Below are 218,887 nucleotides of genomic sequence, written 5' to 3'. Positions count from 1 at the left end.
CAGCAACTGCAAACACCAAGTAGGCTCAGGCCGTTTAACTCTGAACCAAGATGATGCTGGCCTGGCTCTGCCACCAACCTTGTCGGCTCCAAGATGGCTCCCCTGTCCCAGGGGTGACAAGACAAAACACCCACTGGCTGACCAGTTCCATTCAGCAAGAAGAGAAAATATCCAGCACAGAAGAGAGACGTCATTGCCGAGGGGAAGCCCCAAGCCGACGTGGTGCAATGCAAGGTGTTTCCCCGGCCCTGCCTGGAGAGATGCAGAGAACGGATCCTGCTGCTTGCGCAACTAGGGGTTAAAGGGGCCCAACTAGATAGAGGCCAAGGGAGGAAGGGGAGTGGGGGAGTGGGGGAGGGGGGGGCCGTGCCCGCCACAGGAAATGCATCCCCCCCCAAAAAAAAGGCCCTTCCTGTCCCGCCTTCTTCCTCCAGAGGAAAGAGGCCTTTCAGCTTCCTCCAGGTGTTGCATCGATGCCCCCTGGGTGGGATCAGGTGAGGACCGCCCCGCCCGCCTGGTGCTTTGGGGCGAAGGGTTCCCTGGGCTGGAGGGCAGGAGAGGGAGGGGGGATGCCCAAATTCAGCCTCATCGTGTTGGAGGGGGATCTGATTTCGTGCTATGGAGGGGAGCTGGACTCTCCCCCCCGTCACCCCACAGGGAGGCGATCTCTGCGGCTGATCCACTTGGGGCTCCCGCCACAGTCTCAGGGAGCACCCCTCTTTCCTCCGCTCAGCAGAGCAGGAGCCCCCTTTGACTTGGCAAATGGGAGGGGGAGATTTAGAGGAGGACTGCGACACTGAGTCAGCTTATCAAACTGCTTAAACTCCTCTGCGTTGATTAAAATCCTTCCCCCGTTAATCGAGCACTGCTCCCCCCTCCGCAAATGTGGGTCCCCCGATGCAATTCTGCCTGTGGCTGAGACGCTGCCCTCGTTCTCTGCTGGGTTGGCCGGACTGACAAAAGCAACCAAAGGTGGGCGGAGGGGGACGAGGTGCCACACAAGGCCAGCCTTGCCATCCGGCAGCTGGTTTGGGGACGCCTGAAAGGGCAGAACTTTTTTAAATTACTACTGACATTTTACTACTGGAGGGCAACAGCGGGACACTTGTGGAATTTTTTGCCAAAGGTGGCAAAAGATCTTGGACCTGCCTTGTGATGCCAGTCTTAAGACAAGGAGGAGGCTGATACTGAATGAATGAATGAATAAATAATACGGGATGGGGGGAATAAAAAGGAATGAAAAAGAGGTGCTAAACATTCTGAGCAGGAAAAAAGTAAACCTCAACAGAGCACAACTGGTGAATCCCGGGTTCTGTGGGGCACAAAACTGCTGGTCTCCTCAAAAACAGGATGTCCTATGAGAATGTTTGTTCTGTTCCAGTAAAGCAGGTCCTAGCTATGATCATAAGAAATGGAGCCTCCATCTGCTGAGGCAGTATACCTCACAAAACCAAGGAGAAATATTATGGGTCTTTAAATTATTTAATGTAAAACGAAGTCTGTCTAAACAAAAGAAAAATGTATGTATTCCTCAGAATTTCTAGCTTCTATGCATATGTGAATTCTTTTGGTTAACACATTGACCCTTAAAAATCAGATAACTAATCAACAAAGATTTCTTTTAAGGACATTTAGTGTAACAGAGGCTTAAGGAGAAGATGGCAGCAGCAGAAGGTGCCACGGAGAGCATGTGTGGCTGGGGGCGTGAATGAATAACAGATGAGGCCTCAAAAGAAGGCAAAGAGATGGAATGTTCTTTTAGGGGGATGAATGATTAGAGAAAGATCTGTGTGGGAGGAGCAGAAGAGACATCTTCTGACTCTCAAGCAAATAAAGAACTTTGGTCAGTAGCTCTCTGGTGAAGGATCCTCCCCAAGTCTCTAGTTTCTCTTTGAGTCTTGGCATTCTCCTGATTTTCCTTCTGTTGCAAGAACTGCTCGCTAGGTGGAATCCTGCACATTTCATCTCGTCTTGACAGTATAACAATTCTTTAGCAGAACCGTGTCCTGCCTTTACAGAGCCTTAATAGGACCACTTGGCCCAGATACAGAAGAGGAAAGAGTTTCCTTGGCCCCCTTGAAGGTTTTTTGGAACGCGGATCAAAGATGGAGAATCAAAACTCAAGTGGCCCTAAAGGAAGAAGAGACCTTGATGCCATTCAGACCATGTGCAGTGGGGATTTCTGGGAAAGAACGGTGCAGAAGGACCTGGGTGAGGATATGGTGCAGCTCCAGCGTTTCAGGCAGTTCTGCTACCAGAAGGCTGAGGTCCCCCGAGAGGTTTGCAACCAACTCCACACTCTTTCCCATGACTGGCTGAAGCCAGAGAGACACACGAAACAGCAAATCCTGGACCTGGTGATCCTGGAGCAGTTCCTAACCATCTTGCCTGTGGAGATGGCGAGCTGGGTGAGAGAGTGTGGAGCGGAGACCAGCTCCCAGGCGGTGGCCCTGGCAGAAGGCTTCCTCCTGAGCCAGGCAGAGGACAGGAAGCCAGAAGAGCAGCAGGTGAGAGCGTTTCATCCCGGGGGTCAGGATGAACGTCCCATACTTCGCCCCCAACATTTTTGCTTCTCTCATTTCTTTTCTAATTATTCCCATGCCTTGGATCCTGATTGCTGTTTCAGGTACAGAGTCTGTTTACAGAATTGGGGCCTGATTTCCCTGCAGCTAACAAGGCTCCATCAGACACCAGACAGAGCCCCCCACAAATGGGAATTAGGCAGGAGGGTGATGGATGTGCTGCCTTACAAGGTAAGCATTAATTTGGGATGGGTGTATTTCAACCTGGTCTCACTCTCTGGAGTATGGAAGTGGTCCTTGGTCTGCTTCCCACACCCTCCACTTAATTTTCTGGGGGAAGATACGGTTCAATTCAAAACATTGACTGAGATCTCATGACGTCACAACCCTTCATGGGTAAGAAACCATGGTGGATTATCTGGGGGAAGATGCAATTCAATTCAAAACATTGACTGGAGTCACATGACATGACATGACAACCCATCATGGATAAGAAACCACGGTGGATTATCATGTTGTCCAAACCTGGACTGTTTCCCACAGGGTGGTTTGTTTGGGGGCAACAGACCACCCTGAGAACCCATGGCTTGTTTGTAGGGGTTGTTTTGTCCATGATGATTTGGCGTGTCATCCACACCCAGCAGAGCCATGCTATTGTGGGTTGACACGATTCGGTACAGAACTACTCGGCAAGAGCAGCAGAAATGCCTACCACTTTTCCCAGTGGTGCCCACCCATGCTGCCTCAAGCCCCCCTCGCCAGTGACAGCCCCTCCAACAATGCCCAAATGGCACTTTGGAGGGGTTGTCACTAGCTCAACAACCCCCACATTTTTTTAAAAATACAGCCCCTGACATTTTCACAAATATAGCCATAATATTGGGGGGGGGGGTTTGCTGGAATTTGCACAGGTGTGTTTGTAATTTAATTTTTGTTTAAATTGGATGTTCACAGTTGCTCACATTTGCAACTGTCAAATATACGTAGCCTTGTCTTGTCAATGCCCTTGTATGTTTCAGCTGTCAAAGGGAAAGAATTGTGGGATAAAGCGTACAAGGTAATTGTCAAGAAGAGACTGCATATAGGGTAGTTTGACAGCTGTTGACTGTGACAGGTCGGGGGAAAAGGGAAAAGATTGTCCACTTAGCAGGGTGATCCCCAGGGTTTTACATCTTGAGCTGAGACTTGTGGGTGCCCTGTTTCCATTCTGCACTTCCCGAGTCTCCAGCGAGTCCTTTTAAGAGAGATCTAGGGTCGACCCCATTTTCTCAGCTCTCATTTGCAGTAACCCCAGTGGAGGGGAGAGCTGTGAAAATGGGGTGGACCCTAAATTGCTCTTAGAAGGATTTGCTGGAGACTCAGGGAAGCATGGAATGGAAGCAGGGCACCCCCAAATGTCAGCTCAATGCTTAAAACCCTGGGGATCTCTTAGCTAAGTGGCCCATCATCTCCCCTTTTCCTGACCTGATAACAGAGGTCGAACTACCCTATATGCAGTCTCCTCTTGTCAATTCCCTTGTATGTTTCATAAGAACATAAGAAGAGCCCTGCTAGACCAAACCAAGGGTCCATCTAGTCCAGCATTCTGTTCACACACTGGCCAACCAGCTGTCGACCAGCAACCCACAAGCAGGACACACGTGCCACAGCACCCTCCTGCCCATGTTCCCCAGCAACTGGTGTACATAGGCTCACTGCCTCTGATACTGGAGGTAGCACAGAGACTAATAGCCTTTGATAGCCTTCTCCTCCAGGCATGTATCTCACCCCCTCTTAAAGCCGTCCAGATTGGTGGCCATTGCTATATCTTGTGGTGTAGCGATGGCCTTCATTGTCATACTGCACTTTGTTCCCTTTGACAGCTGAAACATACAAGGGCATCGACAAGACAAGGCTATATATATTTCATAGCCACAAGTGCACACTTGTGCAACTGTGAAATGCTGACATAACAAATAATTTTTTAAATGTGCAAACACATTCACGCAAATTCCTGCAGCCAAAAAAATATATATTATGGCCTTTTGCGCAAAAATTGGGGGCTGAAAAAAGAATTTTTTAAAAGCTTGGGAACAAAAATGGGGTTGCGATCTGAGAAAGGTGGGGGACAAGACAGGCAGACAAGATAGGTTTGCTGTGCAACCTGGGATACTGGGTGGAGGACTGAGGGGGAAGGAAGGACAGAACAACCCAATGTATGCCTGATCATCTGCTGTGGCATGTGAACTCAGCCTATGTTTAATTTTCAACACTTGGAGACTTCATACGTTAAAACCAACAGTTTGATTTGCGTCCAAAAACCCAAGTGGAGAAATATGCATTTTTTGCCAACTGAACTATCAAAATGCAAATTAAAGATAAGACATCTTGTAATGCCCAGAGGTACTTAGACTTGCCTCACTTGCAGTGCAATTCTATGCATTTGACTGGGAAGTAGGTCCTTTAATAAATTTAATAATAAATAAATAAAATAAATCGCCCATCTGGCTGGTCAACCAGCCACTCTGGGCGATGTACAGCATAGAATAAAACTATTTAAAACAATAAAATTCTACAATAAAAACATTTTCTAAAATACCCTAACCCACCCCAAATGCCTGCCTGAACAACCACATTTTTAATGCACGACGGAAGCTCATTAAAGAGGGGGCATGGCAGAGTTCCCTAGGGAGGGAGTTCCACAGAGTGGGGGCCACCACAGAAAAGGCCCTCTCCCTCGTCCCCACCAGTCTAGCTGTCCTGGCTGATGGGACAGGGAGAAGGCCATCCGAGGCTGATCTTGTTAAGCGGCCTGTCTGGTGCTGCTGGAGGCGCTCCTTAAGATAGGCTGGGCCGGAACCATATAGGGTTTTAAAGGTCAAAACCAACACCTTGAATTTGGCCCAGAAAACAACTGGTAACCAGTGCAACTCCTTCAGCACTGGAGTGATGTGATCTCGTCGGTGGCTGCCTTTAATCAGGCGAGCCGCCGCGTTCTGTACCAGCTGCAGCTTCCGAACCGTCTTCAAGGGTAACCCCACGTAGAGCGCATTACAGTAGTCTAAACGAGAGGAGACCAGGGCATGTACGGCCGATGGGAGCAGATGGTCGGGAAGGAAGGGGCGCAGCCGCCGTATCAGATGGAGTTGATACAGCGCTGTCCGGCTCACAGCTGACACCTGAGCCTCCATGGACAGCTAGGAGTCCAAAATGACCCCCAGGCTGCAGACCTGGTCTTTCAAGGGTAGTCGTACCCCATTCAACACCAGGTCAACATCCCCCAGCCTCCTCTTGTCTCCCACCAAAAGTACCTCAGTCTTGTCAGGGTTCAGCTTCAGCTTATTCCTCCCCATCCAGCCACTCACCGTCTCCAGACATTTGGACAGGGATTCTACGGCCAACCTTGGTGAAGATTTGAATGAGAGGTAGAGCTGCGTGTCATCCGCATATTGATGACACTGCACCCCAAACCTCCTGATGATAGCCCCCAGCGGCTTCACATAGATGTTAAATAGCATCAGGGAGAGGATGGAACCCTGTGGCACCCCACAAGTGAGTGGCCACCAGTCTGAAACCTCCTCTCCCAGTGCTACCCTCTGGTACCTGCCAGAGACGAAGGACTGGAACCACCGCAGTACAGTGTCTCCAATGCCCAACCCCTCCAGGCATTCCAGGAGGATACCGTGGTCAACTGTATCGAAAGCCGCTGAGAGGTCGAGGAGAACAAGGAAGGAGCATTCACCCCTATCCAGAGCCCTCCTCATATCATCTACCAAGGCGACCAAGGCCGTTTCTGTCCCATGCCCAAGCCTGAAGCCCGACTGAAATGGGTCTAGATAATCAGTTTCTTCCAAGTGTGCCTTCAACTGCATAGCCACCACCCGCTCAATCACCTTGCCCCAAAATGGCAGATTCGAGACTGGGCGAAAGTTGTTCAGAACTTGAGGATCCAAGGAGGGCTTCTTTAAGAGCGGTCTTATCACTGCCTCCTTGAGGGCTGATGGCATCACTCCCTCCTCAAGGGAGGCGTTCATCACCGCCCTGATCCCCTCACCCAGTCTCTCTCTGCAGCCCATAATGAGCCAAGATGGGCAAGGATCAAGTAAGCAGGTGGTCGGCCTTACAGATGAAAGCACCTTGTCCACTTCATCAGGAGGAAGAAGCTGGAACCGATCCCACAAAACCCGTTTGCCACAGGACGCCTCTTGCTCTGGGTAACAGACCTGGCATTGCAGAACAGCAAACAAAGGCCAGAAGATGGGGTCACGCCTCCCCCAGCCATCCTTTGGCTCTGGACAGGCCCGGAGCAGGGGACAGATACTACACATCTCTCCCTTGTTCCCCTTACCTGGCATGGCCTGCCCCTAGCGCTCTGCCAGTGCCTGCCACCCAGCCTCGGTATGTTCTGGCCCCCAACGCTCCCCCCACTGCCTCCATCAGGTGGACACATGCCCCCTCGCTCCCGCCTATCAGGCAGGCTACCCACCCCTAAAACCACAACAAAATCCCCCAGGAAAAAAACAAAAAACAATTAAAAATCCCCTTAAAAATAATGCCAGGCAGGAGTCCACAGGGAAGGCCTGGTGGTGGTGGTGGTGGTGGCGGCAGCAGCAGGCCCGGCAGCAGCAGGCACGCCTTTTTCCAGGCGGTGGTGGCTTCTCCTGCAGGCCCTGGCTCTCCCAGGCCACCTCAGCCAGCCAGCTTATGTAGCCCCTCCAGGGAGGGGCAGGTGGAAGCAGCACAGCTGGCTCGGTACCTGGGGGCCTGGTCCTGCAGGGACTGGCATTCTGCCAGGCAGAAGTCTGCAGGGAAGGCCTGGTGGCGGCGGTGACAGCAGCAGGCCCAGCAGCAGGCCTCTTCCCCGGTGGTGGCGGCTTCTCCTGCAGGTCCTATTGTTTTCAAGGGATTTAATTCCCAGGAGTTTAAGAGGGTGATCTCAACCTCTGACACAAACATGTGTTACTCACTTCCCATCACCTTTGTTTTCTGCAGGGGCTGGAATGACACCGGCAATAAGTTCTCAGCCATCTCTTTTTCTTTGTGACGGAGTGGAACTGAATCAGGTAGGCAGAAAGATCCCTGAGAACACAGGCAGGGAGCAGCCTGGGTGCCTCCGTCCCCTGCTCACCTCCCAGGGCCAGAATCTCTATCTCTCCTTCTGTTTGCTTCTAGCAAAGCTAGGATCCTACAGAGAGCCCTGCTGGATGGGACCAAAGGCCCCTCTAGTCCAGCATCCTGTTTCTCACAGTGGCTGACCAGATGCCTCTTGGGAAGCCCGCCAGCAGGACAGGAGGGCCACAGCCATTTCCTGCTGTTATTCCCCCAGCAACTGGTTTTCACAGCAAGCAAGTTTCAATCCTGCAGGATAATACCCAGGCACCTCACTTCATGTTATCCTTGAGAATGAAGCATTTTCTTTTTTCATGCAGGCTCTGGTGACTTTTGAGGAGGTTGCTGTGTGTTTCACGGAGGAGGAGTGGGCACTGCTGGATCCTGACCAGAGAGCCCTGCACAGGCAAATCACGGAGGAGACCTGTGGGATTGTGGCCTCTCTCGGTAAGGCTCCCTGTTTGCCTGATTAATGAAAATGTTGGCCTCCAAATGCAGTATAGCATTGAGGAAGATAATATTACAATTTTGGGACACATTTCCTATATTTAAATAAGATACATTATGTTACCTTAAAATCATCAAATTATAAAACATTTTAAGACGACAGCTTAAAGACACTGGCCTCAAATATGATAGCAGAGGGTGGTTGGTGAACACGAGACTGGGTCTGGAGAAGAAATACTTTTAAAACTGGAAGCTTACTTAAAGAACATAACTTAAAACAATCATGGCTCCTACTATTTACCAAGAGTGAAAAACTGGGGGAGCTTCTCTTAGCTCCGTCATGCAGGGAAGGTAGGAAGGGAAAGACTTCCTTCTAGGCAAAGAAAGGAGATATGGTAGGAGGAGTGTTATTTAACATCTACTGTATATGAAGCTGCTGGGAGCTTTATTATTTTTCATTAGGGGATTTGGAGCCAAGTGCCATCAGTATGCTGATGACACACAACTCAGTTTTGCTGTGACATCTGAATCAGAAGAGGCTGTGCCAGTCCTGAATCAGTGCCTACACTCAGTAAGGGGCTGGAGGAGGGCCAATAAACTGAAACTGAATCCTGGCAAGCCCTGTGGGTGAGTGGTTCCCAAGTCCAGGAGATAGGCTCATTGCCTGTTCTGGATGGGGTTGCACTCCCTCTGAAAGATCAGGTCTGTAGTTTGGCGGTACTCCTAGATCCATCACTGTTGCTGGACGCCCAAGTGGCCATGGTAGCTCGGAGTGCCTTTTACCAGCTTCACCTGGTTCACCAGTTGCAACCTCTCCTGGACAGGGATAGCTTGACCACGGTGGTACAGACATTAGTCATCTCAAGACTAGATTACTGCAATGCGCTCGATGTGGGGCTTCCCTTACGGCTGCTCCGGAAGCTGGATTTAGTGCAGAATGCAGCAGCTTGGCTGTTGTTGGGAGCTGCCCCTTTTCAGCATGCAAGTCCTTTGCTGAGGGAACTGCACTGGCTGCCTATTCGCTACCGGGCCAGATTTAATTAGGGGTGCCGGCACTGCCTGGCAGACTCCAAAGCCTTTCTGGTCCAGGGAAAGGCTCTGGAGAAGCAGGAATGCTCTGAGCATGTGCGAACTCTCACACATGCACAGCTGGGAAATTGAAGGGGCTAAGCTGCCAGGAGCTCCAGCCTAGTAGGGCCACAACAGTGCTAGCAGCACCCAGCCGCTGCGGAGAAGTTTGGCAAGAAGTTTATTTTTAAAGGTAAAGGCCAGGGGGAGGGGGAGCGTGAGAGAAGGGCGGTAAACGGAGAGCCCCTGGGTAAGATCACTGCTGTTACTTTGCCCATCTTGGATTCATTAAAGTGACCATGGCTGCCAAGTGTTATTTGATTTCTGCAGTACCTGTCCTACAACAAGCAGCTTAACAACAACCCTGCGAGGTCAACTAGGCTGAGAGTGGGAAACTAGCCCAGAAACACACAGTACATTTCATTTCTCATCTGAAAGCAGAACCCAGGTTTTCATAGTCAAAATCAAATTGATTGTACCACACCAGCAGTCAGTTATTGCCAGTCAACAGAGGCAGTTACGCACGTGCTAAGAACTACATCTCATCTGTTTTCAGTTCTTCCTTGTATCAAAATCAGTAATTGAAATGCTCCATTATTTGGGGTTTCATTGCTAACCCAGCCTTTTGCTGATTTCTTTTATTCATTCCAGAAGTTGACAGGTGTAAAATGGAGAATAAGAGAGCACTGTGTAGGATGTCACCGATAAAAGGCAGAGGTAAAGATTACAAAGAGCAGAGAAGGAAAACTGAAGTAAATTGGAATAGGAGGGAGAATTCCTTTGCTTCTCAGGGCAGTGGCCACCATGATATCACAATCCAAGAAGAAATACATAAAAGACAGGAAAAGAATAGGTGCCATATGCATGGGAAAACGTTCAATTCTGAAGCAAACAATACAGCTTATTGCGAAATTCACACACTGAAGAAACCACGTCAATGTCTGGAGTCTGGAAAACGCTTTAGTAAGAAGATGCATCTCATTTGTCGTCAAAAAACAGGGGAGAACCCGTATAATTGTTTGGAGTATGGAAAGAGCTTCTATCAACAGTTAAATCAAACTTCTCATCTAAGAATTCACACAGGGGAGAAACCATATAATTGTTTGGAGTGTGGAAAGGCCTTCAGTCAGAAGATAACTCTCACTCAGCAACAAACAAGTCACAGAATAAAAAAACCATATCACTGCTTAAAGTGTGTAAGGATCTTCAGTAATAAGCATACTCTCAATCGGCACCAAAGAATCCACAAAGGGGAGAAATCATATCATTGTTTTGAGTGTGGAAAGCGCTTCTGTCAGAAGAGTAATCACACTTCTCATCAGAGAAGCCACACAGGGGAGAAACCACATCATTGTTTGGAGTGTGGAAAGTGCTTCAAGCACAGGGCAACTTTGACTTCTCATCAGAGAACCCACACAGGGGAGAAACCATATAATTGTTTGGAGTGTGGAAAGAGCTTCACTGAGAGGAAAACTCTTACTTGTCATCAAAGTACTCACACAGGGGAGAAGCCATATCATTGTTTGGGGTGTGGAAAGAGCTTCAGTCAAAAGAAGTATGTAATTAATCATCAAAGAACTCACACAGGGGAGAAACCATATAATTGTCTGGAGTGTGGAAAGTGCTTCAGGCATAGGGGAACTTTCACTTCTCATCAAAGAACTCATACAGGAGAGAAGCCATATCATTGTTTGGAGTGTGGAAAGAGCTTCACTGAGAGGAAAACTCTTAGTTGTCATCAAAGTACTCACACAGGGGAGAAACCATATCATTGTCTGGAGTGTGGAAAGAGCTTCAGCCAGAACAGATATCTCAGTTCTCATCAAAGAACTCACACAGGGGAGAAACCATATAATTGTCTGGAGTGTGGAAAGAGCTTCACTGAGAAGAAAACTCTTACATCTCATGAAAGAACTCACACAAGAGAGAAACCATATCATTGTTTGGAGTGTGGAAAGACCTTCAGTCATAAGAAAACTCTCACTCAACATAAAAGAACTCACACAGGAGAGAAACCATATCATTGTTTGGAGTGTGGAAAGAGCTTCAGTCAGAAGATACATCTCACTAATCATCAAAGAATTCACACAGGGGAAAAACCGTATCATTGTTCAGAGTGTGGAAAGAACTTCAGTCAGAAGACACAACTTATTTCTCATCAAAGAACCCACACAGGGGAGAAACCATATAAATGCTTTGAATGTGAAAAGAGTTTCAGTAAGAGGATAACTCTCACTCAGCATCAAAGAATTCACACAGGGGAGCAGCAATATCATTGTTTGGAGTGTGGAAAGAGCTTCAGTAACAATCAGAATCTCACTTCTCATCAAAGAACTCACAGAGGGGAGAAACCATAGAAATACTTTTGAGTATGGAATAAGATTAATTTGCAGCCAACCCATATTTCACATTGGAGGACCCATGTAGGAGATATACTGTGTAAAGGGATGACAACCAAGGTGTCTCTTGGTGCACTACAGCTAAGACAAGAAAGAGACTTCAATAAAGCATATTTCCCCTTGTATCAGTACATAGTGAAATACAACAGTGTGCAAACCATTAACATTCTCCGAATATGGGGGGGGGGGGAATGTATTTTCTCAGTTACATGCATAATTTCTTTAGCATTAAGAACAAAAAATTACATACTCCCATACCGAATAAATATGTGCTATTAGCAAAACCAAGACAATGCTTCATTAAAGGGGGAAGGTATTGTTCCCTTGGGTAAGGCAAATAGAAAAAAATATTCCTGCATGATAAACCTCAAAATGTTATTGCTTATAAAAATGACACCTTGAGCTAATTATTTGAGCCTTGGCTTTTAAGATCATAAGAACAAAGAAGAGCCATGCTGGATCAGACCAAGGGTCCATCTAGTCCAGCCTTCTGTTTGTCCACAGGAAACCCACGAGCAGGACATGAGTGCAAAAGCCCTCCCCCCCATGTTCCCCAGCAGCTACAGTACATAGGGCTACTGTCTCTGATACTGGAATCTACTTGATTACGTCTACAATTATGCCAAATCTCAAACCAGTATGATAAGAATTGCTACAGATACAGCAATTCGAATGTGCTTACAATTGACACAGTGACTAGGTTTGCACGATACAACAACCCAATGCGGGTGAGCAGCCAGCGTGGGTTGTCATGTCATCCAAACCCAGACCGCTTCCCTCAGGGTTGCTTATTATTGAGCAATAAGCTACCCCAACAACCTATAGCTTGTTCTTGGTGTTGTTTTACCCATGATGGGTGGTCATGTCATCCGAACCCCGATGACAATTTGATTGTGGGTTGTTGCAGACCAACTCGGCAAGAGCAGCAAAAAATGATGCTGCTTCTCTCCTTGTGTGAGCAATCTTGGCTCCTGAAGTCTACCTAGCATCCGATTTCGCCCACCATCTGTGCTGACTTTCCCGGGCGTAAGCACTATTGAAGACAATTTTACGTCTGAGCAGACATGTATAGCAAAAGCCAATATATTCCCCTCTCCCATGCTGACTCCCAGGAGTATATACGTACATCTCCTCAGAAGTAAATCACATTGTCTCCAATGGTGCTTATTCCCGGGAAAGTCAGCACGGGAGAGGAGCATATATTGGCTTTCAGGAATTGGGAATTGCTTTTGGGGGGAGAGGGGCCATATCAATTTGTGGCCAGCGCTAATACAAAGCTCAGAAGGGCATTCGAGGGTTGACGGCTTTCCTTGGAGAACCCAAGGAGAGGCAGGTACCTCCCTCGCCTCCCGCTCTTTTGTGGCTGCACTTGCTGGCACCTTCGTTGCTCCTGTGAGCCAGCCGGGGGTGATCTGCCCAGCGACCCTGAAGAAACTGGTTCTCCTGCCAAAGTCAGCTGGGTCCTCAAGTCGCCCTCCCTTGCCCCTGGACTGCACAGTTTTCCAAGCAACAGTTCCCGAGGATAATCAATCCTCTAACGAAAAAGAGGGGGCAAGGTTGCCCCCTTGGAGGCTGATGCCTCCCATGTCAGTGGGGTGGTGGATCCGCTCCAGGGTTCAGTCAGAACGCCAAAGGAGCTGCCCAGGGCGCAGGACAGGAGCTGCCCCCACCTCCAAGGGAGCTGCCCGGGGCGCGGGACAGCGGCTGCCCCCACCTCCAAGGGAGCTGCCCGGGGCGCGGGACAGCGGCTGCCCCCACCTCCAAGGGAGCTGCCCGGGGCGCGGGACAGCGGCTGCCCCCACCTCCAAGGGAGCTGCCCGGGGCGCGGGACAGCGGCTGCCCCCACCTCCAAGGGAGCTGCCCGGGGCGCGGGACAGCGGCTGCCCCCACCTCCAAGGGAGCTGCCCGGGGCGCGGGACAGCGGCTGCCCCCACCTCCAAGGGAGCTGCCCGGGGCGCGGGACAGCGGCTGCCCCCATCTCCAAGGGAGCTGCCCGGGGCGCGGGACAGCGGCTGCCCCCACCTCCAAGGGAGCTGCCCGGGGCGCGGGACAGCGGCTGCCCCCACCTCCAAGGGAGCTGCCCGGGGCGCGGGACAGCGGCTGCCCCCACCTCCAAGGGAGCTGCCCGGGGCGCGGGACAGCGGCTGCCCCCACCTCCAAGGGAGCTGCCCGGGGCGCGGGACAGCGGCTGCCCCCACCTCCAAGGGAGCTGCCCGGGGTCCTGGGGATTCACCCAGGTTACTGGACAGGTTACTGTACAGCAGAGACACAAACCGGTACCCAGAGAGCCGGGAGGGGGGCGGGAAGGAGCGAGAGCCCTTCGGAGAGGGGCGGGATGAGGGAAGCAAGCAGCCGGGGCAGGCGAAGAAGGAAGCGGCGCGCGAATTCAAGGCCCAGGAGGACACGGAAGGGTTTCCCGTGTTTACCAGAAAACACAAGCACGGGCCGGGCCGGGCCGGGGGAGAGGCGGCGGCAAAGCGAAAGCTGATCCTGAACTAAAACTCCCGACCGGTGAAACGCGCGGAGCCCCTCGGGCGCAAGCCCCGCGACGTTTCAGTCCCCCGGGCGGGGCGGACTTGCGGAAGCCGCCGAGACCTTCGGAGCCTCCCGGCAAGAGCAGCCGCTCCAGGGCGGGCGGCGCTGCGCAACCAGCCGCGGCTGGCGGGCTGCGCAGGTCCATTCCGCAAGAAGAGAAAATGCCCCGGACAGGAAATGCGTGCAAGTCGCTGCCGGCGGGGGAAAAGCCGAGGCGGTGCAACGCGAGACCTTTCCCCGGCCGAGCGCGGCCCCCGCGGCCGGGCCTCCTGCGGGGGGAAGAGACGAGCCGGGCTCCTAGAGGGGACGGGGATCCGGGGAGGAAGGGCGGGGCCGCGCGCTCCGCAGGAAATGCGCCCCCCAAAGGCTCTTCCTGTCCCGCCTTCTTCCTCCAGAGGAAGAGGCCCTGGTGCTGCACCGGTGCCTCTTGGGTGGGATCAGGTGAGCCCCCCCGCCTTGTGCTTTGGGGCGAAGGGGGTCCCTGGGCAGCTGGGGAGGGACGTGGGGGGCGGAGAGGGAGTGGGAGGACCCCAGTGGGCCGAGGGGAGGATGCCCAAATTCAACCCCAGCGTGTCAGAGGGGGATCTGATTTCGCACCATGGGGGGGAGCTGGACCCCCCCCACACATTTCACCCCGTTGAGAGGTGACCTGTGTGGCTGGCCCACTACAGATTAGCCCGCACAGTATCAGGACGCTTCTGTCGTTCTTGTAATAAAGCCACAAGGCCCCTTTACTTTAGGAGAGGTGGGTGGAGGGTGAGTTAGGGGGGAACTGCAATGCCGAATCAATTTCTCAAACTGATTCCTTGATTAAACTGCCCTGCATTGATTAGAATCCTTCCCCCGTTGATCGGGCACTGCTTCCCCCCCTCCGCAAATGTGGGTCCCCTGATACAATAGTGCATGCAGCTGAGATGCCCCCTTGTTCTCTTCTCATTTGGCTGAAATGACAAAACGAAACAAAGGTGAGCGGAGGGATACAGGGTGTCCCACCAAGGCCAGCGTTCCCATGAGGCAGCTGATCTGGGAGCCCTGAAACGGCATCAATTTTGTAGTTACTTAATAGACTCCTGCTGACGCTTTACTGCTGGTGGGGGCAGAGAGGAGAGGTGCTTGTGGTTACTTTTGCTAAAGGCAGCAAAAGATCTTGGGCCAACCCTGTGATGCAGGTCTGCAGTGAAGGACAGCTGGACAGCAGAAGGCTGATAGTGAATAAATACATGGGGGGGGGGGAAGAGAATGAAAAAGGGGAGTTACAAATCCTGAAAGTAAAAAAAGCCAATGTCAACAGAGCAAAAGCGGTGAATTCCTGTTTCTGTGGGGCACAAAACTTGTGGTCCCCTGGGCAGCATGATGCTCTCCTGTGAGAACTGCTCTGTTCCAGTGAGACAGCATCTGGAATGGAGCCTCCATCTGCTAAGGCAGTATTTCCAGTCAGGGAAAAATGTCATGGGTCTTTATAACTATTTAATGTAAAACACAGTCTTTCTGAAGGAAAGGGAAATGTTTGTGTTTATCAGAATTTCTAGCTTCTATGCATTAGTGGATTCGGTTGATTAATAAATTGACCTTTAAAAATCAGCTGACTAATCAAGAAAGATTTCTTGAAATCACTAACAGCCTTAATTTAAACCACTTTTAATGATGTTTAGAGTAAGAGAGGCTAAAGGAGAACATGGCAGCAGCAGAAGGCATCACAAAGAGGGGGTGTGGCAGGGGCTTGGATGAAGAATGGATCAGTTCTCAAGGGAAGGTCAAGAAAGTGAATGTACTTCTAGAGGGATGAATGGGCAGAGATGGACTGTGTGGTGGGAGGAGAGGGGAGGAGACATCTTCTGACTCTCAAGCAAGGGAAGGACTTTGGTCTGTGGCTCTCAGGTGAAGGATCCGCCCCAGCTCCCTAGTTTCTCTTCCAGGCTTGGAATTCACCTGCCTTTCCTTCCAGGACAAGACCTGCCTACTAGCTGGAGTCCTGCATATTTCATCTTGTCCTGACGACGGAACACTTCCGTACGCTGCCTTACAGTGTAAAAATTCCTTACGCCTCATAAGGAAATATTTGCCCAGAAACAAAAGGGGAAAGATTTTCTTTGGCCCCTGTGGAGGCTTCCTTGAAACACGGATCAAAGATGGCCAAGCAAAACTCAGCCAGCCCTAAAGGAGAACGAGACCCTAGTGCTGTTAAGGAAGGGGGCAATGGGGATTTCTGGGAAAGAATGATGCACAATGACCTGGGTGAGGATATGGTCAGATCAGACGTGCAGCGCCAGCGTTTCAGGCAGTTCCGCTACCAGGAGGCTGAGGGGCTCCGAGAGGTTTGCAGGCAACTTCACAATCTTTCCTGTCAGTGGCTGAAGCCAGAGCGACACACGAAACAGCAGATCCTGGACCTGGTGATCCTGGAGCAGTTCTTGACCATCTTGCCAGGGGAGATGGCGAGCTGGGTGAGAGAATGCAGAGCGGAGACCAGTTCCCAGGCGGTGGCCTTGGCAGAAGGCTTCCTCCTGAGCCAGGCAGAGGACAGGAAGCCAGAAGAGCAGCAGGTGAGAGCATTTCATCCAAGTGGTCAGGAATGTGAGGGAGGGTGTGAAGGAACCTTCCGGAACGACCATAGGAAAGATCCTACCGAGACCAGCCCCAACCTCCTTGTGAGGTGGGACTGCTCAGGACCCGATCCCAGCTCTCCTTCCAAAAATAGGACTAGCCAAATCTGGCCTTTCAGTCCCCCAAAATACCTAGTAGTCATCCCCCTAAGCCAAGACACACTGAAATTAGCACTGAGGTTATGCAGAAAGATCACACCAACTAAAGGTTGGATGAAGGTTTAATAAAATCAGAATAAAGGGGTAGAGGGAAAGGGAAAAATGGAAGTGGTAAATTACACAAAAAACCAAATTACTTAACTATATACAGAGAGCTTCATGAACACACACCCAAGGAAAATAATAAATCTACCTGGCCTATCCTTACATACCTAAGTATGGATCTCCCTGGATAGCAACCAGCCGTCTGCAGGTCCAGAATTTCCAGGATGAAGGGAGACCCTGCCTCTGCCCTCTTTTAAAGCCCAGCCCTGGCTACCCAGGGCAGATTTTCCTTCAACCAATCACTGGCTCAGTCCATGGGTGGACTGCCCTGGCCTCCCCGAGGCTGGAACTCCCCACCAACTCCAGCTCTTAGCACTTCCCAGTTAGCAGGGGCTGCGCCCAGCCTTGAGCAAAGGGGCCGAGGAGCTTCTAGATAACACACAATCCCAGGTGGTTACATCAGACTCGACCGCCTGGCCTAATCTCACGGTGGAAAACAGGCCGTCATGCTTGACAGAGGGTATATTAGAACTCTCTCCTAATTGCCCAACCCGTTCTGGTAATCAACCAAGGAGAGGCGTCCTATACCTCACCCCCAATATTGTTGCCTGTCTCATTCCTTTTCTGTTTCCTCGTTCCATGTCTTGGATCTCCAATGCTGTTTCAGGTACAGAGTTTGCTTGCAGAAATGGGGCCTGATTTCCCTGAAGGTGACAAGGCTCCATCAGACGCCAGACAGAGCCCCGCACAAAGGAGGATCCGGCAGGAGGGTGACAGATGTCCTGCCTTGCAGGGTAAGGATTGATTTGTATTTCAATCTGGTTTTGCTCTCTGGAGTATCTGTGCTGCTTTATTTCACCCCACCCCCCACCCCCAAGTCTTTTCGGGGGAAGATGCTTGCCTCCAGCTTTTTCCACAATCAAAACTATTTTTTAAGTTCCAGCTCTTGGAGACGTCATCCATTGAAACCCACAGTCTGATTTGTGAGCAAGAGGCCAAATCTGGAAAAATGCACTTGTACTCAACTAAACTCTCAAAATGCAAATTAAAAATAAGACATCTTGTAGCGCCAAGGTGTACTTAGACTTCTACTGCTTCCAGTGCAATTCTATACATTTAACTGGGAAGCAAGTCCTTTTGTGTTACAAGTGGCTCCCTTCCCAGGAGTTTGGGACAAACATGTGCTACTGGCTTCCCATGATCTCTGTCTCTTGCAGGGGCTGGAATGACACCAGCAAGGAGTACTCAGCCACCTCTTTGTCCTTGGGATGGAGTGGAATCAGATCAGGTAGGAGGAAGGATCACTGGGGACACAGACAGGGAGCAGCCTGGGTGCCTCCATCTCCTGCTCACCTCCCAGGGCCAGCATACATCTCTCTCCTGCTGTTTCCTTCTGGCAGAGCTAAGATCCTACCAAGAGCCTTGTTGGGTGGGACCAAAGGCCCCTGTAGTCTAGCATCCTGTTTCTCACAATGGCCAACCAGATGCCTCTTGGGAAGCAGGACTGGTGGGCCACAGCCCTTTCTTGCTGTTGTTCCCTCAGCAATTGGTTTTCCCACCACGCAGGTTTCAATCCATTCAAAACTTATTTATTTATTAAATTTATTAATTGCCCATCTGGCTGGTTGCCCAGCCACTCTGTACAGAATATATAATAAAACAGTTTAAAACAATAAAGTTCTACAGTAAAACCATCATATTTCTAAAAATACCCTAACCCACCCCAAATGCCTGCCTGAACAACCATGTTTTTAATGCGCAGCGGAAGCTCATTAAAGAGGGGGCATGGCAGAGTTCCCTAGGGAGGGAGTTCCACAGAGTGAGGGCCACCACGGAGAAGGCCCCCTCCCTCATCCCCACCAGTCTAGCTGTCCCGGCTGATGGGACAGAGAGAAGGCCATCTGAGGCTGATCTTGTTAAGCGGCCTGTCTGGTATTGCTGGAGGCACTCCTTAAGATAGGCTGGGCCGGAACCATATAGGGTTTTAAAAGTCAAAACCAACACCTTGAATTTGACCCGGGAAACAACTTTTTCTTTTTTCCTCCAGGGTCTGGTGATGTTTGAGAAGGTTGCTGTGTGCTTCACGGAGGAGGAGTGGGCACTGTTGGATCCTGACCAGAGAGCCCTGCACAAGCAAATCATGGAGGAGAACCGTGGGATCGTGGCTTCTTTCAGTAAGGCTCCCTGTTTTCCTGCTTTAACTCTAATATCAGTTTCCAATTGCAATAATAATGGGGAAGATAACATTAGCATTCTTTTGCATTTTAGTATTTGGAGTCTGCCTTTTAGGGCATAGCGCTCAGAAAGTGATGTGCAAAAGAAAATGGGATACATTAAATTACATTGAAATCATTATATGATTAAATACTATTTTAAGGCAGCAGCTTAAAGACTCAGGCCTCAAACATTTTCACAAGACACATTAGGATAGGGGCCCTGTGGAGTTCAGTTGTGTATTTCAGCACCTCCAGGTACCTTCTTCCAGTCTACCAGGATTTCTTTATTTATAACTAGCACATGGACGTGGCTTCGCAAAGCCTGGAATAGCCTTTAGTTTGATACAGCGAAGCCTTCAAGGAAACTGACGCAGCTGCGAGAGTTGGACACGTTGTGCCTGCCCTGGCCCCTAGGCACAGCCCCTGCCATGGTGACCCCCATAACCCCTTGAGGGAGGGGTTTGTCCACTTCATGCCCCTGAGGGGAAGGGGGCTGCCCAGCAGAAGAGGGGAGGGGGCAGCGTATGATTCTTTCCCTCAGACGACTTCCTCCTGGCTTCAAACTGTATGAACTGCAAAACCATCTCCTTCGGGACATCTGCCATGTAGTGACTGAATATGGTACTGCAGGCTTCAACCTCACAGACACATTTAAAGTAATTGTAACGAATGCCTTTAAAAAGAAACAAATGACCCATAAGGTCCCCTTAGTCTGCATGCCAGGTTTCAGGTGTCTAGGTTTCACGGTCTTGGAAGTTCTGTGGAAGTCCCGCACGTGCCAGACCACCCGTAGAAGGCCTGCCCAAGCAAACTAAGGCAGGAACAAAGAGCAAGAAAAGAGAATGGTGCGAAACATGTCTCCATAACGATAACCAACCCCGCTACACCGGAGCGGGGTCCCACCTCTGTGGGATCATCGCAGTCCTCGTTTTCCTGTTAATGTGATGTAAGGCTTTTTAAAAAATTACACAGAACTAATTTATTTGTTATTTTTTTCATTCTTGAACAGGCTTCTCAAAAAAAATGTCTAAAAATTGTTGTAAACTGCCCAGAGAGTTTTTGCTATGGGGCGGTATAGAAATGAAATAATATAATAAAAGAATAATAATAATCATGAAAAACATGGATAGACAAATATTTGATGCTAAATTTTGTTGATCAAATGGTATAGAGGCAGTGAGTTTCCCACAGTTTTGATTGGCCGCCATTTTGTTTCAAGATAGTGGGTGAAATTTTCACTATGCCTAAAACTATCCCAGATAGAGGCACAACAAATTCTAAATGTTTCATAACAATGAGATGTGTGGTTTTTGAGTCCATCAAGGACATATTCTTGTAATTTATTTAGATTACTTTAGATTATTTAGTTATTTTTATTTATTACCTTTATATCCTGCCTTTCTTCCATTGTGGAACTCAAGGTGGGTACATCTGGTTCCCAGGTGGTCTCCCCTCCAAGCACTGACCAGGCCCAGACCTGCTTTGCTTCAGCAAAGTGGCTGCCTCACGTCCCTTCAGACCAGGCCCACCAGCTTCTAGCATGGATGTTTGATTAAACTGCAAAATGATTCCTCCTCAGCACGCTCCTGCACTCTTCTTGCATAGCAAAGCTAAACTAAATCGTGGTAAAGTTTCTGACTTCCCCTTGACTTCCTCCTGCTCACTTCTTGAATGTAAAAAGCTAAGCTAAAGCATTACTAAGTTCCTCTAGGCGTTGAAGAATGACACTTGACACCTATGTAGTTAAATGTAGGCGCTAGGGTGAAAAAAAACGCAGCGTCTAAACTTGAAAATTGAGTGGTCTAAATAAAAATGTTTCTGGGACTTAAGGGGCTGATTCTGGTTGCATCAGTTATAAAAACTTGCATCAAGTCAAAAACCTTAAATCCGAATTTTGCTCCCAGTTCTAGAACCTTAAATGTAATGGCAGTTCAGGGGTTTGCCAAATTTGGGATTAAAAGGGTTCGGCAAGTTTGATTGTAAGATGTCATCATTTCCAGTCTTGAAGCTAAGTCCCATTTTCAGAAAATAAGGCTAAGTCCCAAGTTCAGAAAATATTCTAAGGCCTAACTTCAGAAAGAAAAGTGTTGCAATTATTTGCAAGTTCTAACGTCCTAAGAGTCTGACGAGGTCCCTCGTTCCCCAAATCCTTGGGTCCAGTGGCCTGGCGAAGATCCAAGGCGAAGCACCAGGAGAGCGCAATGGAGAAGCAGCAGCAGATGGGCCGAAGAGCTCTCACTGCCTGTGATTTTATTCACTTGCCTTGGCCGGAGCAGGGCCCCAAGGGGTGATGAGACACGTCCTCTAATCGAACATGGGCTGCGGGGGTGATTAGGCCACCCGCTCACCAACCAGAAGTGAGGCGTCTGCCCATCCCCCCAGATTGCACATTTTACGCCCACGTGCTTTGGGAGTATCTGTGGCATTATCACTAACGGGTTAATCCGAGACTTCCGAAAATGGTTCTCAAGGTCCCCCATCTGGGCACGTTGTCTGGATTGACCCATTTCTCCCAGGTACGTCTTCCCTGAACTTTCAGCCTTCTTCGGTCAGGTTTGCCATGACACCTCCTCTCCTCCGCTGCTCGAGCTCCTTGTTATGCTCCCCGGCCCAGTGAGCCTCGAGGAAGGACGTGCCCTTCTCTGTGCAGGCGCACAGCACGAGATGCTCGGCGGTGATTCCTTCCTCCTCGTTGGGCTCTGAGCAGGCATCCGTCCTTCTGCTCTTCCGCTTCATCTCAGCATCCCTGCCAGCACAGTTGGCCGTGACCTAGCGATGGCTCTGCAGAAGCTGTTTGTAAAAAGCCACTGTAGTTTTCCCCCGCCCCCTTGTCTTTCAAAGCCAGTCCTGCACAGTTTTCGTCAGAGGTATTATGTCGCCACGGCATTAGTTAGCATGGAATCACGATGTCAAGGTCTTCTTGCCCGTGGGTCTGGAATGTAACTATGGGGCCTTCCTAAATATGAGTCGGGGGCCTTCTGGTAAGTCTGCCCAAAACCCTCATTCAAACCATTCAGTCATTCCAGATCAAAGTCACTACTTGCAGTTGGGAGCAGCCTCTTCGGTCTTTTGTTAGCAAAATTATTTAACCCTTTCAGGGCCAGATTATTCTGCAGCTATTCAAGATTGCATCTTTCCTGAAAGGCTAAGAAACTCCCAGTCTGGCACCTGATCTGGTTGTTTACTTATCTCGGGGAGGTCACTGACTGGCATATACTTGTATGGTTAGATTTACATTTGCCCGTCTCAAGCCTTTCTGCATATGTTCACTTTTCACTAGCTTGGTAATGCCAGATCTGATCTTGCGTAAATGACCTATAGGGCTATGGGGTAAGATGCCTTTGCCGTTACTGGTCCTGCCTTGGTGCAAGCAAGGATTTGTGACCAGAACCATGTCCGTGGTTGCCAGACTTCAGTGGAGTCTGCGGTAACTGCCCTGCTGATGCGCAGCCCGATAACACATCTGGGATGTAGCTTAGGCCAAGCGGGAGCAACTGGCCCAGAAACACATGGTACAATTAATTTCTCAGCTGAATGCTGGACCCATGGGCCCAATTAAATGCGTTGTACCACAGCAGCGGTCAGTGAATGACAAAGGCAGTTAAACACCTGGTAAGAAATGCATCCCATTCAACACTTTTCTGTTCTTCCCTTTATTGAAATCATGACTTGAGGGTGCCCAATTATTTCAAGTTCTGTTGCTAACTCAGGCGTTTACCGATTTCTTGTCTTCATTCCAAAAGGTGACAGATGGGAAGTGGAGAATAAGAGAGAACCATGTGGGAAGTCACCGAAAAGAGACAAATGTAAAAATAGTAAACGGGAGAGAAGGAAGAAAACTGAAGCAAATCTGAATAGGAGGAATAATTCCTTTGCTTTTCAGGGCCATGGCTGCCATGGTATCACAGTCCAAGAAAAAATACATGAAAGGCAGGAAAATAATAGGTGCCATGGGCGTATGGAAACTTTCAATGCTGAATCAAACGTTAAAACTGATTTCGAAATCCACACATCAAAGAATCCATATAAATGCCTGCAGTGTGGAAAGAGCTTCTTTCAGAAGACAATTCTCACTTCTCACCAAAGAAATCACACAGGGGAGAAACCACATCATTGCTTGGAGTGTAGAAAGAGCTTCAGTCATACAATAGTTCTCACTTGTCATCAAAGATTCCATACAGGGGAGAAACCATATCATTGTCTGGAGTGTGGAAACAGCTTCACTGAGAAAACACATCTCGCTTGTCATCAAAGAACTCACACCAGGGAAAAACCATATCATTGTGTGGAATGTGGAAAGAGCTTCAGTCTGAAGACAGAACTCCATTCTCACCAAAGAACCCACACAGGGGAGAGACCATATCATTGTATGGAGTGTGGAAAGACCTTCAGCAAGAGCAGATATCTCCGTTCTCATCAAAGAACTCACACGGGGGAGAAACCATTTCATTGTCTGGAATGTGGAAAGAGCTTCAGTCAGAAGATAACTCTTACTTTTCATCAAAGAACCCACTCAGGGGAGAAACCATTTCATTGTCTGGAGTGTGGCAAGAGCTTCAGTCAGAAGAAATATCTAACTAATCATCAAAGAATTCACACAGGGGAGAAACCATTTCATTGTCTGGAATGTGGAAAGAGCTTCAGTGAGAAGGCACATCTCACTTGTCATCAAAGAACCCACACTGGGGAGAAACCATATCATTGTTTGGATTGTGGAAAGAGCTTCAGTCGTAAAATAAGACTCACTCATCATCAAAGATTTCACACAGGGGAAAAACCATATCACTGTTTGGAGTGTGGAAAGACCTTCAGTCAGAAAAGACATCTCACTTCTCATCAAAGAACCCATACAGGGCAGAAGCCTTATCATGATTTGGAGTGTGAAGAGAGCTTCAGTCTGAAGGCAGAGCTCCATTCTCATCAAATAACTCACACAGGGGAGAAACCATATAATTGTTTGGACTGTGGAAAGACCTTCAGTCGTAAAGTACTTCTCACTTCTCATCAAAGAATGCACACAGGGGAGAAACCGTATAATTGTTTGGAGTGTGGAAAGAGCTTCAGTCATAAAATAACTCTCACTCGTCATCAAAGAACTCACACAGGGGAGAAACCATATCATTGTCTGGAGTGTGGAAAGACCTTCAGTCGTAAAATACTTCTCACTTTTCATCAAAGAACGCACACAGGGGAGAAACCATATCTTTGTTTGGAGTGTGGAAAGAACTTCAGTCAGAAGGTAAATCTCACTCGTCATCAAAGATTACACACAGGGGAGAAACCATATCATTGTCTGGAATGTGGAAAGAGCTTTAGTGAGAAGACATATCTCATCTCTCATCAAAGAACTCACACAGGGGAAAAACCATATCATTGTTTGGAGTGCGGAAAGAGTTTCAGTCAGAAGATAACTCTCAATCGTCATCAAAGGACTCACACAGGAGAAACCACATCATTGTTTGGAGTGTGGAAAGAGTTTCAGTCATAAGCCAACTTCTCATAAGTCAACTTCTATCACTTCTCATCAAATCACTGGCACAGCAGAAAAATCATATAAATGCTTGGATTGTAAAAAGACTTCACACAGGGGAGAAACCATATAAATATTTTGAATGTGGCAGAAGCTTTAGTCATCAGGCAACTCTCATTTTTCAGCAAATAATTCTGTCAGCTGAGAAACCGTATAAATGTCTGGAGTATAGGAAGAGCTTTGGTTAAAAGTGAACTTTCCGTTCTCATCAACGAAACTACATGGGGGAATCTGTGAAACTGCTTGAAATGTGGGCAGAAACTAAATCTGATTGTACTTCTCATCAAAGAAATCACATAGAGAAGAAACCATAGAAATGCTTGTAGTATGGAATGAGATTCATTTACAATGAAGCCATATTTCACATTAGAGAATCCACATAGGAGATACACTGTATAAATGCCAACCAAGGAGTCTATTCATGTGCTGAAGCTGAGACAACACAAAAACTTCAGTAAACAATCTTTTGTCTTACATCAGGACATATTGAAAAATAATGACATGCAGACCATAAATATTCCCCCAATACGGGGCACGATAGGTTTTCTTGGTTACATGGATTTCATATTTCTTTAATTTATTCTTGTACAAGCAGGAAGAAGAAAGAAATACTGTATCAACATGTGCAATTAGCAAAGCCAAGACAATGCTTCATTAAAGGGGGGTAGGGATTGCTCCTTTAGTACAGGCAAGTATAGCTTCCAAATCACGGGAAGTACTAGTTCCCCTCTACTCAGCACTGGTTTGGCCTCATCTGGAGTACTGTGTCCAGTTCTGGGCGCCACACTTTAAGAAGGATGCAGACAAACTGGAGAGGGTTCAGAGGAGGGCAACGAAGATGATCAGAGGACTGGAAACAAAGCCCTATGAGGAGAGACGGAAAGAACTGGGCATGTTTAGCCTTGAGAAGAGAAGACTGAGGGGAGATATGATAACGCTCTTCAAGAACTTGAAAGGCTGTCACAGAGAGGAAGGCCAGGATCTCTTCTCCATCATCCCAGAGTGCAGGACACAGAATCATGGGCTCAAGTGACAGGAAGCCAGATTCCGGCTGAACATCAGGAAAAACTTCCTGCCTGTTAGAGCAATACGACAATGGAGCCAATGACCTAGGGAGGTGGTGGGCTCTCCCACACTGGAGGCATTCAAGACGAGGCTGGACAGCCATCTGTCAGGGATGCTCTGACTTTGATTCCTGCACTGAGCAGGGGGTTGGACTCGATGGTCTTATAGGCCCCTTCCAACCCTACTGTTCTATGATTATAAGTTGAAAAAAAATGTTACGCCAGTATAAGCCTCAACACTGTATTGCTTTTAAAATGGACACCTCTTGAGCTAATAACCTGAACCTTGTCATCAGTTATGTACTTCATGAAGTGGGTAATGGTGCCAAACTGGTGTGACAAAAATTGGAACAGGTACAGCAAGTAAAAAAGGGCTTATAGTTGACACATTTACCCTTTTTACTCCAATTTTCAGAAAGGTGTGGTACCAAACCAAAAAATATGGTTTTGTCAAACTGGTGAAAACTGCTGATGCATTGTATTCTGGCCTCTTGAAGAAGGGTGACTTTCATGGGTTTAGTGAGGTTCTAAGCAGTGCATCAAAAGTTACTGGGGAACTCCTGCCCCATGAAGGCCTAGGTAGCAACTGCTGTCAAAGTTATGTCATGTATGCTTGGTATCATTCGAAATCTAGAACGCTGTCAGCACTCCACTGTTTTCAGACAGAGTCTATGTTGCAGAGGGAATCTAGTGGGTTCTGCGTGCAAAGCCTATTCCGTTAATTATGAAATGTGACTTCACAAGGTCAGGCAAGACTAATGTTACTACATGGCAGCTCCTGATGTACGCAACAAGCAGGATTCTTCGTAAGGCAATACAGGACGCTATTTTTATCAGTTGCCTAGGCTGATATGCTGAAAAATAAATCTGCATGTTTGGCATTCCTAAGCCTCCTTGTTTTGGTTTATTGAAATGGGACATTGTCAGCAAGTCCGGACTTTTTGTTGTCATGCACAAATTGTGGAAATAGTCTCTGCTGTTTATTTAAATAATGTTCTGACAGATGTATTGGGAGATCTGGAATAGGTAATTATGCTTTGCCAACGCTGACATCGTCACGGATGCAATTCTGCCTAAGTTAGTTTTTTTCTTTCTGTGTCATATTAAGACTGAGAATGCTTGAACCGCATAGGCTTCTATAATTTGCAAAACTGTAGTCGGCTCAGTTTGGAGTTTAGCAGTGCCAAGGATATGACTTCAGTGTATAAATTGATGATAGGTTATCCCCTCTCTATCTGAATTCCTTTCATTAACGGATCCTGTCAGGCAGAGTAATCCTTTGGCCCTTAGACAGTGTCTGGGGGGCTATGGCATTCTTCAGATTCTCATATCCAAGGCCAGAACAGTGCTCCCACCACGGAGGAAGGAATCCGCACTCTGCCCTATCCCTTTTCCCTTACAGCTGGCACCAGCTGGCTCTCCGAGGTAAGGAACTTGGCTTCAGAGAGAGGGTAAAAGTGGCGTTCCAGTGGGCAGGGAGGTGAGGAGACAGGAGAGGCTGGGATATGAGCCATCCCAAGGTCTCCACAGCCTCCTTCCTTTCCCCTCCGAAGTGGGGGCAAAAAAGCCTGCCTAGTGAAAATGCAGAGTGGAAGGATGGGGAGGTGACAATAGATTCCAGTGCTTCTCCCACTCTGCACTGGATGGTCGTACATTTCCAAACTTGAAGGCTTACGAGCATCGAGGGCATAAACAATAGGACCGCACCCTATGGAATGCTAGCCATTCCATAGCAATACCGAATAATAGAAAGGAGAGAGGACATCCCTGCATTATTCAGCGCTGAATGTTTAAAAGCGGTGACTCATAATTGTTCATCCTGATAATCACCCAGTTAGAGGCATACAATCTTATACAAGGAAATGTATAACATTTGTACCTGTTTCCAGCCATCACAAACCTCAAGTAGGAAGGGCCATTCCAATTTGTCAAATGCTTTTTGGAGCATCAAATGAGGCCATTGTGCATGGAGATGTTTTGTGTTTGGTGTTGTAAGAAATAACACTGAGCAGCCGTCTTATACTTTCAGCAGTTTGCTTGTTTTTAATAAAGCCAAGTTGGCCTCTATGAATGTAGTTTGGGGCCAGATTATTTAACCTTTTTGTCAAAATGCTTGTGAAAAGTTTATAATCTTGATTAAGCATTGTTATTGGGTAGTAAGAATCTGGATCATCTAAGTCTTTCCCAGGTTTCAGAATTAAAACTATTTTTGATTTTCCCAGGAGACAGAGATAGGATTATTCCCTAAACTCTGATTAAATAGAGGTAACATGTGGGATTAACTGCTCTTCAAATACCTTGTAGAATTTGCTATTATGTCCATCAGTCCCCTGTGGCTTTGTTGTTTTTTTATATATTTTTATCGTTTCATGTAGTTCTTCAGATTTTATTTTCTAATTTAATATCCACTGGTGCTCTGCACTGAATTTCTTAAATTCTCGCGTTTGTAAATATAGTTAAATTTGGCCTATATCTGGTAAGGAAGTAAAATAAATTTCTTTTAGAAAGGTTTCAAGAATTTCACATGTTTTAGATATATTATATCTGTTCTCACTTTTCTTATTTTGTATCATTATTCTTGTATTCTTTGTTTGCGTCTTCCATATTAAATTGGCCATATTTTTTAAATTTTATTTTTTTATTTGTTATTTTTTGCTTAATTTTTTTGATTCAAATTCCATAAGAGGTGGAGTCCAAATGCAGTTACTTCAAATAGGATCTACACAAAATATTTGAAAGACAATACTTATGTAAAAAGGTTTCTTAAAACCCCAATATACAGTTCCTGCCCCCTCCCTCCTCCCATCTTTCTTTCTCCCCCTGTTGTGGGTTACTTGGAGGTAGGCACTGAAGAACCTACCACAACACAGCTTCGCTTATTCTTCTCTTTTCCTCTCAACAGTGTCATAAAAATTCAGGTATAACCACTGTTAAATGTTAAAATGTCTCCCTGTCTCAAAGGCTGCAAAAGGAAAGAAAGTAAAACAAAGATCCATGAAATCAAAAAGGGATCCTCATGATTTTGTGTGATTTTTAAAGTGGACACCCACAAAATTACCATCCAATCACAGAAAAATCACAGAACCTCCACTCATGGATGTGGCCACAGTGCAAAAACGGATCCTCAAGGGTCCTCTGAAACCATAAGCTAATCTCAGAACACATCTGCCTCTAGGGACTGAACCATGAAAATCATGGGTCTGCCACTCATAGGTGCCTCCACAGCACAAAAACGTGGATTCGAGGCAGGGATCCTCATGATTTTACAGGGAAAGGCCCCAAAACAGCATCATATCACAACACATCCATGCCCAGGGAATGAACTACAAAAAACATAGATTTGGAGCTTTGTGGCATCGTCATGGTATAAAAACATGGATCCATGGCACAATTCAGTATGTATCTTCTGAATCCTTATATTGTCCCCCCTAAACCACCAAAGCACAGAACTCATCTTTGTCCAAGTATGCACACTAAGAATCCCAGATCTGCTGCTTCACCTCAAATGGTGTGAACCATTTATGTGAGGCATGGATCATGATAGATCATCTGGATTTTACATGTAGTGCATCCAGAATCATAGTTGAATCACAAAGCACGTCCACAGCAACAGCATGGATCCTATACTTCTCAGAGCCAGGATTTTGGGGGGGGGGGATGGATTCAAGATGCAGTTCCTTATGAGTCCTCTGGATTTTAATATAGTGTCTCCACGAATGCACCATTACATCACAGATCACATCCATGGCCAAAGCATTAAAATTATTGATGCTGTGCTTCATGGAGCAAACATGTTATAAAAACACGAATCCATAACAATCATGCTCCCATGCTTCACGGAACCACCATGGTATAAAAATATGGATTTGGGGCATGGATCCTATGGATTTTCTTTACAGAAGATGCCACCAAAATAACCAGCAAACCACAGATCGTTTCTGTGTCCATGGATTGCACTATGAAAATCATGGATCCACAGATCGTTTCTGTGTCCATGGATTGCACTATGTGCTGCCATGCCACAAAACATGGACCAGAGGCATGGATACTCATGATTCCCCTGGATTTTTGTGGTGATGCTTCTGAAATCGCCATCAAATCACAGATCATGTCTGTGTCCAGGGCCTGAACCATAGAGATCACTGATCCAGAACTTCGTGGTGCAACTGTGGTGAACAGTTTGGGTCCAAGTTCTGGATCCTCATGGATGTTCTGGATTTTTACATGGGATCCCCCACCATCAAATCACAGATCACATCCAGGTCTGTGAAGCTCACCATGAAAATCATGGATCTTTTGTTTCATGGCTCCTCCATAGCACAAAAGCAGGGACCCACGTGATCCTCGCAGGGTCACAAATCCACCACATGAAAATTGGTTACATCACGGTCGAAAGAACGTACTGCAAAAAATTATGGATACACTGGAGTTCGATGTAGAGACTCATGATTTTTATATGCAGACTACAAAAATCTTTTCCAAGCCATCTTATCGAACTAAACCACAACATTTCCAACTCCCACCATTCTCTCCCTTCACTGTCTTCTAATTCCGAAAACCCCTACTCAATTACTATTGTCTTTTTTCTACTGCCTAAAGCCCCTCACACTTCACAACCATTTCTCTTGCCTGGAACATGGTGTGTGTTCTACTACACTATATGTCATGTGATATACACATCAGTGTCTGCCAATGGTGGTGGCTAGGAAACAGAGTGTGATGACTTGACTTCAGGACATGGACAGGAATAGATGGGAAGAGGTGGTCCTTTATAGATTAGGGCCCCCAGCCATGAAATGCTTTATAGGTTAACACCAGCATCTTGAATTGGGTGTGGCAATGAACTGGGAGACAGTGAATATGGTACAATACTGGCATAATATGGTCGTAATGCCCAGTTCCAGTCAGTACTCTTGCTGTCATATACTGTACTAACTGAAGTTTCCGGACTGTATTCATACCGATTACACTGCACTCAGTGCTTTCAATGTGGATGTTAAGTAGCATGTGGGACAAGATGGAACCTTGTTGGGCCCCAAAGCATGCCATGGAGTTTAGTAGACACCCCCCGGCACCACCTTCTGTAAATGGCCATCCAAGTATGAACAGAACCATTGCAAAGCTGGACCACCCACATGCAACTAAGACAGCCTACCCTGAAGGATGCCAGGGTGCCATGGTTGATGGTATTGCAAGCCACTGTGAGGTCCAGGAGAATCAACTGGGTCACACACACACCCGCCCATCTCTCTCCCACTAGAGCTCATCCCACAAGGTGACCACTGCATTTTCTGTGCCAAAGCTCTGACTGAAGGTGGATCTAGAAAATCAATTTCATCCACAAGTGATGGGATTTGATCTACCACCTCCCTCTCAAGCACCTTGCCCAGGAAGGAGAAGTTAGCTACTGGCCTATAATTATTCATATCTTCTGGAACCAAGGATGTTTATTTCAGAAGTGGTCTCACCACTCCAACCTGTAGGGAAGAATTGATAACTTTTTGAAATGAGCCAATCATCCCCTCCCTTCTGGATGTCATAAGCCACAAAGGACAAGGATTGAGCAAACAGGTGCTTGGGCTAGCTTAAACAAACACCTTGTCCACATTCTTGGGTCATAAAAGCTGAAAGTCCTCCAACAATAGATGGATATCTTCAGGAATTGAACTTCCTGAACGGTGGTGTCTAAGGGCAGAATCCTATGCTGCCCACCTGCGCGTGGAGCTGGCTGCCAATTCTGGTTCGCATGCGGCCAGTCCCAGCACTTCGGTTGCACAAGCGGCCCCTACCACTTGCGGACCAGCGATTTAGCGATTCCAGGGGTAAGTCCCAAAACAAGCGGAAATGCTCATTTCTGGAAGGGGGCTCAGTGACAATCTGGGGTCAGTGGATCTAAACCGCTGATCTCTCCCCTTCCAGAAATGTGAGTTTCTGCTCATTTCGGGTAGACCTCGGAAGCACTAAATCGCTGGTAGTGGCCATTTGAGGAACAGAATTGGTTGCATGCACAAGGGCAACATTGGGTTCTGCCCCTGGTCGTGTAGAAATTAGAAAATGCAGCATACCAGCAGTCAACTGATTTTTTTCTTCTTCCTCTCATATTGTGGTTGAACTGGTAGCCATCCAGTTGTATTGGTGGACACATCCTGTCAGCAGCCAGTTTTCTGGAGCAAAGTGCTCCTATACTTTTTAAGCTGCATTGGCTCCTGGTATGTTTCCATGCCAAATTCAGAATGCTGGTCTCGATCTTTGAAGCAGTTACCAGCCTCAACCAACATCACGTGAAGGACCACATGACTCCCTGTGATTACGCCCTGCTTAAGATTTGTAGGGAGGGTTCTGCTTCACATTCTGCCACAGTCTGAGGTTAGCTTCATTGGTACAGAGGACAGGACCATCTCTGTGTTGGCAACAAAGCTTTGAAACTGTCTCCTGGGGAGGTGTGCCTGGCCTCCTCTCGTTCCACCTTCTGAGAAATGGTGAAGAAAATCCTTCTTCACTAGGCTTTTAATGAGAATTGAAATTGCTGTTTTATCCCCCTGAATCTGTACATTTCCTCTCTTTACACACATTCGTGCTGTTTTGTACATTATTATTTTATTTTGTAATTTTTAATGTGGTATGGCTAATTTATGTTGTACTGCCAACTAACTTGCCACTTAGCAGGAAAAGAGCAGGGAAATAAAATAACATACCTTTAGGTAGGGACGTTGGCAAAATCACAATATAATCTGTGAGCCAGCTCCTTCTGGGTCATGCGGATTCTGCAGACTTCCTGACCATTCTTTTACTTTGGGGGGAGATTTGCATCAATGCTCTTTAGCACTAGTGCATTAATGCACATTAGTGCTAATGCGCATTAGTAGTAATGTGCATTTGCACAAATGGAAGATAACTCTCCTCGAAAGCAATCCAGTTCCATCAGTGATTTAATTCCAATGGAATTAAAAACACCTGACAAACACAGATGGAAAGGATCTAACAAAATCTGTCCATCCCTACTTGTACTGGATTACCTGCAGGTGGATGTGAGCTGTAATTAGCTGGTGGGCATGCCTCCAAAAACCATGAAGATCCATTAGATCTCAGGGGTAGGTTTTTATATTGTTATGATTACATGGTGGGGCTTGAGTGCAGAAATCATGAGGACCCTGCTTCTGATCAAAGCTTGCCCAGCATGGTGTGGCACACCATGCTGGATCTATGCTGATTTTTATGGTGCGCTCCGCAGATGTGTGACTTAACATTTGATTTTTGGTGTTCCATGTAAAAACTATTAAGATGACTCATGAGGAGCCATTCCTCATAGACCTTTGTTGTTCCATGGGAACACTTTGCTCCAATGGATACATGCTTTTTAGAGGCCAGTGAGTGTAGAAGGATGAGATCTGATTTGATTATGGATCTGGAGAAAGAGGCCTGGTAAACATATCACAACAAGAATGGGTTGTGAGTGTGGCAGCCTGCTGGTGAACACTGCCTGATCGCAATGTGAGGCTGTGAGTGGGAGCACTGAAACAACCCAGGGATGTTCTGGCCCCTTGCTAGTTTGTTGTGACATGAAACCAAGAACTCTTGTTTGTCTATTCACGATCAACCCAGAGAAATAAGCCATGGTTTGGATTGTGGGTTTTTCTCTGGCTTGTTCAGGAAGAGACAAGCCAGACTTGCTTGTTTGCACATCACAGCAAACAACCCAAGGACGAAACATTCCTGGATGATTTAGCTGCTCTCACTGACAGCAGGGCCCCATCTACATGGTACTGCTTTCACCCCCTGCCCAGTTGCAACTGTGCATTGCAGCTCCGAATTAGCTTCTGTTGCGCTACACTTGCGATTTACTGCACACTTCCCTAACACGCTCTGCCGTGCTCTTCTTTTGCCATTATACTTTAATGCACAGCTGTGCAGTCCAGTGAGCATGGGAGTGCGACACTGTAGTGCCTGTTTTGTATTTTATGGGTTCTGTTGTGTCTGTCCGTCCCGCATAAGGTAAAAAGTGGGTGTTCTGTGCTCCTTCATTTCCATGCCATTTGTTTGCCAGTTCCCCAGCCTGAGACTCTCACAATGGTTTGCACTCACAAGCATGAGCGGTATGTGCCTACCTGTTGTTCTGAAATGGAGGTCAGAGTGAAGTTGGTCCTCCCCCAATCCCCCCCCCCCGGCCCTTGGGCACCGAGTCTGAAAGTAACCATTGCGAAGATACGAAGCTGCAAAAATGTGCGGAAGTGTGATTAAATACATGAAAGCGCCTCTCTGTGCCTCTGTAACTGCGCAGCTGCAAAGGGACGGGGGGAATAAAGGGGCATCACAGAGCAACGCAAGCACTACGCACGCCTGCAACATGCCCACCGCAAAATGCGCAGTCAGTTTGGGGAAGGGACAGACGGCTCGCAACCACGGGGAAACCCGCAACAAACCAAAAACATCACAGCAAAACACCTCTTTGGAAATCCACATTTTCCAGGAGAACCACAGATGGCTGCGAAGAGGCGACTGCATCGTATGTTAATAAGAAATAAATAAAGGGGGAGGGGAAAATAAACTGGATCAGGTAGGCACTGGATCACAAGAGAGACAGGCAGGGAGCAGCCTGGGTGACTCCATCCCCTGCTCACCTCCCAGGGCCTAAATGAACCTCTCTCCTTCTGTTTCCTTCTGGCAGAGCTAAGGACATACGGAGAGCTCTGTTGGATAGGAGCAACTTCCTATTCCTCACAGTGGGCAACCAGATGCCTCTTGGGAAACCCATGAGCAGGACAGGAGGGCCATAGCTGTTTCTTGCTCTTGTTTCCCCAGCAACTGGTTTTCACAGCAAGCAGGTTTCAATCCTGCAATATAATGCCCAGCCAGCTCACTTTACGTTATCATCGAGAAGGAACATTTTCTTTTTTCATGCAGGGTCTGGTGACATTTGAGGAGTCATTTGTGTGTGCTTCACTGAGGAAGAGTGGGCAGTCCTGGATCCTGACCAGAGAGCCCTGCACTGGCAAACCATGGAGGAGAACTGTGGCCTCTCTCGGTAAGACTCCCTGTTTCCTGCCTAATGAGACTGTTGAGTTCTAAATGCAATAAAGCTGAGGAAGATATTATCATTTTTTGGTCTTTTGAGGCTGCCTTTCAGGACATGGCTCTCAGAGGCTGATGTAAAAAAAAGAAAAGAAACATGAATATATTTTAAAATCATCAAATGAGTAAACACTATTTTAGGGCAGCAGTTTAAAGACACAGGCCTCAAAGATACTCCAGATACTTTCACAAGACACATTAAGGCAGCTCAGAGACTCAAAATCCAGCAGCAGCAAAACACTGATTAGGGAAAGGCAGCCCAGACCAGGTATGTTTTCCAGACATAGTTGAAGGCACGATCCATGGGGATTGCGTATTTGAGCACCTTTGGATCACTTCTTCCAATCTACCAGGATATGTCTATTTTTATTTACTAAAAGATTTCTATTATGCCTTAGCATAAACAGCAATCCACACAGGAGCTAATACTGGTGAGACATCAATACACAATGTAAGAAAACCACAACAGAATCAAAACGCAAATTAGCATTCAGTCATCAGAGCATTAGGAAAGGTTAGGAACAAATTCAAAAACAGAACTGACCCATCATGGGATCCCAGAAGCCTGACACATCTGCTGTCCCGAAGTCATAGAGGGAGGTTTTTAGGGAGGCAGCAGCACTCAATCAACTGCATTGTACCATGCCCACACTCAGTTAATGGCAATCAGAAGACTCAGTTAAACACATGGGAAGAACTGCATCTCATTTCAGTCTTTTCACTTCTTCCTTTTATCAAAATCAGTAATTGAAATGCTCCATTATTTGAGGTTTTACTGCTAACTCAGCCTTTTACCGATTTCATGTCTTAATTCCAGAAGTTGACAGATGAAAATGGAGAATAAGAGAGCACTGTGTGGGATGTTACCGAAAAAAGACAGCTGCCAAATATCAAACAGGGGAGAAGGAAAACTGAGGCTAATCAGAATAGGAGGAATTATTCCTTTGTTGTGCAGGGCAATGGATACCATGATATCACAATCACAGAAGGAATGCATAAAAGACAGGAAAAGAATAGGTGCCGTATGTGCAGGAAAGATTTCAATTCTGAATCATACAATACAGCTCCTTCCAAAATGAATACGTTGAAGAAACCACATACATGTCTGGAGTGTGGAAAAGGCTTTAGAAAGAAGAGACAGCTCACTTCTCATCAAAGAACTCACACAGGGGAGAAACCATATCAGTGTTTGGAGTGTGGAAAGAGCTTCAGTCAGAAGAACCATCTAATGTCACATCAAAGAATTCACACAGGAGGGGAAACCATATTTGTCTGGAGTGCAAAAAGAGCTTCAGACATAAAACAACTCTCACTTCTCATAAAAAAACTCACACAGGGGAGAAACCATATCATTGTTCAGAGCGTGGAAAGACCTTCAGCCAGAAGAGATATCTCACTTCTCATCAAAGATCTCATACAGGGAGAAAACTATATCCTTGTTTGAGTGTGGAAGGAACATCAGTCATAAGCAAACTCTGACTTTTCATCAAAGAGCTGAAACAGGAGAGAAACAGTATAAATGCTTGGAGTGTGGAAAGAGCTTCAGTCATAAGACAACACTTCTTATCAAAGCACAGCAAGGAAATTATATAAATGTTTGGATTATAAAAAGACTTCACAAAAGGGAAAAATTGTATAAATGGAATCTAGTCAATTCTAGGTGCAAAGCCTATTCCTTTAGTTATGAAATGTGATTTCACAAGGTGAGACAATACTACATGTTAGTACATGACAGCTACTGATGTGGGGGTCAAGCAGGCAGGGGCCAACTCTCAGGAAGATTCCTCTAGCAACACAGAAAGGCTGAGATGCTTCATAAGGCATTCCCAAGCTTCCTTTTTCGCTTTGTTGAAATAGGACATTGTTGGCACTTTTTGTTGTCGTGAATAAATTGTATCAATAGTCTCTGCCATTTATTTAAATAATGTTCTGACATGTTTTGGGAGAGTCTGAAATAGGGAATTAAGCTTTGGCAAGACTGACATCTTCACGGATGCAATTCCACCCAGCCAGGACAGGTGAAGCTTTGTCCATTTTCAGAATAGATCCCCTGTTTGCCTGAAAAGGGGTTTGTAATTCAGCTTAATGCAGAGCTTGGACTGGTGTGCCCTGGGCTTCTGAGGAGGACTTCTTCAGTGGGGGCATGACATCGGGGGCGGGGGGGAGATGACAACAGCCTTATAGTTTCAGCAATGTGCTTGATTTTAATGAAGCCACATTGGTCTCTATGAATGTGGTTTGGGGCCAAATAATTTAACTTTTTTGTCAGAATGCTTGTGAAAATTTTATAATCTTGATTAAGCATTGTAACTGAGAAGGAAGAGTCTGGGTCATTTAGGTCTTTCCCAGGTTTTGGAATGAAACCTATTTTTGATGTTTGCCAGAAGCCAGAGATGGGATTATTCTCTAAAACTTGGTAAACAGAGACAACATATGTGGAATTAATTGCTCTTCAAATACCTTATAGAACTTCCCAGTAAATCCATCAGTTCCTGTCGTTTTGTTGTTTTTTATATTTCTTAATGGTTTTGTGTATTTCTTCAGATGTTATTTTCTAATTTAATGTCTGCTGGTACCCTGCACTGAATTTCTTAATTTCTCTTGTTTATAAATATAGTTAAATTTGGCCTATATCTGGTGAGTAGGTGGAATAAATTTCTTTTAGAAAGGCTTGGACAATTTCTTGTATTTTAGATATCTTATATCCTTTTTCACCTTTCTTGTCTTTTCAGTCATTATTTTTCTCTTCTGTGTTTGTTTCTTACATATGGAATTGGTAATAGTTTTGAATTTTGAATTTTTTTTTTGCTTTTCTTTATTGATATATATATTTGCTAACGTTTTTGCTTCAAATTCCATCCTCACTAAAGTTTGAATTCTGTTGTCTAACTTCATATTCTGTGAACGTTCCTGTGAGCACCTTTTACTGGGAAAAAGGCACTGGCCTACAATTGCGGTGTAATATCCCTAATTAGGCAACCCATTCTTTCTCAAAATCAAGATGATCCCCACCCCCATACTGCCAAAGTAAACCTATTCTTAGTGCCTCTTACAATTCTATGAAATGGGTTTATTATTTTCAACAAGTATTTTAATATTTCTCATTACTGGCAACATCACAAATCACATTGATGCTAAAAATTAAAGCTACAAGCACCACACCCCAAGTCAATAGCAGCAGTACCACTCTCAGCCCTCCTGCATCAGAGGAGACCCCCCTTTCCCATCCTCCACTGTTTAACTCATCCCACCAGTGACAGATGTAACCAAGAAACAGGCCTGGGTCAACACATACAAGAGGATTCCTCTAGGAATGCAAAAGGCTCAGATGCTTCAAAAGGCAATACAGGACCAGGACAATGTGAGGCATCTTTGCTGGTCCCAGGCACTCCATCTTCCCCATCTAGATTTGGGCCTGAGCATCCGAGGAAAAGGATGGGTGCATGGAAGGTACATTGTTGTTGTTGTTGTTGTTCAGTCGTTCAGTCGTGTCCGACTCTTCGTGACCCCATGGACCATAGCACGCCAGGCCTTCCTGTCCTGCGCTCTCTCCCGGAGCGTGCTCAAGTTCATATTCATTGCATCCATGATGCTATCTAGCCATCTCATCCTCTGCCGTCCCCTTCTCCTTTTGCCTTCAGTCTTTCCCAGCATCAGGGTCTTTTCCAGGGAGTTTTCTCTTCGCATTAGGTGGCCAAAATATTGGAGCTTCAGCTTCATTATCTGTCCTTCCAATGAGCACTCAGGGTTGATTTCCTTTAGGATGGACTGATTTGACCTCCTTGCAGTCCAGGGAACTCGTAAGAGTCTTCTCCAGCACCACAGTTCGAAAGCAAGGTACATTGTAAGCAAGCACAATTTGTGACATTGCACAAAATCATCACTGCTCACAGGGCATATCAGTTAAGGCATCAGCCGCAGCTTCCGATTTACTGGTTCCATGCCTTAAAAAACAAGGTTTCTCCACATTCCTGCTTTATCAGAGGTACACTGTTTAACATCAAATGAAAGGGCTTTCTCAGCCGTGTCACCCCAGTTATGGAATGCCCTTCCTGAAACAAGTTCACCTGGTGCCTACATTGTAATCTTTTCGGTATTGGGTCAGAATGCTCTTCATTCAGATGTTTTAACTTGTTATTTTTTCAGTTGATATGGGGTGCAATCCTATGTATGTTTCAACAGAAGTAAGTCCTACACCTCCCAGCACCCTCCATCTAGCCATGCTAGGAGTTGTAGGACTTGTTTGTCCAAACGTGCATAGGACAGCAACATTTGGGATTTGTATTTGTTTTATTATTGATGTACTTGTAATCTTATACAACTGATATTACGCTGCTCAGAAATCCTAAAAAGTGTACATACATGTTTTAAAGTAAGCACATTTGTTATTCTTGCCTGCAGCCTGATACCAAGAAATAATGTGTGAGTGGATGTTTCGTGAGAAAAGCTGGTTGCTGGTGGTGAGAACTTTTAAAGGTAAGGGCCAGGTGTGTGATGATCTCTTTTCAAATAACATAGAAGAAAATTCTGTGACCTCTAAATAATCAGCATTTCTCCCAGTGCGGTGTATTTTGCAGAATTTATTCTGGCTTTGGAAGTCACGTGCAGGAAGCAAGAGCTCTATAACCCCCAAAGAGCTCTTTGCCTTCAGACTACTCAAACGGGCAGTTTCTCAGACTCCTGGGCTGACCTGTTGAAGCTGCTGAGACCTTTCAAACCTTATGGCGAGAACAGTGTTTTACAGCCAGAAACGAAACACCCGCTGGCTGAACAGATTCATCCAGCAAGGAGAGGAGATGTGCAGAACAGCAAAGCGAAATCGCTGCCAGCAGCACCCTGGGGAAGCCAGAAGCCAATGTGGCGCAACGCGAGATGTTTCCCTGGCCCTGCCTGGAGAGATGCAGGAAAGGATCTCACTGCTTGGTCTTCTAAGGGTTAAAGGGGCTGAACGGGTTTCCTAGAGAGTCGGGATTTGGGGAGGAATGGAGGGGTCGCGCTGTCCACAGGAAATGCACTTGCCCCCCAAAGGCCCTTCCTGTCTCGCCTTCCTCCAGAGGACTTTGAGCCTCCCATGTCCCTCCCCTACAGCCCCTCGGAGCCCCCTGGGTGGGATCAGGTGAGAGACCTTGTGCATTGGGGTGAAGGGGGTCCCTAGGCTGCAGGGGAGGGGTGTGACATGGGGGGCAGGGAGGAAGGAGGGGGCAGGGGAGATGCCCAACTTCAACCCCCAGAGTGTCAGAGGGGGATCTGGTTTCGCAATATGCAGGGGAGCTGGACATTGCACACATTGGGAGGTGACCTGTACCGCCGATCCACTGCGGATCTGCCCCCCACAGTTTCAAGGAACGTCTTTCGTTCTCGTATTAAAGCCATGAGACCCATTTGATGTAGGAAACAGAGGGCGGCGGCGGGTGAGTTAGAGGTGAACTGCAGCGCCGTGTCAATTTCTCAAACCGATTCACTGATTAAACTGCGCTGCATTCATTGAAACTTCCCCCGTTGAACTGGCCCTGCTCCCGCTCCTCCACGAATGTGGGTCCCCTGAAGCAATTCTGCATGTGGCCGAGACGCTCCCCTCGATCTCTGCTGGACTGGCCAGACGGACAAAAGCAAACAAAACGGGGCGGAGGGGGACGAGGCGCCCCCCCCCCCCCCATGAGGCAGCTGATCTGGGGAGCCCTGAAAAGGCAGTAGTTGTTTTATTTATTTCATTGAGGAATAAAGTAAAAGCCGGATGCATGAAATCAAGAATGGATTCTCATGATTTCATATGATTTTTTAAAGGGGAAACCCCCGAAACCACCATCTAATCATAGAGCACATCTGCCTCCACAGACTGAACCATAACAATCACGGATCCAGCACTCAAGTTGCTACCACAGTGCAAAAACGTCGATCGGAGGCGTGGATCCCCATGATGGTTACACAGGAAATCCTCCAAACCATCAAATCATAGGGCACATCTGCCTCTATGGAATGAATCATAAAAATCACAGATCTGGCATCCATAGGTGCCACCATGGCCCCAAACCACGGCTCCTCTGCATTTTGCCAGGGAAAAATCCCCCCCCCCAATCACCATGCAATCATAGAGCACATCTGCGTCCACAGACTGAACCATGAAAATCATGGATGCAGTGTTTTTTGATGCTGACACGGGGCAAACATGGATCCAATGGACGGATCTTCATGGATGCTCATTATTTTTGCAGGACACCCCCCCCTCCCCTGCAACCACAGTCATATCACACAGGACATCTGCCTCCATGGACTAAGCACAAAAATCACAGATCCAGCTCTTTTTCGCACTGCCATGGCACAAAAATATGGGTCCAAGGCATGGATCCTCATGAATTTTAGATGGGATCCATGTGAAGCCATGGTCAAATCATAGATCACATGGATGTCCATGCACTGAGCCAAATTACAGATCCTGTACTTCACCATTCCACCACAGCACAAAAGCATGGATTCAAGGTATGTATCCTCAGAAATGGACCTTAAAAATCATGGATCCTATAGTCACTTTTTTTAAACCCTGGATTTTTAGAAATGAGTGAGCATGGCACACTGCCTGATCTCTCCTGCTGTGAGTGAGAGCAACTAAATCATCCAGGAATGTTTCATCCTTGGGTTCCTGAACAAGCCAGAGAAATAACCTCAAACTAAACCATGGCTTATTTCTTTGGCTTGTTGGGGAAGAGACAAACCAGAGTTCCTGGTTTGCATGTCATGACAAACTAGCAAAGGGATTTGTGACCCTGTGATAATCATGTGAGGCCATGCTTTTGTGCTATGGAGGAGCCATGAAACAAAACATCCAAGATTTTTATGGTGAGGTTCACAGACGTAGATGTGATCTGTGATTTGATGGTGGTTTAGGGGGATCCCATGTAAAAATCGGGAACATCCATGAGGGTTTGTAACTCAGACCCACACTTTTCACCATAGTTACGCCATGAAGTTCTGGATCAGTTATTTTTATGGTTCAGTCCCTGGATATAGACATGATCTGTGATTTGATGGTGATTTCAGAGGTATCCCCATAAAAATTCAGGGGAATCATGAGTATCCATGCCTCAGATCCATGTTTTGTGCCATGGCAGCACCACAGATCAGTAGATCCATGATTTTTATAATGCAATCCATGGACACAGACATGAGCTGTGATTTGCTGGTTATTTTGGTCTTCTCTTACCCATAGGACAAAAAAATCCATAGGATCCATGCCCCAAATCTATGTTTTTTTGGGTTTTTTTTATTACATTTCTATACCACCCAATAGCCAAAGGTCTCTGGGCAGTTCACAACAATTATAACCACGGCATGCATCATTCATTTATTTATTTATTATTAAATTTATTAATCGCCCATCTGGCTGGTCACTCAGCCACTCTGGGCGATGTACAACATACAATAAAAACAGTTTAAAACAATAAAATTCTACAATAAAAACATTTTCTAAAATACCCTAACCCACCCCAAATGCCTGCCTGAACAACGTTTTTAATGCATGTTTAATCATAAAATACAATATACAATGTTTTTATGTCATGGTGGTTCCATGAAGCTACCATCACATAATTGCCACCGTGGGAGTGTGATTGTCATGGATTCATGTTCTTGCACCGCGCTTGCTCCATGAAGTACAGGATCCATAACTTTAATAGTCTGTGGCCATGGATGTAATCTGTGATTTAATAGTGCATTTGTGGGACACTCTGTTAAAATCCAAAGGACACATAAGGATCTGTGTCTTGAATCCATGGGGCTTTTTTTCCATCCTAGCTCGCATAAATGGTTCACACAATCATGTGAAGCAGCAGATCTGGGATGCTTAGTGTGCATACTTGGACAAAGAAGAGTTCTGTGCTTTGATGAGGGGCTTTGGGGTGGGGTGGGGAGAGAGAATCCAATGTAAAAATTCAGTGGATCCATGTTGAATTGTGCCTCGTATCCGTGAAGCCACAAATCTATGATTTTTATGGTCCATTCCCTAGGCATGGATGTGTTCTGTGATTTGACTAGTTTTTGGGATGTCCCTTGTAAAAATACTGATGATCCATGAGGATCCATGTTCCAGATGCATGCTTTTGTACCATGCTGGCTCCATGCAGTACTGGGTCTGTATTTTTTCTGTTTCAGTCTGTTGACACAGATGTTGTCTGTGATTTAATGGTGGTTATCATGGGATCCCTTGCAAAACTCCAGAGGATCTAAGATGATCTATGCCTCAAATCCATAATAATGTTTCATAATTGCGAGGATCCATTCCTTGGATCCATGTTTTGTGCTGTGGTGGCGCAGTGAATTAATAGATACATGGTTTTACTACTGCAGTCCCTGGCCACAGATGTGATTTGTGATTTGATCATGAGAATCCATGCCTTGGATCCATGTTTTTGCACCATGGCCGTGCCAAAGAGTGCCGGATCCATGTTTTTTTATTTTATGGAAGCAGATGTGCTGTATGATTTGATTGTGGTTTGGGGAATGCTCCCTGTAAAAGTCACGAGGATCCATGCCTCGGATCCATATTTTTGTGCTGTGGCAGGGCACACAAGTGCTGGACACATGTTTCTTATGGTTCAGTTCATGGCGGTAGATGTGCTCTGTGATTTGATTGTGGTCTGGGAGATTTGCTTTGTAAAAATCATATGAAATCAAGAGGTTCCGGGCTTTTTCATGCATCTGGCTTTTAAAAGGTGACCCCAACCAGTCGTGTCCGACTCTAGGGTGCGGTGCTCATCCCTGTTTCTAAGCCGAAGAGCCAGCGCTGTCCGAAGATGCTTCCATGGTCATGTGGCCGGTATGACTGAACACCGAGGTGCACGGAACGCTGTTACCTTTCCCGCCGAGGCGGTACCTATTTATCTACTTGCAATTTCTTGCTTTCGAACTGCTAGGTTGGCAGGAGCTGGGACTGAAGCTTACTCCATCATGCAGCACTCGGGTCTCGAACTGCTGACCTGCTGACCTTCCAGTCTGCAGTTCAGCGTCTTAAGCACTAAGCCACCGCGGCCCATCTGGCTTTTACCTTCTTCCTATTTTTATTCCATGGCGGCACCAATGAGTGCCGGACCTGAGATTTTTCTGGTTCAGTCCAAGTTGATTGTGGTTTGGGGGATTTCCCTGTAAAAATCATGAGGACCCGTGCAGATCCGTGCCTTGGATTCACTTTTGTCTGCTGTGACGGAGTCAACAAGTAGCAGTTCCATCATTTTCATGGTTCAGTCTGTGGAGGGAGATGTGCCGTGTGATGTGTTTGGTGGTTTGACAATTCTCAGTAGACTGATTAGCCTGTAATTAGTGGGGTCTGATCTTTCCCCTTTTTATATATTGGAATGATGGTTGCGAGGCCCCAATCCTCTGGTATACACGCTGACTGATCGATACAGCTAAATAAGACTGCTAGGACCGGGGCCCACCACTCCATGTTGGCCTTAAGCAACTTGGGTGGAATGGTGTCACTCCCGGGTGCTTTGCCCAATTAAAGCTTAGAAATAAGTCTGCTAATTTCAGAGGTGGAGACAGGAGGCCAGTCAGGTAGACTATCCATTTCAGTTTGTAATAGGGGGGCTCCGGATTGTCTTTTTGCATACAGATCGCTAAAATATAGTTCCCGGGTCTTGATTGGAATGTGGAAATCCATCCCACCTGGTTTACTATGCCAACCTCTGGAGACAATTCTCCAGAAGATGGCTGAGTCATGAGCCCTCGAAGCAGCAAAGAGTCTTCCAACTCCATGCCTGGTTCTTTTTCTCCCTAGTTAAGTTTTTATATCTCTTCTTTAGATTCAACCATCCAGGGGGTATAATTGGCAAATCCAATTTCCTGTATAGTCTATATTTATCTGCTAAGGATTTCTTCATGTCCACACCTTCGTGGTCAAACCAAGATTTGGACATGCAAAGAGGAACATGCTGCTTCACAGGGGTTTTATGGATCGAGTAATTTTGCAAGGATAAGGCCAATACTTGATACAAATCCAAAACATTTTGCAGGGATCTCGCAGTCAGCAAAGTATCCTGCAATCTGAGACAGCTTTCAGAGAGTAATAATGAAGATCATTTTTCCTCTGACTTGGTTGACCATCTTATACGTGAGGCTCTAATTTCAGCTTTTGAATAGAACAGGGCTTCAAGATCCGCATGGACATCCTGGTTCTCAGGGTTTAAGCGTACAATTAGAGGGAGGTGGTCACCCTCAGTGCGTGTACCCACCCTGCAACTGATCAGCAAATTTAGCAAATTGTAGGAAATGATAAAACAGTCAATTGTCGATGCTACAGAACCTGATAAAAATGTGAATTCACCTTTTCTATCCCCTTCGATGCCGCCATTCAGCAGTACTAAATCGAAGTCATTTATCATATGTAGGAGTCATTTATACAATTTTAATATTATTGATGATTTAATTATATTTTTAACTTTTGTGTATTTCTATTTATATGTTTTAACTGTACAAGTTTTTAATGTTGTAAAGCTGCCTTGAGTCCCAGTATTGGGGAAAAGGTGGGTTATAAATATAATAATAATAATAAATCAGTGGTGGATCTGTGGTTTTCATGGTTCTATCTGTGAAGAAAGATGTGCCCTGTGATTTGATGGTGATTTGGGGAATTTTCTATGTAAAAATCGTGAGGATCCACAAGGATCTGTGCTTCGGGTCCACGTTTTTATATTGTGGAGGCACTCATGAGTGGTGGATCCATGATTTTTTGGTTCAGTCCATGGAGGCAGATGTGCTCTGTGACTTGATTGTCATGGGGGGGGGGTGTTCCCTTTAAATATCATATGAAATCATGAGAATCCGAGCCTCGAATCCATGTTTTTTTGCCGTGGCGGCACCCACGAGTACTGGATCCATGATTTCTATGGCTCAAGTCTGTGGAGACAGATGCGTTCTATGATTGGAAGGTGGGTTTGGTGGTGTCCCCCTTAAAAATCATATCATATCATCAGGATCCGTTTTTTATTTCATGGATCTGACTTTTACCCTTTAACGGCTGAAGGAGAGAGGAGCTTTTGGAATTTTTCCTGAAGGCAGGAAAAGATCTTGGGCCAACTCTGTGACACATGGTGGCACAGAGAGGTATCTGGAGAGCAGTCCTTCCAAGAAGGAGGAAAAGGCTAATAATAAATAAATGGGGAAGGGAAAAAGGTAAAGAAAATGAAAAGGAGGAGTTAAAAATCCTGAACACATACAAAAAGCAAATCTCAACAGAGCACAAGCAGTGTGTCCCAGTTTCTGTGGGGCACAAAACTTTTGGTATCCTCAAAAGCAGGATGCTGCCCTCTGAGAAAATTTGTTCTGTTCCAGTAAGGCACTATGATAGTTAGGAATGGAGCCTCCATCCACTGAGGCAGTATACCTCACAAAATCGGGGAGAAATGTTATACGTCCTTATAACTATTTAATGTAAAATACAGTCTTTCTAAAGGAAAGGGAAATGTTTGTGTTCATCAGAATTTCTAGCCTCTATGCATAAATGAATTCTCTTGATTAATACAATGACCTTTAAAAATCAGCTGACTAATCAACAAAGATTTCTTTCCACAATTGACAACCTTAATTTAAAGTACTTTTAAGGACCTTTAAATGTAAGAGACTGTAAATGTAGTCTAAGAGAGGTTTAAGGCAAAGAGGGCAGCAGCAGAAGGTGTCATCAAGAGGGTGCGTGGCTGGGGGCTTGGATAAGGCCTCAAGGGAAGCTCAAGGGAGGGGATGTACTTTTAGAAGAAAGAATGCTCTGGAGATGGACAGTGTGGCAGGAGGGGAGAGGAACAGAGGTATAGCCTTGCCTTGTTAATGCCCTTGTATGTTTCAGCTGTCAAAGGGAAGGAAGTGGAGTAGGAAACATACAAGGAAATTGACAAGAGGAGACTTGTGTCAGGGTGGAAACTGAGCCGATAGAACCCCAGAGCAGTTCATTCTGAGGAGGATCAGCAATCCATGGGAGAGGAGCTAGCTCATCCCTCACAGGCACAACAGCTGGCAGAGATTCCTCCTGCCGGCATTCCTGAGATAGATAGTGATCCTAGCAGTGAGAAAGTGCGGGAGGGGGGCTTGCTAGATGCTTGACGCAGATGCAGGGAGCGACGAGCGATGGAGGGCGTAGAAAGGAGGCGTAGCGCCCATTTGGCGCACAAGCAATGGCCACGTCCCATGGACCCAAGGGAAAGAGGGAGGATCTCTCCCTAGCCCATAAATTCAGGGTCTTCAAGTGATTCTCCTTCAAATGGGGATCACCTGCCTACTCAGAGCATAGGCTACTCGCTGTTCATTGCTTAGTCGCTGGTGATTAGCATCTGAAAGAGTCATTAAGTTGTAAAAGGATTAAAGCCTTGAAAAGAATCCTTTTGTCTGTGTCTTGAGTTGACTGTTGGAGTGTACTGAAAGAGGCCTCTAGGGCGCTCCTGACAACTTGCATACAGGCTAATTTGTGCACCATTAACAGTGACAGGTCAGAAAAGTTCACCAAAAAGCAGGCTGGGACAAGATTGGCCACGTAGCAAGGTGATCCTCAGGGTTTTAGGTATTTAACTAACACTTGTCAGTGTCCTGCTTCCATCCAGCACTTCCCCGAGTTCCCAGCTGCTCCAGAAAAGGGTGATCTAGGTGACCTCCTCCCCTTTCGCGACTCCCATTCAGAGCAGTTACTCCAAATGCTGCGGTTACTGTGAAAGCGTTGCACAAATTATGCTTAAGTTCATTCCCTCTAGGAGGGGTATGCCAATATCCCCTTAGAGACACACAGAACTCTGAGATTCAGTCTAACGCAGTTTTATTTGGTAGGAGACAAACAGCGCTGTTCGGGTGGATTCTCACGGCTAACGCCACAAAGGAGAACCACACCCTAGATGTTTTTGCTACAGCTTATATACATTCAGTATAATGACCTCATTAGCTATGCGGGGTGGGCCACATAATATTCATGAACTTCATTAAGCATGCGTAGTTGACATGTCTCTACGGCTGACCTGTCCTTGCAAGCTGGGCAGGAAGCGATCTAGCTGGAACTGATTCTAACCAGCTGCAGGAGTGGCGGCTACTTGAGGGGAGGGGGGCTCCTCTGGCTGTACCTAATATGAAACAGACCGTTACTGTTGGTGTCAACAAGGCAGTTGATAAGACTGTCTTCCTCTGGGACTTTTCCACTGTAGGAGGCTGCCTCGGATGGCTGCCAGTACTTTAAGACGGTGCCTCTTTGGTTCTATCAAAAGGGAGCCAAGAAAAGGGGAGGGCTTAGATCACAGGTCCATTTGTGCAAATTCCTGGGGCTGTTTTTTTTGTTTTTTTTTTTAAGCAAAGGGAGAAAAAACGGTCATGATAGGAGTGGGGAGGGGGAGGGGATGGACAGACAAGATGGCTTCTGCTGTGAAGGACATTGGCATACCGGCTGGAAGTCCGAGGAGGAAAACAACCCATGGTGAGCCCAATCATCTGTTAGGTGCACCATGGGTTGTTCCAAAAATAACCCACACTGTGTACCTTATTCACAGTGACATGCAAACCCACCCAATGTGAGTGACTTGCCAAACCCAAGACACACACATGCACTTTCAAGTGAGCAGGTTAATAAAGTTACTTGAGGGGCATGTAGATTCTTCTTAACATTTATCTACATCACTGGAATAACCAAAAATTTGAGATGAAGGCACAACATTTGGCAACTAATATGTAGTGTAGACATATGTAAATTTCAGGAGTAAGTTAATACTAGCTCATGGGATGGCTGCTTTTAATTACAGTTTGAGTGCGAGTGCATACCACACCTAACATTGCCTCCCATTTCCAATGGTGTCTCTACAATCATAGCAGCTAGAAAATACTTTGCACATCAAATTAAAGCTGGGATTCTACACGTGCATTCTACATGAGCTTCTCAATAACACTTTTGCAGTAAACCCAGCAGATACTAGGGCCTGCCATTTTCCAAGAAGCATCACTACATAGTGATCAGGGAGGCAAACATTACAGAAGGAAGTTGCAGATGGAAGAGTAGAGGTGGAGAGAGAAGAGATGGATGCCCAATAGTCATGTATCAATCGAGAAATGTGACTCATCAGGGTGGGGGGAAACTGAAAAGTTTGGAAAACATTTTCCTGAGCCCAAAGTGGAGGATTTAGGCCCTCTCTGAAGAAACCAGGACCCATGGAATGTTGACTGTCACCTGGAAAAGAAAAAATGGAAAACTGGGAGGGCAGGGGGGAGGGGGAATTGGCCTGCTTGAACCACTTACAGTTTAGGTATCTTGGAGGATACTCTAAGGCAGGGATGGGGAACCTCTGCTGCCCCCAGATGTTATTGGATTACAACTCCCACCACCTCTAACCACTTGCCATGTTGGCCAGGACTGATGGGAACTGGAGCCCAACAGCTGGAGGCAATAGATTACCCAACTGAGCTAAAAGGTGAGGATAAACTGCAACAGTGCTGCAGGTCCCTCTAATAGCAAACTTGGTTGGTTTAGACTGAAAAGCCACTTCCCTGTTAAGCAAACTAAATAGCTGTAGTGGGAGCTTCCAACAAACACCTGGCTCTTTAGGATCATTCCTCTAACTGTGAAGTCAGATGGTTGAGTGCCAATCAGGAAGCAAAATGGGGCACTCAAAAATACGATGGCAGTTTCTACATACTCAGGGGAGTCCCTTGGTATGTTTTTAAATGTTCAAGGCACAGAGATAATAAAACTGTAAAGTTTAAAACTGTAAACTTGACTGAAGGCAAGTTGCAGATTCACTGATAATGCCTTCTTATCTGTGCTTACTTCTGTAAACAAGCCCAGAGAGCTTTGGCTATGGGGCGGTATAGAAATGTAACCAATAAATAATAAATAAATACATTCTGACTCTCAACGTAGAGAAGGACTTTGACCTGTGGCTCTCAGGTTAGGGTTAGGGATCCTCCCCATGTCTCCAGTTTCTCTTTCAGTCTTGGCAGTCCTTTCAGTCCTTCTAGGACAAGATGTGCTTACTAGCTCTACTCCTGAACATTTCATCTTGTCCTAACAGTATAATAATTCTTAACAGAACAATGTTCTACCGTTACAGAGCCTTAGTAACACTGCTTTATAGGGCAATCTTGGCCCAGATACACAAGAAGGAAGAGAGTCTTTGGTCCCGTTGGAGGCTTCCTTGGAACACGGATCAAAGATGGTAGAGCAAGACTCAGCCGGCCCCGAACCAAAAGGAGACCTTGATGCTGTTAAGACTGGGAGAAGTGGAAAATTCTGGGAAACAACAGTGCAGGAGGACCTGGGTGAGGACATAGTCAGCTCAGATGTGCAGCTTCAGCATTTCAGGCAGTTCTGCTACCAGGAGGCTGAGGGACCCCGAGAGGTTTACAACCAACTCCACAATCTTTCCTGTCAGTGGCTGAAGCCAGAGCGACACACCAAAAACCAAATGCTGGACCTGGTGATTCTGGAGCAGTTCCTGACTGTTCTGCCAGCAGAGATGGCGAGCTGGGTGAGAGAATGCGGAGCGGAGACCAGTTCCCAGGCGGTGGCCCTGGCAGAAGGTTTCCTCCTAAGCCAAGCAGAGGACAAGGAGCAGGAAGAGCAGCAGGTGAGAGCATTTCACCTAAGGGGACAGAACGTGAGGGGAGATATCTGAAAACTCTCAACTAATTGCCCAGCCCCTTCTGGAAATCACCCAAGGAGACATGTCCCATAACTCACTCCCAACATTTTTGCCTCTCTCATTCCTGTTCTAATCCTTCTCCTCATTCCATGTCTTGGATCCCTATTGCTGTTTCAGGTACAGAGTCTGTTTGCAGAACTGGTCCCTGGTTTCCCAGCAACAGAGAAGGCTCCATCAGATGCCAGTCAGAGCCCCCCACAACGGGGGATCAGGCAGGAGTGTGAGGGACATCCTGCCTTGCAGGGTAAGGATTCCTTTGGAGGTGACTGCATTTCAACCTGGTCTCGCTCTCTGGAGTATGAAAGTGATGCTTGGATTGCTTTTATTCCACCCCACCCCCAAGCCTTTTGGGGGAAGACATTTTTCTCCAGCTTTTTCCCCAATTCAAAACTATGTTTAAGCTTCAACACTTGGAGATTTATACATGGAAACCCACAGTTTGATTTGTGACCCAGAGCCCAACACACACTTTTACCCAACTGAACTCTCATAATGAAGTTAAAGATAAGATACCTTGTAATGCCCAGGTGGACTTAGACTTGCATCACTTCCAAGGCAATTCTATGCATTTGTCTGGGAAGTCAGGCCTATTCTGTTCCAAGTGGTCCAGTTCCCAGGCGTTTGGGACGAACATGTGGTACTGACTTCCCATGATCTTTGTCTCTCACAGGGGCTGGAATGACAACAGCAAGAAGCACTCCACCATCTCTCTTTCTTTGTGACGAAGTGGAACTGGATCAGGTAAGCAAAAATATAACTGGGAGAAAAGCAGGGAGCAGAACGGATACTTCTGTCCGCTGCTCACTTCCCAGGGTGTGAATGAATATGTTCCCTTCTGTTTCCTTCTGGCCAAGCTAAGATCCTAAGGAGAGCCCTGTTGGATGGCTGCAAAGGCCCATTTAGCCCATTATCCTTTTTCTCACAGTATCTAACCAGAGCCCACAAGCAGGACAGGAGGGCCATAGCTGTTTCTTGCTCTTTTTCCCCCAGCAACCAGTTTTCACAGCAAGCAAGTTTCAATCCTGCACTATAATGCCCAACCACCTCATTTTACGTTGTCCTTGGGAAGGAAACATTTTCTTCTTCCCCTACAGGGTTTGGTGACTTTTGAGGAAGTTTCTGTGTGCTTCACGGGGGAGGAGTGGGCACTGCTGGATCCTGACCAGAGAGCCCTGCACAGGCAAATCATGGAGGAGAACCGTGGGATCGTGGCCTCTCTGGGTAAGGCTCCCTGTTTTCCTGTCTAATGGGATGGTTGGGTTCCAAATGAAATAATTATGAGGATGACAATATTACCATTTTTGGTACTTTGAGGCTGCCTTTCAGGACATGGCCCTCAGAGGCTGATGGTAAAAACAAAACAAAACATTAATTTATATTAAAATCAGCTTAAAGGCAGCTGCTTAAAGATACAGGCCTCAAACAGACCACAAACATTTTCACAACACACATTAAGATAGCTCAAAATCCAGCAGCAGCAAAACACTGGTTAGGGAAAGGCTGCCCAGAGCAGGCAAGTTTTCCAGCGTAGTTGAATAGATGAAGGTCTCCCTGGCATGGGCCATGCAGAGTTTGAGTGTGCAGAGAGATTCGGCTATTGCGCGGTATAGAAATTAAATAAATAAATAATAAAAATAATAATTTCAGCACCTCCAGATCCCTTCTTCCAGTCTACCAGGATTTGTCTATTTTTATTTACTAAAACATTTCTAGTCCTGCCTTAGCATAAAGAGCCATCCACACAGAAGCTAATACTGGTGAGACATCAATACAAACTGTTAGAAAACCACAACAGAATCAAAACAATGATCAGCGTCCAGTCATCAGAAACATTTAGAGCTGCCACAAATACAAACACAGAGGTGACACATCATAGAATCCCAGAAGCCTGACAGAGCAGCTGTCCTGAAGCCACAGAGGGAGGTTTTTAGGGAGGCAGCCAGCACCCAATCAACTGAGTTGTACCACACCAACATTCAGTTAATGGCAGTCAACAGAGGCAGTTGAACACATGGGAAGAACTGCATTGCACTTAAGTCTTCTCAGTCCTTCCTTTTATCAAAATCCTTAATTGAGGGTGCTCAGTTATTTATTCTATTGCTACCTCAGGCTTTTATCATTTTCTTGTCTTCATTCCAGAAGGCTACGGGTGTAAAGCAGAGAATAAGACAGAAAGATGTGGGATGCCACCGAAAAAAGACAGATGTAAAAACAAGAAACAGGGGAGAAGGAAAACTGAAGTAAATCAGAATTGGAGGAATAATTCCTTTGCTTCTCAGGGTAATGGCTACCATGATAACACAATCCACGAAGAAATGCATGGAAGACAAGAAAAAAATATGTGCCATATGCATGGAAAAGCTTTCAATTCTGAATCATACAATAAAGCTTCGTGCAAAATTCACACACTGAAGACACCACATAAATGCCTGGAGTGTGGAAAAGGCTTTAAAAAGAAGAGACAGCTCACTTCTCATCAAAGAACTCACACAGGGGAGAAACCGTATAAATGCTTGGAGTGTGGAAAGAGCTTCAGAGAGAAGACAACTCACACTCAACATCAAAGAACTCACACAGGGGAAAAACCATATCAGTGTTTGGAGTGCAAAAAGAGCTTCAGTCATAAGGTAACTCTCACTCGTCATCAAAGAAATCACACAGGGGAGAAACCATATCAGTGTTTGGAGTGTGGAAAGAGCTTCAGCCAGAAGAGTAATCTCACTTCTCATCAAAGTACTCACACAGGGGAGAAACCATATCATTGTTTGGAGTGCGGGAAAAGCTTCAGCCAGAAGAGAAATCTCAGCTCCCATCAAAGAACTCACACTGGGGAAAAACCATATCATTGTTTGGACTGTGGAAAGAGTTTCAGTCAGAAGATAACCCTCACTCGACATCAAACAACTCACACAGGGCAGAAACCATATAAATGCTTAGAGTGTGGAAAGACGTTCAGTCAGAAGGTAACTCTCACTTCTCATGAAAGAAATCACAGAGGGGAGAAATTGTAAAACTGCCTGGAATGTGGAAAAAATTAAATTTGATCTTACTTCTCATCTAATAACTCACACAGGAGACAATCATAGAGATTGTTCGAGTATGGAATGAGATTAATTCACAATCCATATTTGCCATTAGAAGATCCACTTTGGGGATGCACTGTATAGAGGGAGACCATCCAAGGAGTTTATTGATTTGCTGAAGCCAAGACAACAAATAACTGCCTTGACTGCCAGTTTTGGTAGAAAGGCAGGGTACAAAACAAAGAAACAAACAAACATAAATAAACAATCTTTTCTCCTATATCAGTACATAGTGAAAAATATTGACAAGCAGACCATAAATATTCCCAGAATACAGTGCACGGTAGATTTTGGCGGTTACGTGCCTTTCAAATTTCTTTAATAAATATTTTATTAATTTAGTAAAAGCGTTAAGGAAAAAAATACGTATTCCAATACTGAATAAAGATGTGCCATTAACAAGACTAAGAGAATTGTTCGTTAAAAGGGGAAGCTCCTTTGGTAAAAGCAAGAGAGAGAGAAAATGTTCCAAGATTATAAATCTCAAAATTTTATTGCTTATGAAAATGACACTTCTTGACCTAATAATGTGACCCTTGGTTTCAGAGATCTACTTGATGAATTCTACACTTGTGCTAAGTTTCAAACCAGTGTGATAAAAAACTGGAACAAGTGGAACAGGAGATGCCAGAATATCTGTATCCGCAGCCTGGCTGATAATGAGGACGGGGGTGGGGGTGGGGGTATGATAAATCTGTTGGTGGCTTTATCCTGGATTTTAGGGAATAGCTGATTTAGCTTTATTGGACGTGCTGGGAAGACTATTGAAAAAAAATGCTAACCCACCTTTCTTAAAACAATATAAGATCTTTTAATATGTAAATGCTAAATATTAATAATGAATAATTAAGAATTTTAAAATGTAAATAAGTAAGAAGTATTGTATTAATCTGTATTAAAGAGAAGACAACACAGAGACACAAGCAGGTTCACAATGAATTCTGGGTAACTGGCATAAAAATAATGGTGAAGATGACCTGGATGGTATCCAAAGAGAAAATACTGATTTAAAGCCCTGTCACAGATGTGAGACTATATTATTCCAGGTCAAAAATGCACTGAGAGTTTTTGCTTATCAATTAATGAAGAAAAGATAAAAGAAAAGGTTTGCAAGATATACATATCAAAAAGCTTGATATACGGATGGGGTCACGAAGAGTCGGACACGACTGAATGACCGAACAAGAGAAATTTATGTACTCAAGTTTAATTGGCAAATTTTGGGTAAGGAGTTATCTTCTGAAAAGTATAATTCAAAATTGATCTTATCTATCTTGAAAGGTGTATGTGTAAGCCTCTTATGAATGTTCTCATTTTTTAAAAAAATGTTTAATAACGAAGAATTAATTAAGACTCTGAGCCGTAATTTATGGGACAGTTGATAATATTAGTTATGAGGTAATTTCTATACAAAAAGGATATAAAAATGTGCTAATTTTACAGTACAGGAGCTTCTCCTTAGAAACTCACTGGGCTTTTGCACCTGTTAGCTGAATAGCCTATTCAGTACTGAATAGGGAACTTGGTACTTAAAATGAGATATTTTCTTTTTAAGGTGTTAAGACTAGAAGTCTAAGAAAAAGAAATGATAAAGAAATTCTATTTCGTTTTAAACTATCAAGATCTAAGAATCTTTAGCAAAGCTCTGTTTAACAATATTTTTAATGTTTTTATATGTAAGTTATATTTTAATATGCTTTTATAAGTATATTTGTAATAAAAAATAAAAGTTGGATCATAAAAGGTTTCCCTGTACCAATTTTTGTTAGTAGAAAGCCTAGATTGTAGTCCACAAAACAATCTTAGGTGTACACTAATGCTCTCAGAGTAGCTCAAACAAAGTCACTAAACCATAGCAGCTTGCCAGGGTAAGGTAGGCCCTGATCTGCAAATCAAGGACACAGACGTTGACCTGGTTTGCACGACACGACAACCCATGGTGGTTTGTCAACCTTATTTGTCTCAGAGTGGCTTCTTGTGACATCAGAACCTGGTATGACAGCTTCCGCATGTTCCCAGTTGTTACAGAGACACCTGGCAAGAGTGGCCAAAAACCCGGCCACTCCTCGTGATCTCACTGTTGCCAAAGTCAGCCTGGCAACAGCATTACAGACTACAGCCACCTCCCTCATCATGCCTTCCATCCCTCCTCCTCCAGCGTGGCCTTTCCCTTGAAAGTAGCCAGTTTTCCCCCCTTGTGAGCTGAGTGTCTCTGATCTGAACACAGCAACGTTGAAGGAGGTGGCTATTCTGCCCAGTTTCGTTGTGTCTGTGATGCGCCCTGTGTCAAACTCAACCCAAATTCTCAGATTTGGAAAGGGTGCTATACTGTAATGTTCTCTTCTCGAACAGAAGTAACTTTAGAAGTACATATACCCTTAATCCCATACACACCCTGCAACCAATACATACGTACATATATATAAACTTTATTGTATATAGCCACAGGCCTTTATAGTGCTTAAAAATGTTAAAAAGAAAGAAAACTTTCCCAATACAAAACTTTGATGTAAATAAAAATTATTTAAAAACTCAACAAAGCTATTAAGAACTAACCATCTTTACCATCCGCTAAGAAGGTTGACTACTCTCATCTAAAACGGTAAGATATATAGTACATCATAATTCCTGATGTGGCGAGACCGCAGCTTCTTGGCTGCCAAAGCAAACTGGGCTACCGAGTATGTGATGCATAAATGGTTATCAGCTAGGAGATCCATTTCTACTTCCTGAGGTGTTGGATCCAAATACAGCTGGATAACAGATGACAAAAATTTATCTCTAGGATCCGCATACAATGGAGAGAACAGCAAGTAACGAATTATATCTTCAATCTGATTGCAACCAAATGTACATTTCCATTCTATGACTGGGATTCCCAGATAACTCCCATCGATATATCCAGAAGGTATCAACTGGAACCTAAGTTCTGTAAAGGCCCTTCAAAGCTGTGCAAAAGTCAACACCTCAAAATAATGAGATCTTGCATGATAAGCTGTAAATTGGGGGTACCAAGTAGAAAATCATGCATCAACAATAGCTGCCCTATCCTGACTGGCATCGTAGTAAAAAATCCAGTTCCTAAGTGCGCGTGGGCTGAGGCTTAAATATTTTTGCATAGAAAGTTTACAAATCTCCAGCTTGTTTCGGCACTGCTGGGCCCAGCAAATTGTTGTCCCTGAACATACCCTTGTTGTGTACATTTTAAGTTCTCTTGCAGCCACAAAATAATCACTTTTCAATTATTAGCCTTACTAGTTATTACACCCTTCCAAAAATTGTAATGTGACTGATCTGCAGACCCTGCATTAATGTATGTGATGAAGGGGAACCACATTTAAAGAACAAGTCCTACTTGATTATCCCCCTGGTCAAGCAAGGAGGAGGATGTTGAGTGCAGCCACCACTATTCTCAACAGCTCCAGATCCCCTCAAGCAAGCCCCACAAGACACGGGTCTCCCAGCATCAGTGGCACTATCTGAAGCATGGGCTGCCCAACAATGCCAGAGTAAGGCCCAGATTCAGATCCAGAGAATTTGTGCTTGGTTCTGCACCGACAATTAACTTTATCAACCTCTGGATCAGTCCAGAGGCACAGGAATATCTACAGAGCACCAGACATGAGGATCTGCTCCCCTGGTTCTCCAAACAGATGACACTAAAGAGGTACCAGGGCACCCCTGCGCGGTGCAAGGAAAAGCTGCATAACTAGAAGACTAAGTTTAAAGAAATTACCTCACACAGCAAGTAGTCTGGCGTCAAGCCGTGCACCATGCAATTCTATGACAGACTGGCGATTATCCTGCTTGGCAGGATGGATGTGATGCCAGGTCATACCGCTGACAGTGGGATTACCTTGCCACACCCTTATTGGTACTGTCCAATGAAGTCGTCCAACCTGTCATTCCTCCTCGCCGCCTCTAGGTCTCCTAGTAACTGCAAGGCTACTGAGTTCAGAGGGAAGAAGCAGTCTTGTATTAAGGCAGATGGTAGCAACTGAGGCAGCTCTAAAGATCCGGGGCACTGCTCAGAAGATCCAGGGCCCAAGCCCAGGCAGGCCATGCCCTAACACCACCACGGTGAAGACCCAGGATTCACCTCCATAGGAGTTAGGCTTAACTCTCCTTTGGCCTGTTTATGCTTGTCTGGTCTCTCTAAATCCAGCCCGGACTGTGAATGGAAACCAAATCCAAGGGAACGGGAGGCTGGGATCCATCTGGGAGGCTGCCCTGGTAGTTCTAACAGTCTTATTCCCAGTCAATAGAGCTGCTTCTGTGCTCATTCACTGGGACTATGTGACCTACTGCTGTGGCCTCCTTACCTGCCTCCTGTCCTCCTTCCTCTTGGCTTTCCTCCATTTCAAATGAAGTTTGTCTTTGCTCCCCTGATGGCCCTCTTGCCTCACTAGCTGCACACAGCTCTCCAAGGAAAGAATTCAGATGTAATTCACTGTCAAGTTCCTTCTCAGAAGTGTGTCTTTGTCTTTTCGTTATCAATGTATTATCCAATATTGAAGTTTAGTTGTCAGAATATCAATATTTTGCTTGGGCAGTGTGACACCACTGGGTGCTGCCACAGAGCTACAGTCAGGGCCAGAAACATTGGAACAAGGATAACTGTTTTGGCAGTTGGCCTCTGTACACCACCACATTGAAGTCGAAAGGAAACACACCCAGATGGGAGCGAAGTCAGGACTTCCAGCTGTAATTCAAGGGGTTTGACAAAAGTGGGGCACGAACCATTCAGGAAGGACAGCCAGTGGCATGCGCACACACCCATCGTTGGTGGCTCATAAGTAATGGAACAAACCAACATCATTTCAAACTTAAGGATCGCCTTCAATACCTGGATGAAAATCCTTTGCAGTCAATGACTGCCTGAAGTCTGGAACCTATGGACATGACCAAATGTTGAGTTTCTTCCCTTGAGATGCTTTGCCAGGCCTTTACTGCAGCTGCCTTCAGCTGCTGCTTGTTTGTGGGTCTTTCTGCCTTCAGTCTTGTCTTCAGTAAGTGAAAAGCATGCGCTATTGGGTTGAGATCAGGTGACTGACTTGGCCATTGAAGAACATCCCACTTCTTTTCCTGGAGAAACTCTTGGGTAGCTTTTGCTGTATGTTTAGGGTCATTATCCATCTGCAATATGAAGCGGCATCCTATCAGTTTGGCAGCATTTGGCTGAATCTGAGCAGAAAGTATAGCCCTATACACTTCAGAATTCATCCTGCTGATTTTCTCAGCAGTTAGGTCATCAATAAACACCAGTGACCCGGTTCCATTGGCAGCCATACATGCCCATGCCATAACACTGCCTCCACCATGGTTGACAGATGATGTGGTATGCTTTGGATCATGAGCTGTTCCTTTCCTTCTCCATACTTTTATCTTCCCATCATTCTGGTACAAGTTAATCTTGGTTTCATCAGTCCAAAGAATGTTGTGCCAGAACTGGGCAGGCTTTTTTAGGTATTTGCTGGCAAAGGCTAATCTGGCCTGTCTGTTCTTGAGTGTTACCCGTGGTTTGCACCTTGTTGTGAAGCCTCTGTATTTACATTCATAAAGCCATCTCTTGACTGTAGATGTTGACAATGACATGCCTACCTCCGCAAGAGCATTCTTGACCTGGCTAGATGTTATGAAAGGGTTCCTCTTCACCATGAGCAGAATTCTGCGATCATCCACTTTAGTTGTCTCCCATGGTCTTCCAGGCCTTTTGCTGTTGCTGAGCTTGCCAGTTAATTCCTTCTTTTTCAGGATGTTCCAAATTGTTGTATTGGCCACTCCCACTGTTTTTGCTATCTCTCTGATGGGTTTATGTTGTTTCCTCAGCCTAATGATGGCCTTCTTCACTCGCATGGACACCTCTTTGACCTCATGTTGGGAGTTCCAGTGAACAGCTACCAAATGCAAATATAACACTCAGAACCACCTCCAGGCCTTTTATCTGCTTGATTGGTCATGGGGTACCCAGGAAACAGGCCACACCTGGCCATGCAGCTGCTTGTCAGCCATTCATTCCATTAATTATGAGCCACCGATGGGGGCGTGTGTATGCCACTGGCTGTAGTTCCTGAATGGTTCGTGCCCCACTTTTGTCAAACCCCTTGAATTACAGCTGAAAATCCTGACTTCGCTCCCATCTGGGTGTGTTTCCTTTCGACTTCAATGTGGTGGTGTACAGAGGCCAACTGCCAAAACAGTTATCCTTGTACCAATATTTCTGGCCCTGACTGTATAAGTAACACCCATCAACCGTTGAAGATACGCCAATCCATAGTTTCCTAGGCCATGTTTTTGAAGAGGCGGAAGGCTTTTCCTTCTCTCCAGCCCCAGTATTTTTCTCTGAATTCTCAAAGAGGGCTGCTGTTGTTTCTGGGATTACTTCAGCCACTGGCGTTTCTGGCCACAGTCCTGAGCATGCTTGCAAATAAGTCAGTCTCATTAAATTTAATGAGCCCCTTCAATCATATCTCAGCTTCCATGTGACTGGGGATTAACCAGAGAGCCAGTGCAGTGTGGTGGTTAGAGTGCTGGGCTGGAACCCGGAAGATCCAGGTTCTAGTTCCCACTCGGCCATGAAGCTCACAGGGGGACTTTGGCCCACTCACTGACTCTCAGCTTAATTTACCACACAGGGTTGTTGTGAATATAGAAAGGAGGAAGACCTTGTAAATTGGCTTGGGATATAAACAAAAAAATAGACACATAAATAAATAACCACAGATTGCTGTGCCATCAGAAACAGGAAGCCAGGTTTGGAACAAGCTAGAATGTTAAACTCATTTCAAACCATACTTTAATATCCTGGCTTGTTCTGATGGTGGCAACCATATTTTCCTCATGTGTATGGAACCAGAAACTGGTTAATTAATGGGTTTCTGGTTTGTCTGCTCACTCCAGAGGGACGAGTGAAAGGGCAGAAAGCCTGGGCAAATGACTCGTTCATATCTTAGCTTACTAAGCCAAGACTGTCCGAAAGTGGCCAGTTAGGAGTTGGCTGCCTATGTCCTAAGATGGACCCATCATAACTTGTTTATTTGAAGTCATGCAAGCCTTGTATCTGTTTTGCTTCGTGTTCTTCTTTTGTTGTGCTTAGTAGTAGTAGTAGCATTGATATTTTGCTCAACATCTCAAGTATAGGCTTCCGTGTTAGAAAGAAGACAAACTGTATGAAGAAGTGATTTAAAGATTTTTTGTGGGTTGATCCTGATACTGGTATGGTGAAGATCCCCTGAGGTGTATATTTCAAATACACTTTTTTATGAGATTATTTAATGAAATAATGTTAATATATTTTACTTTCTCCTCAATTTTGTATGAAACCAGGTAGGTGAATTTTATGTAACTTCAAGAGCACTGATCTGACCTCCGACCTAGACACATTTAAATTCTCTGTGTCATTCCTATAAACATAGTGATCCAGTTCGCATGTAATGCTGGCAAATCATGGGTTAAATAACCCACAATTTGCTGCAGCATATGCGATGCTGGTCCAGTGTTGCTTTAAAAATGCAACTTCCGATCAGCCCAAACCAGGACACTATGGCTTAGTCATAGATTAAACAACCCAAAGTTAACCTACAATTAGTAGTTAGGTTTATTTTGGGTTGCTTAACCCACGATTAACCAAGTGTCTGGGTTCAGACATCAAGGAGCAAACTCTGTTTGGAGAGTCGCTTTCTGTCCAATTTAACCCACCTTATTGAGAAGAAAATAGGTGGTGTTTTCGCGAGAAGAAAATGGGTAATGTGTGTGAGTCATTTTAATGTTTGGGAGGAGATTCCAGACTATCTGAAGAAGCACTGCCCAGGAATTGACCATATTGTTTTCTACCCTGAAGACAGTCACTTCTAGTTTATCTTATGCCTGAATGAGAGATGGATTCTAAATGCAGGCACTTCAGATGGGATCTGTACAAACCGCATTATAAAGCTCCTGCCCTTCTCCCTCCTCTGGTCTTTCTGTCCTCCTATATCCTGGTGTCCGAGAACATACCGCAAGGCAGCCTCCCTCTTTCTTATTTCCTCTCAGAGACTCATAAACATTCAGGGAGAAGCAAACTTAAATTTTAAAAGTTCTCCCTTTCTCACAAACTGCAAAAGGGAAGCCAAGCCAAGGTTAAGCTTCAGGTCCTATATCTCCCTGACCCTGCCACATCGTAAACATTTATCTCTTTTCAAGGCTGCTGGTTACTAAGTCCTTCTGGCCCCGTTTTTCAAAACATTGAGCTCAGAGTGTACGAAAACAACTTGTTGTTGTTCAGTCGTTCAGTCGTGTCCGACTCTTCATGACCCCATGGACCATAGCATGCCAGGCCTTCCTGTCCTCCGCTCTCTCGCGGAGTGTGCTCAAGTTCATATCCATTGCATCGGTGATGCTATCTAGCCATCTCATCCTCTGCCGTCCCCTTCTCCTTTTGCCTTCAGTCTTTCCCAGCATCAGGGTCTTTTCCAGGGAGTTTTCTCTTCACGTTAGGTGGCCAAAATATTTGAGCTTCAGCTTCAGTATCTGTCCTTCCAATGAGCAGTCAGGGTTGATCGCAATTCAAGGAGGGTTTAGTCCAGTAACTGCAAGGACCCATTAGGGAGAGACCTTGTATTCCTAAAATGATAGGGTGTCAATCAGGCTGTGCCCTCAACCATATTGGCTCCGCGGTAGCTCCAGCTGTGAGGGGAAGCCTTGGGGAAGGCAGCTATACTCGCTTACCTGGGAGCAAGCGCCGTGGAACTGAATAGGCCCTATTTCTGGGCAGACACATACCGGACGGCACTGCAGCTTTCCCCCCCAAATCCCTTCAGGTTTCAGCGCCCTGGGCTGACTCGCTGAAGCCCCTGGGCCTTTTTGAGCCTCCTGGCAAGAACAGGGAGAACAACGTTTCACAGCCCATACCAAAACGCACACGGGTTGACCGGTCTCATTCCGCAGGAAGAGCAAATGCGCAGGACGGAGAAGGGAAATCGCTGCCAGCAGCACCCGAGGGGAAGCCAAACGCCACTGTGGGGCAAAGCGAGAGGGTGCCACGGTCCTGCGTGGAGGGATGCGGAGAAAGGATTTGGACGCTTGGCCATGTAAGGGTTAAAGGGACTGAGCTGGATTCCTAGAGCGGAAGATTTGGCAGGACAAGAGGGGCCGTGTCCGCCACAGGAAATGCGCTCCCCCCCAGGCCCTTCCTGTCCCGCCTTCTTTCTGCCGAGGGGAGGGGATTTGGAGCTTCCTGCAGGTGCTATTTCGCTGTGTCCTGGGTGGGATCAGGTGAGACCCCCCCCTCCGTGTGCACTGGGGTGAAGGGGGTCCCTGGGCTGCAGGGGAGGGGTGGGACATGGGGGCAGGAGGGGTGAGGAGGAGGGGTGGGAAGACCCGTGGGAGGGGAGATGCCCAAATTCAACCCCCGAAGTGTCGGAGGCGAATGTGCTTTTGCATCGTGGAGGGAAGCTGGGCCCTCCCGCATTTCATCCCATAGGGAGATGACCTGGGCGGCTGATCCACTTGGGATTCCCCGAAACAGTATCAGGGAGCTTCACTCTTTCCTCCTTTCAGCAGACCCCTTTGATCTGAGGGAGGGTTTTTTTTAAAGGACAACTGCAACGTTGACCCAATTATTCAGACTATGCACGCATTAAACTGCTCTATATTGACTAAAATCCTTCCCCCGTTAATCAGGCACTGCTCCCCGCCACCTGCAAATGTGGGTCTCCTGATGCAATTCTGCATGTGGCTGAGACGCTCCCCTCGATCTCTGCTGCACTGGCCGGACTGACAGAAGCCAGCAAAGGTGGCGGAGGGAGATGAGGTCTCTTCAAAGCTGGTGAGGCAGCTGATTTAGGCAGCCCTCAAAGGGGAGCCATTTTTTTACTTGTTTGACTACTGTTGACATTTTACTCCTTCGGGGGCTGAGGGGAGAGGCAGTTTTTGCTAAAGCACTTGGCAAAGCATCACAATCTGTGCATCAAATCTGTGATGCAGGCCTGCAGAGAGAGGCACTGGAGAGGACTCCTTACAAGAAGGAGGAGAAGGCTGATAATAAAGAAATATGTAAATAAGGAGGGGGGAAATAAAAGAGAATGAAAAACAGATGCTAAAAATCCAGAGCAGGAAGAAAGCAAACCTCAACAGAGCACAAGTGAGGAATCCCTGTTTCTGTTGGAAACAACATTTCTGGGCTCCTCAGAAGCAGGACGCTGTGCTGTGAGAACTTTTGCTCTGTTCCAGTGAGGCAGCTCCTAGTTAGGAATGGAGCTTCCATTTTCTGAGGCAGTATACCTCAGGGAGAAATTTTATGGGAATGTAACTTTAGGGGGCTGAATGGTTGGAGAGGAGCTTGTGTTGGGGGAGAGGACTGGAAGAAACATCTTCTGATCCTCAAGCAAGTGAAGGAATTTGATCTATGGCTCTCAGGTGAAGGATCCTCCCCAAGTCTCTCTTGGAGTCTTGGCACTTGCCTGCCTTTCCTTACAGGACAATTCCTGCTTACTAGCTGGAGTCCTGCACATTTCATCTTGCCTTTACAATATATTAATTATTTAATAGAACCATGTCCTGCCTTTACAGAGCCTTAGTAGCACTGCCTCACATAGCAATCTTTGCCCAGATACAGAAGAGCAAAACGTTTCTTTGGCTCCCTTGGAGGTTTTTTGGAACACGGATAAAAAATGGCCAGGCAGAACTTGGCTGGACCTGAAGCATGAAGCAAACCTGATGCCATTAAGATAAGGAGTAGTGTGGAATTCTGGGAAATAACGATTGAGATGATGCAGTGTGAGAACATGGTCAGCTCAGGCATACAGCACCAGCGTTTCAGACAGTTCCGCTATCAGGAGGCTGAGGGGCCCCGAGAGGTTTGCCACCAACTCCACAATCTTTCCCGTCGGTGGCTGAAGCCAAAGCAACACACGAAAAACCAAATCCTGGACCTGGTGATCCTGGAGCAGTTCCTGGCCATCCTGCCAGCGGAGATGGCGAGCTGGGTGAGAGAATGTGGAGCAGAGACCAGTTCCCAGGCGGTGGCCCTGGCAGAAGGCTTCCTCCTGAGCCAGGCAGAAGAGGAGAAGGAGCAGGAAGAGCAGCAGGTGAGAGCATTTCACCCAAGTGGTCAAGACTGTGAGGGAAGGTATCCTCAACCTCTCTACTAATTGCCTAACCTGTTCTGGAATCATCCAAGGAGAGATGTCCCATACCTCACTCCCAACATTTTTGCCTCTGTCTTTCCTTTTCTAATACTTCCTCGCCTTCCATGTCTTGGATCCTCAATGCCATTTCAGGTACAGAGTCTGTTTACAGAAGTGGGACTGGATTTCCCTGCTGCAGAGAAGGCTCCATCAAACAGTAGAGAGAGCCTGCTTCAAACAGAGATCAAGCAGGAGATTGACAGATGTGCCACCTTTCAGGGTGAGGATTAATTTGGTGGTTGCTGTATTTCAACCTGGCCTTGCTCTCTGGAGTATGGAAGAGATCCTTGGGCTGCTTTTCTTTAGGCACAAACCCCCAAGTGTCCTGTGGGGGAAGATGCTTGTCTCCAGCCACTTATACAACTCAAAGCTATGTTTAATTTTCAACACTTTGAAATTTTCTGTGTGGAAAATAACGGCTTGATTTGTGGCCAAGAGCCCAACTGCGGAAATGTATTTTTACCCAGCTGAACTCTCAAAATGCAAATTAAAGATAAGACATTTTGTACAATTCTATGCATTTGACTAGGGAGTAAGTCATATTGTGGTTCCAAGGAGCTTACTTCCCAGGAATTTAGGATTGTAGTCTCAGTCTCTGAGACAAATATATAATACTGGCTTCCCATCATCTTTCTCTCGCAGGGGCTGGAATGATGCTGGCAATAAGTCCTCTGCCATCTCTTCTTCTTTGTGATGCAATCGAACTGGATCAGGTAGGGAGAAGGAACACTGGGGAGACAGGCAGGGAGCAGCCTGGTGCCTCCATCCAGTGCTAACCTCCCAGGGCTAGAATACATTGTTGTCTTTCTGTTTCCTTCTGGGAGAGCTAAGATCCTAAGGACAGCCCTGCTGGATGGGACCAAAGGCCTGTCTAATCCAGCATCCTGTTTTCTTTTTTCCTCCAGGCTGTGGTGACTTTTGAGGAGGTTGCTGTGTGCTTCACAGAGGAGGAGTGGGCACTGCTGGGTCCTGACCAGAGAGCCCTGCACAAGCAAATCATGGAGGAGAACCGTGGGATCGTGGCCTCTCTCGGTAAGGCTTCCTGTTTTCCTAATAATGGGGATAATATCGGGTTCCAAATGTAATAATAGTGAGGATGATTTTGGGGGCATTCGGTCCCCTAAAATTACATTACCATGACATTTCTCCTTGATATTGTTATTTTGAGTCTGCCTTTTAGAGCATAGCGCTCAGAAAGGGATGCTCAAAAAGAAGGTAAGTGAGTTAAATTATATTAAAATCATTATATGATTAAACAGTAATTTAAGACAGCAGTGTAAAGGCACAGGCTTCAAACATACCACAGATATTTTCAGAAGACACATTAAAACAGCTCAGAGTCTCCAAAAGCACCAACAGCAAAACACTGATTATGGAAAGGCCGCCCAGAACAGGCACATTTTCAAGGGCTGCCCTGCAAAGGGCCGTGTGGAGTTTGATTGGGTATTTCAGCATCTCCAGATCCTTTCTTCCAGTCTATAGGGATTTGTCTATTTTTATTTACTAAAACATTTATAATCCTGCCTCTCCATTAAATAAAATCCATGCAGGAGCTAATAGTGATAAAACATCAATACAACATATTAGAAAACTACACCCCAATAGAAACAACGTTTAGTATCTATTCATGAAATCATTAGGAAACATTTAGAGCTGGAACAAATACAAATAGAGAACTGACTCATCATAGAATCCTAGAAGCCTGACAGGTCAGCTTTGCTGAAGCCAGAGAAGATCTCTATGGAGGTAGCCAACACCCCAAAACACAGTTAGTTTACAGAATCCTAACCCAGCAGTTTCTCTCTTAGTCTGTCTCTCAAAGTACAATTTCTCTTTTCTCACAGACACCCAAATTACATCCTCCTTAGCTGGGATGGAGGGATGGGAAAGAGACCTGCTTCTTTCTGTCTGAGAGCAACAAAACTCCAGGGTTTGCATTAATTACTAAAACATTTATAACCCTGCCTTTTCATTAAAGAAAAATCCACGGTCTAAAAGTGAAAATTAAGTGGTCTAAGTAAAAACATGTCTTGGACTTAAGGGGTTAATTCTGATTGCATCAGTTATAAAAACTTGGATCAAGTCAAAAATCTTAAATCCAAATTTTGCCCCGAGTTCTAGAACTTAAAATGTAACAGCACTTAAAGGGTTAACCAAATTTAGGATTTAAAGGGTTAACCAAGTTTGATTCTAAGATAGCTTCAAGTTTGGAATGATTACAAGTCTCATTTTCAGAAAATGAGACGTAGGTCCCAAGTTCAGAAAATATTCTAACATCTAACTGGACTCCTTAGTCCTAAGAGTCTAAAGAGGTCCCTAGTACCCCAAATCCTTGGGTCTGGTGGTCCAGCAAAGATCAGAGGCAAAGCAGCAAAAGAGCGAAGTGGAGAAGCAGCAGCAGACGTGACAAAGAGCTCTCACTGACTGTGCTTTTATACACTTGCTCTGGCCAGAGGTGGGGGCCCCAATGCGGTGTGTGGGTGTTTAGACCACCTGCTCACCAATCAGAAGTGAGGTCTCCTCCCCCCCCCCCAAATCTTAGTTTTTATACCCATGTATTTTGAATATCTCTGGCATTACCAATAACGGATTACTCTGAGACTTCTGAAAATGGTGCTAAGGGTCCCTCGCCTGGGCATGTTGTCTTGATTGTACAGTTAGATTTGCATTTGCCTATCTCAAGGCTTTCTGAATATCTGCACTTCTGATTAGCTGGGTAATGCCATATCTGACCTTGTGCAAGTGACCTCCAGGGCTATTAGGTAAGATGACTTTGCCGTTACTGGTCCTGCCTTGGCACAAGCAAAGATTTGTGAAAGGAACCATGTCCGTGGTTGCCAAATTACATTGGCGTCTACAGCAACTGCCCTGCTGACAACCAGCGGACTAACAAGTCTGCGGCATAGCCTAGGCCAAGAGGAAGCAACTGGCCCAGAAACACATGGTATGTTTAATTTCTCAGCTGAAAGCTGAGCCCAGGTCTCCGTAGGCCCAATTAAATGCATTATACCACACTAATAGTCAGTTAATGGCAGTCAACAGAGACAGTTGAACACATGGGTAAGAACTGCATCCCATTGAAGTCCTTTCAGTTCTTCCTTTTATCAAAATCATTAATTGAGGGGGGTCAATTCTACTGCTAACTCAGGCTTTTAGCAATTTCTTGTCTTCATTCCAGAAGCTGACAGGTGGGAAGCAGAGAAGAAGAGAGAACCATATGGGATATCACCGAAAAGTGGCAAGTGTAAAAACAGCAAAGAGGAGACAAGGAAAACTGAGGCAAATCAGAATAGTAGAAATAATTCCTTTGCTCCTCAGGGCACTAGCTGCCATAATATAAGAATCCAAGAAAAAATACATAAAAGACAGGAAAAGAAGAGGTTCCATATGCATAGAAAGACTTTCAGTTCTGAATCAAATGTTAAAACGCATTGCAAAATTCACACATTGAAGAAACCATATAAATGTCCAGAGTGTGGAAACAGCTTCAGTCACAAGATACATCTCACTTCTCATCGAAGAGCCCACACAGGGCAGAAACCATATTGTTTGGAGTGTGGAAAGAGCTTCAGTCGTAAAATAATTCTCGCTTGTCATCAAAGATTACACACGGGGGAAAAACCATATCATTGTTTGGAGTGTGGAAAGAGTTTCAGTCAGAAGAAATATCTAACTTCTCATCAAAGAACTCACACAGGGGAGAAACCATATCATTGTTTGGAGTGTGGAAAGAGCTTCAGTGAGAAGAAAACTCTTACTTGTCATCAAAGAACTCACACAGGGGAGAAACCATATCATTGTTTGGAGTGTGGAAAGAGCTTTACTCAGAAGGTAATTCTTACTTCTCATCAAAGAACACACACCGGGGAGAAACCATATCATTGTGTGGAGTGTGGAAAATGCTTCAATCAGAAGAATCATCTCACTTCTCATCAAAGAACTCACATACAGGAGAAACAATATCATTGTTTAGAGTGTGGAAAGAGCTTTAGGCATAAAGTAAGTCTCACTTGTCATCAAAGATTTCACAGAGGGGAGAAGCCATATGAGTGTTTGGAATGTGGAAAGAGCTTCAGTGAGAAGAAATATCTAACGAATCATCAAAGGACTCATACAGGGGAGAAGCCATATCATTGTTTGGAGTGCGGAAAGAGCTTCAGTCAGAAGACAACTCTCACTTCTCACCAAAGAACTCACACAGGGGAAAAACCATATCATTGTTCAGAGTGTGGAAGGAGCTTCAGTCAGAAGAAATATCTAATGTCTCATCAAAGAACTCACACAGGGGAGAAGCCATATCATTGTCTGGAGTGTGGAAGGAGCTTCAGTCAGAAGACCCATCTCACTTCTCATCAAAGAACCCACACAGTGGAGAAACCATATCATTGTTTGGAGTGTGGAAAGACCTTCAGCCAAAAGAGACACCTCACTTTTCATCAAAGAACTCACACAGGGGAGAAACCATATCATTGTCTGGAGTGTGGAAGGAGCTTCAGTCAGAAGACCCACCTCACTTCTCATCAAAGAACTCACACAGGGGAGAAACCATATCATTGTCTGGAATGTGGAAAGAACTTCAGTCATAAAATAACTCTCACTTGTCATCAAAGGCTTCACACAGGGGAAAAAGGATATCATTGTTTGGAGTGTGGAAGGAGCTTCAGTCAGAAGACCCATCTCACTTCTCATCAAAATACTCACACAGGGGAGAACCATATCATTGTTTGGAGTATATAAAGAGCTTCAGTCATAAACTAACTCTCACTTTTCATCAAGGAACTCACACAGGGGAGAGAAAATATAAATGCTTGGAGTGTGGAAAGAGCTTTAGCCAGAAGACACATTTCACTTCTCATCAAAGCACTCACACAGCGGAGAAATTATATAAATGCTTGGACTGTAAAAAGACTTCACACCAAGGAGAAACCATATAAATAGCATCTAGTGGATTCTGTGTTCAAAGCCTATTCCTTTAGTTATGAAATGTGATTTTATAAGGTCAGACAACACTACATGTTATTTCATGAGAGCTACTGATCTATGCAATAAGCAGGCATGGGCCAGCTCAAAGGAGGATTCTCCTAGCAATGCAGAAAGGCTCCGATGCTTCATAAGGCAATAGAGGGTGTTATTTTTATCAATTGACTAGGTTGATATGCTGCAAAATAGATGTCTGTGTTTGGCATGCCCAGCAAGCCTCCTTTTTTACTTTGTTCAAATAGGACATTGTTGACACTTTTTGTTGTTGTGAACAAAAGGTGTAAACAGTCTTTGCCATTTATTTAAAGAATGTTTTGACATGTATTGAGAGAGTCTGAAATAGGGAATTAAGCTTGGCAAGACTGACATCTTCACAGATGCAGTTCTGCCCAGCCAGGACAGGTGAAGCTTTGTCCATTTTCGGAATAGATCCCCTATTTGCCTGAAAAGGGGTTCGTAATTCCGCTTAATGCAGAGCTTGGTCCGAGGATTTCTTCAGTGGGGGCATGACATCAGGGAGGGGGTGGATGGGCATGACAACAGCCTTATTGTAGTTTCAGCAATTTGCTTATTTTTAAGGAAGCTAAATTGGTCTCTGTGAATGTAGTTTGGGGCCAAATTATGTAATCTTTTTGTCAGAATGATTGTGAAAATTTTATAATCTTGATTAAGTGTTGTTTAATTGTTATTTTAATTGTTTCATGTAGTTCTTCAGATGTTATTTTCTAATTTAATATCCGCTGGTGCCCTGCACTGAATTTCTGAATTTCTCTCATTTGAAAATATAGTTAAATTTGGCCTATATCTGGTGAGGAAGTAGAATAAATTTCTTTTAGAAAGGCTTGGAGAATTTCTATATTTTAGATGCATTATATCCTTTTCCACCTTTCTTATTTTTTCAGTTAGTGTTTCTTCCATACTGAATTGGCCATACTTTTGAATTTTTATTTTTTGCTTTTTATTTATTGTTAATTTTTTTGCTTCAGATTCCATCCTGCCTACAATTTGGGTTCCACTGTGTAAGTCCCTCTGATCACCTTTTAAAAGGGAAAAGGCAGTGGCCTCCAAATGCAGGGAAGGATTAATAATTAGGCAACCCATTTCTGCTCAAAATCAAAATGTTCCCCACCCCGACACTGACAAGAAGTCAGTGCCTCTTGGTGCCTCTTAAAAATATATGCAACAGCTGTATTATTTTCAAAAAGTGCTTTAGTGTTTCTCATTACTGGCAACATCATCAATCACACCGGTGCTAGGAAATAGCTACAAGCACCACACCCCAAGTCAATAGTAGCAGTACCACACTCAGTCCTCCTGCATCAGAGCAGACCCCCCCCCTCCCATCCCCCCCTGTTTATCCCATCCCACTAGTGACAGATGTCAACGACCAACAGGCCTGGGTCAACACATACAGGAGGATCCCTCTAGGAATGCAAAAGGCTCAGATGCTTCAAAAGGCAATACAGGGCCAGGACAGTGAGCTGCATCTTTGCTGGTCCCAGGCATTCCATCCTCCCCATCTGGATTTGGGCCTGAAAGACCAGGGAGAAGTGTGGGTGCATGGAGGGTCGATTGTAAGCAAGCACAATTTGTGACAATGCACAACATCATCACTGCTCACGGGGCGTGTCTGTTAAGGCATTAGCCTTACCGTCGAATTTCCTGGCTCCGTGTCTTACAAAACAGATCGTTATCCATGTTCCTCCTTTATCAGAGCAACACTATTTAACATGAAAGGGCTTTCTCAGCCATGTCAACCTAGTTACGGAATGCCCTTCCTTAAAGAGGCTTACCTGGTGCCTACATTGCAATCTTTTTCGATAGTAGATCAAAATGTTCATATTCAGACATTTTTACTTATTCTTTTAGTTGATGTAGGGTGCAATCTTATGCATGTTTCAACATAAATAAGTCCTACAACTCCCAGCATCCCCCATGTAGCCATGCTGGGAGTTGTAGGACTTATTTCAGTCTAAACATGCATAGGATAGCACCATTAGGGATTTTGATCTGTTTTTTAAATTGTTTTTAATTAATTTTTTGTTGTGAATTTAATCTGTTTGTAATGTGATAAATTGTACACTGCTCAGAAATTCTAAAAAGGACCAAGGGTTAAAACATATCCACGTTTTAAAGAAAGCACATTGGTTAGCCTTGCCTGATCTCCATGACATAATGTGGGAGAGGACATTCCATTAGTAAAGTTGGTAGCTGGCTCATGAGAGCTTCCAAAGGTAACAGCGAGATCTAGAGTGTCCTCTTTTCAAATACAATAAAATTAACTTCTGCACCCTAAAAAAGTGCAGCATTTCCCTAAGTGGAGTGTATTTTGCAGAATTTATTCTGGCTTTTTGAGCCATGGGCAGAAAGCAAGAGCTCTATAAGCTCTAAAGAGCCCTTACTCTCTGCTGAAACTCCTATTCAGCCACCTCCCTCCTGGCCTCTCAGCCTTCAAGGTGTGGACCACCCCCTTCAAATGTCTGCTCTAGCTTATGGACTAGGAACTTGCTGCTTTTGAAAAAGGAAAATGGGATTCCCCAGAGGCACCCCCATGTTGCACTTCTACTGTGCTGCTGTGGTGTTGTAGCCCACACCTGGCCATGATCACCAGCTCCTTCGCACTGTGCCTGTACATAGGAAGAGCTGCACTTACTGAGGCAGATCAGGCAAAGCTACCTGTGATCCATGTATGTAAATGCTTGTTGTTGGTGAATAAGTATGATATCCAGTGTTGTAAGCAGGAATGGAATAGGAAACTGGATTGTCCCGTTCTGCTGCATCCACGGATAAGCCTGTGTCTTATTCAGCAAAAACATTTATTTTGTGTTTATTGGACACCCCAATGTCTCTTTAATAAGGGATTGTCCAGTTTGGCTAATCGATGGAGGTGTAGCACAGATAATGCTTCTTTTAACCATACATTTTGGCAATGCCCAATAGTGGCCTCTTTTTGAGTGGAGGTTATTATAAGGATAAACTTTGTATTGGAACACTCTTGAATATTTATTTATTTTTTATTTATTTCATTTCTATACCGCCCAATAGCCGAAGCTCTCTGATGTACATATCCTCTTAAATTATATATATGCTTCCTGGAAGTTGGTCAGCACAAATGGATTCTCTGCACCCTTTTGATAAGCTGAAAGACTGACATTATAACAATGGAAGGATAAATGCTCACCTCTTTTAATGCAATGGACTGAGGACCTTACAATACTTTCATTTGAAGGGGTGGTACATAGATGCCACTTGCAAATGGATACTTACATGAATATTTGGTCTGCCTTTGTTGAAGTTTATGTATAATTCTTAGAAAGCTGTGTGTGTGTGTGTGTACAAACACACATTTCATGTGCATGTATTGAAATTGATATATTCGATATACTCAAATCTATGAAGCTACCATATTTTCCTCTTTATGGTTAGGCTTAGGAGACTCAGTTTTAAAGTAGTTCCAGTCCTTCCTGGAGGAGCACTCTCAGAAGGTGGTGCTGGGAGACTTCTGCTCCCCCCATTGCCTTTAGCCTAAGGGATGCTGTAAGGTTTCATCTTGTCCCCCATGCTTTTTAACACCTACATGATACCGCTCGGGGAAGTCATCAGGAGATTTGGACTGAAGTTTCACCAGTATGCGGCTGGTACTGGGCTCTACCTCTCGTTTCTGTCTACTCATGCTAAGGAGGATGTGGAACTCTTAAACCAGTATCTGGAGGCTGTTGTGGAATGGATAAGGGTGAACAAGCTAACACTTCATACAGACAAGATAGAGGTACCGTGGGTTGGGAAAACAACAACTCTGGATGGAGGTTTACAGCTTGTCTTAAATGGACTTGCACTCCCCCTAAAAGACCAACTGCATGGTCTGGGAATCCTCCTAATTCGGGAAGCCCAGGTGACTGTAGTATCCAAGAGTGTGTTTTACCAGCTTAGGCTGGTACAGCAGCTGCAGCTCTATCTGGAGGGGATAGACCTAGCCTAGGTTATCCATGGACTAGTGACATCCAGGCTGAACTACTGCAATGTGCTGTACATGTGGCTGAGATTGAAGATGGTCTAGAAACTTCAGCTGGTGCAGAATGCAGCCACCCAAATGCTGGTGGGGGGTGAGGTCATCAGGTCATAGAATGCCTATGCTGCACTAGCTGCTGGTGTGTTTCCACACCAAATTTAAAGTTCTGGTTTTGACTTTTAAAGTTTTACATAGTTTGGGACCAAATTACTTGAAGGGCCACCATCACCCTTATCAGCCTGCCTGCACTGTGAGATCAGCAAGAGAGGCCCGTCTCACTTGCACACCTTTGAGGGCAGTTGGGTGGGTGAGTACACAAGAGAGGGCCTTTTTTGCAGTGACCCCACACCTCTGGAATATATTGCCATCAGGCGTCTACCAGAGCCATCACTGAAGGCTTTTAAGACTACCCTGAAGACTTCTTTACTCTGGCCTTCCCCTGATTATGATTTATCAAAATGGGTGATAGCTGCAATTGTCATGTAGGGTCTGTCTGACACTAATGTTGGCGGTTTTTGGAACTTCTGCTGCTTTTATTATCACACTGTTTTTATATGATTTTTATTATATATGATGTATGCTGCCTTGGGCGGGTTCCTACTCTGAAAGGTGGTCTATAAATTTTCTTTAAAAAGCACATCAAGAAAATACTAAGCTGTAGATCCAGAAATGGGAGATTTAGTGATCATTTGCACAAACACAAAAATAAATTAAAAACCCATGCACAAATTAACACTCCACCCTCTGACCCAATAATGAACCGCTCTGAAGAACTGAAGGGAAAACAGAGAGGGAGACTATGGCAGTTTCTCCTGACCAGGAAGAATATATTACATTTGTAGGCTATAATGCTACATTTGTTATCATCCAAATCTGCAGTTGCACTTTGGGAGAGTCAGGGCAGGGCTTGGAAAAATGTGTGCTGTGTGGAGGGGATTGAGTGGAAGAGGTCCATTGTGTTAAGTTCCCCTGTCTGGCTAGCTTGGCACAGATGAGGTGCAGGGCGGTGTGTGTGTGACATCCTGGGGGATGTGTGCATTTTAATGTTTTGGGGGAGATTCCAGGCTGTCTAAACTTCAGGACCCCTGCCCAGGAATCTAATTTAGGGCACAATCCTATGCAGGTTTAGACAGAAAAAAGTCCTACAACTCCCAGCAAATGCTGGGAGTTGTAGGACATTTTTCTGTCTAAACCTGCATAGGATTGCACCCTTAATGTTTTATACCCCAAAGCGGGTCACTTCTAGTTTACTCTTATGCCTTAAATAAGAGGTGGATTCCAAATGCAGTTACTTCAAATACGATCTACACAAAATACTTGCAAGACAATACTTGTGTAAAAAGGTTTTGGCTTTTTTTAACCCCAATATACAGCTCCTGCCCCCTCCCTCCTCCGGTCTTTCTTTCCTCCCCTATTGTGGGTTACTCAGAAGTAGGTGTCCAAGAATCTGCCACAAGGCAGCTTCCCTTATTCTTTTCCTCTCAAGAGTGTCATAAAATATTAGGTATAAGCAAACTTAAATTTAAAGAGGATCTCCCTGTGTCACAAGCTGCAAAAGATCCTATATCTCCCTGGCCCCACAATGCCTGAAATGTTCATCTCCAAGGCGGAAGGAAAGTCCTGCTCGTTAACAAGTACTTCTGCCCTTGTTTTTCAAAAGCATTTCACTCACAGTGCATCAAAACTGCGAAGACCCAACAATTCAAGGTGGTTTTCAGGGCAGTAACTCCAAGCACCAATTAGGATCAGGCCTTTTAGCCCCAAAGTGAGGAGTTGCCAGTCGGGCTCTGCCGTCCAACATACTGGCTCTAGTTGTGACAGGGGGCCCCTGTGGAAGGCTGTTATACACATTTGCCGGGGAGTAAGCCTCATTGAACGGAATGGGTCTTACTTCTGAGTAAGGCTGGCACCGTAGCTGGCAAGTGTTTCACTGTCCTGGGCTGACTCGTTGAAGCTGCTGAGACCTTTTGACCCTCCTGACCAGAACAGCCGCTAAACGGAGGGCAAAGCTTTGCAGCCAAAAACTAAACACAAACTGGTTGAACAGACCCATTCCGCAAGAAGAGAAAATGTCCAGAACAGGAGAGAGAAATTGCTGCCAGCAGCACCCTGAGGAAGCCAGTGTGGTGCAATGCAAGATGTTTCCCTGGTCCTGCTTGGGGAGATGCAGGAAAGGATCTCGTTGCTTGGCCATCTGAAGGCTGAAGGGAGAGACTGAGATTCTTGGAGAGGATGGGGATTTCGGGAGGTATGGAGCAGCCCTGTCCTCAGGAAAAGCACTTTCCCCGCAAACGCCCTTCCTGTCCCGCCTTCTTCCGCCGGAGGACAGAGGACTTTGAGCTTCCTCCGGGTGCTGCATCGGTGTCTCCTTTGGGGGACCAGGTGAGAGGTCCCCCCCCCCGCCTTGTGCATTGGGGTGAAGGGGGAGGGACGTAGGGGGCAAGAAGACCCGGAGGAGGAGATGCCCAAATTCAGCCCCCAGGATGTCAGAGGGGGATCTGGTTTCGTGTTACGGAGGGGAACTCGACCCTCCCCACATTCTACCCCATAGAGAGGTGACCGGCGCGCTGATCCGCTTGGGGCTCCCCCATAATGTCACGGAAGTTCACCCTTTCCTCCGTTCTGCAGAGCAGGAGGCCGCTTTGATTTGGCAAAGGGGGGGCGAGGAGGAGATTTCAAGGTAAACTGCAACACTGAGTCAGATTATCAAACTGATTAAACTGCGCTACGTTAACTAACGTAAATGGCCCCTTTAATCAGGCACTGCTCCCCCCTTTGCAAATGAGGGTCCCCTGGTGCCGTTCTGCATGGGGCTGAGATGCATCCCTCGTTCTCTGCTGGACTGGCCGGACTGCCAAAAGCAAACGAAGGTGGGCGGAGGGAGACGGGGGGCCCCACCAAGACCGGCCCTCCCACGAGGCAGCTGATGTGGGGAGCCCTGAAAGGGCAGCATTTTTTTTAGTCAGAGGAAGATCTGAATTTGCATCATGGAGGGGAATAGGAGCCTCACCCCATTTCACCCCTCAAAGAAGTGACCTGTGTGGGTGATCCGCTTGGGATTCCCCCCCCCCCCAATTGTCAGGGAGCGTCACTCTTTGCTCCAGCAGCCCCTTTGATTTGGGAGATGGAGGGCTGGTGGGGAGGGTTGAAGTGGCAGAGCCAATTCTTCAAACTGATTCTCTGATTAAGCTGCTCTGCATTGACTAAAAGCCTTCCACCTATAATCAGGCTGTGCTCCCACCCCTCCTCTGCAAATGTGGGTCTCCTGATGCAATTCTGCATGGGGCTGAGACGCTCCCCTTGTACTCTACTGGACTGGCGGGACTGACACAAGCAAACAAAGGTGGGCGGAGGGAGACGAGGGGGCCCACAAGGCCGGCCCTCCCAGGAGGCAGCTGATGTGGGGACCCCTGAAAGGGGAGCAGATTCTTAGTTATTTAAATGACTACTATAAATATCTCCTGCTATGGACGGCTGAGGGGAGAGGTAGTTGTGGCAGTTTTTGCTAAAGGCAGCATCTTGGGCCAGCCCTGTGAGGAAATCCTGCAGAGGAGGAGAAGGCTGCTAATAAATAAATAAATGGGGAGCGGGAAAATAAAAGACAATAAAAGAGAGATGTTAAGAAACCTCAACAGGAAAACAGCAAACTTCAACAGAGCACAAGCGGCAAATCCCAGTTTCTCCAGGGCACAAATCTTATGGGGTCCTTCAAGCTAGGACACCGTCCCGTGAGAACTTTTGCTCTGTTCCAGTAAGGCAGCTCCTAGCTATGATATTTAGGAATGGAGCCTCCGTTTGCTGAGGAAGTGTACTTCAGAAAATCAGGGAGAAATGCTGTGTTTTAACTACAAGTCTGCCTAAAGTAAAGGAAAAAGCTATTTATTCATCCAACTTTCTGTGCTTATGTGAATTTGGCTGATTAATACATTGATATTTTAAAAAAATTTAAATCAACAAAGATTTCTTTAAATGACAAAGCGTTAATTTAATCTAGTTTTATGGTGGGTTAATGAAAGCGAGGCTTAAGGAGAAGAGCAGAAGGTGTCACAGAGAGGATGGGTGGCTGGGGCTTGGATGAAGAAAGGATTAAGGCCTCAAGGGAAGGCCAAGAGATGGGGAAGGGGATAAGACATCTGACTCTTGAGCAAATTCTGATTCTCAGGCAAAGGGAAGACTTTGATCTGTTGCTCTTAGATGAAGGATCCTCCCCAACTCTCTAGTCTCTCTTGGAGCCTTGTCATTCGCCTGCCTTTCCTTCCGGGACAAGACCTGCTTACTAGCTGGAGTCTTGCACATTTCATCTTGTCCTGATGGTATAATAATTCTTTAACAGAACCATGTCCTCTCTTTACAGAGCCCTAGTAGTGCTGCCTCATATGGCAGTCTTTGCCCAGATACAGAAGAGCGAAGACTTTCTTTGGCCCCCTTGGAGGCTTCCTTGGATCAAAGATGGCCGAGCAGCACTCCGGCTACCCCAAACCACAAGGAGACCTTGATGCCATTAAGACCAGGAGAAGTGGAGAATTCTGGGAAATAATGGTGCAGGAGGACCTGGGTGAGAACATGGTTGGCTCAGACGTGCAGTGCCAGCGTTTCAGGCAGTTCCGCTTCCAGGAGGCTGAGGGGCCCCGAGAGGTTTGCCACCAACTCCACGCTCTTTGCCGTCGGTGGCTGAAGCCAGAGCGACACACAAAAAAGCAGATACTGGACCTGGTGATCCTGGAGCAGTTCCTGACCATCCTGCCAGGGGAGATGGTGAGCTGGGTGAGAGAATGTGGAGCGGAGACCAGTTCCCAGGCAGTGGCCCTGGCAGAAGGCTTCCTCCTGAGCCAGGCAGAGGACAGGAAGCCAGAAGAGCAGCAGGTGAGAGCATTTCATCCAAGGGGTCAGGAATGTGAGTTAGGATATCCAAAAACTCTCTAATAATTGCCCAACCCCTTCTGGAAATTATCTGAGGAGAGATGTCCCATACCTCGCTCTCAACATTTTTGCCTCTCTCATTCCTTTTCTAATCCTTCCTCTCCTTCCATGTCTTGGATCTCCATTGCTGTTTCAGGTTCAGAGTCTGCTTGCAGAAGTGGGACCTGATTTCCCCACAGCAGAGAAGGCTCCATCAGACACCAGTCAGAGCCCCCCACGAAAGGGAATCAACAAGGAGGGTGATGAAGGTGCCACCTTGAAGGGTAAGGATTAATTTGGGATGGTCGTATTTCAAGCTGCTCTCACTCTCAGGAGTATGGAAGAGATCTTTGGTCGCTTTTGTGTTCCCCCATGTTTTTTGTGGGTAGATGCTTGTCTCCCGCCTCCTCTATAATTCAGAATTATGTTTAATTTTCAACACTTGGTGAATTTATACATGGAAACTAAAAGTTTGATTTGTGGCCAAGAGTCCAAATCAGGACATACGCATTTTTACCCAACTAAACTCTCAAAATGGAAATTCAAGATGAGACGTCTTGTAATGCCCAGGTGTTCTTAGATTTGCATGACTTCTGGGGCAATTGACTGGGAAGCCAGTCCTCTTGTGCTCCAAGGAGTTTACTTCCCAGGAGGTTAGGACTGTAATCTCACTCTCTGAGGCACCATGTGCTACTGGCCTCCCATCATCTTTGTTTCTTGCAGGGGCTGGAATGACACCGGCAAGGAGTGCTCTGCCATCTCTTTTACTTTGTGGTGGAGAGGAACTGGGTCAGGTAGGTGGAAGGATCACTGGGGAGACAGGCTGGGAGCAAACTGGGTACTTCTGTCTGCTGCTCACCTCCCAGGATGTGAATGAATATCTCTCTATTTCCTTCTGGCCAGGCTAAGATCCTACAGAGAGCCCTGCTGGATGGGACCAAAGGCCCGTCTAGTCCAGCATCCTGTTTCTCACAGTGGCCAACCAGATGCCTCTTGGGAAGCTCACGAGCAGGACAGGAAGGCCGTAGCTGTTTCTTGCTGTTTTCCCCCCAGCAACTGGTTTTCACAGCCAGCAGGTTTCAATCCTGCAGTATAACGCCCAGCCAGGTCACTTTATGCTAACCTTGAGTAGGAAACATTTTCTTTTTTTTCCTCCAGGGTCTGGTGACTTTTGAGGAGGTTGTTGTTTGCGTCACGGAGGAGGAGTGGGCACTGCTGGATCCTGGCCAGAGAGCCCTGCACAGGCAAATCATGGAGGAGACTCGTGGGATCGTGGTCTCTCTCGGTAAGGCTCCCTGTATCCATGATTAATGTTAAAATCAGGTTCCAAAAGCAATAATAATGGGAAAAACAATATTACCATAGTCCGGAGATGATGATGTGCAAAAAGAAAATAAGCTACATTATGTCGGGGGTCTCCAACTGTGAGCACATTTGGAATTGTGGGCACCACCACAAAAAGGCTCCCATGGAGGACGTGGCTAGTCACATAATGGCTACCATGGGGGCCTGGCTAGTCAAAAGAGGTTCTGGGGAGGGGAGAAATAACGAGGCTAGAGGGGAGGAGGGGGAGGTGGAACCATGAGGTGAAGAACAGGGGGAGAGAAAGAGAGACAAGAGGGTGGGAGTGGTGAAAGAGAGAGAAAGGTCTGTGCGGGTGGAAGAAGATTGAGTAGAGCCAGGAAGAAACGCTTTCCTTCTCTTCCTGCCCACTGAACAGCGGAACAGCAGCAGGTTGAGGAACAGGAAGGAGACCCTGGCACACAAATGTTTTCCGGGTTTCTAAGTAAAAACAGAATTTTGAAGGGGGCAAGAGAGTGGGGCACTGTGTTGGGGACCCTTACATGAAGTCATATTAAAACAATCAAATGATTAAACAGTATTTTAAGATGACAGGTTAAAGACACAGACCTCAAACATACCACAGACATTTTCACAAGGTGCGCTAACACAGCTCAGAATCCCCCAAACCAGCAGCAGCAAAACACTGATTTGGGAAAGGCAGCACAGAATGGGCATGTTTTCATGGCATAGTTGAAGGCCTCCCCTGCAGGGCTCACATGGGGTTTGATTGAATATTTCAGCACCTCTAGATCCCTTCTTTCAGTCTACCAATACTTGTTTATTTTTATTTACAAAAACATAACCCTGTGTGACGGTCCCTGACCGCTTGTGACAATACCCACCACTTGTGATGTACTAAAGGCCCTCAGGAACATCTGCCTTCATTTTGGGACAGCAGTGCCCACTGTCCCACAAGCTTTAGCCCCTAAATTCACCAGGGAAAAGAGACACCCAATGTGCCTAATTGGTTCCCTTTACAGCAACCAGGAGAAGGACCCAGGAAATATGGACACTATTGGTAGTGCAGAAAGATGAACAAGACATGGGATTCTATAATTTTAAAACAAACAAATTGAAGTTTATTTAATACAAGAGATGTTCCCGGAAGCTGCAGCTGGTGCAGAACATGGCGGCTCTCCTGATTAAAGGCAGTTGCTTGCGTGATCATATCATTCCGGTGCTGAAGGAGTTGCACTGGTTACCAGTTTTTTTCCGGGCCAAATTCAAGGTGTTGGTTTTGACCTTTAAAACCCTATACAGTTCCAGCCCAGCCTATCTCAAGGAGCACCTCCAGCAACACCAGATAGGCCGCTTAACAGGATCAGCCTCGGATGGCCTTCTCTCTGTCCCATCAGCCAGGACAGCTAGGCTGGTGAGGATGAGGGAGAGGGCCTTCTCTGTGGTGGCCCCCACTCTGTGGAACTCCCTCCCTAGGGAACTCTGCCATGCATCCTATTTAATGAGCTTCTGCCATGCACTGAAAACTTGGTTATTCAGGCAGGCATTTGGGGTGGGTTAGGGTATTTTTAAATAATATTTTAATGTATAGTTTTACTGTTTTAAATCGTACAGTTGTACATCGCCCAGAGTGGCCGGGTGACCAGCCAGTTGGGCGGTTAAGAAATTCAATTAATAAATAATTAAAAAATCTTATAATTCATCACTCAGTTCTCAGTCTTACCTTGCCTACTCTATCCCTTTTGACTCCTATTCCCACAACCCCACTATCTAGATGTAGCTTCATCAACCCTAAGGCCCGATCTCTATCCAACCAACCAACCAACCAACCTTCTGCTCCTGCCTTTTATAAACTCAGTCTCCTCCCATGCGCGCGCGCACACACACACACACAAGCCCCTCCCACCTCTCACTCATTGTCTGCCATACCATTAACCCTAACTTACCTGGATTCTATTTAATACAGCAAACATATACGCACATGAATACAAACACAGTTTTGTATTGATTTTGTCACACCCTGCCTTTCCATTTAACAACAATCCCCAAAGGAGCAAACAGAGGTGAGGCATCCATTCAAAATGTTGGAAAGCTACAACATAGTCAAAACAGTAATGAGCATCCAGTCATCACATCATTGAGGAAACACTGAATCCCAGAAGCCTGACAGATCAGCTGGACTGAAGCCAGAGAGGGAGGTTTCTAGGGAGGCAGCCAGCACCCCAGAATGCAGTTAGTGTTCTGAACCCAAACCCAGCTGTTTCTCTCTTAGTCTGTTTCTCTGAAACTGCAGTCTCTCTTCACACCAAGGCACCCTGATTACATCCTCCTTGGCTGGGGTGGAGGGATGGAAAAGAGACCTGCTCCTCTCTTTCTGGGCACAACAGAGCTTGGGGGTTTCCATGCTTTGAAAAGCAGTGGGTGTCCCAGGAAACCAAGATGGTTTCGGTAGCTGGGACCCAGGATGATACTGGTTCAAATGTGACAAATGAAACCAGTGTACTAAGTCGGCACACAGAGGGCACGAAACTCTGGATAAAAATCCAATCCAATTTCCACAAGATGTTCAAAGGCAGAAAGCTTGCCATATCTGATATTACAAAGCCATAAAGGAGCTGCAGCAAGATTCCCAGGTAGTGACGAGAGCTGTTCTGGGCTGAAAGTAATGGGGCTCGGGCAATTTCTTGCCAGAGCCATCTCAAATATAGCAGTGGGCGATTTGGGATGGGTGCTCAGCCAAGGAGCTATTAAGCCTGCAGCTATAGAAGATTGGTTCTTTCCTGAAAGGTTAAGAAATTCCTGATCTAGCACCTGAGCTGGTAATTGACTTGTCTCAGGGAGGTCACTACAGGGCTGGTATATGCCTGTATGAGTAGCGTTGTGCTTGCTCCTCCCAAGGCTTTCTGAATATGAGCACTTTTGATTAACTTGGTAATGTCAGATCTGACCTTGTGTATGTGACCTTTAGGGCTATTAGGTAAGATGACTTTGCCATTACTTTGCCCACCTTGGCACAGGCAAGGGTTTGTTAAGGTGACCAAGTCCGTGTCTGCCAAATGTTATTGGATTTCTGAAGTACTTGCTCTGCAGTACCTGATAACCAGCCTGTGAGGTTGATTAGGCTGAGAGAGAGTAACTGGCCCAGAAAGACATAATAAATACAATTTCTCAGCTGAAAGCTGAACTCAGGCCTCTATTGGCCCAGTCCAATGCATTGTACTGCACCAACAGTCAGTTAATGCCAGTCAACAGGGCAGTTAAACACAAGGTAATTTATTTTTATTAATTATTAATTATTAAATTTATTAATCGCCCATCTGGCTGGTCACCCAGCCACTCTGGGCGATTCACAGCATACAATAAAACAGTTTAAAACAATAAAATTCTACAATAAAAACATTTTCTAAAATACCCTAACCCACCCCAAATGCCTGCCTGAACAACCACATTTTTAATGCACGACAGAAGCTCATTAAAGAGGGGGCATGGCGGAGTTCCCTAAGGAGGGAGTTCCACAGGGTGGGGGCCACCACAGAAAAGGCCCTCTCCCTCGTCTCCACCAGTCTAGCTGTCCTGGCTGATGGGACAGAGAGAAGGCCATCCGAGGCTGATCTTGTTAAGCGGCCTGTCTGGTGCTGCTGGAGGCGCTCCTTAAGATAGGCTGGGCCAGAACCATATAGGGTTTTAAAGGTCAAAACCAACACCTTGAATTTGGCCCGGAAAACAACTGGTAACCAGTGCCCATCTAAGTCTTATCACTTCTTCCTTTAACTGAGATTCTGTTGCTAACTCTGGTTTCTTGTCTTCATTCCCAAAGGTGACAGGTGGGAAGTGGAGAATAAGGGAGAACCACGCGGGATGTCACCAAAAAAAGACAGATGTAAAAATAGCAAACAGCAGAGAAATAAAATTGAAGCAAATCAGAATTGGAATAATAATTCCTTTGCTTCTGAGGGCAATGGCTACCAAGATATCACAATCCAAGAAGAAATACAGAAAGGACAGGAAAAGAACAGGTGCCATATGCGAAGGAAAGCTTTCAGTTCTGAATTATACAATAAAGCGCATTTCAAAAGTCACTCATTGAAAAAACCACATGAATGCCTGGAGTGTGGAAAAAGTTTTAGAACGAAAGTACATCTCTGTCGTAATCAAAGAACTCACACACAGGAGAAAGCATATGAATGTTTGGAGGATAGAAAGAGCTTCAGTCAGAAAACATCTTTCTCTTCTCATCAAAGATTTCACACAGGGGAGAAACCATATCGTTGTCTGGAGTGTGGGAAGAGCTTCAATCAGAGTACACATCTCACTTGTCATCAAAGAACCCATACAGGGGAGAAACCATATTATTGTTTGGAGTGTGGAAAGAGCTTCAGTCAGAGTACACATCTCACTTGTCATCAAAGAACTCACACAACGGAGAAACCATATAATTGTTTGGAGTGTGGAAAGAGCTTCAATCGGAAAGAAACTCTCACTCAACACAAAAGAACTCACACAGGGGAGAAACCATATCAGTGTTTGGAGTGTGAAAAGAGCTTCAATCAGAAACAAGCTCTCACTCAACACGTGAGAACTCACACAGGGGAGAAACCATATCAGTGTTTGGAATGTGGAAAAAGCTTCAGTGAGAAGAGAACACTTACTCAACATGAAAGAACACACACAGGGGAGAAACCGTATCATTGTTCAGAGTGTGGAAAGAGCTTCAGTCAGAATGCACAACTTATTTGTCATCAAAGAACTCACACGGGGGAGAAACCATATCAGTGTTTGGAGTGTGGAAAGAGTTTCAGTCAGAACACACATCTCAATTCTCATCAAAGAACACACAAAAGGGAGAAACCATATCATTGTTTGGAGTGTGGAAAGAGCTTCAATCATAAGCAAACTCTCACTCGACATCAAAGAACTCACAAAAGGGAGTAACCATATCAGTGTTTGGAGCATGAAAAGAGCTTCAGTGATAAGTTCCTGACCCCCGTATAATGCAGTGTGAGGCTTTATTCCAGTTCAGGAGGAGTTCTTGCCTGTGACACCAATTTTGAGTCCGACCAGGACACTGCAGAGTCAGGCCCAGCCATAGGAAGCCAGGTGCCTGAGAACTCAGTTCTCCCAGGCCTCCCACCGTCTTACGTGCTGGGAGGGGGTGAGACGCAGGACACTGATACAGCCTATCTTCTACAGCTGGGAGTCCTTGACAGAGACCCCTGCTTCTCAACTGGGGACATCTTCTGTAGGAACAGGGCAGTAGGAGGGGGTCTCTGAAGGAAAGGGAGCTTTGGGGGTATCTCCTTTAGTGTGTCGTCAGCTAGGGAGGCCTGTAATACATGCACAAGGGCATTTCAGAGGCGCTGTCAGGAGCGCCCTAGCTGCCTCTTACAGTCCCCTCCAATAGCCAACTCAAGACACAGATGAAAAGGATTCTTTCCAAGGCTTTATTCCTTTTACAACTTAATGACTTTCAGATGCTAATCATCAAAGACTAAGCAAGGAATAGCACTGGGGAAAGATAGCAGAGTAGTCTAAGCTCCAGGTAAGGCAGTTGGTCCCCGTTTGAAGGAGGAGGGCGGGAAGACTCTGAACTTATGGGCTATGGAGAGGTCCTCCCTCTTACCCTTGGGCCCTTGGAACGCGACCGTTGTTTTAGCGCCAAGCGGGCACAGTGCCTCCTCTCCACGCCTTCCATCTGGTGCCGCTCCCTGCGTCTGCGCCGAGCGTCCAGCAAGGCCCCCTCCCCCGCTCTCTCGCTGCCAGGGTCACTATCTCAGGAATGCAGGCAGGAGGAATCTCTCCCTGCCGCTGTGCCTGTGAGAGATGAGCGAGCTCCTCTCCCACGGGTGGTTGCTCTTCCTCAGAATCAGGACTGCTCTGGGGCTCTATGGGCTCAGTTTCCACCCTGACAGGCATCCGATGAGGCACAGCAACCGCCTGAGAGCCAGGTTTCCCTGCCAGAATCGCATGTTCAATACTGATCTTTAGTGGCCCCTTCCATGTATTTAACCCAGAACAACCAGCAGTAGACTTTGCTGGAAGCAACAGTTAGATAATGTGCAAACCTTCCCGGTTTCATTGGAACTCTGAACTTATTTGGATTTATTTTGTGTGCTGAACCCAATGCTGTTTGGGTCTTTTGTTGTGATGCTCATGAACTGATTCTTGTCAAGGAACTACGCTGTAATCCGTTAACTGTGGATCTTTTTCGGGACTGTAAAGTTTTATAGCTAATAACTAGAATTACTGCAGTCAAAGGTTTTACTGTGACTTGTGCCTCAGCTCCAGGAAGTCAGGTTTTGACAGGCAGCTGTCCATACCCCATATCAGCATTTCGCCTCCCCCTTTCATTCACTTGGTAGCATCCCCCATATAAGCAACCCCCCCCGCCCCACCCTTCAGTCAGAAGAAGCATCTGACTTCTCATTTGTTAACTCACACAGGGAAGACAGCATAGAAATTCAGCATGGAACAAGTTTCAAGAGTGTACTGTATTAATGAATGGCAGATGAGCCATGTAACATAAGATGAAGCTAAGTCAACAAAGAAACTTAAAAGTTACGTATTTTTTCCTCATACATTTGTACATAGTGAGTAATAACTTCCAGGTCCTAGATACTCCCAGATAGTGGGGTGGGGTGGATTTCCTCTGTTAAGTTTTCCTGGGTTGTAAATCTCTTTAATAAACATTTAATTTTTAAAGAAGAAGAAAAATATATTTCAATATCGAATGCATATGTGCAAATAACAAAAGCAAAACATTCATAGATAGACACCACATCTTACAAAATAGCAAAGGAGCTGCCCAAGGGGCTGAACGCATTTTGGGTTAGAGTTCAGCACCTTGGATAGCTCTTTTAGAGTTCTGGCTGGTTGGGACTAATGGATTCACTGCTCACTGAAATTGGAGCCACCAGCCTCCACTGGCTGAGATGTTTCGGAGGCCCTGGTGGGCACCCATGCTGTGCTTCAACTGTGCTGTCATTCATTGTGGCACATGACCAGCCTCAACCAGCGCTTTTGGATTGTGCCCGTACCGTTGTGGCCACCCAAGTGTCATCTGCTCTCTGAAGCTAGTTCATTCTGCAGAGAATGGAGCTTTTGAAACATCTTTGAAGGCGGCCAGACTATTTTGATAGTCCACTGCGGGGGTTACTGGGCGATACAGGCCAGGCCTCATTCTTCCAGGAAAGCTTGCATCTGTCATCACATCTGTCATCACAGGCAACTGCTTGGGGTGGAGCGGGGGGAAGCACAATAACGACGCCATCTGCCTCTCCAGGAGCAAGGGTGGGAAAACGCCCTAGCAATCACCTCCCCCGTTCTGTCCCTGCCTGATCTCTGCCATCATCAGAGGCGGCATTCTGAGGGTGCCAAATGATCCTGAGGTTCACCTCAGGAGCACTTGCAGTAAAGCCCTTAGCGTTGCTGCACCCACCGTCTGGAAAGCTTTACCTCCTGTCATTAGACCTGCCCCCAGAGTTCAGACGTTTAGGAGGCAACCCTATCAGGATGCCCATCAGCCTCTGGACTCGGAGGCTGGCAGGCGTCCTTTGCAGAGTGGGAGGAGGATGGAGGCGATCTGCATTTTTGCTAGACGGGATATTTTGCCCGTCTAGCTGGGGCTCTGCGGAACAGGAGGGAAGGAGGCTGGGGAGGCCGGAGGATTCTTCGTAAGCCAGCCTCCCCAGTCCCCCCCCCCAGAACTGCCCCCTTTCTCTCCTCTCCAAGGTTGTCTTTGTGGTTCTTTCTGTGCTGGCTACAAGGGGGAGGGGGAAGAGAGCTCAGACCCCTGAGTCCGACGCCTGAGCAGTGTCTCCAACCTCGGCTCCAGGCATCCGAACTATCCTATGGTCCCCCAGCTGCTATCTGGGAGCCATAAGATTGCTCTTTTCGAAGTCTTAAGACCTGCACACGGGCTTTCCCCAAAGCGTGACCCAGCCAGCAATGCTCTCTAGGGCACAGTAGAATGAGCAGTTTTACTGTTGATTAGCTATTGTGTTTTATTGTGATATTTTATTGCTGCTTTGATGGCATTTCACACTTTATGTTCATTGCTTTGCTACCTCTGTAGAAAGTAGTATATACATCTGAGAAATAAGCAAACAAACAGGAACCCTCCTGGTCTCTAGGACAGGCAGTCCCACTTCTCCTGTGTCACCCACTTTGACAGCCATTAGCCAGTTTATCTACATCTGGATTCAGCTTCAGTGAATAGCAGCAGTAAAATCAAGAGTCAGCACTGTCAGGTACCTGTGGAGGCTCACACCTGAGCAAGGAGCTCCCCCCACAGCCCAAGCCCCGCTTTTGCCCAAAGTCCTCCTAGGGAATGCTGAGAGTTATACATCTTTTTTTCTGTCTAAACCTGCATAGGATTGCACCTTTAGGGAAAAATCCAGCTGAAGCCCAGCACTTTTTAGGATGAGAGCTAAGCGGATAATGCAAGGCAATTTCAGGGAAGTAAATGAGACTTAAAGCTTTTGTCTATGGCTGAAATACATTTTTTGTGGTAGCACTGTGATTTTTCCCCTAAGCAAGTGTGAAGGTAGGCCTGATTAGGCCTTGTAAGTAGTTTGGTTCAGGGAAGGTGCCTGATGGGATTAGGAGAATGTTTATGTGTCTGACCATGAAAAGGTAATTGTAACATGCCCATTATAAGCAGGAAATTCCTATCCACCAAAGTAGCTCATCCCTAAAGGTAAGAATGCAGCTGTGCTGATAAGACTGTTGCTGAATTAAATTAGCTCCTGAATATGTGTAGTGTATTTTCTTTGTTCTCCAACTTTCAGTCTGTATAAAAGCATCCTGTTTCTAGTGAGACACAGTTTTGTCTGCCTCTCCCACTGCCGTGATGTGCTTTAATAAATTTCTGACTGTTCAACCTAACCTGCTTTGGATATTTCCTTAACACAAGTCACATTCATGATCTCAGCAAGTTATTTATTTAAGTATTTCTATTAAGCATTTTTCCCCACAAATGTTGCTCAAGGCCACCAACACCAATATAATACAATACAACAACAATAAACAAAAACATAGAAAGCAATTAGGCAAGGTAACATATCGATAAAACTTATTTTAACAGGAGTAAAACCAATGAGGATGCCACCAACTCTGGCTAACTGAACACTTCAGATCGGGTTCCTAGAGAAGAAGGGTGAAATCAGGGGGAAAGGGAAAAATGTCACTACTGTAGAGAGAAGGGGGGGGGAGAGAGAGAGAGAGAGAAAAAAGAAAGGGACCTTGGAGCATGCCTTACTGCCCCACCCATCTATAAAGTGAAATCTCTCTGAATGTCGTTGGTGCAGAGAGGAGTCGGAGGCTGGCGCAAAGAGGCAGCATCTGTGAGATTAAGGCAGGGTGGGGGAATGATTGGATTCTTGGGGAGGGAAAAGCAAGAGGTTGCAGGGTGGAAGAGGGTGAGACCATGACCACCTGATCAGGGACAGGAGAATGGCCACCTAGCTGGTTCATGCAGAGACCAGCGTCAGGGACATAAGAATCTGCATTATACCAGATCAGAGTATGTGTCTGTCTAGACCAATATTTTCTGTTTTGAATGGCAGTTAGCCCCCCAGAGCCTCAGACAAAGAGAAATCTTTGTCCCGCCACCTGCTATCTTGTTCTTTTTTTAACTGGAGATGCCAGTGATTGAATATGCGACCCAGTGTTTCAGTTAAATAATTTTAGTCTCCTAACTTCTATGCTCTATGCCCCCACGCGCACACACACAACCTGGGCTTAAAGGTCTTACGCCCCTGCCCACTTCAGATTGTTAAGGGGCGTTATTTCACTTACTCCAAGATGCGGCAAGCCAGGCGTGCTGCGTTTGGGGTCCCTCCTGCTCATTCTCCTGGACTTCTACCCGAAGGCCTGTCTGAGAGCGCCACTGGTGAGACCTTCTGCATGCGAAATATGTGCTCTGCCTCTAGGCCGTGCTCCCTCTCTTCAACTGCTTGCGCAACTCTAAAAGCGGGGTCCAGATTCCACAATGCTGTGGATGTGCAGACTCAGCCTGTTTCTCTTCCCTGGCAGATGAAAAGCAGGTGGCCTTGTTGGTTCGTTGGAATTTGGCAGGTGAGGTGCCTCTGCCTGCATGCTGCTGTGTCCAGCTACAATGTGCACATCTACCGCTGAGCTGCGGGACCCTCTTGTCTCCCTGTGGCCAAGAAAGACGAACAGCTTAGCTTGTGTCATTGCTTGCAAGAAAGCAAAGAAAATGTCTTTGCAGAGCTTCACTGTTTTATTGCCTGCCTCAGGGAACACCCCACAAATTGAGATTCAGGCAAGAAAGTACAGTTCTGTAATACTTGCTTTATTGAATATGGTTTATTAGTTCACTGCAAGCTACTTTGCAGCATATAGCTCTCCTAAGAAAAGCTTCTTGAAGGACTAAGGGATAAAGTTAAAGTTAAGGGATAAGCAGAACAACATTCCCTTTTGGCTGGAGGTGGTACTTACTCTAAACGTTACAACTTCCCACCTCTAAAATAACTCATAATACACAAATATTTCAGCATTTGTATAATCTGCTAACCAGATAGGTTTTTGCATTTGTCTCCCAACTCGAGTTCTATATGGACTTCAGGAAATGGTTTCCCTGGTATCAGGGTCTTCAGAATGCAAGGAAACCGTATCAGAGTCAGATATTTCTGTTGTGGTCCTGATGTCATCCAAAAGCAGTAGTTCTGAGTTGCAGGTCCACCTGACAATTCCTCTTCGACCACAGGCCCCTAATGAGATGTTTCCGGTGCTTGTTGGGGTACCTCGTCCTTTTCCTGCTCAGCATTCTCTTTGCACTGTGGCTCACTATCTGCTGTGGACAGTTGCATTTTCCTTTTAGTCAGTTGTTGTAGCAGTTGCATGTGTAGTACAAAGGGGCGAAATGCTCCCTTCTGTATCAGGTAGGATAAATTACTCAGTTTCTTAATTACTGTATAAGGCCCCCTCCAAAAAGATGTAAGTGTGGGGTTTCTTCCTGACTCTTTTTTCCAGTTGTGTAGGTTCCCCTTCTTGAATGGGAAAATGCCATTTTTCTCTAGCATCTTGTGTATAACATGGTCATTTTCTTCTCATCTGTTCTTCAACTTCCTTAAAAGCAGTCCCCAAGTCATTCAGATAAGTTTGTGCTAAATCATTCACATGACTTGGTGGCACAGGCTCTGCCTGTCTTGACTGCTTAAAAAGCAAACCACATGGAAGCATGAGTTTACAAAGTCCAAAAATAATTTAATAAGGAGAATAGTGGATTGGAAAACGTCTGCTGGAATTATATGCAAAAACAACAAATGGAACCTTAAGATCCCAATCTCTCTGGTCTTCACTTACAAAAAGTCTAAGCATAAAATCAATTGTGTGATTCATTCCCTCTATGCTGCCATTACTTGCATGCACAATACTCGTCCTTACTTTGGTTATCTGTAGTTGTCGGTACACTTCGTGCAGCAACCATGACTCAAACTCCTTCCCTTGATCATTACAAATGCAATTTGGTGGGCCAAACTGCAACACCACATATTTCATGATTGCATCCATCACTTTCTCAGTCCTTTTGTTTTTCAGCAGTTGGACCACAACAAATTTTGAAAAGGTGCCATACGCTACCAGCAAATACTGATTTCCGTTTGGTGGTGCTTTCTTTTGTTGACATACCATGCATGACTGAATCCAGTTTTTAACATCTGTTGTGAGGCCCAGACAAAAAAAAAATATTTCTGATACCCAGTCAAATGTCTTTTCATATCCCAAATGTCCTGACGCTTCATAGCCAAACACTCCAGTACAGTTGCTAACTACTTGGTTTCTTTCTTATTCAGTTTCCAACCAACAAACGCCACTGGTCTCCATCTAACTTGGTCATCTATTTGTTCCAGTGCAAATCCAACAGCAACCTTTGAAGCATCACAGGTTACAGTAAATGGATGGAGAGAATCTGGGAATTTAAGGATTGCGTAGTTAAGCAATCTATCTTTTAATGAATCAAATGCTTTTTGATGCTCTGGATCCCACACAAAGTTATTTTTCAAGAGCTGATACACTGGCGCTGTCCTTTGTGCAAAGTTATTTACAAATCTATAGAATCCACAAAGTCCCAGGAATCTCTGCACCTCTTCCAAGTCTTCTGGTACCTTCCAATTTTGTATTACATCCAGTTTTTGTAGATGGGGCTCCAACCCATTCTCACTGACAATGTGTCCTAAAAAAGTTATGCAACTCCTTGCAAACTGGCACTTGTTACCTGCCAATTTAAATCCAGATTCTTTGAAAAGTGTTAGAATTTTTTTCCAAACCCAACAAATGTTCTTCCCATGTTTTATGGAAACACATAAAATCATCGAATGTCTTCTGTTTTTAACACTCCCAATTATAACAAAGGGTCATTTACCCTTTGAAAGGTACTCAGAGCATTCATAAGGCATTCTGCAAAACTGAAAAAGACCATAGGGTGTGACAAAGGCAGTTTTTGCCCTGTCAGCCACTTAAATTTGATGATATCCTGATGCTAAATCAAAGCTCCTGAAAAAGCTTGCCCCTGATATTTTATCCAGCATGTCTGCCATGTTAGGAATTGGTAACTGTCTTGAACAGTTTGTTTATTTAATCTTCTGTAGTCAACACAAATTCTCAAATCTCCATTAGGCTTTTTTACAGTTACTATTGGAGATGCCCAGGGTGATGCTGAATGCTCCATCAGGCCATCTTCCAACATGGGAGCTAGCTTTTCCTTCACGGTAGTCTGATAAACGAAAGGAATCTGCCAAGAAGGTTGTTTCACTGGCACACTCCCTGACTTCAGCATAATCTCATGGTACACTCTATCATATCTCCCAGTTTCTTTATTATTTTGTGAGAACACACTTGCATATTTCAAGAGCAGCTGTTCCAGATGTTTCTTTGTGGTACCTTCTACTGGTGCTTCTGATAGATTCACACCCAGCTCTTTTACAGATCTGGCCACTGCACAGCTTCTAACGTCCACCTCATTCAGAGGTTCTAAGACCCCCATGACATCAAACATTATTCCTACAGATTGATTGTTTGTGAGCTGCACATCGTTTTGACACATCCAGCTTTCATGTAAAAAAAGGAGAAATGTGAAATTAGAACCCCCAGCATAGCACTTCTGGACTATCATATTGATGCTTCTGGCATTCACCCCACTCACAAAAACTACGTGCAATTTACAATGCACCTGCTCAAAAAACAAAGCAGGAACTTCAAGCCTTCTTGGGACTTCTCAATGTCTCTCTCTCTCTCTATTTATTTATATCCCGCCTTTTCCCCAATACTGGGACTCAAGGCGGCTTTACAACATTAAAACTTATACCATTAAAACCTATAAATAGAAATATAAATACAAGTGTACAAAACTTAAAATATAATTAAATCATCAATATTAAAATTGTAAAAATATCAAAACATTAAAAGGCAACAAGAAAAATAGTATCCATCCGTCACATTTTCACAGTACCACTCTTGCCTCCCTGGGAAGGGAGTTCCAGAGCCTTGGGGCAGCCACCGAGAAGGCCATGTCCCGCGTTCCCACCAGGCGTGCCTGTGATGGTGGTGGGACGGTGAGAAGGGCTTCCCCTGAAGATCTCAGGGCACGAATAGTCTCATAGGGGAGAATACGGTCTTTCAGATAACCTGGACCCGACCCATATAGGGCTTTAGAGGACATGACCAGCACCTTGAATTGCGCCCGGAAACAGACTGGGAGCCAGTGAAACTGTTTTAACAGGGGAGTTGTATGCTCCCTGTAACCAGCCCCAGTCAGCAGTCTGGCAGCAGCTCTTTGAACCAGCTGAAGTTTCTGAACACTCTTCTGAGGCAGCCCCACGTAGAATGCGTTACAGTAATCCAAATGGGATGTAACTAAGGCATGTGTTACTGTGGCCAAGTCAGACATCTCAAGGAACAGGCGCAGTTGGCGCACTAGCTTCAACTGTGCAAATGCACTCCTGGCCACCGCTGAAACCTGGGCATCCAGGCTCAGGGCTCAATTCAGAAGTACACCCGAGCTGCGAACCTGTGTCTTCAGGGGGAGCGTAACCCCATCCAGCACAAGCTGTATCCCTATTCCCTGATCTACCTTTCGACTGACCAGGAGCACCTCTGTCTTGTCTGGATTAAGTTTCAATTTGTTTGCCCTCATCCAGTCCATTACTGCCGAAAGACACTGGTTCAGCACCCCGACCGCTTCCTTGGAATTAGATGGGAAGGAAAAGCAGAGTTGGGTGTCATCAGCGTACTGGTGACACCAAACCCCCAAACCCCGGACAACCTCTCCCAGTGGTTTCATGTATATGTTAAATAGCATGGGGGACAAAACAGAACCCCGAGGGACTCCACAAGCCAATGACCAGGGATTCGAACAGAAGTCCCCCAGCACCACCTTCTGGGTCCGCCCCTCCAAGAAGGAATGGAGCCACTGCAAAACAGTGCCTCCAAGTCCCATCCCAGTGAGGCGGCCCAGAAGGATACCATGGTCAATAGTATCGAAAGCCGCTGAGAGGTCCAGCAGAACCAACAGGGACACACTCCCCCTGTGTAGTTCCCAGCGTAGGTCATCCACCAAGGTGACCAAAGCTGTTTCTGTCCTATAACCGGGTCTGAAGCCAGATTGAAATGGATCTAGATAATCTGTCTCATCCAGATTTCTACTATGTGTTTCTTCCACAAAAGCCTACCATTGCTGAGCCACTGCATCACTTGCTGGTAAAAAGAGTTCCATGGAAATGGACCAGCCAGCCTGAGAATGCTTTCCAGAATGTCAAACACTGGTTGAGTTCAAATTCTGTGCTTGTACCTTATGATGAAAAAACAAAACAAAACTAATCCTTACTGCTGATGCTTCTTCTTACGGAGTTGGTGCTGTGCTAAGCCACAAATTTCCAGATGGTACAGAGGCACCAACTGCTTATTATTCAAGGACTACACCATCCACTGAAAGGAACTTTGCACAAATTGACAGAGAAGCCTCAGCTGTTATTTCAGGAGTCAAAAAGTTCCACTATCTCTATGGCTATACTTTTGAAATCCGCACAGACCACAAGCCTCTTCTAGGAATCTTCTCTCCTGGTAAGCCTATTCCCTGCACACTGTCACCCTGCATGCAGGGTTGGAGCATTCTGCTCAATGCTTATGATTATACACTTGTCTGCAAGCCAGGAAAGGTAATAGCTAATGCCGATGGATTGAGTCGGGTACCACTTCAAATTCCAGAATTTGTTGTACCTCCTCCACTAGAGGTCTTGATGCTCGAAGCCCTTCCTGACCCACCTCTTCAGGCTGATCAGATTGCTAGGCTGACTGCTCGAGATCCTGTACTGGCTCGTACTTGTCAAGCCACTAGGCACAATCCACCAAGGGCACCTATCTTTCCATGGGAAGTGACAAAGAAGCCTTGGTCAAGAATGCGTATTGATTTTGCACAACCATTTCAAGGAAAAAACCTCTTATTTGTGGTAGATTCTTACTCGAAATGGCTTGAAGTAGCCTTAGTGCCATCACAAACAGCTGCTGCAACAATCACAGCACTGCACCATTTCTTTTCAACCCATGGGTTGCCTGATACTATAGTCTCAGACAATGGGACTGCTTTTACATCTGCTGAATTTAAAACATTTGCAGACAATAACCTTATTTGGGCTGTCACCATTGCACCTCGTCGTCCCCAGCAAATGGCCAAGCTGAATGGATGGTGCAGACAACAAAAGATGCCCTGAAGCCTATTGTGGGAGGAGACTGGCCAACACGCCTTGCCAGGTTTCTCATTGCTCAGCATGTTACTCCTCGTGTAACAACAGGAGTCAGTCCTGCAGAGTTATTTATGGGGCAGCGTCTAAAAACTTGCCTTGACTGTCTCCACCCAGATTTAGCTGAAGGCTTACAAAGCAAACAGGAACAAGCTCTGGATGCTGCCTTGTTAGCTCCTACTCTCCATTCATTTGCCCCACAAGATCAGGTGTTTGCTAGGAACTATGGTGCTGGACTGAGGTGGGTTCCTTCCTCTATCATTGAGGTCACTGGACCTGTGTCATACAAGGTCCAGTGTGCAGGTGGGTCAATGTGGCATCGCCATGTTGACCAGTTGAGAAGGCGTTCTGGCCAGAGTGGGTTGTCATCAGCAGAGGTAGCTGCTGAAGATCTATCTGGAACTGATGTGTTTCTTTCACCACCAGCTGAAGCACCAGAACCGCTAAGTGATGGGAGCAATACTCCTTCCTTACCTATGGCAGTTACTGAAAGGAAGTCATCTGAGCAAGCTACACCTACTAGTCAAGTGCAGAAACTGTTCTGTGAAAGGGTACCTCCTCATTGGTCGAAGATTATGATAGCTGGGTGGGGGGGGGGGAATATTATGTATACTGGGGTGGGGGGCACTGTGGCTTAGTTATTGTTTTTAACCTTGGCAGCTCCTGTAGAGCTGGGAGTAGCAACAGCTGGTGGAGCTTCTGCTAAATGGCCACTTCTGTGTGTGCTGAATTAAAGATCAGTTGTATTTGAGGCCTGCTGATTCTGCAGCCATTCCTTCTACCTATACAATGTACCCCAAAGAGGGTCACTTCTAGTTTACCCTGAAGCCTTAAGTGAGAGGTGGATTCCAAATGCAGTTACTTGAAATAGAATCTACACAAAATACTTGCAAGACAGAACTTGTGTAAAAAGGTTTCTTAAAACCTTAACATACAGCTCCTCCCCCTCCCTCCTCCGGTCTTTCTTCCCTCCCCATTGTGGGTTATTCAAGGGTGGGCGTCTGAGAACCTACCACAAGACAGCCTCCATCATTCTTCTCTTTTCCTCTCAGGAGTGTCATAAAAATTCAGGTATACCCAATCTTTAAATGTTAAAAGGTCTCCCTGTCACAAAAGCTGCGCAAGGCAAGGCAAAGCTAAAAGTCCTGTATCTCCTTGCGCGTACCATGTTTTAAATGTTTGCCTTTATCTCTTTTCTAGGCAGAAGAAAAGACCAGCTAGTTAACAAGTCCTTCTGTCATTGGTTTTCAAAGTATTTCGCTCACTGTGTATCAAATCAGCTAAAACCCAGCAATTCAAGGTGGTTTTAGTCCAGTAACTGTAATCACCAGTTAGAATCAGGCCTTTTAGCCCCAAAGTGACAAGGTGCCAGTCAGGCTCTGCCATCACCATATTGGCTTCCAGCTGGCTCCAGCTGCGACAGGGGAAGCCTTGGGGAAGGCTGTGATAGACATTTTATCGGGGAGTAAGCCGTTAAGACGCTGAACTGCAGACCGGAAGGTCGGCAGGACAGCAGTTTGAGACCCGAGTGCTGCGTGACGGAGTGAGCTCCCGTCTTCAGTCCCAGCTCCTGCCAACCTAGCAGTTCGAAAGCAAGAAATTGCAAGTAGATAAATAGGCACCGCCCCGGCGAGAAAGGTAACAGCGTTCCGTGCACCTCGGTGTTCAGTCATGCCGGCCACATGGCCACGGAAGCGTCTTCGGACAGCGCTGGCTCTTGGGCTTAGAAACGGGGATGAGCACCGCACCCTAGAGTCGGACACGACTGGTTGGGGACACCTTTGCCTTAAGCGCCATGGGCCTGAATGGGCCATACTTGTGAGCAGACACACCCAGGATGGAACTGTGGCTTTCTCCCCCAGACCCATTAAGGTTCCAGTGTCCTGAGCCGCCTTGTTGACGCTCCTGTGACCTTTGGAGCCTCCTGGCAAGAACAGGAAGGACAGCGTTTTACAACCCAAAACAAAACACCCGCTGGCTGAACAGATTCATTCAGCAAGAAGAGAGAATGACCAGAACAGAGAAGAGAAATCATTGCCAGCAACGCCTGAGGGGAAGCCACAAGCCAAGGTGGCGCAGTGCCAGATGTGTTCAGGGGCCGGCTTGGGGACATGTCACTTTGCCATCGAAGGGTTAAAGGGACTGAACCACATTCCTAGAGAGGAAGGGGATTGGGGGAGGGGCCGTGCTCTCCACAGGAAATGCACTCCCCCCAGGCACTTCCTGTCTCGCCTTCTTCCTCCAGAAGAAAGCGGCTTCGGAGCTTCCTCCGGGTGCTGCACCGGTGCCCCCTATGTGGGAGCAGGTGAGGACCCCCCCTGCCGTGTGCATTGGGAGGCAGGGGGTCCCTGGGCTGCGGGGGAGGGGCGGGGGAGGGGGAGCAATCAGGTGGGGGGAGACGCCCAAATTCAACCCCCAGCGTGCCAGCTGGATCTGATTTTGCATCAGAGAAGGCAGCTGGGCCCTCTCCTATTTCGCCCCTCGCAGGGGGGATCCGTGCCGCTGATGCACTTCGGATCCCCCCCCCCCACAATGTCAGGGAGCATCACTCTTTCCTCCGTTCAGCGCACCAGGAGGCCCCTTTGATTTGGCAAGCGGGGGTGGCGGGGAGGAGGTTTGAAGTGGTCTGCAACGCTGAGCCAATTTATCAAACCGATTCACTGATTTTAAGCCGCTCTGCGTTGAGTAAAACATTTCCACCGTTAATCGGGCACTGCTCCCCCCACGCAAATTTCGGTTGCCTGATGCGGTTCTGCATACGGCTGAGATGCACCCCTCGTTCTCTAGTGGATTTGCCGGACTGACCAAAGCAGACAAAGCTGGGTGGAGGGAGGCGAGGTGCCCCGCCATGCCCTCCCATGAGGCAGTGGATTTGGGGAGCCCTGAAAGGGGAGCATTTTTTGTTTGTTTGTTTGTTTATGTAATTGACTACTATTGACATTTTACTGCTGGTTTTGGGGGGGCAGAGAGGAGAGGGTTTCTGGGATTTTGTACTAAACACAGCAAAAAATCTTGGGCCAACCCTGTGATGCAGGCCAGCAGAGAGAGGCAGCTGGAGAGGAGTTCTTTTGAGAAGGAGGAGAAGGCTGATAATAAATAAATAATAAAGTAAATGAGGGAGGGGGAGAATAAAAGAGAATGAAAAACAGATGCTAAAAATCCTGGACAAAAAAAGCAAATTCAACAGAGCACAAGTGGTGAATCCCAGTTTCTGTTGGACACAACATTTCTGGTCTCTGTGGAAGCAGGATGAGAAATTTTGCTCTGTTCCAGTGAGGCAGCTCCTGCTTAGGAATGGAGCCTCCATCTGCTGAGGCAGCATACCTCACAACATCATAGAAAACGTTTTCCCCCCAATTTTTTTATTGTGACTTTTAACAAAACAAACAGAAAACAAAACCAAAATAAATAAAAATGAAGAACAAAATAAAACAAAATAAAAATACAGTAATATATATTAAAATTATCAGTTTCAAATATTACAATATTTGAAAAAGGAAAAATAGTAGGTTACACACAAACGTCAGTAAAAGCAGACCAAATACCTACATATGTCCATTTGCATGTTACACCTACATACCACTCTTTCAAATGATGTTAGTGTTGCTGAGTCTTCAGTCCATTGCATTATAGATGGTGAGCTTTTATCCTTCCAATGTCGTAGTATCAGTCTTTTAGCAACCAAAAGGGTGTGAAAAATCCATTTACACTGACCATGTGTTACATTCTAAGAAGCAGATAAGTAATTTAAAAGAACAGTTACATCAGTAAATATTAAAACTTTCCAATACAAAATTTATCCATACAATAATTTCCTCCCCAAAGGAGGCAACCATAGGTTATTTCCAAAACATATGAATAAGAGAAGCATTGACCACATTACACCTCCAACAATTAGCTGAATTTGACAAGTCTTTATTAAAAAGATGTTGTGGCGTCCAGTAGACCTGAAATAAAAGTTTTTGCTGAATAAGGCGTAACTGAAGATCTATTGAACTGTCCAGTACAGATGCCAAGATGGCAGTCCATTGATTAAACAAAATAGGACATTCCAATTCCCCACTCCATTCCTTCTGTAAACCACTTGTATCATATTTATTCATTGATAATAAATGTTTGTAAAAATGAATCTATAGGTTGATATATCTGATCAGCTTCAATAAGTATTTCCAATAGCAAGGAAGACTCCAAGGCAGTAAAAGCAGCAGGACTGAATCTAGATATGGACAAATGTTTCGATTGCAAATACTGCCGTTCCGCTGTAGCAGGCAAATCAAATTGATCTCGCAAAGTTGAAAATAACAAAAACTCATCATCCAGGGTAAAAAATCATTTTATTTGTCCAGGTCCTCCATAAAAACATTTTCTTGCCAATTCTTAAATCTGGATTTCCCCATAAAGTCAATTTAGCACGGAAAAATGGATCAAACTATAATTGACATGACCTTATATGCCAAACTTTTCTAACTGCCAAAATTTTGCGGGGAGCTCTGTCTACTTTAATATGCCGAGAACCTAATGCCATCCATTTAAAGAGAGGCTCCAAACAAGAATATTCCCACGCTGACCAAGGTAGAAGATCTAATCTGAGTAAAAAAGGTCAAGATTTAGTAGAGGTCAGCAAATAGGCCTGATGGTATATAGCTAGATCCAGAAAACCGAACCCACCTTCATTAATTGGAAGTTGCATCCTTTTAAAGTCATCCTTTCTGACTTTCAGGCAAGTAAAGGACTTTGGTCTGTTATTCAGATAAAGTATCTCCCCCAAAGTCCTTCCAGGACAAGACCTACTTACTAGCTGGAGTCCTTCATGTCTCGACTTGCACTGAAAATATATTCTTTAATGCAACCATGTTTTGCCTTTATAGAGCCTTAGTGGCACTACTTCATACACCAGTCTTTGTCCAGATACAGAAGACAGAAGAGATTCATTGGCCCTCATGCAAGCTTCCTTGGAACATGAACCAAAGATGGCCACGCAAGGCTCAACTGGCCCTGAAATACGAAGAGGCCCTGATGCTAACAAGACTGGGAGCAGCGGGGAATTCTGGGACAGAATGGTACAGAAGATCCAGGGTGAGGACGTGGTCACCTCAGACGTGCAGCGCCAGCGTTTCAGGCAGTTCCGCTACCAGGAGGCTGAGGGGCCTCGAGAGGTTTGCCACCAACTCCACGATCTTTCCTGTCGGTGGCTGAAGCCAGAGCAGCACACGAAAAAGCAGATCCTGGACCTGGTGATCCTGGAGCAGTTCCTGACCGTCCTGCCCATGGAGATGGCGAGCTGGGTGAGAGAGTGTGGAGCAGAGACCAGTTCCCAGGCAGTGGCCCTGGCAGAAGGCTTCCTCCTGAGCCAGGCAGAGGAGGAGAAGCAGGAAGCGCAACAGGTGAGAGCAATTCACAGAAAGGGACAAGAATGTGGATATCTGAAAATTCTCTACTAATTGCCCAATCCTTTCTGGAAATCATCCGAGGAGAGATGTCCCATACCTTGCTCCCAACATTTTTGCCTCTCATCCCTTTTCCAATCCTTCCTCTCCTTCCATATCTTGGATCTCCATTGCTGTTTCAGGTTCAGAGTCTGCTTGAAGAAGTGGGACCTGATGTCCCTGCTGCAGAGAAGGCTCCATCAGACTGTAGACAGAGCCCCTTAGAAATGGAGATCAGGCAGGAGGGTGACGGATGTCCTGCCTTGCAGGGTAAGGATTAATTTCAGATGGGTGTATTTCAACCTTGGTTTGCTCTCTGGGGTATGGAAGAGATCCTTGGGCTGCATTTATCTCCCCGACCTCCTGGAGTGTTTTGTGGGGGAAGATACCTGTCTCTAGCCATTTTCACAGTTCAAAACTAACTTTCAACACTTTTGTATATGGAAACTTTAGTTTGATTTGTGACCAAGAGCCCAACTGGGGAAACACATTTTTTCCCCAGCTGAACTCTCAAAATGCAAATTAAAGATAAGACATCTTGTAATGCCCAGGTGTATTTAGACTTGCATTACTTCTAGTGCAATTCTATGCATTTTACTCGGAAGAAAGTCCTTTTGTGTTCCAAGGGACTCACTTCCCAGGAGTTTAGGATTCATAGAATCATAGAATAGATTGTAATCTCGACCTCTGAGGCAAGCATGTGCTACTGGCTTCCCATCATCTTTTTCTCCCACAGGGACTGGAATGATGCCGGCAATGAGTTCTCAGCCATCTCCTCTCCTTTGTGACAGAGTGGAACCAGATGAGGTAGGCGGAAGGATCACTGGGGAGACAGGCAGGAAGCAAACCAGGTCCCTCTGTCCCCTGCTGACCTCCCAGGGCCAAAATTCATCTCTCTCCTGCTGCTTCCTTCTGGCAAGCTGAGATCATACAGAGAGCCCTGCTGGATGGGACCAAAGGCCTGTCTAGTCCAGCATTTTTATAGTGGCCAACCAGATGTCTCTTGGGAAGCCCATAAGCAGGACAGGAGGGCCACAGCCATTTTTTGCTCTTGTTCCCCCGGCAACCGGTTTTCACAGCAAGCAAGTTTCAATCCTGTAGGACAATGCCCATCCACCACACTTCATGTTATCCTTGAGAAGGAAATGTTTTCTTTTTTCCTCCAGGGTCTGGTGACGTTTACGGAGGTTGCTGTGTGCTTCACGGAGGAGGAGTGGGCACTGCTGGATCCTGACCAGAGAGCCCTGCACAGGCAAATCACGGAGGAGAACCATGGAATCGTGGCCTCTCTCGGTAAGGCTCCCTGTTTTCCTGATGATGAGGATAATACCGGGTTCCAAATGCAATAATAATGAGGAGGATTCTTGGCCATTCGGTCCCCTAAAATTACATTGCCATGATATTTCTCCTTGATTTTGTTATTTTGAGTCTGCCTTTTAGAGCATAGCAGTCAGAAAGTGATGTTCAGAAAGAAAGTAGGATACATTAAATTTCATTAAAATCAACATACGATTAAACAGTAATTTAAGACAGCAGCTTTAAGACATAGGTGTCAAACATACCACACACATTTTCACAAGACATATTAAGATGACTCAAAAACATGAGCAAAACACTGACTGTGGAAAGGCAGCCCAGAACAGGCATGTTTTCAGAGGCTGCCCTGTAAGGGCCATGTAGAGTTTGATTGGGTATTTCAGCATCTCCAGATCCTTTCTTCCAGTCTACAGGGACTTTTCTATTTTTATTTACTGAAACATCTATAATCGTGCCATTCCATTAAAGAAAATCCGCACTGGAGGTAATACTGGTGAGAAACATCAATAGAAAATCTACGAAAATGACAACCTAAGAAAACTACAACATTTACCATCTGTTCATGAAATCATCAGGAAACGCTTAAGAGCTGCAACAAATACAAATATAGAACTGACCCATCATAGAATCCTAGAAGCCTGACAGATCAGCTTTGCTGAAGCAAGAGAGGGAAGATTCTAGGGAGGGAGGCAGCACCCCCAAATACAGTTAGTATACAGGATCCAAACCCAGCAGTTTCCCTCTTAGTTTGTCTCTCAAACTGAAATTTCTCTTTTCTCACAGACACCCAGATTACATCCTCCTTAGTTGTGGTGGAGGGATGGGAAAGAGATCTGCTTCTCTCTGTCTGAGAGCAACAAAACTCCGGGGTTTGCCACACTCTGAAATGCAGGAGGACTCCTTCCAGGAGACTAAGGTGGTTTCATTAGTGTGGCCCAGGATGGTACTTTTCCAACCACCTACAAATGCATTAATAACTAAAACACTTATAACTCTGCCTCTTCATTGAACAAATGGGTCAGTTCTTCTGTTCTTTCGCTTCATACCAGCATCCCTGCATTTGCTCTGCAGAAGCTGTTTGCAAAAGGCCGCTGTAGTTTTTTCCCTTGTCTTTCAAAGCCAGTCCTGCACAGCTTTAGATAGAGGTATTATGATGCCACAGTGTTAGTTAGCATGGAATCACAATTTCGAGGTCTTCTTGCCCATGGGTCAGGGGTCTGGAATGTACGTATGGGGCCTTCCCAAATATGAGTTAGAGGTCTCCTGGCAGGTCTCCCCAAAACCCTCATTCAGTCCGTTCAACCATTCCAGATCAAAGTAGCTATCTGCAGTTGGAAGCAGCCTCTTCGGTCTTTTGTTAGCAAAATTATTTAACCCTTTCAGGGCCAGATTATTCTGCAGCTATTCAAGATGCATCTTTCCTGAAAGGCTAAGAAACTCCCAGTCTGGCACCCAATCTGGTTATTTACTTATGTCGGGGAGGTCACTGACTGGCATATGCTTGTATGGTTAGATTTACATTTGCCCGTCTCAAGCCTTTCTGCATATGTTCACTTTTCACTAGCTTGGTAATGCCAGATCTGACCTTGTGTTAGTGACCTGTAGGGCTATGGGGTAAGATGCCTTTGCCGTTACTGGTCCTGCCTTGGTGCAAGCAAGGATTTGTGAAAGGAACCACGTCCACAGTTGCCAAATCCCATTGAAGTCTTTTCAGTTCTTCCTTTTATCAAAATCATTAATTGAGGGGGGTCAATTCTATTGCTAACTTAGGCTTTTAGGAATTTCTTGTCATCATTCCAGAAGCTGACAGGTGGGAAGCAGAGAAGAAGAGAGAACCCTATGGGATATCACCGAAAAGTGGCAAGTGTAAAAACAGCAAACAGGAGAGAAGGAAAACTGAAGTAAAGTTGAATAGGAGGAATAATTTCTCCCCTTCTCAGGGCAGTGGCTACCATGAAATCAGAATCCAAGAAAAAATACATAGAAGTATAGAAAAAAAGAGGTTCCATATGCCTAGAAAGACTTTAAATTCTGAATCAACTATTAAAACGCATTGCAAAATTCACCCATTGAAGAACTCATATAACTGTCTGGAGTGTGGAAAGAGCTTCAGTCACAAGATACATCCCTCTTCTCATCGAAGAACCCATACAGGGCAGAAACCATATTGTTTGGAGTGTGGAAAGAGCTTCAGTCATAAAATAATTCTCACTTGTCACGCAGGGAAGACACCGTATCAATGTCTGGAATGTGGAAAGAGCTTCAAACAAAAGATTAATCTCACTTGTCATCAAAGAACCCACACAATGGAGAAACCATATCAGTGTTTGGAGTGTGGAAAGAGCTTCACCCAAAAGGTTAATCTCACTTCTCACCAAAGAACTCACACAATGGAGAAACCATATCAATGTTTGGAATGTGGAAAGAGCTTCAACCAAAAGGTTAATCTCACTTGTCATCAAAGAACTCACACAATGGAGAAACCATATCAGTGTTTGGAGTGTGGAAAGAGCTTCAGCGAGAAGAAATATCTAACGAATCATCAAAGGACTCACACAGGGGAGAAACCATATCATTGTTTGGAGTGTGGGAAGAGCTTTAGTCAGAAGGCAACTCTCACTTCTCACCAAAGAACTCACACAGGGGAAAAACCATATCTTTGTTTGGTGTGTGGAAAGAGCTTCAGTCAGAAGACACCTCTCACTTCTCATCAAAGAACCCACACAGGGGAGAAACCATATCATTGTTTGGAATGTGGAAAGCGCTTCAGTCAGAAGAGACATCTCACTTCTCATCAAAGAAATCACATGGGTGAGAAACCATATCCTTGTTTGGTGTGTGGAAAGAGCTTCAGTCAGAAGGTACATCTCACTGCTCATGAAAGAACTCACACAGGGGAGAAACCTTATCAGTGTTTGGTATGTGAAAAGAGCTTCAACCAGAAGAGACATCTCACTTCTCATCAAAGAATTCACTCAGGGGAGAAGCCATATAAATGCTTGGAGTGTGAAAAAAGCTTCAGCGAGAAGAAAACTCTCACTCAGCATCAAAGAACTCACACAGGGGAGAAACCATATCATTGTTTGGAGTGTGGAAAGAGTTTCAGTCGTAAGATAACACTCACTTGTCATCAGCGATTTCACACAGGGGAAAAACCATATCATTGTTTGGAGTGTGGAAAGAACTTCACTCAGAAGAGACATCTCACTTCTCATCAAAGAAATCACATGGGTGAGAAACCATATCCTTGTTTGGAGTGTGGAAAGAGCTTCAGTCAGAAGACTCATCTCACTTCTCACCAGAGAACGCACACGGGGGAGAAACCTTATCATTGTTTGGTGTGTGAAAAGAACTTCAGTCAGAAGACTCATCTCACTTCTCATCAAAGAACTCACACAGGGGAGAAACCATATCAATGTTTGGAGTGTGGAAAGAGGTTCAGCAAGAAGAAAACTCTCACTTCCCATCAAAGAACTCACACAGTGGATAACATATCATTGTTTGTAGTGTGAAAAGAACTTCAGTATAAGGTTTCCCAGTACTGTAATTGCGCAGTTGCGCAAATTCACAATTACAGTATTGGGAAATAGTTAAACTCTTGTTTGCCAGCAATGGTTCATTCGTTAAACCGCTAAATCTCTATGAAGCTTGGTCCTGATCCTGTAAGCCTCCAAGATTTTATAGCCACCTGGGAATTTTGCTCTTTATTTTTCTGTATAATTGCCCAGAGTTTTGAGGGTATATTGTGCCTCCTGAGTAGAGGAGGCGAAGTAGGAGGTTTGGTCCCAATCCTGCAAGCCCCCAAGTTATTATAGGCATCTCCCTTTTTGGTGCACCTGGGATTTTCACTGTTGTCAGTGTCGGTCAGGGCGCTTGGGTTTGATGATACATGGGGTGCCTCCTGAGTAGAGGAGGATGGTTATGAAGTTTGGTCCTGATCTTGAAAACCCCCATGGTGTTATAGGCATCTCCCTGTTTTTGATGCACCTGGAATTTTTGCTAGTTTTGTCAATGGGCAAGTGGACTGCAGCGGGACAGGGGGTGGGGAGATGACTTAGGTGACGCACAGTCGCTTATTAGCCTGTTCTTGTGGTGGGGGATTGTGGGTTATTTAAAAAATAAGCTACTCTGAGTAGCTTATTAACCCATTGTGGGCTGTCATGATGTCTGAACATGGCCAATGACTGGTGGGTTATTGTGGTGTCTGTTGAGGATTTTTTTAACCCTCGATGGCTTATTTGGCCAAAATACCCCACTCTGATAACGCATAGTCTGCAGTAGGGTTTATTTAACCCATTGTGGGTTATCGTGTCATTTGGCTGTTACTGTGGGTTATTTTGGTCGCCTACAGAGTTGCTTGGCAAGAGTGGTCAAAACTGCTGCTGCTCTGCTCCTTGCCAGCTTTAGCACTTGGAAACAAGTAAAAGCAACCAAGCCCACAATGTCAACGGGGAGAAATGCACAATTTCCCTATTGGGAACAAGTTAAAGCAACCAAGCCAGCAGTGTCAAGGGGTGGGGGTGGGATGCTCAATTTCCCTATTGGGAACAAGTAAAAGCAACTAAGCCAGCTATGTATATTTTGTGCATCTGGGATTTTCACTCCTTTCAGAGTTATTGCTCAGGGTTTTTATGGACATCGGGTGCCTCCTGACTAGGGGAGGCTCGGTATGAGACTTGGTCCCAATCCTTTAAACCTCCAAGGTGTTATAGCCATCACTTCCTTGTTGGGGTGATGCCGAAATATTGTCAATGGCTGAAACAGCATCACTGCTCGGGTGGAAGGACTGCAGTAGGACAGGGAGTGGGGGGATGACTTAGATGATGCACAGTAGCTTAATAGACCACTCCAAGTAGCTTATTAGCCCGCTTGTGTGGCGGGGCATCGTGGATTATTTAAAAAATAAACCACCATGGCTTAAAGCAACCAATAACTTGTTGTATTATTATTATTTATATTTACATTTACATTTCTATACCACCTGATATATGAAGTTCTCTGGGCAGTTTACAAAAGTTAAAAACATTAAACTGAGGATCTTACAGCACTTTCAGAATTTGAATGAGTGGCATACAGACGCCAATTGCAAATGAATACTTATATGGATATTTAATCTGGCTTTGTTGAATGTTATGTATAATTCTTAGAAATGTGTGTGTGTGTGTACACACACACACATACACAAATTTCATATGAATGTATTGAAACTGATATATTTAAATCTACGTAGCTACAATTGCTTCTTTTTCTTTATGGTTGGGCTTAGGAGACTCAATTTTAAAGTAGTTCTGGCCCTTCCTGGAGGAGTGCTCTCAGAAGGTGGTGCTGGGAACTTCTGCTCCACCCAACTGCCATTAGTTTGTGGGGTGCCGCAAGGTTCCATCTTGTCTCCCATGCTTTTTAACATCTACGTGAAACTGCTGGGGGAAGTCATCCAGAGGTTTAGGTTGAAATTCCATTAGTATGTGGCTGATACTGAGTGCTACTGCTCATTTCCATGTACACATCCCAGGAAGCTAAGGAACTCTTGAACCAGTGTCTGGAGGCTGTTATGGAATAGATGAGTATTTAAACTAAAACTTAATACAGACAGGACAAAGGTACCGTGGGCTGGGAAACCCAGCTCGTCTCAATGGAGGTGGAGTTGCCCTCATCCTAAAAGGCAAGCTTCATGATGTGGGAATCCTCCAAATTCTGTGCTAATTGGGGAAGCCCAGGTGACTGCAGTGTCCAGGAGTGTCTTCTGGTAAGCCAGCTGCAGCTCTGTCTGGAGAGGTCAGACCTCGCCTGGGTTATCCATGCACTAGTGACATCCAAGCTGCACTACTGTGATGCGCTGTGCATGGGGCTGAGTTTGAAGACAGTCCAGAAACATCAGCTGGTACAGCAGAAGTGTTGGTGGCAGTGAGATGATCGGATCACGTAATGCCTATGCTTCCCCGCCTGCACTGGTTACCGGTGTGTTCCCAAGCCCAATTTAAAGTTATGGTTTTGATCTTTAAAGCCTTAAACGGTTTGGGACCAAATTACTTGAAGGACAGCCATCACACTTATCAGTCTGCCCACACTTTGAGATCAGCAAGAAAGGCCCTTCTCATTTGCACACCTTTGAGGGCAGTGGAGTGGCTTTTTCTGAGGTGCCCCATACCTCTGGAATAAGTTGCCATCAGGTGTTGCCAGGGCCATCATTGCAGGGTTTTAAGAACACCCTGAAGACAACAAATTTGGCCTTCCTCTGATTATGTTTTATCAAACTGGGTGATAGCTGCAATTGTTTTCTATGTTCTGCCTTAAGCTGAACATTAAGCTTAAGTTTCACTGTTATTATTATCACATCATTTTTTATTAATGAATTTTATTATATGCATTTTAATGATGTATGCCGGCTTGGGAGGGTTCCTACCCTGAAAGGCAGCCAATAAATATTCTAAATACATAAATCAAGGAAATACTAAGGTGTAGATCCAGAAATGGGAGATTTAGTGATCGTTTGGACAAACACAAAAAGAAATTAAAAGACACATGGAGAAATTAACACACTGCCCCCATCCACGCAATAGCGACATCAAGGCTGGACTACTGTAAAGCGCTGCACGTGGGGCTGCATTTGAAGGTGGTGCAGAAACATCAGCTGGTGCAGCATGCAGCCTCTTGAGTTTTAGTCGGGGGTGAGGTGATCAGATCATGTAAAGTGCTCATTTGGGGACTAATTTACTTGAAGGACCACCTTCACCCATGTCAGTGTTCTTGCCCTTAAAGATCAGCAAAAGAGGCCGTCCTCGCTTGCCCATTTTTGAGAGCAATTGGGTGGGTGAGTACACAAGAAAGGGCCTCTTCTGCATTGTCCCCTAACACCTCTGGAATCAGTTGCTATCAGCGGTCTGCCAGGCCTCATCATTGCAGGCTTTTAAGAACGCCCTGAAGACAGACTTCCTTATTCTGGCCTTCCCCTGATTATGTTTGATCAAACTGGGTTATAGCAGCAATTGTGTTCTAGGTTCTGTCTTATGATGATGTTGTGGTTTTGTGGAACTTTCACTGCTTTCATTATCGCATCCAGGGGGGGTTCTAAGGAATGTTGTATGCATTTTAGTGATGTAAGCTACTTTGTGAGGACTCCTCCCCTGAAAGGCGCCTATAAATATTTCAAATAAAATTTGTTGTTGTTCAGTCGTTCAGTTGTTCAGTCGTGTCCGACTCTTCGTGACCCCATGGACCATAGCTCGCCAGGCCTTCCAGTCCTGTGCTCTCTCCCGGAGCGTGCTCAAGTCCATATTCATTGCATCGGTGATGCTATCTAGCCATCTCATCCTCTGCCGTCCCCTTCTTTTGCCTTCGATCTTTCCCAGCATCAGGGTCTTTTCCAGTGGGTTTTCTCTTCGCATTAGGTGGCCAAAATATTTGAGCTTCAGTATCTGTTTTCCAATGAGCAGTCAGGGTTGATTTCCTTTAGGATTGACTGATTTGACCTCCTTGCAGTCCACGGGACTCGTAAGAATCTTCTCCAGCACCATAGTTCGAAAACATAAGATTCTTCGGCGCTCAGCCTTCATTATAGTCCAGCTCTCACAGCCATACGTTGCTACTGGGAAAACCATAGCTTTGATTATTCAAAAAATGGGAGATTTCATGATCGTTTGCACACACACACACACACACACAGAAATTAACCCCCCACACACAAAAATTAAAACACACCCCAACCCAACCATGAACCACTTCGAAGAAATGAAGAGAAAACAGAGGGAGAATATGACCATTTCCCTGACCAGGAAGAATATATTAAATGTCTAGGTCATAATACATTGGTTATCATTGGCCCTTCTGCCCAGTTCTGCAGTTGTACTTTGGAAGAGTCAGGGGAGGGCTTGGAAAGGTGCCTGTTGGGGGGAGGGAAGTGAATGGAAGAGGTTCCTTGTGTTGTTAGGTGGCTCTGCCTGCTTAGCTTGGCACAGATGCAGTGTGGGGTTAGGGTGTTGGAGCTGGGAGCCTACAAATCTCCCTGAGTGACCATAGGTCAGCCACTTTCTCCCAGCCTTACCCTACTTCATGGGCTTGTTTGAGGAGAAAATGGGTGGTGCGTGTGTGAGGCATTTTAACGTTTTGGGGGAGATTCCGGACTGACTGAATGGAAGTTTGATTCTCTGCCCAGGAATCTAACATCGAGTTTTCTACCCAAAAGAAGATCCCTCCTAGTTTACCCTGGAGCCTTAAGAGGTGGATTCCTAGATGCAGATATTTCAAATAGGATCTACAGAAAATACTTGCAAGAGACAATGTGCGAGAAGGTTTTTTTTTTTTTAACCCCAATACACAGCTTCTGCCTCCTCCGTTCACTGGTCTTTCTTTCCTCCCATAGTCTGGGAGATTGGGAAGGTCGGAGAACCTACCACAAGAGAGCCGCCCTCATGCTCTTCCTCTCAGTGCCATAAAAATTAAGGTATAATCCAATTTAAATTAGAAAGGGTCTCCCTGTCTCATAAGCTGCGAAAGGCAAGCCAAGCCGAGGCTAAGCTTCCAGTATCTCTCTGGCCCTGCTATGTCTGAAACATTTATCTTGATCTCTCATCTTGGGAGAAGGAAAGGCCTGCTGGTTAACAAGTCCCTCCATCCTTGTTTTTCAAAACATTTCGCTCAGAGTGTGGAACACAATAAAGAGCCAGCAATTCAAGGTGGTTTTCAGTCCAATGACTGCAAGCACCGAATAGGATCAGGCCTTTTAGCCCCGAAGTGACAAAGTGCTGGTCAGGCTCTGCCACTAACCATATTGGCTCCAAGGGGGCTCCAGCTGGGATGGGGGGAGCCTTGGGGAAGGCTACTATACACATTTACCGGGGAGTAAGTGCCACGGAACAGAATGGGCCTTACTCGTGAGCAGACACATCCAGGATGGCGCTGTAGGTTCCCCACCCCCACCCCGAACCCCTGAAGGTTCCATTGTCCTGGGCTGACTTGCTGATGCTCCTGTGACCTTCTGAGCCTCCTGGCAAGAACAGGGAGAACAATGTTGTACAGCCAAGACCGAAACACACACTGGCTGACCAGTTTCATTCGCAAGAAGAGCAAATGTCCAGAACACAAAGAGATCAATTGCTGCCAACATTGCCAAAGCCAATGTGGTGCAAATGCAAGATGCTTCCCTGGTTCTGCTTGGAGAGGTGCAGAGAAGGGGTCTTGCTGCTTGGCCTCCTGAGGTTAAAGGGACCAAAGTAGACACCTAGAGAGGAAGGGGATTGGGGGAGGAAGGGCGGGGCCATGTCCCCCACAGGAAATGCGCTCCCTCCCCTCCAGAGGCCCTTCCTGTCCCGCCTTCTTCCTCCAGAGGAAAGAGGTCTTGGAGCTTCCCCCAGGTGTTGCATCGGTGCCTCCTGTGTGGGATCAGGTGAGCCCCCCGCCCCGCGCCTGCCTTGTGCATTGGGGGAAGGGGAGTTCCTGGGCTGCAGGGGAGAGGGTGGGAAGACGCTCCCCCCCATTTCTCTCCACAGGGAGGCGACCTGTGCAGCTGATCCACTTGGGACTCTCCCCACAATGTCAGGGAGCTCCCCTCATTCTCCCCTAGATTGGCCAGACTAACAAAAGCAACCAAAGGTGGGCGGAGGAGACGAGGGGCCCCGCAAGGCCGGGGCCTGCCCAGGAGGCAGCTGATTTGGGGAGCCCGGAGAGGGGGGCAGGGTTTTTTTTAGTTATTTGATTGATTGCTCTTGAGATTTTGCTGCTGTGGGGGGTGGAGGGGAGAGGTGCTTCTGGTAGTTTTTGCTAAAGGCAGTAAAAGATCTTGGGCCAACTCCTGTGATGCTGTCTTGGAGACAGGGAGGAGAAGGCAATAGATAGATTAGATAGATAGATAGATAGATAGATGATAGATAGATAGATAGATAGATAGATAGATAGATGATAGATAGATGATAGATAGATAGATAGATGGGAAATAAAAGAGAATGAAAAAGAGATGTTAAAAATCACAAACAGAAAAAAGCAAACCGCAACAGAGCACAAGCGGTGAATCCCAATTCCTGTGCAGCACAAAACTTTTGGTCTCCTTGAAAGCAGGACGCTGTCCTGTGAGAACTTCTGCTCTGTTCTAGTTAGGCAGATCCTAGGTATGATCATAAGGAATGGAGCCTCCATCTACTGAGGCAGTATACCTCACAAAATCTGGTAGAAATGTTATGGGTCTTTCTACTTATTTAATGTAAAAGAAGGTCTGTCTAATGGAAAGAGAAGTGTATGTATGCATGATATGCATATGTGAATTTGGTTGATTAATACATGGACCTTGTAAAATCTGATGACTAATCAACAAAGATTTATTTAAATGAATGTTAGCCTTAACTTAAACCACTTATAAGGAAGTTTAAGGGATAAGGAGAAGATGGCAGCTGCAGAAGGTGTCATGGAATGGTTGTGTGGCTGGGGACAGATGAAGAAAGGGTAAGGCCTCAAGGGAGGGCGAAGAGAGGGAATGTACTTCTATGGGAACAAATTGTGAGAGATGGATCTGTGTGGGGAGAGAGGAAGAGACATTTTCTGATTCTCAAGCAAAGAAGGGCTTTGGTCTGTGGCTCTCAGGAGAAGGATCCTCCTCAGGTCCCTAGTTTCTCTTTGAGTCTTGGCAGTCACTTGCTTTTCCTTCTGAGACAAGACGGTCAGGGCCTGACTTCCCAAAGACAAAGCCCAATTCACAGTAAAATCATGTATTGCCATAATTCCAGTAAATAGGTTTATGCCTTTAGAGCCCCGATACAGATCCACAGATAATGGTTCACAACATGTGAGTTAAAGCAGGCTCAGTTCATGATCACCAAAACAAAATCCCAAGCCTCCCTTGTATCAAGCTGGCAGAACAAATCTCAACAAGTTTAGAGTGTCCAAGACAACATAGCGAAGCGTTTTCAGGTTATCCCAGCGTTGTTTCCAGCAAAGGGTACTGCTAAAGGCTCTGGCTTGAATACAAGGGAGTGGCCACTAAAGATCCTCTTAAGCGACTGCTGCATCTCAGAGGACGCCTCTGCTCCGCCCTCTTTAGCTGGTGATGCAGTAAAGGAGACACCACTACCCCCAAACGCCCTCTCCCGGGGAGATTTCCCCTGCTGCCCTGTTCCCATGGAAGGCTTCCCTGGGCGAGAAGCAGAGGCCTCCATCCAGGTCAGGTCTCCCATCTGTGGAGATAGATCTCCATATCAGCGTCCTTCATCTCCCAGCTGGCAAGCCAGTGGAATGCCTGGCAGAACTGAGTTGAGGGCTCCTGGCTTCCCACAGCTGGGCCTGATTCTGCAGCATCCCATTCTGACTCAAAATCAGAGTTGGAGGCTATAGCTCCCCCAGAAATGGGGTAAAGCCTCACAAAGATTTGCTTCCTAGCTGGAGTCCTGCACATTTCATCTTGTCCTGACAGTATATAATTCTTTAACAGAATTAAATGCCCTGCCTTTACAGAGCCTTTGTAGCACCGCCTCATGCAGCAATCTTTGCTCAGATACAGGAGAAGGAAGAGATTCTTTGTCCCCCTTGGTGGCTCCCTTGGAATCAACGATGGCAAAGCAAGACTCAGCCTGCCCTGAAGCACAAAGACACCTGGATCAAGTTAAGACCAGGAGAAGTGGGGAATTCTGGGACAGAATGATGCAGAAGATCCAGGCTGAGGACATGGACACCTCAGACGTGCAGCTCCAGCGCTTCAGGCAGTTCTGCTACAAGGAGGCTGAGGGACCACGAGAGGTTTGCAGCCAACTCCACGCTCTTTCCCGTCAGTGGTTGAAGCCAGAGCGACACACGAAACAGCAAATCCTGGACATGGTGATCCTGGAGCAGTTCCTGGCCATCCTGCCAGGGGAGGTGGCGAGCTGGGTGAGAGAATGCGGAGTGGAGACCAGTTCCCAAGCGGTGGCCCTGGCAGAAGGCTTCCTCCTGAGCCAGGCAGAGGACAGGAAGCCGGAAGAGCAGCAGGTGAGAGCGTTTCATCGAGGGGGTCAGGAATGTGAGGGAGGGTATCCCCAAACCCTCTACTAATCGGCCAGCCCCTTCTAGAAATCACCCGAGGAGAGATGTCCCACCCCTCTCTCCCGGCATTTTTGGCTCTCCCTTCCCTTTACTAATCCTTCTCATTCCATGTCTTGGATCCCTATTGCTGCTTCAGGTTCAGAGTCTGTTTGCAGAAGTGGGACCTGATTTCCCTGCAGCAGAGAGGGCTCCATCAGACACCAGGGAGAGCCCTGTGCAAAGTGGGAGCAGGCAGGAGGCTGACGGATGTGCCGCCTTGCAGGGTAAGGGTTAATTTGGGGGTGGGTGTATTTCTACCTGGCCTCACTCTCTGGAGTATGGAGGAGATCCTTGGCTGTTTTCATATTCACCCATGTTTTTTATGGGGATGACGCTTGTATCCAGCCTTTTCCAAAAACATGTTTAATGTTCAACCCCTGGGGAATGTATACATGAAAACCAACAGTTTGATTTGTGGCCAAGAGCCCAAATGAGGAAACATGCATTTTTACGCAACTGAATTCTCAAATGCAAATTAGAGATAAAACATCTTGTAATGCCCAGGTATACTTAGACTTGCATAATTTCCAATGCAATTCTATGCATTTGACTGGGAAGTCAGTCCAATTGTGTTCCTATGAGTCCAACTGTTACTTCCTGTGAGTTTAGAAATCACATCTCAGTCTCTGAGACAAGCATGTGCTACTGGCTTCCCATCACCTTTGTCTCTCACAGGGGCTGGAACAACATCAGCAAGAAGTACTCGACCATCTCTTTTTGTTTGTGACGGAGTGGAACCAGATCAGGTAGGGGGAAGGATCACTGGGGAGGCAGGCAGGGAGTAAATGGGGTCCTTCTGTCTCCTGCTGACCTCCCAGGGCCAAAATTAATCTGTCTCCTGCTGCTTCCTTCTGGCAAGCTAAGATCATACAGAGAGCCCTGCTGGATGGGACCAAAGGCCCCTCTAGTCCAGCATTCTTACAGTGGCCAACCAGATGTCTCTTGGGAAGCCCATAAGCAAGACAGGAGGGCCAGAGCTATTTTTTGCTCTTGTTCCCCCAGCAACCGGTTTTCTCAGCAAGCAAGTTTCAATCCTGCAGGACAATGCCCATCCACCTCACTTCATGTTATCCTTGAGAAGGAAATGTTTTCTTTTTTCCTCCAGGGTCTGGTGACGTTTGAGGAGGTTGCTGTGTGCTTCACGGAAGAGGAGTGGGCACTGCTGGATCCTGATCAGAGAGCCCTGCACAGGCAAATCACGGAGGAGATCTGTGAGGTCGTGGCCTCTCTCGGTAAAGGCTTTTCTACACCTGGGTTTTGTAGTTCGATTGTCATTCCTCAGGCACAGTGTTTTTCAGGAGGTGTGTGTGGGGGGGAGCAGACTTTCAAAGTTGCAAAAGTACTGTGGATTCTATACATGCAGCCCCTTTCAGCTTCCCTCTCCTCCTTTCCACGATGTTCAATTGCATTGGGGGGTTGCTGTGCTCTGCCGTTGCCGCACAGAAAAGTTTTAAGCCCTTCCACCCAGTCCGCACGTACACACAAATGAGAAAAGTAATTGCTTGCTTTGGGGGCGATGGGGTGGGGGGGAGCAGACTTCTGAACTTGCAAAAGTTCCGAAGCTGCAAAAGGCTTTTATTTTATTTATTTAGTGTGTTTTTACCCCACTCTTCAGCCGAAAAAGGCTCTCAGAGTGGCTTACAAAGATGAATATTAAGACAGGCCCTGCCCTCAGGCTTACAGTCTAAAAGACACAACACAAAAGGAAAGAGGATTGGGAGGGAGGAGGGGAAGGAAAGCAAATACATCACTGGCTGATGTATAGGACTGGGTTGGTCTCCCCCCGTGATGATGTTCTTCCCCGGATGCAGGAGGTGCAGCCTCCCAGTGGCCCCAGTAAAAGTGGCCGAGGTAGGGATCGGAGGCAGCGAATTGAAAAGAGACGGCAAGACAGTTGAAATGGAAAAGTACATGCCGAGAAGGGGGACGGGCTACCCCAGAGGAGGTGGACTGTGAGTGTATAATGCTGCTGGCATCTGATGACATCCCGCCATGCTCCAGCTACCTGTGTAAACGGCAGGTAGTGTTATGCATTTAAGAAAACCGGGCTGCATAAAGAACCGATCTTTATCCCGCAAAGAATCTGGAAGCAGAAGCCCCGGTAATGTTGCAGGATAAGAAGCCAGGTGTGGAGAAGCCCTGAGGCCCCCTGATTTCCTGCGTAGTTGACCCAAATGCAATAACGGTGAGGAAGATATTATTACCATTGCTTGGTATCTTGAGATGGTCTTTTAGGGCATAACCCTCTGAAGGTGATGTGCAGAGAGAAAATACATTGCATCAAGTCAGGAGTCCCCAACCTTTTTGGTCCTGAGAGCACATTTGGGGATTTTAGAAACTGCTGTGGGCACCACCACAAAATGGCTCCCATGGAGGATGTGGCTAGTCACATAATGGCTGCTGTGGGGGCCTGGCTGGTCGAAAGAGGTGTTGGGAGAAGAGAAATAGCGAGGCTAGAGGCTGGGAGGGAAGGGGAAATAGCAAGGCAAAGGGACAGAGGGGAGAGAAAGAGCAAGGCTAGGGGCTAGGAAGGGAAAGAAGAAGCCCAGGGATGGGGAAGGGGGAGAAATCGCGAGGAAGGGGGTTAGGTGGGGAGAAAGAGCAAGGCTAGAGGCTGGGAGTGGTGAGGGAGAGGGAGAGGAAAGGTCTGTGTGGGAGGAAGAAGACTGGGTGGATCAGCAGCAAGTTCAGGAACAGGAAGAAGAACTTGGTGCCCTATTGTTTTTCAGGTTTTTAATTAAAAACAAACATTTGAAGGGGCCAGGGAGTGAAGAGTTTCGTGGATGCCATGTTGGGAACCGCTGCATTAACTCATATTAAAATAATGAAATGATTAAACAGTATTTTAAGACAGCAGCTTAAACACACAGGCCTCAGACATACCACAGAAATTTTCACAAGCTGCATTAACACAGCTCAGAGTCTCAAAATCCAACAGCAGCAGGACACTTGTTTATGGAAAGGCAGCCCAGAACAGGCACATTTTCCAGGCTTAGTTGAAGGCCTTCCCTGCAGGGCCATGTGGAGTTCAACTGCATATTTCAGCACCTCCAGATCCCTTCTTCCAGTCCACTAGGATTTGTTTATTTATATTTATTAAAGAGAGCAATCCTGTGCCCATCAGACTGTCTGTGGGGGCAAAGGATAGTTCGGTTTCCTGACTCTGAGCTCGGAGGCAGTGATCCAAGCTGGGAGCCAGGAAACTGCACTCCCTGCCCCCGCCCTGTCGTAGCCGGCGGGGAGAGAACCGTGCCAGCTACCTCTCCACACTTGGAAAGCGGAGCACGGGGAAAAGAGGGTGTTCCCAGAGGAGGGGAGAGGAGACCAGGGTGGCATCCATATGACATTCCTGTTGTTGCCCCGGCCTCCTTACCTCCTCCCCCTCAAGGCGCTGCTGCTAGACTTTGCCCACCTAGCAGAAATTCAGGGCACCTGGAGCACAGAGCCACCAGTATCCTCCCACCCTGCATTGGCTACTGTCAAGGGCTCCTCGGAGGCCTCTCTCAGTCTAATCCAGTAGCCAAGTCCAGACACAGACAAAGGGATTCCTTTCAAAGCTTTATTCCTCTTTTACAACTTAACAACTCTACCGTTAGCAACTAGATCTGAGCAGCAGAGTACCTATGCCCTAAGTTGGAACAGTTGGTCCCCGTTTGAAAGGGAATCACTGGCAGACCCCTGAACTTAAGGACTAGGGAGACTCCCTCCCCTTTTCCCTTGGATCCTCTGGGCGCAGCCGTTGTTTGCGCACCAACCGGGCGCTACGCCTCCTTTCTGCGCCCTCCATTTGGCGCCACTCTTTGCGTCGGCATCGCGCGTCCACCAAGTCTGCTTCCGGCGCTCTGTCACTCCCAGGACTGCTATCTAAGCTAGGAATGCCGGTGGGAGGAATCTCCGTCAGCTGTTGGCCCTGGGAAAGAGGAGCGCGCTCCTCTCCCAGGAGCGACTGCTCTTCCTCAGAATCAGAACTACTCTGGGATTCTATGGGCTCAGTGTCCACCCTGACAGCTACTCGGCAACCTCCAGGTTTGGAAGCTGCAGACTATCTACATAGGATTGCTCCCTAAAATATTTATCATCCTGCCATTCCATTTCACAAAACCCCACAAAGGAGCTAATACAGGGGAGGCATCCGTTCAAAGGGTTCGACAACTACAACATAATCAAAATAGTAATGAGCATCTGGTCATGGAATTATCAGGAAACATTTTGAGCTCAATAAACACAGATATAGAACTGTGACCCATCATAGAATCTCAGAACCTGACAGATCAGCTGTACGGAAGCCAGAGAGGGAAGTCTCTAGGGAGGCAGCCAGCACCCCCAAATGGAGCTAGTTTACAGAACCCAAACCCAGCAGTTTCTCTCTTAGCATCTTTCTCCCAAATTGCAATCTCTCTTCCCACATGGGACACCCAGATTACATCCTCCTTAGCTGGGGTAGAGGGATGGGAGAGAGAGCTGATTCTGTCTGTCTGTCTGTCTGAACGCAACAGAACTTGGGGTTTTGCCACGATCTGAAAAGCAGGTGGAATCCAGCTGATGGTGGGCAGACCAGGAGACCAGGGAGGGTTCTGTAGCATAGATCTGGGATGGTACTGATCCAACAGCTACGAATGGAACCACTCCAGTAAGCAGGCACACGGAGTGCACAAAACTTTTGTTTTTTATTCAGTTTCCATATAACCTTCAAAGGCAAAAAGGGCTGCAGGTTTGATATTACAAAGCCACGAAGGAGTTACAGGAAGATTTGCAGGAGGTGAGAATAGCTGTTCCAGGCTGAAAACAATGGGGTTTGGAGACATCCTTGCCAAAGCCATCTCAAATGTCAAAGTGGGCAACTTGGGATGGGTGCTCAGTGGAGCTACTAAGCCTGCAACTATTGAAGACTGCATCTTTCCTGAAAGGCTCAGAAATTCCTGGTCTACCACCTGAGCTGGTAGTTTACTTTTCTCGGGGAGATCACTGCAGGGCTGGCATATGCCTGTATGATTAGATTTCTGATTGCTATTGATCAGCTTGGTAATGCCAGCTGTGACCCTGTGTATGTGAACTTTGGGACTATTAGATAAGATACGTTTGCCATTACTTTGCCCACCTTGGCACAGATAAGGACTTGTTAAAATGACTATGCCCATCATTGCCAAATTTTATTGGATTTCTGCAGTACCTGTCCTACCAATGAGCAGCCTGATAACAAGCCTGTGAGGTTGATTAGGCTGAGAGAGATTAACCGCTGCAGAAACACAGCACATTTCATTTCTCAGCTGAAAGCTGAACCCAGGTCTCCATGGCCCCATTCAGTTGTATTGTACCACACCACCTGTCAGTTAATGGCAGTCAACAGAGGCAATTAAACACATAGGAAGAACTGCATCCAATGTAAGTCTTTTCAGTTCTTCCCTTTATTGAAATCATTAATTGAAGGTGCTCAGTTATTTGAAGTTCCATTGCTAAATCTGGTGTTTACCAATGTCTTCTCTGCATTCCAGAAGGTAACAGACGGGAAGTGGAGAATCAGAGAGAGCCATGTGGGATGTCACCAAAAAAAGAAAGACCCCAAAATACCCAGTGTGGGAAGAGTTTCTGTAGGAAGACAACTCTCACTTCTCATCAAAGAACTCACACAGGGGAGAAACCATATCAGTGTTTGGAGTGCGGAAAGAGCTTCAGTGAGAAGAGATACCTAATTCATCATCAAAGGACTCACACAGGGGAGAAACCATGTCAATGTTTGCAGTGTGGAAAGAGTTTCAGTCGGAAGGAGCATCTAATTTCTCACCAAAGAACTCACACAGGGGAGAAGTCATATCGTTGTTTGGAGTGTGGAAAGAGTTTCAGTGAGAAGTATAGTCTCACTGTACATCAAAGAACTCACACAGGGGAGAAACCATATCATTGTTTGGAGTGTGGAAAGAGTTTCAGTCGTAAAATAACACTCACCTGTCATCAACGATTTCACACAGGGGAAAAGCCATATCATTGTTTGGAGTGTGGAAAGCGCTTCAGCGAAAAGAGACATCTCACTTCTCATCAAAGAAATCACATGGGTGAGAAACCATATCCTTGTTTGGAGTGTGGAAAGAGCTTCAGTCAGAAGATACATCTCACTTCTCACCAAAGAACTCACACAGGGGAGAAACCTTATCATTGTGTGGAGTGTGGAAAGGGCTTCAGCCAGAAGGCACATCTAGTTTCGCATCAAAGAATTCACACACGGGAGAAACCATATCAATGTTTGCAGTGTGGGAAGAGCTTCAGTCGGAAGGAACATCTAATTTCTCATCAAAGAATTCACACGGGGGAGAAGCCATTTCAATGTTTGGAGTGTGGAAAAAGCTTCTGTCAGAAGATAACTCTCACTTCTCATCAAAGAACTCACACAGGGGAGAAACCATATCATTGTTTGGAGTGTGAGATGAGCTTCAGTCAGAAAATAACTCTCACTTCACATCAAAGAACTCACACAGGGGAGAAACCATATAAATGTTTGGAGTGTGGAAAGGGCTTCAGCCAGAAGGCACATTTAGCTTCTCATCAAAGAACTCACACACGGGAGAAACCATATCAATGTTTGCAGTGTGGAAAGACTTTCAGTCGGAAGGAACATTTAATTTCTCATCAAAGAACTCACACACGGGAGAAGCCATATCAGTGTTTGGAGTGTGGAAAGAGCTTCTGTCAGAAGATAACTCTCACTTCACATCAAAGAACTCACACAGGGAAGAAACCATATAAATGTTTGGAGTGTGGAAAGGGCTTCAGCCAGAAGACAACTCTTACTTGTCATCAAAGAACTCACACAAGGAGAAACAATATAAATATTTTGCATGTGGAAAGAGCTTCAGTCAGAAGGGAATTGTCCGGTCTCATCAAAGAAACCACACAGGAGATGCTTTAAAACTGGTTGAAGTGTGGACAAAAATTAAATCTAATAGTACTTTTCACCAAAGAAATCACACAGGAGAAACCATAGGAATGCTTGGAGATAGGAATGAGATTCATTTGCAATCAGGCCATATTTCACATTAGAGGACCCATGTTGGAGATGTACTGCATAAAGGAATGCCAACCCAGGAGTCCATTAATATGCTGAAAATAAGACAACAAAGAAACTTCAATAAGCTATCTTTTCTCTTATATCAGTACACATTGAAAAATAATAATGTGCAGACCATAAATATTCCCCAAATATGGGACAGGATGGATTTTCTTGGCTACGTGCATTTCATATTTCTTCAATAAATATTTTATTTAGTTTTGTAAGAGGGTTAAGAAGAAGGAATATACATATCCCAATACTGAATAAATATGTACAATTAGCAAACCTATGACAGTGCTTCATTAAAGGGTGTAGGTACTGCTCTTTTAGAAAAGGCAAGTAGGAAAAACATTCTGGGTGTGTAAGCCTCCAAATTGTATTGCCTATAAAAATGACACCTCTTGATGTAAAAATGTGAACCTTGTCATCAGCAATGTACTCCATGAAGTGTATAATTGTGCCAAATTTGAAATTGGTGTGATAAAAACTGGAACAGATACAGATAAGTTAAAAAGTGTTTACAATTGACACATTTATCCTTTTTACTCCAGGTTTTCAAAGGCAGATCATACATGTTTGTCAAACTTTGGTGAAAACCATGTATGCATTTTATTCTGGCCGATTGAGGAAGCGTGCCTTTCATGGCTTTCCCCAAATTCTGTTTTGAGACCAGGGGCCTGTCTTCATGAGCAATTTAGTGCGAAGTTAGAGCAGCCCCTGGGCAGGGGTGGGAAACAAGCCTCTGTCATTGGTTGAGTGGCCCCTGCCAATTTGATGACCTTCAGTTCTACTCCCCCCACCCCACCTGGAAGTATGTTCCTTTCAAGCACTGTGTGACCCCTGAAAACCAGATTTTAAAGGTATGGTACACTTGGCTTATCTTGCTTCGTGTGTCCCTGACGGACCAAAGTCAATTCCATGAAAATCTGGGTAATACTCCAACACGCTTCTCATTCCGTTGTTGTGAAGTCCCATCCTGCCCCCCGCCCCGGAGATTTTTAGAGTAGATTTAGTAATGTGTTGCCATTTTTATTGTATTAGGAGGCGTCCAGTGATCATAGATTTCAGTTTTTCCTGGGAGAACTCAATTTTTTTGCTTTATTTGGGAAGTCTGATAAGATGCCTTATTTACGATAATGTTTTGCTCTTCAGAGGCCTTTTTCCTAGAAATGTGTCTTCATATTGCTATGATTTCTGCTTTTACCAGCATCATATACTTAGTGTTTATTCTGTATTAAGTATCTATTTGAAATAAATAAAAGAAAGAAAAGACAAATGTTAGGCTCAGAGAGTTTTCCTGAACTAAAACTTTCTCAGTAAAAACCTGCATCCTTGGTGACACTTTGCCCTGGGGAAAACTGAGTGGGAGTGGTTACCTGGTGGTCTAGGGGCAGCTAGATACTGGAGTTCCACCTGATAGAATCCCTGGGTGAGGACAGATTTGTCACAAGTTACACTAAACCGTGATAGGTGGAAGGATTAAGCACTCTCTCCCAGCACACTAATTATTTGCTTCAAATTCCATCCTCCCAGCATCACGTCACAATAGAAAAGGTGTGTGGGCTAAAGTTTGTGAGTTCCATTGTCTAACTTCATATTCTCTGTAAGTCTCTGTGAGCCCCTTTTAGAGGGGAAAAGGCACTGGCCTTCAAAGGCAGGGAAAGATAAATAATTAGGCAACCCATTCCTGCTCACAATCAAGATGTTCCCCACCCAACTCTGCCAAATACACATTTTCTTGGTGCCTCTTAAAATATATATGAAATGGGAGTATTATTTTCACAAAGTGCTTTAATATTTCTCATTACTGGCACATCATTAATCACACTGATGCTAGGAAATAAGCCTACAAGCCAATAGCAGTAGTACCATTCTCAGCCCTGCTACCTCAGAGGAGACCCCCATCCCCCATTGTTTAACTCATCCCACCAGCAACAGATATAACTAAGAAACAGGCCTGGGTGCAACATACAGGAGGATTCCTCTAGGAATGCAAAACAGGTCAGATGCTTCAAAAGACAAAACAGGACCAGGACACAGACCAGGACAAGTCTCACAAAACAGAAAACAGAAACAGAAAACCGCATCCCCCCATCCAGCCATGCTGGGATTTGTAGCACTTACTTATGTCAAGCCATGCATAGGAGAGCACCCTTTGGGATTTGTTTTATTATTGTTGTATTTGTAATGTAATGCAGTTGATTGTACACCACTCAGAAATCCCAAAAAGTAAGAAGGGTACATTTGTTATTCTTGCCTGAATTCCAAGAAGTAATGTGTGAGTGGATGTTTCATGAGAAAAGCTGGTTGCTGGTGGTGAGAACTTTTAAAGGTCAGGTCCGGGGTGATCTCTTTTCAAAGAAAAGAAAAGGAAATTTTGCACCCTCAAAAAACGTCAGCATTTCTCCCAATGGGGCGCATTTTGCAAAATTTATTCTGGCTTCAGAAGTCATGTGCAGGAAACAAGAGCTCTACAGGTCCTAAGGAGCTTTTTGCCCTCTGACTGATGCAACTGGCAGTTTCTCCCCCAAACCTCTTCAGGTTTCAGACTCCTAGGATGATTTGTTGAAGCTGCTGAGGCCTTTTGAGCCTCCTGGCAAGAACAGTCGCTAAACGGAGGACAAAGTTTTACAACCAAAAACAAAACACAAAGTGCCTGGTCAGATTTATTCAGCAAGAAGAAGAAATGTCTGGAACAGAAAAGAGAAATTGCTGCTAGCAGCAGCCACAAAAGCCAATGTGGCTCAGGGCATGATGTTTTCATGGTCCTGCTTGGAGAGATTTAGAGAAAGGATCTTGCTACTTGGAGACTTCGCGGTTAAAGAAATTAACTAGATTCCTAGAGAGGAAGGGAATTTGGGGAGGAAGGAAGAGGCTGTCCCCTCCCCAGAAAATGCACATACACCCAAGGCATAGGGGCCTCCTGTGTGGGTTCAGGTGACACTGATACTGAGCAAGATAGCTTACTTCCCCTTTCAGCTGGCCAGAGCTCCAGGTGAATGACAATGGAGGGACCCAAGTCAAACAACCCGACTGTCAGGGTGGACACTGAGCCCATAGAATCCCAGAGTAGTTCTGATTCTGAGGAAGAGCAGTCACTCCTGGGAGAGCAGCGCGCTCCTCTTTCCCAGGGCCAACAGCTGACGGAGATTCCTCCCACCAGCATTCCTAGCTTAGATAGCAGTCCTGGGAGTGACAGAGCGCCGGAAGCAGACTTGGTGGACACGCGACACCGACGCAGAGAGTGGTGCCAAATGGAGGGCGCAGAAAGGAGGCGTAGCGCCCGGTTGGTGCGCAAACAACGGCTGCGCCCAGAGGATGCAAGGGAAAAGGGGAGGGACTCTCCCTAGTCCTTAAGTTCAGGGGTCTGCCAGTGATTCCCTTTCAAACGGGGACCAACTGTTCCAACTTAGGGCTTAGGGATTCTGCTGCTCAGATCTAGTTGCTACCTGTAGAGCTGTTAAGTTGTAAAAGAAGAATAAAGCTTTGAAAAGAGTCCCTTTGTCTGTGTCTGGACTTGGCTACTGGATTAGACTGAGAGAGGCCTCCGAGGAGCCCTTGACACCGACACGCAGCACCTCCTGCAGTCCAGGTCTGCGTCGAAGCTCGCTGTGGGCAAGTCTCTGGTGACTTATCCTTGAGTTCTCCATTTGCTACATGCAGGTTTGAGGAGCACCCTAATTAATCACACCTGGGCTGATGGTCAGATTCGGAGGTCTGATGATGTTCATACATTCCTGCATCACCCAAAAGATACGCTAAAGCGAGTGGACAGTGGCCGACGCAGCTGATTCACGGTTGTATGCTTCCCCGGCAGACAACTGACCTCGGAACACAAAGCCTCCGGCCTAGAGCCTTGAGCGCTCTTAAGGGAGCCCGTTTTTAAGGTTCTCCAGGAGATTCAGGCTTGCAAGGAACAATTGTGGCACTCCTCTCTCCTCAAAATACAACGGTGTCGGGTGCAATTCCTCTACAGGTAAATGCTCACGTCCTTTAATGCAATGGACTGAGGACATCACAACGCTTTCAACATTTGAATGGGTAGTGTATATATGCCACTTGCAAATACACACACTTCATATACATGTACTGAAATGGATACATCCCAACCTATGTAGCTAGAATTTTTTCTTCTTTATGGTTGGGCTCAGGAGACTCAGTTTTAGAGTAGCTCCAGCCTTTCCTGGAGGAGCGCTCTCAGGTGGTGCTGGGGGGCTTCTGCTTCCCCCATTGCTGTTAGGCTGTGGGGTGCCGCAAGGTTCCATCTTGTCCCCCATGCTTTTTAACACCTACATGAAACTGCTGGGAGACACCATCCAGAAGTTTGGGCTGAAGTTTTATCAGAGTTGCAGAATTTTACCTGGACGAGACCGCTGGGGACCAGGGTGGACCCAGTCACCTCTACCAGCACACTCACACAACAACGGGCGACAGATTTCAGACAACACAATGGCTCCGAACAAACAGTCCTAGCCTCCCACCAGCCTAAACCTCTGTGAACCTCAAGAGTTCAATCTCAGACCCACACAGAGAATACTCACCGGTCGCAGTCGATGCTCGGGGAGGACTGGCAGGGAACAATGGCCCCACGAGGTGCACACTCACCAGGTCCCCCAGGGACCAGCAGCTCCAGCAGTGTTGAGATCTCGGTGGGACCTCCAAATTCTGTTGCAGAATTTTACCCTTTTGCTGCGCTCGGCCAAAGAACAGACACCGACTTTTGTTTGAGCGGATGTTTCTTACCAGAACACCAAGGTGTGGTGCAGTCAAGAGTTGCCAGCGTGGCCCCTCGGGTCTGGACCCAGAACAATTGGCGACTTTGGTATTTATACAGACAAGTAAACAAGGCGCATGGGAAAGAGCAGAGGACAGGAAGGCCTGGCGTGCCATGGTCCATGCGGTCACGAAGAGTCGGACACGACTGAACGACTGAACAACAAACAAGGCACATGATGTAAGTTTAGTCAGTATTTGGTGCAGCGCTGAGTCAAGGGGCTACACCCTTTCTTCAAAGGACATTTCCCAGTTTCCAGAGACAAGGGCCCTGCTATTGACTCATGCGCAGTATGTTAATCAACCAGCAAGTTAATCAGCCGCCATCCTCTTTCCTACGTGACTCTGGGCACCTCAGCAACACATTCCCATGCTAACAATGCAAGTGATATTTTTCCACTTCATCAGTATGTGGCTGATACTGGGCTCTACCTCTCGTTTCCATCTATTTATCCTAGGGAGGATGTGGAGCTCTTGAACCAGTGTCTGGAGGCTGTTTTGGAATGGATGAGGGTGAATAAGATAAAACTTAATCCAGACAAGACGGAGGTACTGTGAGTTGGGAAACCAGCTACTCTAGACGGAGCTTTACAGCTGGTCTTAGATGGAGTTGCACTCCCCCTAAAAGACCAACTGATGGTCTGGGAATCCTCAAGAACTCTGTGCTAACTGGGGAAGCCCAGGTGACTGCAGTATCCAAGAGTGTGTTTTACCAGATTAGGCTGGTATGCCCGCTGCGGCTCTGTCTGGAGAGGACAGACCTTGCCTAGGTTATCCATGGATTAGTGGCATCCAGGCTGAACTACTGCAATGCACTGTACATGTGGCTGAGATTGAAGGTGGTCTAGAAACTTCAGCTGGTGCAGAATGCAGCCACCCAAATGCTGGTGGGGGTGAGGTCATCAGGTCATAGAATACCTATGCTGCACTACCTGCTGGTGTGTTTCCATGCTGAATTTAAAGTTCTGGTTTTGACTTTTAAAGCTTTACATTGTTTGGGACCAAATTACTTGAAGGGTAATTTACATCACCCTTATCAGCCAGCCTGCACTTTGAGATCAGCAAGAAAGGCCCTTCTCATCTGCACACCTTTGAGGGCAGTGGGTAGGTGCACAAGGGAGGGGTGTGTGTTTTTTGCATTGTCCCCGAACACCTCTGGAATAAGCTGCCATCAGGCGTCTGGCAGGGCCATCATTGCAGGCTTTTATGAACGCCCTGAAGACAGACTTCTTTATTCTGGCCTTCCCCTGATTATGTTTGATCAAACTGGGTTATAGCAGCAATTGTGTTCTAGGTTCTGTCTTATGATGATGTTTGTGGTTTTGTGGAACTTTCACTGCTTTTATTATCACATCTCTTTTTTATTATTAATTTTTATATGTGTTTTAATTATGTACGCCGCCTTGGGATGGTTCCTAGCCTTCAAGGCCTATACATTTCTGGAGGTGACGGACTCGACCTTGGGGGAGCTGGGGGTGGCGACGGCCGACAGGAAGCTCTGGCGTGGGCTGGTCCATGAAGTCACGAAGAGTCGGAAGCAACTGACCAAATAGACAACAACAATGTTTTTAAATAAATAAATCTAGAAACTACTAAGCTGTAGATCCAGAAATGGGAGATTCAAGTAATTGTTTTCACAAACACAAAAAGAAATTAAAAGCCCATGCTTAAGTTAACATTCTGCCCCCTGATCCAGTAATGAACTGCTTTGACAAATTGAAGGGAAAACAGAGAGGGAGAATATGACCGTTTCCCTGATCAGGAAGAATACATTAAATTTGAAGGAGATAATAATAGCTTTGTTCCAGTTCTGCAGTTGTACTTTGGGAGAGTCAGCAGAGGCCTTGGAAAACTGTCTGTTGTGGGGAGGGAAGTGAATGGAAGAGGTTCCCTGTGTGGTTAAGTTGCTCTGCCTGGCTAGCTTGGCAAAGATGCAGCGTGGGTTTGGCACCGGAGCAGCAGCCAGGAGGCTGGAAAGCTCCCAGGATGATTTTAGATCAGTGCTTTTCTCCCAGCCTTAACCTCCCTTGGGGGCTTGTTTTGAGGAGAAAATGGGTGGAGCGTGTGTGAGGCATTTTAATAGTTTGGGGAGATTATACAAACCTATGGTGTGACCACGCTTGGAATACTGTGTACACTTCTGGTCACTGCACCTAAAACAAGATACTGTAGCACTCAAAAAACTGCAGGGCAGGGGAACTAAAAAAATCCAAGGGCTGGAGCAACTCCCCTATGAGGGAAAGTTATAACAGCCCGAAGTGTTTAGCTTAGAAAAAAGGCAAGTAAGGAGAGACATGATAGAAGTGTACAAAATTATGCAGGGTGTGGAGAATGTGGAGAGGGAGACATTTTTCTCCCTCTCGTAATATTAGAATCCATTGGGATCACCCCATGAAGCTGATTGGTGGGAGATTCAGGACAGATAAAAGGAAGGGCTTCTTCACCCAGTGCCTAGTCAAGTGATGCAATTCGCTACCACAAGATGTATGATGGCCACCAATTTGGATGCCTTTAAAAGAAGGTTAGGCAAATTCCTGGAGGAGAAGGTTAGCAATGGTTACTAGTCTTGATGGCTCTATGCTACCTCCAGTATCAGAGGCAGTATGCCTTTGCATGCCAGTTGCTGGGGAAGATGGGTGAGAGCGGGCTGCTGCAGTCAAGTCCTGCTTGCGGGCGTCCCACAGGCAGCTGGTTGGCCATTGTGTGAACAGAATGCTGGACCAGATGGACCCTTGGTCTGATCCAGCAGGGCTCTTCTCAAGTTCTTATGTTCCTAAGTGAAAAGGCACCAGTCAGGCTCTGCCATCAACCACAGTGGCTCCAAGATGGCTCCAGCTGTGAGAGGGGAAGTTTTGGGGAAGGATTCTGTTCACATTTACTGGGGCGTAAGTGCCATGAGATCAAATCGCCAACATTTGCTGCATCATGGAGAAAGCAAGAGAATTCCAGAAAAACGTCTATTTCTGCTTCATTGACTACACTAAAGCCTTTGATTGTGTGGATCACAACAAACTGTGGCAAATTCTTAAAGTGATGGGAGTACCAGACCACCTTACCTGTCTCCTGAGAAACCTGTATGAGGGTCAAGAAGCAACAGTAAGAACCAGACATGGAACAACCGATTGGTTCAAAATTGGGAAAGGAGTACGACAAGGCTGCATATTGTCGCCCTGCTTATTTAACTTATATGCAGAGTACATCAGGAGAAATGCTGGGCTGGATGAATCAGAGGTCGGAAATAAGATTGCTGGGAGAATTATCAACAACCTCAGATATGCAGACGATACCACCCTAATGGCAGAAAGCGAAGAGGATCTCAAGAGCCTCTTGTTGAGGGTGAAAGAGGAGAGTGCAAAAGCTGGTTTGAAACTCAACATTAAAAAAACGAAGATCATGGCATCTGGCCCCATCACTTCCTGGCATATAGAAGGGGAAGAAATGGAAGCAGTGACAGATTTTACTTTCTTGGGCTCCAAGATCACCGCAGATGGTGACTGTAGCCATGAAATTAAAAGACACTTGCTCCTTGGGAGGAAAGCTATGGCAAACCTAGACAGCATAGTAAGAAGCAGAGACATCACCTTGCCGACAAAGGTCCGTCTAATCAAAGCGATGGTTTTCCCAGTAGTAATGTATGGCTGTGAGAGCTGGACTATAAGGAAGGCTGAGCGCCGAAGAATTGATGCTTTCGAACTGTGGTGCTGGAGAAGACTCTTACGAGTCCCCTGGACTGCAGGGAGGTACAATCAGTCCATCCTAAAGGAAATCAACCCTGAGTGCTCATTGGAAGGACAGATAATGAAGCTGAAGCTCCAATATTTTGGCCACCTAATGCGAAGAGAAAACTCCCTGGAAAAGACCCTGATGCTGGGAAAGACTGAAGGCAAAAGGAGAAGGGGACGGCAGAGGATGAGATGGCTAGATAGCATCACCGATGCAATGAATATGAACTCGAGCACGCTCCAGGACAGAGCGCAGGACAGGAAGGCCTGGCATGCTATGGTCCATGGGGTCACGAAGAGTTGGACACGACTGAACGACTGAACAACAACAAAGTGCCATGGAACTGAATGGGCTTTACTTGTGAGCAGACACATCCAGGATGGCGCCGTAGCTTTCTCCCGCAAAGCCCTGCAGGTCCTGGTGTCCTGGGCTGCCTTAGAATCCTAGAACAGTAGGATTGGAAGGGGCCTGTAAGACCATCTGAACCTTCTGTGGCCTCCTGAGCCTCCTGGCAAGAACAGCCTGTAAACAGAGAACAATCTTTTACAAGCAAGCACAAAACTCCCACTGGCTGAACAGATTCATTCAGCAAGGAGAGAAAACGTCCAGAAGGGGAAAGAGAAATCGCTGCCAGCCAGCAGCGTGGGAAGGGAAGCCAAGGAGCCAGTGTGCTGCCGTGCAAGACGTTTCCCTGGCCCTGCTTGGAGAGATGCAGAGACCTTGCGGCTTGGGCCCCTGAGAGTTAAAGGGGCTGAACTAGATTCCTAGAGAGGAAGGGGATTTGCGGGGGAGGGCCCCCACAGGAAATGCATCCCCCAGTAATCGGTGCCTCCTTTGTGGGATCAGGTGAGACACGCGAGCACCCCGCCGCCTTGTGCATCAGGGTGGAGGGGAATCTCTGGGCTGCAGGGGAGGGGAGGGACATGGGGGGCAGGAGAGGGAGGGGGGGAAATGCGGGGGAGCATCCCAAATTCAATTCCCAGTGTGTCAGAGGGGGATCTGATTTCACATTTTGGAGGGGAGCTGGGCCCTCCCCCGTTTCATCCCATAGGGAGGCGACCTGTGCGGCCGATCCTGTTCGGATTCCCCCAGCTATGTCAGGGAGCTTCCCTCTTTCCTCCGTTCAGCAGACCAGGAGGCTCCTTTGATTTGGCAAGCGGGGTGTGGGTGTGTGTGTGTGTGTGGGGGGGGAGATTTAGAGCTGTGTCAATTTATCAGGCTGATTCACTGATTAAACTCCTCGAAGGGTATAAATCCTATGCATGTTTAGACAGACAAAAGCCGGCTGGGGAATGCTGGGAGTTGTGGGACTTTTGTCTGTCTAAACATGCATAGGATTGCTCCCTAAGTTGCTTAAAATCGTTCCCCCATTAATCGGGCACTGCTCCCCACCCCTCCACAAATGTGGGTCCCCTCATGCAATCCTGCATGTGGCTGAAGCGCTCCCCTCATTCTCTAATGCAGTGGTCGCCAAACTTTTTTGATCGTGCACCCCTATCAGTAAAAGATTTTTGAGCACGCACCCCCAATATATGTATATTTATTTATAAATGATATGCATGTACTACTGTACTAATATGTTATGTACACTGTAAAACATAATGCAAAAATAGAAATTAAAAAGGTTGAAATAAAAATGAAATAAACAATATTTTAAAAATAATTTATTTTATTTATTAACGGTATAAAACCACTTTTTGCTCTCACTAAAAAAATATTAATAATACTTTTTAGTGAGAGCAATGTGATTGAATATGCTTCATTATTTATAAAAAATCTTGGTGTAACACTTTGTGATACAGCAGTTTGAAGGTCTGGTTCAGTTTATTTCAGTACTTGGTTCTAATGGCTGCCATTGCTGAAGAAGACACCTCATGAAGATACGTAGATCCAAATGGAAGAAGTTCATCATTGGCTGCACTTACTAAATCATGATACCCATTTTCAATCCCATCCACCAATTACGCAAAGGTTTTTGTTGAAATTCAGCTAGTAAACTTCCTTGATGTCAATCAGTTGTTCTTGCAAACGTATTAGAAGATGTTGCATTTTTATATTTTCAACAAATGGGCTCAAAACCCACTGAAACTCTTCATTTGGAAGATTTTTAAACAGGTTAGAAAATTCCATTTCCAAGTTTTTAAGTGTGTAGATATGAGAGTTTTTATGACCCATTTCCATCATTTTTGGTAACAAAATCACATACCGATGGAAACGTTTCCAAACATCTGTTTTCAAAACGCTCTCTCCATAGCATGAGTTTCTTTTGAAAAGCAGTCACTTTCTCACTCCTTGTTAAAACGTTGCCTTTACCTCAAAGGGACAAATTAAGTGTGTGTATTTTTTCAAAGAGATCTGCTAGGGAGCATACTGCTGACAGCCACTGGTCATCACAGAAAAGGTCAGCAAATGTGGAGCAAATTTGCTCTCTTTTGGCAGGATGGCAACCGCTCCGGTGCCGCAGCTGAGCAGGCAACTGCGCCTTCCTCCGTTGTGCTTGGCAGAGACGGGCACAGTTGCTCTCAGCGGCTGCGGCAGAGGCAGGATGGGACTGGAGCCGAGAGACTGTCAGGGGTGCCTCTGAGCATAGGCAGTGGCAGAGTAGCTCAGATTCCAAAGAGGAACCACAAAACGTGGGGGAGGAACTTTCCCAGACTCGTCCAGACAGGGAGGGACAGACTCTTCAGGTTTCAATAGTCCAGCTGGACGGAGAAGGCCTCTCTTCACACACCCCTGTGAGAGATAGCGAACAGGGAGAGGTGGGGCTTGGAGAGCCTGAATTCTTAGACGCCAGGCGCAGACGCAGGGCCAAGAGAGAGATGGCAGGGGCAGAGCTGAGGCGATCTGCCCGACTGGCCTGGCGGGAACAGCTATGCGTAGAGACCTCACAAGATAGAGGGAGATCCCCCCCCCCTTAAGTTAGGATAGCGTGCCCGCCTTTTCTCAAACGGTGGGCAACTTTCAACCTTCTTAGCTTCCCTTTGAACTCCCTGAAGGCATTTCCTTTGTAGACTGTGAGTTACTGACAATTTGCATCTGTATGACCCATTGAAGTAAAGGACTAAAGAGCCCCAGATAGAAGCCTCTTGTCTGTGTTTTGATTTGGCTTTTGAAGTTCAGCAGGGACAAAAGGGAATCCTGACAGTGACAAATGCCATGGCTCCCATCCCATCCTGCTGCCTCTGCCACCACCATAATTGACAATGTCAGCTCACTGCTCAATTGTCAGGCAGCTTGTGCACCCCAATGGATTGTTTTGCGTACCCCCTGGGTTGCATGCATCCCACTTTGGAGACCACTGCTCTAATGGATTGACTGGACTGACACAAGCAAACAAAGCTGGGCGGAGGGAGACGAGGGGCCCCACCAAGGCCGGCCCTCCCATGAGGCAGCTGATTCAGGGAGCCCTGCAAGGGGAGCAACTTTTTCAGTTATTTAATTGACTCCTATTGACGCTTTACTGCTGGTGGGGGCAGAGAGGAGAGGTGCTTGTGGTAATTTTGCTAAAGGCAGCAAAAGATCTTGGGTCAACCCTGTGATGCAGGTCTGCAGTGAAAGACAGCTGGACAGCAGAAGGCTGATAGTAAATAAATACATGGGGAGGGGGGAAAAGAGAATGAAAAGGGGGAGTTACAAACCCTGAGCATTTAAAAAAAGCAAATCTCAACAGAGGAAAAGCGGTGAATTCCTGTTTTTGTGGGCACAAAACTTGTGGTCTCCTCAGAAGCAGGACACTGTCCTGTGAGAACTGCTCTGTTCCAGTCACAGCTCCTGGAATGGAGCCTCCATCTGCTAAGGCAGTATTTCCAGTCAGGGAAAAATGTTATGGGTCTTTATAACTATTTAATGTAAAACACAAGTCTTTCTAAAGGAAAGGGAAATGTCTGTGTTCATCAGAATTTGTAGCTTCTATGCATTAGTGGATTCGGTTGATTGATACATTGACCTTTAAAAATCAGCTGACTGATCAAGAAAGATTTCTTTAAATGACTGGGAGCATTAATTTAATGCAGTTTCATGGTAGTTTGATTTAAAAGAGGGTTAAGGAGAAGATGGCAGCAGCAGAAGGTGTCACGGAGAGGGTGTGTGGCTGGGAGCTTGGATGAAGAAAGGATTAAGGCCTCAAGGGAAGTCTGTGAGATGGGAGAGAGGATAAGATATCTTGCTCAAGCAAATGAAGGACTTTTGACAGTGGTTTGCAGGTGAAGAATCCTCCCCAAGGCTCCAGTTTCTCTTGGAGACTTGGCCTTTGCCTGCCTTTCCTTCTGGGACGAGACCTGCTTACTAGCTGGAGTCCTGCACACTTCATCTTGTCCCGTGAGTATAATAATTCTTTAACAGAACCATGTCTCGCCTTTACAGAGCCTTTGTAGCACCGCCTCATGCAGCAATCTTTGCCCAGCTACAGGAGAAGGAAGAGAGTCTTTGTCCCCCTTGGCGGCTCCCTTGGGATCAACGATGGCAGAGCAAGACTCAGCCTGCCCTGAAGCACAAAGACACCTGGATCCAGTTAAGATCAGGAGAAGTGGGGAATTCTGGGACAAAATGGTGCAGAAGATCCAGGCTGAGGACACCGTCTGCTCAGACGTGCAGCTCCAGCGCTTCAAGCAGTTCCGCTACCAGGAGGCTGAGGGATCCCGAGAGGATTGCAGCCAACTCCACGGCCTTTCCCGTCAGTGGCTGAAGCCAGAGCGACACACGAAACAGCAAATCCTGGACCTGGTGATCCTGGAGCAGTTCCTGGCCATCCTGCCTGTGGAGATGGCGAGCTGGGTGAGAGAGTGTGGAGCGGAGACCAGTTCCCAGGCGGTGGCCCTGGCAGAAGGCTTCCTCCTGAGCCAGGCAGAGGACAGGAAGCCGGAAGAGCAGCAGGTGAGAGCGTTTCATCGAGGGGGTCAGGAATGTGAGGAAGGGTATCCCCAAACCCTCTACTAATCGGCCAGCCCCTTCTAGAAATCACCCGAGGAGAGATGTCCCACCCCTCTCTCCCGGCATTTTTGGCTCTCCCTTCCCTTTACTAATCCTTCTCATTCCATGTCTTGGATCCCTATTGCTGCTTCAGGTTCAGAGTCTGTTTGCAGAAGTGGGACCTGATTTCCCTGCAGCAGAGAGGGCTCCATCAGACACCAGGCAGAGCCCCCCACGAATGGGGATCATGCAGGAGAGTGATGGATGTGCCCCCTTACAGGGTAAGCATTGAATTGGGGTGGGTGTATCTCAACTTGGTCTTGCTCTCTGAAGTGTGGATGAGACCTGTGGTCTGCTTTTGTGTTTCCCCCATGTTTTTTGTGGGGAAGAAGCTTGCCTCCAGCCTTTTCCATAATTCAGAACTGTGTTTAATTTACTACACTTGCAGAATTTATGCGTGGAAACCAAACGTTTGACTTGTGGCCAGGAGCCCAAATTGCACTTCCTGTGCACTTCTATGCATTTGACTGGGAAGTCAGTCCTTTTGTGCTCCAAGGAGTTTAGGATTGTAATCTCAATCTCTGAGACAAACATGTGCTACTGGCTTCCCATCACCTTTGTCTCTCACAGGGGCTGGAACGACACTGGCAATGAGTACTCCGCCATCTCTTTTTCTTTGCGATGGAGCGGACCCGGATCAGGTAGGGGGAAGGATCACTGGGGAGACAGGCAGGGAGCAGCCCGGGTGCCTCGGTCCCCTGCTCACCTCCCAGGGCCAGAATACATCTCTCTCCTGCTGTTTCCTTCTGGCAAAGCTAAGATCCTTTGGAGAGCCCTGCGGGATGGGACCAAAAGCCCCTCTAGTCCAGCATCCTGTTTCTCACAGTGGCTGACCAGATGCCTCTTGGGAAGCTACAAGTAGGACAGGAGGGCCAGAGCCATTTTTTGCTCTTGTTCCCCCAGCAACCGGTTTTCACAGCAAGCAAATTTCAATCCTGCAGGACAATGCCCATCTACCTCACTTCATGTTATCCTTGAGAAGGAAACATTTTCTTTTTTTCTCCAGGGTCTGGTGACATTTGAGGAGGTTGCTGTGTGCTTCACGGAGGAGGAGTGGGCACTGCTGGATCCTGACCAGAGAGCTTTGCACAGGCAAATCACAGAGGAGAACCATGGGATCGTGGCCTCTCTCAGTAAGGCCCCCGGTTTTCCTGCTTAGTGATAAAACTGGGTTCCAAATGCAATAACGATGAGAAAGACAGTATTACCATTTTTTGGTATTTTGAGGTTCCTTTTAGGGCATAGCCCCCAGAAGATGATGTGCAAAAAGAAAGTAAGACACATTCTGTCAAGGGGTCCCCAAACATTTTGGACCAGTGGGCACATTTGGAAGTTGAAAACCTGCTGTGGGCTCCAGCACAGAATGGCTCCCATGGAGGATGTGGCTAGTTACATAACAGTTGCCCTGGGGGCCTGGCTAGTCAAATGAGGTTGGGGGTAGGGGAGAAATAGCAAGGATAGAGACTAGGAGGGGGAGGAACCATGAGGTAAAGAATGTTGGAGCAGGGGAGAAAAAGCTAGGCAAGAGGTGGGAGTGGAAAGAGCAAGATAAAGGGCTGAGTGGGAGACAACGAGAAAGGTTAGGAAGGGAGAGAAATAGTGAGGATAGAATTTGTGGGAGAGAAAAAGGAAGGCTAGAGGCTGGGAGTGGTGAGATAAGAGAGAAAGGTCTGTGTGGGCAGAAGAAGATTGAGTGGAGCCAGGAACAAACCCTTCTCTTCCCGCCCACTGAACAGCAGAGCAGCAGCAGGTTCAGAAACAGGAAGGAGAACTTGGCGCCCAAATGTTTTTCAAGTTTCTCATTACAAATAAATTTTTGAAGGGGGCAGGGAGTGGGAGCTTCATGAGCACCATGTTGGAGACCCTTACAATGAAGTTATATTAAAATAATCAAATGATTAAACAGTATTTCAAGACAGAAGCTTAAAAACACAGGCCTCAGAGATACCACAGATATTTTCACATGACACATTAACAGAGCTCAGAGTCTCAAAATCCAGCAGTGGCAAAACACTGATTAGGGAAAGGCAGCACAGAAGCACATTTTCAAAGCAAAGTTGAAGGCCTCCCCTACAAGGGCCACGCAGAGTTTGATTGCAGATTTCAGCACCTCCAGATCCCTTCTTCCAGTCTACCAAGATTTCTGTATTTTCATTTACTAAAACATTTATAACCCAGCCTTTCCATTTAACAACAATCCCCAAAGGAGCAAATGCAGATGAGATATCCTTTAAAAACGTTAGAAAACGGCAACATAAGCAAAACGCTAATGAGTGTCTGGTCATCAAATCACTGCGGAAACGTTGAGAGCTGCAAGAAAGACATATATATAACTGACCCATCATAGAACCCCAGAAGCCTGACAGATCAGCTGTGCTGGAGCCAGAGAGGGAGGCCTCGAGGGAGGCAGCCCACACCCCAAAACACAGTTCTGTGAACCCAAACCCAGCTATTTCTCTCTTACTATCTTCCTCCAAAATTGCAGTCTCTCTTCACACACAGATGCTCAGGCACCCAGATTACATCCTTCTTAGCTGGGGTGGAGGGACTGAAAAGAGATCTGCTTCTCTCCATCTGAGCATAACAGAACTCTGGGGTTTGCCATGCCCTGAAAAGCAGTGGGTGACCCAGGAGACCAAGGTGGTTTCAGTTGCGGGGAGTCGGGATGGTACTGGTCCAAAAGCGACGAATTGACCTGCTCTGGTAAGCCAGCACAGACAGTGTACAAAATTCTGGATTTTTATCCAATTTCCAGAAGACCTTTGAAGGCACAAAAAGGTGCCAGGTCTGATATTACAAAGCCACAAAGGAGTTACATGAAGAATCCCAGATGGTGACAAGAGCAGTTCCGGGTGGAAAACTATGGGGTTCTCCTTGCCAGAACCATCTGAAAAGCCAAAGTGGGTGATTTAGGATGGGTGCTGATTAAATGAGGTAATGAGCCTGCAGCTATTAAAGACTGCATCTTTTCTAAAAGGCTAAGAAATTCCTGGACCAGCACCTGAGCTGGTAATATATTTATCTTGGAGAGGTCACTTCAGGACTGGCATATGCCTGTATGAGTAGACTGCATTTGCTCCTCCCAAGGCTTTCTGAGTATGAGCACTTTTGATAGTTGACAAATTTTATTGGATTTCTGCAGTACCTGTCCTACTGATAATCAGCCTGATAACAAGTCTGTGACATCGGCTAGGCCGAGAGGGACTATCTGGCCCAGAAACACACAATACATTTCATTTCCCAGCTGAAAACTGAATCCAGGTCTCCATGGTCTCCCAAAAATGCATTTTACCAAACCAACAGTCAGTTAAGGGTGATCAACAGAGGCACTTAAACACATGATAAGAACTGCACCTCATCTCAGTCTTTTCAGTTCTTCCTTTAATCAAATTTATTAATTGAGGGCGCTCAATTATTTCAAGTTCTATTGCTGACTCAGACTTTCACCAATTTCTTGTCTTAATTCCAGAAAGGAACAGGTGGGAAGTGGAGAATAAGAGAGAATCACGTGGGATGTCACCAAAAACAGACAGATGTGAATATAGCAAACAGAAGAGAAAGAAAACTGAAGTAAATCTGAATAGGGGGAATAATTCCTTTGCTTCTCGGTGCAATGGCTACCAAGATATCACAATCCAAAAAGTACATAAAAAACAGGGAACGGATATGTACCATATGTGCATGGAAACTGTCAATTCTGAATCAAACAATAAAGCTCATTGCAAAATTGATACATTGAAGAAACTACATATATGCCTGGAGTGTGGAAAAAGCTTTAGAAAGAAGGTACAACTGACTTGTCATCAAAGAACTCACACAGGGGAGAAACCATACAAATGCTTTGAGTGCAGAAAGAGCTTCAGTCAGAAAACATATCTGTCTTCTCATCAAAGAATTCATACAGGGGAGAAACCATATCATTGTGTGGAGTGTGGAAACAGCTTCAGACAGAAGCAAAATCTCACTCACCATCTAAGAACTCACACAGGGAAGAAACCATATCGATGTTTGGAATGTGGAAAGAGCTTCAGTCTAAAAACAACTCTCACTTGCCATCAAAGAACTCACACAGGGGAAAAACCATATAAGTGTTTGGAGTGTGGAAAGAGCTTCAATGAGAAGAGAACTCTCATTCATCATCAAAGAACTCACACAGGGGAGAAACCATATCACTGTTTGGAGTGTGGAAAGGGCTTCATTCAGAAGAGAACTCTCATTCATCATCAAAGAACTCACACGGGGGAGAAGCCATATCAGTGTTTGGAGTGTGGAAAGAGCTTCATTCAGAAGATAATTCTTACTTCTCATCAAAGAACTCACACAGGGGAGAAACCATATCAGTGTTTGGAGTGCGGAAAGAGCTTCAGTCATAAACAAACTCTCACTCGACATCAAAAAACTCACAAAAAGGAGTAACCATACCCTTGTTCGGAATGTGGAAAGAGTTTCATTGATAACTGCTGACCCCCGTAGAGGCATGGGGGGCCTTTTCCCAGTTCGGAAGGAGTTCTAGCCTGAGACACTGATTCTGACTCAGACAAGGATGCTGTCAATTCAGGCCCAGCTGTAGGAAGCCAGACACCTGAGAACTGGGACATCTTCTGCTGGAAGAGGGAACAGGGCAGCAGGAGGGGGTCTCTGCAGGAAAGGGAGCTTTGGGGGTATCTCCTTTAGTGTGTTGTCAGCTAGAGGGGCCTGTAATACATGCACAAGGGCATTTCAGGGGCATCCGGTGAGGCACAGCAACGGCCTGAGAGCCAGGTTTCCCTGCCGGGATCAGATGTTTGATACTGATCTTTAGCGGCCACTTCCATGTATTTAACCCAGAGCAACCTGCAGTAGCAGTAGCAGAGCAACCTGCAGTAGCATGACCCTTCATGGATCACTGCCTTGTTGTGGTGAAGGGGCTTGCATAACTCAGTAAAGCCATAAGCTATGCCATGCAGGGCCACCTAAGACGGACAGGTCATGGCGGAGAGTTCTGACAAAATGTGGTCCACTGGAGAAGGAAATGGCAACCCACTCCAGTATTCTTGCCAAGAAAACCCCATGGAACGCATCACAAGGCTAAAAGATATGATGCCGGAAGATGGGCCCCTCAGGTCGGAAGGTGTCCAATATACTACTGGGGAAGAGCAGAGGGTATTTCCAAGTAGCGCCAGAAAGAGTGAAGCAGCTGGGCCAAAGCCGAAAGGACACTCAGCTGTGGATGTGTCTGGTGGTGAAAAGAAAGTCCGATGCTGTAAAGAACAATATTGTTTAGGAACCTGGAATGTAAGATCAATGAATTAAGGTAAGCTGGAGGTGGTCAAACATGAGATGGCAAGATTGAACATCAACATCTTGGGAAACAGTGAACTAAAATGCACAAACATGGGCGAATTTAATTCAGGTGACCATCATATCTACTACTGTGGGCAAGAATCCCTTAGAAGAAACGGAGTAGCACTCATAGTCAACAAAAGGGTGGGAAAAGCAGTACTGGGATACAATCTCAAAAATGATAGAATGATCTCAGTACGAATCCAAGGCAAACCGTTCAACATTTATTTATTTATTTATTTATTTATTGCATTTATACCCCGCCTTTCTCCCTCTCGCAAGGAACTCAAGGCGGCTTACATTATCCTCCTCCTCACCGTTGTATCACCGTACATCACAGTAATTCAAATCTATGCCCCAACCACTGAGGCCGAAGAAGCTGAGGTTGATCGGTTCTATGAAGACCTACAACACCTTCTAGAATTAACACCAAGAAAAGATGTCCTGTTCATCATAGGGGATTGGAATGCTAAAGTAGGAAGAAAAGAAATAACCGGGTTAACAGGCAAGCATGGCCTTGGTGTACAAAATGAAGCAGGACAAAGGCTAACAGAGTTTTGCCAAGAGAACATGCTGATCATAGCAAACACTCTTTTCCAACAGCACAAGAGACGACTCTACACATGGACATCACCAGATGGTCAATATCGAAATCAGATTGGTTTGAAAGCTGGTTTGAAACTCAACATTAAAAAAAACTAAGACCATGGCATCTGGCCCCATCACTTCCTGGCATATAGAAGGGGAAGAAATGGAAGCAGTGACAGATTTTACTTTCTTGGGCTCCAAGATCACCACAGACGGTGACTGTAGCCATGACATTAAAAGACGCTTGCTCCTTAGGAGGAAAGCTATGGCAAACCTAGACAGCGTAGTAAGAAGCAGAGACATCACCTTGCCGACAAAGGTTCATCTAATCAGAGCTATGGTTTTCCCAGTAGTAACTTATGGCTGTGAGAGCTGGACTATAAGGAAGGCTGAACGCCGAAGAATCGATGCTTTCGAACTGCTGGAGAAGACTGTTATGAGTCCCCTGGACTGCAAGGAGGTCAAATCAATCAATCCTAAAGGAAATCAACCCTGAGTGCTCATTGGAAGGACAGATACTGAAGCTGAAGCTCAAATATTTTGGCCAACTGATGCAAAGAGAAAAGTCACTGGAAAAGACCCTGATGTTGGGAAAGACTGAATGCAAAAGGAGAAGGGGCCGGCAGAGGATGAGATGGCTAGATAGCATCACCGATGCAATGAATATGGACTTGAGCACACTCCGGGAGAGAGCGCAGGACAGGAAGGCCTGGCGTGCTATGGTCCATGAGGTCACGAAGAGTTGGACATGACTGAACGACGAACAACAATAACAACCTGCAGTAGACTACTGAAAGCAACGCTTTGATAATGTGCAAAGCTCCCCAGTTTCACTGGAACGCTGAACCTATTTGGATTTATTCTGTGTGCTGAACCCACAGCTGTTTGGGTCTTTTGTTGTGATGCTCATGAACTGATTCCTGTCAAGGAGCTATGTTGTGATCTGTTAATTGTGGATCTTTATGGGGACTTTAAAGGTTTATAGCTAATTTTTGGAATTACTGCAATCACGAGTTTTACTGTGACTTGTGCCTGGATTCTGGGAAGTCAGGTTTTGACAGGCAGCTGTCCATTGCCCATATCAGCTTTGTCCCTCATTCTTTCATTCATGTGGTACAGCATCTCCCATATAAGCACACACATACACCCTTCAGTGAGAAGAGGCATCTCACTTCTCATTCGTTAACTCACACAGGGAAGAAAGCAGAGAAATGCATGTTCATGGAACGAGATTCAAGAGTGTACTGTATTAATGAATGCCAGATGAGCGCTATTAATCTAAACATAAGATGAAACTAAGACAACCTCAAAACTTAAAGGTTGTTTATTTTTTCATCTTACGTTAGTGCAAAATGAGTAATAACAAGTTACAGGTCATAGATGCTCCTAGAATATTTGTTTGTTTGTTTATTTTCTTAATTGCCCATCTGGCCGGTCACCTGGCCACTCTGGGCGATGTACAACAGTACAAACAGTTTAAAACAGTAAAATTACACATTAAAACATCATATTTCTAAAAATACCCTAACCCACCCCAAATGCCTGCCTGAACAACCACATTTTCAATGTGTGGCGGAAGCACATTAAAGAGGGGGCATGGCGGAGATCCCTAAGGAGGGAGTTCAGTAGAGTGGGGGCCACCGCAGAGAAGGCCCTCTCCCTCATCCTCACCAGCCTAGGTATCCTGGCTGATGGGACAAAGAGAAGGCCATCTGAGGCTGATCTTGTTGAGTGGCCTGTCTGGTGTTGCTGGAGGCGCTCCTTGAGATAGGCTGGGCTGGAACCATATAGGGTTTTAAAGGTCAAAAACATCACCTTGAATTTGGCCCGGAAAACAACTGGTAGCCAGTGGAATTCCTTCAGCACTGGAGTGATGTGATCACGCCAGCGACTGCCTTTAATCAGGTGAGCCGTCTCATTCTGCACCAGCTGCAGCTTCCGGACCGTCTTCGAGGGTAATCCCATGCACAGCGCATTACGGTAGTCTAAACGAGAGGAGACCAGGGCATGTACTGCCAATGGGAGCAGATGGTCGGGAAGGTAGGGGCGCAGCTGCCGTATCAGATGGAGTTGGTACAGCTCCATCCGGCTCACAGCTGACACCTGAGCCTCCATGGACAGCTTGGAGTCTAAAATGACCCCCAGGCTACGGACCTGGTCTTTCAAGGGCAGCTGCACCCCATTCAACACCAGGTCAACATCCCCCAACCTCCTGTTGTCTCCCACCAGAAGTACCTCGGTCTTGTCAGGGTTCAGCTCCAGCTTATTCCTCCCCATCCAGCCACTCACTGTCTCCAGACATTTGGACAGGGATTCTACGGCCAACCTTGGTGAAGATTTGAACGAGAGGTAGAGCTGCGCATCATCCACGTATTGATGATGAGGTGCCCAAGCTGAGGTAATCGGCAATAAGCATCATTTACTACAAAATCTCAGCTGTGCTGAACATGATGCCATCCACAGCCTCAGAAACAATACTGACAGCATAATTAAAGAGGCCAACAAAGGTGGGGCTGCCATCATCACGAACAAGTCGGACTACATACAGGAAGTGGAGAGGCAAGACGCTAACACCACATCTTCCAGGCCCCTATCCTCAGTTCCCCCTGAGGAATACCAGAAGGAACTACACAACCTGTAGTTGCATGGTGTGGAGAATGTGGCTAGGGAGACATTTTTCTCCCTCTCTCAAAATACTAGAACCCAATGGGGTCACCCCATGAAGCTGATGGGTGGGAGATTCAGGACAGATAAAAGGAAGGGCTTCTTCACCCAGTGCCTAGTCAAGCGATGCAATTCGCTACCACAAGATGTATGATGGCCACCAATTTGGATGCCTTTAAAAGAAGGTTAGGCAAATTCCTGGAGGAGAAGGCTATCAATGGCTACTAGTCCTGATGGCTATGTGCTATGTCTGGTACCAGAGGCAGTGAGTCTGTGTACACCAATTGCTGGGGAACATGAGCAGGAGGGTGCTGTTGCACTCGTGTCCTGCCTGTGGGTTGACAGCTGGCTGGCCACTGTGTGAACAGAATGCTGGACTGGATGGACCCTTGGTCTGATCCAGCAGGGTGCTTCTTATGTTCTTATGTTGAACAAATTTCCTACGGATGTGCAGGACCAAATCGACAAATTTCCTACGGATGTGCAGGACCAAATCAACATGAACACACCTCAGGAGCCTCAACCAGGCATCTTGTATCTGGTACTGAAAACACACAAACCAGACAACCTTGCACCCCCCCCCCCTTGTTCCAGGTATTGGCACCATCACAGAAATGTTACTGTTACTGCCAAAGTGAGCTTTTCTAGATGAGGCTTTTATTGTGCGGTTGCCATTTCTCACTCATGCTTGGAGTGTGGAAGCGCTTTGGTCCGAAGATCGATCACTCTTCTAATCAAAGATGTCACAGAGAGGAGATGCCATATAAATGCTTGGAATGTGGAAAGAGCTTCCCTTTCAAGCCAAACGTCATGTCCTGTCAAAGAATTCACACGGGAGAGAGGCCATATAAATGCTTGAGGTGTGGAAAGAGCTTCAGGCAGAAAAGAGATATCACTCCTTTTTTTAAAGTTTCAGATACTTTATTGTAAATTTTTGAATGTACAGGAAGTACAGTTCTCATTTTTCTTACAGGTTATAGCAATAAGATTACTATGACAGCAACTAAAACACAGCAGTACAAATAGGGCGCAATCCTATCCGGATAGGTGGCCGCCTCCAAGTTCAGAGGCGACTGCGTATCCAATGCAGGACAGGAGAAGCATGGAAGGGATTGTTCCCTCTGCTCTTCTCCTGCCCTGCATTTTTGGCTAGACGGAAGGGCTGAGCGGGGGAGGAGGCTGCTGTACAACGCATTGGATGCCATAGGATTGCTCCCTTAAATTACTAGTGAGAATCAAACCAATGATTACATTTTCCAGATTTGTGCATAAATGGCAGGTGTTGTATACCTGTTCTCTGATGCATTTGTGAAAGAAATAAATGGGTGCCAAATCATATAAAATGCATCTGGACTAATTTGTTCGTTTAGAAGCCTATGTTGGTGTGTTAGCTTCTCAGCAATGGCTACGTTCCAAACCTTTTGGAACCAAACTTTAACTGAAATTACAATATAGAACTTCTCATCAAAGAAGTCACAAGGGGAGATGCCACATAAATGCTTGGGAGTATAGAAAAACTTCAGTCAGAGTACAAGCCCCACTAAACATTGAAGAATGCACAAAGAGAAGAAGCCATATAAATGCTTGGAATGTGGAAAGAGCTTCAGTCAGAAGAGAAGTCTCATTTCTCATCTATTAACTCACACAGGGGAGAAAACATAGAAATGGATGTTGTATGGTTCAGTCACAATTTAGTTAATATTTTATGTTGGAGAGTAGAGGATGCACTGTATAAATGAATACCAGCCAAGGAGCTGTATTAATATGTTAAAGCTAAGCCAACAAAGAAATTTAAAAGGTGGTTTATTTTTTCCTCTTATATTAGTATGTAATCAGTAATAACTTCCATTCCATAGACACCCCAAATGTGGGGCAGGGTACATTTTCTCAGTTAAGTGTTCCTAGTAGCAAATCCCTAATAAATATTTTAGTTGTTTTTTAAGAGTTAAGAAGAGAAAAAAATACATATTGAATACATGTTTGCAATTAACCAAAGCATTCTTCATATATATATATATATATATATAGTCTTACAACATGGAGAAGTTAAATAATTCACATTGTAATTGGGTTTTTCTTCATCTCCAGTCTTGTATTCAGACAAAGCTCTTGTATTCAGCGTTCATTATCTTCAAAACTGTCTTCTGCATTTATGTGCTTTATAAATGATTTAAAAATTCCTGAAGGAGCACATTTTTCCACTGCTTTGAGATTTTTGTCTGAAGTCCTTCTTCAGGTGCCTCCTTTATTAGAGGTACGCTAATTAACAAAAAAGAAAAACCAAACCGAATTAAAAGAAAGCTTATGCCAGAATAATGTTGTTAGGGCGCAATCCTATTGCCGCTAGACAGTGTCTAGGTAGGGTTTTTTGGTTTATCTGACTCCCCGCCCCCACCCCTGCTGCCTTGTAGGAGGCACAGCTCTTCTCCGGCTCCGCGCTTGGAAGAGCAGCATGGAGTGACCAGAAAAGGAGCGTTCCTGGGGGTGGGGAGGGCAAGGGACCATGGAAACACTGGTATGACGCTTCCTATGTGCTGTCCGGCCTTCCCTGCTCTGAGGCACCCCAGTTAGACAGCCAAAATCGTCTGTCTAGCTGCAAATGCAGGACGGCCAGAGCACGGAGGAGAAGATCCCCTCCGCGCTCTGCCTGCCCTGCATTGGATAGTCGGCTGCCTCCAAGATAGTCGGCTGCAACAGACCAACTCAGGTACCCCCCTGGAAAAAGAACGAACGAACAAAAGAAAGAGGGCTTTCTCAGCCATGGCACCCCTGTTCCAGAATGCCCTCCCTGAAAAGGAGACTGCAATATTTTTGGCACTAGGCTAAAATGTTCTTATTTACCCAGGTATTTTCACCTGTAATTTTTTTATGTTCTTTTAATAATTTTATCTGTTTTATTGTTGTATTTTTACTGTGATACATTTGTCTTGTTGTTGTTCAGTCGTACAGTCGTGTCCGACTCTTCGTGACCCCATGGACCATAGCACGCCAGGCCTTCCTGTCCTGCGCTCTCTCCCGGAGATGGAACGTATCACATTTGTCTACTGCCCTGAAATCCTATAATTCAATCATAAAAAAAAAACCCTGCCGGTTTAAAAGACCAAAAGCTAAGGCTATCTCACGTTGGTCCAAACTCCACAAAGCCAAGAAATGGGAAGCTAAGGCTAATGCCTTATCTGACGTGCCCCGTGATCAGTCATAATGTTGTGCAATGTCACAAATGGTGCTTGCTTACCACTTATCCTCTATGCGCTCACACTGTGGGTGCATCCAGATGGGGAGGATGGAGTGCCTGGGACCAGCAAAGATGCTCCATGTTGTCCTTTATGGCTTTAAAAGGCTTTAAAAGGGGTGGCTTTAAAAGGGGGTTAGACAAATTCTAATTGTCAATGGCTACTAACCCTGAGTGCTCCTTGGAAGGACAGATACTGAAGCTGAAGCTCCAATATTTTGGCCACCTAATGCGAAGAGAAAACTCTCTGGAAAAGACCCTGATGCTGGGAAAGACTGAAGGCAAAAGGAGAAGGGGACGGCAGAGGATGAGATGGCTAGATAGCATCACCGATGCAATGAATATGGACTTGAGCACGCTCCGGGAGAGGGCGCAGGACAGGAAGGCCTGGCGTGCTCTGGTCCATGGGGTCATGAAGAGTAGGACACGACTGAACGACTGAACAACAACTAGTCCTGATGGCTGTAAGCTACCTCCAGCATCAGAGGCCATAGGCTTATGTACCTTGCGACAGCCATCTTGCTGAAGCTAAGCAGGTCTGGGCCTGGTCAGTGCTTGGAGGGGACACCACCTGGGAACCACATGTAGCCACCTTGAGTTCCACAATAGAAGAAAGGTGGGGTATAAATGTAATGAATGAATGAATGTACCTCAGTCGCTGAGGAACATGGGTGGGAGGGTGTTATTGCCCTCATGTCCTGCTTGTGGGTTTCCTGTGGGCAGCTGGTTGGCCACTGTGGGAACAGAATGCTGGATGAGATGGACCTTTGGTCTGATCTAGCAGGGCTCTTCTCATGCTGTTATGAAGGTTTCCTGAAGACTTGGGGAAAGGGGTCTGATGAATTCCCGATGGGAACTCATTCTGGAAGTTCAGAACCGCTTCTGAAGAGGCCCTCTGCCTTGTCCTCACCAACCTAATCACCTTGGGCGGCAGACAAGCGAGAAGGGCCTCTGACTACTCTGTGCACCCAGTTTCCTCATGCTGTGTTTCTACAGTGCTGCAGTGGCACTGCAGTATAACACTGGCAAACAAGAAACAACACCCTTGCAAATGAAATGAAGAAAATGTCATTTTTGGTCTATCTCTGTGAGCGTTTAAATGTAATAGCCAGTTCTGGGTGTTCTCTTTGCAAATAAAATAAAATGGTGCACCTTTCAAAAATTGCATTTCTCAAAAGTGGAACACATTTTGTCGAATTTCTTCTGATTTTGCGAGTCGTGGCATGGGACTAAAAAGTCTGAGGGACCCTGGATTCAGGAACTTGCTGCTTCTGACAAAGATGGCTGAGATCAGTAGAGGTGGGTGGCTCCGATTTCGGTGGGGCTGTGAATCCATTCTGGGTTTCAGCCAGAACTCAAAAGGGGCTATCCAAGGTGCTGAACCTATTTTGTGGGTAGGGTTCAGCACTTTGGATGGCTCCTTTAGAGCTTTAGGTGGTTGTGACTGAAACCCAGAATGGACGCTGGGCCCCACCGAAATCAGAGTCACCATCGTCCACTGGCCGATTCTCCGCCATCCCTCTTGTATTACTGCTTTGATGGCATTACATTTTATGTTCGTTGCTTTGATACCTCTTGTTGTTGTTTATTTGCTCAGTCGATTCCGACTCTCGTGACTCCGTGGACCAGCCCACGCCAGAGCTTCCTGTCGGCCGTCGCCACCCCCAGCTCCCCCAAGGTCGAGACCGTCACCTCCAGAATATCATCCATCCATCCTGTCCTTGGTTGGCCCCTCTTCCTTTTGCCTTCCACTTTCCCTAGCATCAGCATCTTCTCCGGGGTATATTGATACCTCTAGAAAGTGGTATATAAATTTAAGTAATAAACAAATAAACAAACAAACAATCAGAAACCCTCCCTGTATGTAGGACACGCAGTCCTCCTACCTCCTCTGTGTCACCAGCTTTGACAGACATTAACCATCAAGGCTATCAATGCTACTAAGTTCTGATGGCTATATGCTCCTTCCAGTATCAGAGGCAGTATGCGTAAGTGTGCCAGTTGCTGGGGAACATGGGTGGGAGGGTGCTGTTGCACTCATGTCCTGCTTGTGGCTTTCTCGTGGGCAGCTGGTTGGCCACTGGGTGAACAGACTGCTGGACTAGATGGACCCTTGGTCTGATGCAGCAGGGCTCTTCTCATGTTCTTATTCTATCTATGTCTGGATCCATCTTCAGGGGACAGCAACAGTAAAATCAAGAGTTAGCATTGTCAGGTACCTGTGGAGGCTCACACCTGAGCAGGGAGATCTGCCCACCCACCGGCCCCCAAGGGCCTCCCAAAGTTTTAGAGCAGACAGTGAGTGTAGGAATCATATTTAGGGGAAAAAATCCATCTGGAGTCCGGCACTTTTTGATGACAGCTAAGCAGATAAATCCCCTTCATGGATCACTGCCTTGTTGTGGCGAAGGGGCTTGCGTAACTTAGTGAAGCCATAAGCTATGCCGTGCAGGGCCACCCAAGACGGACAGGTCATGGCAGAGAGTTCTGACAAAATGTGGTCCACTGGAGAAGGAAATGGCAACCCACTCCAGTATTCTTGCCAAGAAAACCCCATGGAACGTATCACAAGGCTAAAAGAGATGACGCCGGAAGATGAGCCCCTCAGGTTGGAAGGTGTCCAATATGCTACTGGGGAAGAGCAGAGGGTATTTCCAAGTAGCGCCAGAAAGAGTGAAGCGGCTGGGCCAAACCCGAAAGGACACTCAGCTGTGGATGTGTCTGGTGGTGAAAAGAAAATCCGATGCTGTAAAGAACAATATTGTTTAGGAACCTGGAATGTCAGATCAATGAATCAAGGTAAGCTGGAGGTGGTCAAACATGAGATGGCAAGATTGAACATCGACATCTTGGGAATCAGCGAACTAAAATGGACAGGCATGGGCGAATTTAATTCAGGTGACCATCATATCTACTATTGTGGGCAAGAATCCCTTAGAAGAAATGGAGTAGCACTCATAGTCAACAAAAGGGTGGGAAAAGCAGTACTGGGGTACAATCTTAAAAATGATAGAATGATCTCAGTACGAATCCAAGGCAAACCATTCAATATCACAGTAATTCAAGTCTATGCCCCAACCACTGATGCCGAAGAAGCTGAGGTTGATCGGTTCTATGAAGACCTACAACACCTTCTAGAACTAACACCCAAAAAAGATGTCCTCTTCATCATAGGGGATTGGAATGCTAAAGTAGGAAGTCAAGAAATCACCGGGATAACAGGCAGGCATGGCCTTGGTGTACAAAATGAAGCAGGACAAAAGCTAATAGAGTTTTGCCAAGAGAACATGCTGATCATAGCAAACACTCTTTTCCAACAGCACAAGAGGCGACTCTACACATGGACGTCACCAGATGGTCAATATTGAAATCAGATTGATTATGTCCTTTGCAGCCAAAGATGGAGAAGCTCCATACAGTCAGTAAAAACAAGACCTGGAGCTGACTGTGGCTCAGATCATGAGCTGCTTCTTGCAAAATTTCGGCTTAAATTGAAGAACGTCGGGAAAACCACTAAACCGTTCAGGTATGACCTAAATCATATCCCTGATGAATATACAGTGGAGGTGAGGAATAGATTTCAGGGATTAGACCTGATAGACAGAGTGCCTGAGGAACTATGGATGGAGGTCCGTAACATTGTTCAGGAGGCAGCAACGAAATCCATCCCAAAGAAAAAGAAATGCAAGAAAGCAAAGTGGCTGTCTGATGAGGCTTTACAAGTAGCTCACGAAAGAAGGGAAGCGAAAAGCAAGGGAGAAAGGGGAAGATATACCCAACTGAATGCAGAGTTCCAGAGAATAGCAAGGAGAGACAAGAAGGCCTTCTTAAATGAACAATGCAAAGAAATCGAGGAAAACAACAGAATGGGAAAGACTAGAGATCTCTTCAAGAAAATCGGAGATCTCAAGGGAACGTTTTGTGCAAAGACGGGCATGATAAAGGACAAAGAAGGCAGGGACCTAACAGAAGCAGATGAGATTAAGAAGAGGTGGCAAGAATACACAGAAGAACTATACAGGAAAGATCTGAATGTCCCTGATAGCCATGATAGTGCGGTCACTGAACTTGAGCCCGACATCCTCGAGAGTGAAGTCAAGTGGGCCTTAGGAAGCATTAGTAACAACAAAGCTAGCGGAGATGACAGTATTCCAGCCGAGCTATTTAAAATCCTAAAAGATGATGCTGTTAAAGTGCTGCATTCAATATGCCAACAAATCTGGAACACTCAACAGTGGCCACAAGACTGGAAAAGGTCAGTTTACATTCCAATTCCAAAGAAGGGCAACGCCAAAGAGTGTTCAAACTACCGCACCATTGCGCTCATTTCACATGCCAGCAAGGTGATGCTCAAAATCCTACAAGCTAGGCTTCAGCAGTATGCGAACCGAGAACTACCGGAAGTACAAGCTGGGTTTAGAAGAGGCAGAGGAACTAGAGATCAAATCGCCAACATTCGCTGCATCATGGAGAAAGCAAGAGAATTCCAGAAAAACGTCTATTTCTGCTTCATTGACTACGCTAAAGCCTTTGATTGTGTGGATCACAACAAACTGTGGCAAATTCTTAAAGTGATGGGAGTACCAGACCACCTTACCTGTCTCCTGAGAAACCTGTATGAGGGTCAAGAAGCAACAGTAAGAACCAGACATGGAACAACCGATTGGTTCAAAATTGGGAAAGGAGTACGACAAGGCTGCATATTGTCGCCCTGCTTATTTAACTTATATGCAGAGTACATCATGAGAAATGCCGGGTTGGATGAATCAGAGGTCGGAATTAAGATTGCTGGGAGAATTATCAACAACCTCCGATATGCAGACGATACCACCCTAATGGCAGAAAGCGAAGAGGATCTCAAGAGCCTCTTGTTGAGGGTGAAAGAGGAGAGTGCAAAAGCTGGTATGAAACTCAACATTAAAAAAACGAAGATCATGTCATCTGGCCCCATCACTTCCTGGCATATAGAAGGGGAAGAAATGGAAGCAGTGACAGATTTTACTTTCTTGGGCTCCAAGATCACCACAGACGGTGACTGTAGCCATGACATTAAAAGACGCTTGCTCCTTGGGAGGAAAGCTATGGCCAACCTAGACAGCATAGTAAGAAGCAGAGACATCACCTTGCCGACAAAGGTCCGTCTAATCAAAGCTATGGTTTTCCCAGTAGTAATGTATGGCTGTGAGAGCTGGACTATAAGGAAGGCTGAGCGCCGAAGAATTGATGCTTTCGAACTGTGGTGCTGGAGAAGACTCTTACGAGTCCCCTGGACTGCAAGGAGGTCAAATCAGTCCATCCTAAAGGAAATCAACCCTGAGTGCTCATTGGAAGGACAGATAATGAAGCTGAAGCTCCAATATTTTGGCCACCTAATGCGAAGAGAAAACTCCCTGGAAAAGACCCTGATGCTGGGAAAGACTGAAGGCCAAAGGAGAAGGGGACGGCAGAGGATGAGATGGCTAGATAGCATCACGGATGCAATGAATATGAACTTGAGCACGCTCCAGGAGAGAGCGCAGGACAGGAAGGCCTGGCGTGCTATGGTCCATGGGGTCACGAAGAGTCGGACACGACTGAACGACTGAACAACAAAGCAGATAAATGCAAGTCAATTTCAGTGAAGTAAAGGAGACTTAGGGCACAATCCTATGCATCCTTTAGGGCACAATCCTGTGCGTCTTTAGACAGAAAAAAGTCCTACAACTCCCAGCATTCCTCCAGCCAGCCATGCTGACGGTGGCATGCTGGGAGGTGTAGGACTTTTTCTTTTCCAAACATGCATAGGATTGCACCCTAAAGCGTTTATCTTTGGCTGAAATGTGTCTTTTGTGGTCATATGGTGATTTTTCCCTTAAGCAAGCCACATTCATGATCTCTGCGAGTTATTTATTTATTTCTATTAAGCGTTTCTTTCCCGCTAATGTTGCTCAAGGCCACCAACACCAATATGCTACAATAAAACAACAACAAAGTTAAAACACACACACAATTAGACAAGATAAAATACGTCAATAAAACCTATTTTAACGGGAGTGAAACCAATGCAGATGCCACAAATCTGAGATTTGGTCCACGAATGGTTAACTGAACAGTCGAGATCGGGTTCCTAGAGAGGAAGGGGAAAGGAAAAATGTCACTACCATAGAGAGATAGGAAGAGAAAGGAGAGAGAAGAAAAGAACCTTACAGCGTGCCTTATTGTCCCACCCATCCGGAAAGCGAAATCTCTCTGTGAATTTCCTTGGTGCAAAGCGGCGTTGGAGGCTGGTGCAAGGGGAGGCAACGGTGAATGGAGGAATCATTGGATGCTTGGGGAGGGAAAAGCAAGAGGTTGTAGGGTGGAAGGACAGAGGGTGAGACCGTGACCCCCTCATCAGGGGCAGGAGACTGGGGAGAATGGCTGCTTAGCTGGTTCATGCAGAGCCTGGCGTCAGGGGCGTAGGAATCTGCATTATACCAGGTCACAGTACGTGTCTATTGGCCCAGTATTGTCTGTTTTGACTAGCAGTTGGCCCTCCAGGGTCTCAAACAGAGGGAAATCTTTTCCCCCACCAACTGCTACCTGGTTCTTTTTTAAACTGGAGATGCCAGTGATTGGATATGGGACCCAGTGGTTCAGTTCAAATAATTTTAGCCTCTGGACCTTTGTGTTCTGTGCCTCCCTACCTGGCCTTAATGGTCTTACGCCCCCTCCCACTTCAGATCGTAAGGGTTGTTATTTCACTTACTCCAAGATGCGGCAAGCCAGGTGTGCTGCGTTTGGGGTCCCTCCTGCTGATTCTCCTGGACTTCCGCCCGAAGGCCTGTCCTTACGGCACCACTGGTGGGTCCTTCTGCATGCGAAATAGGTGCTCTGCCTCTGGGCCGAGCTCCCTCTCTTCAACTGTTTGTTCAGCTCTAAAATTGCGATCCAGATTCCACGGTGCTGTGGATTCGCAGTCTCAGACTGATTCTCTTTCCCTGCAGATGAAAGGCAGGTGGCCTTGTTGGTTCGTTGGAACTTGGCAGGTGAGGTGCCTCTGCCTGCATGCTGCTGTGTCCTGCTACAATGTGCACATCTACCGCTGAGCTGTGGGACTCTCTTGTCTCCCTGTGGCCAAGAAAGACGAACAGGTTAGCTTGTTTCATTGCTTGCAGGAAAGCAAAGAAAATGTTTTTGCAGAGCTTAACGTTTTATTGCGTGCCTCAGGGCATACCCCACAAATTGAGATTCAGGTAAGAAGATACAGTTCTTTCTGAAGAAAAGGTGTCGCTAATTAAAAATAAGTGGGGGGAATAGCATCCTTCCTAAGCAAGGGTTTTATGTCGTTCAGAAAGCTGGTGTATTGGGTTTTTTTTTGTTTTTTTTAACCCATCTCTCTTTTAAAGAACTCATGGCAGCATCTTTATAACAGCCCTGTGTGGTAGGCTAAGATGAGAGACAGTGACTGGCTCAATGTTCATGGATGAGTGGGGATTTGGTCCTGGGTCTCCCCCGTCCAAGGCTCATACTCTTATCCACAACACTACAGAGGTGGGCCACATGTGGGGCCCCCAAATTGTATGTGTGTGTTTAATTTGGAAAAGAAAAGTGTCTGGAGCTGCTCCAGATGCCATTTTAAAATAATAATAATATTTTAACTTTTTTTTCAGGGCCACAGGGGAGGGAGGTGCGGCTCACCAGGAGTGGGGGTGGTCCAGGTTTGAAAAAGGCCCCTGGCCTCCTGAAGCTGCCCATCCCTGGTACAGACATACACCTCATTTCACCTCAAGCTTAATTATTCCTTTTACTGTAACTGCCTCACTCCCTTTATGTTTTGTTTGTTTTCTCTGTCGGATTATATAGCTGTTAATTGAGTTCTGCAAAAAGGGGAAAGTTCAATAAACATATATGGATTAATTTTAAAGATGCAATCAGGATTTTTTTTTTTAACAAAAACAACATCCTTTATTAAAACTAACCCAGATTCACAACCTGTAGTGTGAGCATTTGAGTTTCGCAGACCTCTTCGTCATGCAGGATGTTAAACAAATGCTAAGCCATTTTTTTAAAGAGTGAAAAAGATGTATAAAGAGAATGATGTGTCACATCTTTTTCACCCTCTTTCATTTTTTGAAAATGCTTTATTTAATATAAGAACATAAGAAGAGCCATGGTAGATCAAACCAAATGTCCATCTAGTCCAGCATTCTGTTCACACATTGCTCAACCAGCTGCCCACAAGAAACTCGCAAGTAGGACGTGAGTGGAGCAGCACCCTCCCGCCCATGTTCCCCAACAACTGGTGCACATAGGCATACTGCCTTTGATACAGGAGGTAGCACAGAGCCATCAGGACTAGTAGCCATTAATAGCCTTCTCCAGGAATGTGTCTAACCCCCTTTTAAAGCCATCTAAATCAATGACCATCACTACAACTTGTGGTAGCAAATTCAATAGTTTATGCTCTGTGTGAAGAAGTACTTTATTTTCTCTTTCCAGAATTTCCAACCAATCAGCTTCATGGGATGACCCCGGGTTCTAGTATTAATGAGAGGGAGAAAAATGTCTTCCTAGCCACTTTCTCCATGTTGTTGTTCAGTCGTTAAGTCGTGTCCGACTCTTCGTGACCCCATGGACCATAGCACGCCAGGCCTTCCTGTCCTCCGCTCTCTCCCGGAGTGTGCTCAAGTTCATATTCATTGCATCGGTGATGCTGTCTAGCTGTCAGGGTGGAAACTGAGCCCATAGAGCCCCAGCGCAGTTCTGATTCTGAGGAGAAACAGCAATCCGTGGGAGAGGAGCTCACTCATCTCTCACAAGCACAGCAGCTGGCAGAGATTCCTCCTGCCAGCATTCCTGGGATAGATAGTGATCCTGGCAGTGAGAGAGCGCTGGAGGGGGGCTTGCTGGATGCTCGGTGCAGATGCAGGGAGCGATGACAGGTGGAGGGCGCCGAAAGGCGTACTGCTTGTTTGGCGCTCAAACAACAGTCGCGTCCCGAGGACCCAAGGGAAAGAGGGAGGATCTCTCCATAGCCCATAAGTTCAGAGTCTTCCCGTGGTTCCCCTTCAAACGGGGACCAACTGCCTTACCTGGAGCTTAAGCTACTCTGCTATCTTTCCCCAGTGCTGTTCCTAGCTTAGTCGCTAGTGATTAGTATCTGATAGAGTCATAAAGGAATAAAGCCTTGGAAAGAATCCTCATCGTCTGTGTCCTGAGTTGGCTATTGGAGGGGACTGCAAGAGGCAGCTAGGGTGCTCCTGACACTAGCCATCTCATCCTCTGCCGTCCCCTTCTCCTTTTGCCTTCAATCTTTCCCAGCATCAGGGTATTTTCCAGTGACTTTTCTCTTCGCATTAGGTGGCCAAAATATTTGAGCTTCATCTTCAGTATCTGTCCTTCCAAGGAGCACTCAGGGTTGATTTCCTTTAGGATTGACTGATTTGACTTCCTTGCAGTCCAAGGGACTTGTAAGAGTTGTAAACAGCCTATCTTAAGGAGCGCCTCCAGCAGCACCAGATAGGCCGCTTAACAAGATCAGCCTCGGATGGCCTTCTCTCTGTCCCATCCGCCAGGACAGCTAGACTGGTGGGGACGAGGGAGAGGGCCTTTTCTGTGGTGGCCCCCACTCTGTGGAACTCCCTCCCTAGGGAACTCCGTCATGCCCCCTCTTTAATGAGCTTCCGTCGTGCATTAAAAACGTTGTTGTTCAGGCAGGCATTTGGGGTGGGTTAGGGTATTTTAGAAAATGTTTTTCTTGTAGAATTTTATTGTTTTAAACTGTTTTTATTGTATGTTGTACATCGCCCAGAGTGGCTGGGTGACCAGCCAGATGGGCGATTAATAAATTTAATAATAAATAAATAAAATAAAGAGTCTTCTCCAGCACCACAGTTTGAAAGCATCGATTCTTTGGCGCTCAGCCTTCCTTATAGTCCAGCTCTCACAGCCATACGTTGCTACTGGGAAAACCATAGCTTTGATTAGACGGACCTTTGTCGGCAAGGTGATGTCTCTGCTTCTTACTATGCTGTCTAGGTTTGCCATAGCTTTCCTCCCAAGGAGCAAGCGTCTTTTAATTTCATGGCTACAGTCACTGTCTGCGGTGATCTTGGAGCCCAAGAAAATAAAATCTGTCATTGCTTCCATTTCTTCCCCTTCTGTATGCCAGGAAGTGATGGGGCCAGATGCCATGATCTTCGTTTTTTTAATGTTGAGTTTCAAACCAGCTTTTGCACTCTCCTCTTTCACCCTCAACAAGAGGCTCTTGAGATCCTCTTCGCTTTCTGCCATTAGGGTGGTATCATCTGCGTATCTGAGGTTGTTGATAATTCTCCCGGCAATCTTAATTCCGACCTGTCATTCATCCAACCCGGTGTTTCTCATGATGTACTCTGCATATAAGTTAAATAAGCAGGGCGACAATATGCAGCCTTGTCGTACTCCTTTCCCAATTTTGAACCTCTCGGTTGTTCCATGTCTGGTTCTTACTGTTGCTTCTTGACCCTCATACAGGTTTCTCAGGAGACAGGTAAGGTGGTTTGGTACTCCCATCTCTTGAAGAATTTGCCGCAGTTTGTTGTGATCCACACAATCAAAGGCTTTAGCGTAGTCAATGAAGCAGAAATAGACGTTTTTCTGGAATTCTCTTGCTTTCTCCATGATCCAGCGAATGTTGGCGCTTTGATCTCTAGTTCCTCTGCCTCTTCGAAACCCAGCTTGTACTTCCGGTAGTTCTCAGTTCACATACTGCTGAAGCCTAGCTTGTAGGATTTTGAGCATAACCTTGCTGGCATTTTGTACACCACTATCATGTCTCTCCTTACTCTCCTTTTCTCCAAGCTAAACACTCCTAAATGTTGTAATCTTTCATCATTGGGTAGTTGCTCCAGCCACTTGATGGTCTTAGTTGCCCTTTTCTACACTTTCCCAACTCTAAAAATCCCTTTTTAGGTGCAGAGACTGGCAGTATTCCAAGTGTGGTCATACCATAGATTCCTCAGACATTTTGCCTGAGGAAGCATTCTGTGATATCGGAAACCTTGCACAGCATATTGTGAATCTTGATTGGTAACAGAATTTCAGTTGGTCTCAGACTCACTAAACATTTTATTTATTTATTTATTGCATTTATATCCCACCTTTTTCCTCTTGCAAGGAACTCAAAACCCATATTGAGTTTTTGTTTTTGTTCTAATTCCTGCTTGGATTCCCCACACCCCCCAAAGAAACCAACAAGGCTACCTTTGATCTGCAAGGGAGAGAAATAGTTTCGAACTGCAAATCCAGGGCCAGATGGTATCTGAACGGAAATTTATTTATTTATTTATTTATTTCCTTTCTTACCATTGCTGCTGCTGCTGTTGTTGTTATTACTACTTACATTTTTATGCTGCCCCATAATGGAAGCTCTCTGGGCGGTTTACAAAGCTTGTTATAAAGACTGAATATCACACTTGCCTTAGTGGATCAGATCAAAGGTCTTTCTTGTCTAGGATTCTTTATAAAGGAGAAACTAGCCAGAGACCTAGTCTTGCAAAGCCTTTCCCCAGCGGAGGTGCTGTGCATTCAACAATACAAGTGGAACTTTCAGCAAAATGTTGCAGTGTGTTGCAGTGCTCCTGTTCAGGGTTCCAGCCTCCCCCTCCCCACCCCACACCCCAGCAAGCCTGTTGATATCTCCATCTCTCATGTGGTTGGTGCCATTCTGGCTACATAAAGATCAGCACTGGTATACAGGAGAGTGGTTTTCAAGAACTAGAGTACCAGTTTTACCAACACGGGGGTTATTTTCCCCCTGGTGGTAACCAATACTTACCATTTGAGCGGATAACAACCACAAGGAGGTAAGCTGTAGTATAGCACGTCAAGGATACCATTTTTGGAATATTCTCCCTTGTAAAAATAACTCCCTGTAAGCAGAAATCTAAGATGTCACTAAAACTAACACTTTAGGAAGAAAGCTTTCAGCTCTCTGCTGTGCTAGTTTTCTATAGATAGGGCTCATTTTCAGAGCTGGTGTAGTGGCTGGAGCATTGGACTCAGGTCTGGGTCCAGTTCCTCACTAAGCTCTGAAGCTCCCTGGATGAGTCACTATCTCTCAGCCTAATCTACCTCACTGGGTTGTTGTGAAGAGAAGGAAGGGAAGGGTTTCGCCATGTATTTGATTGATTGATGGATGGATGGATAGTGATAGCTATATACCACTAAATATAATAACATCCCGTAAAAAATGGTTCACATGTAAATATTAAAACCACATTTAAAATACAATATTAAAGCAACGTTAAAAAACAATTCTAATTAAATAAAAGCAATATAAGGAGCAGTAAGATGTAGCAGCATATGATTCATCGCAATTCATTACAAAGACAGAGAAAGCTTGCGTGAACAAGTGCATTTTCAGGAGGCGTTTGAAAGATGCCACATTGTCTGCCTCATGAACTGTGCAGGGAGGGTTTTCCAAAGTTTGGGTGCCACTACCGAGAAGGCCCGCCACTGAGGTATTGCGTGGCGACACTCCATTAATGTTGGAATGACCAGCAACGCCTCCTCTGACGATCTTAAAAGTCGGTTGGATGTATATAAGGCAAGGCGTTCTGCTAGATATCCTGGTCCCAAGTTGTTCAGGGACTTGTATGACAATAACATAACCTTGTACGTGGCTCAGTAGCTAACAGGCAGCCAGTGCAGTTCTTTTAACACAGATCTTATGTCCTAGTGAGCACCCTAGCTGCCGTGTTCTGCACTAGCTGTAGCTTCTGAACCACACACAAGGGCAGCCCCACACAGAGTGCATTGCAGTAGTCTAATTGTGAGGTTACCAGTCCATGGATCACCATGGCTAGGCTATCCCTATACAGGAACAGGTGCAGTTGGCGTACCAACCAAAGGTGGTAATGGGAGCTCCAGGCCACAGAGGCCACCTGGGCCTCCAGTGACAAAGATGGAGCCAGGAGCACCCCCCCCGCGCGCAACTATGGGTCTGCTCCTTCGGAGGGAGTGCAGCCCCATCCAGAACATGCAAATAGCCCAATTCCTGGACCTGGGAACTGCCAACCCATAGGGACTCTGTCTTATGTATGCTGCGCTGAGCTCCTTGGAGGAAGGGTGGGTTAAAATGCAATGTAATAAAATCACAAGCAAAATTCCAGAGCATTTCCACTAACATTTTTGAAGATATACAATGATACAGGTGGAAGTGACTTAGGAAGATCATCTAGTCCACCCCCCACCCCCCGCTCAATGTGGGAATCCTGACAGAAGGATGTCCGGACTCTGCATAAATGCCTCCAGTGAAGGCAGTGGAGGCTGGTGGCTCCAATGTCACTGGGGCAGTGAATCCGCTCCGGGTTTCAGTCAGAACTCTAAAGCTGCAGAGCAACTTGGATAGCTGAGTTTTGACTGGTTCTGACTGAAACCCAGAATGGATGCACTGCCCCACTGATATTGGAGCCACCAGCCTCCACTGAGTGAAAGAGAGCCCACCACCTCCTGAGGAAGTCTGCTCTGCTGTTAGGAAATTCCTCCTAATGTTTAGTCGAAATCTGCTTCCCTGGGATTTCCACCCATTAGTTCTTGCGCAGCCCTCTGGAGCAACATCACCACTCCGTACTCCATGCACACTTCACTCACTGCCATTTCTGCCTATTTCATTTTCTTCCGTCAGGTGGAGAACATCTTGGAAATTCTTCACCTTAAATACAGCTGTCACTATGGAGAGGCCTGCTCTGTCACTATGGAGAGGCCTGCTCTGTCCTTCTGGACTTGCCCCGACAGAGCTATAACGACAGGCCCGAAGTCTGTCAGATACTTCTAACATAGTGGTGAAATACTTCTAACATATTTGCTAGAGGGGACAACAGAGGGCCTGGGCTGAGTCTGGATCATCCCAGAGGAGATGGCGGAAGGGGAGGAGGGAGAGTTCTCTGCCCCAGATCTCCAGTTCCAGGCAGCGCTAGACAAGGGTTTGGCACCCAGAGTGAAACTGGAGAGGGAAGACTCAGCGGATGCCAAACCTGAGATGGGGTGCAACAGGGTGAGGAACGCCGCCAGTACCACCACGCAGGGGGAAGCCGTTGGGCCTGAGGGGCTGCAGCTGCTGTGGGAGGCCCAGTGGCAGGCCTTCCTCAAGGCAATGGAGTCCCCTCGCTCAGGGACGGGGAACCTGCAGCTGCCAGAAAGGGCTCCGTGGGGAGATCCGAAGACTTCCCTGGCCCCTGACGAGGCAGGCGCTGCGGCCAGTCACCAACCTAGGGAAGAGCCCCTGGCGGGCCCCAAGGGAGCAGCCCGGCACACGTGCCTCACGTCGGATGCGGGAGAGGAAGGGCCCTGCAGGGAAGTGAAGGACGAGAGGGAGGAAGAGCTCAGCGCAGAGGCCCACCGCCGGTGCTTCAGGCAGTTCCGCTGCGCCGGGTCCGAAGGGCCCCGAGAGGCTTGCAGCCAGCTCTGGGCACTCTGCCGCCAGTGGCTGCGGCCGGACAGGCGCACCAAGGAGGCGATGCTGGACCTGGTGATCCTGGAGCAGTTCCTGGCCATCCTGCCTGCGGAGGTGGCGGGCTGGGTGCGAGAGTGCGGGGCGGAGACCAGTTCCCAGGCGGTGGCCCTGGCAGAAGGTTTCCTCCTGAGCCAGGCGGAGGACAAGGAGCAGCAAGCCCAGCAGGTGAGAGCATCTTTTCCTGGCGGCTCCAAGGGGTCAAAGCCTGAGGGGGGATATCCTGGAACTCTCTACCGCCCTTTCTTCCTTATCAACCCAGCATGTCCAGTGTCCCATTGTCCCAACCCACCCCCTGCCCCAAATTTCTGCATCTCTTGTTCCTTTTCTGCTCCTTCTCCCCACTCCATGCTTTGGATCCATTTCAGGCACAGAGCATGTTTGCAGAAGCAGGACCTGATCCTCCTGTGGCAGAGAGGGCTCCTTCTGGCCCCAGACAGAGTTCCCTGGCGAGGGGTATCAAGCAGGAGGGTGACGGAAGTGTCTCCTTGGAGGGTAAGGATGCATTGGCACGGTGGGCGTTACCTGTTACCCTTATTCCCTGTAGTAGCTAGGGATAAACATAGGGCAAAACAGATGAGGGGTTCACATTCAGTTTATTTAAAAAAAACCCAATGTAACTATAGTAGAATATGTTTACATAAATAGAAGGTGTGTTATAAAACAAAACAATACTGTTGGTTACCAGACGTTACTGTTTCCTTTGGGTGGATCACTCATAAACATCAAAGGGGTTTCTGTTGCCGTAAGAAGCTGGCTATATATTAGCTGTAGTTCCACTTCCTATCAAACCTTAAGGCAGTTTCCCTACTAAACTCCACCGCGGGCTCTACAGAGGGTTTATACTGCGGTCTTCCTTCTGGTGGGGGTTCTCTGCATTCAAGTATCTTCAAAGCTTTCTCAAGACATCTCCTGCAATCTTCAGCTTGGTCCAGCAACCGCTGTTGCCTCAGGTAACATTGCACCCCACTGTCCCTTTGGCTTCAGCTCCTTGCTGAAGGCTGCATCGGGTGTCTCCCACTCCTCGGTCACAGACTGTCTCCAGCTCTTGCCTGAAGCGATTCCAGCCTCAGGGTTGTCTTTCAGCCATTGAATTCAGCAGTTCCCCCAGCTGCAGATGCGGCTCACTGACTTCAGACTGCCCATTAACTCCTCTCAGCTCTGACTGACCCTCCCAGTGCTGTACCTCTCTTTATATACACTCCGGGCAGGCCCCTCCAGCCAATCAACTCATTTTGGGGTTGAATTCCCCCAACCAATAGATTTCAATAGAATGTCCACAAGTTACCCAATCACATCTGACTACAATTTGATTCCACATTCTGGTATAAAAAGACAGGAAGCTCACAGACATCTAACGTAGCCACCCCGTCGGTATCAAAATGGTCGCTTATCACTTGTCAGCTTGCCATAACATTACTAAATATTTATTTATTACATTTATATCCTGCTTTTTCCCCTTGCAAAGAACACAAGGCAACTTACATGGTCCTCCGCCTCTCCATTTTATCCTCACAACAACCCTGTGAGGTAGGTTAGGCTGAGAGTGACTGGCCCAACGTCACCCAGTGAGCTTCATGGCCGAGTGGGGACTAGAACACAGGTCTTGCGAGTCCAACACCACACTGGCTCCCATTCAGCCTTTGTATCATTTCTCAAATGATACGCTGTTTTTTCTCATTTCTCTTAACCCTTCATACATCAGTCACCGTGCTAAAGCAAAACCGTAACTTTTACCTCAGGTAAATAGTTTTTTCACACATCCAAAATGCAAATAAAGGAGAAGACATCTTGTATTGCCCAGGTGTACTTAGACTTGAATCACTTCTATGGCAATCCAATGCATTCTACTAGCGTCCCACCACCTTTCTATCCTACAGGGGCAGGAGTGATGCCAGCAATGAATTTTCGGCCATCTCTTCCTCTTGGTGGTGGAGTGAAACCAGATCAGGTAGGTGGATCATCAGGAAGATATGCAGGGGGCAGCCGGGGTGCCTCCCTCCCCTCCTCGGGCCAGAATAGATTTCTCCCCTTCTGTTTCCTTCTGGCCAAGCTAAGATCCTACAGAGAGCCCTGCTGGGTGGGACCAAAGGCCCCTCTAGTCCAGCATCCTGTTTCTCATAGTGGCCGACCAGATGCCTCTTGGGAAGCCCACGAACAGGACAGGAGGGCCATATTCAGAGGCATGCAGCCTGGAGGGAGCATAGAGCCATCATGACTAGTAGCCATTGGTCACCTTGCCCTCTGCTAGGAAGGCATGGATGTTTAAATCCTGCTGTATAATGACCCAGCACCTCTCCATAGCTAGGTAAACTATCCTGATGCTGTCCTTGAGGAGGGAATGTTTTCTTTTTCGTCCAGGGTCTTGGCACCTTTCAGGCGGTTGGTGTGTGTTTCTCTGAAGAATCAGCACTGCCGGATCCTGACCAGGGAGCCCCACGCAGGCCGACCATGGAAGAGAATTGTGGGATCGTGTCGTCTCTCGGTAATTTATTTATTTAAAGTATTTTTATCCCATTCTTCAGCCAAAAAAGGATCCTGGAGTGACTAATGTATAATCAGTATACAAGGCAGTCCCTGCCCACAGGCTTACAGTCTAATAGAGCAATCCTATGGCCACGAGACACTGTCATAGTCATATGACATAGACATATGGACATAGAGGGCCATAGGATTTTTCGGTTCCCAGAAACTGCACTCCCCACCCATCTCATAGGTGGCACAGTTCCCTCCAGCCTCCGTGCTCGGAAATGGAGTGTGAACGGGGTGGTCCCAGGGGAGGGGAGGAGACCATGGAAGGTGCATTACGCAGCTTCTTATTGGGTCTCCAGGCCCCTTCCTTCCACTTCCCAAAGCTGCGACTAGACGCATGAAATTGTGCATCTAGCCAAAAATACAGGGTGGGTGGTGCATGGAAGAGAGGATCCCCTCGGTGCTTCGCCCACCCTGCATAAGATAGTCAGCAGCCTCTGACTTCAAAGGCTGGTGACTATCTGGATAGGATTGTGCCCTAAAAAGACACGACGCACAAGGAAAAGGGAAGAGGGCGGGAAGAGGAAAAGGAAAGACGTAGAGCTCCCTCTTTCCCTGGTTGATGGTAATACGTGTTTATAAGTGCAATAATGCTAATGATATTACCACTGCTACTGCTAATACATTTTTCATTTCATTTATTATATTTCTGTACTGCCCCATAGGCGAAGCTCTCTGGGCGGTTCACAAAGATTAAAAACCATGAAAATACATTATACAAAGTGTAAAACCATTGACATGATAACATACAAATAGACAGCACACACACACACAGACAGTGGTCACATTCGCACGACATGCCATCCCACGATGGGTGACAAGCTATGCCCTGTGGGTTGTTTTGCAGACAATTCACACTGCATGGTTGGTGCGCCTGACAGACAGTTGGGTGCACCACCCCCAGGGTGTTGGTTCTCCCTCTGCTTCCCCCTCGGTCCTCCGGTCAGCTCCGCCCGGCACCCCAGGGGACTTGTTGGCAGAACCCAGCTTGTCTACCGCCAAGCCCCGTCCCCACTCCAATCATGATCCCAATCGCAGTCGGAGCCCTTTCTTTTTTTGCCCCCAAACGGTGCCGGGAATCCCCCCCACACACACATTTTATGACAAAGAGACCAGGTTCGGGCGATTGCAGGGCAAAAGAACCCACTGTGGGTATCCCCCCCGGTCGTGTGACGGCAATTTGCAGAATTACCTGCGATGCACGGTTACCGTGTTGCTGTGTTGTCCGAACCCAGTGCGCTGCGCAGCATGGTTGGCTTCGTACACACCCTACAACCCACAAGTTGCAGTAGGGGTTGTGGGGTGGGTACAAAGCTCTTCCCGCTGCATCTCATTTCGGGTGACATGGCAACCCATGTCGCATCGCAGGTAATTCTGCAAATTGCTGTTGCGCCACTGGCACACATGGGGGCAGGGGAAAAACCCGAGATGAGTCTTTTCGCCCCCGATCATCTGAATGACGCCAGAGGGTCTTTTTCAACCAGATCGAGTTGTTCCCTCCCCCCACCCTTTTGACTCCCAGCTTCTTTCCAGTTTTCCTGCCTGTTTTCCTGTTTACTGATCTGGTGTTAACCAGTTTATGACTTGATGGGCTGCTAGCCTGACTCCCAAGATGCTCTGTGCTCCACTTAGGCCAGGAAAGGAGAGCAAGCTTCTGCCGAGCATTAAAAACGTGGTTGCTCAGGCAGGCATTGGGGTGGGTTAGGGTATTTTAGAAAATGTTTTTATTGTAGAATTTTATTGTTTTAAACTGTTTTATTATATGCTTGTACATCGCCCAGAGTGGCTGGGTGACCAGCCAGATGGGCGATTAATAAATTTAATAAATAAATAAAAATAAATAAATAGCTTGGTTATGTCAGACCCTGTGGGCCTAAGCCAGTGGGCCGTTGGTGGAGCCACGTTACAGGGTGTCTGGTTTAGCGCACCTTCACTCTGCCGGGTTGTGTCAAGGAAATAGCCTCTGGATTGCTTCTCCCTTCCCTTCCCTTCCCTTCCCTTCCCTTCCCTTCCCTTCCCTTCCCTTCCCTTCCCTGTCTAAACATGCGTAGGATTGCACCCTTAGCCTCTCTGTCAAACTGGAGTCTCTCTTCACACCCAGACACCGATTATATCATCCTCAGCTGGGGTAGGGGGTGGAAAGAGGTCTGCTTTTGCCCCATTCAGAAGTCTGAAAGTAGACTGTCTAACACTTTGTTCCCATGGAAAAACATCACCCGACTACTCCAGCATGAAAACCTGTCGTTTCCCTAAAAAACGACGGGCCAAGGACCTTTGGGATGTCCTGCATGCAAAGCGTGCATACTTACTTACTTGCATTATTTATAGGCTGCCCTCTCTCAGAAATAATCTGGGTGGATATACCACTGAATGATGGACTTTTCCTTTACCTTTTCATCATATTTCCATCCTTCTGCCACTCCCAAAAGCTCAGCAGGGGATGTGTGAGATTATCAACTTCCCTACACAGCAGTCCTGTGAGGTAGGCTAGGCTGAGGAAGGCTAACTGGTCCAGGTCCACCCAGAAAGCTTCATGTCTGAACAGGGAGCTGACTCCAGGGCTCCATGGACCCGGTCAGTGGTTTGTAGAACGCCAGCTTGTAGTTAATGCCAGTCAACAGAGGCTGTTAAACACATGGTAAGACCTCCCTCCCATCTATTTTATTTATTTATTTATTTATTAAATGTATTAATCGCCCCTCTGGCTGGTCACCCAGCCACTCTGGGCGATGTACAACAAAACAGTTAAAACAATAAAATTCTACATTAAAAGCATCATAAAAAATACCCTAACCCACCCTGAATGCCTGCCTGAACAACCACGTTTTTAATGCGCGGTGCAAGCTCATTAAAGAGGGTGCATGGCGGAGTTCCCTAGGGAGGGAGTTCCACAGAGTGGGGGCCACCACAGAGAAGGCCCTCTCCCTCGTCCCCACCAGTCTAGCTGTCCTGGCTGATGGGACAGAGAGAAGGCCATCCGAGGCTGATCTTGTTAAGCGGCCTGTCTGGTGTTGCTGGAGGCGCTCCTTAAGATAGGCTGGGCCGGAACCATATAGGGTTTTAAAGGTCAAAACCAACACCTTGAATTTGGCCCGGTAAACAACTGGTAACCAGTGCAACTCCTTCAGCACTGGAGTGATGTGATCTTGCTGGCCACTGCCTATAATCAGGCAAGCCGCCGCGTTCTGTACCAGCTGCAGCTTCCGAACTGTCGGCAAGGGTAACCCCACATAGAGCGCATTACAGTAGTCTAAACGAGAGGAGACCAGGGCATGTACTACCGATGGGAGCAGATGGTCGGGAAGGAAGGCGCACAGCCGCCGTATCAGATGGAGTTGGTACAGCGCTGTCCAGCTCACAGCTGACACCTGAGCCTCCATGGACAGCTGGGAGTCCAAAATGACCCCCAGGCTGCGGACCTGGTCGTTCAAGGGTAGCCGTACCCCGTTCAACACCAGGTCAACATCCCCCAACCTCCTCTTGTCTCCCACCAGAAGTACCTCGGTCTTGTCAGGGTTCAGCTTCAGCTTATTCCTCCCCATCCAGCCACTCACCATCTCCAGACATTTGGACAGGGATTCTACGGCCAACCTTGGTGAAGATTTGAACGAGAGGTAGCGCTGCGTGTCATCCGCATACTGATGACACCGCACCCCAAACCTCCTGATGATAGCCCCCAGCGGCTTCACATAGATGTTAAATAGCATCAGGGAGAGGATGGAACCCTGTGGCGCCCCACACGTGAGCGGCCACGGGTCCAAAACCTCCTCTCCCAGTGCTACCCTCTGGTACCTGCCGGAGAGGAAGGACTGAAACCACTGTAATATGGTGTCTCCAATGCCCAACCCCTCCAGGTGGTCCAGGAGGATACCGTGGTCAACGGTATCAAAAGCTGCTGAGAGGTTGAGGAGAACAAGGAAGGAGCATTCGCCCATATCTAGAGCCCTCCTCATATCATCCACCAAGGCGATCAAGACCGTTTCTGTCCCATGCCCAGGCCTGAAGCCCGACTGAAATGAATCTAGATAATCGGCTTCTTCCAAGTGTGCCCTCAACTGCATCGCCACCACCTGCTCAATCACCTTGCCCAAAAATGTCAGTTTCGAGACTGGGCAAAAGTTGTTCAGAACTTGGGGATCCAAGGAGGGCTTCTTTAAGAGTGGTCTTATCACTGCCTCCTTGAGGGCTGATGGCATCACTCCCTCCACAAGGGAGGTGTTCACCACCACCCTGATTCCCTCACCCAATCTCTCTCTGCAGCATCTAAGCATTTTCAGGTATTTCCTTTATCACAGTAATGAGTTGAGGACATTCAAGGCTCTGTTGAAGCTCTATTTCTTACCCAGGGTTTTACCAATTTCTTGTCTTCCTTCCAGAATGTGATGGGTGGCAAATGGAGAATACGAGAGATCCGTGTGGGATGTCACCAGAAAGAGACAGATGTAAAAATAGGGAACAGAAAAGAAAGAAAACTGAACCAAATCAGAAGAGGAGGAATAAATCACCTTCTTCTCAGGGCAGTGACTACCATGATATCGAAATCCAGGAAAAAATAGATAAAAGAAAGGAAAACAATAGGTGCCATACACGTATGAAATCTCTCACTTCTCATCACAGAATTCACACAGGGGAGAAACCCTATAAATGTCTGGAATGTGCAAAGAGCTTCAGTCAGAGTATAGACCTCACTAAACATCAAAGAATACACACAGGGGAGAAACCATATACATGCTTGGAGTGTGGAAAGAGCTTCAGTCAGAAGGCAAATCTTACTTCTCATCAAAGATTTCATACGGGGGAGAAACCTTATGAATGCTTGGAGTGTGGAAAGAGCTTCAGTCACAAGGTAAGTCTCACTTCTCATCAAATAATTCACACAGGGGAGAAACCGTACAAATGCATGGAGTGTGGAAAGAACTTCAGTCGGAAGATGAATCTTGCCTCTCATCAAAGAGTTCACACAGGGGAGAAACCACATAAATGCTTACAGTGTGGGAAGAGCTTTGGGCAAAAGACAGATCTCACTTCTCATGAAAGAATTCACACAGGAGAAAAACCATATAAATGTCTTGAATGTGGAAAGAGCTTCCATTTCAGGCAAAGTTTCACATACCATCAAAGAATTCACACAGGTGAGAAACCATATAAATGCCTGGAATGTGGAAAGAGCTTCTATCACACGACAAATCTCACCTATCATCAAAGAATTCACACAGGTGAGAAGCCATTTAAATGCTTGGAGTGTGGAAAGAGCTTCAGTCAGAATGCCGACCTCACTAAGCATCAAAAAATCCACACAGGGGAGAAACCATATAAATGCTTGGAGTGTGGAAAGAGCTTCATTCAGAGTGCGGAGCTCACTAGACATCAAAGAATTCACACAGGGGAGAAACCCTTTAAATGCCTGGAATGTGGAAAGAGCTTCAGTCAGAAGACAAATCTCACTTCTCATCAAAGAATTCACAAAGGGGAGGAGCTATAGAAATGCTTGGACTGTGGACTGAGATTGAATCACAATTCAACCCATATTTTATGTTTGAGAAGTCACTTATAGGATGCCGCGTATAAATGAATATAGGGCAAGAAGCCATACCGAAAATTAAGACAAAAAAAACCTTAGAAAGCAACCACATAGTCCTGAGACAGTGCTATGACCTCAGACCCAGGAACCCAAGCTCCCCGCCTCCTCCCCCTTGCAGCCAGTTCAGAGAGAACCACGCCAGTTGCCTCTACAACCTTGCAAACGCAAGCTCAGATAGGAGGGAAAGGGGGCATGCTGATGGACGGGGAGGGGACTGGAGAAGCGGGGATACGAGCTATCCCTAGCCTTCCCCAGCCTCCCTCCCCACTCCCTGGTGCTTCAGCTAGACAGGCAAAAACACCCATCTAGCTAAAATCAGAGCAGAGGAGTGCAGAGTCGAAGATTGCCTCCATGCTCCTCCAACTCTGCATAGGATGCCTGTCAGCCTCTGAGTGCGGAGGCTAACAGGCATCCAGATAGGATTGCGCCCTTAAAGGCTGTTTATATACTTTTTCCTAAATCAGTACATAGTGGGAAATACAATCTACAGACTGTAGATATTCCTAGAATTGGGGCGCGGAGAATAGATCTCAGTTAAGCATTGCTGTGTTGCAGATCTCTTTCACAAGTATTTTATTTTTGTTAAAAGAGTTAAGAAACAACACTTATTTCAGTATTGAATACATATGTGCAACTAGCAAAACCAAATAATTCTTCCTAATTATATACTTGTATAGAGTCTGTGTGTTCCACAATAGGGAGCTGAAATAATTCACATTTTATAATAATTCCAGTTTGTCATCTTTCTTTATCTTCAAATGCGTCTGTATTCTCATGATTAATAATCCCTGAAGGAGCCCCTCTTCCCATATCAATCTGCCTGGCTTTGAGATCTTCTGCCGAGGCGCTTCTCATCGTTCCTCCTTCATCAGAGGTCCACTATGTAACCACAGAGGAAAGGTATTTTTTGGCAGTGGCCCCCTGGTGAGGGAATTGTCGTCGTTCAGTCCTGTCCGACTCTTTGTGACCCCATGGACCATAGCACGCCAGGCCTTCCTGTCCTGCGCTCTCTCCCGGAGCGTGCTCAAGTCCATATTCATTGCATCGGTGATGCTATCTATCCATCTCATCCTCTGCCGTCCCCTTCTCCTTTTGCCTTCGATCTTTCCCAGCATCAGGGTCTTTTCCAGGGAGTTTTCTCTTCGCATTAGGTGGCCAAAATATTTGAGCTTCAGCTTCAGTATCTGTCCTTCCAATGAGCATTCAGGGTTGATTTCCGCAAGTGGGGCAACACTGCGGTCTTCTCTGTACTAGGCTAAAATGTTCTTACTCATCCAGACATTTGAGCCCGTAATGTCTGTAGCTGTTTTACGGATATTTATTGGCTGTTTTATTGTACTGATACAATTGTACACCACCCTGAAATCCTAAATAGTATGAAGAGCAGTATATAAGTGTTACAGATAAATAAAGTAGCTCAACATTTGTATTCCTTCTCTGATTTTCAAGAAATACTGTGGGAAAATAAGTATTAAAATAAGAAATATATATATTTACAATAATCTGCACCTGAAAAAAGAGTGACATATTTCCAAACAGAGCAAGTTTGGGAGAATTTATTCTGGCTTTGCAAGTCATGGGTAGGGACAAAGAGCTATAAGGGACCCTGGACTATCTCTCCACCTCTGACTGATGGAATTGTCATTTAGCCTCTTCTCTCTCCAGCTTTTGAGACTTCACGGTATCGTCCACCCCTTTTCAATATCTGCTGTGCCTTAAGGACTAGGAACTTGCTGCTTTTGCCAAAGGAATGCTGGGTTCCCCAGAAGCTCTGTTTTGCCCCCAAGCTATACTTCTGCTGTACTGCTGTGGTGTCGTGTCCTACTCCCAGCCCCTGATCATAACCAGCTTTTTGGTATGGAGCCTGTACTGCTGAGTTAACCAAAGTGGTGACAGCTCTCTGTGCCTCGTTCCTTCCACAAGGTAGAAGCTTCTAGAACATCACACTTAACGTATAGTTCAACTATGACGTTTGCTATCACAAGGTGTAGTGATGGCCACCAATTTGGATGGCTTTAAAGGGGAATTGGACATGTTCATGGAGGAGAAGGCTATCAGTGTTCTTTTCTTTGCAGGCAGCCCTCATCAAGAGCATTTTGATAGTCCAATGTAGAGGTTAGTGTACCAGAGATGACATATGTACATTTCAATGTGTAAATCTGTGGTTTGGGCCATATGTCATTAACTTTGATTTTTTTATTTACAATTCTGCTTATGCTGCCTTTAAGTGTGGAACCCTTCCAAGTCAGCATACATAAAAGTGATAATACAAAACAGTAAAAATCCATAAAAATAGGACTTAAAAAATAAAAGCAGCAGCCCAAAATTACAATTAAGGAAAGGACAACAAGAACAAATGTGTGTTCAAAGCTTTCTTAAAGGCCTGAAAAGAACAGCCTTGATAAACCCCTGAAGGATGCTCATTCTTGAGGCATGGGGCCACTACTTAAAAGGCCCATCAGCATTTGCTGATGAGCAAGTAAGAAAGGCCTCTGGTTTTGACGTCACTGTGGGCAGATTGCTATAGGTGAAAGTGGTTCTTGAAGTACCTTGAATCCAACTATTTAAGGTTTGAAATTAGCCTTCCTCTACTTGGTGCCCTTCAGATGTGCTGGACTACACCTCCCATCCTCCTCAGCCAACATAGAGATTGGAAGGCACCAGGTTGGGGGAAGGCCACTTTGAAGGTTAAAGCCAGGATTTAGATTCAGCTCGGAAATGCTCTGGCAACCAGCGCAGGTGGCGCCGAAGCCATGCAAGATGAGCCAAACGCCCAGGAGATATCTGGGGGGCTGTATTGTGCACCAGTTGAGGTTCCGGAACCATCTTTAACAGCAATCCCACATAGAGCACACTGCCATCTACAGATGGGGGTGAGGGCAATTTTGACAGTGCCTAATAAGTTTAAGGCACGCTCCTATGCATGCTTGGACAGAAAAGTCCTATAACTCGCAGCATTCCCCAGCCAGCTGTGCTGGGAGTTGTAGGACATTTTTCCCCATCTGAACACATGTAGGATTGCGCCCTTAAGCGCTTCTATAATAACAAGAGGATACCTGTCTCTCTGCCAGTGCCAAGACCACGAAACCTAGACAAGTGAAACGGGGCATGCATATTAAGAGTACCCTATGGTGTGCTGCCCCTTCATGGATCACTGCCTTGTTGTGGCGAAGGGGCTTGCGTAACTCAGTGAAGCCATAAGCTATGCCATGCAGGGCCACCCAAGACGGACAGGTCATGGCAGAGAGTTCTGACAAAATGTGGTCCACTGGAGAAGGAAATGGCAACCCACTCCAGTATTCTTGCCAAGAAAACCCCATGGAACTCAGATTGATTATGTCCTTTGTAGCCAAAGATGGAGAAGCTCCATACAGTCAGTAAAAACAAGACCTGGAGCTGACTGTGGCCCAGATCATGAGCTGCTTCTTGCAAAATTTCGGCTTAAATTGAAGAACGTCGGGAAAACCACTAAACCGTTCAGGTATGACCTAAATCATATCCCTGATGAATATACAGTGGAGGTGAGGAATAGATTTCAGGGATTAGACCTGATAGACAGAGTGCCTGAGGAACTATGGACGGAGGTCCGTAACATTGTTCAGGAGGCAGCAACGAAATCCATCCCAAAGAAAAAGAAATGCAAGAAAGCAAAGTGGCTGTCTGATGAGGCTTTACAAGTAGCTCACGAAAGAAGGGAAGCGAAAAGCAAGGGAGAAAGGGGAAGATATACCCAACTGAACGCAGAGTTCCAGAGAATAGCAAGGAGAGACAAGAAGGCCTTCTTAAATGAACAATGCAAAGAAATCGAGGAAAACAACAGAATGGGAAAGACTAGAGATCTCTTCAAGAAAATTGGAGATCTCAAGGGAACGTTTTGTGCAAAGACGGGCATGATAAAGGACAAAGAAGGCAGGGACCTAACAGAAGCAGATGAGATTAAGAAGAGGTGGCAAGAATACACAGAAGAACTATACAGGAAAGATCTGAATGTCCCTGATAGCCATGATAGTGCGGTCACTGAACTTGAGCCGGACATCCTCGAGAGTGAAGTCAAGTGGGCCTTAGGAAGCATTAGTAACAACAAAGCTAGCGGAGATGACAGTATTCCAGCCGAACTATTTAAAATCCTAAAAGATGATGCTGTTAAAGTGCTGCATTCAATATGCCAACAAATCTGGAACACTCAACAGTGGCCACAAGACTGGAAAAGGTCAGTTTACATTCCAATTCCAAAGAAGGGCAACGCCAAAGAGTGTTCAAACTACCGCACCATTGCGCTCATTTCACATGCCAGCAAGGTGATGCTCAAAATCCTACAAGCTAGGCTTCAGCAGTATGCGAACCGAGAACTACCGGAAGTACAAGCTGGGTTTAGAAGAGGCAGAGGAACTAGAGATCAAATCGCCAACATTCGCTGCATCATGGAGAAAGCAAGAGAATTCCAGAAAAACGTCTATTTCTGCTTCATTGACTACGCTAAAGCCTTTGATTGTGTGGATCACAACAAACTGTGGCAAATTCTTAAAGTGATGGGAGTACCAGACCACCTTACCTGTCTCCTGAGAAACCTGTACGAGGGTCAAGAAGCAACAGTAAGAACCAGACATGGAACAACCGAGTGGTTCAAAATTGGGAAAGGAGTACGACAAGGCTGCATATTGTCACCCTGCTTATTTAACTTATATGCAGAGTACATCATGAGAAATGCCGGGTTGGATGAATCAGAGGTCGGAATTAAGATTGCTGGGAGAATTATCAACAACCTCCGATATGCAGACGATACCACCCTAATGGCAGAAAGCGAAGAGGATCTCAAGAGCCTCTTGTTGAGGGTGAAAGAGGAGAGTGCAAAAGCTGGTTTGAAACTCAACATTAAAAAAACGAAGATCATGGCATCTGGCCCCATCACTTCCTGGCATATAGAAGGGGAAGAAATGGAAGCAGTGACAGATTTTACTTTCTTGGGCTCCAAGATCACCGCAGACGGTGACTGTAGCCATGAAATTAAAAGACGCTTGCTCCTTGGGAGGAAAGCTATGGCCAACCTAGACAGCATAGTAAGAAGCAGAGACATCACCTTGCCGACAAAGGTCCGTCTAATCAAAGCTATGGTTTTCCCAGGAGTAATGTATGGCTGTGAGAGCTGGACTATAAGGAAGGCTGAGCGCCGAAGAATTGATGCTTTCGAACTGTGGTGCTGGAGAAGACTCTTACGAGTCTCCTGGACTGCAAGGAGGTCAAATCAGTCCATCCTAAAGGAAATCAACCCTGAGTGCTCATTGGAAGGACAGATAATGAAGCTGAAGCTCCAATATTTTGGCCACCTAATGCGAAGAGAAACCTCCCTGGAAAAGACCCTGATGCTGGGAAAGACTGAAGGCCAAAGGAGAAGGGGACAGCAGAGGATGAGATGGCTAGATAGCATCACGGATACAATGAATATGAACTTGAGCACGCTCCGGGAGAGAGCGCAGGACAGGAAGGCCTGGCGTGCTATGGTCCATGGGGTCACGAAGAGTCGGACACGACTGAACGACTGAACAACAACAACAATGGTGTGCTGGGTTATTTGGATTTTAAAATGCATTAATTTTAATTGATTTAAACGTGTCTCGTGTGTTTGATGCCTGCAGCACCATCTTCAGTTACTAGTTGGCAGACTTCCCTAACCAATCCATAGCTTCGCAGTCGATACAGGACAGAGCAGTCCGAGGGACAGAACAAGATGACTTTTCCCTCCCTCTTTGCTGTTGGGCAGCCCCCTCAATGGAAGGGGCGGAAAGACCCCCCTTGCTTAAGGGGGCTAGAGAGATACACCATGGCAGGGGCCATGCTTAGGAGCTCCACAGGGCATTGCTTCACTCAGACAGGGTGGGCACAATGTGTCCAACTCTGGCAGCAGCTTAAGTTTGCTTAAAGGCTTCGCTGTACCAAACTTAGGGCTACTCCAGCCCGCACGAAGCCAGGTGCATTCGCTAGTCCTGGGCAGAAGATTCCAAGGCTTAAAAATACAAAAGGGGAATAATTGTACAGTCCGGGTGAGGAAGGATGCTGTGTGGCTCCAAAAGATGGCAGGCTGCATTGTGGGCATTGCTCGTTGTTGTTGTTGTTGTTGTTATTAGATAAATTTGTATCCTGTGCTTCCCCCAAGTGCTGCTCAAGGCGGCTAACGCCAATATAACGCAAATGCAGTAAAACAAAACGGGAATAAAAGAAAAGAGACACATAAAAACTAGGCAGGTAAAACGCATCAATCACACCAATTTTTAAAAAAACAAGCCCAAGAGATGTGGTCCTCTAATGGGGAGCTGAACAGCGGGGATCGGATCCCTAGAGAGGAAGGGGGAGGGTGGGGTGGGGTGGGGTGGGGTGGGGGGAAGGCGAGATGTCAGTACCATAGAGAGGCAGGAAGGGGGCGGGAGGAGAGGCGGACAAAGTGCTGCAAGGCGCGCCTTCCTGCCCCACCCACCGGCCCGCTCGGAAGCCGGAAAGGCTCCGTAGATTGCCCGTCAGTTGAGCCGGAGGCCGGGCGGAGAGGAGGCGTCGGTGAGTTGAAGGGGCAAAGGAGGGGGCCCCGAAAGCGAGGGGCTGCCGGGAGGAAGATAAAGGGGCTGGAACTGTCGGCCCGTCGCCAGAGACAGGGGACTGGGGAGGCCGGCTCGTGCAGAGGCTGCCATCAGGGACGCAGGAGGCTGCGTTGCACCGGGTCAGGGCGTGAGTCCGCCTAGGCCAGTCGTGCCGTCCTGGCTGGAAGCTGGCCCTCCAGAGCCTCGGGCAGAGAAGTCTTTTCCCCACCCCGCTACTTTTCGGAAGAATTAACTGGAGATGTCAGCCATCACTTGAGTCTCCGGACTTAATAGACGTGTGCCCCCCGCCCGCCCGCCCGCCTTAATGGTCTTCTGCTGCCCCGCTTCAGGTGCCCACGCGCATGGCTTCGCTTCCTCCAAGCGCCGTCAGCCTTCTGGGCTGCGCTTGGGAGCCCCCGGCTCATTCTCCTGAGCGGGCACCGGTCGTAAGAGCACGAGAGGGCCAGGCCGGCGTTCATCCAGCCCAGCACTCTCTGCACACGCGGCCAGCCGGGTGCCCACAGGACACCCGCAAGACGGACAGGAGTGCAGCAGCACCCTCCCGCCCGTGCTCCCCAGCACCTGGTGCGTTGGGCGTTCTGCCTCTGATGCTGGAGGGAGCGTATGGCATCACTGCTGGGATCTTCTGCATGCAGAATATATGCCCTGCCTCTGAGCTATGTGCTCCCTCTTGAACTGCTTGTGCAACTGGACGAGTTGCACAAGCAGTTCTAATTGCGCTTAGCGGGTTGGTGAGCAGAGCCATAGAGTTGGATCCTGCATTGGACCTCCACAAATGGAAGGGCTCCCTCTGTTGGTGGAGGGAACCAGGGTCCAGCAGAGCCTCTCCTCTTCTGGGGGCAGAGGTTTTCATAGAATCATAGAAGAGTAGGGTTGGAAGGGGTCTACAAGGCCATCGAGTCCAACCCCCTGCTCAATGCAGGAATCCAAGTCGGAGCATCCCTGACAGATGGCTGTCCAGTCTCGTCTTGAACGCCTCCAGTGTGGGAGAGCCCACCACCTCCTAGGGAATTGGTGCCATTGTTGTACTGCTGTAACAGTCAGGAAGTTTTTCCTGATGTTCAGCCAGAATCTGGTTTCCTGTTACTTGAGTCCATTATTCCGCATCCTGCATTCTGGGATGATGGAGAAGGGATCCTGGCCTTCCTCTCTGTGACAGCCTTTCAAGCACTTGAAGAGCACTATCCTATCTCCCCTCAGTCTTCTCTTCTCAAGGCTAAACATGCCCAGTTCTTTCAGTCTCTCCTCATAGGGCTTTGTTTCCAGTCCTCTGATCATCTTTGTTGCCCTCCTCTGAACCCTCTCCAGCTTGTCTGTATCCTTCTTAAAGTGCGGTGCCTAGAACTGGACACAGTACTCCAGATGAGGCCTAACCAGTGCTGAGTAGAGGGGAACTAGTACTTCCTGGGATTTGGAAGCTATGCTTCTGTTAATGCAGCCCAAAATAGCATTTGCCTTTTTTGCAGCCACATCGCATTGTTGGCTCATATTCAGCTTTTGATGAACAACAATTCCAAGATCCTTCTCGCTTGTAGTGTGGTTGAGCCATGTATCCCCCATCTTGTAACTGTGCCTTTGGTTTCTTTTTCCTAGGTGCAGAACTTGGCATTTATCCCTATCAAATTTCATTCTGTTGTTTTCTGCCCAGCACTCCAGTCTATTAAGATCACTTTGAATTTTGTTTCTGTCTTCCAAAGTATTAGCTATCCCGCCCAATTTTGTGTCATCTGCAGATTTGATCAGCATTCCCTGCATCTCCTCCTCCAAGTCATTAATAAAAATGTTGAAGAGCACTGGGCCCAGGACTGAGCCCTGCGGTACCCCACTCGTTACCTCTCCCCAGTTTGAGAAGGTCCCATTGATAAGCACTCTTTGAGTCCGATTCTGTAGCCAGCTGTGGATCCACCAGACCGTTGTTTCATCTAGCCCACTTTGAGCTAGTTTGCTCATCAGGATATCATGGGGCACTTTGTCGAAAACTTTGCTGAAGTCGAGGTATATGATGTCCACAGCATTCCCACGGTCCACAAGGGAGGTTACCTGATCAAAAAATGAGATCAGATTCATCTGGCAGGATTTGTTCTTGACAAATCCATATTGGCTTGGAGTAAACACTGCATTGTTTTCAAGGTGCTCACAGACTGATTGCTTTGTAATCTGTTCCAGAGGTTTTGTTGATCCATCCATCTCTGAGCGGCCAGCCAGCTCTCACGCACTCTTCTGGGAAAATCCCCCAGTCCTCCAGGGCAGATGTTTAGCTAACAGTAAGAGCAAATTTGCTGGGGCACAGCACAGGAATGTTGCAGCTATAGCAGCCCTGACAGATGGCTGCGCAGCCCCTGCTGAACCATCCCTAGTGAAAGGGAGCCCACCTCCTCCCAAGGAACTTGGCTTTGCCGCTGAACAGCTCTTCCTCTTAGGACCTTTCTGAGGCAGCATCTGCTTCCCTCGGATTTGCAGCCATTAGTTCTAGGTCTGCCCTGGAGCAGCACCACGACTTCCGTACTCTGCCAGGGGTGGGGTGGGGATCCCAACTGTGTTTGACTCACTGCCGGTTGGGCCTCTCTGATTTTCTTCCATCAGGAAGGAAAACTGCTCAGAAATCCTTCACTTTTTGCACACCTGTTGTTTGTGAGAGGCCCACCCTGTCTTTCTCGATTTGTCCCTTGCACCTCCATAACGACCGGACCAGAGCCAGTGGTCACCTGCCTATCCTGTATTTGCTGACAGGGATGACAGAGGGCCTGGGCTGAGTTTGGATCATCCCTCCACCAGAGGAGATGGCAGAAGGGGAGGAGGGAGAGTTCTCTGCCCCGGATCTCCAGTTCCAGGCAGCGCTAGAGAAGGGGTTGCAGACCAGAGTGAAATTGGAGAGGGAAGACTCAGCGGATGCCAAACCTGAGATGGGGTGCAACGGGCTGAGAAATGCTGCCAGTACAGCCACCCAGGGGGAAGCCCTTGAGCCCGAGGGGCTGCAGCAGCCGTGGGAGGCCCAGTGGCAGGCCTTCCTCAAGGCAATGGAGTCCCCTTGCTCAGGGACAGGGAACCTGCAGCTGCCAGAAAGGGCTCTGTGGGGAGATCCGAAGACTTCCTTGGCCCCTCAGGAGGCAGGCGCTGCGGCCGGCCACCAACCTAGGGAAGAGCCCCTGGCGGGCCCCAAGGGAGCAGCCCAGCACGCATGCCTCACGTCGGATGCGGGAGAGGAAGGGCCCTGCGGGGAAGTGAAGGACGAGAGGGAGGAAGAGCTCGGCGCAGAGGCCCACCGCCGGTGCTTCAGGCAGTTCCGCTGCGCCGGGTCCGAAGGGCCCCGAGAGGCCTGCAGCCGGCTCTGGGCACTCTGCCAACAGTGGCTGAGGCCAGACAGGCGCACCAAGGAGGCGATGCTGGACCTGGTGATCCTGGAGCAGTTCCTGGCCATCCTGCCCGCAGAGGTGGCGGGCTGGGTGCGAGAGTGCGGGGCGGAGACCAGTTCCCAGGCGGTGGCCCTGGCAGAAGGCTTTCTCCTGAGCCAGGTGGAGGACAAGGAGCAGCAAGCCCAGCAGGTGAGAGCATCTTTTCCTGGCGGCTCCAAGGGGTCAACAACCTGAGGGGGATATCCTGGAACTCTCCACCACCCTTTTCTGCAAATCATCCCAGCATGTCCAGTGTCCTGTTGTCCCAACCCACCCCCCACCCCAGATTTCTGCATCTGTCGTTCCTTTTCTACTCCCTCTCCTCACTCCATGCTTCGGATCCGTTTCAGGCACAGAGCCTGTTTGCAGAAGCAGGACCTGATCCTCCTGCGGCAAAGGAGGCTTCGCCGGATACCAGACAGAGTCCCCTGGCGAGGGGTATCAAGCAGGAGGGTGACGGAAGTGTCTCCTTGGAGGGTAAGGATTCGGGAGTGGGGGGTGTTTCAACTTGGCCTCCCTCTCTGGACTCGGCAAGAGATCTCTGGTCTGCTTTTATGTTCCCCCAAGTATTTTGTGGGGAAGACACTTGTCTCCAGCCTTTTGCACAGTTCAAAAATATGCTCACTTTTCAACACTTGGAAAGTTTGTACGTGGAAGCCGACGCTTTGATTTGTGCCCAAGGGGCCAAATGGAGAGAGATACGTTTTCACTCAACAGAAATATAAAATGGGTAGAAACATCTTGTGGTGGGTCACCCCTTCTCTAGGGTCTCCCACCACTTTTGGCACCAACCGCGGGATAACAAAGAACTCTCAGGTTATCACATCCCCAGGCGTAATAACCACCTTGATGAGGACTAGTATCTATAACTATGTGGAAGCTCACTTCACTTGCTGATTATCCTGTATCCAGTTCCACTGCCACCATAAAATATGAACTCCTGTTTACCTCTTACCTTTATACCCTATAGTAGCTGGGGATAGACATAGGGCAAAACAAACCAGAGGTTCACATTAAGTTTATTTTTAAAAAAACAATATAACTATAGCAGAATATGTTTACCTAAATAGAAGGCATGTTATAAAACTTAACATTACAGTTAGAATCATAGAATGGTAGGGTTGGAAGGGGCCTACGAGGCCATCGAGTCCAACCCCTGCTCAATGCAGGAATCCAAGTCAGAGCATCCCTGACAGATGGCTGTCCAGCCTCGCCTTGAACGCCTCCAGTGTGGGAGAGCCCACCGCCTCCCTAGGTCATTGGTGTCATTGTCGTATTGCTGTAACAGTCAGGAAGTTTTTCCTGATGTTCAGCCAGAATCTGGCTTCCTGTAACTTGAGCCCATTATTCCGCATCCTGCATTCTGGGATGATGGAGAAAAGATCCCGGCCTGCCTCTCTTTGTCAGCCTTTCAAGTTGGTTACCATATGTTCCTGTTTTCTTTAATGGATCACTCATGAGCAACAGAGGGGTTTCTGTTGCCTTAAGAAGCTGGCTTTTCTTCTACTCCCTACCCAACATTAAGCCAGTTTCCTGGCTAAGCTCCATCCCAGGCTGTACTGAAGCTTTAGACTGCAGTCTTCCTTCTAATAGGGGTTCCCTGCACTCAAAGCTTTCTCAGGATGTCTCCTGCAGTCTTCAGCTTGGTCCAGCAACCGCCGTTGCCTCAGGTAACATTGCGCCCCACTGTCCCTTCGGCTTTAGCGCCTTGCTGAAGGCTGCATCGGGTGTCTCCCACTCCACGGCCACAGACCTTCTCCAGTTCTTGCCTCAAGTGATTTGAGGCTCAGGGTTGTCTTTCACACTTCCTTCAGCTTTTCTTCCAGCTTCAGATATTGCTCACTGACTTCAGACTGCTCACGAACGCCTACCTTTTCCCTTTCAGCTCTGACTGACCCTTCCGGTGCTGTACCTCTCTTTATACGCACTCCGGCCAGGCCCCTCCAGCCAATCAGCTCATTTTGGGGTTGAATTCCCCCCACCCACTGCACTCTAATAATGGACCAATAGATTTCGATAGAATGTCCAGAGTTAACTAATCATATCTGACCACAGTTCGATTCCACATTCCAGTATAAAAGGACAGGAAGCTCACAGACATATAACGTAGCCACCCTGTTGGTATCAAAATGGTTGTTTATCAGTTGTCAGCTTGCCAATGTAACGTAATTATATATTTATTATATTTACAACCCTCTTTTTTCCTCTTGCAAGAAATGCAAGGCAGCTTACATGATCCTCCACCTCTCCATTTCATCCTCACAACAACCCTTTGAGGTAGGTTAGTCTGAAAGTCAGTGACTGGCCCAACGTCACCCAGTGAGCTTCATGGCCAAGTGGGGACTAGAACCACTACACCACACTGGCTCTCATTCAACCTTTGTATCATTTCTCAAATGATACACTGTTTTTTCTCTTTTCACTTAACCCTTCATACATCAGTCTCTGTGCCAAAGCAAAACAATAACTTTTACCTTGGGTAAATACAGTTTCTTCACACATCCACAATGCACGCTAAAGATAAGACATCTTGTATTGCCCAGGTGTACTTAGACTTGCATCACTTCCATGGCAATCCAATGCATTCTACTAGTGTCCCACCACCTTTGTATCCTACAGGGGAAGGAATGATGCCAGCAATGAGTTCTCTGCCATCTCTTCCTCTTGGTGATGGAGTGAAACCGGATGAGGTAGGTGGAAAGATCACTGGGGGATAGGCAGGGGGCAGCCTTTGTTCCCTGCTCACCACCCAGGGCCTGGACGAATCTGTCTCTGTCTGTTTGGTTCTGCAAAGCAAAAATCCTAAGGAGAGCCCTGCTGGGTGGGACCAAAGGCCCCTCTAGTCCAGCATCCTGTTTCTCACAGTGGTTGACCAGATGCCTCTTGGGAAGCCCACAGGCAGGACAGGAGGGCCATAGCAATTTCTTGCTCCTTTTCCCCAGCAACTAGTATTCAGAGGCATGTGGCCTTTGATCCTGGAGGTAGCACAGAGTCATTATGACTTGTATCCATTGGTCACCTTGACCTCCACTAGGAAGGCATGAATGCTTAGATCCTGCTGTATAATGACCAACCGCCTCTCCTTAACTAGGTCAACAATCATGAGAACATAAGAACATCAGAAGAGCCCTGCAGGATCAGACCAAGGGTCCATCCAGTCCAGCATTCTGTTCACACAGCAGCCAACCAGCTGCACCAATGGGAAACCCACAAGCAGGGCATGAGCGCAAGAGCACCCTCCCACCCATGTTCCCCAGCAACTGGTATACATAGGCATATTGCCTCTGATACTGGAGGTAGCATATAACCATCAGTACTATTTATTTATTTATTTATTTATTTCTATTCTGTCCAATAACCAGAGCTCTCTGGGCGGTTCACAAAAATTAAAACCACAAAATACCACATAAAACAATATAAAATATGAAAGCATAAAACTACGACATAGTTTTATTGTACAACCATTGTAAAACCCAGCAGCAGCGCAGAGATTTAAAATACAGATTAAAGCAGCAGAGCTAAAACAGTAGAGTGCTAAAATGCTGGGGAAATAAAAGGTCTTCACCTGGCGCCAGAGGGAGTACAACGTAGGTGCCAGGCAAACCTCTCTAGGGAGCTCATTCCACAGCCGGGGTGCCACAGCAAAAAAGCCCTCTTCCTGGTAGCCACCCGCCTCACTTCTTCTGGCAGGGGCTCTTGGAGAAGGCCCCCTAAAGATCATCTTAGGGTCCAGGCAGGTACATATGGGAGGAGGCAATCCTTCAGATAAGCAAGCCATTTAGGGCTTTGTACTAGTAGCCATTGATAGCCTTCTCCTGCAGGAATTTGTCTAATTCCTTTTTAAAACCATCCAGATTGGTGGCCATCATTACGTCTTACGGTAGGAAATCCCATAGTTTTGACTCTGCGCTGTGTGAAGCCCTTCCTTTTAGCTGTCCTGAATCTCCCACCAATCAGCTTCATGGGAGGACCCTGGGTTCCAGTATTTTGAGAGAGGGAGAAAAATGTCTTTATGCTATCCTTGAGGAGGGAATGTTTTCTTTTTCATCCAGGGTCTTGGGACCTTTCACGAGGTTGCTGTGGGTTTCACTGAAGAATCAGCACTGCTGGATCCTGACCAGGGAGCACCACACAGGTTGACCATGGAAGAGAATTGTGGGATTATGTCGTCTCTCGGTAATTTATTTATTTATTTAAAGTATTTTTGTTCCATTCTTTAAAAAAAGGATCCCAGAGTGGCTTCATATAGTCACTATACCAGACAGTCCCTTCCCAGAGGCTTACAGCCTAAGAAGACATGACACACAAGGGAAAAACGGGGGGGAGGGAAGAGGAAAAGGGAAGAGGGAGAGCTACCTTTTTCCCTGATTGATGATAATATTTTTATTTATTTATTTATTAAATTTATTAATCGCCCATGTGGCCGGTCACCCAGCCACTCTGGGCGATGTACAAAGTGTATAATAGAACAGTTTAAAACAATACAATTCTACAGTAAAAACACCATATTTTTAAAAACACCTTAACCCACCCCAAATGCCTGCCTGAACAACCACGTTTTTAATGCCCGGCGGAAGCTCATTGAAGTTCTGTTGATAAATGCAGTAATGTATTTAATGTATACATTAAATAATGTATTTATTTAGGGTAATGTATTTAGGGTTAGGAGAGCTAGTGTGGTGTAGTGGCAAGAGTGTTGGACTGGGAGCTGGGAGATCCGGGTTCTAGTCCCCACTCGGCCATGGAAGCTCACTGGGTGACTTTGGGCCAGTCACACACTCTCAGCCCAAGCTACCTCACTGGGTTGTTGTTGTGAGGATAAAATGGAGAGGAGGAGGGTAATGTAAGCTGCCTTGGGTTCCTTGCAAGAGGAAAAAGGGCAGGATATAAATGCAATCAATCAATCAATCAATCAATCAATAATAAAGAAAGAAAGAAAGAGAAAGAAAGAAAATGATACCGCTACTACTAAGAATAATGCATTTTGCATGCCATTTATTATATTTCCGTACTGCCCCATAGGCGAAGCTCTCTGGGTGGTTCATAAAGATTAAACACCATTAAAATACATTATGCAAAGTGTAAAGCCATTTGTATAACGGCTTGGTTAGGCCTGGCCCCATGGGCCAGCAGGCCTTACTTAGCCAGTGGGCCGCTGGTGGAGCCACATTGCAGGGTGCCCAATGCGGATGTCACCGTCTGGCTTGACTCGTGGATGGAGGGCGTGGGATGCTCCAAGGGGGCTCTTTCCTCTCGGTGCACCTTCACTCTGCCGGTGAAGGTGCACTTCCTTCCCTTCCCTTGCAAGCTGGTTATAACGGACCCTGTGGGACTAAGCCAGCGGGCCGTTGGTGGATCCACATTACAGGGTGTCTGGTTTAGCGCACCTTCACTCTGCCGGGTTGTGTCAAGGAAATAGCCTCTGGATTGCTTCTCCCTTCCCTTCCCTTCCCTTCCCTTCCCTTCCCTTCCCTTCCCTTCCCTTCCCTTCCCTTCCCTTCAAAACCCAGAGAGGCAGCCAGCTCCCCAAAATGCTGTTAGTTTACAGACCCCAAACCGAGCTTAGTTTCTGCGGGTGCAATCCTGTGCCTATTTAGGCAGAAAAAAGCCTACAAGTCCCAGCATTCTCCAGCCAGCCATGCTCTGTGTAGCATATGCCCTGTTCAGAGGTTCCCTCAGACTACATTGTCAGTACGTTGGCAACCGCTGATCACCTGTCTACTGTGTATACAGTCAGATTTCTCTTACAACCAGATACCGTCTAGAGCCAGTTCAGTACTTCACTCTGGTAGGGCTAATGCAGAATTCTAGTTCTTAAGAAATGCTCTCTCAGACAAGATTTGTCTTTTTGTCTTTTACTGCAAAGTATTAGCATAGCAGCACTAAACACAAGAGTTTATGCATGCATACATTCAAGCACATGGAACATCTACCATTACTCTTGAACAAGGCTTCTCAGAAGAGCCAAATACATTTGCTAGTTCCCAATGATAATCCATATCACGCTTACCATACCAACATACTTATCTCAACATTTTAGCTTTCTCTGACATGGGACAGGTATGTTTTTGACACAAGCATATTTACTCAACATCATCCTGTCTGGTGAGCTTGTTTTTCGTAAATATGTACGGTCTCTCCAGTGAGGCCTCTTGGTCACTTATCTGATGGCCCATCTGCCCTAATATCTTTACGAGACTCTGCTAAGTGAAAGTCGTCACCCTAAATTTAACATTGACGCCTCCTAATCTGGATTCCTTTCTAAACAGTAAAAGAATCTAATGATCTATTTCTAATGGCCTGGTACAATTGTCTCTCATCTGGCAAACCTCACAGCTAAGACATTTTAATTATTCTTCCTTCAGAAGCTCATACTGGGTGATATTAGGCACTGGAATCCCATTTTTAATTCCAGAATTCTCTTGGAGGCATTTAATTATAGAATTTCCCAATCGAGCAGCAGGGGTAAGATCATGCAAATATGAAAGATTTGCTTGATCTGCCACATATGTAGGACTCTCTTCTGTCTAAACATGCGTAGGATTGCACCCTTAGCCTCTCTGTCAAACTGGAGCCTCTCTTCACACCCAGACACCGATTATATCATCCTCAGATGGGGTAGGGGGTGGAAAGAGGTCTGCTTTTGCCCCATTCAGTAGTCTGAAAGTAGACTGTCTAACACTTTGTTCCCATGGAAAAACATCACCCGACTACTCCAGCATGAAAACCTGTCGTTTCCCTAAAAAACGACGGGCCGAGGACCTTTGGGATGTCCTGCATGCAAAGCGTGCATACTTACTTACTTGCATTATTTATAGGCTGCCCTCTCTCAGAAATAATCTGGGTGGATATACCACTGAATGATGGACTTAACCTTTTCATCATATTTCCATCCTTCTGCCACTCCAGCAGCTCAGCAGGGGATGTGTGAGATTATTGACTTCTCTGCACAGCAGTCCTGTGAAGTAGGCTAGGCTGAGGAAGGTTAACTGGTCCAGGTCTACCCAGAAAGCTTCATGTGTGAACAGGGAGCTGACTCCAGGGCTCCATGGTCCCGGTCAGTGGTCTGTAGAACGCCAGCTTGTAGTTAATGCCAGTCAACAGAGACTGTTAAACACATGGTAAGACCTTGCTCCCATCTAAGCATTTTCAGGTATTTCCTTTATCACAGTAATGAGTTGAGGCTCTCTTGAAGCTCTATTTGTAACCCAAGGTTTTACCAATTTCTTGTCTTCCTTCCAGAATGTGATGGGTGGCAAATGGAGAATATGAAGGAACCATGTGGGATGTCACCAGAAAGAGACAGATGTAAAAATAGGGAACAGAAAAGAAAGAAAACTGAACCAAATCAGAAGAGGAGGAATAAATCACCTTCTTCTCAGGGCAGTGAATACCATGATATCAAAATACAGGGAAAAAATGATAAAAGAAAGGAAAATAATAGATGTTATGCTCATATGAAATCTCTCACTTCTCAACAAAGAATTTCCATAGGGGAGATATCCTATAAATGTCTGGAATGTAGAAAGAGCTTCAGTCAGAGTATAGACCTCACTAAACATCAAAGAATACACACAGGAGAGAAACCATATACATGCTTGGAGTGTGGAAAGAGCTTCAGTCAGAAGAGTAATCTCACTTCTCATCAAAGATTTCATACAGGGGAGAAACCTTATGAATGCGTGGAGTGTGGAAAGAGATTCAGTCACAAGATAAGTCTCACTTCTCATCAAATAATACACACAGGGGAGAAACCGTACAAATGCATGGAGTGTGGAAAGAACTTCAGTCGGAAAAGGAATCTCACTTCTCATCAAAGAGTTCACACAGGGGAGAAACCACATAAGTGCTTGGAGTGTGGAAAGAGCTTCAGTCACAAGATAAGTCTCACTTCTCATCAAATAATTCACACAGGGGAGAAACCATACAAATGCATGGAATGTGGAAAGAGTTTCAGTAGGAAGATGAATCTTGCCTCTCATCAAAGAATTCACACAGGGGAGAAACCACATAAATGCTTGGAATGTGGAAAGAGCTTTGGGCAAAAGAGAGATCTCACTTCTCATGAAAGAATTCACACAGGAGAAAAACCATATGAATGTCTTGAATGTGGGAAGAGCTTCCATTTCAGGCAAAGCCTCACGTATCATCAAAGAATCCACACAGGGGAGAAACCATATAAATGCTTGGAGTGTGGAAAGAGCTTCTATCACACAACAAATCTCACCTATCATCAAAGAATTCACACAGGGGAGAAGCCATTTAAATGCTTGGAGTGTGGAAAGAGTTTTATTCAGAATGCAGAACTTACTAAGCATCAAAAAATTCACACAAGGGAGAAACCATATAAGTGCTTGGAATGTGGAAACAGCTTCATTCAGAGTGCGGAGCTGACTAGACATCAAAGAATTCACACAGGAGAAAGCATTTAAAGGGTGGGAAAAGCTTCAGTAAGTACGCATATGTCACTTCTGATCAAAGACTCCCTCCCTAGGGAACTCCGTCATGCCCCCTCTTTAATGAGCTTCCGTCGTGCATTAAAAACGTGGTTGTTCAGGCAGGCATTTGGGGTGGGTTAGGGTATTTTTTAAAAAAAAATTTATGGTAAAATTTTATTGTTTTAAATTGTTTATGGTGGGTTGTACATCGCCCAGAGTGGCTGGGTGACCAGTCAGATGGGCGATTAATAAATTTAATAAATAAATAAATAAGAATTCACAAAGGGGAGAAACGATAGAAATGCTTAGAGCATAGACTGAGACTGAATCACAGTTTAACCCATATTTTATGTTTGAGAAACCACATACTATGCAGTGTATAAAGGAATGGAGAGCAAGGAGCCATACCCCAAAATTAAGACAACAAAGCAACTTAAAAGTCTGTTAATTTTTTACTCCTATATCAGTACATACTGAGAAATAGCAACCTACAGACTATAGATAGTCCTAGAATTGGGGCACGGAGAATAGATTTTCTCAGTTAAGTGTTGCTGTGTTGCAGATCAATTTAACAAGTATTTTATTTTTGTTAAAAGGGTTAAGACAACACTTATTTCAGTATTGATGTCAGGTTTCCCTTTGCCCCCACTGATCTTCAAACGTGGAATCAAAACACAGACAAGAGGCTTCAGTCTACAGCTTATAATTCCATTACCTCAAAGGATCATACAGATGTAAATTCTCAGTGACTCTCAGTCTGTAAGGAAATGTCTTCAGGGGGTTCAAAAGGTAGCTATAAAAGTTTGAAAGAAAAAGCAGGCTCACTGCTTAACTTAAGGGGTGGGGGGAGTGCTCGCACCCTCTCTCTCTCTCTCTCTCTCTCTCTCTCTCTCTCTCTCTCGGCTTCTAAGCGCTGCTGTTCACGCAGGGCCAGTCAGAAAGACCTCCTGAGTTCTGCCCCAGCCATCTCCCTCTTGGCTCTGCATCTGCACCTTGCATCTGTTAATTCAGATTCGTCAAACACCACCGCTCCCTGTTCGCTATCTCTGACGGGGGTGGGTGGGTGAAGAGGGACCTTCCTCCAGCTGCACCTTTGAAACCTGAGGAGCCGGCCTCGCCATCTCTGGAATAGCCTGGGAACATTCCTCCCCCACGTCTGGAGGCTCCTCTTCAGACTCTGAACAGCTCTCCCCACTCTCTGCGCTCAGAAGCACCCCGACAATTGAATACATATGTGCAATTAGCAAAACCAAATAATTCTTCAATATTTATGTACTTGTATAGATTCTGTGTGAACCAAAATAGGGAGCTGAAATAATTCACATTTTATAATAATTCCAGTTGGTCATCTTTCTTTATCGTCAAATGCATCTGTATTGTCATGATTAATAATCCCTGAAGGAGCCTCTCTTCCCATATCAGTCTGCCAGGCTTTGAGATCTTCTGCCGAGGCGCTTTTCCTCGTTCCTCCTTCATCAGAGGTCCGCTATGTAACCACAGAGGAAAGGTCTTTTTCGGCAGTGGCCCCACGATGAGGGAATGCCCTCCCCTAAAAAGGCAAGCGGGCGCCAAAACTGCAGTCTTCTCTGTACTAGGCTAAAATGTTCTTACTCATCCAGACATTTGAGCCCGTAATGTCTGTAGCTGCTTTACGGATTTTTATTGGCTATTTTATTGTACTGTGTACACCGCCCTGAAATCCTAAATAGTATGAAAACCAGTATATAAATGTTACAGATAAATAAAGTAGCTCAACATTTGTATTCCTTTTCTGATTTTCAAGCAATATTGTGGGAGAATAGCTCAGCACTGGCTGATGAACACTTTAAAGGAGTCAGCCAGGTCTGGGGTGTGCTCTTTACTGATAAATACATTAAAATAAGTATTAAAATAAGAAATATATATATTTACAATAATCTGCACCTGAAAAAAGAGTGATATATTTCCAAACGGAGCAAGTTTGGGAGAATTTATTCTGGCTTTGCAAGTCATGGGTAGGAACAAAGAGCTATACAGGACCCTGGACTATCTCTCCACCTCTGACTGGTGGAATTGTAATTTAGCCTCTTCCCTCTCCAGCTTTTGAGACTTCACGGTGTCGTCCACCCCCGTTCAAATATCTGCTGTGCCTTAAGGACTAGGAACTTGCTGCTTTTGCCAAAGGAATGCTGGGTTCCCCAGAAGCTCTGTTTTGCCCCCAAGCTATACTTCTACTGTACTGCTGTGGTGTCGCATCCGACTCCCAGCCCCTGATCATAACCAGCTTTTTGGCATGGAGCCTGTACTGCTGAGTTAACCAAAGTGTTGACAGCTCTCTGTGCCTCGTTCCTTCCACAAGGTAGAAGCTTCTGGAACATCACAGTTAATGCATAGTTCAACTATGACATTTGCTATCACAAGGTGTAGTGATGGCCGCCAATTTGGATGGCTTTAAAAGGGGATTAGAGAAATCCTGGGCTATCAATGGCTACTAGTCTTGATGGCTATATGCTGCTGATATGGGCGGGAGGGTGCTGTTGCAGTCATGTCCTGATCCAACAAGGCTCTTCTTATGTTCTTGTCTTTGTAGGCAGCCCTACATCAAGAGCATTTTGATAGTCCAAATGGAGAACTTACTGGATCATGGATGATATACAAATTTAAAGGTATAAATCTGTGGTTTGGGCCGTAGGACATGTATTTTCAGTTACATTTAGGCTGCCTTTAAACACAGAATCTTTCCAAAGCAGCATACATAATAAAAGAAACAGTAAAAATCCATAAAAACAGAACTTAAAAAAATAAAACCAACAGCCCAAAATTACAATTAAGGACAAATGGGTGTTCAAAGCTTTCTTGAAGGCCTGCAAAGAATGGGCTTGATAAACCCTTGAACGAAGCTCATTCCTGAGGTGTGTGACCACTACTTAAAAGTCCCATCAGCACTTGCTGGTGGGCAAGTGAGAAAGGCCTCTGTTTTTTACCTCAGTGTGGGCAGATGGCTACAAGTGAAAGTGATCCTTCAAGTACCTAGGGTCCAACCATTTAAGGTTTGAAATTAGTCTTCCTCAACTTGGTGCCCTTCAGATGTGTTGGACTACACCTCCCATCCTCCCCAGCCAGCATAGAGATTGGAGGGCTTTATTGGTTGGGGAAGGCCACTTTGAAGGTTAAAGCCAGCACTTTAAATTTGGCTCGGAAATGCACTGGCAACCAGCTCAGGTGGCACCGTAGCCATGCAAGATGAGCCAAACGCCCAGCGATGTCTGAGTGGCCATATTGTGCACCAGCTGAAGTTCTGGAAACATCTTTAATGGCAACACGATACAGAGCATATTAGCATTTACTGTGGGTGGCGATTTTGACAGTGGTTAGTAAGACTCAATCCTAACTCCCAGCATTCCCCAGCCAGTAGGACTTTTTTTCCTGTCTAAACATGCAAAGGATTGTGCCCTTAAGCACTTTTATAATAATATGAGGATATTTGTCTGTCAGTGCCATAGCACTGCCAAGTTCATGAAACCGACACTTGAAACATGGCATGCATACGAAGGGTACCCTATAGTGTGCACCTCAGGGTTATTTCAATGTTAAAATGCATTCATTTTAATTATTTTAAATGTGCCTGTGAGATTGATGCCTGCCATACCACGTTCAGTTACTAGTTGACAGATTTCCCTAACCAGCCCATACCTTCCTAGTCGATACAGGACAGAGCAGTCCAAGGGGCAGAACTACTTTCGAGAAAAGAAGTCACAGGTTTACTATGTGCTGACATTGTTATGGTACTACATGGATGTCCCCTCCCTCTCTGCTGTTGGGCAGCCCCCTCAGGGGAATGGGGTGGACAGCCCGCTCCTTTAGAGGGCTGGAGGGATCTGCCATGGCAGGGGGTGGGCGTAGGAGTGCCACAGGGCATGGCTTAACTCAGATGGGGCGGGCACAGCAGGTTTCCTGTGTTAGTCCTACTTAGCGTAGAGCCATTGAAATATATGGATCTTCATTCATTCATGACTAACTTCAGCGCCATTCATTTCAGTGCGTCTACTCTAAGTAGGACTAACAGTGGATACTACCCAAAGTGTCCAACTCTGGCAGCAGCTTAAGTTTGCTTAAAGGCTTCGCTGTACCAAACTAAGGGCTACTCCAGCCCGCACGAAGCCAGGTGCATTCGCTGGTCCTGGGCAGAAGATTCCAAGGCTTAAAAAAACAAAAGGGGAATAATTGTACAGTCCGGGTGAGGAAGGATGCTGTGTGGCTCCAAAAGATGGCAGGCTGCATTGTGGGCATTGCTCGTTGTTGTTGTTGTTGTTGTTATTAGATAAATTTGTATCCTGTGCTTCCCCCAAGTGCTGCTCAAGGCGGCTAACGCCAATATAACGCAAATGCAGTAAAACAAAACGGGAATAAAAGAAAAGAGACACATAAAAACTAGGCAGGTAAAACGCATCAATCACACCAATTTTTAAAAAAACAAGCCCAAGAGATGTGGTCCTCTAATGGGGAGCTGAACAGCGGGGATCGGATCCCTAGAGAGGAAGGGGGAGGGTGGGGTGGGGTGGGGTGGGGTGGGGGGAAGGCGAGATGTCAGTACCATAGAGAGGCAGGAAGGGGGCGGGAGGAGAGGCGGACAAAGTGCTGCAAGGCGCGCCTTCCTGCCCCACCCACCGGCCCGCTCGGAAGCCGGAAAGGCTCCGTAGATTGCCCGTCAGTTGAGCCGGAGGCCGGGCGGAGAGGAGGCGTCGGTGAGTTGAAGGGGCAAAGGAGGGGGCCCCGAAAGCGAGGGGCTGCCGGGAGGAAGATAAAGGGGCTGGAACTGTCGGCCCGTCGCCAGAGACAGGGGACTGGGGAGGCCGGCTCGTGCAGAGGCTGCCATCAGGGACGCAGGAGGCTGCGTTGCACCGGGTCAGGGCGTGAGTCCGCCTAGGCCAGTCGTGCCGTCCTGGCTGGAAGCTGGCCCTCCAGAGCCTCGGGCAGAGAAGTCTTTTCCCCACCCCGCTACTTTTCGGAAGAATTAACTGGAGATGTCAGCCATCACTTGAGTCTCCGGACTTAATAGACGTGTGCCCCCCGCCCGCCCGCCCGCCTTAATGGTCTTCTGCTGCCCCGCTTCAGGTGCCCACGCGCATGGCTTCGCTTCCTCCAAGCGCCGTCAGCCTTCTGGGCTGCGCTTGGGAGCCCCCGGCTCATTCTCCTGAGCGGGCACCGGTCGTAAGAGCACGAGAGGGCCAGGCCGGCGTTCATCCAGCCCAGCACTCTCTGCACACGCGGCCAGCCGGGTGCCCACAGGACACCCGCAAGACGGACAGGAGTGCAGCAGCACCCTCCCGCCCGTGCTCCCCAGCACCTGGTGCGTTGGGCGTTCTGCCTCTGATGCTGGAGGGAGCGTATGGCATCACTGCTGGGATCTTCTGCATGCAGAATATATGCCCTGCCTCTGAGCTATGTGCTCCCTCTTGAACTGCTTGTGCAACTGGACGAGTTGCACAAGCAGTTCTAATTGCGCTTAGCGGGTTGGTGAGCAGAGCCATAGAGTTGGATCCTGCATTGGACCTCCACAAATGGAAGGGCTCCCTCTGTTGGTGGAGGGAACCAGGGTCCAGCAGAGCCTCTCCTCTTCTGGGGCCAGAGGTTTTCATAGAATCATAGAAGAGTAGGGTTGGAAGGGGTCTACAAGGCCATCGAGTCCAACCCCCTGCTCAATGCAGGAATCCAAGTCGGAGCATCCCTGACAGATGGCTGTCCAGTCTCGTCTTGAACGCCTCCAGTGTGGGAGAGCCCACCACCTCCTAGGGAATTGGTGCCATTGTTGTACTGCTGTAACAGTCAGGAAGTTTTTCCTGATGTTCAGCCAGAATCTGGTTTCCTGTTACTTGAGTCCATTATTCCGCATCCTGCATTCTGCAAGATGGACAGGAGTGCAACAGCACCCTCCTGCCCATGCTCCCCAGCACCTGGTGCATTTGGCGTTCTGCCTCTGATGCTGGAGGGAGCGTATGGCATCACTGCTGGGATCTTCTACATGCAAAATATATGCCCTTCCTCTGAGCTATGTGCTCCCTCTTGAACTGCTTGTGTAACTGGACGAGTTGCACAAGCAGTTCTAATTGCACAGCCCACTAATTGCGCTTAGTGGGCTGGTGACTGCCCCAGGACTTCCACTGACTCTCATGGCCCTGCAGCACAGAGGTTCCACTTTCACCCTCATGGCAAACAGAGCCATAGAGTTGGATCCCGCATCGGACCTCCACAAACACAAACTCTGTTGGTGGAGGAAACCAGGATCCAGCAGAGCCTCTCCTCTGCTGGGAGCGGAGGTTTTGTTGATCTGTCCATCTCTGAGCGTCCAGCCAGCTCACATGCACTCTGCTGGGAAAATCCCCCAGTCCTCCAGGGCAGATGGTTAGCTAACAGTAAGAGCGGATTTGCTGGGGCACTTCGCAGGAACGCTGCAGCTATAGCAGCCCTGACAGATGGCTGCACAGCCCCTGCTGAACCATCCCTAGTGAAAGGGACCCCACCTCCTCCCGAGGAACTCGGCTCCGCTGCTGAACAGCTCTTCCTCTTAGGACCTTTCTGAGGCAGCATCTGCTTCCCTTGGATTTGCAGCCATTAGTTCTAGGTCTGCCCTGGAGCAGCACCACGACTTCCGTACTCTGCCAGGGGTGGGGTGGGGATCCCAACTGTGTTTGACTCACTGCCAGTTGGGCCTCTGATTTTCTTCCATCAGGAAGGAAAACTGCTCAGAAATCCTTCACTTTTTGCACATCTGTTGTTTGTGAAAGGCCCACTCTGTCTTTCTGGATTTGTCCCCTTGCGCCACCATAACGACCGGACCAGAGCCAGTGGTCATCTGCTTCTCCTGTATGGGCTGAGTTTGGATCATCCCTCTGCCAGAGGAGATGGTGGAAGGGGAGGAGGGAGAGTTCTCTGCCCCAGATCTCCAGTTCCTGGCAGTGCTAGACAAGGGTTTGGCACCCAGAGTGAAATTGGAGAGGGAAGACTCAGCGGATGCCAAACCTGAGATGGGGTGCAACAGGGTGAGGAACGCCGCCAGTACCACCACACAGGGGGAAGCCGTTGGGCCTGAGGGGCTGCAGCTGCTGTGGGAGGCCCAGTGGCAGGCCTTCCTCAAGGCAATGGAGTCCCCTCGCTCAGGGACGGGGAACCTGCAGCTGCCAGAAAGGGCTCCGTGGGGAGATCCGAAGACTTCCCTGGCCCCTGAGGAGGCAGGTGCTGCGGCCAGCCACCCACCTAGGGAAGAGCCCCTGGCAGGCCCCAAGGGAGCAGCCCGGCACACGTGCCTCACGTCGGATGCGGGAGAGGAAGGGCCCTGCGGGGAAGTGAAGGACGAAAGGGAGGAAGAGCTCGGCGCAGAGGCCCACCGCCGGTGCTTCAGGCAGTTCCGCTGTGCCGGGTCCGAAGGGCCCCGAGAGGCCTGCAGCCGGCTCTGGGCACTCTGCCGACAGTGGCTGCGGCCGGACAGGCGCACCAAGGAGGCGATGCTGGACCTGGTAATCCTGGAGCAGTTCCTGGCCATCCTGCCCACGGAGGTGGCGAGCTGGGTGCAAGAGTGCGGGGCGGAGACCAGTTCCCAGGCGGTGACCCTGGCAGAAGGCTTCCTCCTGAGCCAGGCGGAGGACAAGGAGCAGCAAGCCCAGCAGGTGAGAGCATTGCATCCAAGGGGTCAGGAATGTGAGGGGGGAAATCCTAAGTCTCTCTTCCCGTTCCCTGACTGTTTCTGCCAATCATCCAAGGAGGTGTGTCTAGGGTGTACCCTAGGTAATGTACCCCGAAGTCCCTCCTCATTCCCACCTTAGAGTTTTGCACCTGTTGTTCCTTTTATATATCCTTTTCCGCATCCCATGTTTTGAATCCTCATTGCTGTTTCAGGTAAAGAGTCTGTTCGCAGAAGTGAGGCTTAATTCTGTGGCAGAGAAGGCTCTATTGGACACCAGACAGAGTCCCCTGGTGAGGGGTATCAAGCAGGAGTGTGACAAAGTGGCCTCCTTGCAGGGTAAGGATGCATTGGAGAGGTCGGCGTGTTTCACCTCGGTCTCTGTGTCTGGAGTATGCAAGCGATCCGTGGGCTGCTTTCATATTTCTCCATGTCTGTTTCCTTTAATGGATCACTCAGTTATCGCTGTTAATTATCCCATATCCAGTTCCACTGCCACCATGAAATATGAACTCTTATTTACTGGTTACCCCTTATTCACCAGTTATCCTTATTCCCTGTAGTAGCACTAAAGCCACCTTAGATACCATTTTTTGGTAGGAAAGTGGTTTACAAATCAAATAAATAAGCAAACAAATAGCTGAGGATAGGCGTAGGGCAAAACAGACCAGAGTTTCATATAAGTAAAAGATATGTTAAGTTTATTTTAAAAAAATATATAACTATAACTGTATGTGTTTACTTAAATATAAGGTGTGCTGTAACATTACTGCTGGTTACCATATGTTCCTGTTTCTTTTAATGGATCACTCATAAGCAATAAAGGAGTTTCTGTTGCCTTAAGAAGCTGGCTACATTCTCGCTCTATTTCTACTCCTTATCCAACCTTAAGCTAATTTTCCTATTACGCTCTTTAGTAGGCTATATGAAGAGAGACAGGCTACAGCAGAACCATACAGCCCTAGTGTTAGGGGAGAAAGAGTGGTGGGGGGTGGGACGTGGGGCGGGGAGAAAGAGTGGGGGGGGGATAAGATGAAGCTAAAATTATATTTAAAATGTGAGCTGATTTCAGAATGGGATTTATTAAATCAAGAGGTGAATTTTGAAAGAGGGCTGGTTGGGGGGTGCGGGGAATGGCAGCTTTTTAAACTCCAAATTGTGAGGGCAACATCTCTATCACTTCTCTAAATGGTAAAAGGTTCCAGGAGTGCTGCACTTTACAAGGTTTTGTTTCCAGTGGAAGGAGGTCACTGGAGGCTTATGGTGGTCTGTAGCATTTCGGTTTAGCATAGGTGGAGGCATGTCTTAAACACTCAGACTGCCAAATCCACTGTCCCACATTAAATCTCCAGAGAGGCAGCCAGCATCCCAAAATGCTGTTACTTTACAGAGCCCAAACCCAGCTTAATCTCCCTTAGGGTGCAATGCTATGCGTGTTTAGTCAAAAAAAAAAAGTCCGACAACTCCAAGCTAGGCTGCCTAGGGAATGCTGGGAGATACAGATTTCTCTGTCTAGACATGCCTGGGATTGCACCCTTAGCCACTTTCTGAAGCTGGAGACTCTCTTCACACCCAGATTATATCATCGTTAGCTGGGGTGGGGCAGATGTGGAAGAGGTCTACTTTTCCCCCATTCAGAAGATTTAAAGAAGATTGCCTAACACTTAGTTCCCTTGGGGAAAAAATCACCTGGCTATTCCAGTATACAAACCAGTACTTTCCTAAAAAAAGATGGGCCTTTGGGATCTTCTGCATTGAAACTACATACTTATTTAAATGATTTATAGGCCTCCCTAAAAAAAAAAAAATTCCCTGGGTGACTGTGTCACTGAATGACGGATTTCTCCTTTATCTTTTTTTAAAACACACACACACACATTGTTTCATTCAATTATTCTACATAGTACAACGAGCTCATAGTCCACAAATACAATAATGGTCAACTATTCAAACCAAAATATGAAAAGAAACTGTGTTCCCATTCTTATTTGAGTTACATTAACAGTACAGGTTTCTTAGAGCACCCCTCATTTAATTAGATCCCTCCAAATGATTAATTAATTAATTTGGGGTATCAGAAGCTTATAGGCCACTGTCCTTTTGTTGACAAACACAATTAACCTGACACCCAGATTATATAAGGCTTAGCTGGGGTGGGGTGATGGAGAAGAGGTCTGCTTTTGCCCCATTCAGAAGATTTAAAGGAGACTGTCTAACGCTTGGTTCCCATGGAGAAATATCACCTGACTATTCCAGGATAGAAACCTGTACTTTCCCTCAGAAATGATGGGCCAAGGACCTTTGGGATCTCCTGCATGCAAAGCGTTCATACTTACTTATTTACATTATCTATACGCTGCCCTCTAACAAAAAAAATCTGGGTGAATATACTGCCGAATGATTGCACTGCTGCTAGGCTTTATTTGGGTGTTTATTTTCATTTTATACTGTAGTTTTACACTTTTATATTGTAATTTATCATGTTGTATTTTATGGATTTAATTGTCAACCACCCAGAGAGCTTCAGCTATTGGATGGTATAGAAATTTTATTTGTTTGTTTGTTTCATTTCTATACCGCCCAATAGCCGAAGCTCTCTGGGTGGTTCACAAAAATTAAAACCAAACAGCACACAATAAAACAATTTAAAATATATAAAACATTAAAACCACAATATAACAATACAACCACAATAAAACCTAGCAGCAGTGCAGGAGTTTAAAATACAGATTTAAAACAGCAAAGCTAAAAATTTAGAAAGCTAAAATGCTAAAATGCCTGGGAAAATAAAAAGGTCTTCACCTGGCGCCAAAAGGAATACAATGTAGGTGCCAGGTGAAGCTCACTAGGGAACTCATTCCAGAGCTGAAGTGCCACAGCAGAAAAAGCCCTCCTCCTAGTAGCCACCCGCCTCACTTCCTTTGGCAAGGGCTCATGGAGAAGGGCCGCTGACGATGATCTTAAGGTCCGGGCAGGCACATATGGGAGGAGGCGATCCTTCAGGTAACCTGGCCCCAAGCCGTTAAAGGCTTTGAATGTTAACACCAGCACTTTGAATCGGGCCCGGAAATGGACTGGCAGCCAGTGCAGATGGAAAAGTACTGGCATAATATGAGCTCGCAGGCCAGTCCCTGTTAACAATCTTGCTGCCCTATTTTGGACCAGCTGAAGTTTCCAGACCGTTTTCAAAGGCAGCCCCACGTATAACGCATTGCACTAGTCCAGACAAGAAGTTATCAGAGCATGGATAACTGTAGCTAGGCTATCTCTGTCCAGATAAGGGCACAGTTGGTATACCAGCCTAAACTGATAAAAAGTGCTCCGTGCCACTGAGTTCACCTGTGCCTCAAGTGACAGTTCTGGATCCAAGAGCACCCCCAAACTACGAACATGATCCTTTAGGGGGAGTGCAACCCCCTCCAGAACAGGTTGAATATCACCTAGCCGGGCAGACGAACCACCCACTAACAGTACCTCCGTCTTGTCTGGATTGAGCTTCACTTTCTTGGCCCTCATCCAGCCCTTTACCATGTCCAGGCCCTGATTCAGAACAGCCACTGCCTCACCTGGTTTTGATGAGAAAGAGAGGTAGAGCTGGGTGTCATCCGCATATTGATGGCACCTCAGCCCACACCTCCGGATAACCTCCCCCAGCGGTTTCATGTAGATGTTAAACAGCATGGGGGATAAAATAGATCCCTGTGGAACCCCATGCCACAATTGCCATGGCACAGAGCAATAATCCCCCAGCACCACCTTCTGGAGTCGGCCATCCAAGTAGGAGCGGAACCACTGTAGTGCAGTGCCTCCAACTCCCAACCCAGACAACCTATCCAGAAGGATACCATGGTCGATGGTATCGAAAGCTGCTGAGAGGTCCAGGAGAATCAACAGGGTCACACTCCCCCTGTCCCTCTCCCGGCAGAGGTCATCCCACTGGGCGACCAAGGCAGTTTCCATGGGAAACTGTGACATGTGAATGAATGAATGAATGAATGAATGATGGACTTCTCCTTTATCTTTTCAACATCTAACTTTTTCATCATCTAACTCAGTTTCTACCAATTTTTTTGCCTCCATTCCAGAATGTGACAGGTGGGAAATACAGAGTGAGAGAAAACCATGTGGAATGTCACCAGAAAGAAACAGATGTAAAAATTGGGAACAGCAGAGAAGAAATGCTGAAGTAAATCAGAAGAGGAGGAATAAATCCTCGGCTTCTCAGGACATTGAATACCATGATATCACAGTCCAAGAAAAAATATCTAAAAAAAGAGAGGAAATCAATAGGTGCCACAAGCATATGAAAACACTCACTTCTTATCAAAGAATGCACACAGGGGAGAAACCCTATAAATGCTTGGAATGTGGAAAGAGCTTCAGTCAGAGTACGGACCTCACTAAACATCAAAGAATACACACAGGGGAGAAACCATATACATGCTTGGAGTGTGGAAAGAGTTTCAGTCAGAGTTCAGGCCTCACTAAACATCAAAGACTTCACACTGGGGAGAAGCCCTATACATGCTTGGTGTGTGAAAAGAGCTTCAGTCAGAAGATAAATCTCACTAAACATCAAAGAATTCATACAGGGGAGAAACCACATAAATGCTTGGACTGTGGAAAGAGCTTCAGTCAGAGTTCAAGCCTCACTAAACATCAAAGAATTCACACAGGGGTAAGGCTGTATACATGCTTGGAGTGTGGAAAGAGCTTCAGTCAGAAGACACAACTCAATTCCCATCAAACAATTCACATGGGAGAAACCACATAAATGCTTGGAGTGTGGAAAGAACTTTGGTAAGAAGATAAATCTCATTTCTCATGAAGAAGTTTACACTGGGGCAAATCCACATAAATGCCATCAGTGTGGAATGAGCTGCTGTGAGAAGATACATCTCTTTTCTCATTAAAAAAATTCACAGTGGGTGCAACTGATAAAGCTGCTTGTAGTCTGGAGGAATCTTCAGTCGCAATATAACTCATATTTCAGATTGGAAAATCCACTTACAGGATGCACTGTATAAATGATTGCTAATCAAGGAGCCATATTAATGTGCTAAAGCTAAGAAAATAAAAAGACTTAAAGCTTGTTTATTTTTTCCTCCTATATTAGTACATAGTTAGAAATAATGACCTACAGACCACATATATTCCCAAGAATGCAGTGTGCGGTGAAGTTCCTGTTAATTTCTTTATTTTTGTAAGAGGGTTAAGAAGAAAAAAAAACCCACATACTTATTGAGATATAATGCAATTGGCAAAACCAAGCAGCTATTCAGATATTTTTCTCCCTTGTAACCCAACTAGAACCCAAAACTTGTAACTAGAACCCAAAAGGGTCATGTAACTAGAACCCAAAAGGGTCATCCCATGAAGCTGATTGGTGGGAGATTCAGGACAGATAAAAGGAAGGGCTTCTTCACACAGCACAGAGTTGAACCGTGGAATTTGCTACCATAGGATGTAGTGATGGCCAGCAATTTGGATGTCTTTAAAAGGAGGTTAGACAAATTCCTGGAGTCCTGATGGCCCTGTGCTACCTCCAGTATCGGAGGCAGTGAGCCTCTGTACACCTGCTGGGGAACATGGGTGGGAGAGTGTTGTTGTGCTCATGTCCTGCTTGTGGGTTCCTGGTCAACAGCTGGTTGGCCGCTGTGTAAACAGAATGCTGGACTAGATGGACCTTGGTTTGATGCTGCACGGCTCTTCTTATGTCCTTATTTGAATATTTGTATAGAATCTTTGTGTTACAAAATAGAAAGGAGGCTGAAATAATTCCTCTGTAGTGTGTCATCTTTCATATCTTCAAGTGCATTGGTCTTCTGATTGTGTTCTTTTGTATAGTTTAGGTGCTTTATAAACGGAGATAACACCTGAAGGAGTGTCTCTTCCCATACCTTGAAAATCACGTAAAAATAAGCTCAACGTTTATCTTGACCTGATTTTCAAAAAATACTATGAGAGAAGATGGTTCTGTGAAAATGGATGGGTGCTGGCTGGTAAGGTCTCCTAAAGATAACAGCCAAATCCTGGCGGTTTTCTATGCAAATAAATAAAATTCCGCACCCACGCTGCAAAAGAACATTTCTCCAAGACGGAACACATTTACATAGCTTATTTTGGCTCTGTGAGACTTGGAGTGGGACCAAGAGCTCTGTGGGGCCCTGAATTGCTCCTCCCCCTCTGATTGATGGGACTTGGTCACACACACCCCTCTGACTTTTGAGGCTGCATGGCATTGTCGTCCTCCCCCGTCCCACCCCCATTTCAAATGTCTGCTCTCCGTTAAGGACTTGGAACTGTCTGCTTTCGAAAAAGAAAAGCTGAGATCCCCCAGAAGTTCTGTTTTGTGCCCACTGCCCCCATGCTGTGCTTCTGCTGTGTTACTGTAGCATTTTGGCCTGCACAGACCCCCTGATCATAACCAGACCTCTTGCATTCCACCCATACCACTGACTTAATGGAAATGTCATCTTCTCTCTGTGGTGATTCCCTTCTGTAGAGGCAGGAGCTTCTGGAACATCTTTGCAGGCAGTCTTACATCAGGAGCATTTTGATCGTCCAAGGTGGAGTTTACTCCACTAGCGATGACATAGATCAGACCTCAATCCTCCTGGAGAGTTTGCAGCCATCTTATCAGAGGCACCTGCTGAAAAAGAAGCACTCCATGCTGCTGTTGCCACCACCTGATTCCCCAGGAGCAAGAGTGGGAACAGACTCTTCCAGGAACAGATCCTGGGTTGGGCCCCTCTTCTTTTGGGGTGGGGGGAAGGGTAACCGCCATCTGCAACAGGTGTCACTATCTTTGACAGCCATTAGCCATGCTACCTTACTCTGGCTTCATCATTAGTGAATAGCAATAGTAAAATATGGAGTCACCTTTATCAGGCATGTTTTGAGACCCAAACTGATAGGAATTATTTGGTTATGATCCTCCTGTTAGAAAGGCAGTTAGCAGAGAAAAAAGAGGCAGAACAGAATGAGCGTTTACCCGTCCCACTTGCTGACAAGGCTAAAAAGGAGACCACACCCTCCTGTGAAGGAAAGATAAAATAATTCACTCACAATATTCTTGCATATGAATGCAGGCACAGTGCAGAGTTTCAAAATAACAACGCTCAGTTTGTTCATTCCGTTTGTGAGCTATAACACTGGCAGGAGGAAAAGAGCAAACGCAAGTGGTCCCAGCAATGGAGATCAGAGAGAGAGCGGGGGAGAGAGGGAGAGAGGGAGGGAGGGAGGGGAGGAGTACAATCATAGGAAACCACAGTGTAGGCTATAGAGATCCTAGGGCTAGCTGTGTCCTAAATTCCCATGAACCTACTAACTGCAACACTGCCCCCTTCCAATAACTTGCAGACAAGTTTGCAATATTCCCAATACAAATTCCATCAGGGATACTTCACTTACTGAAGACTGAAGGCAGAAAGACCCACAAACAAGCAGCAGCTGAAGGCAGCTGCAGTGAAGGCCTGGCAAAGCATCTCAAGGGAGGAAACTCCGCATTTGGTCATGTCCATGGGTTCCAGACTTCAGGCAGTCATTGACTGCAAAGGATTTTCATCCAGGTTTAAAGGCGAACCTTAAGTTTGAAATGATGTTGGTTTGTTCCATTACTTATGAGCCACCAACGATGGGTGTGTGTGCATGCCACTGGCTGTGGCTTCCTGAATGGTTAGTGCCCCACTTATGTCAGACCCCTTGAATTACAGCTGGAAGTCCTGACTTCGCTCCCATCTGGGTGTGTTTCCTTTATTAATATCAAATGTAATAAAATAAAATACAAAGTTAAAAAATCACTGTGAAAGCAAGGCAGGTAAGTTGCATCAATAAAAGCCGTAAAAAAACTATGAGTGAAACCAACCGGCCCCTGCCCACGCGGACGTTTCTGAGATTTGGTCCTCTAGTGATTAATTCAAGGGTCTTGATCGGGTTCCTAGAGAGAAAGGAAGAAATCTGGGGAGGGGGGAAATGGGAGGTGTCACTACCATAGAGAGACAGGAAGGGAAAGGAGAGAGAGAGGGAGAGAACAACAAGGCACGCCTTCCGCCCCTGCCCCCCAGTCTGGAGAGTGAAATGGCTCTGTGAATTGCCTTGGAGCAGGGAGGAGTTGGAGAATGATGCATGGGTAAGGCATAGGTGAGTTGAAGGGGCAAAGGTGGGGGAGAGATTATAAAACAAGAGGCTGCAGGTGGAAGAAAAGAGGGTGGGATCTTAAGTACCTCATCAGGGACTGGAGACTGGGGAGGATGGCTGCGCGCTTGGTTCTTGCAGAGAGACTGGCATCGGGAGTCTGCCTTATACCAGGTGCGATTCTGTGTCCATCGGTTTATTTATTTATTTAAAACATTTATATCCTGCCCTATATCATTTAAGATCTCAGGGTCTCAGGAAGAGAAAAGTCTTCTTCCCATCAGGTGCTACCTAATCCCCCCCCCTTTTTTTCAAACTTGAAATGCCAGTGATAAGTTGAGAAATAATAATCAGTGATGACTTGAGAAATAACTTAACTGGAAATGTCAGTGATTGAATATGGGATCCAGAGGTTCAGTTAGATGATTTTAGACCCTGGACGTAATGTTCTGTGCCCCATTACCTGGATTTACACTCCGCTCCCACTTTTGTTGTTCAGTCGTTCAGTCGTGTCCGACTCTTCATGACCCCATGGACCAGAGCATGCCAGGCCTTCCTGTCCTGCGCTCTCTCCCGGAGTGTGCTCAAGTTCATATCCATTGTATCGGTGATGCTATCTAGCCATCTCATCCCCTGCCGTCCCCTTCTCCTTTTGCCTTCAATCTTTCCCAGCATCAGGGTCTTTTCCAGTGACTTTTCTCTTCGCATTAGGTGGCCAAAATATTTGAGCTTCAGCTTCAGTATCTGTCCTTCCAATGAGCAGTCAGGGTTAATTTCCTTTAGGATGGACTGATTTGACCTCTTTGCAGTCCAGGGGACTCGTAAGAGTCTTCTCCAGCACCACAGTTGAAAGCATCGATTCTTCGGCGCTCAGCCTTCCTTATAGTCCAGCGCTCGCAGCCATACGTTGCTACTGGGAAAACCATAGCTTTGATTATGCGGACCTTTGTCCCGCTCCCACTTTAGATGGTAGTAATTACTTCCCTCGCTTCAAAATGTGGTAAGCCAGCCCTGCTACGTCTGGGGGCCTCCCGCTCCTTTTCCTGAGTGGAGCTCTAGACTCCTGCCCCAAGTCCTGCCCTCAGGGCGCTGCTGCTGGGACCTTCTGCATGCAAAATATGTGCTGCACCACTGACCTAAGTGCTCTCTCTTGAACTGCTTGTGCAACGCCAAAATTTGTTTGCCGATTCGTCCTTCCCCCGAGCAGCCTGCAGCGCCAGCTCACACACACTGTTCTGGGGGATCCTCCAGTCCTCTAGAGCAGAGTTGTACCTAATGGTAAGAGTAGATTTTTTAGGGGTACAGGGCAAGACACTTGCAACAATAGCACCCCGACTGATGGCTACCCAGCTTCTGCTTATATACCTGTAGTGAAGGGGAGCCTGCAGGGCTGGCCCTACCATTAGCCAGAGTGAAACAGTCACCTCAGGCAGAAGATGCTGGAAGGCAGCAGCAAGGTGTGGGAGGAGAGAGCTGTGGGCCATGCGGCCTGCCCTACGTCACCTGAGCTAGCCTGTTGCTTTCAGGGGCAGCGAAGGATGCTGTCCCATTATCAGTGTTGAAGACAGATTCATCTGCCAGTCCACCTGGATTTTGTACACTGGATGGGAGGGGGTGCCATCTTGTCCTCCGCCTCAGGCAGCAAAAAGTCTTGGGCCGCCACTGGGAACCACCTCCTAAGGAAGTCTGCTGCACAGCTGAACAGTTCTTGCTGTTAGGAATTTTCTCCTAACATTTATTTATTTCTTGCCCTTGTATCCCGCTGTTTCTCCTTAAGGAATGCATGGCAGCGTACATACTTCTCCTCCATTTTATCCTCACAACAACAACCCTGTGGGGTGGGTTGGGCTGAGAGTCTGTGACTGGCCCAAGGTCACCCAGTGAGCTTCTATGGCCAAGTGGGGACTAGAACCCAGATCTCCCGACTCCCAGGCCAACATTTATCCAAAACCTGCTTCCCTGAAATTTCCAGCCATTTGTTCTAGTCCTGGTCCCTGGAGCAACATCACAGCTTTTGTACTCTGAAAAAAAAAAAAACAACTATTCCACACATGTTTGATTCACTGTCGTTTGTGCCTCGCTTATTGTCTTCCATCAGGAAAGGGAACTGCTTGGAAATCCTTCAGCTTTTGCATAGCCATCACTGTGAAGAGGCCGGATTCTGCCTTTCTGGATTTGTCCTATTGTACTGCCGTAACCACAGGCCCAAACCCAGTGGTCAGATGCTTCTGCCGTATTTGCTGACAGGGACGACGCAGGGACTGGGCTGAGTTTGGATCATCCCCCCTGGGAGAAGAGATGGCAGAAGGGAACGAGAGGGAGTTCTTGGCCCCAGAACTCCAGTTCCGGGCAGCACTAGACCAGGGGGCAGAGCCAGGAGTGACAATGGAGAGGAAGGATCCAGTGAATCCCAAACCTGAGCTGGGATCCAAGGGGGCCAGAAAAGCTCCACACGCAGCCGCCCAGGTGGGAGCCATCGGGCATGAAGGGCTGCAGCAGTTGTGGGAGACCCAGTGGCAGGCCTTCCTCAAGGCAATGGAGTCCTCTCACTCCGGGACGGGGAACCCACAGCTGCCAGAAATGGCTCTCTGGGGGGAGCTTAAGACTTCCCTGGCCCCCTACGAGGGAGTCGTTGTGGCCACCCAACAGCCTCGAGAAGAGTACGGAACAGGCCTCAACGGAGCCGCCCGGCAGGTGCACAGCAGGTTGGGTCCGAGAGAGAAGGGGCCCTCCAGGAAAGGGAAAGAAGAGAGGGAGGCAGCCCTCGGCACAGAGGTCCGCCGCCAGTGCTTCAGGCAGCTCCGCTACAGCGAGGCCGAGGGGCCTCGAGAGGTTTGCAGCCGGCTCTGGGCACTCTGCCGCCAGTGGCTGAAACCGGAGAGGCGCACCAAGGAGCAGATCGTGGACCTGGTCATCCTGGAGCAGTTCCTGGCCATCCTGCCCCAGGGAATCCAGGGCCGAGTGAGGGAGTGCGGCCCCGAGACCTGCGCCCAAGCGGTGGCCCTGGTGGAGGACTTCCTGCCAACGCAGCGAGAGGCCGGTGGCTGGGAGGAGCAGGTGAGGCTGTTTCCACCCTGGGAGTCCTGACATGTCCACAGATGGAGATGTATGCAAAACAGAAGAGACAAAGTCCCCCAATAACAGCTCAAAACAAACACACAAGCTGCAAGAGGCCGAACAGAGCTGCACTAGACCAATAACTTGACCAGTACACCACTGAAAAATGTATTTGTTCAGGAAGTAAAACAGTTGAGGAGGTGGAACAATCTTTCAACAATATCAGTTATTAGACGTTGTTATTACAGTGTGTTCTATACCGTAAGAATAGTCCAAGGCTGGTCCTACCTTTAGGCAGAGTGAGGCAGTTGCTTCAGGCGGCAGATGCTGGGAGGCGGCAGGGAAGTGTCAGGGGAAAGAACTGTGGGCCACATGGCTTGCCCTGCGGCCCCTAAGCTAGCCAGCTGCTTTCAAACGGAGTGGAGGAGGATGGTCTACTGCCAGTATTATTCGTCTTCTAGTCAACTTGGCTTTTGTACATGGAATGGGAGTGGGAGCCACCTTGTTCTTCACCTGAGACAGCAAAATGTCTTGAGCTGGCCCTGGAATAGTCTATAGGAGTTCTTGGATGAATATACCCAGGGTTCTGTAGACCAGGGGTCCCCAACCCCCGGGCCACGGACTGGTACCGGTCTGTAGCCTGTCAGCAACCAGGCCACAGGGGTGTGCGAAATCCCCTCACCTCGGGTCCGTGGGGGGTCCGCGGGGGGGGAGGCGATCTGTGTCCCCCCCCCCCCCCGGAATCCTCGCCAGCCCCGGCCAGCTCTGCTCCATGGCGAGTCCGCGGAGCTGCCGGCTGGCTCTGGCCACTGGCGGACTTCCGGCCGCTGGGACGCAAATGGCGTCTGCTATGTGGACGCCATTTGCGTCCCTGTTCTACAAGTAATAGGCTATGTAAATCTTTACGTAGCTGATTACTGCAAAGAATAGGGACGCAAATGGCGTCTGCATAGCGGACGCCACTTGCCTCCCAGTGGCCGGACATCTGCCAGCGGAAACCGCCCCCCTGGTCCGTGGAAAAATTGGACCGGTCCCTGGCGCCAAAAAGGTTGGGGACCGCTGCTGTAGACTGATATGACTGATATGATTATGACTGATCTGGCTGTTATAACATTGATAGGATTGTTTATAAGTGCAGATATTCATTTCTCTCATATTTTGATGTGTAGCATCAATTGTGATTTATTTGTCACATGCATTATATGATTACAACTGATATAGTTGTTAGGACATGGCTATGACTGTTATTAAGGGTATGCAGCATTAGAAATATTCACTCCCTTTATAATTTGATGTGTACCACCAGGTACTTTATTTACGAACATTGTATAAAATCACCTTACTCGTCTAGTGCCGTTCTGTTAGGTCTCTTGCACCGTAGATGGTGACATGACATGGGATCATAGGGAGGTGCTTCATACAACATCGGACTACTGATGCATCAAGCCCAATATTGTCTACTCTAGAGTTGGGCAGATGGTTGATCTGCGGCATCTCCTGATCGATCTCTGGGTGATTTGCAGGAGGCAGCAAGGCATTCCGAATCCCAAGAGTTTAACCATAGCAAGTGAAAACTAGAAATGGTTCTCTGCCATGGCTTGTCTTGCATCAGTCACTTATCCCCTGACCTGTGTTCTTCTTCAGTTGCTTTGGCTATGTCCATTTCTTCCAGCCAGTTCAGCATTTGCCTTTGACCGGGTCTTTGTGCAACTCTGCTGGCCAATTTGAGAGTAATGTTGGAATCCTTGACCAAGATGAACTCAGATGTAGATCTGTATATGCAGGTCTTCCCAGTCTACAGCTCACAAGTTGCAGTAGATGATCAGCTCCACTCTCTTAGGACACAATCCTATTCATTTATTCATTAAATTCTTAAATCTCTAATCAGCCCAATAGCCAAAGCTCTCTGGGCTGTTCACAAAGGTGAAAAACCTTAAAAATACATTATAAAAACCATTTACATACAAACAGATAAATAAACAGCACAACCAGAGACACACACATATACCTGATGGAACGCCTCTCCTGACATGAACCTACCCAAATGCTACAGTTAACATCTGGGGCTTTCCTCAGAATGCCTCCTCTGAGGGAGGCTCGGAAAGTGGCATCAAGGGAGAAGGCCTTCTCAGTGGTGGCCCCCAAACTGTGGAATGAGCTCCCCACTGGCACCAACACTGTCATCTTTTGGGCACCAGATAAAGACTGCCCTCTACTCCCAGGCATTTAATGGCATATGATGGGGCACTTATTTCAGCAGCCTTGAACAGGTCTGTCATAGTATTGTTTACTGAAATTATTTAGCTATTTGAATTGTTTTAAATTTTGAACATTAAATTTTTTAGACTCTGTTTTATTATAATGTATTATTTATGTAATGTTGTATAATGTTTAGAATGCTGTAGTTTACAGTGTGTGTGTGTGAATTGTTGTGAACTGCCCAGAAAGCCTTGACTATTGGGTGGTATAGAAATGAATAATAATAATAATAATAATAATAATAATAGCCTCAACATATACTACCAAATGCCTGAGAGAAGAAGAAGGTCTTACCCTGGTGCCAAAAAGATAACAATGTTGGCACCAGGCAGGCCTTGTCGGGGAGATAATTCCCATGCTGACTGGGGCATGCTGGGAAGTGTAGGGCTTTTTTCTGTCTAGCACGCATAGGATTGCATCCAAATCAGTGTTTTGCATCTAGCTGCTCCTCCTGCACCCACTGTTTTGCCTCCCTCTTGGGTGTGGCCATCGGGGAGTCCCAGAGGGGTGCATTGGGATCCCAGGAAGGCCAGATTCAGGCCCCAGCCCTGAGGTTCCCCACCACTGAGGTAGGGCCTTTGGTCTGATCCAGTATGGCTCTTTGTATGCTCTTACCTTCCTATGCTGGCCCAGGGCAACTTGGACGTTATTTTCCTTGTTCTAAAGATGTAGTAGCAGTGCCTTTGTCCTCTGTTCTCTCATCTGGCTGTCCGTACGGCTGGGGAATGTGAACAACAGCAATGTTTAACTCACACACTCCTTGCCGTTTCAGCATCCCAGGCCCTTCCAGGAGGTGGTGGTGAATGTCCCTGGCGATGAGGCGGCTGCCGTGGGGCATGCAGACAGGCAGATCTGGAACGTGGTGAAGGAGGAGGGTGAAGGAAACGCTGGCTTGGTGGGCAAGTACTGGCAGGGCTGCATGGACTCCACACTAGTTTATACAGAACTGATGTCTTGCCACTGATGTGGGGCAGAAAATTTCCCAGTGCTTTCTTTTCTGCGGAAAATGTTTCCGTTTCATTAATTTATTAGTAACAATAAATGGGTGCCAATTGCAAATACAATACTAGGCAAGGTTGGCAGTGTCAAAGTTGTAATTTTATGTACTTTGTTTATTTATTACATTTATATCCTACCTCTTTCCCTCCTTAAGAAACCCAAGGTGGTGTACATAATCCTCCTCCCCTCCATTTTATCCTCATAACAACAACCCTGTGAGGTAGGTTGGGCTGAGAGTCTGTGAGTGGCCCAAAGTCACCCAGTGAGCTTCCATGGCCGAGTGGGGACTAGAACCCGGATCTCCGGACTCCCAGTCCAACACTCTCACCACTCCACCATGCTGGCTCTCCACAATTAATGTTTTTCAGGTGATTCAGTATTCCAAGAACAAATTCTATATAATATAACATTAAATCACATGAACATTAAATCACTATGCTGGCTGGGGAATGCTGGGAGTTGTAGGACTGTTTTCTTTCTAAACATGCATAGGATTGCACCCCTAAATGTGCTTTAATTTTTTTCCTCAAATATTTCAGGTCAAGTACTTACAGTATATTGACACAAGAAATTAACATCAGGTACTTTTTTAGCATTGTTATTTACTAAATGCAAGTAAAATACACAGGCCAAACTAGATCACTCTCTAGGGCACGGGTGAGCTGCTTGCGGTGCTCCAGTGTTTTTGCCTACAACTCCCACAATCCTTCACAATTAGCTATGCCACCTAGGGCTGATGGGAGTTGTAGGCCAAAACATCTGGAGGGCAACAGGTTGCCCCACTGCAGCTCTAGGGCATCAGAAAATTTTCTGAAACAAATGGAACATTTTCCGATACAAAGTAATTTTTCCATGGGAAAACTTTCCGGAAAATTTTTTAATTCAAAGTTTTCACAAAAACTCACATCACTATTTTACCCCTCAATAAAAAATCATTTTGGGGTCCGCTTTCATATAAAACAAGAAAATACAGGGTAAAAAATTATATATTTAAAATTAAAAATAAATAAAACAAACAACAAAAGGTACTTATGTGTCCTCAAACAGACGAGAAAATATTCTCAGGTGCCTGAAAAAAGCATTTTAAGATAGAAGAAGCATTGGAAGGATTATTTGTGACACATTTGGAGAAAGACAAGTGGCCCCTCAGGAAGGAAAGTCCTTTGTGAAACACATTGGGCATAATAATTAATGGTTTTTCAGGCACCTGAGAATATTTTCTGTTTTGGGATACGTAAGGATTGGCACTCACAGTCTGAACATTGGAAATAGAGGGAATTGTGATGATATCTCTCCAAGGCTCAGGAAATGTGTCATGTTAGGAATCTCTCCTTTTTCAGGTGAGCGCTGTGCGAGGAAGAATGAGGCTCATGGACAGGAGAGCTCTGCACAAGGAGCATGCGGGATGTTGGAGGAGAAGGCCCCAGAGAACAGGGCCAAGCACCACAAGCAGGCAGAACCCACTGAGGGCCTCTGTGGAACGTGGAGGCAACAGGGAAGCAATCGGAGCAAAATAGTGGATCAATCCATTTCTAGTAGTGGGAGCTACAAAGAACTGGGTGAAATCGTAGTTGGGGAGGGGCAGCCAGTGACCCCGACTGAATATGAACAGAGCTCAAACCCCATGGCTCACGAGAGAACCCACTTAGATGAGAAACCGTTCAAATGCTTGGAGTGTGGGAAATCCTTCCGAATGAAGGATAAGCTCATCAGGCATCACAAAACCCACACCGGAGAGAAACCGTACGAATGCTTAGACTGCGGCAAATCCTTCAGCACCAAGTATGGGCTCTTTCGGCATTACAGGATCCACAGAGGCGAGAAACCCTACGAATGCTCGTACTGTGGGAAGTTTTTCCGGATGAACTATGACCTCATCAGGCACCACCGGATCCACACAGGGGAGAAGCCGTTCGGATGCTCGGACTGCGGGAAGTCCTTCAGCATGAACTCTGACCTCGTGAGGCACCGGAGGATTCACACGGGGGAGAAGCCGTTCGGATGTCCCGACTGTGGCAAAACCTTCAATGTCAAAGGCAGCCTCGTGGCCCACGTCCGGATCCACAGGGGGCTGAAACCATACAGATGTGGCGAATGTGGGAAGTGCTTCAATCAGAGTTCAAAACTTAAGGCCCATCTCAGGATCCACACGGGATAGGAACCGTATGAATGCCGAGATGCTGGCAAAATTCATTGGGTTACCTGCAGGAGCATCTCCTTAGATAAGAATCTTCTTGGTTCTTGAGGGAGGTTCTGCTCCAGACCCCTTCTTCACAGGAAGGGAAGCTGCATAGTGCCAGGATCAGGAGCTTCTCATGCGCGGTGCCAGAACTGTGAATGCTGTGCCCCAAGAGGCTTGCTAACCACTTTGCCTGTTAGCTTCAGGCAGCTTGTCAAGACTTTCTTATTTAGCAAGGTTGCTACCCATTTGAGGAAATTTTAGCTGATTAAAGGTGCAATCCTATGCATGTTTAGACAGAAGAAAGTCCTACAACTCCCAGCATTCCCTAGCCAGCATGGCTGGCTGGGGAATGCTGGGAGTTACAGGACCTATTTTCTGTCTAAATATGCATCGGATTGCACCCTAATTAATTGGTCAACCTATTAAACTTGCATAAATGTGCATATGGCAAAATTATTTTTGAAAAGTTTAGTTTCTTCATTTTTAGATGACGACAGTCTCCGTCTTAGAAGAGGCATCATCTTGTGTGAGTGAAGGTGGAATATTTCTAAAATGCAGTTAACATTTTTAAAAAAGTAAGAATGCCAAATGAATCAGGGATGCCTTTTTAGTCAATTAAATAGTTCTTTAATGGGTTAACCAATTAATAGGTCAAATTAAAGGTTGTGGTCCTACTGTTTAGGTAAGATGGTGCTGGTACTAGGTTTGGATTTTTAAATCTACTCTTGTTACTGGGGTTTGATTTTTTTTTTTGCATTATTGATTGTCTTAGTTGTTTTATTGCTTTGTATGCCCTTTGAAAGGTAAATAATATATTATTGTTGATGGCAATAGATATTACAGAATCCGTGGAGAAAGGGAGTCATGTGTGTTCCTGGCTTATGGGATATAAGCGTCCCTGTCCTCCTGTCCTGAAGGGCACTTGGGAGGGTGAGGGAAGGAAACTGCAGGAGGGTCAGGACAGCTTGTACCTGGCCTCTCCAGTCTCCTCCCTGCCCGCTGGAACACCCCCTTTTCCCCTCCTCCAAGGTCGCTTTTCCTACCTTGGAGGGCAGCCGTTGCAGTTCTTTCCACCCTGGCTGCGAGAGGGCAGGGGACAGGGGGTGGATTGCCAATTCCCCCTTCTGAGGTTGGAGAAGGGGGATCTGAATAATCCTATGGGCCCTGGGACACTTGCCCAGGGACTATAGGATTGCTCTCTAAGAATATAAAGATAGAATAGCTGCATTATGCCTCCTGGCTGTTAGCGCTAGAACCCCTCCATCCAGAAGCACCCAGAATCATATTTTTAGCCCCGTCACAAATGTTACCCCATGTACTTAATCTCACAGAACTCACCTGAGGCCACTAAGAACTGATGCTGCTGTTTTTTGCGACACTTAAGACAGAACCCTGAAAATGGTTTGTTTTTATTATGATTGCTTTAGCTAAATTGCAAGTGCCATGTGTTTTATATTGTTTTGTTCCTCCCCCAAAATTGTGAGCCAATTCAAAATGCTTAACTAGGGTAGAAAAAAGCAGGATGCTATTTATAAAAAATAATGAATGTAAATATTGTAAGCCGTTTTTATTCTGGGTTCCTTCCACTGTATGGGGCTTGTCTTTAGTTTTCCATCCCAAAACAGGACAGGTAGTGCAAGGGGCAAAAATAGCGTATCTGTTTTCTACAGGGATCAGCTAAATGCCTCAGGGACGTGCACAAGGAGGACATGAAGGCAATAGCCCTCTCCTGCTGTTGATCCCTATTGACAAGTAGACTATCTATGAACTCAGGAGGTTCCATATAGATATCACCACGACTATCAGTCCTTCAAGGCCCAATCCTATGCATTTTTAGACAGAAAAAGTCCTACAATTCCCAGCATTCCTCAGCCACCCATAGGATTCCGCCCTTATAGCCTCATCCTCCATGAATTTGTCTAATCCCCTTTTAAAGCCGTCCATGTAGGACCGGTAACAAAATGTTGCAGCGTGCCCTACTCCCTATTCAGGGTTTCGGTAATTCAACTCCATTCCCCTTCTCCCCAATTTTATGTCCCCGTCCGATGAGTCAGCATCCTGTGGACTCCGTCTTGAGTGTGCTGGTTTTGGGGTTCTCCAACTTCTTCCCCCCCCCAAAGATGTTTTTGTGCTTCTGCGAACCTTGGGGATCTTCCAAACCTGTCAATACTTCCTCTTGTTAATGGGTATTATTCTTTTGACAACATAAGTAACGGCACTCACAGTACAACACATAAGCAACCCTCTGAAGGTTTCCCCCATTCTGAACATTTCTGTGGTTCTGCTCTTGTAGAGAGGGTTCCTTACAGTGTAGGTTCTCCAGAAAATGTTGCAGAAAAATTTCTAGTGCCCTAAATCAGATGGGATCTGATTTAGTATGTATGAGTTATAGGTGATAAACAAAACAAAAGGCCATATTGATTTTACATGCTGAACAAATATCTCAGAGGTTTGTCCGATAGCCAAAAAACTACTTGAACTGATAGATTCAAATTAGTCTTTTAGACTCTGTTGTTTTAAATCTGTTACTGTATTTTAAATCTTTGCATTGCTGCTAGGCTTTATTCTGGTTTTTACTTTTATTTTACACTGTAGTTCTAAACTTTTATAATGTATTTTATGGTTTTAATTGTTGTGAACCGCTGAGGAAGCTTCAGCTATTGGGCCGTATAGAAATGAAATAAATAAATTGGGTTAGTGAAAAAATTCAATAAGGGTGCAATCCTATGGCCGCTAGTCAGAGGCTAGACGGCCATAGGATAGGTTGGTTCCCGGGAACCGACCTCAGAGCCCATGCTCCGAGGTTGGTTCCCTGAGAACCGACCACCCCCTCCCGTGCTGCCTTGTAGGCAGCATAGAACGGCGCCATGCTCAGAAGACGAGCATGGAGCGGCAAAAACTGTGTTCCTGGGGGTATGCCGGGGCAGGGAAGTCGGAAATCCAGTACAACACATTCAACGTCCGGCTGCCGCTTCCTCTGCTCCAACTTCCTGCAGCTAGACAGCCAAAATCGGCTGTCTAGTTGCAAATGCAGGGCGGCTGAAGTGCTGGGGGGACGATCCCCTCCACACTTCTCCTGCCCTGCATTGGATAGGTGGTCGCCTCCAAGTTCAGAGGCGGCCGCCGATCCTGGTAGGATTGCTCCCTCCGCTGCATTTAAGCACCAATCCTAAATGACCCATTTACCCGAGAGTATATCCCAGTAAATGAACAGGTCTTACTTCTGAGAAGAAGATGTGTAAAGGTACACAGTCAATGTGGATAACATGTTAGATACATATACATTCAAAACTTTACTTGGAAATTCGGCAGTCCTATGTTTTGATATATTTTGATAGGTTTTATTGTGATATTTGTATTTTTGGACTCAATTTTAATGTATGTTTAATGTCGTGAATTGCTTCAAGATTTCTTTGTAATAGCAAATGAGCGGTATAAAAATATTTTAAAATAATTTTGTTGTTGAAATAGCTGTAAATCTTTAGGACATGACTACTCAGTGGCATACACTTCCTTATGTTTAAATTTTAAGGGGGGTGGGGGATGAAGGCTTCAAAACCTGTTAATATACTGATTTTAGCACATCCTGCATTTATATTTAAATACCAGCAAACAGACCCAGCTTTCCACAGTTTGGAATAGCCCTTAGTTGGATTCGGCAAAGCCTTCAAGCAAACCTACGCAGCTGGACACATTCCACCCGCCCCACCTGAGAGGAGCCACGCCCACTGGCACCCCTAGGCACGGCCCCTGCCATGGTGCATCCTTCTAGCCCCTGAGGCAGGGGTCTGTCCACTCTTTTCCTGTGTGGGGAGGCTGCCCCCACAGTAGGGGAAGAAGCCATATAACTCTGTCCCTCAGTTTACTCAGTCCTCTTGGTTTCAAACTGTATGTGCCGTTTATGAAAGTCTGCCACCTAGTGACTAGAGATGTTAGTGTAGGCTTCAAACACACAGACGCATTAATTAGGGTGCAACCCTATCTAGATAGGCGGTGGCTGCCGAACGTGGAGGCGACCCCCTATCCAAAGCAGGGCAGGCGAAGCACGGAGGGGATTGTTCCCTCCACGCTCCTCCTGCCCTGCTTTTTCGGCCAGACAGCCAATTGTGGCTGTCTAGCTGCCGGAGGACAGAGCGGGGAAGGAGGCTGCTGTGCGACACACTGGATGTGTTGTACAGGCATTTCCGCCCCGGAGCACCCCCAGCCACACCCCTTTTTGGCCCCCTGCACTCCTCTTGCAAGCACGGAGGACGGGGCTGCTCTGCACTGCCTCCGAGGCAGCGTGGAAGTGGGGGGAGGCCAGTTCCCGGAAAACAGCATATCCTATGGCTGTCTAGCCACTGTCTAGCGGCCATAGGATCGCTCCCTGCATCCCTTTAAAAACCCCATAATAACCCCAAGGTTCATACCCCTAGAGTCCCCTTCGTATGTGTGCCAAGTTTCATGCAAAAGAGAAGACCCACAGAGAAGCCTCTCTCCTTAGTAGCCAACTGCTATCCCGTCAGGAAGAATCTTTACAATACCTGTGCACATTTTGAGCTTTCAGTTCTTTTCCCCCCAGCCGCTTACTTGTATGGCCCTACACAGCTGGGTGTGCCTGAAGGACCTGCCTCCTTAGGTGCACAGACCACCCATCCACAGCCCCTCCCTCTTGCACTGCATTGCTGGGGCCTTTGGTGCCCTTCAAAGCCTCTTGATTCCCACCCAGGTAAGAGCCTGCAGCAGAGATAGGTGACTTGGTGCTGCCCTCCAGGTAATTTTGGACCACAACTCCCATAAGCCCCAGCCAGGCAGCATAGCCAGTGGCCAGGGATTGTTGAAAACACCTGGAATCTTTTTTTGAGACAGACAACTTAAGAAATCTAAATAATAATATAATAATAATATCCAGAGTGGTAGACCAAAACATCTGGAGGGCACAAGGTTGCTTACCCCTTGAGTACAGGATTACAGCTTAAGATATTGAGGGTGCAATCCCATATACATCCTACAGAAAAATTCCTACAGCTCCCAGCATCCCTCCAGCCAGCCATGAGTATTTATTTATTAATTATTTTATTTAGTACATTTCTAATCTGCCCAATAACTAATGTTCTCTGGGCAGATATTTAGGATTGCACCCTAAATATCTTAAACTGAGATTCTGTACTCCAGGGGTAAGCCACCTGGTGTCCTCCAGATGTTTTGGACCACCACTCCTGTTCACACAGTGGCCAACCAGCTGTTGACCAGGAAACCACAAGCAGGACATGAGCGCAACAGCAGCATCCTGCCCATGTTCCCCAGCAACTGGTGTGTGTAGGCACACCGCCTGTGGTCATAGTAGTGGTAGTATTAGGGTGCAATCCTATGCATGTTTAGACAGAAAAAAGTCCTACAACACTCCCAGGATTCCCCAGCCATCATGCTAGGAACTGTAGGACATTTAACTGTTTAAACATGCATAGGATTGCACCCTGAATATCTTAAGCTGTGCTCCTGTAAGCAGCCTGGTGCCCTCCAGATGTTTTGGACTAGCAGGCCAGTCACTGTTGTTGTCATTATTATTGCTATTTAGATTCCTTAGATGTCCGTCTCAAAAAAAAAAGATGGTGACTTACAACAATCCCTGACCACCGGCTATGCTGGGAGTTGCAAGACCTTTTTCATCTAAACATGCATAGGATTGCACCCTTTAAGGGCGCAAGCCTACGCATGTCTAGACGGAAAAAGGCCCACAACTCCCAGCATGCCCCAGCTAGCATGGCTGGCCGGGGCATGCTGGGAGTTGTAGGCCTTTTTTCCCGTCTAGACAAGCGTAGGCTTGCGCCCTAAGCGGGCTTCTTTTTCCGGCCCCAGTTCCACTCCTGCGTGATCCCTCCGAGAGGCGAGGCGGCGAGCGCCTCTCCTTGGGCTGCGACCAGCCGAGGGCTCCGGCCTCGCCGCCTCTGCCTGCTGCCGCTGCGCTTCCTAGGGCAGGGGCCGGCTGGATCCGGGGCGGGCTCGGCTCCCCTCCCCACGGGAACCGCGGAATCGGAGGGAGACGGGCCCTTTGCGATTGCTCGTGTGAATTCGAGCGCGAGAAGAGGCCGGAGCTCTTGAGGCTCCAAGGGCCGAGGAGAGTCCAGAAGGATCGGGACCTTCGCAAAAGACGGGCTGGCGGGACCCGCCGATGTCCAGCCGCCGCCGCCGCCGCCATCATCGGTCTGTTTCGGAACCAGGACTGAGCAGACGCGCTCAGGTTTGTGCGGACAGGTGCGGTCCGGTTTGAACACCCGCAGGAAAAATGCTGCGCCCTGTGCCAGAGACTTCCCCAACTTGGTGCCCTCTGGATGTGTTCCCGCCGCCTGCTGCCTGGGGATGATGGGACTTGAAGTTCAACGCATTTGGAGGGCACCCGCTTGAGGGAGGCTATCAATGCCTACTAGTCCTGGCGGCGCTAGACTACCTCCAGGATCAGAGGCAGCGTGCCTGTGTACACCAGTTGCGGGGGAACCCCGGCGGGAGGGTGCTGTTGCGCTCATGCCCTGCCTGTGGGACTCCCTTCGACAGCTGGTTGACCAGTGTGTGAACCGGATGCTGGACTAGATGGTCCGATCCAGCAGGGCTCTTCTTATGTTACGATGCCAAACTGGAGGGAGGACTCTGTCATGTTTACTCTGAAGTAATGCCTCTCTTGAGTTCAGGCGTGCCCAGAAAGCGTGCATAGATAGGATGCAGGCACAAAGTTACGGCCTTTTAATCCGGATTAATTTACTTTGGGTTTATTTCCTACCCTCTAGTTCTGCGCTTCTTTTCTCCGTTGCGGCTATCATTGGCTAATGCTGCCCTGGGGGTGGGGGGCATTACAGTGAAAGAAAATGACTAGCGCTGGTCTGCAGCTTCCTATCTTTCGTCCCGTTTTTATCCCAAGCTTTCCTCCAACAAGCTCAAGGTGGCACATTTGGCTCTCCC

The 218,887-nt window shown here is 46.6% G+C and overlaps 10 protein-coding genes, 2 long non-coding RNA genes and 1 pseudogene across 19 annotated transcripts in view; 11 read left to right on the top strand and 2 right to left on the bottom strand.

The window, feature by feature from the left end:
- Positions 1 to 341: 341 nt before the first annotated feature.
- LOC146355896 (uncharacterized) lies at positions 342 to 14,048 on the top strand. Of its 2 annotated transcripts, XM_084830714.1 has the most exons (6): positions 342 to 494; positions 2,019 to 2,507; positions 2,627 to 2,753; positions 7,494 to 7,564; positions 7,931 to 8,057; positions 9,777 to 14,048. In XM_084830714.1, exons 1-6 carry the CDS (start codon positions 474 to 476, stop codon positions 11,480 to 11,482), a joined length of 2,541 nt encoding a protein of 846 aa, XP_084686840.1. In that variant the 5' UTR covers positions 342 to 473; the 3' UTR covers positions 11,483 to 14,048. The 2 variants fall into 2 exon arrangements, with proteins under 2 accessions (XP_084686840.1, XP_084686841.1); XM_084830715.1 differs by lacking the exon at positions 2,627 to 2,753.
- A 134-nt stretch (positions 14,049 to 14,182) lies between these two features.
- LOC146355892 (uncharacterized) lies at positions 14,183 to 70,470 on the top strand. Its single transcript, XM_084831145.1, is given in 12 exon segments — positions 14,183 to 14,500; positions 16,408 to 16,602; positions 17,534 to 17,660; positions 18,084 to 18,154; positions 18,914 to 19,040; positions 22,826 to 24,546; positions 35,836 to 36,004; positions 36,007 to 36,191; positions 52,807 to 53,419; positions 68,035 to 69,345; positions 69,348 to 69,520; positions 69,522 to 70,470. Coding segments are annotated over 12 exon segments (5,013 nt in total). The 5' UTR covers positions 14,183 to 14,236; the 3' UTR covers positions 69,579 to 70,470.
- On the bottom strand, positions 48,106 to 62,550 carry LOC146355894 (uncharacterized). The gene is made up of 2 exons (XR_014787238.1): positions 50,906 to 62,550; positions 48,106 to 50,332 (listed from the first exon to the last, which is right to left on the bottom strand). It is a non-coding gene; the product is annotated as an uncharacterized LOC146355894 (long non-coding RNA).
- On the top strand, positions 49,904 to 52,615 carry LOC146355895 (zinc finger protein 202-like). The gene is made up of 4 exons (XM_084831087.1): positions 49,904 to 50,317; positions 50,510 to 50,636; positions 51,063 to 51,133; positions 51,487 to 52,615. The coding sequence occupies exons 1-4, from the start codon at positions 49,904 to 49,906 to the stop codon at positions 51,637 to 51,639; spliced, it is 765 nt and encodes a 254-aa protein (XP_084687213.1). The 3' UTR covers positions 51,640 to 52,615.
- On the top strand, positions 62,664 to 65,293 carry LOC146355893 (zinc finger and SCAN domain-containing protein 30-like). Its single transcript, XM_084831134.1, has 3 exons — positions 62,664 to 62,727; positions 63,136 to 64,541; positions 64,734 to 65,293. The coding sequence occupies exons 2-3, from the start codon at positions 64,221 to 64,223 to the stop codon at positions 64,869 to 64,871; spliced, it is 459 nt and encodes a 152-aa protein (XP_084687260.1). The 5' UTR covers positions 62,664 to 62,727; positions 63,136 to 64,220; the 3' UTR covers positions 64,872 to 65,293.
- Positions 70,265 to 73,007, bottom strand: LOC146355891 (uncharacterized). Its single transcript, XR_014787253.1, has 2 exons — positions 71,583 to 73,007; positions 70,265 to 71,476 (listed from the first exon to the last, which is right to left on the bottom strand). It is a non-coding gene; the product is annotated as an uncharacterized LOC146355891 (long non-coding RNA).
- A 2,915-nt stretch (positions 73,008 to 75,922) lies between these two features.
- LOC146355890 (uncharacterized) lies at positions 75,923 to 88,705 on the top strand. Of its 3 annotated transcripts, XM_084830854.1 has the most exons (7): positions 75,923 to 75,979; positions 76,858 to 77,007; positions 77,984 to 78,492; positions 78,686 to 78,812; positions 79,252 to 79,322; positions 79,687 to 79,813; positions 83,648 to 88,705. In XM_084830854.1, exons 3-7 carry the CDS (start codon positions 78,079 to 78,081, stop codon positions 84,760 to 84,762), a joined length of 1,854 nt encoding a protein of 617 aa, XP_084686980.1. In that variant the 5' UTR covers positions 75,923 to 75,979; positions 76,858 to 77,007; positions 77,984 to 78,078; the 3' UTR covers positions 84,763 to 88,705. The 3 variants fall into 3 exon arrangements, with proteins under 3 accessions (XP_084686980.1, XP_084686978.1, XP_084686979.1); XM_084830852.1 differs by lacking the exon at positions 76,858 to 77,007 and having other exon boundaries at positions 75,937 to 76,011; XM_084830853.1 differs by lacking the exon at positions 76,858 to 77,007 and having other exon boundaries at positions 75,950 to 76,309.
- A 9,108-nt stretch (positions 88,706 to 97,813) lies between these two features.
- LOC146355888 (uncharacterized) lies at positions 97,814 to 172,447 on the top strand. 3 transcript variants are annotated; one of them, XM_084830640.1, is made up of 14 exons: positions 97,814 to 97,890; positions 100,454 to 100,969; positions 101,155 to 101,281; positions 101,748 to 101,818; positions 102,178 to 102,304; positions 113,742 to 114,274; positions 114,465 to 114,591; positions 115,043 to 115,113; positions 115,473 to 115,599; positions 119,860 to 121,131; positions 127,081 to 127,088; positions 138,660 to 139,285; positions 144,197 to 144,331; positions 168,260 to 172,447. In XM_084830640.1, the coding sequence occupies exons 1-14, from the start codon at positions 97,879 to 97,881 to the stop codon at positions 169,146 to 169,148; spliced, it is 4,641 nt and encodes a 1,546-aa protein (XP_084686766.1). In that variant the 5' UTR covers positions 97,814 to 97,878; the 3' UTR covers positions 169,149 to 172,447. The 3 variants fall into 3 exon arrangements, with proteins under 3 accessions (XP_084686766.1, XP_084686768.1, XP_084686767.1); XM_084830642.1 differs by lacking the exons at positions 97,814 to 97,890; positions 100,454 to 100,969; positions 101,155 to 101,281; ... (8 more) ...; positions 138,660 to 139,285; positions 144,197 to 144,331 and adding exons at positions 152,912 to 152,963; positions 153,413 to 153,501; positions 153,645 to 153,791; ... (2 more) ...; positions 163,015 to 163,085; positions 163,496 to 163,619 and having other exon boundaries at positions 168,043 to 172,447; XM_084830641.1 differs by lacking the exons at positions 97,814 to 97,890; positions 100,454 to 100,969; positions 101,155 to 101,281; ... (8 more) ...; positions 138,660 to 139,285; positions 144,197 to 144,331 and adding exons at positions 152,912 to 152,963; positions 153,645 to 153,791; positions 160,310 to 161,302; ... (1 more) ...; positions 163,015 to 163,085; positions 163,496 to 163,619 and having other exon boundaries at positions 168,043 to 172,447.
- On the top strand, positions 102,356 to 113,733 carry LOC146355889 (uncharacterized). The gene has a single exon (XM_084830977.1). The coding sequence runs from the start codon at positions 104,338 to 104,340 to the stop codon at positions 105,838 to 105,840; it is 1,503 nt and encodes a 500-aa protein (XP_084687103.1). The 5' UTR covers positions 102,356 to 104,337; the 3' UTR covers positions 105,841 to 113,733.
- Positions 172,448 to 175,638: 3,191 nt separating the features above from the next.
- Positions 175,639 to 192,155, top strand: LOC146355887 (uncharacterized). 2 transcript variants are annotated; one of them, XM_084830743.1, is made up of 6 exons: positions 175,639 to 175,793; positions 178,565 to 179,376; positions 179,577 to 179,703; positions 181,846 to 181,916; positions 183,279 to 183,402; positions 186,469 to 192,155. In XM_084830743.1, the coding sequence occupies exons 2-6, from the start codon at positions 178,615 to 178,617 to the stop codon at positions 187,656 to 187,658; spliced, it is 2,274 nt and encodes a 757-aa protein (XP_084686869.1). In that variant the 5' UTR covers positions 175,639 to 175,793; positions 178,565 to 178,614; the 3' UTR covers positions 187,659 to 192,155. The 2 variants fall into 2 exon arrangements, with proteins under 2 accessions (XP_084686869.1, XP_084686868.1); XM_084830742.1 differs by having other exon boundaries at positions 175,640 to 175,793; positions 177,428 to 179,376.
- An 87-nt stretch (positions 192,156 to 192,242) lies between these two features.
- On the top strand, positions 192,243 to 202,527 carry LOC146355886 (uncharacterized; annotated as a pseudogene). Its single transcript, XR_014787198.1, has 3 exons — positions 192,243 to 195,307; positions 195,537 to 195,660; positions 199,407 to 202,527. The product of XR_014787198.1 is annotated as an uncharacterized LOC146355886 (transcript).
- Positions 202,528 to 202,566: 39 nt separating this feature from the next.
- On the top strand, positions 202,567 to 211,930 carry LOC146355885 (uncharacterized). Its single transcript, XM_084830917.1, has 4 exons — positions 202,567 to 203,452; positions 205,556 to 206,514; positions 209,546 to 209,672; positions 211,113 to 211,930. The coding sequence occupies exons 2-4, from the start codon at positions 205,756 to 205,758 to the stop codon at positions 211,928 to 211,930; spliced, it is 1,704 nt and encodes a 567-aa protein (XP_084687043.1). The 5' UTR covers positions 202,567 to 203,452; positions 205,556 to 205,755.
- Positions 211,931 to 217,745: 5,815 nt separating this feature from the next.
- The window catches only part of LOC146355884 (uncharacterized), a 6,890-nt gene continuing 5,748 nt past the window's right edge, over positions 217,746 to 218,887 (top strand). Inside the window, exon 1 of the mRNA XM_084831045.1 lies at positions 217,746 to 218,174. The gene's annotated coding sequence lies outside the window, so the exon portion shown is untranslated. The remainder of the gene's footprint in view (positions 218,175 to 218,887) is intronic.

The sequence above is a fragment of the Heloderma suspectum genome, chromosome 2, assembly GCF_057233095.1.
Source record: "Heloderma suspectum isolate Gila_16-S chromosome 2, 16-S_ref, whole genome shotgun sequence".
Lineage (NCBI taxonomy): Eukaryota > Metazoa > Chordata > Lepidosauria > Squamata > Helodermatidae > Heloderma > Heloderma suspectum.
Note: the sequence above shows the minus strand (reverse complement) of the source record. Positions and strands in the feature narration are given on the sequence as shown.

Excerpts from the sequence above, each read along its gene's own strand:
- LOC146355888 (XM_084830640.1), top strand. Across the intron at positions 101,819-102,177 it reads ACAGAGTGGAACCAGATGAG|GGTCTGGTGACGTTTACGGA; the intron begins GTAGGCGGAAGG and ends TTTTTCCTCCAG. Across the intron at positions 139,286-144,196 it reads CAAAAAACTCACAAAAAGGA|AGAGGAGATGCCATATAAAT; the intron begins GTAACCATACCC and ends AAGATGTCACAG.
- LOC146355895 (XM_084831087.1), top strand. The coding sequence starts at position 49,904 with ATGGTAGAGCAAGACTCAGCCGGCCCCGAACCAAAAGGAGACCTTGAT. Across the intron at positions 50,318-50,509 it reads AGGAGCAGGAAGAGCAGCAG|GTACAGAGTCTGTTTGCAGA; the intron begins GTGAGAGCATTT and ends TTGCTGTTTCAG. Across the intron at positions 51,134-51,486 it reads ACGAAGTGGAACTGGATCAG|GGTTTGGTGACTTTTGAGGA; the intron begins GTAAGCAAAAAT and ends CTTCCCCTACAG.
- LOC146355887 (XM_084830743.1), top strand. The coding sequence starts at position 178,615 with ATGGCAGAAGGGGAGGAGGGAGAGTTCTCTGCCCCGGATCTCCAGTTC. Across the intron at positions 181,917-183,278 it reads ATGGAGTGAAACCGGATGAG|GGTCTTGGGACCTTTCACGA; the intron begins GTAGGTGGAAAG and ends TTTTTCATCCAG. Across the intron at positions 183,403-186,468 it reads TGGGATTATGTCGTCTCTCG|AATGTGATGGGTGGCAAATG; the intron begins GTAATTTATTTA and ends TCTTCCTTCCAG.
- LOC146355885 (XM_084830917.1), top strand. The coding sequence starts at position 205,756 with ATGGCAGAAGGGAACGAGAGGGAGTTCTTGGCCCCAGAACTCCAGTTC. Across the intron at positions 206,515-209,545 it reads CCGGTGGCTGGGAGGAGCAG|CATCCCAGGCCCTTCCAGGA; the intron begins GTGAGGCTGTTT and ends TTGCCGTTTCAG. Across the intron at positions 209,673-211,112 it reads AGGAAACGCTGGCTTGGTGG|GTGAGCGCTGTGCGAGGAAG; the intron begins GCAAGTACTGGC and ends CTCCTTTTTCAG.
- LOC146355896 (XM_084830714.1), top strand. The coding sequence starts at position 474 with ATGCCCCCTGGGTGGGATCAG. Across the intron at positions 7,565-7,930 it reads ACGGAGTGGAACTGAATCAG|GCTCTGGTGACTTTTGAGGA; the intron begins GTAGGCAGAAAG and ends TTTTTCATGCAG. Across the intron at positions 8,058-9,776 it reads TGGGATTGTGGCCTCTCTCG|AAGTTGACAGGTGTAAAATG; the intron begins GTAAGGCTCCCT and ends TATTCATTCCAG.
- LOC146355893 (XM_084831134.1), top strand. The coding sequence starts at position 64,221 with ATGATGCAGTGTGAGAACATGGTCAGCTCAGGCATACAGCACCAGCGT. Across the intron at positions 64,542-64,733 it reads AGGAGCAGGAAGAGCAGCAG|GTACAGAGTCTGTTTACAGA; the intron begins GTGAGAGCATTT and ends ATGCCATTTCAG.
- LOC146355889 (XM_084830977.1), top strand. The coding sequence starts at position 104,338 with ATGCCTAGAAAGACTTTAAATTCTGAATCAACTATTAAAACGCATTGC.
- LOC146355890 (XM_084830854.1), top strand. The coding sequence starts at position 78,079 with ATGGCCGAGCAGCACTCCGGCTACCCCAAACCACAAGGAGACCTTGAT. Across the intron at positions 79,323-79,686 it reads GTGGAGAGGAACTGGGTCAG|GGTCTGGTGACTTTTGAGGA; the intron begins GTAGGTGGAAGG and ends TTTTTCCTCCAG. Across the intron at positions 79,814-83,647 it reads TGGGATCGTGGTCTCTCTCG|GTGACAGGTGGGAAGTGGAG; the intron begins GTAAGGCTCCCT and ends TCATTCCCAAAG.